The sequence below is a fragment of the Brienomyrus brachyistius genome, chromosome 11, assembly GCF_023856365.1.
Source record: "Brienomyrus brachyistius isolate T26 chromosome 11, BBRACH_0.4, whole genome shotgun sequence".
Taxonomy (NCBI): domain Eukaryota; kingdom Metazoa; phylum Chordata; class Actinopteri; order Osteoglossiformes; family Mormyridae; genus Brienomyrus; species Brienomyrus brachyistius.
Window position 1 is genome coordinate 665,282 of NC_064543.1, and position 224,719 is coordinate 890,000.

General features: G+C 49.9%; 4 protein-coding genes and 1 long non-coding RNA gene across 14 annotated transcripts; 3 read left to right on the top strand and 2 right to left on the bottom strand.

Moving 5' to 3' along the window:
- Positions 1-1,512: 1,512 nt before the first annotated feature.
- LOC125752045 (sorting nexin-1-like) lies at positions 1,513-14,359 on the top strand. Its single transcript, XM_049031583.1, has 15 exons — positions 1,513-1,698; positions 4,578-4,707; positions 5,042-5,157; positions 5,269-5,335; positions 5,922-5,965; positions 6,156-6,297; positions 6,420-6,498; positions 7,272-7,347; positions 8,738-8,851; positions 8,973-9,066; positions 9,703-9,908; positions 10,196-10,339; positions 10,938-11,018; positions 11,105-11,176; positions 12,385-14,359. Exons 1-15 carry the CDS (start codon positions 1,582-1,584, stop codon positions 12,433-12,435), a joined length of 1,533 nt encoding a protein of 510 aa, XP_048887540.1. The 5' UTR covers positions 1,513-1,581; the 3' UTR covers positions 12,436-14,359.
- A 531-nt stretch (positions 14,360-14,890) lies between these two features.
- Positions 14,891-16,760, bottom strand: LOC125752048 (peptidyl-prolyl cis-trans isomerase B-like). The gene is made up of 5 exons (XM_049031587.1): positions 16,518-16,760; positions 15,845-15,958; positions 15,650-15,743; positions 15,357-15,541; positions 14,891-15,237 (listed from the first exon to the last, which is right to left on the bottom strand). The coding sequence occupies exons 1-5, from the start codon at positions 16,650-16,652 to the stop codon at positions 15,115-15,117; spliced, it is 651 nt and encodes a 216-aa protein (XP_048887544.1). The 5' UTR covers positions 16,653-16,760; the 3' UTR covers positions 14,891-15,114.
- A 10,427-nt stretch (positions 16,761-27,187) lies between these two features.
- Positions 27,188-67,957, top strand: LOC125752046 (casein kinase I). 5 transcript variants are annotated; one of them, XM_049031586.1, is made up of 15 exons: positions 27,188-27,358; positions 29,861-29,987; positions 38,434-38,780; positions 42,655-42,695; positions 44,424-44,493; positions 53,493-53,644; positions 53,921-54,155; positions 54,865-54,950; positions 55,232-55,316; positions 55,435-55,583; positions 55,870-55,977; positions 58,759-58,872; positions 59,332-59,438; positions 61,951-61,974; positions 63,723-67,957. In XM_049031586.1, the coding sequence occupies exons 3-15, from the start codon at positions 38,606-38,608 to the stop codon at positions 63,775-63,777; spliced, it is 1,401 nt and encodes a 466-aa protein (XP_048887543.1). In that variant the 5' UTR covers positions 27,188-27,358; positions 29,861-29,987; positions 38,434-38,605; the 3' UTR covers positions 63,778-67,957. The 5 variants fall into 5 exon arrangements, 3 of the variants coding, with proteins under 3 accessions (XP_048887543.1, XP_048887542.1, XP_048887541.1); XR_007400844.1 differs by lacking the exons at positions 58,759-58,872; positions 59,332-59,438; positions 61,951-61,974; positions 63,723-67,957 and adding an exon at positions 57,671-58,055 and having other exon boundaries at positions 55,870-56,630; XR_007400845.1 differs by lacking the exons at positions 58,759-58,872; positions 59,332-59,438; positions 61,951-61,974; positions 63,723-67,957 and adding an exon at positions 57,186-57,228 and having other exon boundaries at positions 55,870-56,630.
- A 4,830-nt stretch (positions 67,958-72,787) lies between these two features.
- On the bottom strand, positions 72,788-190,877 carry neo1a (neogenin 1a). 6 transcript variants are annotated; one of them, XM_049031582.1, is made up of 29 exons: positions 190,408-190,877; positions 147,100-147,417; positions 130,584-130,859; positions 130,049-130,199; positions 121,390-121,526; positions 110,063-110,217; positions 109,318-109,438; positions 101,359-101,521; positions 100,394-100,548; positions 98,625-98,773; positions 97,067-97,205; positions 96,260-96,309; positions 94,378-94,522; positions 93,293-93,403; positions 92,429-92,623; positions 91,927-92,022; positions 88,368-88,543; positions 86,435-86,573; positions 86,171-86,278; positions 83,671-83,865; positions 81,843-81,875; positions 80,172-80,240; positions 79,778-79,916; positions 79,380-79,618; positions 78,620-78,712; positions 77,232-77,390; positions 76,177-76,428; positions 75,772-75,905; positions 72,788-74,364 (listed from the first exon to the last, which is right to left on the bottom strand). In XM_049031582.1, exons 1-29 carry the CDS (start codon positions 190,493-190,495, stop codon positions 74,281-74,283), a joined length of 4,269 nt encoding a protein of 1,422 aa, XP_048887539.1. In that variant the 5' UTR covers positions 190,496-190,877; the 3' UTR covers positions 72,788-74,280. The 6 variants fall into 6 exon arrangements, with proteins under 6 accessions (XP_048887539.1, XP_048887537.1, XP_048887536.1 ...); XM_049031580.1 differs by having other exon boundaries at positions 88,368-88,600; XM_049031579.1 differs by having other exon boundaries at positions 101,359-101,587.
- Positions 87,108-87,583, top strand: LOC125704010 (uncharacterized). Its single transcript, XR_007381010.1, has 4 exons — positions 87,108-87,191; positions 87,234-87,317; positions 87,358-87,399; positions 87,524-87,583. It is a non-coding gene; the product is annotated as an uncharacterized LOC125704010 (long non-coding RNA).
- Positions 190,878-224,719: the final 33,842 nt, after the last annotated feature.

The following is a 224,719-nucleotide window of genomic DNA, read 5'->3' on the forward strand; positions in this document are numbered from 1 at the left end:
TGGAATAGTCTTCCTGTTAGTGTCGTGCAACTCGCTTCTAGCGGGTTTACCACTGAGCGCCATCTGTCCCCTCCAACTGATTCAGAATGCAGCTGCTCGTCTTGTTTTCAACCTTCCCAAGTTCTCCCACACCACTCCTTTGCTGCGCTCCCTCCACTGGCTTCCTGTAGCTGCCCGCATCAGATTCAAAACACTGATGCTCGCATACAAAGCCAAAAATTGTCTGGCACCATCCTACCTAAAAGACCTCATCACACTCCGCACTGCACCACGATCTCTCCGATCCTCCAGCACTGCTCGACTGGTCCCACCACCCCTCAAGGCACAAGAAAGACACACATCTCGGCTCTTCTCTGTCCTGGCACCTAGTTGGTGGAATGAACTCCCCCTAGATGTCCGAACAGCTAAATCCTTGAATGTCTTCAAGCGACGACTCAAAACATTCCTTTTTCAGAAATACCTGACGTAGTACTTCTGTATTCTTACTCGGCTCTTTTTCTGGTGTGAGACAGCTGGCACTTGTGTGTAGGGCAGGGATAGCTGGAAAACAAGCAGGGCAGTGGGGCCCGAGGACCGACTTTGAGAACCACTGGTGTAGTGCAAGATAAAACCCTGGGTTCGTTTAAATCAGAGACAGACAAGATTTTAACAAATTTAAGCTATTAGTTGAGTTCTCCCCAACTACCGAATGTAACACTCTGAATACAGAAGCTTAACAGGACTCTGAACGCACGTTTATATAGAAATGAGGGATCAACAAATATTAGCATTATTATATTGAAATTAAGATTTCAGAAAAAAACTACATATATACAAAACATATCTATATTTGCTGAACTGCTGTGGAACCTTTGGAAGTTTTTGGATTTCAGCATGAATGGCTCATAGAATGTGACCTGATCTACATGAAGTTGTACTTATAATGTACTTATAATGTTTAAATAAAACACTGAGAAGGAGAGAAGTCACAGTGCTATACTTCTGTTTGGTGTATCTGTCTGACCATGGACTGATGGATGTCTTTAAAAATTATTAGTCCTATCCCTTTGTAACGCTTCTCAGTCTCCTGAGCTTAAACAGTTCTTCGTCCGGGGTCCTCTGAAATCTCATTTGATTGCGCCATATTACACAGAAAATTGCTTCGTTTATTAACACAGCAGAGCAACTCAAACCCCCACCAGAACTAACTGACACCCCATGAATCCCAATTACCATCTTTTCATCAATGACCTTGAATGCTTAACAACGTAACAATGCTTAATAACTTTAACTCTCTCTCTCTCGCTATATATATATATATATATATATATATATATATATATATATATATATATATTAGAGATATAATTTGCTAAGGCAGACCTACAACAATTCAGAATATAGACCAAACGATAATAAACATTATTGTTATTATTATTGCTGTTGTTGTTTTGTTGCTGTTGTTCTGTTCCTGTTGTTCAGCTATGCGTTCACGCGTAAATACGGCTCCGTGCGCATGACGCACCGGGCTCCAGCCTCACCGGCAGATGTCGGTATGTTTATTAATCCCCGGCGTTTCCGTTCCGGCCGCTCGGCGTAAAGATGGCGGCCGGCTCTCAGCGAGGTCTCGCTCCATCCGCCGGCCGCGCAGACCGCCGACAGCACCCCGGCACTGCTGGCGACGACAGCGACGACGGAGAGGATATCTTCGCCTATGCCGTAAGCAGCGCACCTTCCTCCGCCCCCGATGGCGCTAAGAAGGCAGCGGCGTACGTGCGGAGTCCCCGCATGGGAGCGCGTTAGGGAGGCAGCCTACCAGCTGGGCTCGCCGGGCCCGATAGTGCGGGATTTACCTTCGGTTCGCTGATGCTGGACAGGCGCCGCGGCGACTCCTTTCGGGTTCGGGGAGTAGGAGGTAGAATCGCGCTGTGCAGCTGCGGTGCTGCGGAGCCCGAAGGTGGCACAAAACAAACGGCTAGTCAACTGACTGCCGGCTAACCGTATGGTATAATGAGGTATTTCTCCGCGAATTAGCTTTTATTGCTATATATCTTACCGACAGATCCACGACTTTTTTGCAGATCATGCCGGTATCGGCAGACATTTGTAGCCCTGTAGGATCAGTGAATCATATATTAAGACCGTGCCTTTACACTACTTGTTGAAATGCTTCTATTAATTGATGATTGTCTATATATATATATATATATATATATATATATATACTGAGACCCTTGCACGCCTTCTGTATGCTGTCAGCTAATGCTCATTAAACGATAACAAGACATTAATGACAACAGAATCAGTAACACTAAGCAAATAAGATTTATATCACAAAATAAATGTTTTTGAGTGACAACAAAAATGAGTGACAAGTAACCAACAAACTGACCAGCAGTTTTTAATACTGCTTTCATAATCAGCAGCCGTTGAGTAGCCTTATGCTGACATATAGAATATGTTCTTAAAATGCTCAGTTTCTGTGCCAGAAGGGAGGAGTGTGCAGGGTATCAGGACTCCTGGTGATGTAGCCAGTCTTTCTGAGGCAGCGTATGGTGAAGACGGCCTCGCCTGAAGGCAGATTCGTGCTGCTGTTGCTTTGCACAGTCCTCACAGTCCCATTGAGGCGTTTCCATAGAACAGTGTCATGAACCTTATGAGGTTGGATTCCATCATGCATCAGCTGCAGTTGGTGAAAGCTAGTGGTAACTGGATCTTCCTCGGCTGGCTGAGGAAGAAGATATTGGTGAACTGCCTTACTGCATCTGTAATAGTGACTTGGAAGAGCTCAGTGGTGAAAGGAAGCGCAGTCTGCCTCCTGTTTCCTGAGGCAGTGATGAGCAGCTCCTTGTTGTTGCTGACATTAACGGCGAGCTTGCTGTGCTGAGGACACTGTCAGGAGTCTAGCTTCCTCCCTGCAGGCCACCTCATCATCTCATCACTGCCCACAATAATGGCAATGGCAATGATAATGGTATTTAGAGAGAGAACTTTTCCATAAAAACACCAGTTGGTCACTGCAGGCTTTCTGCAGGAGTCCTGAAACTCTATCTAAAGAGAGAGAGAGAGAGAGGGAAAAAAAGCTGTGGTCATTAGATGCTATTGAGGCTTCGATGGGTGTAGCTTTGTTAACGTCAAAATTATCACAAAAAAGCAATCGGGTCCCTTGAGAGAGAGGCTACACTGGACAGCACTGCACCCATTCTGGATTGTAGTCTGCGAGGTTGTGCATGCTGTGTTGCATTTGATGTTTCGTGAGTGCTGTACTGTGCTTCCAGAAGCTTCCTAAATTCTGTTTTTACCTGTGTTTTGCTTGCATTCCTTTATGCTCATGTATTCAATGAATTTCAGTTTAAATTTATTAGGTTTTTTTTCAGTTCCACCTTCATGATGGTAAATTTCAGATGTTGGACAGAAAATGGTGGCAGCGGTGGCCTAATGGTTAGGGAAGTCTGTCTGTGTTTGAAAGGTTGCTGGTTTGAATCCCCGACCAACAAGGTACGACTAAGGTACCCTGAGCAAGGTGCCGCCCCCACACACTGCTACCCAGGCGCTGAATTAGCTGCCCCCTGCTATGTCACGATGTCACATATGGGTTAAATGCAGAGGACGCATTTCACTGTATGCTGTGGTGTGTCAACAATGACAATTAATCACTTTCACTATTAAGTGCTTCTACACTAATCTTTCAAAATTCCTAAATCTATGTTTGTTGGAGACATAAACTCTGTTGTAGGCATCAGTTTGACATCTTCCGATAATCCAGAATGTTCCTGGACACTCAGTGTTCTCTTAGGATGAGGGGGCATGTGGGACTGCAGGGAAATGACTCAGGACACACCAGCTTTCTGGTGCTCTATGCATGAACTGGCTTTTGTAGGATGTCAGACGTGTAGTCTGCCTTGCTGATTGTGCTTAAAGACTACAAGGAGGACTGGTAAGAGGTCTGGATATTTTACACATCTGCACATACCGGGGGATGGGGGGGGTGGTGCAGGAGAGATTTTTTTGAAGTGGGGGGTAACAAACAATAAGCAAAAGGTCTTATATTCTGAGTTTACCCAGCCATGCTTGATGAGTCATTGTGCATGATTTGAGCTTATGGCTTAATACACTAAACATCTTAACTGACACTGGCCAACATACATACTTACTTTGCTGTCTGGTATAGAGTGTGTGTGCACGCGTGTCTGTGTGCACGTGTGTGTGTGCGTGCTCCCCCTTTGGGTCTGGTCCCTCCCAAGGCTTCTTCCTTCTACAGAGTTCTTCCTTGCCTTGGATGCCTCTTGCTTGCTCAATGGGGGCTTTAGGGCAGGACAATGTGAAGCGCTTTGAGTCACTTTGATGTGAAAATGCACAATGCAAACAAAATTGAATTGAATTGAATAAGTGGGGGGGGGTAACTGGCATCTAGGGCCCTACATACCAAACATACTTTGCATATGTGCTGGGCAGTATATGTACCATGTGACCAACCCCCCCCGAAAACAGGCTGAATTAGGTCACAGCGATGTGATACTGCGATTACTCACACTAGGTAATACTGACATCGTTAATTTATAAAAGGTCTTACGCAGAATGGCTCTCTCTTTGCGCAGAGTAATCCTATACAGAATAAGTCAAGGACCCTGGCACACAACAGTCTATTCAGTGGAGCACCGATGACCAGCAGTGCTAAACTCAAGTCTAATGGTATCACTGCAGATCAGGATGAAGACTTATTTTCAGGTATGTTATTTCTTGTCAGATTATATCTTATTTATTATGTCATGTAATGGCATTAAAAGTCAATGTGCTATAAAATATGTCACCATAATTAATTGTACAATAATACTTATCTAGGCCCTTTAGCCTAATATTTTTTTACCTTTAATTCATTATGCCTTTAATATTGCTAGGGATTATTTAAAAATTAATGTATTATTTCAGTTTATATCTGTTGAGTGTTTGTACTAGAGATATTGCTTTATCACTCTGCTTGTGCTTCGAATGTCTTTCTTAAGTCTGCTCTCATATAGACTTGTTTTATTACGTGTCCATTCACATTGCTCTGTCTTTTCAGACTCTACCGTGGAGGTGTCCTTGGACAGCCCCCGGAACAACAGGAGAAACTTCGCCTCACTGCCCCCTGCATCTGCCGTCGCCACATCGAAAAACGGCCGTGAGGCCGTGGAGGAGGTACGGCCCGGAATCCTGACTCCTGAAAGCGTGTTTGATGCAGTGGTGCGTGCGTGTGAACCGGAGGCATGCTGTGAATGTGTGACTCGGCTCCCTTTCCGTTTGATGCAGCTAGAATGGGAGGAAGAGGAGGACAAGTTTGAGCTGAATATTGGAGTCACCAACCCAGAGAAAGTCGGTAAGCTGTTGTTTGTAATATGTTTTCGTTTGAATTGTTTTAATACAGACGCTCCTCGCTTTATGATGGTCCGATTTACAATATTTTACATTTGGTGCAATGCCGACGCACATTTGGTATTCATCAGCCTGAACTGTGATCTGTTCCCAGGTTAGCATCCAGCCAGACGCCGTAGCGATCTCTGTAGCGATCGCGAGCGTAAACATCTCACACAACATATCATACAATGTTAAGTTTAGTGTTTAAACAGATTCCATTCTGCTAAAAGCCCAAGTGTGCAAGATCATGTTAAGTCATATATGTCTTTCAACGTACGATGGATTTATCAGAAAAGAACTTTTTGGTAAGTCTTCTGTACATGAGATGTTGCCTCTGAGAAGCCAGGCTGTGGTCGATACACAGAGGCTTTGTTCTTCCACGAAACGCCAACGTACAGAGAGCAAACGCTTTTAAAATGCATCCCTGCCATTTTTCCTGTTTCTGTTTACTGCTGTCAGCCACCACACTGCACTTGCATGGAAATTAGAATTTGTTTCATTCCATTTCAAATACAAGGTGCAGGACTGACCTTATTTCCTGTTTGTAGGTGACGGCATGACTGCTTATATGGCCTACAGAGTCTCCACACAGGTGCTGCTTGCAGGAACCGCACAGATGAAATCCAGCCGACTTGGATTTTTAAATTCCTTAATCTACTTTAGTGTCATTCTTTGGGGAATAAGTCTATGCTTTAATGAAAATGCCATTTTCAATAAAACTCAATTAAATGGTGATGACCCAAGGCCTGTCTCTTACTGTTCCTGTTGCTGTTTTTACCCAGACCACATTGCCGGTCTTCAAGAACAGGATGTTTACGGTGAAGAGGAGGTTCAGTGATTTCCTGGGACTGTACCAAAAACTGTCTCTGAAACACTCGCAGAATGGCTACATTGTTCCCCCACCACCGGAGAAAAGCATCCTGGGTAAAGGGCTGCTCCTTCGCATCACGCAATGCGCCGTTCCTTGCGATCATAACCACCTAGCTGTGGAGTGCAGATCAGACCCTAAACCAGCCGTGACTCCCTGGTACCGTGTTGTTTCACAGGAATGACCAAAGTAAAAGTAGGCAAGGAGGACCAGTCATCGGCCGAGTTTGTGGAGAGGAGGAGAGCGGCTCTGGAAAGGTGGGGGACACGGTCGCCTTCATGTCACTGAGCACTGCACACCACAGAGACTCCTTGTGTAGTACTTGGCGTCACATCACTGAGCACTGCACACCACAGAGACTCCTTGTGTAGTACATGGCATCACATCACTGAGCACTGCACACCACAAACTCAGTATGTAGTACATGCCTTCACATCACTGAGCACTGCGCTCCACAGAATCTGTGTACAGTGCATACCTTCATATCACTGAGCACTGCGCTCCACAGAATCTGTGTGCCGTGCATACCTTCATATCACTGAGCACTGCGCTCCACAGAATCTGTGTGCAGTGCATACCTTCATATCATTGAGCACTGCGCTCCACAGAATCTGTGTGCAGTGCATACCTTCATATCACTGAGCACTGCACACTACAAACTCAGTATGTAGTACATGCCTTCATATCACTGAGCACTGCGCTCCACAAACTCAGTATGTAGTACATGCCTTCATATCACTGAGCACTGCGCTCCACAGAATCTGTGTGCAGTGCATACCTTCATATCACTGAGCACTGCGCACCACAAACTCAGTATGTAGTACATGCCTTCATATCACTGAGCACTGCGCTCCACAGAATCTGTGCAGTGCATACCTTCATATCACTGAGCACTGCACTCAACAAACTCAGTATGTAGTACATGCATTCATATCACTGAGCACTGAACACAGGCTCATCCAACAATATCACTTTTTAAATACTGCCAATAAGATTGTTCCTAGGTTCTTAGTGTTTTTTTTTTCTGTAGGTATCTCCAGAGGTTGGTTTCTTATCCATACATTTTACAAGATGCTGATCTCCAAGAATTCTTGGAGAAAGATGAGGTGGGGTCCCCTATTTTTCTGGCTTTGGGTTTGGAGGCCAGTTAACTGGTGCCCTTAATCACCAAGACAACTTCCTTGTGTGGAAATGCACTACATGGACAAAATTACTGGGGCACCTGCCCATTACTCCCACGAGGACTTTTATGATGTGCCATTCTAAATCTATAGGCGTCAATATGGAGTCGCCACCCCCTTTGCAGTTATAACAGCTGCCACTCTCCTGGGGAGGCTTTCCACAGGATTTAGGGGTGTGTCTGTGGGACTTTTTAGATATTCACCCAGAAGGGCATTTGTGAGGGCAGGCACCGATGGACATGAAGGCCTGGCTCATCTAGTTCATCCCAAAAGTTCGATGGGGCTGAGGTCAGGGCTCTGTGCTGGTCAGTCAAGTTCTTCCACACCAAACTCACCCAGCCATGTCTTTATGGTCTTTGTTTTGTTCGCTGGGGCACAGTCATGCTGTAACAGAAAAGGGCCTTCCTCAAACAGTACCCACAAAGTTGGAAGTATTGAATTGTCGAAAATGTAGCATTGAGTTACCTTCACTGGAACTAAGGAGCCTAGCCAAATCCCTGACAAACAACCCCATACCATTATCCCTCCTCCACCCAACTTTACAGTTGGCATAATGCAGTCAGGCGTTCTCCTGGCATCCATAAAACTCACTCATTCATCAGACTGCCTGACAGAGAAGCGCAATTCGTCACTCCACAGAACATGGTTCCACTGCTCCTTCTACTACCTGCTGTTGACCACTTCATCCGACACTTGGCATTGCTCTGAGTGAAGTGAGGCTTACATGCAGCCACTTGGCCATGGAAGCCCATTCCATGAAGCTCCCGGTGCATAGTATTTGTGCTGGAGTTAATGCCAGAGGAGGTTTGGAACTCTGCAGTTGTTGAATCGACAGAATATTGGTGACTTCTCCACACTATGCGCCTCAGCACTCGGTGACCCCACTCTGTTACTTCATGTGGTCTGGTCAGCCACTTTGTGGCTGAGTTTCTGTTATTCCTAAGCACTTCCACTTTGCAATAATTCCACTTACAGTTGGCATTCCATGACAGTACGACAGTTATTCACTGACTCTTCAGAACAACCCATTATTTCACAAATGTTTGCAAACCTGACTGCATGGCTGGGTGCTTCATTTCATACACCAGTGGCAATGGGTCTGAATGAAACGCCAGAATTCACTGCTTAAGAGGTGTGTCCCAATACTTTTGTCCATACAGTGTATGTCCCTTTACAGGCACTTTAAATACTGGCAGTTTTCTGCTAAATTTAGTGTTTTATCATGTTAGGTTTATCTTTTCTTGATACTGTACTTTCCGTGGCACATCGCTGTCGGTTTTGTGCGTGCCCCATTCACATTGTTCTTGCGTTTCAGTTACCCAGAGCTGTGAGCACACAGGCCCTAAGTGGGCCTGGCTTCAAGAAGATGATCAACAGGGCAACGGACGCTGTCAACAAGATCACCGTCAAGAAGGACAAGTCGCATGCTGTATGTGCTCGTCCCTTCGCCGGCACAGTCCACTGATGGCTGTGTTTTTGCTTCCTGGTTCTAACTGTGCTGCTTTCTGTTGGTTTCTGTCTGTTCTCTATTCACACCTCACCTCTCTCAGTGGTTTGAGGAGAAGCTCCTGGAGATGGACAATGAGGACCAGCAGCTGAAGAGGCTCCATGCCGCTGTGGACTCGCTGGTCATGCACAGGAAGGGTAAGCCCAAATCATAGGCCCCTTCAGATCCAGTGAGTGCCAGGGTTTACTCCCAGCCCTAAGGCAGGCTACACTGCAGTGGCTTCTCAAATATCACATGAGCTACCAAAGACAACACTCACGCTGAACAATAGATGTTGAAGGTCATGCTGACGCACACAGAAATAATTTACCCAGAATAATCTCTGGAACATGGGCAACAGTGTTTTTGCCTTTGAACAGAAAAATTGTACAATGTCTCTCGTAAAAAATCTTTGGCAGTGGCCCACTTCCTCAGATGAGTGACGTCTCTCTCCGAGCCTCATATCATTAGATATTTCACTGGGTTAGAGCAGTATTTCCCAGTCCTTTTTCTGGAAGCCTACTGTGTATATTGGTATTTGCTCCAGCTCAGTCATTAGGGCAATTAAATAGATCAGTTCATCTGAGTTATGAAGCAGACCCTGATGAGCACGCCCTCTTAAAAAAATTTGAATAAGTGTAGATGATTATCTAATCGGGCAAAACATGACGTGGCAGATAAGGGGCCTCCAGGTGCAGCTTTAGAAAATGGTGGGGTGGAAGCAATATGGACTGATTCCGTTTAGCTTGGAGATGGTCAGCAGTGGTCACGGGCCTCACGTCTTTCTCCACCAGAGCTGTCCGCAAATACAGGGGTGTTCGCCAAGAGCCTGGCCTTGCTGGGCAGCTTGGAGGACAGCACAGCTCTGTCGCGTGCCCTGGTCCAGCTTGCGGAGGTGGAGGACAGGATGGAGCAGCTGCAGCAGGAGCAAGCGACCAGGGACTTCTACACCTTTGCAGAGCTACTGGCCGACTACATCCGCCTGTTAGCAGCCGTCCGGGTACAAGGAAGTCCTACCTCTTCCCCTAGCAAATCACACCACATACATCTTACTATTTATGCTGTGTAATTTGGATATAATGCTTAAGGACTCGGTGGACCTCAAACTACCTCACATTTATGAATATTTGCAAATATAATGGCTTGATTCATTCTTGAAAGTTCTTCAGACACTTTTTAAGAGACAACCCTTATGGCATTAACCACCACACCACTAGGTGGCAGTAATGAAGTGTTGGTAGTGCACTAGCTGCCATGATGAGCTGAAGAAGAAGCTGTGTTCTGCAGGGCTCTTTTGACCAGCGTGTGAAAGCCTGGCAGCGGTGGCAGGACAGCCAGAGCATTCTGCAGAAAAAGCGGGAGAATGAAGCCAGGCTGCTGTGGTCCAGCAAACCGGACAAGTTGCAACAGGCCAAGGATGAGATCGCTGAGGTATTTCACAGTGCGCGCGGCATTATATGTACCTCTCAGCGCATGGGCGGGCGGCGTTATGTACCTCTCAGCGCATGGGCGGGCGGCGTTATGTACCTCTCAGCGCATGGGCGGGCGGCGTTATGTACCTCTCAGCGCATGGGCGGGCGGCGTTATGTACCTCTCGGCGCGGGCGGACGGGCGGTGTTATGTACCTCTCGGCGTGGGGGGACGGGCGGCGTTATGTACCTCTCGGCGCGGGCGGCGTTATGTACCTCTCGGCGCGGGCGGCGTTATGTACCTCTCGGCGCGGGCGGCGTTATGTACCTCTCGGCGCGGGCGGCGTTATGTACCTCTCGGCGCGGGCGGCGTTATGTACCTCTCGGCGCGCGGGCGGGCCGCGTTATGTACCTCTCGGGCTCTAATCTAATAGCATGATGGAAAGTATATGTGACAATGTGAACAGTGAGGAATGTTGCTATATTTCTCATTCACGTGTTCGCCGTAAGAATCTGCCATAAATATTCTATGAATAGGATTCCTAGTTCAGGACTGTACACAAGTACATGCTACTTCATGCTGCTCAAAATCATGTCCTTTCATTTGTCGTGTCGTTAAGTGGGAGGCCAGAGTGAACCACTACGGGAAAGACTTTGAGAGGATTTCTGCGACTGTTCGCAAAGAGGTACTCAGGTTTGAGGTATGCAGGTTATATTCAGAGCTCGTTCACACATTGGGCAGAATGCTGAAGGTGAGTTTCTAATGGTTGCCTTTTGTTGTCCACAGAGGGAAAAGGCCAGAGACTACAAAGCCCACATTATAAAATACTTGGAGTCTCTCCTACAATCACAGCAGCAGGTAAATTGTTTTTCCAGTTCTGTAGATCTGAATTAATGTCACTTTGAATGTTTGTTTATTAAAATGTTGATACTCATGGGTCTATAAATAAAATTAGATTTTCAATCATCGGACATCGGCTGCCATGACAGGGAAAAACACCCCTGCCTTTTTGAAAATTAAAAGAAAAGGTGTGGTATACAGGTTTGATTAGTCTGTATATGGCTGAGTTAGTATTTGATAGTAGCACTTGCTTGAATTACACTGCCAGGTCGTGGCCCAGCTACCTGCCAAAATAGCAAATGTGAGTTTGGAGAAGCTTGTCCACAAGGCTGGTGACGGTCAGTCAGGCTTTAGAGGGTTGCAGGATTTCCCCCTCATTTACTCCGGTAGTTTTTAACTGCATTTAGCTACTCTGGGCCACTCTTCGTGTTGTCCTTCAGACATTATACTGCTGCTTTAAAGTAAAATTTTCCCAGTTATGGACAGAGCAGAAAGCGTTCTTCACAAATCTGTCCGTATTTGGTCCTTCTGTCGTCCTTTCTGTTCTGAAGTTCTCCAGGGCCTGAGGAAGGGAAACATCCCCACAGAACTCGACTGTCTCAGCAATGTTATATAAACCCTTTCCACGCAACAACAGTGCTGTGGTGCAAAGCAGAGGGCAGGTCATTCCTTACTGTCATCCTCCTGTAGAGCCCTGATTTGTGCAGAGCTTGTGGTGTCATTGTATCGCTCACTCTACAAAAAGAAATGTGACCATTCTTTACCAAAGAGACCACAGCGTCCTCGGTGGTCCCTGTCTTCTGGTCCTGCCATCCAGTATGGTGCTCCAGTCTATCAAGGCACGGTCTGAGTACCTTGTGTGTTTCACATTTGACCGACCATGAATCCACATTTTAAAGCCTTTGAAATCTTCAAGAGACACAGAATAGAGATCTCATATCTTCTTTCAAAAATTACTGAAAAGACCCGTTGAAAGTTCACTGTTTTTAAAGGTTCCTTTACTTTAATCATTAAAGTTGAACACTGGTAGAGATTAGCTTCTTGCCCATCGGGAAGGCAATTGGTTGTATTTTTGGCCACCATGTGCAAATTATTGTAACAAAATCTGAAATGTTTCTAAGGAATCAAATATATTGCAACACTCAGCACTATAGTTTATTACATTTCAGTTTTTGTTGTAGCTGAAATATCAGCCAGGGACATTAACAGATCTGTTCCAATTCTAGGTGGTGAAATACTGGGAGGCATTTCTACCGGAAGCAAAATCAATTGCATGATGGGAAGCGCAGAGCTGGAGTGAAAGAGGCTGCCTTTTTGTACATGTCACCTCTTGCCTATAAACCAAATAAAAAGAACCAGGGTTTACCAAAAGAAATGCAATGTGATAAGTTTCATAATCGACAACCAGCTCTTCAATTTTTCTAAAATATTGATTATATATTTTTTCATTCAACTTCCATCTGTTTTTAAATAGCTTTTTTTTGTTGGAGGTAGTCCATATGTGAACCATACATTTTTATTTTAACCACCGTATGTTAAAGTAGCATTGTCTGTGAAGACTATTTATTAATACTATTCTACGTTTACAACACTTCACTGGAAGAATCACGTGTCAGTAGCCTGTGTGGTTTAGCCTGTGCGGTTAGCCTGTGCAGTTTAGCCTGTGCGGTTAGCCTGTGCAGTTTAGCCTGTGCGGTTAGCCTAATCTGGCAGAACCAGCAGCAGGACACTTGACTCCCTGGTTCATTAGCTGTTGGTTAGGCTGGCCAGTCGCTGTGAGGAATCAGAGGCGTATAAGCAGTCTGTCTGAGCTTTGGCCTATGAGAAAGTAGGTCATTAAGACGACAGGATTAGGTCATTCCAGGATTAGGTCATTCCAGGATTAGGTCATTCCAGGATTAGGTCATTCCAGGATTAGGTCATTCCAGGATTGCCTTTGGTTGCTCCTAAAAGTTAACGGTCTTTTGCGGTAGCATGGTATAGAGGTAGTGCAGCTAGATCTTTTTAGATGGTCTGCTGTGTCCCTGTATATGCAGCCAGCTGTACGCCCTAGCTCTGGTACAGTGGGTGATGGTCGGTACCCTAGTGAATAGACAGCAGAAGGGGAGGGCGGGCTCAGCGCTGGCAGCTGAAACTCAAACTCTCCATGGATTAGCAGGGATTTGCTAGCTTCTTGTTCAGGGTCCAGGAAATTCTGAATTTTACAAGTAGGTTGCAATGAAATAATCTGTGGTTCTATTCTAAATGAACATGCATTGGTATAGCACTGACATGCGCAAACTTGAACAAACACTAAATGACTTATGATCGTTTATGTCATACCTAGTAGGGATAATGTTATTTATTTTACAATGTGACTAAACCCCTGTAATTCCTATCACTACCTAAAAATGACAAAACTGGAAACAATTGACTACTCATTTTAGGATATGGTGACCAGGACATGACCTTTTAAATTGTAAGTAAAAGGAACATCCGGATGTCTTTTGTAGCTGCTAATCCAATCCGTAGCAGCCTCTTCACCCTATACTCTTAAGATACTAGTTTGAGTGGGAGTTCAGCATGACAAGTTGTAGTCAGTACTCACACCTGAGGCTGAGATTACAGCTCAGTGTACTATAACTTTTGAACATTTCACTTTCATATTGCAGAAAAGGCATCAGCTCAGTGATTTTTTTTTTTATTATTGTAGTTAAGCAGTTTGCTTTTACCACTGGAAGATACAGGAGGTTGTTTTTGTTTGCTGGTCTGGCAGAGATCTTTGGATGAAGTGTTTGCTGATCTATCATTGGTCTTTGGATGCCATTCTCTTGTCTTTTCCTTCTGTTATTCCAGCAAGGAGCCATTTTTGGTGCATTCCAACCTTTTATTTTTGAATGCAATGCTTCGGTTTCACATAGTTTTGTGGCTATGTTGCGTATGACCTATAAGCATCCCACAGTGATGTTGTGAAATGTTAAATGTGACTTCAAAATATGAAACTATTCCAATTGCCACAGTTGAAAAAGTTTTTTTTTAAGGAAGGTGACGTCGCTCCTTTCAAATCTATAGCCTTTGGGTGGTAAGTGGAAGAGACAAATGTTACCTTGTAGTTCTGATCCTTAGTGTGCTGTGGCATCTTCACGTCTCTTTAGGATAGAGAGTTGATGTATTTCTCTTTCATTTAACGAGATCTCAAAAATAAAGCTTTTCTCTCTTTGACATGTTGGTCAGGTTTCTTCAAAGCATTTTTCCATATTGCAGTTTTTGTGGAGAACCTTAAATTTGTTCTTTTGATCTATGCACAAATACTTTATGAATATACTTTAAAACAGACTACTACTGTACCATGTGAATTAATGTTTTAAAGCTGTGCTCTAGATAAAAAGATCTAATGACATAACTGAGCGTGTATTGTAAGTTTTTCCAATCTTAAAGCATTTGTGGGTAGGATTTTTTTTTTTATCCACAGGAGGGCATTGAAGAGCTGACATCGCTGCTCTTACCCGTCTTATCAATAGGAATATGCTTAAGGAAGTCTGCAGGATTGTTTGGACAAGGGGACTATGCCTTAGACAGCACTCTGAATAAAGAGTTAACCTAAGTATTAATAGGCAGTTCTTTGTCTCAAACGATGCTTAAATTGTGCTGATTTGAATCTTTGAAGGAAATGTAGATGCATGGTACATTTCAATTGTATGTCAAGAATTCTGTTGAATAGTTCAGGTGATTAAATGCTTTTAAATAAGGAAAAACAAAGAAACTCCTTTATTGGTATTGGTTCAGTAAAAAGACTATTTCTGGGAGTGTGCCCATAATCACTGCTGCAGTGAACAATGCAGAGCCAAACACTAACAGCCTTTCTGTGGAGAACACTGACTGAATCGTGGTTCCCTGGGCACATGGTGACTGTGACCAGGTGGCTTCTGGTTATTAGTCCAGGACCCAAATGGCCAGGCCCATGTCGCCATATCAATCTATTCCTTTGCGACAACAAATGGTTTTTCAACTTCTATCCTGCCAGAATCATGAATAGTCACATCTTTAACAGGCCTGTCCCTCTCATCTGTCGCTGTCGCCTCGATTTTTCTTACAACATCCTGTAGAAAGAAGTGAACAGTTAACATGGGTTACAGTTTGTGTGAAAATGATCCATCCTGCCCAACCAGTTGTTTGCAGGTAAGTGTTATGCAGGAACTGAACTGGGATCAGTGCGTACCATGCCCTCCAGGATTTTGCCGAAGACAACATGCTTCCCATCGAGCCAAGACGTCTGGATGGTCGTGATGAAGAACTGGGACCCATTTGTATCCTTCCCAGCATTGGCCATACTCAACCACCCTGGGCCATAATGTTTCAGTTTGAAGTTTTCATCAGGAAAACGGCCTCCAAAGATGCTCTTTCCTTTAGAAAGATTGAACAGCTGAGTCATTAAAAAGACTAAGCATCTGTTTGAGACCCAAGACAGCAATATATTATGCAGATACATATACAAATAGACTCGACACCAACCTCCAGTGCCATCTCCTCTAGTGAAATCCCCGCCTTGAATCATGAAGTTCTTGATTACACGATGGAACTTGCTGCCTTTGTAACCAAATCCTTTCTGTTGAAAAATTTAGTGGATGAGTTTTATTTTCCCTATTTCTGTATTTTAACAACTATTGTACATTTTGTAAATGCAGCATGTGCGGTCTGTGTGAATACCTCTCCAGTTGACAAAGCAACAAAGTTTTCAACTGTTTTAGGTACAGTTTTGCCAAACAAGCCAATAACAATTCGGCCTGTGTCCTCATCTCCGATTCTAATGTCGAAGTAAACCTAGAAGAAATAGAAATGCATTGAAAAGTAACGTGAAAATCATCATATTAAATGTCCAAGACTCACATTTGATTACGTTTTGGTACCTTGATCCTCAAACATTAGAAGAACTTCAGAAGTGTTTTCTGTTGTTATTTGCACATTTATCTGGATCCAGATATACTGTAACATCGGAGTATGGAATTTAATGCGATGTTTCCGCACAGCAATCAGTTGCTAAAATCAATAAAAGCAGTATTACGGCAACAAGCGAGCCGCGTTCGGCATCACGGCGGCCGGTGAGCCGCTAACGACGAGCTCGGCATCACGGCGGCCGGCGAGACGCGTTCGGCATCACGGCGGCCGGCGAGCCGCTAACGACGCGCTCGGCATCACGGCGGCCGGCGAGCCGCTAACGACGCGCTCGGCATCACGGCGGCCGGCGAGCCGCTAACAGTCGTGCAGCATAACGACAGGCAGTGAATTGTTGTTATTAAGCGTTAAGGCTGCATTCAGCGTTGCGGAAGCTCCCGTCCTAGTCAGCTGGCTCATGGGATCGCCGAGCCTCAGTCAGTCCTACCTTCGTCGTGACTTTCGGGCCTTTCTTTTTCTCGTCGGCTTCTGACCTGCTGGGGAAAAGCAGGAACATCGCCGAACCGACGATGGCTGCTACAGCAAAGCCCAGCTTCATCCTTCTGTCGCAGAGCCGAACCATGGACAGAGAAGAGGCACGACCGCCGCGAAGACGCGGAGGTGCTACGGGCTTCGGGGAAGAACGGGGAGGGACCGAGAACGACCGACGGAAAGCCTGTTTACAGCCTGCGGGCCGTGCAGCAGATCACAGCCTTCAAGTCGACATTAGATTATTGGTAACATTTTATTTGACAAGTAATATAGTATTACTTATATATTAATTAACCACAAACTAAGTCTTAGTTAAATACTGATTATGTTAAGTTGTTATTAATGAATAGTTACGCATGTTTTATACCAAGCAGTTACTGTATAATAAGTGTATTTGTTACTATATCTGTTAATTCTGTAAATCTTTGTGAACTACTGAAGGAACAACTAATGAATAACAGTGAGTGAAATGCTGATCTCATGTTCATCATAAATAAATCGTGATGCATCTTTTCTTCCAATTAGTTACTGTATTTACCATATTTGTAGTTACCATATCTGTTAATTTTGTAAATCCATGTGAAAATGAATTATTAATAACAAGTGAAATACCGATGTCATGCTTGTTCATCATTAATGAATCGTGACGCATCTTTCATCTCAGGTAGCGACTACATTTGTTCATGATTTGTACTAAAGTAGTAACTGAGTTAATACTAAGTATTTGTGTCCCGACAAGAATTATTTAAAAATTGTGGTAAAACTTTTACTTGAGACATGCAGTTAAGCACAAGCAAGTTAAGATACCATTCTAATAATCTGTGAATCTGCAAGCATTTAAATATTTAAATAATGATAATATATTTTATTTATAGAGCGCTTTTCAAGGTACTCAAAGACGCTTTACATAGAAATTGGAGATACAATAAAGTTAAAACATACATTAAAAACACTTACATAAAATGTAAAAGTTTAAAGCTAAACGTATCGAAAATGTAAATAGGAAGACAGCAGAAATAAGAACAAATGAATGACCCAGATGAACACAAGCATGTGCGTCAGAGAACCGTGGTTAGAGGTTATAAGCAGATTTGAAGAGATGGGTTTTGCGAAGAGACTTGAAAGTTGCCAGGTCTTTACATTGTTTGATGGGTTGTGGCAGAGAATTCCAGAGGGAAGGGGCGGCTACAGAGAAGGTTCGGTCACCCCAGGTTCGGAGCTTTGTCCTGACAGGAGGATGTACTAGGCTGGCATTGGTGGAGCGAAGGTTACGAGAAGGAATGTGGTGGTGGAGTAGTTACGAGAGGTAGGAGGGGGCTTGGTTATGGAGAGCTTTGAAGGTGAGGAGAAGAATTTTGAACTGTATACGATGGGAAATAGGAAGCCAGCGGAGGTTTTGGAGGACAGGAGTGATATGATCTCACAATCGGGAGTGTCTGAGAAGTCGTGCTGCAGAATTTTGCATCTATTGTAATTTATTAAGCAGTTTGGAGGGTAAGTCATAAAGGATGCTGTTGCAGTAGTCGAGGAGGGATGTGATGAAGGCATGAATTAAGATTTCAGCAGCAGAAAAGGAAAGTGATGGGCGGAGGCGAGCCATGTTTTTTAAATGTAAAAAAGCAGATTTGGTGATGTTCTTAATGTGGGTTACAAAGGACAAGTTGCGGTCAAAAGTGACTCAGAGGTTCTGGACATGAGGAGAGGGGGTCAGGTTGGAGTGATCGAGAGAGAGGTGGAAGTTTTGTGTGAGCTCAGTGAGGGATTTGGGTCCAATGATTATCATGTCAGACTTCTTATAGTTTAATTGAAGAAAGTTGACTTGCATCCAGGCTTTTATCTCTGCAAGACAGTTGGTGAGAGTAGAGTCTCCCCCAAAATCAAACAGATTTTGTGGTGATGTAAATCTGAACATCGTCTGCATAAGAATAGAAGCGGAGGTTGTGGCAACGAATGATGTTTCCAAGAGGAAGGATGTAAATGATAAAAAGAAGAGCCCCCAGCACAGGGCCTTGGGGGTGCCCTGGGACAAGGATGGCAGATTTACAATTCGCATCATCAACATGACAGTTAAAACCACAAAGGAGGAGAACAGATGGCGACGAGGCACAAAGCTGGGTTAGGAAAGCGGAGAAGTCGTGAAGAATGAGGGGTTGAGTTTGGGCAGGCAGTAGATAAGTGCAATAGTCAATGGGGTTGGACCAGACAATTTTAAGGCAAGGCATTCAAATGAATTTGCAGTAGGGAAGGGAATCGGTAGTGTTTTTATGCCCTTTGCAAATGACTGCTACACCACCACACTTTTCAAGGCGGGGTTTGTCGATGTAGTTGAAGCCAGCCGGCGTGCTTTGGTTAAGCTCAAGATAATCCAAGGGTTTGCGCCAGGTCTCAGTTAGACAGAGGAAGTCCAAGTTGGTGTCAATGATGAATTCATTTAGAATTACGCTTTTGTTATTGAGAGAGCGGGTATTCAGCAGAGCCAGTTTCAGATGCTGTTGCGGCTGGAGAGCTAGCAGCTGGTGACCTAGCAGCAGAAGAGCTGGAGCGATTGCAACTGGAGAGCTGGAGAGCTCATGGCCGGAGAGCTGGAGCGATTGCACCTGGAGAGCCGGAGAGCTAGCGGCCGGAGAGCTGGTAAGCTAGCAGCCGGACAGCCGGGGTGTTTGCAACAGGAGAGCGGGGAAGCTGGAGAGCTAGCAGCCAGAGAGCTGGTGGGCTAGCAGCCGGAGTGTTTGCAACCGGAGGGCCGGGGAGCTGGACAGCTAGCGGCCCTATAAATGGGGTCATTTTCAAAATTAAATTCTCCAAATTAAAACTATGATTTGACACAGTTGCAATAAAGTGGGGACCATTCCGTAGCAATACAAGGAGCAAGATGACTGCCTGCTGGTTGAGCTTTTTCCGTCAGGTGTTAAATCTTCAAAAGACCCATCCATCCACCCATCCATATATTTTCTGTCCTATTCAGGTTCGCTACGGGCAAGGCAGGGAATAACCGGGTGGGGCGCCAAGCTGCGCATCTGAAAGAAATTTTAGTGCAGAACAGAAACACATTTGATTTAAAAATGAGTATTTCACTTAAAATATTTTATTTAAGTACATCTAACACAATCTACATTGTGTTATTATTGTTATTATTATTATTTAGACATACAGACTAAATGACATGAGAAATATGCTTAAAAGATCAGAGAACGATAAGATATTTGCAAAATATACAAATTACAATTAAGAATGTCATGCTTCACAACACAGTAGCCCTGTCAATACTTAAGACTCAACACCACACCTAAGAGCCTGCCCAGAACATTCGACTTTGCAATAATCAATTACAAATTATACGTACCAAGCCTCCCACATGCATGTTTTGTTAATTTAAATGAAAAACGTGTAATCAGAGTTAGTTGTAAATGAAATCAAACGGTTTCTCCCAATATAGCGCTAAAGTTGCAGCTGCACTCCGGTGATCAGGCACTACTTAGGCAGCCCCTAAGGGGCCTGCTCGGGTCCTTTACACTAAACCCCGGAACTGAAGACAAACAGAAAACAGCGAGGCGCAAACACTGAAATCCCGTCACGTCAGTAAAACTGGGGATCAATTTTGAGCAATTTTTTTGTTGATTTCAATTTTTAAGCTTATTTAGAGTAAAATAGGTATGTTGATTCTGAGTGCAGTTAGTTTTCAATCACGTCAGGTTTTTTCTCTACCGCTTATATTAGTGCGATTACTGTAGCGTGGATTTGTGTAGGCTATTCATTTACACGCAAGACAGTGTGGTCAGAGGTTGTGCGCGCTCTACGTAGCGAATAAGCAAAATCTATTTTTCTACTTACACACGTATTTCCTTTGTTTCAGATCAGGTGTGGCTCTGCTGTTTCTCGGCGTAAGTGCCTAAACAACCCTGATTCATTTTGTCTGTGGCAGTTTCACCATTGCCAGTCAAAAGGCGAACATCAGCACATTTGTAGAGCAAGCCTATTTGGCATATTTCAAAGTTAAACGTGGTGATCAAGATAAGTCTTAGGGCCCTAATAGGGTGTGCAAGCAGTGTGTTGAGGGTTTACGGATGTTGACAAAGGGAACACGTGATAAGATGCCATTTGGTATACCCATGGTTTGGCGAGAGCTCGGAGATAATTTCAGTGACTGTTACTTTAGTATAGTGAAAACTTCAGGATGTAACAAGAAAAATAAATGTAACATAGAGTATCCTAGTCCAGTGATTTTCAACCAGTGTGCCGTGAGAGATGTAAGCTGTACCCTATGGGTCAGTCCATGCCAAATCAACCAGGGGCTCCATGGGCATCATTCCTGATTTCGATGAAAACTTGGTATTTTGATCCTTATAGAGAACACTGAAAATTCCCCAGGTTTTTATTGAAAAATTCTGATGCGGTCCAAAGTTATGGCCCTTTCAGATTTGGGTGCCACGCCCCTTTTTTGCACTCGCGAATCGCGCATATAATTTGTAAGGGTTTTCAGGACACCATATCTTCATTTCTGAGCATGCTAGAGAGCTGAAAATTGCTCTCTTGGCCTACTTCTCCCTGCTCTTTCAGAATCTGGCATTAAAATTAAGCTCAGGGGAAGCACTTCAAAGTTACGGACCTGCACAAATCTGTTTTTGGTTCAAACTCAGACACTTTATTCGGATTCTGACCCCAAGCTGTGGGGTCACCACCACACCTACATCCAATATTCTTCTATATTTTGTTATTTGAGGAAAAGACAGTAAGCAGATGCAAATTCATTCTAAATAACCATTTATTCTTTGATATATTGCCATCTGAAAATGGTCACAGGTGAGAATTCCCCTACAGGACCCCCTACTTCGGGGGTGTGGTTGACTGTGTAGATAGTTAGTGATGGGAATGAAATTTATACAGTTGAAAGAAGCATATCTGAACTATTAATGCTGAAAATATAACTATCTCAACTCAACTCCTTCAGCATATAGTATTCCAGTTAAAAACTGAGCATTTGGCATGCATCATGTCCTCCTTCACCATGGCAATATTTTTGGGTCAGTCCCAATTGGCCCTTCGGTTTATCTTTGTGAAGAATATACAGACATAAAGAGAGTCATTGAGTTGTTACAATATCACCAACACAACTGGGTCATCTGTGTAGACCTTAAAGTGGTATGCTTCCTTCTTGGTCAGCAACACATATACACCAAGTATCCCTGTTATCTGTGCATGTGGGACAGCTGAGATTGTGAGAGGCATTGGGTGGAAAGGAATTGGCTCCCAAGATCTGCCCTAAAACCAGGCGATCCAAACATTCTTCGTGAGCCTCTTGTTGATAGAAAGAATATTATATTCCTGCCTCTGTAGATGAAACTGGGTCTGCTAAAGCAGGTCGTTAAAGCTTTGCTAACTGAAGGAGTCTGTTTCAAGTACCTCATTCTGGCATTTCCTAGCCTGTCATTTGATGGTCCACATATTCGGCAGCTCATCCAAGATGAGCATTTCATCAGGACAATATCAGAAATCTAAAAGAATGGTTGGTTATCATTCAAAGCCTTTATCAAAGATTTTCTTGGAAACACAAGCAAATAACTAAACAGAAATTGTCCAGAATCTCTTGAAGAGCTACAAAATGCTTGGTTGCAATATGAGCATCAAGGTGCATTTCCTGCATAGAGATTTTTCTAACTTCCCGGAAAACCTTGGTGCAGTCAGTGATGAGCAAGGTGAATGATTCCACCGAGATTAGAAGGTCATGGAAGGACGGAATCAGGGTAGATGGGATATACATATGATGGCTGACTATTGTTGGAGCATCCAGTGGGATTGTCCTAACACTGAAAACTCCAGGAAAAGCTATAAGTGTGAATTTTTACCTTACCCGTGTACCTGATTAATTTTGAAATGTTTTACTGTAAAAAATGTCAGAGTAACAATAAATCTTTTGTATGAACAAAAGAAATTAAAATAAACAGTACATTCAAGTTATTTAATTATTTTTTCATTGTATGTAAAATTTGTATGTTTTTTTGACAAAAATGGAGGTGATAGCAAAAATCTGGGGTCATTTCTGGATTCACCACACAAAAATTAGTCAAAAACAAGTGTGAGGTCTAACTCAACAAAAAACGTGTCCCCAGTGTAATAAGTAAAAACAAAATTATCATTCAGTGTTTATGGAGGTAAAAATGAAAGCTGATAAAGTGAATTAGACGCATGTGTGCAAACCACGATTTTAACAGCTGTCTGGAAGGATGGAAGATTTCCTTAGAGTGAAACAGCATTTAGCTCTGCCCGCATTCAGTGACGGGGTAGGCCATTACAATGTGTAATCGCAAACTAACCACTAATCAACTAGCTATTTCCTTCTCCAGACAAGTCAGAGTTTCAAGCACAAAATGTCGGAAAACATGTGCTAACATTTTCTGCATAATGTCAAAGCAGGCACAATGTGACACCTTTATAGTAATATTATGCTGGGAATCCTTGCATATCGAAGCATAAATGTCTACATTCAATTTTAGAGGTAGAATAGCTATAATAATTTGTTATATTTTAGATAGCAAAATGGAAGGTGAAAACATGATTTCAGCGGAATGAATGACAGGGGACAGCACCATCGTCTGTCTTATAGCAATGACGATGAGATGGCCTACAGGGGGGAGGTCAGGCACCTGGAAGGGTGGTGTTGGGACAACAGCCTCACCCTCAACATCAGCAAATATCAAGGAGCTGATCTTGGACTTCTGCAAGCAGGTGACTCTCCACAGTCCCATCTACGTCGGAGAGGACGCTGTGGAGTGGGTCACCATCACCCATGACCTTAAATGGTCACACCACATTGCAGCTGTGACAGGAAGGCTCAGCAACACCTCTACTTCCTGAGGAGACTGAAGAAGGCCAGGATGTCTTGCACAGCCCTGACCAGCTTCTATGGGTACGCTGTGGAGTCCATCCTCACAGGATACATCACACCCTGGTATGACAGCTGTTCAACACAGTACTGAAAGATGCTGCAGAGGGTGATTAAGAGAGCACAGAGGATCGTGGGCACACAGCTTCCAGTGATCCAAGACATAGTCACTGCTCAAGAAAGCAAGCCATAGCACAGGGTACTTCAGGCAGCCAGCACTTCCGCTCTGCCCCCTCCTCCTCCCTGGCAAGCGCCAAAAGACATCAGATTCAGAGACAGTTTCTTTCCCACTGCAGTAAGACTGCTAAATAGCCAGTGATGTTACCATTATCTCACATGCACACATATATGCTGTAAATGAGCAGCATGCTGGTGGCTGAGTAGGTAGTGCTGTTGCATTGCATCTCTAGGGTTGGGGATTGAAATCCTGCCTCTGATTTTTGTATATTTTCTCTGCGCTGGATGGTTTTCTTCCCACTATCCAAAGATATGCACTTAAGCCAGTTGGCATCTCTACATTTCCCATGGTGCGTGTGTGTGTGTGTGTGAGTATGCGTGTGCCCTGCAATCGGGACTGGCATCCCAGCCTAGTGCTCTATTTTGACTGGGATAGCCCCTCCCCCAACATCCTGGGATAGCCCCTCCCCCATCATCCTGACCAGGCATTTTTAATCATAGACGGAGCCTTGCCAAAGCCTCACAAACACATACAGTTAATATATAAGGCTGATATATACGGTAGCGTAAACCTCCAACAGCAAGCCGAGCTTTTTCATAACAGTAACATGCACTGGAATAATGATAGCAAAGCCAAATTATCTGAGACCGTTAGTTAAAATGCTTCTGTTTTCCATTCTTTTCTAATTTATTATGAAATTGATTATTACAAATGATACTGTCAGCATATCAGTTAAATGTTGAATCTTTAAAAATGCACATGAATTTCAGAATGTTTGAATATTTGGTATGTTCCCGTTTTGACTTGAGTGCACTCAAGTTGGCGTAGACTCCACAAGTTTGTGTAAAACATTATGGTAAATTTTAAATGAATGGCATTTATATAGCGCTTTTCTACCCCTACGAGTACTCAAAGCGCTTTACATTTCATGCCTCACATTCACTCATTCACAAACCAATTCACACACCAGTGGCGGAGGCTGCCATGCACGGCGCCAACCTGCTCACTGGGAGCAATTTAGGGTTCAGTGTCTTGCTCAAGGACACTTTGATGGGGTCAGGAGGAACCAGGGCTCGAACCTGATTATGATGGATGTTCCAAAGATCATCTTGTGATGCCACTAAATGTTTGGCTTTCATGTTTGTCAAGTGCCCCATGAATGTTCAATGGCTTTAATGTCAGAGACTGTAGTGAAAAGGTTATGACAATCAGTGCTTCTTGCTTTTCTTTGTTCTTGCAAAGCTTTGCAACTTATTTAGGGTCATTATCCTATGGTATTTGTCTCCTTACATAAACCCCAGTTTACATGGTGGAACTTTATGTTACTGGCCAACTGGGCTAGTTCAGTAAAAAATGTAGTCCAACATACTTTTTTTTTTACTATCTAAAAGGCTAGGTTTCAGGTTTTGTACTCGCCCTTAACCTAAATGACTCACCTCCGGCCAGTGGGTGAGGTTCATTTCAAGCCCTACCTTCTGTTACTGCCATAAATCTCAAACTTGGTTTCATCACAGTAATCCATTTCAAAAAGCGGCCATGCCTTAGTCCATGCCAAAGCTTTATTTATTTCTAGGGTTAAATGAAAAGAATTCCAGATTTTTAATGCGGCCTCATATGTTTAAACCGCACTGTATACCTACAAACATCTAACTATTTTGAATGGCTATTTAATTTCTTTACTTGACTGTGAGCTAAAATAATTGAATGCTGCTTAAAATCTTGGTTGCTTCCTGTCATAAACATATAAACATTACAATAGACTTTTTATTTTTTATTGCTTTGTTCTGCCTGTCTTTTTAGATATTTATGAACCTACAGGCAGTAGGATCATGTAGTGGGGAGTGAGCTAAAGCCTGTGGTGCCTGTGATCGCCGGTTCGGTGTCTGGCTCACAATGGGGTATGTTAGTGAGTAACACGATCCAGTGTGCTTGTAGAAATATCAAACTGACCATCATTTAATTTTAGTGTAGAACCACGAAATACAGTGAACAGTTTTTATGTTGCGAATTCGTGCGTATTATTTTTTTCTGTTACTGTATTTAATCATTATGCCAGACTTGCTCCCTGGCACCTATTTGAAATTGTATATAGAAAATTAATTTGTAGTCGAATGCACATTTTTGTGTTATCATGCAATATTCATGTATCAAAATGCATAACTAAATGTTCCCTCCTTTAACTGTTTAGCTTCTCTACAGAAATACGGTAAAAGCTATGTTTCTGCCTCCCTCTTTAAATCAGCCAGTCTTAGCTGAATTATATTTAAAGGCAGAGTGTATTAACCTGTATTAATGCTGTACATTTACCACTGGGTGAAGTCTTATTGACATCTATGCGAAAACCTAATACAGCACACGTGGGTGGTTATGAGAAGGGGGAGACTGGTGAGGATCAAGAAAATAATGTAAATAACACTGCAAGTGGGAGGAGTTCAGATTCCTCACTAAATGCTAGGAAAGGTGATAAGGAATGACATTTTGACAATGGATAGAAGAATGATAATTTTCTGACACTTTATGTCCTACAATTTAATAGGTTTTCAGCTTTGAAGTTCATTTATTTTCGTACTGGTCACAGTTATTTTCTTATGTTGGACCATCTACTGATTTGTATGATGGACCAGATCTTAACCTTACAACTGTAGGGGAAAAACACTCATATAGAGAGAACAACAGCAAAAGTACTATGAAAAAACACCTTAAACTATTTTCCATAAAGCAGACAGACACACAAGCTAGAAATTTTTGCCCCCCTGACAAACTGTCAACTTGGGTGATCAGATACCCTATGGAGTGATGAGCCCCCGGAGTCCGTAAAGGTAGCCATGTCTCTCTTTGACAGACAAATATAGTCTTCATACTTTTGCAGTTTAATTAATAATAGATTAATATTAAATACCCTGGGTAAGTTAGCTTAAACCACAAGATTCAGTGTATTGTCTTAATTATATCTTAGTCAGGGGCGCTGTAAAGAGGGAAAAGTTAGGACAGTTCAAAAATTTGGAAGATAACTAGATTGGTCTGCATTGGGGGCCCAAAATCTCTAGAGGCGCCCGCTACTATAGTCATTCTTTCATTAATTAATACGGTACACATTATACCATCCATGAATCCATTTTTTTAAAAACACTTGTCCTATTCAGGGTTGCAGGGGGTCCGGAGCCTATCCCAAAGACAATGGGGGAAAGGCAGGGAACAACCTGGGATGGGACGGGGAAACTGGAGTACCTGGAGGAAACCCCACAACAGCAAGGGGAGAACATGCTAACTCTGCACAGATGGAATCCAGGCAGAGATTCGAACCCAGGTAGATGTTACACATACATCTTATCCTGTGAAGTGTAAAATTATTAACATTAATATATATACTGGGATATATATATATATATATATATATATATATATATATATATATATTAATTAATGTTAATAATATATATGTGTGTGTGTGTGTTCATGTAGGCCTACATGACCATGCCCGTAGGTTGTAACTGGCTGGCTGCATTCACTCACCCGGAAGTAGTCATCTTTCTAGGCGGGTGGTGCCGGAACGGCACTTCCGGGACTGAGCGAGCCATTCAGAGCGACGAACGAAGAGAGCAAGAAAAAAGGAGAAAGCACCAAGGTTTTTAAAAAATAATAATAAAGATAAAGCTTGTACGTAATTTATCACGCTCGAAGTGGGAAGAGGCGATAAGGTCACACTACACAGGGGAAATAAACCAGCGTCACAGCAAAAGTAAGCTTTTTAGTTAGCGGAAAATTATTTATATCACCATTTCCTCCTTTCTATAAGAGAATGAAATGAGTAACGTTATTACTAGTTCTTGCTAGTTAGCGATCTGGAACTCGTTGGCCACAACCGTGCCACTTATCCAGGAGTATTTGTGCGAACAGTACTGTTAATATTATGTAAGCTGTTAAGAACGGTTTCGCATAAGATGTGTAATTATCATTGTCATTGGGGTAGTGTATATGATTTTACACGTTGTATCGACGACTGATTTATAAATTGATAGGGGTTACTCTACTGCATTATAGCTTCCTCGGAACACGTATATGTAAATGTCAGTTAAATTACTAAAATTGTTATAGTGATCTACATATTTTAATAAATAAATGATAGGTTATTCTGATTAGTGTGGCAGATGATATGAGTATGGAGTGTTATTAACTGCCAGCTGAGCGTTTAAATATAGCTGTTTTTGACTAGCTTATAATGCGTCTCCGACGGTGCCAGGCTTTGGTGGCCGTTTGTCCGGTGCGATTTAGGTACAGCCGTGAGCCGTGGCTCCAGGCGCCGCCTGAAGCAGGTCGGCTTGCCCTAAATGCAAAAGCGGCAGGACGGTCAGGCAGACCGTTACCCATGCCACAGGTAACCGCTCCGGCCGAGCGCGATGCTGCTTCCTCCTGCTTGCGAGTAAATAATTCAGGCGACTGCCGGTCGTTTGCACAAACACAGTTGCCGTGACATTAATGCCGGCGTGGCTCCGTCTCCCGGTACCTGTGTCACCGGGGTGAGAACCTGCCTACAACAGTGAGGCGCGACTCGGGAGCTCACTATTTACATACGGGGGAAATGCCAGGCTGCTTCTAATTTTTAATCAAATCTGCTTTCCCGTATCGTTTTTAATTACGATTAAAAAAAAAGTATTTAATGTGGAGCTACGGGAGATCTGTTTCTTTGGACCTGCCTAAGTTTTCTTTTGGACTTTGGCCGGATAAGGACGTTTTAGGCAAGCAAGGAGCTGTCCGAGTGAGTTCACGACTAACTTTTAAAGCATTATGGGTCTCCTGGCGTTTCTACATTTTTGCTTTCAGACAATTACAGTAGTATGTATCTATTTATTTATCTATCTATCTATCGCGGAAGTCCTTATAAAGGTGGCGTCTTGGGTCTAGTAAACACAGGCTGTCCGCGTCCTGGGCATGTCCACCCGGTCTATGTGACAGCAGATGCTGTCCTGTGTGACTCATGAGCGTCGTGGCGTGTCTCTTTCTGCCAGAGCTATCCACACCAAAAATGATTAATTCTTACTGGTATAGTTCCCGATTCCCGAAGCTACATTTTACTAGGAATGCCATCAAAACTATATTAAAAAGTGCAGCGTTTTAAAAACCTCTTTTCTGGCATCTTTTGCTACATCGGCCCCAAGTCGGAAGCACTGAACCATCGGTAACAAATATGACGTGCGAGTCTAAGCGTATCCGCACTTCTAAAGCTGGCCACGTTGAAACGGCATTTTTGCTTTAGCTAGATCGTCTGGAGATCTGTGTGAATAACAGGTTCAGCGTGGAACGTAGCTACAGTATGAACATGTAATTTATACAACATGAATGTTATGTGGTAATCACCCAAAGCAGGATATAGAGAGAATCGTTTAGAATTGGCGGTTATCTGTCTATTATACTATTTTAAAGGTGTTAAATGGCAGCTTAGCAGTAAAGTGCACCCAGGAAGGCAAGAAAGGTTTTATTGAATTTCGTTCAGTTATTTTCTCAATTGGTTTGGCCACAGAAGCTTCACTTTCATAATGCTAGTTTTAGGTTTGCTTCTTAGATTGCAAGGTATAACTTTGCTTGTAGTTTAGCTGGGTTACCTGAGCAACCATTTTTTATTTTTTTTAGAGGTGGCAGTGGTACATGCATCATCTGCGGTCTAAAACATGATGACTATTTCCCATTGAAAGTCCATACTGTAAATGGCATAAATATATTTTATTGTATCTATCACTTAAATAATTTGATAGATAGCAGCCTCTGGGTACATTTGACAATGTCCTAGAAATTTCTCCAACTGCCATAGCAATCTAGGGGTCTTTATGGATAACTATCAATTACACAAATTATTCAGAAAAGTGCTGCAAATTCAGATTCTAAATATCTTGGGAAAAGATTAGTCTTTTTCATTTTGATTTCTTTCTCGCAACAAAGAGGCTGCATCCTGCAGAAATGTGAAACTCTGCAGTCACTTCAGCTGGTTTTCAGTGACTCTGGACAATTTATGCATCACTGCAGATTTAGAGCGGAGTTTGGTAATTAAACGTGACATTGGATGTCTAAGTTTGCTCCCCCTTTATTTCATTGTGGGTTTTAGCAGGCTGACTTCTTAGTGGTAACAGGGCCAAAATCCACGTGTTATCTTCTCGAAGAAGGCTCAGATCCTCAGGCGGGCCGGGGGAACCGATTTGCATGTGGGATGCTTTTCAGCCATGCCCTTCTGTTTACTGTCTGATTGCAGGTTTATGCTCGACAGGAGAGTAAAGCTGCCTTTTTGGGTTCCCGGCAAAGTACAGAGGCATGTGGGCCCTAACCCTGTGTGCTCACCACTAAGTCTACCTGTGGACTGTCAGCGGGCTTTCAGCTGGGTAAGCAGAGGTTCTCTCTGTTTAATTCTGTTTAATTGTTCTGTTTTCTTTCTCCTCACTTACGTTTCCTTTAGTTATTGTCCTTAATATGGTTACTTGTTTATGGTGAGTTAATGGAATTTTGTTTGTTCAGTTTTTAAGACTTAAGCTTCAAAATCATTGCCGCCTTCTCATTCCATGCTTTTCCTGTTTGCAAGCCGGCACCTTTGTATGGTTAATATGTGTTTGTCATGTTTATCGCGGCAGTTCGCCATGTAGGTTAGAGTCCCGTTTCTCTCGGTGAGTCACTTGCGGCCTGATACCATCAGTTAGTCATGTACTAACATACTAATTTGTCAAGCATAATTTTTTGGAGATCAACATCTGCTGTCTGTCTGAGTTGTTTGAGTTATGATTTTTTAAAACCCCAAGTTAGGTCATAATGAGTCATAACTAGTTCTCCTTCTTATGCCTGAAATTGATTTGCTGAAAGTGTGACGCACTGCACTGTGTATTTATCCTGATTTAGCCAGTTGATGTTTTTTTTAGTCCTGGTCCTAACACCTGTCCAGATGTATGGGAGTCTTGATTCTGGTAGTCATTGCTGCAGACGTGGAAGTTGCAGGCTTGGAATGGTCTCTGGTATTGGGAGTCTTTTAAGCAAATTGTGGTCGTGATTTGCTGAATGTATAACAAATGGTTCCTATGATGGCAGTGAGCTATTACCAGACTGCTACAGGAAGACATGCTGGGAGTCTGTGTGACGAGTTCTCTGTGATACATTTACTTTGCCCTGCTGCATTTCATAATGTCAGGGGAATGGGCATATCTGAGAAGACCATGGTCTCAGAGTTGATTTTTTAATTTGCTTTTCAGAGTGCTGTACCGGTCATTTCCTTATTCCATGGTTAACTATTAAAATATCAGCCAGTCGATCATATTGTATTTTAAGCCTTGTTCACAGTTGAGGACCTTCTGTGTTGCATTAAGGAAAGGAATGCAAGCTTTGGGTGTTTAAAAGGCTGTTCTCAGGGAGAGATGGTAATGAACGAATGAAAGTGGTATTTATATAATGCTTCCTCAAACACCCAAAGCACTTTACAGAACCACCACTGTGTAGCACCCACCTGGATGATGCGACAGCAGCCAATGTACACCATTTAGATACAGGGGATGATTAGGAGCCAGATTTAAAAGGGCTACAGTGGGCAATTTTAGCCAGGACATTGAGGTACCTTCAAAGGATGCCCAGGGATCTTGTATTACCTCAGGAGTCAGGACCCTGATTTTTACGTCTCATCCAAAGGACAGCACTATTTTTATAGCACAGTGTCCCTGTCACTGCATTGGAGCACTGGTACCCACGCTGACCACAAGATGGGCTAACCTGTTGGCCACGTTGTCCCCATCACTTCACTGGGACATTGGGACCCACACAGACCACAGGACGGGCTAACCTGTTGGCCACGTTGTCCCCATCACTTCACTGGGACATTGGGACCCACACAGACCACTGGATTGGCTAACCTGTTGGCCACAGTGTCCCCATCATTGCACTTGAGCACCGGGACCCACACAGACCACAGGACGGGCTAACCTGTTGGTCACAGTGTCCCCATCACTGCACTGGGAGATTGGGACCCACACAGACCAATGGATGGGCCACACCAGCACCTCTTCCAGCAGCAACCCAGCTTTCCTAATGGGTCTTCAATCCAAGTACTAGCCAGGCCCAAACCTACTTATCTTCAGGTGGATTACCGGGTCAACATTAATGGTGAATTTAAACGCTGAGTGAATAGCCTTGGTGGGTCTGAGTGTATAGTTGCGGCCTGGTGGTGCTGGTTGAGCAGGTGATGGCCGACATTGGGTGTGGAGCTGCCCTTGGTCCTCCCTCTCTCCCTCCCTCTCTCTCTCTCTCTCTCTCTCTCTCTCGGTGAGGCCTCTTCATAGAGGCTGGAATCCCTAGGGAAATGTATAGATGTGTCAGGTTTATTTTGTATTTGGTCAGTTTCACTGAAATCCTGTCAGTGAGCCCCCCACCCTATACAGACACTTTAGGGGATCCTCCACCCACAGGACAATGGTGTTATTTTTATAAGTTCCGGGTTAATGTGACTGGCTGCGGTCTGTCTCTTGCCAGAGTTATTTCTCCATAACCCTCTGCTTACTGTGATATAGTTCTACCCAAAAACCCTTCTGTATTTTTTTAAATATAATTTTGTTGTGATAATCAGTTTTCAAGCATCAGATATTCACCAAAGAGCTTCTTTTTATGCATCCAAAGTAACTTTTTTTTGCTTCAATTTGAATATAATGACGCTATGATGTGATTGGAGTTTAGATTAATGAACAATTTCTTTTGCTTGTTTGCGTTACACATATTATTGTTTGCTCTTGTCTGTCTTTGCCTAATTGGTTAAAGTGTTAAAAATGTCAGTGCTGCTGGGCTCAGGTTTGGGCATGAAAGTTTGGGAAGATCTTATGAAACGGAATCATCTTCTAGGCAGCAGCTTCCTTTGTTCTTACATTCTGTTGTCCTGGGAAAATTATTTCTCTTCATCAGAATGGCAAGCGCTCTGGTACCTGATCTGCCTTCGTTACTGCAGTCTTGAATGTTTTAATATTATAATTACATCAAAACTGTTTTTAGGCACTACATATTATCTTACTGCCGTCAACCATCGTACGTAATGTGCTACCAGAAATGGAAACTCGTGCGGTTTTTCATTTTGTTTTAATTTTTCTACATATATTTTTCCACAGGCAAAGTCCTGACTCATAAATACAGTCAATACTTTAAAGGCACTTAGACAGTTGTAATGTGGAAAATAATTGGACAGTTAATAGGTAGTTGTTATAAAAGATAATATGGTTGGATAATGCTTTGTTGCATACTCTAATGTGACTGGCTGTGAGGAAGAAAAAATAAGGATGAAATGCTGATGAATTTGTCGTTACCATGGGAGCAGTGCACATCTTTTAGGTGAAGCACGACGGTAACTCTGCGTGCCTCTAATTATGTGTGGGATGTGGAGGCCTCCCTCAGCAGGCTTTTTCATACCTGCTACCCTGGCTCATTGTGGAGGAACATTTAGCTGCTACGGGTGGTATGTGATGGCTGTTAACCCAGAGTACTGGTGGCTGTGGGGCGGAGCTTTAAGTGATGGCTGGCTGGCTGGTTGGCTGGGGGGGTGGAGGACGTCATCCTCGATGAGGGCAGTGTTGGACCTCTTGTGCACCTGACTCTGAGTGGGGTGGGGTTGTGGATCTTCCGGGAGCCTCCCAGAGGGCTGAGTACTAGCAGCCATGTGTCAGCTCCTCACCCAGATACCGTTGGGTGTTTGCTGCTGTTCTGTAGCTGCTCCATATTACGCTGCTTCTCTTTGCCGCGCCTGTGAGACGGCAATGAGATCAGCTCCCCCAGCCTCTCACCTCCCACCTCCCCTTCTGTGACCTTTCCCTTAGACACGTCGGCTTTGGAAGCCAAGGGTGTTGTTCTTAACGTAAAAGAAACAGTTGTATGCTTTCTTCTGAGGTGCTTGACGCCTTCTTTTTAATTTCAGTCAGCTCTTATCTTATCTTTGGCATGAAAAGAGTCTTGTGATATTGGGTTTATCATATTTTAAAAAGATGTAATTAAATTGAACAGGGGTAACTGATATAAGGAGGTAAGAGGTGTTGCTCTTGTTAAAGGAGGAAAGGAAATTGGTAAATTATGGAATAAAGGGAGCAAATGAACAACTATAGGGCATCCTGCCCTGGGGGGGGGGGTTGCGCGTCCTAATGTGGGGTCTTCATGCTGGCCGGTGCAGAGAGGGGGGCTTGCATGGGAAGCATGTGCCAGCTGCCCCACTGTTTAACTGCTGGGCTGTATACTTACCCCGCCCCCCCGCACTTAGTAAATCACTGGGCTGAGCTGCTGCACGTAGCAGCCATAAGAAGTGGCTGTAAGAGAAAGGTGAGGCGTGAAGCTGAGAGGCTCCCCGCAGGCAGGCGAGATGCGGCGAGTGGCTGCTGGAGTGTGCTGGTGATGGGGGGGGGGGGGGCTACCCCTGCAGGGTTCTTTCCCATAAAGGTTAATGACTCTGAGTGCAGCTTCACTCCGCTTTTATTGTCTCCTCAAAGAGAGCCCAGGGGAGAGACTCGGCTATAAAACTGTGATGCAACAAGTATTTGTAAGTGTTTGCCATGAGCTAAGAGAAGGATTTGGGTGATTCTTCATTGGCCCAGTGTGTGTCTCTGCCATGCAGATTCCTATGATAAATGAACTTCCTTTCCTGATCCCCTGTGTTTTGTTTCAAAGTCATTCTGTCACCGGTTATATTGTGTTTACCGTTTGATAAGCAGTTCTTTCCGGAGTTTTTTTGTTGTGAGCCGTATCCAAGCCATACCTATGCTGACGGGGCCGCGCCCCGCACCCATACCGATGGGGCCGCGCCCCGCACCCGTGCCGATGGGGCCCTGCTTAATAGCAGGTGGAAGGTATGGCCAAATTGAACTGGTTGCATCACCACCTTTTGATTGGCCGAAACGCACGGAGATACTGTTGTTCTGTGCATGGATGTATCCAGCATTTTATAAAATACTGCGTTTGAAAACTCAGAACAGAGCAGCCTCTCTGTTAGGAACATTATGGCTTTTTTGGTTGAGCGTTGGATTCGCTGCTGTTATTAACACTAACGGCACATTAGCGCCAACAAAAGGGCTGCATACGCCGAAGGACGTCTCGCTTGGAGGTTAAAGGAGTTAGAAGTTCGTTGGCGTGGGAAATAGCAGTTCTGATGTACTGCAGAGCAGCTGAACAGAATGGATTCGTAATGCAAATTTATACAAGCAAATCCTAATTCCGGTAGCATTTGATAATTGTGTAACACAGCGATCATCACAGATGTGCTAGTGCAAATTAGCACACAGTAAAAAATTAATTGTGTGAACAGTAAATAAGCATCACTGTCGCTCTTCAAAACCGGCGACACCTTTACTGAGCCGACCCCTCTGCGGTGGAAAACCGAGGTGAGCTGGAACCGTGCTGTGACTAGTCACTCTTCCCAGTACAGCTCAAGTACAGGTCAGTTCCTGTATGCCAGTGGAAAAGCACTATAAGGGAGTGGTGCTCAACCTTTTTTTACAGTAAGAGCTACTTTTGCAAAGAAAATAGTTTGACCAGCTGCTGCCTCAAGGTGGTGTATTTTACTGCCAAACAAGGGGGTGGGGGCATATTTTGCTATTGGCCAGTTGGCCGCAATGAAATAAAGCTTCTCCATTAATCATCTTGTGAGACATCAGAAAACACCCCATGATCAACTGGCCTGGGCACCCCTGCCATAGGAGGGTGCTGGTAGGATGAGGGGCTGCCCTAAAGGCAGTGAACCTCTCACCACTGGCCAATCAGCTGTCAGCTCTGTGTGACATCATCACTGCAGTGCTTCCCTTTGCAGGAACTGGTTTCCTTTGATGAACAAATTTGTGCTGGCAAATTATTCTGCCTGTGAATGTTAGTCGCAGGGGCTTTGGGGGGAGGGGGGGGCTATCTCCCCCTTAACACATAACACACAGTACTTGCATGGGTTTGCTGCTGTTCTCTGTTGGTAATGTTCTCTCACTATCAGGAAAGTATGTTACTGATACAGAAGCCTGTGTGCAGCTACTGGACCAGCTGGTCCGTACAAAAAGCTGAAACCATCTCACAGTTTAACCTTCTGAAAATAGCATCAGTACTTATGTTCAGCATAAGCAGTCAAGGTATTGAGTTTTCAAACTTTGAACCATTATCGGTAATACTTGCTGAAATTTGTTCTTACATTTGCATTGGTATAATGTATTGTGTGACAGGAACAATGTGAACATCAGCAGTGCTCATGGGGTCTATCAGATCATTGACTGATTTGTATTTTAATCCATTAGACGGTGGTATTTCCTGCTTCTCCGATACAGCATTGCACCCTACAACGTGATCGTAAGGTGAATCTGAACTTAGGCGAGGCCTGTGATGTTTTGGTGAATGGCTGCAGGCCGGCAAACGGGGGCCTGCTGCACTTTTATTCCTGCACCCGGTACCCCCAAACACAGAGACCTGAGGGCCAGTTGCCCTCCTCCCATCCCTCCTGTCATGCCCGCCCCACCCTCAGCCGGCTGGCATCTGCCTCAAACAGGCGAGGAACCCTTCCCCCCCCCCCCGATTTGTCAGCTGGGGGTGGGGGCTGGGTGTGTGGAAATGCTCTCCTCTCTGCCACTGAAATGACTTGTCAGCCTTCCCACGTCTCAGCAGAACCTTTAAAGGCTTCAATAATTCATGAAATGTCCCTGATGCGGTGCCTGGATGTCTGCTGGGCCTCATATTTATTTATTTCCCTGCTCTGTGGCCTAAGGCCTCTGCTCAGTGCCCCACCAGCCTATGTGGAGGACTGTCTCAAGCTCTTCATGTAGTCCTCTCTGTTTCGTGACTTTTTATTGGCCTGGAGGAGGAACACACCTCTGTGGGTGTATCTGGTCCTTACCCAATCCCTTGCCTTCCTTCACATGTATGTGCCTGTACAGACACACTCCTCTCACGCATCTACACATCGACATTCTTTTTCTTTCTTTAGGCTCTGGATAATAAAAATTATCCTTAGCTGATTAACTGGCCTGCCGTGGCTTTGTGAATATCACAGTACAACTGTAACATGCATATTGGTATTTATACTGGCCCCAGATATTGTTGTCAGTTGGACTATTTTAATAAGATGTTTTTTTTGCCGGATCTGTGTGTGGATTCTCGTTAGTGACGCTCTGACTGTCATGTGGGCTCTTTATCAAACCCTGTAAACGGCAATGTCAGCTAAAACATGCGAAAGCCTGCGTTCCTCGGCTGACGTTGGCAAGTGTTTGCCCCTGTATTCACCATGGCTGCTTTCCTCCTGTTTCGAAAGGGTCTTCAGTGATATACTTTTAAAATTGTGTTTTTCAAGATTCAGTTCTCCTTTGTCATTGTACATGACAGTACAACAATTCTGAGATCGCAGCTGCATGAGTGGTGCGAACAAAATGCAAGACAATACATGTGACATTTAACAGTATGTACAAATTAGTCAATAAATATGGACAAATCAAAAAATATATTTAATTTAGGATGGTATGGTGCCTGGTGGGGAGCAGTCCTTAGTGATAGTTAACCCAGAGCACCTCTTCAGCACATTTTTGTTTTAGTCATAGGCATATCGAGTGGATTGTAATTCAAACTCAGCCTCAGATCATACCCATCCATTGCATTGATTTCCATTACAGACCCTCTGCAGGGTTATGCTGTCGTGCTCCTCATTTGGACTCCCATCCATCCATCCATTTTCCAAACCGCTTATTCTACTGGGTCGCGGGGGGTCCGGAGCCTATCCCGGAAGCAATGGGCACGAGGCAGGGAACAACCCAGGATGGGGGGCCAGTCCATTTGGACTCCCTCAGCTGTTTATCAGGTGAACACTGTTTGTGTGAGTGAGCCCGAGACCTTATTTCTGCTCAGCTTAACACAACTTTATGGCTTTAATAATGAGTGTATTTAGCAGCTGCAGGGACAAAAGATATTAAAAAGCTCTCAGTCCAAATGGTAATTTAGACGACACGGTGGTTTAGAACATGGCCAGTGTGTTTCCTCTTCAGGTACTCATGCATAGCCCCAGTACTGCCGTGGTAAGACGTCGCACTTTGCATAGTGTAAAACCACCTTTTTGTTTTGTGATCATTTTTGAACTGCTCTCATAATTACACAGTGATATTAAAGGAAAACATTTATTTTTATGAATTTAAGTGTTTTAGAAATCATAACGGTAATTTTATTAAAATAAAAAATTGATGTCTTGATTTAAAATATCGATGTTGAGGCATTTTGTGCTTGGCAACCCTACTGGTTACACCGAGGAAGGCTGCTGGTTTGGTCTTCCTGGTCAGGGGCGTCTGAAGCGTTTTGAATGTGGGGGACATACTGGCATAAAACTAATATTTTATGTTAAATGTGGGGGTCCAAACGTCCCCCTCAGATTTAATGGCGGCGATGCCCATGTTCCTGGTCCTTCCTGTGTCGTTTCAGACCCACTGTTTGCCTTGAGGCTCATTATTGTTGCTGCTTAGGCAATAAATTATCCATTGAGTAGCACTGGAGGAAGAGATCAGCACGCTCACTGCCTTTCTCATACCTCGTCTCGTATAACAGTGTACCAAAAGTCTTAGGGAACACATCTAGGTAAAAAATGTTCTGGTGAAAGACCACCATTGTCAGCAAGTGCTGTGTCTGCCTGCAAACTCTCATTAACACTTTAACCACAAAAATTCTGATGCTTTAAATGTGTAAGTTTCATGTATTTTCATTTATAAAGGTAGATATTGCATTGATGGTACAGTAGTGTAGGACGCTGGCCTGCTTTCCAGCTGTTTCTTCAGCACACCTGTCTGATAGTTCTAACATCCTGGGTTTCTCTGTCTTCCTCTCTAGGAGTCTGGTGTCCGTCCTGTGTCCCTCCCCAATGTGGAGGACATTGGTGGGCACACCGCTGGTGTGGTTGCAGTGACGGGGACGGAGGTGGCCCTTGCCCCACCGACGTGTAGCTCATCTCGGGCAGCTGCTGCACGGTCGTGGTTTGTCCCCCGACCTTTTTGGTATCGTCATGGACCAACCAAAGGATGGAGATAGGCCCGTGAGGAGCAGCAAGCCACAGCAGGGGCGGAGCGGGCACGCCCGGCCCTCGGGATCCTCCACGTCCTCCGGGGTCCTCATGGTGGGGCCCAACTTCCGGGTTGGCAAAAAGATCGGCTGTGGAAACTTTGGGGAGCTGAAGCTGGGTAAGATCCTGCTGTCCTGCTAGGTCTTATGACGGCAGTACTCTTGATGCTAGTTTTTGCAGAACGTGCTCTCACTAACACTCCTTACCCAGTGTCTCTGGCTGTGCTACGCCCTCCCTCACAGAACGTGCTCTCGCTAACACTCCTTACCCAGTGTCTCTGGCTGTGCTACGCCTTCGCTCACAGAACGTGCTCTCGCTAACACTCCTTACCCAGTGTCTCTGGCTGTGCTACGCCCTCCCTCACAGAACGTGCTCTCGCTAACACTCCTTACCCAGTGTCTCTGGCTGTGCTACGCCTTCCCTCACAGAACGTGCTCTCACTAACACTGCTTACCCAGTGTCTCTGGCTGTGCTACGCCCTCCCTCACAGAACGTGCTCTCACTAACATCCCTTACCCAGTGTCTCTGACTGTGCTACGCCTTCCCTCACAGAACGTGCTCTCACTAACACTGCTTACCCAGTGTCTCTGGCTGTGCTACGCCTTCCCTCACAGAACGTGCTCTCAGTAACACTGCTTACCCAGTGTCTCTGGCTGTGCTACGCTTTCCCTCACAGAACGTGCTCTCACTAACACTGCTTACCCAGTGTTTCTGGCTGTGCTACGCCTTCCCTCACAGAACGTGCTCTCGCTAACACTGCTTACCCAGTGTCTCTGGCTGTGCTACGCCTTCCCTCACAGAACGTGCTCTCGCTAACACTGCTTACCCAGTGTCTCTGGCTGTGCTACGCCTTCCCTCACAGAACGTGCTCTCGCTAACACTGCTTACCCAGTGTCTCTGGCTGTGCTACGCCTTCCCTCACAGAACGTGCTCTCGCTAACACTCCTTACCCAGTGTCTCTGGCTGTGCTACGCCTTCCCTCACAGAACGTGCTCTCTCTAACACTCCTTACCCAGTGTCTCTGACTGTGCTACGCCTTCCCTCACAGAACGTGCTCTCACTAACATCCCTTACCCAGTGTCTCTGACTGTGCTACGCCTTCCCTCACAGAACGTGCTCTCACTAACATCCCTTACCCAGTGTCTCTGGCTGTGCTACGCCTTCCCTCACAGAACGTGCTCTCACTAACACTCCTTACCCAGTGTCTCTGGCTGTGCTACGCTTTCCCTCACAGAACGTGCTCTCACTAACACTGCTTACCCAGTGTTTCTGGCTGTGCTACGCCTTCCCTCACAGAACGTGCTCTCGCTAACACTGCTTACCCAGTGTCTCTGGCTGTGCTACGCCTTCCCTCACAGAACGTGCTCTCGCTAACACTGCTTACCCAGTGTCTCTGGCTGTGCTACGCCTTCCCTCACAGAACGTGCTCTCGCTAACACTGCTTACCCAGTGTCTCTGGCTGTGCTACGCCTTCCCTCACAGAACGTGCTCTCGCTAACACTCCTTACCCAGTGTCTCTGGCTGTGCTACGCCTTCCCTCACAGAACGTGCTCTCTCTAACACTCCTTACCCAGTGTCTCTGACTGTGCTACGCCTTCCCTCACAGAACGTGCTCTCACTAACATCCCTTACCCAGTGTCTCTGACTGTGCTACGCCTTCCCTCACAGAACGTGCTCTCACTAACATCCCTTACCCAGTGTCTCTGGCTGTGCTACGCCTTCCCTCACAGAACGTGCTCTCACTAACACTCCTTACCCAGTGTCTCTGGCTGTGCTACGCCTTCCCTCACAGAACGTGCTCTCACTAACACTCCTTACCCAGTGTCTCTGGCTGTGCTACGCCTTCCCTCACAGAACGTGCTCTCACTAACACTCCTTACCCAGTGTCTCTGGCTATGCTACGCCTTCCCTCACAGAACGTGCTCTCACTAACACTCCTTACCCAGTGTCTCTGGCTATGCTACGCCTTCCCTCACAGAACGTGCTCTCACTAACACTCCTTACCCAGTGTCTCTGACTGTGCTATGCCCCCCCCCTCACAGAAGCAGTTGTGTGCTCACGTTAATGGGGTATGTTAGAAGTTCCTTGCTTTGAGTTTTCTTCTTTGAGTAATAAATGGAAAGCAAAGTTTCATTTTATTTTTTAAATTTTTTGCTCATTCGAAAAAGTATCTGATCCGTGACTCCAATACCGTGATAGAAGCTGAAGTTCATGATCTCTTGCTCCCCTAAACCAAAGCCAGCCAGCTACCTAGTGAACACCTGATGGGGGCATATTACGGTTTTCCATTACAGCTCTGGTTAAAATAGTTCTCACAAATACAGAGAACATATTAGTAGCTATGTATAACCCAAACTCCACAAACATGTGGAACAAGGAGTTGGTTCCGGAAATATCATATGATATCGATTTGTTGTCCGCAGTGAAAGCATCATTCTGTGTGACAGTATTTTTATTCAATAGTTACTAACTGATATATCGTAAGTAGCAGTGGTGCATGGGATTGGGAACTGAAAGTAGAACAGATAAGAAAATACCGGGTACCCAATTTTGTATTTATTTTTTAATTTCTGTTCTGCTTATCGGTTCCTAAACATTACATATCTGCCACGATCTGTTTTAGGTGGATGCGTCATGCATCAATGCACAACAAGCTAGCATGGGTGACAATAGTGTGAAAGATAGTGAACGGTCAAAAGTGTAGTTTCACTTCATGAAAGAAAACGACAACCGACACACATTGAATCCATTCTTAAGTTCCAGGACTGCTGACATTACTTGTCCTAAATCAATGTTGTTTTGGCCAAAGCCCAGTTATCCCCAGCGCCTTAACTTACAAAATGTAACAACAACCTAAATATCTCTGCTTGTTTATGTCAGACCAACTTAATAAAATTAGCATTACAACCCTTAATGTGCCTTCTTACAAATGTTCTCTCAACAAACACAAATGTCCGCTTTTATATGACACCTTTTTATATGAAACGTTATATACACGTTTCTTCATTTTGTCTTCCCTGTGGACACGCCCCCATGTGCAAGCAGCTATTGATATGCCAACGAGTTAATTAAAAGCCAGCGATAAGCCGAGAAACCGCGTGGAAACACCGACCAAGGATGACATAAAATGCCACAAAAATCTGGCAGTTTGTGTTTGCTGTTTTCACAATGGCACACTTTCGTTTCTCATTTCTCGACAGCACTGATGAAATTAATTCATCTTCCAATGAAGACTGTGACAGCGATGAGGGTCGTTTCACATGTTAACAGTATTTTTGTTTAATGAGGAACAGGAAAAAATATTGGAGAAATAATGTTTCTTATCCCTATCGCACTGTTATTTGCTAGAGTAATAGTGTTGACTGCTTAGTTTGCTAATAGCCCTGTGGTCGGGATCCATCTTCTGCTGCTCTATGTGTGGATATGGCCAAAGGCAGATAAATCTCTAGACAACACTGATTGTGTGCAAATCGGAGAACAGGGCAGGTGAATCTGTGATTTTAGTGACTGGTTTTGTTTTCCACAAGCTTGCCGTGAAATGATTGTCTGCTTACTGTTCTGTTTTACTTTTACTGATTTTTAACGTTTTTTTAAGTGAAACCCTTTCTAATGGATTTCTAGCTGCATATATACCTCTCAAATAGCTGAAATGCATGTAAAATACCAATCCTTGTCAGCTAATGTTTTATTTATCTCTACTGCTGTTTAAATTTGCTGTAAATCAGTTTTATTGAAAAGTGGGCTCCCGGCTCAGCTGCCCTGCACTGATAGGTGCTTACGGCCGGTGCTGGCCGGGCCATGTGCTTCTTAGCAAGGTGTCTGCATTGTCTCTCATAACTGACTCAGACATTCTGATACGTCGTACATTTTAAGCATCTTGCATCAGTTTAATCATGTAAACTTTCCTATTGCTAACAATTGGAGTGCTCTGCTAATCGTGTCCATTGGATGAACTTAAGCCATTAACACTGATTTCCTCTGTTTTGTTACAGGTAAAAATCTCTACACCAATGAATATGTAGCCATTAAACTGGTAAATATTCCAACTTGCTCTCTTGTCTTTTGAGAGATTGAATAATATGGTGTTGAAAAGTTGTTTGGTTTGTGGCTGTTTGTTTTTAAAGTTTTTTCGAATATCTAGTGTGATACGTTTTATAGCTTCAGATGATTTTCACCCCCTAGTTGCAGTTACTGTCCCTTATCAAAAGGCCATGAAGTATTGGCTGTGCTGACTGTACTGTGCTCCTTCTGCATTGCTTTTAAAATTCTAAAAGCCTGGCCTGTAATACTGATAATCTACCCTGTTTGAATACGCGGCGTCACGTGCAGGTGCGACACGCTGCTTGTGCGTCACAGATGTGGACGAGATGGCTGGCGATCAGCGAAGGTACCGGAACGTGGCCCTGCTTCACTGCTGGCCCATCGGCTCTCTGCCACACTGATGATGTGGCTTTTATGGGCTTCCTATAGCTGCCTAGTGAGGGACAAAATGGGGCTTAGAATTGCCATTACCAAGCACTACCAGTCACTCATGTAACCCACTTCCCATTGAGTTTACCACAGTACCAGTGGATTGAACCAGGCTGCTACTGGCAGCACACTATCATTTTAAGTACTGCAGGGTTTACAGCATTTCTACAGTAACTAGCTGTGTCCGTGTATGAAATGCATCAGTATTTTTAAATAGCTTGTTTATGGATTTATTAGGAGTTTTGTTTTTGTTGGTGTTTTTTTAATTCTACTTTTTGGATGACTGGTATTAAATATGGAATCAGACATGATTTACAACATGGTCTGAAAAGGTGGGGAAGTGGGGGCAGTGGCAGCTGACCCGTGGCTCTCCGGCGGGCGGGCGGGCGCGGTTACCGGCCCGTGGCTCTCCGGCGGGCGGGCGGGCGCGGTTACCGGCCCGTGGCTCTCTGGCGGGTGACAGCAGTGACCGGCCCGTGGCTCTTTGGCGGGCCGGCATGGTGACCAGCCCGTGGCTCTCCGGTGGCCGGGCACGGTTACCGGCCCGTGGCTCTCTGGCGGGTGACGGCAGTGACCGGCCCGTGGCTCTCTGGCGGGTGACGGCAGTGACCGGCCCGTGGCTCTCTGGCGGGTGACGGCAGTGACCGGCCCGTGGCTCTCCGGCAGGCCGGGCACGGTGACCGGCCCGTGGCTCTCCAGTGGCCGGGCACGGTGACCAGCCCGTGGCTCTCCGGTGGCCGGGCACGGTTACCGGCCCGTGGCTCTCCGGTGGCCGGGCACGGTTACCGGCCCGTGGCTCTCTGGCGGGTGACGGCAGTGACCGGCCCGTGGCTCTCCGGCAGGCCGGGCACGGTTACCGGCCCGTGGCTCTCTGGCGGGTGACGGCAGTGACCGGCCCGTGGCTCTCCGGCAGGCCGGGCACGGTGACCAGCCCGTGGCTCTCCGGTGGCCGGGCACGGTTACCGGCCCGTGGCTCTCTGGCGGTTGACAGCAGTGACCGGCCCGTGGCTCTCCGGTGGCCGGGCACGGTTACCGGCCCGTGGCTCTCCGGTGGCCGGGCACGGTTACCGGCCCGTGGCTCTCTGGCGGTTGACAGCAGTGACCGGCACGTGGCTGTCCGGTGGACTCTACGGCAGGCGGGTGTGGTGGTCAGCCTGTTGCCGTCCATTGTGAAGCTGTAGAGGATGGGCTGTGGGGCTGGTCGTGACCTGCTTCTGCCACTTGTTGGTTCTCTAGTCCTATGTGGCTTTGAATGAAACTTGCACTAATCCTGCTTTAATTTCTCTTCCAGGAACCAATTAAGTCACGGGCCCCTCAGCTACATTTAGAGTATCGCTTCTACAAAATGTTGGGGAGTACAGGTAAGAGCTTCCCAATGTGCCCTTATCCCCAGCAGAGTAAACTAGCTATTCCATCTGCTTCTAGAACAATCCAGAGCAGATGATCTCTTCTGTGCATGTTATGATGTAGTAATCTGATCTCATTCAAAACCATTAGGAACTGAAATATAAGGTTCTTCAGTAAGAAATGTTTAGCTGTAATGTAATGCTTGACTTTAAAAGAACAGATCATCTTTAAGGTCCAGGCTCTGAGTAGGTACACCTAGCACAAAGTTATCTATCATCAGCTGATGCTCTTGGCTGCTTTCCTGTGATGCTGACAGTTGCGAGGGAGGTTTCTGTAAATGAAGCTGTGTGTGTGTGTGTGTGTGTGTGTGTGTGTGTGTGTGTGTGTGTGTGTGTGTGTGTGTGTGTGTGTGTGTGTGTGTGTGTGTGTGCGTGTGTATGCGTGTGTATGCGTGCGTGTGCATGTGCAGTTTTTCTTGCTGGGATGGGCCTCTGGCAGTGTGCTGCAATATGAATGCTGCAGATCTTGTATTGGACAGAGAACACAAAGAATTCAAGATCAGAATATCTGGCTGAGTGTCCCATTCTGGGCTTGTGGAGACTCACAAGTAGCACGTGGGTTGTGAATATGTTGTGAAACAAAGTGGTACAAATTGGGCACCATTGTAAAATTTGCTGTGAATCTGAACTGCCACAGCACCGTAGCTACCTCTTGGGGTGCAATCTTATTTACATGCTTATGCTGTGCATCCACGTGTGCAAACCGGCAAGGTTTAAATAGGGCAGGTGGTACGGATCGTTTCAGAAGTGCAATGAGATGTCATTAAACGAGCGCCAGTCAGACATCACATGGTAGAAAATGACATAGAAATCATGACGGAAATATAACAGTTCTGTCTCAGCAAGCTATTTTTATGCAGGTGGAGACTATTCTAGTGTTTTTTTGCAAAAGTATGCAGATTAAGCTTTTGTGCATGAAGCTGAAACTTTTCTGTGGAAGTATTGTAAATGCTGAAGTGGCTGCATTTTTTTAGATAATTTATGAGCAGTTTAATTGCTTTAAAACTGCGTTCTGCTTAAAAAAATCAGGGCAAATGGATATGCAAGCCTTTGTCTGCAAGTTCTGCATTTGGATTGTAATTCTGAAACATGCTTTCTAAAGAAGCTGGGAAGTTTAAATGGGCGAGTCAGTTTTCAATCTGGATTTGGTATTGAGTGCTGTGGTTTAGTGATTAAACAAAAAGCGGACGCCATGTTGTTCTGGGGCTCTCTTACTGGTGCAGTGTTCGGTGTTAGCAGCCAGAGTGTCTCAAAGGGAAGCTCTGCTGCTCAAACAATAACTGTGGTGACGGCTGATTAACGGCTGACCTTCCTAGAACAGGGCTTCCCAGCCTCAGTGACAGGGGTTTGTGGGAGGAGTTGGTTTTTTCCCCCAGAATTAAACTGTATATTCTAAAGTTATGCCTTTTTTCCCACAAGCTCTGACATGCGTTCTGATCGCTTCAGCAAAAATGGAAATGGATAAACATATGGAATCTGGCCCACTGATTGATACCACCCCCCCGGCTCTCCGTCGACTTTCTTTACCAGTCAGTAAACTTTAACAAGACCAGAGCATGACAGCTCATTAAAAAATAAATTTTTTTTACTCCAGATGGAAGCTCAGCAGCAGCAGCACATTTCTGACGGATGATCTTCAGATGTACAAGAATACATGATAAAAATATGAAAATGATGTTTAACTGCCTGCATGGTCAAATGAGGGCATAAATATAAACAATTCTGAAAATCAAGCATGTTTCAAACCGTTATTCTGGATCTTTCATAATAGTAATAAGTATAGTTACTGTGTACAGGTGCCGTAATATGGTCTAAATGACAGGAAAAAGGGGGGCTGCTTTATTTACAGCACTGTCTGGGTGAGAACCTCTCAAAAGGGGACGTCGGTCAAGTGTTCAGTTTTCTGCTGATTTCAGAGCCTTGGAGGAAAAGTACATAAACATTTCTGAATTCTACAGAAAAAGTTAGGCCTGTATCAAAGCTGTATTTGCCGTAGCAAATGAAGGACCGAAAGGCTTATTCGGTAAGATGCATAAAATTAATTTAAATTTCAAAGGGCTGTACTTTCAAAACTGCTAGAGATACAGACCTAATATTTGAGATTTCTCTAGTTTGGTATAGGAGCACCTTGGAATTTTTTCAGGGCAGTGTGAGAGGGTGATTTGATATGAAATAACTTTTCTCCTCCTGTTAAGGATTCCGACGCTGTTCTGTTCCTTTCTTTGAGTGATAAGTATAATTTTTCTGTCCTCATTGTAAAAAGACGTTCATGAGCTGGGTAAATGAGAAGGCGTGTTGTTGGTTTGGGGCCGGTGCTGTGGCCAGTCGTCATGGCTGAATGTGACTCTTCCTGAAGATCCTCGGTTATCTCTCTGCCTCTTGAAGGCAGGTCATTAACTGTCCAGCTCTCACAAATGTCTCGACCCTTTGCTGTTTAGCACGATGGTGCAGCCATGGGCTTGTGGCCATATGCCCGTGTTAAGACGGTCCCTGGTGTTGTTGCTATAGTGGAAACTTCATGCGACTTAATTGGTCAGAAGAACATTTTTATTGACTGAATGCATTTTACATCATAAGGGGGATGATTAAGCCAAAAAACAAAATGCGCTACAGCAAATGACATCATTTCCTTCTCATTTCAAAATAAAAGCGTCAGTGTATTAAACCAACGAATACACTTCTGTGATCCTTAACAGCACGTCATAACATACATCTTATAAATGCGTGCAAATATCTTACGTAAACCATATAAATTGCAACAGTTGCACCCTTAAGTGAAGTTCTCTGCTTCAGAGTGTACAGTGAATGTCAGCTTATGCAGGTGATGGTTGAATTGGATGAAGGGGAAAGTTCCTGCAGTCACTCCATCAGAGAGGAAAGTGATGAATTATTTGCAGCCAAGGCAGCGTTGTGGGCAATAAGGCCGCCTCCGTCCCGAGGCTCTGGTAGTGCGATCTGTCCTAGCACAGCTGGTCACCATGGTGTGGGATCCTGACCCGCCAGAAGCCAAGATGGTGCTGTGGGCAATAAGGCCGCCTCCGTCCCGAGGCTCTGGTAGTGCGATCTGTCCTAGCACAGCTGGTCACTATGGTGTGGGATCCTGACCCGCCAGAAGCCAAGATGGTGCTGTGGGCAATAAGGCCGCCTCTGTCCCGAGGCTCTGGTAGTGCGATCTGTCCTAGCACAGCTGGTCACTATGGTGTGGGATCCTGACCCGCCAGAAGCCAAGATGGTGCTGTGGGCAATAAGGCCGCCTCCGTCCCGAGGCTCTGGTAGTGCGATCTGTCCTAGCACAGCTGGTCACTATGGTGTGGGATCCTGACCCGCCAGAAGCCAAGATGGTGCTGTGGGCAATAAGGCCGCCTCTGTCCCGAGGCTCTGGTAGTGCGATCTGTCCTAGCACAGCTGGTCACTATGGTGTGGGATCCTGACCCGCCAGAAGCCAAGATGGTGCTGTGGGCAATAAGGCCGCCTCCGTCCCGAGGCTCTGGTAGTGCGATCTGTCCTAGCACAGCTGGCCACTATGGTGTGGGATCCTGACCCGCCAGAAGCCAAGATGGTGCTGTGGGCAATAAGGCCGCCTCTGTCCCGAGGCTCTGGTAGTGCGATCTGTCCTAGCACAGCTGGTCACTATGGTGTGGGATCCTGACCCGCCAGAAGCCAAGATGGTGCTGTGGGCAATAAGGCCGCCTCTGTCCCGAGGCTCTGGTAGTGCGATCTGTCCTAGCACAGCTGGCCACCATGGTGTGGGATCCTGACCCGCCAGAAGCCAAGATGGTGCTGTGGGCAATAAGGCCGCCTCCGTCCCGAGGCTCTGGTAGTGCGATCTGTCCTAGCACAGCTGGTCACTATGGTGTGGGATCCTGACCCGCCAGAAGCCAAGATGGTGCTGTGGGCAATAAGGCCGCCTCCGTCCCGAGGCTCTGGTAGTGCGATCTGTCCTAGCACAGCTGGTCACTATGGTGTGGGATCCTGACCCGCCAGAAGCCAAGATGGTGCTGTGGGCAATAAGGCCGCCTCCGTCCCGAGGCTCTGGTAGTGCGATCTGTCCTAGCACAGCTGGTCACTATGGTGTGGGATCCTGACCCGCCAGAAGCCAAGATGGTGCTGTGGGCAATAAGGCCGCCTCCGTCCCGAGGCTCTGGTAGTGCGATCTGTCCTAGCACAGCTGGCCACCATGGTGTGGGATCCTGACCCGCCAGAAGCCAAGATGGTGCTGTGGGCAATAAGGCCGCCTCTGTCCCGAGGCTCTGGTAGTGCGATCTGTCCTAGCACAGCTGGCCACCATGGTGTGGGATCCTGACCCGCCAGAAGCCAAGATGGTGCTGTGGGCAATAAGGCCGCCTCCGTCCCGAGGCTCTGGTAGTGCGATCTGTCCTAGCACAGCTGGTCACTATGGTGTGGGATCCTGACCCGCCAGAAGCCAAGATGGTGCTGTGGACAATAAGGCCGCCTCCGTCCCGAGGCTCTGGTAGTGCGATCTGTCCTAGCACAGCTGGTCACTATGGTGTGGGATCCTGACCCGCCAGAAGCCAAGATGGTGCTGTGGGCAATAAGGCCGCCTCCGTCCCGAGGCTCTGGTAGTGCGATCTGTCCTAGCACAGCTGGCCACCATGGTGTGGGATCCTGACCCGCCAGAAGCCAAGATGGTGCTGTGGGCAATAAGGCCGCCTCCGTCCTGAGGCTCTGGTAGTGTGATCTGTCCTAGCACAGGCTGATAGCATCTCCAGAAACCTCAGCTTTAAGCTCTTTGTTTCTTTATAAATAATAATTCCTTTGATAGCGCTGCCGATGCACTTTGAGAGCTGCGTTTCCTGGATGGCCGTCTGCAGGGGGTCAGATTGCAGCACTGCAGTGGCAAACTGGAGGGAGGGGGCCCTCTCACATCAGGGTGTGACTCGGCAGATAATCCGGTGTTCATCTTAGCCTCGTCTTGGTAAAAGCGGCAGTCAGACTTACTGGAATCGCATGCTTGACATTGATGTGTCAAATGTTTCATTTAACTTTTAGTGTGCGATGAACATCAAAGCTGGTTTTCAGTACACATTTTCCTGTTGTGCATCTTACTATTGAGCTCAGTCATGTACCTGGTAGTGAATTTCACTTAAGTTGCAAAGTCTGACTTCATTGTTCTCGTGTGTGAAATTTGCCTCTCTGCGTCAATACTGAATGGCCGCACCAGCTAGCTTTTGTGACTCATCTCCTGGATCCACCCAGGAGCTTCAGCATGGAGTTTCCCATAAAAACGGGGCCTGTTCCTGCAGTGCCTGTTCCTGCAGTGCCTGTCCCTCCCCTCTATGAGGCTGACATCACTCTGAACCCGCTCTCGTGCTCTGGATTTCATGCTGCATGGTGTCCCTCTTGTGTTCCCCGTCACTGTGTGTCTGCTGGTGCATCAGCGTAATTTGAGGCGAGTCATCCCCCCCCCCAGTAGGCTGTTTGACATAACACCCCTGAGTGCTTCCTGAGCAGGAAGTGACACCCTCATAGTGTCAGAGTGGCCCCAGAACTTCACCTGATCTCACCATCCATTTGATGGAGTTACTCTTAAATAGATAGGTCGGCGGATGGTATAGCTAGTGGCAGTGTACAAGCTGACTGCATGGGACCTCCCTCTGCGCATGTGTGTGCGTGCGTCCGTGCGTATGTGCGTGTGGAGTGAGAGAAGCCTGCTCAGGTTTGCAGTTTGTGCTTCTGTGGCTGTTCTCTCTCTCTCTCACACAGAACTTGGCCCCTTGTCATGTTTCTTTAATGCCAGACTCCAGCTCGTGGTGATCGCCATCATGAGGCTTGCTATCTACTCTCCCCTCAGTCTTGCCACAGCCTGCTGTTTTGGTGCCTTTAGATGAGTCTGGTTTGCCGCTAACCTAGGAGGCGAGTCCCAGGACCCGGGGGAGTTGAGCATCTCGCCCACGGTCTTTTAATCTCCCCTCAGCTGTTTCTGCTATCATCGCTCATGCACAATGTTTAATTTGGCTCTCCCTCAGAATCCCTCTCTTGTGGCTTCCTACACACATGCCCGGGCTTGCCTCTGGAGGCAGACAGGGCCGCGCCCTGAAGTATGCAGCAGACCGGCCAAACGGGCTCCAAAGCCCTCGGGCCACTGTGACCCCGTCCCGCCATGGGGTGTCTCCTGCCGACAGTGTAGGCGTCTGGGAAAACCCCTCCTAGGAGTGCAAGCCCATCCCAATTGGAGCTATATGGCTGAGTAGAGTAGGTATCCCCCACAGCGCACTCACTCTGTCCCCCAGTCTGAAGACAGAGAGTGGGGCAGCTGGATAGCGGGGTGATGGCCTGCCACCCCCTGAGGACCCGTGACACGCAGGCGGACAGCTCGCTAGCCCTGTGGCCCACAAACTGGTCAGCCCAGTGCAGCTTCTGCAAGCAGAAGGTGGCTGATCTTTGTTGCATAGTTTTGAAATCCTTGCAGTTCAGAATGAATGAAATGATTCATATATAATGCATGTATTTGAGACAGCATTAGCATTTTCATGCAATAATATTATCTTAGAATTGTTAAAGATGAAGCAATGATTTGCCTCACCAGATTGTGTGTTCTGAAGCGCTTTGACATGGCATGGGGCGGCGTGAGCCCTCTGCCGGATCCCGGCCGTCCCAGTCCGTGATATGTAATCTGTGGCTGAGAGACAGGTGGTATGATGATGGAGTTAGCCCTCTGTTGAACCCTGGGCCTCCTGGGTAGTGATGTGTAATTTGTGGCAGAGGCACAGAGACACAGATAGCTCGTCGGCAGTGTAAGCCCTCTATCAGATCCCAGTCTTCCTGGGCAGTGATGTGTAATCTGTGGCCGAGGCACTGAGACACAGAGACACAGATAGCTCGTCGGCAGCGTAAGCCCTCTATCAGATCCCAGTCTTCCTGGGTAGTGATGTGTAATCTGTGGCCGAGGCACAGAGACACAGATAGCTCGTCGGCAGCGTAAGCCCTCTATCAGATCCCAGTCTTCCTGGGTAGTGATGTGTAATTTGTGGCAGAGGCACAGAGACACAGATATCTCGTCGGCAGCGTAAGCCCTCTATCAGATCCCAGTCTTCCTGGGCAGTGATGTGTAATCTGTGCCTGAGGTACACAGACAGGTGGAAGCTGTCTGTACTGTAAACTCCCTCCCCCATCTTAAAACAGACTAAGGAGGTGCTGCCAGGACAGCCTCTCCCCTCCTGCACAGCAGATTTTGTGCCTCATTTCCGTGGAAGGTTCCGGTGCAGCACCTGGCGCCTGCAGCGCCTCCCCAGCGGCCTGACGGAAGCTTCGCTCACCTTGTTCTTTGCATGGCTCCTGCCCCCAGCTCTGCTGATGTGATGCAGCTGGGCCGGCCGATGTCACCTGCCCAGGGGGACACGCATGTCAGCATGACATCAGCATGTCTGCATACAGCCCCGACGGCAGCGCTATGCAGTACCTTATGAAACCCTGTAGGTGGTGCACTTATGCAGAAATCTATCTTTTAATATTTTGAAATGATAGCACAGGAGAATTCCCTTTTTACTTTTAACTGTGAGAGATTTGCCTGTGTCTGCATTCAGTTGGCAATTAATCCTTTATCAATAAGCTATTCAAAAGGGACCTTGACGGCCGCACTGGTCACCAATAGACAGGTCAATTCTGTTTTTCAGAATGAGTGTGTTAATTTGGGTGAGTGCGTAAATTTAGTTGCTTTTCTGTTAAGTCCTGCTAATGATATTACACTTTGCTGTCCTGTCTGGCAAGTAGAGCTAGAAAGGAACCCATTTTTACAGGATCTGTCATCTCTCTGTCCTTTACATAATGAAACTGGGTGTAGTTATACACATGAATTTTTCAGTTAGATGGCAGTGAAAGGAAAAGGCTTGTAGGTGCTTGTTAGCACAGTGGCTGTCTGTTGTGAGCACTGAGGGCCAAAACAATGATATGATGATCTGTGGATGGTTGATGCCCCAGCATGAAGCATATGAACAAGCCTGAGAACAGCACCCTGCACCCCCCTGCACCCGAGTATAGCGCCCTGCCCCCCCCGTACCTGAGTACAGTGCCTTGCTACCCAGTTTGAGCGGGCTCACTAGCAGATGGTGTCTAGTGGGTGCACAGAAGCCGGGAGTGACGGCACTGCCAGCCATCTGCGGGCACCTCTCTCCTCATCTCGTGTCATTTTCTGCCGCCTGCTTAGAATGTGCTGGAAGGAGCAGGCCGCTGTAACTGGCTTGGATTATTTTTTTATTGTGTTCTGCCTGTCTTGCTGCACTTTGCTCTGTAATGTCTTTATTGATGGGAGGAAACACACTTTTGTGTGATTCCTGAGAGTAACTGTCTCTGAGTGTTGTGTCGATATGTGTGTCCATCTCCAATGCTTTTGTGCTGAAATGTGACTCCTGTGCTGGAGTTTGATGGACTGTAGCTGGTTGGTTGCTTCTGTTTTTCTCTATATATTTAAATTAATTATTTTTGGTGTTTATAGTTTCTGCTTTGAGTGGAGCAACTCCTTGCCATTGCCTTCAAAGTCTGCACTCTTTTTCCTTCCTTCTCTCCTTTTATGCAGTACAAGCACTGCCACCTAGTGGCAGCAAAAAGCCAGCTATGGGCCTGTTAGTAATGGCAGAATGAATTTCAAAATTCACATTTTTAGCAGCATGATAGCAAGCTATTCATATTTTAATTTGCTTGGACACCGTCCATTATGTTATCTAGCATGATTTTCTATCAGTTTTGCATTAAATGCTTCTAGGTTTCAGTTTATTGACTCGCGTTATTTTCATAAATGCTGTAATGCAGTGTTACATTTGCCACAGAGACTCTGGCAGTCTGTGATGAACCAAAATAAATGACAGTGAGGTTCCTCTGGAGCCTCTGCCAGCAGGATGAGCACATATGAATGGCACATCAGAGGGGCTTAACCCGCCTCCCAGAAAAGGCTTGGGGACGTCCGCACCATGTTGTGCCTTAAATGTTTACATTGCCAGCAGAGGGCCTGCCCCAGGTATTCTACTTCGGTCCGTGTGGGAAGTACAACGCCATGGTGCTGGAACTGCTGGGGCCCAGTTTGGAGGATCTCTTCGACCTGTGTGACAGGGCCTTCTCTCTCAAGACCGTCCTGATGATCGCCATCCAGCTGGTTGGTGTTTGCCCACAGTCCTGCCTCGTTCCTTTCACATTTTTTCTCCTCAACATCAGGCTTAATGTTGACCCCCCTCCTAAAATGCATAATCTCCTTCTTATTGCGTAGATTGGCCCCTCCTTTGGGCTATTTATAATATAAATATTATATAAATATATGAAAAGTAAAGACTTCAAAGCATGTAGACCAGTTGTGGCAGCTGATGGTCATGTACATTCGTGACGATGCACATATCGCGGTTCTTCCCTGATGGTCTCCTGCCCACCCTGTCAGATCTCCCGGATGGAGTATGTGCACTCCAAGAACCTCATCTACAGGGACGTAAAGCCAGAGAACTTCCTCATCGGCCGGCAGGGCAACAAGAAGGAACATATCATCCACATCATTGACTTCGGCCTGGCCAAGGAATATGTCGACCCCGAGACCAAAAAACACATCCCCTACCGGGAGCACAAGAGCCTGACCGGGACGGCCAGATACATGTCCATCAACACCCACCTGGGCAAAGGTGACCTCTCCCTCTGCATCTGTCCGTCCTCCAGCAGTTTGTAAACCACCTTCATCAGCCCAGTGGCAAGATACAGTAGTAGTTGTCTCTTTGAAGTCCATTTTAAAAATGTCTGTAACTGGTTCTACTGGGAGATGGTACAGATGGACTGGTGAACTGAGATGGCTGCTGCCGTCGTGGTCAGTTCTCCAAGTTCTTATGTGAGATCTTAGTAGCTGCTCGTCTGCAGCCTCAGGTTTTTGTAGCCGCTTTAGCCGGCTGTGTCATCACTGCTGCTCTGTGTGTTTGGATGGGATTCCGGTGTTGTCATTCTCTACCCATCATTGCTTGTTACTCAGACTGGCTTTCAGTAAGTGATGTGTAGTTAAGTTGTACTGTATAGCTCAAATACAGTAATTAGCCAGGAGTGATATTCCGCCTATACTTTGGTAGCTTTAGTGTAACAACTTGAGTGAGTACATATGAATCGAAAGGTCATAGAAAATATTTTCAAAACTTAATTTATCCTTAGTACTGAAATATTCACTTTTCCTGTGCAGTGAACAGTGTGCCACTTTTATGTTATTCAGGTCCATTTAAATTTCATTAAAATAGCTGTAATGAATAATAATTATATCTCACAATATTCAGGCTTGGAGTAGAGTGTTACATCTCTGGTGAATGTGTCACTCGCATTGTGGGTGAACCTCCCAAATGCTGTGCCTTTCAGAGCAGAGTCGGAGAGACGACCTGGAAGCTCTGGGTCACATGTTCATGTACTTCCTCCGAGGCAGTCTCCCTTGGCAGGGCCTCAAGGTATGCTGTGTACAGCTGGCTGTTTGCTCTTCCAACATTTGTGTGGAGACATCTCACCCCTTCCTGGTTTCCCCCTCGCCGTCTCACCCCTTCCCGGTTTCCCCCTCGCCGTCTCACCCCTTCCCGGTTTCCCCCTCGCCGTCTCACCCCTTCCCGGTTTCCCCCTCGCCGTCTCACCCCTTCCCGGTTTCCCCCTCGCCGGTTTTCCCCTCGCCGTCTCACCCCTCCCCAGGCTCCCTCTCTCTGTCTCACCCCTCCCTGGGTTCCCTCTCGCCCTGCAGGCAGACACCTTGAAGGAGCGATACCAGAAGATTGGAGACACGAAGCGCAACACTCCTATCGAGGTTCTCTGTGAGAGCTTCCCTGGTACTGTCACCACTCTGTCAGCTTCCCCGCTCGGTGTGGCTGTTATCTCACAGATGATGGGCTCAGCAGCGTCGGCTCTGTGGGTCGATACTCATCTGGTGTCTGCTGGCTTCCACAGAGGAGATGGCGACATACCTGCAGTACGTGAGGCGGCTGGATTTCTTCGAGAAGCCTGACTACGAGTACCTGAGGAAGCTTTTCACCGAACTATTTGACCGGAAGGGATACACCTTCGATTTCATCTACGACTGGGTGGGCAGACAGATTGTGAGTATCCAGGCACGGCGAAATGCATCAGACCCATCAGCCACCCCTGCAGAAGAGGGCTGGGGAGGCGCAGAGCTGTCAGTCACGCCTGAATCTGTGATTAAGCTCCAGTCAGTCCAGATAATCACGCAAACTGCCGGAATCACATAGTCACACTCAGCTTCTGAATGAATGCAGAGGAATGAACGTGTCCAGCCTGTGCTTGCTGAAGCATTTTATGTTACTACTGAAGTAGGTATTGCTTTATCATTACATTTTTATTGTGTGGCTCCCCGTCGCCCCCCAGCCCACGCCAGTGGGGTCCGTCCATGTGGATTCCGGGGCGTCCGCCATCACCAGAGAGAGTCACGCGCACAGGGAGCGGCCGTCCCAACAACAACCGCTGCGGAACCAGGTGAGCGCCCTCCTCCTGTACGGAGACGTGGGAGAGACGTGCGCCCTGCCCAGAGATGCCGACTTATTGCACATGGAGCTTTGAGAAAATCCGTAGCGATTTTGAGAAGATCCGTAGTCGTGTCGGCGCTTCGTATCCTCAGCCAACCCTGTGATGTATCATTACTTTTTTGTTATGTTATACATCTAGCCTGCCTTGTGGAATGTGGTGTATGCAACACCAATTCCTTCCTTTGAGGATCTTTATGTCCTTGCTGCTCAGAACACAAGTTAATGGCTGCTAGCTCCTGTAGCAGTCCCTGCATTCTGCACTGCCCCACCAGTACCCAGGACGCCTGTGGTTCTGGCTCCTCCATGCATACAGCCCCAGAACTGCATGGCTTCCCGTCACCTTGACAGTCAAAGGCAAGGCTTCTCTGGATAAGCGGTTTGGGATGGTGATGCTGTTGCCTCCCGTCCCGTCTACTTTGAGTTTGGACCCTCCCTTGTCTTTGTGTGCTTGGAGGAGCATCTCCATCGCAGCTGTACTTCCATAGGGTGAAGAATCAGGCAGACACCTTTAGCCATTACTGGGTGTGATTGCTGATGAGCTCATTGCTGTTCATGACGAAGGTAAAGAGCAGGGCTTCATGGCTCGGGTGTGGCCCTGGCCAGGTGCTCCCCCGTCAGGCGTCAGGCGCCAGGCGCTCCCCCGTCAGGCTTCAGGTGCTCCCCCGTCAGGCTTCAGGCGCTCCCCCGTCAGGCTTCAGGCGCCAGGCGCTCCCCCGTCAGGCTTCAGGTGCTCCCCCGTCAGGCTTCAGGTGCTCCCCCGTCAGGCTTCAGGTGCTCCCCCGTCAGGCTTCAGGCGCTCCCCCGTCAGGCTTCAGGCGCCAGGCGCTCCCCCGTCAGGCTTCAGGTGCTCCCCCGTCAGGCTTCAGGCGCTCCCCCGTCAGGCTTCAGGCGCCAGGCGCTCCCCCGTCAGGCTTCAGGTGCTCCCCCGTCAGGCTTCAGGTGCTCCCCCGTCAGGCTTCAGGCGCTCCCCCGTCAGGCTTCAGGCGCTCCCCCGTCAGGCTTCAGGCGCTCCCCCGTCAGGCTTCAGGCGCTCCCCCGTCAGGCTTCAGGCGCTCCCCCGTCAGGCGTCAGGCGCCAGGCGCTCCCCCGTCAGGCGTCAGGCGCCAGGCGCTCCCCCGTCAGGCGTCAGGCGCCAGGTGCTCCCCCGTCAGGCGCCAGGCGCTCCCCCGTCAGGCGTCAGGCGCTCCCCCGTCAGGCGCCAGGCGCTCCCCCGTCAGGCGCCAGGCGCTCCCCCGTCAGGCGCCAGGCGCTCTCCCGTCAGGCTTCAGGCGCTCCCCCGTCAGGCGTCAGGCGCCAGGCGCTCCCCCGTCAGGCTTCAGGCGCCAGGCGCTCCCCCGTCAGGCTTCAGGCGCCAGGCGCTCCCCCCGTCAGGCGCCAGGCGCTCCCCCGTCAGGCGCCAGGCGCTCCCCCGTCAGGCGCCAGGCGCTCCCCCGTCAGGCGCCAGGCGCTCCCCCGTCAGGCGCCAGGCGCTCCCCCGTCAAGTGCTACCCCGTCAGGCGTCAGGCGCTCCCCCGTCAGGCGTCAGGCGTCAGGCGCTCCACCGTCAGGCGTCAGGCGCTCCCCCGTCAGGTGCTCCACCGTCAGGGGTCAGGCGCTCCCCCGTCAGGCGCTCCCCCGTCAGGTGCTACCCCGTCAGGCGTCAGGCGCTCCCCCGTCAGGCGCTCCCCCGTCAGGCGTCAGACGGGGGCATTAGGGGTGTATGATGGGGATGTGCTCCGAGGACTAGGATGGACGGGGGCATTAGGGGTGTATGATGGGGACGCGCTCTCGGCCAGGACGGACCGGGGCGTTAGGGGTGTATGATGGGGATGTGCTCCGAGGACTAGGATGGACCGGGGCATTAGGGGTGTATGATGGGGATGTGCTCCGAGGACTAGGTTGGACGGGGGCATTAGGGGTGTATGATGGGGATGTGCTCCGAGGACTAGGTTGGACGGGGGCATTAGGGGTGTATGATGGGGACGCGCTCTCGGCCAGGACGGACCGGGGCGTTAGGGGTGTATGATGGGGACGTGCTCCGAGGACTAGGTTGGACCGGGGCATTAGGGGTGTATGATGGGGATGTGCTCCGAGGACTAGGATGGACCGGGGCGTTAGGGGTGTATGATGGGGACGTGCTCCGAGGACTAGGATGGACCGGGGCATTAGGGGTGTATGATGGGGACGTGCTCCGAGGACTAGGATGGACCGGGGCATTAGGGGTGTATGATGGGGACGTGCTCCGAGGACTAGGATGGACCGGGGCATTAGGGGTGTATGATGGGAACGTGCTCCGAGGACTAGGATGGACCGGGGCATTAGGGGTGTATGATGGGAACGTGCTCCGAGGACTAGGATGGACCGGGGCATTAGGGGTGTATGATGGGAACGTGCTCCGAGGACTAGGACGGACCGGGGCATTAGGGGTGTATGATGGGGACGCCGTACTTTAGCAGTGGCTCTTGAGTTCAGCTGCCCGCAGTATTCTGCATGGCTCAGGTTTGTTTCTGCATCTTTGTTATAAAGGTGTTTCATTTTTCCTTCAGCCCCGTTTTCATTGGTTTATTTTACGGATTGTTTGCTCTCCCTCACTAACTGTTTCCCTCGCTTTGCCTGGGCTCTCTTTCTTTTCTGTTTGTATCGTCCTCCTTTCCGCGCGGCGCTGCATGTCTCCCCTGACCCGCTACCGTGCGCTCGGGCCCGCCTCCCTCTGGCACGCATGCGCTCGGCCACGCCCCCTCCCCACCCCCAGCAGACGGCAGCTTCCGACCGCCGAGGAGCGTGGGAGGTCCAGCCCAATCGGCAGACAAATTCCTCGTACCTGACCTCCCACCTAGCAGCGGACAGGCACGGGGGATCCGTCCAGGTACAGCCCCATCTCCAGCTGCCCTTCACGTGATCTGTGTTTGTCTTGCGGCCAATCTTTGTACGTATCTGCAAAGGCTCCCTTGTCCACTCAACCCCCATATTAATACTCTAGCCTGTATTTTGAACTCGGGTCAAAAAAGAGGTGAGGAAGCCGTTTCATTTAGACGGAGTAGAAGGTTCACTAGATGCAGAAGAAGCTTCATATGTCCTTAAACGCAGTTCAGTCGCAGGGCGCCTTCCCATAGAGCAGCCCCGTTTGGGTTGTGCTTCTTTCCCTGCAGTCCGTTAGGAGAGATGGACACGCCAGCCAGAGTTATATGTAGCCTGTAGTCCGACAGGCAGACAGCGTGGCCTGCGTGTGAGGCTCCGGGAGGCTTCTCGTCCACCTGACTCCCCTCCCACCTCAACGCTGCATTCGGATAGCTTTGCTCATCTCCTTTCTCTGTCTGTCTTTCAGGTGGTCAGCTCAACCAACGGGGAGCTGAACGCCGATGACCCGCTGGCAGCTCACTCGAATGCCCCGATTGCAGCCCAGGCCGAGGTGGAGGTGGTGGACGAGGCCAAGTGCGTGAGAATCTCGCTGAATGACCCTGAGGGTGTTCTGCACCTCCCCGCTTTCCTTGTGTGTGTGTGTGTGTGTGTGTGTGTGTGTGCGTGCGTGCGTGCACGTGTGTGTGTGTGTCTGTGTGAGGTGCTTGCTTGCATTTTCTTGCTCTTCCTTTTCTAGTGACTGTTTCCTTATGACACCACAGGAGCCGCTCTGACACTGACTGGAGGTTAGGGTTAGGACTGGAGGTGACTCTGTGCAGAGTGTCCCTCTGCTTTCCTCATCATGACACCATAGGAGCCGCTCTGACACTGACTGGAGGTGACTCTGTGCAGAGTGTCCCTCTGTGCTTTCCTTATGACACCACAGGAGCCACTCTGACACTGACTGGAGGTGACTCTGTGCAGAGTGTCCCTCTGCTGAGTGTGTGCCACTGTGCATTCCTTATCATGACACCAGAGGAGCCGCTCTGATACTGACTGGAGGTGACTCTGTGCAGTGTGTCCCTCTGTGCTTTCCTTGTCATGATACCACAGGAGCCGCTCTGACACTGACTGGAGGTGACTCTGTGCAGAGTGTCCCTCTGTGCTTTCCTTGTCATGACACCACAGGAGCCGCTCTGACACTGACTGGAGGTGACTCTGTGCAGTGTGTCCCTCTGTGCTTTCCTTGTCATGACACCACAGGAGCCGCTCTGACACTGACTGGAGGTGACTCTGTGCAGTGTGTGCCACTGTGCATTCCTTATCATGACACCAGAGGAGCCGCTCTGATACTGACTGGAGGTGACTCTGTGCAGAGTGTCCCTCTGTGTTTTCCTTATCATGACACCACAGGAGCCACTCTGATACTGACTGGAGGTGACTCTGTGCAGTGTGTCCCTCTGCTTTCCTCATCATGACACCACAGGAGCCGCTCTGACACTGACTGGAGGTGACTCAGTGCAGAGTGTCCCTCTGTGCTTTCCTTGTCATGACACCACAGGAGCCACTCTGATACTGACTGGAGGTGACTCTGTGCAGACTGTCCCTCTGTGTTTTCCTTGTCATGACACCACAGGAGCCGCTCTGACACTGACTGGAGGTGACTCTGTGCAGTGTGTGCCACTGTGCATTCCTTATCATGACACCAGAGGAGCCGCTCTGACACTGACTGGAGGTGACTCTGTGCAGTGTGTGCCACTGTGCATTCCTTATCATGACACCACAGGAGCCGCTCTGATACTGACTGGAGGTGACACTGTGCAGTGTGTCCCGCTGTGTTTTCCTTATCATGACACCACAGGAGCCGCTCTGACACTGACTGCAGGTGACTCTGTGCAGTGTGTCCCTCTGTGCTTTCCTTATCATGACACTACAGGGACCTCTCTAACACGGACTGACGGTGACTGTCACTGTCACAGTGAGTCACACTGCAGCACAGAGAACATTGAAAGCACTCTGTAGTCACTTGTTACTCTGAATGAGTCAATGGCTCAGAATAACACCTGACTGAAAGATGAAGGATTACTGTTAAATGCTGGACAGAATGCTGCCCATTGCAGTGTGTATACAGTGATGGAGATGTGACTGTAGCCACCCGGAAAGAGCATGTGTGGTCTTGTGTGTGTGAGAATTCCTCATCTCCTTGTTTAATAGCTGGATGGACTCATCCAGGGTATAGTAACGTCCCCGTTTTAATTTTTAAATCCATAACGGACATAACAGATTAGGTGTAGATTCTGCTCTTTTCATCTCTTGCTGTTGGTTTATGTAATTCAGCCATTGTTACAAACCGTCCCTGAATTGGCTGCCAGTGAGATGTAGTTGTATCTGATGTGCGTCAGGGTTGTTTTTTGCCCTGTAATGATTATGAGCGACAAGTGTCAGTTTGGTTCAAACCCAGCCTCAGCATGTCTGGGTGCTTCAGCAAGGCCCTTAACCCCCAGCTCCCTGGGTACTGCCACAGGTGGCTGCCCTTCACGGACAGCTTACTCTACAAAGAGCAAGTTGAGGGAGGCTTAAAGACAATTTCCCCGCAGGGATTTATGAAGTGGTGATGATGTTGATGATTATTATGATTGAGCTTTCTAGTTATACATGTTAAAGCTGTATCAGTGCTCTAGCCTGCATAGCTGTCTTCAATACAGTCACCTGACTTCTAAAGTCTCATGGGATTGGTCATCAGGGGAGAACGGGAACCCAGTGCAGTCAGTGGCAGTGTGTCTCCACTAGGCTGAATTACTTCATACATTATCTGTCAGTTAGGATGCCTAGCTCAGAACGCTCTCCTTCAGCTGGCTTGCCCTTTATCCGTAGGCTGTTGGCGATGACTATCTGTTTCAGTTAGCGATTAGCGGTTGTCTCAGTTAGCAGTTAGCTGTGACTGGCATTATGTCAGCTGGCACTGTTTTTTCCTCTGACCGGTGCCCTGGACCAGTCCTTCACAACACCACCCCCTACCCCCAATGAACTTGCCTGGCATGAGGGTTGTCCCTCCACCTCACCTCTGTGTATTAATCTCTGTCTTTTCTCTTTACACTCTCTGTAGCTGCGTGAAAATGCTCAACCTGTGGTGAGTCTCTCTCTCTCTCTCTCTCTCTATAGTCCACATTGAAACTTAAGGGGAGTGGACCAGACTAGACACTCTGAATTACACGTTTTTAAAAATACTCACAGTAGATCTCCAGCTTGAAATTAAACCGGCACGCTTTTCCTCCTTAGCGCTGCAGAGATTTTCTTGTGAAAGATGCCCGTTAATCCCTTTCATACTTGCACTCCCATGTCTTCCATAACGCAAGGCTAAATTTGGTGGTGCTAATGCCCACAGCTTTGATATGGCGACTTAGCGTCTGATCGCTGCTCCTGTAACAGCAGACACTTTCATCTCATGCAGCTAACTTAGTTCCAGTTTTTTAATCACCTTTTTTTAACAGCAGTGAGATGTTTTGCTTCAAGGGTAAAGTTGGCGTGAGCTGGAGACTAACCTTGCAGTTTCTTTCTCTGAAATGGAACAGTTTGGCCCATATGGATAAGGGGCTGTGTGACTGCTGTGTGGAGCTGAACATCACACTGACTGTTCTTACTTTAAAACAACGAAACTGATGAAAATGATAAGCAGATTTGCTCAGATAGTGAGAGGATGCCAGCATGTTAATGTAGACTGCTCACTGATCCTGAAAGATGCTGCCTTCACACCTTTCCAGGCTTTTAAACCTGGCTAAGGTGACTTTTCTGAGCAATCGAGCCACTGTGTGACACCTGTACGGTCCCTCCTTGAGGGTCTCGCTGAGAATTCCATACGCCCAGCTGCACTTGATGTTTCAGAGACCCTCAGAGGTCTTTCTGCTGTCCGTCTGGTGCTGTTCTCTCCCCACAGCATGCTCTTCTCTTCATGTCAGGTCCATACCACTGCCTGCCTGTTTTAACTCTTAGCTTTTGGTTATTTTGACATGTGCTATTGATTTCTGTTTACTGGAAATTGAAAACGTTCCCAGATGGGGGTGACACCCCTTTGATGTCTTCACAGCATAGGGTGTCTTTTGTGCTGTGCTGAGGTCCTGTTTCTTTGTGTGTTTGCCTGCACTGGCCTGATCCAGTCCAGTGCCCTTCTGTTCCTCATGAAGCTTTACTGTTCGTTAACCTTGCTGTCGTGTTCGGGTCGACACCGACCCGTTTGTAAGTTTAACATGCATAAAAGCACCACTTAAATTTGCGCACTGCATCAAGGCTTTTTGTTTAAATAGAGGTTCCTGACAAACTCAAAATAAATTTTAAACTTTTTTTTTTACTAGCCAAGGCATGTCCATACATGTAAGTCAAGATAAGACCAATTCACTTTATTTATATAATTGTCTTGAGGTTTATTTTACCATTATTGAAAACGAGAGGTTTGCTGTCAAAAGAAAGGCCCAGAAAGCCACACCAAAAATGAAAACCAATCTTTTCATGGATAAGGAAGCTTAACAAAGTAACCATAAGGTAAGAAATAAATTGGATGGTAAATACCCTCAAAACAAATATCTTATGGCTGATTTAAGACACGGGTCGGCACCGACCCGTTTAACATAAGCGATAGGAACAGAAAACTAACACAGGACAAAGGTAGCTGTATATGTATGTGAACGCTGCTGAACTGGACAGTGATGTTAAGTTAGTAGTAAATGGAGGTGAATCCGTGTATCTCATCGTGCCGCTCGATGTTCTCGTCCCTGACGCGTCCTTCCATTGAGCTCTAACAGTCTCTGCCCAGTGTGGATTCAGCTTGTCTGGGTCTCCCGTCAGACTAAGATTTCTTGGTCTCTCCCTCCATCCCCCTCTCAGGTGCTGCTGTTTCTTCAGGCGGAAACGGAAGAAGAATTCTCAGCGGCATAAGTGACGCCGTGTGCAGTGTGTCATCCCGCCAGGTCGCTTCTCCAGCAGCCCGGCAGTGACGTATCGGCAAAGGGAGGAGCTTAAGCGGAATGGGACAGCGGGACTCCGCAGACCTGCCCAGTGCACGTGTACTCAGCTCTTTTTATTTTGCTATTTTACTTCTCCCCGGATCCTCCTGGAACATTTTCATTACAAACTGTCCTGGACCTGAGTCTAGCTGGATGAGGATGAGACCACGGACACTACGGGCAGCTTTGCACTTAACTTGCTGTTCTGCACCCCCTACCCCCCCCCCCCCCCCCCCCCGTCTAGGTTCACGCCTTCCTTATTTGGAAGTGCTTGTGAATAGTAACACACTGGTAGTCAATCTGCTCATCATCCACATGGAGGGGGGGGTGTGAGGTGCATCCGGTTATCCAGCCAGCAGGGGGAGTTCTTGGATTAATATAGATGTTATTGGCTTTGCTTTATTGCGTTATTGCCCTGCCTATACCTCTGACAGTGCAGAAGTCCAAGTGTGTATGACATTGGGTTTTTCCTTTTTCCTCTGTCTGTGTTCAGTTAGTCTGACTTGTGCTCTGCCAGATTGAGCTCGATCATGATGCCTCTAACTGACATGTATCCCCTAGGCTGATCTGTAACGCTGAACATGTAGCTGAACCCTTTTCACGTTTTGGTTGTAGCTCCGGATGATATCAGCCTCCGTCAGGGCTGCATGTAAACTTCTAGGCGAAGGGAAAAAAAAGGCATCAGGATTCGTCTCTGGTGGTGTGACTTTCTGGCCACTACACCAGGCCGTGGGGATGGATTGTTTAACTTGAAATGCAGAGGGTTGCTCTTCCTCTGAGCCATGTTTCTGACAGAGGTCATTAAAGCCCGGAGCTCTACTGTCCCACCTTCTCTCTAAAAGCTGGAGGTCAAGGCCCCATCTACCCAGCTGGAGGGAGCGCCGCCCTGGTGGTCGGGCTGTTCACTGCGTACTGATGAGCAGCACCTGAGACGGGCAAGTCCTGCTGCCCTGAGCTCTGTACATTTAATGGCATGTAAAACTCGACTGGTCGAGAAGGAACCATATCACCACCTCCTCTTATTTCCCTCTCTTCTCCTGTCTCTTATACCTCCCTCAGACATCCAGGCATTTGCAATACTTAGGCAATAAGGCCAGGTTTCCATGACTGACTGACGCGCTGTGGACATTTTTACACCCTCATTGTGAAGCATCATGATTATCTCTGGTCAGGACAGATCATACAGTGTTTGCTGCACAGATTCCTGTGGATCTGTGCTGTGTGTCGTCCGCCTTACTGCCCTTTGAGGTCCTTCCTGTCCTGTTTCGGTTGGGGTGTCCCAGACCGTCTTCAAATGCCATCACTCGTCCTGCTTTGAAGTTGGCGAGTCACACACTGATGGGGGGGGGGGGGGGTTTGTAGTCGGGAGCTCTGCTGCTTGATGCCTTAACCTGATCACCATTGAGCAGAGCATTTGCCCGACTTCATCAGAAGTCCCCTGAGAGTCTGTGCAGCACGCCATCCGAGCACCCAGGGTATAGACACTGCGAAGTTTCACAAAGCACCTCGTCAGAGTTCACTGGTCGAACAGCATCTCCTGGCTTATTTCCACTTCCTCACTGTAACACAGCTGTCAGTTCTCCTTGTTTGTTTGGAATACAATAGCTTACAGGTTTATTGAATTTAAATATATTTGCTGCAGATTAAAGCCCCTTCTATTTCTGTCTTCTCCAGACTGGCTGAGCTGTGCTTTGCGTGAAGTTACGAGAGGTGAAACTCCTGCCTTGCTTTCATCCTTCCATGCCTACCTGCCTGTTTGCTGCTTCGACTCGGGTTGTTGTGCATTTATTTTTTTATTGTGTTCTTATTCTGTCACGTATACTTAATGTGAACTTGAAATATACTGTATTTTTTAATTTATCCAAATAGCCACGCAGGTTTGGGAATGAACTCTGAACTCTGAATGCACTACATTTTTTTAACTAATGTTACCAGTGAATTTGCCAGTCGTACTGATTTATACTCTACTGTCCGTGTCAAGATCCGAGTTGAAACATGAAATTTAAACAAAACCTTAGTTTCCTTTTAGTGATCATGCAATGTCTGTTCTGCTGCCTTATTTCTGAAAGAGCTTTTTGTGGTTTAATGTTAACGTAGACTGGCACATCCTATGTTCCCCTCTGCTTGTGCACATAATAGCTTAAATTAATTTGTGTAATAAAACACCACCACCCCCTCCCCCCCCCCCCCCCGGTTATGATGGGTGGGGGTGCACCGTGCACTCTGGTTGATTTCGTGTGCATTGCCTGATGACAGTGAGGCTCCTGCCAAGGGCTTGATGTGAATGTCTTCATATCCATGCAGTACAGTGCTGTGTCCAGTTTGTGTGTCTGGCTTTTCCCTTCACCATGTAATATGTAGGCCTCAGAATGATGGACATCGGTGTACTTGAATACAAGAAAGGTTTCCTTTGTCCTGCAGCCATCATATGTTTAGGTACATGGCAAAGCGAATTCTTCTGACATGTAGCTATGAGTGCGCTGTGTCACGTGACTGGCATCCCTTATCTGCCTCTCTCTCTGCCCTGCATGGAGTAGCTCTGAGCCAGGATTAGCCCCGGCCTGTTGATCCTGTCTCCCGTGCTTGCGCAGGGCAGCGAGCCTGATATGAGATTCTGCAGTCGGTCTCCTCTGGCGTCATGTAAGGCGGAGGAGGGCATTCCAGCATCTCGCATGGATCCTAGGGGCCGTGCGTGTGCCGATCGTGAGCGATGACTTTGCCAGCTTGTGTGTCAGTGTGTCAGTTTCCGTTGGTCTAGCTGTGCTACACTGTGACTCGTATCATGTTTTGGGTTTGGCTCCCAACTCGTCGCTCTTCTTATTTTTTATCTGTATTGTACTGTGCTGGAGGGACTGACCAACCAGCCCTGCCACTGAAATGGCTAAAGTGTTTCTCTTACAGTATCTTGGGGCTTTTCTATGTATTTTCTTTTAATGATTCATATGATTATAATGATGCATTTGGGTAGATGCTTCTGGTGAAATGAAACAAGCTCTCTTGTATTTTCTGTTCTTGTTTCCTGCCTGCGCTGCCCCCATTGATGTCACTCAAGCCCCAAGCCGTCCGTGAAAATGTGATTTACGGAAATGGTCAGACTGCTTTCCTCCATTTTAATTCCCCCTTTAACAGCGACTTATTTTGGCAGTTTTACTCCTTATTTATTACGTAAGATGTTTTTTTGAGCAAAGCTACTCAGATGTAAATAAATATGTTAATTGATTGTCCACAGATCAGAGTCACTCTTAAGGTTTCCCCACTTTTTAATGAGTTTTTTTTAAACCAATTACAATCTGTTCTGTGGACTCGAAGCCTTTGCAGCATGGTTATCTGGGTATGGGGTCTTCACCTTGCGCCTTATTTTCTGAATGAGTGTGATTTTCTGAAGATCCTGCGGTTTGGAGGCCGTCGCCGTGCCCGGGCTGATGGCCCTGCCACTCCCTCGCTGCACACTTTCCCCCCTTCATTTCTAAGGCACGTTCCTGCACTCTGACCCTCAGCCCAGCCTCCGTTGTCGCTGCACGCTCTCCAGAGAAGGTGGATTTTTTTTTCCCTGTTTCTTTTTTGTGTGTCAAAATAATGTCGACACATCGAGAGATCGAGTTGTTGCTCTTGCATCCCCATACTGGATTGTCTAACATTTTGAAAGGGGGAGGGGCATTTAGAAACAAGCTGTATGTATTTTTTTATCGTCTCCTTCCCTCCCCCCCCCCCCCCCCCCCTTGTGTAAACACGTGTCTTTGTGTGCATATGATCACTTGTGCAGCCCTCTGAACCACCACCCTCTCGCTTGTTATGTGGGAAGCACATTTGTACATAGTGGAGGATTCTATGGAAATATAAAGGCTTCTAAATGCATTGTGGGTGTTAGTCATACAGACGGTGATTTTTTTTGCCTGAAATGCGTCTGTGTGATTAATTCCAGCTCTGGGGGTGAGCGGCAGTGCCAAGAAGTCCAGCCCGTGGCTCCGCATTTTCTTTCCTACCAGTTTTCCAGAGGCTTCATGTTAATTGTTGCATTTCTGGATTTCACTTTTAAATTCCCACCACAGATGGAATCTCAATGGGAGACTTAAGTTTGCACCCTTTTTTATGTAAAATAAAAAACTTAACGTTTAATGAGTTTGGGTTTTTTGTCTGGATAGGTGCACGATGCAGCATGGACCCCCTAGGCAGCAGAACGTTCTGTGTTCGGTTCCCTGACAGCGGTTCTCCTGACCCATGACACTTCGGCTGATTTGGACTCACTCACTCGCTGCGTTTTTTTTTTTTTATTTGTTTTTTTACTTGGTGACTAAATGCAACTGATGCCACGATTCTAGCATCACTTTGGAATCTGTGCTTACTAGTTTAACTAGTAACTTTTTCTGCAGTGTTGGTAACCAGCAGAAAGTCGGCAGTGATGCTAGCAGAACTTTGGACTTTTTTTGTCATGTTTATATCTTAATTACTAGAGTGATTTTTTTGATCGTTTAAACTCACCTAGACATATTGGTCAACTGACGGATCACTTGTTCTAAGTACTTCTCCATCATGGATGTAAATTATGGGGTTGATGGGGGGGGGGGGGGGGAGGTTGTAACCCCCTCCTCAGTAATCAAAACCAGCCAATACAACCCCTGGAACCCCAAATGGGTGGAGACCTCAACCCAAAGTTATGCCTTGGTTCTCAACACTAATTTCCTGTAACACTGTAAATGTAGAAAGGGCCTGTTACAGCTGCTGAGGATCTGTGCATTCCTGTATATGTTACGTATTAGGATGTTTAATCTAATAAGATAATGGAGCCATTGTGTTATGCAGGTGCAGTGATGCCTAGCTTTAACTACTGACCTAAGGTTTGGATTGAATCTGACAATTACCACAGCCCATGGCTGAATAAGCTCCTAGATGGCCTTATAGGCCTGGAATTACAATTTTTATTTTAACAACTCTGAGCTATTAGCTAAGTTCTCCCCAAACGAGCTTGATGGGCCGAATGGCCTCCTCTCGTTTGTACATTTCTTATGTTCTAAAGAGTAATTTATGGGAGAAAAACCCAAGCGTACTATGAACAGTAAGCCGCTTGGGCGTGTTTCGTGTCACGCTAATGGTCACAGGTGGAGAGACGCCCCCCCCCCCCCCCGCTGCCGGTCTGCCGGAGACTTTCATCAGGCCCATTTAACCTGGTAGGTGATGGCCATTTCAGGCTAAAAGACTCCTGTCATTTTATTCATCTTTTCACTGAACTGCCACAGAGTAAAAGATGACGTTTGCTGATGTGAAGCTATATTGGATGACGATGATGATGATGATGATGATGATTTCATACCATGTGAATGTGTAGCTGGAGAGAGTGAGCGAGCTTTCCGCCCGTCATCTAACGTCCAAAGAGTGTTTTGATATTTTTTTATTTACGTTTTAATCTTATGATCTTATTCAGTAATTTACGCGTGAATTCCACTTGTGTCGCCTTTATTTAGGTGGTTGTTGCGGCATCTAACGAGCCGTAGCTTCTGCAAGAAAAACATTGAGTCTTTTGTTTAAGTTTTACTATTTACATAACCGTTGTTAGCATGTACATTTTTTCCATTGATTTCCTTCTCCTTCCATGGAATCTGTTACAATTTATCAGGTTATTTATTATGTTATTAATACACATAACTTGGTAACAGACATGCATACAAGCCAAGTAAAGGAGGAGGAGTTCAGCGTAACTGAAAAGTGAGAAACATCAAACCGTGTTTTTGTTTATCGTTTTTATTTTTTACAGGGTCGAGTTAGGATTAAAAACCTGTACGGGTGTTAATTGAGAAACTACACCTGCCTTACACACTACACACCGACGGGTGGGGGTGCGGTTGCGAGGAGCTCGCCATAATCTCATCTGACAGCTGCGCAACAAGATCGCTGCGAGTGCAAAGGTACGGGGGCTCAACCGGGGTTAGGGGCCCACGCTGTACTGCGCTTGAGGCCGCGGTTAGGGGCCTCAGCGGCACTGCGGCGGGGGCCGGGGTTGGGGAGCTCAGCTGCACTGCGCTTGAGGCTGCGGTTAGGGGCCTCGGCGGCACTGCAGCGGGGGCCGGGTTTAGGGAGCTCAGCTGCACTGCGCCCGGGCGGACTTGGGGGGCCGCGCTGCACTGCGCCCGGGCGGACTTGGGGGGCCGCGCTGCACTGCGCCCGGGCGGACTTGGGGGGCCGCGCTGCACTGCGCCCGGGCGGACTTGGGGGGCCGCGCTGCACTGCGCCTGGGTGGACTTGGGGGCCACGCTACACTGCTTTATGCTTTAACATCTGGAACGGTTGACATTTAACTCATTGAGTATGAGGGAGAAAATGATGGTGCGAAGAGATGGTTTGATAACAACCTGGAATTTAATGGTATCGTTCCTGTCAGTTCGGGCTTTAGGTGGTGCTTCACAGTTTGTTGTGAAGGGCCTTCTAGCTGGTCAGCTTTTTGTTCTTGTATTACACACTTTGTGTCTGCTGGATTCTTGTGGCGTCACTTGCGCAGCTCTGCAGGTTTCTCCCTGAGCAGTGCTCTGTATCGATTTCTCTCATGATGATCCTGCTCTGGTGACTGGTCACCTCACCCTGTCGTCTTTACAGCTATATGCCTGTGATGTATTTTCGTCCCGGTCACTTGTCCCTTTGGACAGAATACTCTGCTTAATAAGTGTACGTCCTCGCAAGCCCTGCTCCTGTGAAGGGACAGTAACAGGTCTGTTGACGTTAAACTAAAGGCTGCTAGTTCAAGTCCCATCAGAAACTTTCACTTTAATTAGATTAATTAAATTGCCTGCTAAGAAACTGTACATTGAACCATAATTCCCCACATTTAAAATTCATAAATCAGGCTTCTGTACCTACCATGGGTGAGATCATGCACTGTCAGTCACTAACTTAATTGGTTCATTCTTTGGGTCCCGCTGGGTTAAAAACCAGACACTGACAGCAGGCTTTGACCCGCATTTGCCCACATCCACCCCTCTGTAACCTCATTTCCCCATGAGTGTCTTCACATGACCACTATACTAAGATCTTTCTTGCATGTTTTGAGAAAACAAATGAACTGCAATTAGTCTGCTTCATATAAAAATCTATTTCTGTGACTTTGCATTTAATTTGGGAGAAATTGGCATGTTTGGAAGTGATTTTGACAGACTTGATGTGAGGTCAACGATAATGCAGACAAAGCCTTTCCTGTGTTTGAGAGATACAGGGTTTAACAGGAATGGTGCAGCCTTCAAAAATGTGTTCCACTTCAGTCTGGCATGTGATCATTCAGTCTCTTTTTTTAAAGCCAGAACTTCCTGTTAAAGCCTGCTGGCCTCAAGCTTGCCACGACTCTCTTCCAGGCCTCACCTGGAGCCTAGCAAACGCTCCAGCTTCTGGTATGACACACACCTACGTAAGGTATTGCTGTGAATGTTTGCTTAGCTGCCTTTAATATAGTAAATATAAGAAATTTCAAGCTACCCGTTGTCTTCAATGCAAACTGAGGAAGAGGAATCAGTTTAGACTTTTAAAATAAACGTTTCTTTTAGCAAAAAAGTATTTAAGCTGCAGTTTCTGCTTTGCTCTATTCTAGAACTCTGCTGACTTGTTGGTCACACAACTTACCTGGGATGAATTTCAAACCCCCCAAAGGTGTTTAGACCTTGGTGATCTACCACCAGCTCCAGTGTGATGTTTACTCCTTAGCCTGAGCAGTTGCTGCTTGGAACAAGGGCACCTGGTGGTGGTGTCTGCCATTGGTGTTTAAATGGGCTCCTGGTGGTCTCTGCCATTGGTGTTTGAATGGGCTCCTGGTGGTGGTCTCTGCCATTGGTGTTTGAATGGGCTCCTGGTGGTGGTCTCTGCCATTGGTGTTTGAATGGGCTCCTGGTGGTGGTCTCTGCCATTGGTGTTTGAATGGGCTCCTGGTGGTGGTCTCTGCCATTGGTGTTTGAATGGGCTCCTGGTGGTGGTCTCTGCCATTGGTGTTTGAATGGGCTCCTGGTGGTGGTCTCTGCCATTGGTGTTTGAATGGGCACCTGGTGGTGGTCTCTGCCATTGGTGTTTGAATGGGCTCCTGGTGGTGGTCTCTGCCATTGGTGTTTGAATGGGCTCCTGGTGGTGGTCTCTGCTGGATTCCGTTCCTCCCAGCCTCTGCCATGAGTGAGCCGTAGTGGAGACGCGAATCCAGGCCCCAGAGGTGAGGGACGACGGTGCTAACCGCTAGTCACCCACCTTCCCTCTCTACGATGTATTTTTTTTCGAATTTATTTATTACTTGCAAGCATAATTTTAATAATCTTAGGTTATAAATGGGTCCTGTCAACAAAGATCTTGCAGCTCTAGAGGCTGAAGCTGTGATGCACATACGTCTGGTATTTTCGTTATGCAATAGCAAATTAGAAGCATCCGCATATCCTACAGCAGATTGGTGCTGGTTTAAACATAAGAACGTAAGAAATTTACAAACGAGAGGAGGCCATTCGGCCCATCAAGCTCACTTGGGGAAGACTTTTTAAATGCTGCCAGTTTTATGGTGTGAAATCACCCTGACCTGGTAATAGTGTTGGCTGGCATCCAGCTAGGGTGCAGTGTTACTGACGGTTAACTGGTAATAGTTACAGTGTTGGCTGGCATGCAGCTAGGGTGCAGTGTTACTGACGGTCAACTGGTAATAGTTAGTGTTGGCTGGCATGCAGCTAGGGTGCAGTGTCACTGACGGTCAACTGGTAATAGTTAGTGTTGGCTGGCGTCCAGCTAGGGTGCAGTGTCACTGACGGTCAACTGGTAATAGTTACAGTGTTGGCTGGCGTCCAGCTAGGGTGCAGTGTCACTGACGGTCAACTGGTAATAGGCAAAGAGTCCCAACCTACTGAGCCACACATTCCTCCCAGTGAACCACTGCTTTGGGAGTTTAGCTTATTGGTTAAAAAAATAAACCACGGACACAGAGAGAAACAAGCTTATGGCAGGTAATAGTTCAATATAAAATGTATTGGACCACCAATACTAGATAAGAAGATGATTTTTTTTCTTCCATTATTTTTTTTTTTTAAAAAAGCCACAGAATTCTCTACAGAAAGCAAAAAGATCTTTGTACAGACAGAAGCAACAACCGATTCCTCATCTGCAAAACAAAACCTGCTCCATTTCAAAACGGCAAAACGGAAACAAAGTAGACCAGCTGCCAACTGCTATAACCTATAACACTAGAGTTACACAAAACATACTTAACATCTTAAACACAGGATATGTAAGAAATGTGGGAAAAGTGCAATACAGGTTTGACAACAACTCGTTTCCTGTCGGGAATGGGGGTCATTTTTCTCCTCAGCTTCAGCAAATGTTTTTGTATCCTTAAGCAAAGTTTCTTACAGTAATATTAACATTTGGTGGTGGGGGTCTGGGGGTACAGAAATCACAGAGACCGATTGTGAACACATTTCTCCTTGGGTAAAATGCCAAAAATGAACCAATTTGTAACATGAATGAATCGTCCTGTTTTTAAAACAATGAAACCACTTTACAGATTTTGTATGGCTATCTTGAGCTGCCTGGCTGGGGGGGGGCTTTCTTGGATTCTGTCAGGTACCTGCCTTTCACTCAAAGCTGAGCAGAATGGCTGTAAGTATTCCATGCACTCGGTATCTGTACTGCAGGGCTGCTTAGGTTAAATGAAATCTCACATCATCAGGAGGCCCACTGCAGTCCAAAACTGAAAAGGAGAGCGGTGGGCTTGCTGATGGGTGCTGCCTGTCAGCTGGAGAATGACGTGACTGAATATGGTGCTTTCAGAGACACTCCATCACAGCATGTCCCTTAGTCAACGGGTACGGTTACATGCAGAGTGTCATTGTCACACAACCCCGAAACAATGCAAGGACGGCAAGAGAAGGAGGCAGATTTAAAACATATATACATATCATATACACGTGTGTGTGTCAATAAAAACGAAATGAAAAGACATGGCACATGTTGAACAAGAACAAGGAACAAACATTCAATCACTCAGAAAATGCAGGAGTCATGGAAGGAAACGCTCAGTCTTCCTGTTCCTGCTTCACCAGATCGCGGCCTCATACATAAAAAGGAAAAATACACAAATGAATGATGCTAATGCAACGTCCAAACACTGTATGTTTGTGCCAAAATGAGCACAAAAGAATAAAGACACTATTTTTCCTTCTATAAAATGGTGTCTTTTGGAACTTCTCCATGGCAACCGAAGGATAAACTTTTTGCAGACACAACCACAATCTTCGGGTTGAAGTAACCATTGTTATTGTCACTATATGTTATTTCCTCTTAAAAAGAGGAACCTACTCCGTTAAATGGCCATCTCCTTCCTGAGAGTAAGCAAGGTGAGCCAGAGGTTTGTTTTTCTCTTCCCTTCTTCCTTCTTGTTTTTCTGTTTTCTTGAATCTGTCTGTCTGGTGCCCCCTGCTGTGTGGGGGCCTGCAGTGTGATCAGGCTGTGGTGATGGCATTGAGGTCCTTCATCAAGCCCTCCAGGTGGGCCATCTCCTCTGTTAACTCATCTGGCTCATAACTCTGAAGGAAAGGAATAGGGTTACTGGCAGGCATGGAGGGGGCTAGCCCAGGCGGGGGGGGGGAGAGGGGGCTGGTTGCCAGGTGGGGGTGCAAGGTGCTGTAATGCTGGTCAAAGGTACTGCATATGAATTAAGGAGCCAAGACACGGGGAGCAGCCAGAGCACACAGCAGTAACGGAGGGCGGGCAGCAACGTTAGAGTCACAAAGCAGACAATGAGGAAGAGGAGGAGGAGGAGGAAAAAAGAAAAATATCACTTAGAATATTAATGAACTGAAAAGTAACTTATTTCAACACTTTAAAAAAAAAAAACTCATGAGCACACGTCCACATGTGACACCGCCACTCACCCACACACTGCCACTCATCCACATACCGCCACTCGCCCACACACCGCCACTCATCCACACACCGCCACACGCCCACACACCGCCACTCGCCCACACACCGCCACACGCCCACACACCGCCACTCACCCACACACCGCCACACGCCCACACACCGCCACTCATCCACACACCGCCACACGCCCACACACCGCCACTCGCCCACACACCGCCACTCGTCCACACACCCACACACCGCCACACGCCCACACACCGGCCCTCACCTACACACCGCCACTCATCCACACACCGCCACTCGTCCACACGCCCACACACCGCCACACGCCCACACACCGCCACACGCCCACACACCGCCACTCGCCCACACACCGCCACTCGCCCACACACCGCCACTCATCCACACGCCCACACACCGCCACTCGCCCACACACCGCCACTCATCCACACACCGCCACTCATCCACACGCCCACACACCGCCACTCGCCCACACACCGCCACTCGCCCACACACCGGCACTCGCCCACACACCGGCACTCGTCCACACGCCCACACACCGGCACTCGTCCACACACCGGCACTCGTCCACACGCCCACACACCGGCACTCGTCCACACGCCCACACACCGCCACTCATCCACACACCCACACACCGCCACTCATCCACACACCCACACACCGCCACTCATCCACACACCGCCACTCGCCTACACACCGCCACTCGCCCACACACCGCCACTCATCCACACACCGCCACTCGTCCACACACCGCCACACGCCCACACACCGCCACTCATCCACACGCCCACACACCGCCACTCATCCACACACCGCCACTCGCCCACATACCGCCTACCCGCCCACATGTGATACCACCTGCCTTCATTTGCTGCTCCCTCTGCTCCATGGTCACCCTGTCTTTCAAAGTTGCACACAGGCCTGTGGTCCGCCATGTCCATACTCACACAGGCCCGCTGGTGGGTGCGTCCATACTCAGACACAGGCCTCAGGGTAGCCATATTAATGCTCACACTCAGCCTTCAGGCGGCTGCGCTCATACTCACACACTCCGCATCCTCCAGCATCCTACTGGTCTCCTGGAGGTCTGGGGCACTGGGCATGATGATGGGCAGGGGGGGGCGCATCCTGGTCAGCGTGCCAATGGAGGCAGTTTTCACCGAGTGGAGCTGGGAGGGACCTGAAGCAGCACCTCACACTGAGCATGGGGAACTCAACACAGGTCCTTGGCTTCCAGCTCCCTCTCTCTCAAGGAGCTGAACGCCCCCCCCCCCCTTCTGTAATATCTGACATAAAACGTATCTGCACACCCAGTAACACATGAGGTTTGAAACAATAATCTTAGATGCACTGATTTCCCTGAGAGAATGTGACCCTTGACCTCTCAAAGAAATGCAACAGACATGGAGGAAATGCAAGTGTGTGTTTGCTGGAGCAGAGCGCGGACCCACCTGGCTGTGTGAGAAGCGGAGTGCTGGGCAGGGCGGGGGACTCGTAGCTGAGGTTGTGGGGAGGGACAGCCGGCACGGCGAAGCTTTTCAGGGGGTGTGCGGGCCGCATGTGCGTGTTGTGGGGGTTGTAGCCGGCCTCGTCATCGGGGATGGAGCTCATGTAGCTGCCGTCGGGGTCCATGTGGTCTGCTGAAGCTGCAGACTGTCCTGAAGCAGGCAGAGGGTCTACACTGGGGGTGTTCCTTACAGACTCTGTAATGACAGAGGTATGGACATCCCAGCATGGGTCAGATGACCCCCCACAGGACTCCGGGTGGGAGACAGGCACATGGGTTTACCCCAAAGCACTGCCCAACAACCCCACTGGCTTCGTATACTGAATTATAACATGCAAGTAAACAATTCTAGACTGTTTGATGAAACATCTCATAAAAGGAAAAGCATCTGCGGATTTAAGATTTTAAACACAAGTGCTGCTTTGGATTTCGGTCGGTGAACGTAAAATGGGACCCAAGACAGTGCCTGCAGCTGAACTAAAGAGCACTTGCATGAGTTCACCAGTGCTGTTACACAACTTTCCTGCAGGTGGCACTCAAACACTCTCTTTGGTTATGCAGAATACAGAGCATCACCACCTATCTGCGACCAAAGCATCCCCCTCATTCATGGTCCTCAAGGCTGTGCGTGCATAAGAAAGGCCTGGGATCCATTAGCCAGTGCTGAGGCATAGAGGAGGACATCTGAGGCAGCTTCGGGGTGAAGGCAGAAGACAGACAAGCAGGACGGCAGCTCAACATACCACAGGGCTTCAGGCAGGAGCCTGTTTGTGCTGCCAGCTGAACACACAAACCTCATGACTGTTAGTTGGGTGTTTGTGACAAGCGCTGATATGAGGAAAACAGACCTAATTCTCCAAGTTTGCTACTGAACGAGAATAAATTCTGCGGCTAGAATTCTAGTGATGACTATCAAAAGCCATGATCAGCATGTTGAGCTGAGCTTGTACTGATCTTCATGACAGCATTACCCAGAAGGCCTTTGGGGGGCAGTCTCACCTTCGGAGTGGGCCCTGTCTAGGTGGGAGATGGGGGTGGCGACTGGCCGTGGGTTGATCTGGTGGAGGAGGCAGCTGCGTGCTGATGAGGCCAGGCTGCCCGAGTGATAATGGTGCTGATGGTTATCGAGGGAATGGATGGGGTGAGCACTAATCACAGCTGCGAATGGACACAACAGCACAGGGAGGGCACAGTTACGCCAGGAGCTGACGAGGGGGTCCACGCACACACAGAGCAAGCGCACACAAGGTACCAGGCTGGCGGCCCCCAGCCAGCTCACCTCCTGACGAAAAACACACCATCCACTGACTCCATAGCGTTTTAAATAAGATACATTTTCCAGCACTCTAGGTTCTCCTCATCTGGAAAGTCCAGGAAATGGCCGATTAAAATGCTCAGCCATGATTTAAGATGATAGCCCTGCCTTTTGGTTTAAGGAAAAAAAAAAAAACGCAATAAAAGAATGTAAAAGGAAGGTTATGAAAGATGACTGAGGAGCGAGTTTTTCTGTGGTTCTGTATGTAATTGGAAAAATGTAGCTGCTTCCAAACGTCGTTCCTACAGCCATTAATGGGACGTTTTCTCAATTTGTATTTTGCCTTCTGAAACCAATGGCGAGGAAAAGTCAACAAGACGTTAATATTTTTGGTTTGGAGGGAATAAGTAAATAATGACATTAATATTTTAAAAGAGGAGCTGCATTTAATTTAAAATGTTATACTGACATGGAAATGCTCCAGGAAAATAAGGTTTTTAAAAATGTTTTCTTTCCCGTTTCGTAGAATGAAGTTCTGTTACCAGACGTGACTCAGTCACTTAACCTGACGGAGGATCTCAGGGCTGCCGACAGGAAAGGGGGGGCGATGTGGCGAGGGCTGTGTGCAGCATGGGGGACGTATCTTTGGCTCCTTTCCGCCTTTTCCATTTGCTCGTTCATAAACGGAGCACTTAATATCCACCAGTCACTTTGGGGAGACTGAGTGAATACGTGCAGCTTGACTTAAACGTGGCCCATGAGACCAGCAAGCAAATGCTCAGATGCAAGACAATAAAGACGCATTCAATAATGGGCTGAATAGCAGTTGACCAGACTGCATAATTATCTTCCGGTCTTCTTCAGTGCTGCCAACAGCTAATGTAAAACCACCCTGGACAAGATGGTGAATAATGGCTGGGGCTTGTGAGGCGAACTGAAGCCACTGGAGGAGGGCAGATGACACCATCTGGTGCATCCTGTCAACTTCCTGTTGCCTCCCCCGGAGTGCCTACAGCATCGGCTGCCTGTGCTATGGCCATGGGGGGACAGCATTTGTGGGGGGGGGGGGAGTCTTAGCAGGGCTGTCACGAGGAGGTTTGGGGTAGTGGTGGGGGTGGGGAGTTACACTTACGCTGCGGGGGCTGAGCATCAAAGGGCATCATCATTTTGGGCCTCATTCCCCGGCGTCCAGCCAGTGTTGACATGCTGTCCTCTGACTCGTGGCCTGCAAATCAAACATTGAGCCGCCCCCATCAGACAGGCTCCGCCCCATCAGACAGGCTCCGCCCCATTAGACAGGCTCCGCCCCATGGCCTGGTGCCCCTGACAAGGGCTTCCTCAAAGTGCTCCAGCAGAGACTCCACACCTCTGCAGCGTGACATCGGCCAGTACAGGCATCGCAAGCCCCAGATAAGCAGCCGCAAAGTCCTTTCTGGATTTATGATAAAAGGACCTTTTCTCCCTACCCTGAAATCAGTGCAGTCTTTCTTCTAAGCCACACTTTTATCATTAAAGTCAGATGCAATTACCTTCTCTCCATCAGAGGGCCTAAACAAATTATTTAACCTCTTTAAAACACTGGCATGTTAACTTTTTTTAGCACAATAATGCATGAATTGAATGAATATATTAATCATCTTTTTCAGCACTCAGGGAGGCAGTATTAGAATCTGTTATTCAAACATACAAATTACAGGAAACTATTTTTGTTATCTGCACACAATTCAGAACAACAAAGATGATCAAACACTGAGCAATGAGGTGAATGAAATCAATGACAGGCCAAGGATATGTTTTAGAAGCAGACAAGCGCTGGAAAGAGAATTTGGTCAGCACACTCCCAGAGGCAAAGGTAACCAAACCCAGGAGATGAACTGGAACAGCACCCTCACCACGATACGAGCTGCGCCTCTGATGTATAGGGTTGTCCATTGTAGCGTCAATGGGAGTGATGTCCTGGGAGGTGCGGGGGATGGGCGTGTCAGTCATCACGGGATTGGGCTCCGGCGACTTGTCCATGGGCTTCAGCTCCAGCCGCTCGTGGTGGATCCAGAGGTCTGGGGGTTTCAGGTCCTTGGAGTTCCCCTTGTACTTATGGGAGCCATTGGTGGACTTGCTGGCTGCCCTTTTCCTACATGCCAGGGGAGGCCAGAGGCAAGGAGGTGAGCCCCAGGAAGTGTGGTGGCAGTGGGCAGTGGGCAGCTGGCGAAGCCACAGAGCACAGCTGGCTGCTCTGACCTGTCCCACAAAGAAAACACCCTGCCAGAGCCGCACACCGCGAGGAGCTTACTTTTTCTGCTGGGAGGTGGTGCGCCGTGTACACAGGAAGGCCCCCACCACCACCAGAATGATGGTAAAGGCACCCACAGAGACGATGATGACTATGACCAAGATGTGGTTGTCACTGGTGCCCGTCAAGCCAGGCTTGCCTATGGGCAAAGACAGAGGAATGCTGCTAAGAGCCCACATAACATCAGGAGTGCCTGACGTGCCCCCGCCCATCTGAATGCTGCTGTGACACCGATTTGACTGGCGCCATTACAACAGTATAAAGTGAATGCGAACTGAAAGCGAGGTCTCTCGCATTACTGTCATGACTTATTGGTTTAACAGAAGAATTATCATATTTACAGTAGGATAGTGAGATTTAAAACCACACAGGCGAGAACACAGAAAAGCTTTACCAACTGGGGATCCAAAACCGTATTCGTGGGACGGAGCACGGCTGCCAGGCTTTACCGGAATGCCGGAGGCTGTGGAGGGAAGAGCAGCCACTCAGCAAAGACTGAAAGGTAAGCAGGAGGCAACCCTGCGGTATGAGGCCGACATGATGGTGGCCAGAGACTGACAGACGATTCAGACAGTGAGCGTCTCCTGAGACGAGGCCCTGAAAACGAGTGAATAACAGTGACAGGCTGGCGTGGGCAGCCGTGCACAACCGTGTTCCCAGTTGGGACAACCGGAGTCCCTCAAAGAGAGCAAGGGACAGCAAACTCGGCACTGCTTCACGTCTACCGTCATCTTTTAATACTAACTAACCCAAGTTTGATAATGATGGATAGGATGAACAACTCTGTCATTCTTAATGGCATAAGTAATTTCTATAAATTGCCAAGCATTTAATGGCTTCTCGCCAAGACAAACCGAAGACCTTAACCAAAGGCCCAGATTACAAAGAGAGCAAGAGCTACGTGCATTAGCAGTAGGAGGCCGTTTCATGAAGACTTCACACTAGGTGAGGTGCCAAAAACCATTTATTTCTTCTCTAGCTTCAGTCTTGCACCAACACTGAAGGTGGTTTCAGATTTTCCTTCCACTTGTCTGCATGTTATAAGCATACTGAGCAGACTACTATCAGTAACCACTGGCGCAGACTGCCATCATAGACTGTTATCAGTAACCACTGGTGCAGACTGCCATCATAGACTGCTATCAGTAACCACCATCACAGACCATCACATACTGATATCAGTAACTGCTATCACTGACCACCATAACAGACAGCTATCAGTAACCACCATCACAGACCACCATCAAAGACTGATATCAGTAACTGCTATCAGTAACCACCATCACAGACAGCTATCAGTAACCACCATCATAGACAGCAATCAGTAACCACCATCACATACTGATATCAGTAACTGCTATCACTGATCACCATCACAGACAGCTATCAGTAACCGCCATCACAGACTGATATCAGTAACTGCTATCAGTAACCACCATCACAGACAGCTATCAGTAACTGCTATCACTGATCACCATCACAGACAGCTATCAGTAACCACCATCACAGACTGATATCAGTAACTGCTATCAGTAACCACCATCACAGACAGCTATCAGTAACTGCTATCACTGATCACCATCACAGACAGCTATCAGTAACCACCATCACAGACCACCATCAAAGACTGATATCAGTAACTGCTATCAGTAACCACCATCACAGACTGATATCAGTAACTGCTATCACTGATCACCATCACAGACAGCTATCAGTAACCACCATCACAGACTGATATCAGTAACTGCTATCACTGATCACCATCACAGACAGCTATCAGTAACCACTATCTTTGAAGGTTCCAGCTTCAGAAAGTTCATAATAACTTGTCGTCACAGATGACGAGTTTTTAACCCATAAACTGTTTTTATCTCCCCCAGACAGATGCGGTGCCACTGGGTCATGGAGAAGCATAAATTCCCTTTCTTTCCTGATTTGGCAGAGGCTGGAGTTTCTTTGGTTTCAGGGAGGAAAGCTATTAAGTGATTGGAAACAACCGACATGAAAGGTAGAAGACAAAAAAGAATGTAAAATAACGAGATAAGGAAATGAAAGGTTCAATTACCTTGGTCATTAGCCATTTTGTCAGAAGGTTCAGCTAAGAGGCCAAACAGAGAGCAGAGGAGAGAAAATACAAAGCAGAGTGGTTAGAGGAGAGCAGGGGGCAGGTGCAGCTGATGGGGGCCAGAGGTCAGGGGGCGAGACAGCACAGGGTTTCAGCTCAGGAGAAAGCAAAGCTCATCAATGTGGCAAAGCATCACTGACTCCGATGTCCAAAATTCCATTTCCACTGCATTATTTACATCAAAACAAAATGGCCTCTTATTGTAAATGAATCCGCATATTTAGGTCTTCTGAAAAGACCAAAGAAGAGAATATAGCTCATTAAAAAGCCATGGACAACATAAATCTGGAATTTATCAATGTCGACCAGTGCATTTGTCAGCAGAGCCACCCGGAGCGTTTCTGTAATGCCCTTAAAGCATTTCATGAAATGTCAGAGAAGATATGCCGCGTTATGACCGAGTGCACGGTGACGTCCGCGCTATGACCGAGTGCACGGTGACGTCCGCGCTATGACCGAGTGCACAGTAACGTCCGTACTATGACAGAGTGCACAGTAACGTCCGCGCTATGAACGAGTGCACGGGGACGTCCGCGCTATGACCGAGTGCACAGTAACGTCTGCGCTATGACAGAGTGCACGGTAACGTCCGCGTTATGAACGAGTGCACAGTAACGTCCGCACTATGACAGAGTGCACGGTAACGTCCGCGCTATGAACGAGTGCACGGTGACGTCCGCGTTATGAACGAGTGCACAGTAACGTCCGCACTATGACAGAGTGCACGGTAACGTCCGCGCTATGAACGAGTGCACGGTGACGTCCGCGTTATGAACGAGTGCACGGTAACGTCCGCGCTATGACCGAGTGCACGGTGACGTCCGCGCTATGACCGAGTGCACGGTGACGTCCGCGCTATGACAGAGTGCACGGTGACGTCCGCGCTATGACCGAGTGCACGGTGACGTCCGCGCTATGACCGAGTGGACGGTGACGTCCGCGCTATGACCGAGTGGACGGTGACGTCCGCGCTATGACCGAGTGCACGGTGACGTCCGCGCTATGACCGAGTGCACGGTGACGTCCGTGCTATGACAGAGTGCACGGTGACGTCCGCGCTATGACCGAGTGCACGGTGACGTCCGTACTATGACCGAGTGGACGGTGACGTCCGTACTATGACAGAGTGCACGGTAACGTCCGCGCTATGACCGAGTGGACGGTGACGTCCGCGCTATGACCGAGTGGACGGTGACGTCCGCGCTATGACCGAGTGCACGGTGACGTCCGTACTATGACAGAGTGCACGGTGACGTCCGCGCTATGACCGAGTGCACGGTGACGTCCGTACTATGACCGAGTGGACGGTGACGTCCGTACTATGACAGAGTGCATGGTAACGTCCGCGCTATGACCGAGTGCACGGTGACGTCCGTACTATGACAGAGTGCACGGTAACGTCCGCGCTATGACCGAGTGCACGGTGACGTCCGTACTATGACCGAGTGGACGGTGATGTCCGCGCTATGACCGAGTGCACGGTAACGTCCGCGCTATGACAGAGTGCACGGTAACGCGTCACTATGACCGAGTGCATGGTAACGTCCGCGCTATGACCGAGTGCACGGTGACGTCCGTACTATGACCGAGTGGACGGTGATGTCCGCGCTATGACCGAGTGGACACGTTTATGGCGTCAGAAAGACAGCTCATCATTTACTGCTCATCAAAGATAAATGTTTTTTAAAAACGAAAATAAAACAATCCAAAATGAAGATGGAGGAGGAGCTGTCAGTAAAGGGTCCAGTTGCACTAGCTGACCACTTACCTTTCGGCGTGCGGAACTGCACAGCCTCCGACATGGGACCCATGCCTTTGGAATTGCGGGCCTGAATCTTAAAATAGTACGTGGTGTCCAGGGTGAGCTCCTGGATCTGGTGGGTCAACCTATTGCCCACCACAGGCTCGATCACCCAATCGTGGACCTCCGCATTCACGTCTGTACTGTAGTAGATGATGTACCCTGGAAAGTGAGAGCAATGAAACTTACCAAGGTCCATAGATGCCACCCCCACCTCCGAAACTGTATACTAACCCAGCGCCCGAAACTGTCTGCTAATCCCACCCCCCAAACTGTCTGCTAACCTCACCCCAACCCTGAAACTGTCTGCTAACCGCACCACCCAAAATGTATGCTAACCCCACCCCCAACCATGAAACTGTCTGCTAACCCCGCCCCAAAACTGTCTGGTAACACCGCCCCGAACCTATCTGCTAACCCCGCCCCCGAAACTGTTTGCTAACCCCGCCCCACACCCCAAAATGTCTGTTAACCCCACCCCCAAACTGTTTGCTAACCCTGCTGCCGAAACTGTCTGCTAACCCCGCCCCTGAACCTGTCTGCTAACCCCGCCCCCGAAACTGTTTGCTAACCCCGCCCCACACCCCAAAATGTCTGCTAACCCCACCCCCAAACTGTTTGCTAACCCTGCTGCCGAAACTGTCTGCTAACCCCGCCCCCGAAACTGTCTGCTAACCCCGCCCCCGAAACTGTCTGCTAACCCCGCCCCCGAAACTGTCTGCTAACCCCGCCCCAAAACTATCTGGTAACCTCGCCCCGAACCTGTCTGCTAACCCCGCCCCCGAACCTGTCTGCTAACCCTGCCCCCGAAACTGTCTGCTAACCCCGCCCCAAAACTATCTGGTAACACCGTCCCGAACCTGTCTGCTAACCCTGCCCCCGAAACTGTCTGCTAACCCCGCCCCCGAAACTGTCTGCTAACCCCGCCCCGAAACTATCTGGTAACCTCGCCCCGAACCTGTCTGCTAACCCCGCCCCCGAACCTGTCTGCTAACCCTGCCCCCGAAACTGTCTGCTAACCCCGCCCCAAAACTATCTGGTAACACCGTCCCGAACCTGTCTGCTAACCCCGCCCCCGAAACTGTCTGCTAACCCCGCCCCCGAAACTGTCTGGTAACCCCGTCCCAAAACTGTCTGGTAACACCGTCCCGAATCTGTCTGCTAACCCCGCCCCAAAACTATCTGGTAACCTCGCCCCGAACCTGTCTGCTAACCCCGCCCCAAAACTATCTGGTAACCCCGCCCCGAACCTGTCTGCTAACCCCGCCCCGAACCTGTCTGCTAACCCCGCCCCCGAAACTGTCTGCTAACCCCGGCCCGGAAACTGTCTGCTAACCCCGCCCCAAAACTGTCTGGTAACCCCGCCCCGAACCTGTCTGCTAACCCCGCCCCCGAAACTGTCTGCTAACCTCGCCTCACACCCCAAAATGTCTGCTAACCTCACCCCGAACCTGTCTGCTAACCCTGCCCCCGAAACTGTCTGGTAACCCCGTCCCGAAACTGTCTGGTAACCTCGCCCCAGACCCCAAAATGTCTGCTAACCCCACCCCCAAACTGTTTGCTAACCCTGCTGCCGAAACTGTCTGCTAACCCCGCCCCAAAACTATCTGGTAACCCCGCCCCGAACCTGTCTGCTAACCCCGCCCCGAACCTGTCTGCTAACCCTGCCCCCGAAACTGTCTGCTAACCCCGCCCCCGAAACTGTCTGCTAACCCCGCCCCCGAAACTGTCTGCTAACCCCGCCCCAAAACTATCTGGTAACCCCGCCCCGAACCTGTCTGCTAACCCCGCCCCGAACCTGTCTGCTAACCCCGCCCCCGAAACTGTCTGCTAACCCCACCCCCGAAACTGTCTGCTAACCCCGCCCCAAAACTATCTGGTAACCTCGCCCCGAACCTGTCTGCTAACCCCGCCCCCGAAACTGTCTGCTAACCCCGCCCCCGAACCTGTCTGCTAACCCTGCCCCCGAAACTGTCTGGTAACCCCGTCCCAAAACTGTCTGGTAACACCGTCCCGAATCTGTCTGCTAACCCCGCCCCCGAACCTGTCTGCTAACCCTGCCCCCGAAACTGTCTGGTAACCCCGTCCCAAAACTGTCTGGTAACACCGTCCCGAATCTGTCTGCTAACCCCGCCCCAAAACTATCTGGTAACCTCGCCCCGAACCTGTCTGCTAACCCCGCCCCAAAACTATCTGGTAACCCCGCCCCGAACCTGTCTGCTAACCCCGCCCCGAACCTGTCTGCTAACCCCGCCCCCGAAACTGTCTGCTAACCCCGCCCCCGAAACTGTCTGCTAACCCCGGCCCCGAAACTGTCTGCTAACCCCGCCCCCAAAACTATCTGGTAACCCCGCCCTGAACCTGTCTGCTAACCCCGCCCCACTCCCCAAACTGTCTGCAATCTCAAAACAACTGCAATGCAAGTCCAGCTCTTTCTGCAGCTTGCCGGTGAGCCCTGCCCTGTTACCCGTGATCTTGCCGTTGGCTTCTGTGGGTGGCTGCCAGTTTATGATGATGGTTCGTGGCCTGTCCTCTTTGTTCACCACGGTCACATCTTTGGGAGAGGAGCTAGGAACTGGGGACAATTAGCATGTTAGCCTCAGAAACGTTAAACAAAGCTATAATCGGTACCACTGGCTGAGTGTGGCTGAGTGCAGCGAAGCATGCTGACGTGCTTTGACAGACTGTCTGCAAATGGGCGGCGGGATGATGGAGACTGAGGAGCACTCACTGCTCTCGAAGGTGGTGCCGTGCGCGGTCATGCTCCAGGTGCTGCTGCGCCTACCCTTGGTCACCATGACAGAGAACTCATACAGCGTGTTGGGTTTCAACCCTGTCACCATGTGGTTCAGGTTGGTGGTGTTGGCGTTCTGCAAACATATGGAGACATTGGCTGATCTGCTAAGGAGTTCTCCAGGTTTATATTCAAATTCAATGCTTTTACCTTCAGCACAGTGACGAACAATTCCTTCCTTGATTATGACTGAAATAAAAACTATCCCTAAATCTCATCAACTGCACATGAAAGCCTGTTGTACTTCTACACGGCACAAATATTTTCCTTACTAAATTCAACAATTTAAGTGAAAAAGCAAACACACAATATGGAGGCGAACACTGAGATTATGGAGGGCGACTGAGAGCCAATGGAGGCGAACACTGAGATTACGGACGGCCACTGAGAGCCAATGGAGGCGAACACTGAGATTACGAACGGCCACTGAGAGCCAATGGAGGCGAACACTGAGATTACGGAGGGCCACTGAGAGCCAATGGAGGCGAACACTGAGATTACGGAGGTCGACTGAGAGCCAATGGAGGCGAACACTGAGATTACGGAGGGCGACTGAGAGCCAATGGAGGCGAACACTGAGATTACGGAGGGCCACTGAGAGCCAATGGAGGCGAACACTGAGATTACGGAGGGCCACTGAGAGCCAATGGAGGCGAACACTGAGATTACGGAGGGCGACTGAGAGCCAATGGAGGTGAACACTGAGATTACGGAGGGCCACTGAGAGCCAATGGAGGCGAACACTGAGATTACGGAGGGCCACTGAGAGCCAATGGAGGTGAACACTGAGATTACGGAGGGCCACTGAGAGCCAATGGAGGTGAACACAGACTATGGAGGGCCACTGAGAGCCAATGGAGGCGAACACTGAGATTACGGAGGGCCACTGAGAGCCAATGGAGGTGAACACAGATTATGGAGGGCCACTGAGAGCCAATGGAGGCGAACACTGAGATTACGGAGGGCCACTGAGAGCCAATGGAGGCGAACACTGAGATTACGGAGGGTCACTGAGAGCCAATGGAGGTGAACACTGAGATTATGGAGGGCCACTGAGAGCCAATGGAGGCGAACACTGAGATTACGGAGGGCCACTGAGAGCCAATGGAGGTGAACACTGAGATTATGGAGGGCCACTGAGAGCCATGCTGCGTTCAGATACAGAACTGCTGTCTTCAATTAAACGCGAGTAATTTGAGAGGGTGTTCAAAGATCAAGCTCTGCAGGTCTTTGGATCTGAAGATGCTCTGACAACATCAAAGCCATTTCACTTTTGTTTAAATACATAAAAATCCGAAACAATGGCATCCCTCATCTTTCTTAATTAATAGTGTTTTTCCTCTTGGACATGAGGCCGACCACGTCAGCGTTCCGAAACACCCCCCCGGTGCTGTGTAGAGTCAAACGTCCCCTCATCCATTATTGAAACAACCCCCTTGTTTAAATAAACCTCACTGTATATCAGATTCCTCTGCACTCAGCTACTCAAACTGCACTGTAATGTTTATTTGGCGCCTGGTGCACCTTTCTTAATGAGCTCCAGGCCCTCCCATGACGTAATGCGGTCAGGTGGCAGGGAACCAGCGGGGGGAGCTCTCTGAGAAAGCAGGTGCATCTGAAGCCAAAACTCTGCTCCCCAGGGATGGGAATCCAGGTGGACCAGCACTACCATCACTAAAGCAGACACCTGCGCTCCACCGGGGTCTGCCGGGGTGGGTCTGTCGTACGCTTCCTGACAAACACTGGCAGGAACCACAGCAGCACTGGCGGAATGGACTCAAACTGGCAAAGTTTATTCAGTCCAAAACAAGAAGCAGCACCTGACTCTGTGAGTTATGCTCCCCAGCCTGCGAGCAGGGGCAGCCCCTACCTTGAACTTGGTGTTAGCAGGGATGTTAGTCTTCCAGCGAACTGTGTAGTAGCGAGCGTCAGTGATCTTCTGGTTCTTGGGCAGGGAGTTATCAGCCCAGGTGATTTTGATGGTGTCGTGACTCAGGACGGAGGCCTGAACTCCCACAGGCGGCAGCATGGGGGTGAGATCTGGTACTGGAGTGTATGGAGCATGGAAGAGTTCATACAAATCAACATCAGGGTCCATGGGATCTGCAGGCAGTTAAACACCATGCCAAATGAGGAAACAAAAATGTGTGGAGGGGAGGAACATTGGAAACCAAAGCAGAAAGGGTTCAGGGGCAGGTGTGGGAGATGTTAATGAATTCAGATGGGGGGGTGGGGAGAGTTGGGTGTGGGTGAAGAGAAAGAGAGAGAATATAATATTAGTACAGGACATCAACTGAGGTCAGGATACAGGAACACCACCTAGGACTTTCTGTGCTTCGGCACTGCGATAAGCTGAATGGGGGCCTGCAGTGTCGCCGATTTCACCAGCAGCATTAGTCAGTGACAGCAAGATCAAGGTCATTCAGAGTAAAACACTTATTAGGCGTTCTTAACCCAGGGGATCAAACACATTCAACCAACCTTTCAAAATAAAAAGTGAATTTCAGTTACTGCAAACATTTAGCCAGTCACTGGACAGAGGAGCCCGAAGGCTTCAGGGTGGATAAAGAGTGAAATGCAGCAGAGAATAAGACCGAAGCATATTTATCTGTTTCTGGAAAAGACCTCATGACCGACACTCAGTTTAGCGACCAAATCTGCATTTTGACCGTGTAAAGATATCAAACACAAACAGACAAGAAGAAGCACAGAGGGCCATTCATTGTTTCCCCCAATTACAACATTCAACCAAAACATTTTTGCTCCCCCTGCCATTGTCTCCCGGCACACCCCCCTGCCCTGTGCTGACCTGGCCCATACATCTTCACGTGCAACATTATACGTCTCTGCGTTCTGCTGAGTCAGTTTATTTTTTATATAGCGCCTTTCACAATACAGTGGCCCCAAGGTGCTTGACAAGACCATGTGGAAGTCCATCACTACACAGTTTATAGAGAGTGGTGCTTAAAACAGGGAAGAGGGACGAACTCTTTAAAGATTTTCAAAGGAAAAATAAAAAACAAAACACAATGGCAGTAAGAATACAACTAACTCAGAGCGAAATTAGTGCCATGCAGAGAGAACGCAGTCTGTCAAATGATCAGGCAATTTTAACTTTTGAAGCGGGGTAAGAAAAGAATAACTCAACGTTCAGTTTAATAACAGGCAGCTGTGTCTTATGTGAAAGCGTGAATCCCAGTGGAAAGCGTGGAGCTGAGGGAGGGTACAAATCTGTGTGTGAACCCGGCCTCGGGCCTCAGCACCAGTGCTGCTCTCGGAAAGTATGTTTTCTAGGTCACCCACCCGCCACTTACACAAACTTGCATTTTTATTCAGTTAAAACCCAATTTCTGCTCCTTCCTCTACTTGGCTGAGCTATTGAAACACTGACAAAACCAAAAAAGCATGTGAATCGGAGCCGCAGGGGGTCTGGAAGCCCGGCTGCACGTCGACGGGTACGCCGGCTTTCAAAAACACAGACGCTTCTTCATGGGTACAACACAGATCAATGTACTGTGGCGAGAACACAAAGAGGAGTCACCACGAGGATGGAATGCCTCAGAGACGGATACAATCTCGCCAGCCTGCTGTCAGCGGGCTCCGCCCCGCACCAGGAAGGGGATGGGAACCTCAGAGTCGCTCTCTGCTACACCAGCCGTGCTGACTGTTTTCACTCTGACAGAAAGAAGCTTCAGCTTTTCTCAAAATAACATCTGTGCTCGAACGCCCAAGCACTCATTCCCTGCTCCAATAATGACAGGGACATGGACGGCTCTTTTGTAATATAAATGCCGAATTTGAGGCACAGCTGAAAATACAATCACAGACAAACATATAAGCACATTTCTGAGGCTGATCCCACTATTGTAATGAAAGCCATGTTCCATTGCTGATACTGCATGCTTGAGTTATGCTCAGTCTCCAGTGATGTAATATATATCAAGATGATAATTCACTGCAGATCTGATCCTAATTTCTTTACGTTTATTCAGACTGTTCTGATCTACTCACTAACACTGGAGTAAATTACTATTTTTAACAGGAAAGGAAGATTAAAGCACAAAATACTCCCCAGAGTTGAAAATCTAATATGAATATACCAACAGTAATATAGATGTACCGTAACTTCTTATATTGGTCAGGAAGGCAAGAATGTAAACATAGCAGCCGCTGGTTTGTGAGGAAGCCAGCCCCCCTCAAGCTGGCCTGAGAAAGGCGAGCGCTTGGGGGCTGTTTACAGGAAAGGCGAGTTGGGGAGCTGACAACATGAATGGATGTGCCCTCAGGGCTGGATGTGAGCCCCGCTACAGAGCCAAGGCCAAGCTGCAGCGGTAACCAGCTCACATCTCCTGGGGAGCTCTGTTACGCGGCTGGCCGCACCGAGAGTCTCCCCAGCAGGCCATGCTGCACAGCGGGCAACAAAAGGGGGAAACGCAGGCTATTGTGGAGGAGTCTGCGCAGACAGGCCACAGCAACACTCCTAATGTGGAGTCTGCGCAGACAGGCCACAGCAACACTCCTAATGTGGAGGAGTCTGCGCAGACAGGCCACAGCAACACTCCTAATGTGCAGGAGTCTGCGCAGACAGGCCACAGCAACACTCCTAATGTGGAGGAGTCTGCGCACACAGGCCACAGCAACACTCCTAATGTGCAGGAGTCTGCGCAGACAGGCCACAGCAACACTCCTAATGTGCAGGAGTCTGCGCAGACAGGCCACAGCAACACTCCTAATGTGGAGGAGTCTGCGCACACAGGCCACAGCAACACTCCTAATGTGGAGGAGTCTGCGCAGACAGGCCACAGCAACACTCCTAATGTGGAGGAGTCTGCGCACACAGGCCACAGCAACACTCCTAATGTGCAGGAGTCTGCGCAGACAGGCCACAGCAACACTCCTAATGTGGAGGAGTCTGCGCAGACAGGCCACAGCAACACTCCTAATGTGGAGGAGTCTGCGCAGACAGGCCACAGCAACACTCCTAATGTGCAGGAGTCTGCGCAGACAGGCCACAGCAACACTCCTAATGTGGAGGAGTCTGCGCAGACAGGCCACAGCAACACTCCTAATGTGGAGGAGTCTGCGCAGACAGGCCACAGCAACACTCCTAATGTGCAGGAGTCTGCGCAGACAGGCCACAGCAACACTCTGAACTGGTGGGTGAGGCCCTCCACTTCCAAGTTTCAACGACATATATCAGGTGTTAGAAGATGGGAACTTTGCAAAGTGGTGCTTCCTTAGAGATTTACAGCAGAAGAGAAGAGCTTGTGCAGTTAGACGTTTACTGTAAGATGCCTACACTGGCTCTTCAGGGTCCTGATGCATCTTAGGATCGACTCAGAGAAACACAGGCCACCTGCTTGAGGAAGATGACCCATGTTGTATTATGGAGTCAGGCAGCCCTCTGGTACCTCCTCAGCTCGTCTTACCTGACTGAGGCCTGGTGATGGCGCTCTCGTACAGAGGAATTCCCTCCCCCACGTTGTTGAAGGCCTTCAGTGTGATTACATAGTGAGAACTGGGATCTGAGGGGTAGAGGAAGGAGGTTGTGGAGATCAGACATGCTCCACGCCGCACTTCATACACATCCATTATCTTGACAAAGGAAGCCGCTTAAACACTTCTGTTTGTTTTCTTTCTTTGGTAACAAAGGAAATTTTTAAATTATGTAAATGAATCTCAACAGCCTTTCATTTTTTTCACTGTATTAATTCAAGCAGTGGCAATATAGTGTCCCACAACGTGGCCGTGAGGAAAAGCACCTGCAAGCACTGCAGATGGACTGATTCAGTGCGATTATATGCTGATGCCTCATATTACTGCCCAGCTCTTTATCGGCTGTGCTGGATACAGCTCCACTGGGTCCCACTGAAAAGATCAGGGGTGATGCTGTGCTGTGCTGTGCTGTGCTGGCTTGGCGTCCCCTCTCACCCAGGCTCTCGATGCTGTAGTAACGCTGCTTGTGGTCCACTTTGATGGTTTGGGCGTGAGGGCTTCCGATGCCATAGCCAATGATGTAGCCACGCACGACGATGTCCTGGTTTTCCGGGGGTGTCCAGCTGACCACGATGCTGTTGACCAGTGGCCGCACCTGCAGGGAGCTGGGAACGTCCGGCACCCGCGTCTCTGCAAAGCACGCAAAGCCACAAGGGGGCGACAGTGAGAAGGTGACACCTGGCTGCACGCCGCTGAGTGAAGGCCACGCGTGCGCTGGGCAAACCCCCCCGTCCTCCGTTCTGCTCCTGCTCAGATCTTGCAGGCCGACCTGCTGCGCACGAAGCCAAGCGACTCGCGGCTGCCAAAATTACACTCTTTTTGAAATGCAATCAGAATAATCCTGACACCGAAGCTGGGCTCCGAGAGATAAAAACATTCCTCAGCGGACGACTGTTTACCCAAACAGCTTCTGTCGATCGGCCAATCAGTTACAAAGGAGCACAGGAATCGAAACTGAACTTTCGTGATGTTGGCTCTAAGTGAGTTATCAGATTTCTTTTGGGTGCTTTGAATAGGAAATGTTTCCTTCATGCTATCAGCTCAGCGTTCTCGAAAACAAATATACTGTCATCTTAGGACTTTCATTAATATGATTTATTTAAAAAAAAGTTTTTCTTTGTACAGCTTATGCTTCCTATAAATACAAGATGAATGCTGATTTCCTATTTGTGCGCCCCACACATAACCCCCCAGCTGGGGGAGGGGGGGGGGGTTACGGGGCTTATTCAGCTTCTTCTCTGATATGGAGAGTGCCTCTCATGTTACTCAGAACCTCGGAGCTCGGCCCCCCCGTCTTACCATCCAGGTCGCTCTTGAAGGTTTCCGCTGTGGCCCAGTCGGTGGCCGGGCCGGTTCCGTTCACCGTGATGGCAGCTACGCGGAATGCGTACTCCGTACTGCGCTCCAGGCCTGTAAGGGCAGGACAGGAGCTCGTCACCACAGCGCGTTCCCCGCCCTGCACCTCCCTCGCTATCGCCCACCTTCTCTCCATATCACCTCCTTCCTCTATTCCCTCCCTCACCATTTAGAGTGATGAATTCACCGTTGTAAAAAAAACAGTATTCAGGGTGGGTGTGTTAACTGCCCCCGCTGCCCCCACACCCTGGTAGCAGGAGCTCCAGAGGCACCATCACCCCGAAACATCAAAACCGAATGAGGAACACCACCCAAACCCTGTGAAGTTACTCCTGAGGCCTTCAGGCATCTGACACACAGTCATCTGGGATTGATGTCTGCCCTTTCAATACATTCTTCAGACTACTGCTCGCTTCAGGATGCTCGCTTCCTATAATATTCATGCAAGTAAGAGGAAATCTGTTATTCTGTCAAGAGATGGAAGACGATCAGACTTCAAAAACATGAGAGCGATTTAAGTTCTGCTAAAAACAGACTAACTGACAGTAATAGCTAAAGATTCTGCTTTGGAGTGAAACAGTTGTACTGGAGAGCTTGGTCAGCACATGGCATAAACTGTAACGCAGATCCCAGTGTCCCCCAGTGAGGATACTGGAAAGAGCACCATTCAAAGGGTGATGGAGGCTGCTCGTCCTGCAGCGCGGTAATATCGCTGTCTGCCCCCCACCCCCGGCTCAGATACCTTCCCCTTATAACTCCCTTTATAACTTTTGGCTTGTTGCTGTGCCCTGTGCTCCACAACTACAACAGCTAGCGAGGGTGACAACTGAAGCTGGTCTGCAGGTCTCCTCCCTGCTCTGAAAACCAGGTCGTCCCCGACTTTCACCAGCACTTGTAGAGCAGTGAAGCTACGTGCACCATGTCCTCCGGACGCTTCCATCATCCCTGTCCGTCACACCACCCCAGCACACTGGGGCAGGGGGGGTTATGCTCACTACTGACAAGCTGGGGAGGGGGGAAGTGCTCACCATCAATGAGCTGGAAGAGCTGGGTGCCTGCGGTGGTCTCTGCCACCTCACTCTTGCGGAGCCCTTTCCTGTAGCGGATCTTGTAGCCAATGATCTCCCCGTTCTGGGTCCCCGAGGGGGGCGGCTGCCATCTTACCATGATGCTCTGGGGGCAGCAGAGAACAGGAGGCATGACTCATGAAGAGAGGAGAACAGCAACAGCCTGAGGATCCTCCTCATGAAGAGAGGAGAACAGCAACAGCCTGAGGATCCTCCTCATGAAGAGAGGAGAACAGCAACAGCCTGAGGATCCTCATGAAGAGAGAAGAACAGCAACAGCCTGAGGATCCTCCTCATGAAGAGAGGAGAACAGCAACAGCCTGAGGATCCTCCTCATGAAGAGAGGAGAACAGCAACAGCCTGAGGATCCTCCTCATGAAGAGAGGAGAACAGCAACAGCCTGAGGATCCTCCTCATGAAGAGAGGAGAACAGCTTGAGGCTCCGAGCAGAGACTGACCAACCCCCTATACAGTCAGCCTGTGTGCCCACCTGGGTGATGTCACATAACAAACTGTGCTGTAAAGGGCAAAATGGTGTCCAAAAATAAGCTGTGACACGCACCGCATTTTTTGTAGTTGCAAATCCACCAATCACCACCCCAGAAGCAGACGCAAGTGCAGAGTCTCTGGCCTATGACATGGTACTGGCCCTAACCCAAACCCAAACCCAAACCCAAACCCAAACCCTAACCCTGCCCCCAACGGCGGATTCACACGCCGCTCCCCAACCAGACACGTGTTTATGCACGCAGTGCTAACAAAGACCATCGAGGGAGCCATAATCCCGGGTGCGAGTAAATAAATGAATAATAAATAAGCCAAGCTGCTAAAAACGGCGCTCCCTGCAGGCAAAATTAATAAATGGAGGTGGGTCTTTAGCTGGAGGTCTGACAGCCCTCTGCTGGAGCCGGGTGAGGCAGGAAACACCGTTAGATATATAATTAACGGTGCATCTCTCTGCCAAGGGAATATAACTTATTAAATCTGCCTAAGTGGGAACAATTACTTGATTTCCAAGGCCCCCCCCACATCAAAAAATTCCAGATTAACCCATTAACATTTTTGCATTATTCACAAATCAAGGAAACACACATTTAGTAGCCTGCTTCAGATCAGGTACAGATGGGCAGGGAGAGAGGGGGTGGTGTGACAGAAGAACAGCCTACGGTAGCCCCGCCAGGGGGAAGGAGAGCCTCCTCAGCGCAGCACACAGCCCTACAAACGGGGCGTGTGTCACGCATGGGGGGGACAACCTCCATGTCAGATTTGACCTCAAAGCATCATAATATGAAATATTTTTTTACGCTGAATTCCAGCCAACATAAATGAGAAAATGATAAACTATCGAAGTATACGCATGGACCTTCTGCATGAAAGGGGCAGAGATACATCCAGAGAAATGCAGAGGAGTACAACAGTCATTAAAACACACATACATAAAAGAGATACTAAAAATACACACCGAGGGTCTTTTCTACCCGCTGGCTATTAGTGGCGATTCCACCTGCGAGCAGCGAGTCGCTGCTTAGACACACTGAAGCATCTCCTACCCGGTACTAGGAGCTCAGCACCAGCAGGCCGTCTGGGGTGCAGATGGAAGGGGGGCCATTAAGAAGGCCGGACAGGCGCGGCGGCGAGCGTGACCGGGAAATAAAGCCTCCGCGGGCGCGAGTGATGAGCCATTTAAAGCTCAGTGAGATGTCCGGGCGGCCAGGAATCTGACCACAGGAGAGGTGGGGGGAAACGGGGAGGGGGGGAGCAGCCAGCCGGCCAGCAGGGGCACCATGGATGCCAGCAGGGGCAGCCTGACTATACTGGGGTGATTTTATTTCTAATTCCTTACCTTGGAGTTCTGGACTTCCAGGGTGAGGTTCTGTGGTGGAGCACTCGGCACTGGGGGATTCCAAGCGGAAGATCGTCAGTGAGGAGGGCACTGGGCACTGGAACTCAGAGCTTGATGCTAGATGCGGATTTGTTTGTTAAGGTGCTATATATTCTCCACCAGTAAGAGGTGCTCTTTTCTGGGTTTGTGTGATACATTAGTGCCCTGGAGCAGCAGGCATCAGCAGTGAGAGCACAGCCAGGCAGACTACCCAGAGTGAGGCTGGGGTACTGAGGAGGCCTGCCTACCAGGCTGGGGGTCCACAAAGTACGTGTAGCCCCACTGCAACTCGGCGGAAACCCACTATGACATAACCACAATGGGGAGAAAGATTTAATTACGCAAAATCAGATTTGATAAGGATCCCAGTCCTGTCATGCTTTCTAAGATAGTAGCCTTACTGCTGTCGCTGGTCTTATGCTCCATCATCTCCCAGCAAAGCAGCCCAAAACCCTGCAGAACTTTCTTATAACAGTATTTATATTACCTTAACAATGGCAGCATAAAGAGCTAATGGTTTTATGCAAAGCTATTTAAAACTTTGCTGATTTATTTAGCCGGATTTTCACTGGAGCAATTCGGGTCACTGATGTTTCTGCAGCTAGAACCTCTTGGGACGTGACCAAGTAACCTTCTGCTTACAAATCAGTGCTGGTAACCACTACATTACTGCTGCCTTTTTTGTTTCGGAGCTGAATTTCATCGGGAAGGGGAGGGTATCACAGTAACCCATATGTGACTATAAAGACCCCCAGTTCCCTGCCTCACCATCTGATGGGGTCTGCACCACCACGTCCTCAGTGGACACTCCGGGTCCGTGCCGGTTGTACGCCACCACGCGGATGCTGTACTCCGAGAACTTCTTCAGTCCAGTCACTGTGTGGGACAGACCTCCCACATCGATATCCTGTCGGGAAAGAAAAGACTTCAAAGCCTCTGAGCTCACGGTCCCAGAACCTTCCCATCAGCCAGCCAGCAGGTCTGCGGGAGGTTACATAAGACCCCCTCAGATAATGCTAACTGTACTAGCTTAGGCTACATAAGACCCCCTCAACTAATGCTAACTGCAATAGCTCAGGCTACGTGCACCAAAATCTATTAGCTCCTCTTAAATAATTCATGCATCCGCTGCATACCCACTGCTCTGCGTCCAAGGGTGCATGTAGTTACCCTGACGATCCATGCCTCCAATCTGCCCCCTCAAACCCACCCCCAGGGAACCCAAACATTGATACGGCCACGGACACATCATGCATTATCATATTAAAAGGTCTTTAACGCCACACAGACCTTCATCTCACCACAGGCAGGGAGTGTCAATACCCAGAACCCCCCAGGTGGAATGCATGAGCTAGTTTGTCGCAAACCATTCGCCAGTGGACATAAAAAATGCAAATGTGGAGAGTTGATTTCGCAGCCATTTCACTGCGCTGACAAAGAGCACTGTCACAATCCCGACCAGAGCAGTTGTTTTGTTTTTGCATTACACAACTTTTAGTCTTTTGTTGTCCCTGTCCCAAATGTTTTGAAACGTGTTGCTAGCATCAATGTCAAACTGACATACAACAATAAAATTTCTCAGTTTCAACATTTGTTATTTCCAAACTTTTTTGGAAAGTTGTAAATAAATAAGTCCTTGGTATAAATTAATCTTTTATACATGCATTTTATAGTTTGCCTGACATCACGTCTCATACCGATAAGCAGAGGGAGCACTCAGCATGCCCATGCTATAGAGGAGGATTATGGGCCACGGGCTGCTGGATATTAAATTTCAGTCCATACATTCTAGGTTTAATTCAAACCTGTTCATGCTATATGTGGCCTGTCTAGGTTAATTAAGAACTAAAGGATGCACTGGGAGAATTTGTGTGCAAGGAAGAATAAAACAGGCACCAAAATGCTACTTGTCTACAGAAATAGTATCATAGCTAATGCAATTTGACCTTTTGCTTCTGTAGAAGCTGCCCTGCTTTCAGTGTGAGACTGACGGCTAACGCGTTTCATGCCTGGCTAAGAAACCTCCAATACTGAGGCTAATACTTTTGAAAAGCTAGAGGGAACCCGAGCCGAGCGGGAAGAGAACGCCAGGTAGATGTCTTGCTGGCCCTGATACCCAGAGGCTGGGAGAATCTGGCCTGCAAAGGGGGCTGCTGTTTCTATAACAAGGAGATGAGTGTCTCCTTACAAGTTAGACAGATTAACAAATCCATGGCGATGATTTTCCGTTTTCAGCCTGCTCACACTCCCTAAGCAAACCAGAAGAGCATGAGATGAGACAAACACAAGCACGGCATCTGTACGGCCAGAAGAGCCCAGGGCTCACCTGCTCTGTGTCCAAGCCCCTCTCCATATAGTACAGCTTGTAGCTCTGGATCTCGCCGTTGCCCGTGAGGGGCACCTCCCAGCTGACGGCGATGGAGGTCGGCGATGTGGCCACTGCCTGCAGGTTGGGTGCTGGGCCTGGAACCTGGACTGCAGCAGCAAGACACAGGAAATGTTAGAAGGTTTTCAGTAAAGGGTGAATGACCACAAAATCTGTCAGCCACATAAGTGGAGTGTGAAGCTGCCACATGAAATTGGTTAATATATGAAACAAATGCCTTCCTAATAGTCCTGAGCCTTGATCAGTCTTGATCTCTGTCCAGGAACTAATGTCCTGCAAGGCAACCTCAGGAAGTGTTGATTGTCCCATTAACTTGAAGCACTAATTCCCCTCTCTTACTGCAGTCTGGCTGTCCTACAGAAACAGCTTCATCAAAGGACACCCCCACGCTGACACCCAGCTCCCCCCGCCCAAAGAAGAGCACCTGCTCTCATGGACACAGGCTGGAAGACGGGATCTGCTCACAGCGCGTTCAGTGACGATTTATCCAGAGTGTTAATTCAATTATGCCTGGTCTGTTGCTCGGGGGGGGGGGGGGGGGGGGGGGTGTTGTATCACTGTGCTTCTGCGGGCCCGGTGGGGTCGTGAATCATCACGTTCAATTAGCAGCTCTGTCGGCCGCTGGAAGCACAGGCCTGTGGCATCAGGTGTTCAGCTGGGGCAAACCCAAACAAACGAGCCTCCGCTGTCCCCAGGGCCCCCTGGGGTCACGTCGGCTCACAGCTCAAACGCGTCACATACAGTATTTACCAGGCAAAGACATCTGCAAGGCAGCCAATTCACAGTAGCTCAACAGCATATCTGACCCTACGCTTTAATACAGAATTCCCCATGTGCAGCCACACCTCCTGTAGTGTTACGCGCTTCAGTTTGGCCCTGTGTTTGTGGAAATGAATGTTACGGAGCCGATGGACAAAGGGGAGTGGGGGACAGTTAAAAAGGACATTGAGAAGACCTGTTAAAAATGGACAAAGAGGACAAGGGGGACATTTAAAAATCATACAGTGTAAAAAAGAACAAAGAGGAGAAGGGGGACATTTAAAAATCATACAGTGTAAAAATGGACAAAGAGGATGTGGGACAGTTTAACAGCAGTTATTAAAAATAGACAAAAGACAAGAAGGATGGGGGCCGTTAAAAAGCAGACATTTTCAAAAAATGGACATATAAGACATGACAGCTGAAAAGCAGATTTGTTAAAAATGGACAAATAGGACAATGGGTAGAGTTAAAAAACAGAGAGTGTAAAAATGGACAAAGGAGGGAGGGTAGTTTAAAAGCAGACGTTAAAAATGGACAAAGACGATGGGGGGCAGTTTAAAAGCAGAGTAAGTGGATATGTTAAAGATGGATAAAGAGAATGGGGGGACAGTTTAAAGAGGGCGCTGGGTTCAAAGAGAGAATGTGACTGCTGGTATGAGCACAAACAGGAGTGTCACATGTCAGGCACGTATGGAGACGCCTCGCTGCAGGGCCTCTGCTAACTCGCGGCATGAATGCAGTGAATCTCCTCTTCACTGATGGCACTGCGATCTGGACTCCTCATCGCTCTGCTATTCTCTAGGTTACTGGCTCCCGGCTACAGGAAGTCATCAGAACAATCAAAATGAGTTTGGGAATTCCGATTCCCCTCCCGTCCATCGCGGTCTTCAGCTTGTTGGGAGTGCTCTTCTCTGTGAGGTAGTTGTGTGTAGAGAAGGGGGCCTCACCTTCGGGCTGGGTGGCCACCCACAGGGGGGCGGAGCTCTCCCCTGGCCCATTGCGGTTATGCGCCACCACGCGGAAGGAATACTTGGTGTCCGGCATCAGGTTCTGAACAGTAACCTGGAGTTCACCAGGCCGACTTGAGTTCACGATCCGCTCTCTAGGGAACGAGGGGGACGTTTAAATCCAAACAGAGGAATACAGTAATGTACGCACCGAGCAGACACCATGTAGGCGCCGTGCAGACACCATGCATGCATGGCACCGAGCAGACACCATGCATGCACTGTGCAGACACCATGTAGGCGCCGTGCAGACACCATGTAGGCGCCGTGCAGACATCATGCTTGCACCACACTATGCAGAAACCATGCATCCACCATGCATACACCATGCAGACACCACGCAGACACCATGCATACACCATGCAGACACCACGCAGACACCATGCATACACCACGCAGACACCATGCATACACCATGCAGATACCACGCAGACACCATGCATACACCACGCAGACACCATGCATGCACTGTGCAGACGTCATGTATGCAACACGTAGACACATGCTTGCACCATACTATGCAGGTACCATGCATATACTGCGCAGACACCATGCATCAGTCCTTTTCTGCTTCATTCACATGACTGTGCTTTGGTTTAAAACCAATGAAAGGTGAATATTCTATGTTTCCCGCATTTAATGTGTTATTAATCTTCCTGTGCCCCGAAACCAGCAGGGTGCTCTGGTTAAACGGTTTAACTCATTATCCCCAATTATACCTCTTGACCACAATTAACCCAGCTGGTGAGTGACACCCGGACAGAATTCAGATACAGAGGTTTAACAAAGCCTCACACCAACACTACTGCTAAGTCACGGTTATCAGCCTGGGCTTTTACAGAGGGGCCGGGTGGCGGGACAGTGAGGCGGCCGCAGTGAGGGACACGCCGGGGGGGGGGGCTTACCTGCCGGTGCCCTCCAGGCTGTAGAAGACTGAGTAGGTGATGTTGTCCCCGTGCGGCTCGGCTGGGGGGCGCCATGTCAGCTTGATGAAGCGGGTGGAGACCAGCGAGGCCACCACATCACGGGGGGCAGAGGGCGTGGGCCCTCCCCCAGGACCAGCGAAGCCTGGCGTTACACGGTCAGCAGTGGCACTGGTCAGTGAGGTGGAAGGGGGCGTAGGGAGAGCAACATCTTGGGGTACAAGGGGAGAGGGTGGGAGTGGGAGGGGGGGGGGGGGGGTGATGCAAAACGAAGGGGAAAAACAGAAAACAAAAGACGTAACGAAAAGGCAGCCAGGACAAAACAATACAAAAAAAAACAAAAAAACAATGATGGAATCATCACACAGCAAGAAACAAAAGCTGCATATGGGGGCGGCATGCAGGACCCCCCCCTCGCAGGGGGCGGCAGCTACAGAACACGGCAGGCCTGCATAGTGCTGTACACACTGCACACAAGGACTCCTCCTTCCGCCGGCGGACAGGCCCCCCCTCCAGCCTCTGGTTCATACCACGCCCCCCCCCCCCCACAACACTAATGGTATTCCTGCTCAGCATTATGCCATTTCTAATAGCGTTTTTGGCCCCAATTTGCTCTCTAATTGCATGTGATATTCCACTGGATGCTCAGCTGATAGGTAGCTCTGAGAAGCGCCCCCCTCCCTCCCCCCCCAAAAAAAAAACACACAGACCTCATTTAACCAAGAAATAAAGCAAGCAAGCCAGTGGGTGTGTGCAACACACTGGGCTTTACATCCATAAAACAGGTATGGCATCTCAGCAGCCAGCATCTATAGAACTCAATTAGGGGCCCTTTGCGTTTGTCTTACTAATACGGGAAGGGCTCCAAAATGAGGCCTTTTTCCACACACACACTCGGGGAATCTTTCATGCTACCCTGGGCATGCTAACCTCTGGTCCTGAAGAGTTAAGCTCCAGGAATCTGCAGGAGATTCATCTTGACCAGAACCTGCCCCTTCCTTTAAAGAGCGAATCACATGGCGAATGGGGTGAAGGTGAGAGGCGGGGAGCAGAAGTGGGGAGCAGAGGCAGGGAGCAGAGGTGGGGAGCAGAGTTGGGGAGTGGAGGCAGGGAGCAGAGGTGGGGAGCAGAGGCAGGGAGAGGAAGTGGGGAGCAGAGGTGGGGAGCAGAGTTGGGGAGTGGAGGCAGGGAGCAGAGGTGGGGAGCAGAGGCAGGGAGAGGAGGTGGGGAGCAGAGGCAGGGAGCAGAGGTGGGGAGAGGAGGTGGGGAGCAGAGGCAGGGAGCAGAGGTGGGGAGCAGAGTTAGGGAGCAGAGGTGGGGAGCAGAGTTGGGGAGTGGAGGCAGGGAGCAGAGGTGGGGAGCAGAGGCAGCGAGAGGAGGTGGGGAGCAGAGGTGGGGAGAGGAGGTGGGGAGCAGAGGTGGGGAGCAGAGGCAGCGAGAGGAGGTGGGGAGCAGAGGTGGGGAGAGGAGGTGGGGAGCAGAGGCAGGGAGCGGAGGTGGGGAGTGGAGGCAGGGAGCAGAGGCAGGGAGCATAGTTGGGGAGAGGAAGTAGGGAGCAGGGCTGGGGAGGGCCAACTGACAGGCGAAAGCTTAGAGGCAGTCACAGCTGCCTCCTCTGACCCCTGACCTCCCCCTTACGGTTCCTGCACGTGCTCATGTGACTCACATGGGACGACTCTCCCCCCGAGCCTCCACTGTGCAGCTGCAGGAAGCATGAGCTCATTATGCAGTGGTGGACTAGCAGGATGATGTGTTTGACATGCAGTGTTACGGCATGTAGGAAGAACAGTGTGCAGCAAGAGCAGTGGACAGGAAGGGCAGCGTGCAACTAGAGCAGTGTGCGGGAAATGCTCACACCGCCATAGACACATCGGCAAACGCAGGGAATGCGGTAAACAAAAAAAAAACACTCTACATTCAAAATAAGGTGTTTGTTCCCCCCCCCAACAGGAATGAGCAAGGGAACCACGGTGAAGACAGTGGAAAGTTCAACACTCTTTAGGTACAGTTTCACAGGAAAGAAAATCATTAAACCAACAGAATCAAGTCCCAAAAAAAGAGGGAGCTAAAAAACACATGCAACCGTCGCATTGTTTTATGCAGCAGTATTGCATTAACTGGTACAGCATCAGTACCCCCTCCCCCTCTCACTGCCATGCATGACTCTAAAGACACCCCAGCTCTCCCTGGGCTGTGAAGCGAGCATCTTGGGAAGTGGATGTAAGGGAACCCCCAGAGTGAGGCTTCCTCTTCGCTCCAGGAAGACCCTGCAGTGGGCCCACGCTCCTGGGGGGGGGGGTGTCCCACAGTGCCCCACCTGTTTTCAGCCACAACTCATGCAGGAGCCCGTAAACCCCGAGCCCACAAAGGCCAACACACAAACACTTCCCGGCTTAGTGGCGTTTCCCTCAGCACCACCCACCCCCGTCACTGCCAGCATTATACCTTACAAAGCCAGTTCCAATATTTTGACCACTAAATTATTCAGTTCCTGTCGAGCATGTGGTCTGTCTTGGTATGTATCGCGTGAGCGTCTCCATCTGACGGCTATTTCTGTCATGCTGACGTCTCGAGGTGATGCGGAGAGATCAGGGTAATGAGTCTTTATACTTGACCGAACGAGATCGAACCGCCATCGATGGAACCGCTCAGAAAATGATGTTTCAATGAATAAACCATCTCCAGCAAGCTGCCTGCACATCTTCTCTGTAATTGCTCCCCATCCCAGGAAAAATGACTTGAAAGAGCACGGCAGCATCACAGAGCCCTGAGGAATGAGCAGTCTGCGTGTGAACAATAACCTCCGATGCCAAGATCAATAACCGATATAAACCAGAGCTAGCAATCAATAATTCATTAGATCCATAATGAATCTGAGTAGGATAGCCAGGCTTCCCCAGTCAGCTCACCGCTGAGTACGGAACGCTTTCGAGAGACGGTTATGGAACAATACCTACAGTTAAACGGAAAACGCTAAGTGTCTCACAGACGACGTTTCTCATTAACTGTGGTGCCGGGTAATTGGGGCAGGAGGGTAATGGCTTGGGGTTTATCTGGATGGCGTTCCTAATTCCTGAGCCCTAGAAAACATCTTGGACATTCGAGATGCAAATCAGTGAAATAGCTTTTCCAAACATATTCAAAACGTAATTACACCATCATCTGAACTCATCATTACTGCACGTCAGTCAGCCATGGAAGCGCAATAATAATATTTTATATCCTTCATTTAATTCTCACCCATCTTTAAAAAACAGATATTAAGTTATTAACATATTGCAGGCGGGAAAAATCAAGATTTAGGCAACACAGAGCCTTTGATAAGTGAAAATACTATATGAATATTAAAGGAGATTAATTATTAAACAGGCAGTCATGACAGAGTCTTCAATAAGACATAGAGAAGCTAGCACTGCTCCGGAGACGGAATACACACACAAATACACACACACACACACACACGCACACACACACACACACACACCCGGGTGCTCCCTGTCCTCCTAACTCCAGCGCTCCGGCTACCAGGCAGTGTAGATGTTATGTGGGCTCATAGGCTGCACCATACACCTCCCTAATTCACCCACAAGAGATCCATGTCAAGGAAGTCATTAACGAACCCTGACTTACTGTGACTACCACCTAGTGCGGCTCCACACAGGTAGCTCTCAGGTTAGGGGTGGGGGGGGGGGGGGGGTACTCAGCTTCAAGACTAGACTTCCAAAGTAACCTGCACACAGGGAGCAACCGAAACTGTGCAGGTCTGCTTGGTGCGCATCCTCAGTGAGAAATGAACCAGACTCCATTTAACTGGTTTAATTAACTCAAAATGCATCAACTGCCAAAGTCTGGTCCGTCGGGGTCTGCAAACTGCTCCCTGCCCCCCAGAAGGAGTGACCAGCAATGACAAATTAAGAGGGTGCAGCCACACGGCCTGATAATGGTCCATCCGGAGCCACTCAGCAGCTAACTCCGGGATTGCTGCAGACAGACGTTAAAATTAACACATAAATATTCCCACTTTTGATTCTAAAATGCAGCCTTGTCTAATTCTCCCTGGAGCGTGAAAGCATAATGCCGAACACAGCTTCCGCACTCATTTGCACTTGCTGTTTTCCTTCTTTTTTTGACTAGGATGCACAAATGTAACAAAGAGATGAAAGCAGAGTGAGTCCTTTGTGTTTCCCAGGCTCAGAAGACGACGACAATCGTTTAAAAGGGAGACAGCGCCAGGCACTGCCAGGCATCCCGCACGGCTGCCAAGTGGCGTGACTCTCAAAGTGACTCACTACTCTCCAGATGCAGGAACCTCAATTTTGCAAGGAGGGTTCACTCACACAATCAAAAACAACAGTGATACCAACACACCTCTTCTGAACAAGCCCTTTATATAGAACATAAAAGAACCTTCATTAAATGCGATTTCCCTATCAGCCCAAGATAACAGCCCTGGCTCGGAAATTCGGCTTGTATAACTAAAATGCGCTTAAACCGCTTGCGGCGTGACCCCAAACTGCTGCTTAAGTCCATTTAGCGCATGAGCATCATGCATGAGTGTGTGGTGATCTACAGGGATACACTCCGCAGAGGAGCGGGTGCACATTTACACGCTGGGGAAAGCGCTCAAACATCCGGGCTGCTCTACACTCCGCAGAGGAGCGGGTGCACATTTACACGCTGGGGAAAGCGCTCAAACATCCGGGCTGCTCTACACCCCACAGAGCTTTAACAGACCCCAGACACGGCGATTAACCAGAGAAGCCACACAGGTACTTTCACGCACACTTTCCTTAGCCTGGTGAAGGCCATGTCCAGAAGGTTTTGAGTTCTAATCCTATGGCTGGATGACCGATTCTATCACCATTAGCTGTTTGAGCTTGGAGCCCTGCTGACTGACCCTGCTCTCTGATCCTCTCTGATCACTTTGGAGATAAGCGTCTGCCAAACAGACGTAACGTTACAATTCCGGGAGCAGGGGTGGGGGCAGCGGGCACGAGCTCCGCGGGAGGCGGAGTGTGGCTGTGGGCCCAAGTCAGAGCTACCTGGGATTTTTCCGGCATATGCACAGAGACCGCCTCTGCATTCCTGTCACCTATGAAGCAAAGAAGTGATCAACGGAACGAACATTAAAACAACAAGCACCGCAAGACAGCAGGAGCCACTAATACTAATAAAAACATAAATAAAAAAATGTATTAAAAAATAGACACTTATTGGTGTGACAGCAAAATAGAAGTGCATAGATCTGCACTGCACTAAATAGATCTGCACTGCACTAAACAGATCTGCACTGCACTAAATAGATCTGCATAATACACAGTTCATTTAGAGGCAGCTGTTGCACAGCTATGAACAACGGTAAGGGCAATGGCGGAGGAGGCACGTGGGGGGCGAGGTGGGACACTTCTTCAGGGGGTTTCTCCAGGCCCACTCCGGCCCTTTCTAGCACACAGCACAGAGACAGGTTCCTGGTTCCTGGCATGGCTCGTTCCAAAAGGGAGGACAGAGTAGAAGAGGAGGAGGGGCTGGGCCAGGTCCTGCCCACTAAGGCATGCCAGAGGGGAGACAGCCGGTGAGATCAGCGGGGGAACAAGCTGGAGGCAGTGGACACCGGCACCAGACAGGTGGCTCTGCGGAAGAGTAGGGGGAGGTGTCTGGGGGTTGGGGGGCAGATGGCAGAGCCACCCCGGTAATGGGAGGAAGGCTCCCAACACGAAACCGCCACTGATGCGCCATCAATTAGCACGTTGGCAAAAGCGCTTAACACCATTCCGAGGTTTCTCTCGCAAATTAAGTTTGCCCTCCCAACCCGCTTTGAAATTTAAACCAAACCATCTCTTTCATGCCTTAACAATGAAAACAAAGCAGGCCAAAATATCAACAAAATTGTTTTACATCTTGATTTATTAGTGGCAGCATTAGTAGAGCGGGGGAAGCGGTCTGCTCGTCGTCACACAAACGAGCCATGCCTCCGCCGGAGAGAAAAGGTGTTGGTGAAGCAGCCGCCTGCCAGGCACGAGGCCGAGGGCTGCGGCCGACCAGCTGCAAGTGAGCGTCACAAAGGGGCGGAGCCTCTGAATGCACACGCGCTAGGGGGCAGCAGCAAGCCAACTGGTCGCCAGGGGTCCCATTTCATGCGTGAGACGCATTTATGTCCCGTGTGGAAGTGGGCCGTGGAATGGAGCCACCATCTGCAGGCGCAGTGAGCGCCGTGACACCTGGGGGGGGGGACGGGGGGGGGACACGCCAGCCATCTCTCACGCCTCAGAAAGCACGTCTGCACCGAGGAGAAGCGTAAATACGCAACAAGCTGCCCAAAAAAATATCAGCATGTATTTATTTAGCTCTTTGCTCTATCTCACACATTTTAGTATGTTTTAATTATAGAGCATTTAAAACATTACTCGGGCTGCGCGATGTCACGTCGCAATTATCAGCTGCAGGTGCAATAATCACCAGGGCTTTAGGTGACAGGTGTAAACATTTGTCCGGATGCCGACTTTTCACTACAATATGAACGTTTATTTTTGCCCATAATTTAGTAAGCAGATTAGTAATGTGCCTAATTTTTTTAAGAGAGGCTTACTGTGACGAAGTTATTAATCTGTATATGTAAATTCGGCGTATCCTTATGTTTAATAAACGTGTCAGACTTTGAACTGTAGAAAGTAGCGCCACACCGCCGACGTCTTGTCACCTTGTTTATCCACAAGATCCCCTCTTTTAAAAGACGTCGTGGCTGCTGATCTGTCCCTTTCTCACCAGCACTTCAGTGCTTATCGCCTCTATGATTCTCCAATACAGCAGCATGTGGCTCCGCTAACCGACTTTAATAAGCATGAGGAGACCCTGAAGTGATACAGATTACTAACCTTTGGCTGTCGCCATATACATCAGGCCATTTTCCTGAGTCGATGGCCTTTCGCTATGATCTAACCCTAACGCCCAAAACATCAATGCTTCATAAGATGAGGAAGCAGGCTGACCATAGAGCCTGGCAGCCGCTGCTGTACCTCTGGTTGCCTGATTGGAGGGAGAGTCGGCACCGGCTTGTCATCACCACCCTGCTCCCCGGTTGTGTCTCAAATCTTATGATTTGGACAGTGTGACTTGGCACTTAGCCATCTCTCCTATTTGACTCTCCCTGCGGGCCCCTGGAGGATGGGCTCCCACTTTGAGTCTGGTCCCTCCCAAGGTCTCTTCCTTCTAGGGAGTTTTTCCTTGCCACTGTCGCCTATGGCTTACTCACTGGGGGCTTTGGGTGGGGATGCTGTAAAGCGATTTGAGACGATGTAATGTTGTGATAATGCGCTATACAAAAATAAATTTGTTTGTTTGTTTCTTTGTCAGCGTGCGATCACGTCACCCTGCCAAATAGCCGGCAGTTTGGCTTCCAACACATACGTCACCAAATACCATTTTTAAATCGATGCAGAATAAGAGTTAAAATTTACTCCTTGAAGGCCCACAATGTCGCAGGCAAACAAACATGCACCCCCCCCCCCCCCAGAGAGGGTTTACTGAAGATTTCAGCGACCCACCCTGAAACAGCCAAAATGGCAGGATCATGTTTCTGGTCTGTGGAGAACTTTAATTTTCCTGTAATAAACACCACAGAAGTGATGAGTCTCCCAAGGGTTTTTATACTGCGTTCCAGTGGCCTTGAGGAATTCTTCCCAAACTCGCCACTAAAAGCTGAGTCACTCCCTAAGAATAATCCTCTTAGTGAGACTCTCACATATTTATCGTGTGAAGCATTTCTATCCACTGGAATACTTGAGGGGCTCCCAAAGAGGACGTCCTCCTTCAAACACAAGGCGGTTGACAAATGGACCTTTTGTGCAGCCGGGTTGTGTCAGACTGGTCACACATGAGAGCTGGAACATCAAAGGGGTCACAAGCCTGGCAGATCCCAAACGCCCCCGCCCCCCCCAAACCTACCGGGCTCAAGGATGATGAGTTGCGCGCTTGCCTGGATGTTGCCAGCATCGTTCTCAGCCAGGCACTGGTAGAAGCCCTCGTCCGATTTCACTAGCCCAAGAACCTGCAGGTTGTGCTCCTTCTGTTGGGGGAGGGGGCAAATAAGGGTTTCTCGGGGCACCTGGGGTACATGGATACCAGTCCTATCAGTCCACTGGTAAAAACCGTCTATAAGGGCTCAATGCCTAAGAAGCTATATCTGACGCTAGTCCTAACCTTCAGCTTGTGCATATGTATCTAGCTGATTAAATCACGGTGAAGCTGTTCCTCCAGGCACATAATAAGGTCCAAAGCAGGACGGCAAGGAGGTGGAGTCAACACAAGCCAATCAATCATCCTTCCAGAATATGCCGAGCAGCGGTAATTATCAGAGCGGGATGTGCGGACGCTGGTCAGGTGCAACTCAGGCGATTAGCCGAGCAAACAGCTGAGGAGGCTCTCATGGGACCTCATGTGTCCTGACTGCATCATTTTGTCCCCCGCAGGGCACCGTGGACCGTGGGGGTGACAGGTACCCCCCCCCCACCACCCCCCACCCCAGGGAGTGGCCGATCCAGGAGCTCATCAGCCAGTTAATTTCACACGGCACCGACAGGCGGAGTGACCGTCAGGGGGGCTGACTGGGTATGCTAAGCGGGCACCTTAACTGGCGTTCAAAGGCGGGTCGAGCAAGAACCTGCGAAAGGGCAGAGCTCAGAACACCCACCACGATTTTGAAGTAGTCACTGGGAATGACGGCATCTCCGTTCTTCACCCACTTGACGGTGGGTGGCGGGGAGCCAGCGACCTCACACTCGAAGACGATGTCCATGGACTCGTGGGCGTACAGGTTGGTTGGTCTCTTCAGGAACTGGGGTGGAACTGGGAAAAGGGAGGCAAAAGGGGGGGTCACACTCGACTTCCACAGCCAGGAGATGCCAAATATAAGAGAGCGAATGGAGCAGCTGGGTGACTGCAGAAGGTTCACAGAGCAGAGGTTCCTTCCCAAAAACACAGTCACGTCAGTTAAGGATGATTAATTAAAACAGACTCAACAATTAGCTTAAGAGCCTCCTGAATACATTTACAAAAGATCATCATTTCAGGCCACCTGATGGGTGACAAGAAACATTTCAGAAATGTACAATTACAGGCTGTCCAAGCACCTTCCTTCTGTAGTCTGGCCCTGAAGGCCTTAGTGGTAGCATCGCCTACGAGATATTTATAGTAAGAACTGCAAAGACCAGTCTGATCGTGAAAGGCAGCTTGGGGGGGGGGGGGGGGGGGGCAATGCAGGGCCTCACAGCACTGGGGGGCAGGGGTAATCCTGCTCCCCTCTGACGGACAGGGTGGGGTGCGCGCTAAGGGTGGGGTCCCTTTGGCACGACGTACCCGGGGCAGGGGGTAGTCACACTCCTCTCCGTTGGTGCCGATGACACCATTTACTGTTTGAGCCTCAGGCGTTTGGAGCCCCACTGAGAACCATGGCTAAAAATAGTGACAAGGGCCAAAATGACCAGGAGCTGAGGGGCAGGCCAAACAAGCCGGGGCACCCAGCGGGGTCCCAAGGAGGAACAGCCAGGGGCGCCCTGCGGGGGTCCCGAGGAAGAACAGCCAAGGGCGCCCTGCGGGGTCCCGAGGAAGAACAGCCAAGGGCGCCCTGCGGGGTCCCGAGGAGGAACAGCCAGGGGCGCCCTGCGGGGTCCCGAGGAGGAACAGCCAAGGGCGCCCTGCGGGATCCCGAGGAGGAACAGCCAAGGGCGCCCTGCGGGATCCCGAGGAGGAACAGCCAAGGGCGCCCTGCGGGGTCCCGAGGAAGAACAGCCAGGGGCGCCCTGCGGGGTCCCGAGGAGGAACAGCCAAGGGCGCCCCGCGGGGTCCCGAGGAAGAACAGCCAAGGGCGCCCTGCGGGGTCCCGAGGAGGAACAGCCAGGGGCGCCCTGCGGGGTCCCGAGGAGGAACAGCCAAGGGCGCCCTGCGGGGTCCCGAGGAAGAACAGCCAAGGGCGCCCTGCGGGGTCCCGAGGAGGAACAGCCAGGGGCGCCCTGCGGGGGTCCCGAGGAGGAACAGCTAGGGGCGCCCTGCGGGGGTCCCGAGGAGGAACAGCTAGGGGCGCCCTGCGGGGTCCCGAGGAGGAACAGCCAAGGGCGCCCTGCGGGGTCCCGAGGAAGAACAGCCAAGGGCGCCCTGCGGGGTCCCGAGGAAGAACAGCCAAGGGCGCCCTGCGGGGTCCCGAGGAGGAACAGCCATGGGCGCCCTGCGGGGTCCCGAGGAGGAACAGCCAGTGGCGCCCTACGGGGTCCCGAGGAGGAACAGCCAGTGGCGCCCTGCGGGGTCCTGAAGAGGAACAACCAGACTCCTCGGGGGCAGGATGAAACCTGTATCTTCAGGCATCACTGAGTGAGGGTGAGCAGGAGAGAGGTCTTGGCATTAAGGCGGACCGGCCAGCTGTATTCTCTGCCCAGCTGTATTCTCTGCCCAGCTGTATTCTCTACCCAGCTGTATTCTCTGCCCAGCTGTATTCTCTACCCAGCTGTATTCTCTGCCCAGCTGTATTCTCTGCCCAGCTGTATTCTCTGCCCAGCTGTATTCTCTACCCAGCTGTATTCTCTGCCCAGCTGTATTCTCTACCCAGCTGTATTCTCTGCCCAGCTGTATTCTCTACCCAGCTGTATTCTCTACCCAGCTGTATTCTCTACCCAGCTGTATTCTCTACCCAGCTGTATTCTCTGCCCAGCTGTATTCTCTGCCCAGCTGTATTCTCTGCCCAGCTGTATTCTCTGCCCAGCTGTATTCTCTACCCAGCTGTATTCTCTGCCCAGCTGTATTCTCTGCCCTGCTGTATTCTCTACCCAGCTGTATTCTCTACCCAGCTGTATTCTCTGCCCAGCTGTATTCTCTGCCCAGCAGTATTCTCTGCCCAGCTGTATTCTCTGCCCAGCTGTAGTCTCTACCCACTTTCATGAGAACTTCTCCGGCTGGGTTGCCAGTGATGGGGACCCACATCCCCCCAACCAGTTATCCAGTACAGTGTTCTCACCCCCACACAGACAAGGCTCTAAACTTGTACCCATGAGGCAACCCAGGCCAATTCAGATGAACTATAGATTGCCCTCCTATGAATGCAGAAGGCTGCATAACAACCACTCGCCTTTCCTTTGTAAAAACGTCTGTAGGTCGATACCAACAGGCTGAATAATGAACAACCATTTTTTATTCTGAGTATGTATGGGTAAGCGTGCCCCCCCCCCCCCAGCCCACAGCAGAGCCACCAGGCTCACATTCAACAGGCCAATTAGACCCTTAATGTCAGCATGGCTGCATGAAGAACGCGCATGTCGGTCGCAATCTTTCTTATAAAAACTTGGTTTGTTTAAAGCCTAAGAAAAAGTAGGCCGAAACTCTTTTGTTTAAAATAAATTACTTTGAAGAAGCACCTTTCATTAAATCGTTTTTTTTTTTTTTTTTTTAATGTTTAATTCAAGCCTGACTTTGTTGAATAAATCCTACGTCTTATTTGTGACTCATTTTTAAAGGAGACGCCAAAATCGGTTCCTTCTTACATCGCTCGCTCTGATGAGGCGGAGTGACAGAGCGTCTGTCGTGCCTCTATGGCCTTTGAAGAACCACAGAGAAGCAGCTTCAGGGCAGGAAAAATAAGCCAAGTATATAAAGTATGCTGCTCTTACGCCCGGTATGTTTATGTGGTGTTTGCTCAGTCTGCGTGATCAGCAGCATGTGTCTGAAGGAGGTTTAAAAGTACATTCCTGCTAAATGTGGCGTCTCGTCACTATAAACTCAGCGACAAACTGCATGTTTTTCACTGTAACTGCATTTGCATGGGACCCTGCAAACGTGAAAAACGTCTGCAGTGAAGTGGATGGTGGAGTGAATGGGAGGGCAGTGAGCCACACAGATACCAATCGATTGGCTCCATCCTTTACACTATGAATAAATCCAAGAGCATCACCCCCCCCCATCCTTATTTCTGGGGGGGTTGGACAAGGTCACACCTCAGACTGCTACGCCGTGACGACATGGAACAGACCAACAAACAGTCTGCTGACATGGTGGGAGGCCTGGGGACGTGCAGAATACCCCGACCCATAAAAGCGAGGGCCACAGCGACCGTGTCACAGCAGCCGGGTTGGGACACTGCACAGTGTGGTATAGCATAGGCACACTGCACAGCGTGGTATAGCGTAGCCACACTGCACAGCGTGGTATAACACAGCCACATTGCATAGCGTGGTATAGCATAGCCACACTGCACAGCATGGTATAGCACAGCCACACTGCATAGAGTGGTATACCACTGCCACACTGCATAGCGTGGTATAACACAGCCACACTGCATAGCGTGGTATAGCATAGCCACACTGCACAGTGTGGTATAGCACAGCCACACTGCATAGCGTGGCACAAAGACATGGCATGGTGTGGCGTAGCACAGCAACATGGCATGGTGTGACACAATGCATGCAGCATGGCATGGCCTGGCATGGCAACACTGCATGATTTGACACGGCACAGCAAGATGGCATGGTGTGACATAGCACAGCGATGGAGCATGGCACAGCAAGATGGCATGGTTTGACAAGGCATAGACACAGTGTGGTGTGGTACGGCGACACTGCATGGTTTGACATGGCACGTTTTCCATAATTACAGATTTGTTATTTTGATAACAGACAATTTACTTTCAATGGCTACCCTCCCCCTCACAAAATCTGAATACAAAAAGATCCCACAAAAGCATGTATTTCCCTGATCACTTTTTCCACTTTCACTGCCAGAAACCAGTATGAGGTCATTCCCAGTGACCTCAGCGTTTTGATTCCCTGCAAGCTTTATGGGTTCGCTATCCGAACCCCCACCCCCCCCCCCCACCCCATCCAGCATCCTTCTTCTGCCCTCCCCAACACCTGCAGATGCCAGCACCCCTAACAAACAGCAGTGCAGTTTAAGTCAGCTTTCTTTTCCATGTAAACTTTAGGGGGGTAATTCAGTCAGGGGCCCTGGCCCTGTAATCCACAATCCAGCGGCAGCAGCCAGAACATGCCGGAACATGCCGGAACGCAGTGCATCCTCCTTGGTTCTGAGGAATTACTCGACCGAGAATGATCGCGCAGCCGTCTGGCAGGAGGAGAGTCCATCATGGGTAAAGCACATTACACCATTAAGATGGCATTTAAAGACTCTTTTTTCAAAGAAATATATATCTTAAAGAATTTAAGAGGGTATACCAATCCCAGCCGTCCACCACTAAAGCTGTGCGAGATAAGAAAGGGGGGGGGCTTCACGGGGACAGCCTCCATACAGCCAACCGAGTAGCCCGCGGGCCGACCTGGCCTGGCGCAGGGAGGGGGGTGTCAGAACGGCTCTGTGGGGATGGCGGTCACGCTCCTTGGAGTGGGACCGATTCCTAAAAGCGTTCAGCTGAGACGCCGTGGTCCAGGAGCCATTATCTGGCCATGTGATCGTGTGCCGGGTCATTTAATTGCATAATTTAACTTGCATTCCATGCGAAATAAAAATTTACTGTATGGCACAAAGGGGGCACTTCCATTGGACGTTAAGGGGTTTGGAACTGCGTGGAGGTGGGGCGGGGCGTGGTGGGGTGGGGCAGGGCGTGGCGGGGTGGGGCAGGGCCGGGCGGAGCAGGGCGGGGCGAGGCAGAGCAGAGCAGAGCAGAGCAGAGCAGAGCAGACAGCACAATCGCGCGATAACAGTAACGCGCCTTCAGGAGTCAGTCATAGTGCTCATTTTATTGGCTGCTTCCTCAGACTGTAAACACATAGGGTTTTATTGGAGTCGCCATAAGCTGTAGGAGCTGCGCGCTTGTCAGCTAGTTAACAAGCCCAGCCATTGTGTCCTTGATGTCCCTGGCTAATCTGCAGTCTTCATGGACTCTTCTCAGTTTACTGAATGAAGCCAGCGTATCATCCATTGTGTATAATACAACCCTGGGTAATGGGATCATTTCCTGTCTCTCGCCACAGTTACATCGAGAGGCACGGTATCTGTGCGCTTCCCTATGAGCTGCTAAATAGGGAAAGCTAATGACGAAACAAACTGTTGGTCTGTTTGCAGGCCGCATTGAGAAAGAAAGTTGAAGTGTAACGGTTAATAGCAACACACCGTATGCTAAGCCGAAAATGACTCCTGTTATCAGTCAGATCGTAAAAAAGCCATAATTTATGTAAAATCTGCAGTTTAACAGTAAACAGTCAGTGGTCACTCCTCCGACAGATGGTGTTAGTTACAGCTACATTACGAGCTGGCTGGCTTCCCACAATGCCACAGCACTGCACACGGGCGTCCTGGCTGGAAGCTGTTACACACAGCTCCCTACAACCCCCTCCCCCCCCCCCAGCAGTTTACAGCAGCCCTGCGCAGTCTGGGAGCGATCGGGAATCCATTTTTACAGACTGCGTGGGAGTGGAGGAATTTCAGCGTATTGACTGCTAGGCTTTGATTTGGGCTCCTGCCTCCTCAGAACGGCTCCTGCGAAGAAGAATAAGGACCCCGGAGAAGCACAGCCTGCCATTACGGTCCGAATCAAACAAGCAGAAAGAGAGTAAATACAACAGGACAGGCCGTATAAAAGGCGAGTACCAAATAAGACAAGATTAATGCCAAGTCTCCAACTTTCAGAAAGTAATTCGATCTCAGGCTGTCTCATCTATAAGCAGAAATCAGCAGAAACGTTTCGTCTGCGTCTCACAGGCCTTTTGCTTTGTGAGTTTGCTGTACAACGTAAAGAAAGAGAAATAAATGAATCTGGATGGGAACACAAGCTCAGGGAAAAAAATCCATGTGTGTCATTAGGCCCTAAACAGAAAATTGACCAATATATAATCAATATTCATAGTGGGCCTCTGTTTGGATCGGAAGCAGATTTACGCTTCACTCTGTCCTCTTAAGCGTGCAGAAGGATGCAGCTTGCAGACCTGGATCCAGCTCAACACATAAAACAATAGCAATTTCCACTAAGTATCGATCAAGGTGCTGTGGGACACCCTATCACAGCCAGGTGGACCCCTCAGGGTCAGAGGTGACACAGGGGGGCTGAGCTGTCAGGACATGGGGCCCCGGACTCCTTACCCAGCCAGGCGGACTGTCGAGTCATCAGATCCCTGGTTAGAAAAGGCTGTGCAAGGCAGCCCTGAAGCTGATGAGTTATTCCTGAAATCATTACCTGCGGTCTTCTGAGGACTGTTTAAGCATAACGGGGGTGACTTGGGCTGCAGTGTTTCGCAAAGTGCAGCCCCATGGACCCCTCCCTGACCCTGCAGTCTTATCGGAGTCAGCTCCAGGAAAGCAAAGGGTCCCCAAGCTGAGCGGGGGGTGGGGGGGGGGGGGGTGCGGCAGATGGACGTTCTGCTCCACTCGGAAACGGTTGCCATGTGGCCATCCATCCTGGTACTAAGGCTCACAACGTGACAATGTGTTTCTGCTAATGGCCGCTGACAGTCACAGCCCGACGGCGGCTGTCAAACCTGGGGGGAGAGACCGGGCCGGTAGCTGCACACACCCCCAACCCTCACCTTCTGCAATGGCTTTCTGGACAAGGCAAATAAAACCTGTAAACATCCTCCTCGTACAACCTGCATCTCTCTCTCTCTCCATCTCATCCTTTCAAAGAAAACATCTGAGACCTCATTAGGCTCACAGAAATGTTATATTGTCTAGCAGAGCTGGACTGAATAGAGTTTATTGGATGCCGGGCTTTAGCCCCAGGTGAGGACGTTGAAGGTTCTGCCCTTTGCAGCACACCCACCCAAACATGAGACCGACATCTACACCATTTACCCCCAAAGCCCGGCTGCAGGCAGTGCGGACACCACAATCGCAAATCCCCCACCTCAGACGCATTTGTTTACCATCCAGGGGCAGACGGCACACCAGCACCTCCACAGCCCTGATCTTCTGCCTTTAATGTTCCTCCTGGGCGAGAAGCAACGAATGGATCTCCTCCTTCTTATAACAAGGCCGTAGGCAGATGTCCATCCTTCATTGTTAGACAATGCAGGAAAATATCCAACATACAGGAGCTACTGAGGTCGTTTCCTCAGCCCTGCATCTTTGAACAGCATTTCCACAGAAGCACACCTAGTGCCAAAGGACCTGAGCAATGACAAGTCCTGACACTGAAGACAAAGTCCAACAGTTTGCCTTGTGTCTATAAGAAAATAAGAAAAGTACAGCACATATGTGGAATTATATATATATAACAAGCCAGACGGATCTGAGAGTGGGAAGCCAAAGGGAAGTTTGGGAAGGAAAGCCGATGGGGCAGGACAGCCACCCAGAAGTGACGGAAAGGCGGCCCGATTCCTGGCCGGCGGCTCAACACGCCCGGAGACGAAGCGAGCGGCCGCACCTTTCGCCATCTTTCATCCATTTGTCACACGGGTCACACCCGCTGATTCATTTCGGGAGGACAAAACGAACGGCCAAAGCTTATTATAAAGAGCAGGACTGCGTGAAATCTGCCAGCAAGGAACACGGTGCTGGGTGTTTCCCATTTTGGCAATTACACACTTCTCTGGATCCTCGGCATCTCCCACAATGCACCAGAGACCCCCGTCAGTGTGCTCTGCTCCTTCCCATGCACGCCAATTTGTCAGAACGTCAGGAGCCAGCTAAATTAACACTAACACAGCATATAAGAGAGTGATGGCCACACAGCCCAGTGAAATGCATTATCGCTTGATACATTTATGCGGCGCTATAGTTAACAATGGAGCATTGGATTTGAAAAGGGCACCATTTAAAAATAAAGCAGATTAAATAGTGGTGCTGCTCCTGGGAAGGGGGCGCTGGCTCTCGGCTTGTTTACTGCGCCGCATTTGCCATCGTCGCCTTGACGTTCTCCACACTCAAGGGCTGCGGTTTCCATGGAGATTAAATAGGGCCTTTTTGAGGAAGGCCATTACCGATAAGGTGAATAACTAGTTGCTGGTTGCACGGAGCGCCACCTCCCTAATTCCTCTTCCTGTCATGTGATGTGCAATGGGGGGTAGAGGGAGGAAGTGAGGTGGGGGAGGGGGGTTGGCATCAGGCTGCTTTCTCCACCTGTTTTTTATGGAGCGCAGAGCAGAGGGAACATCAGGTGGTGTCACAGGGTCACTCTGTGCTTTCTGCAGTTCGCAAAGGCGCCTGTGAGCCTCTGACACTCATAATTAGACGGAGATGGCAGCACAGCTTACGGCGAGGCCCAGGCACTGCAGGTGAGTCCTCTGGGGGCCTGCTGGGGGCTTCCTGCGTGTAAACAAGAAAGGCCCGGAGGACCGGGCAGGACACCTGTCTGGGTAGGCGTCCCACTGTGAATCAGCTCACTGGAGGGGAAGAGCGCGAGTGGGGGGCGCCTGGGGGGCACATTTCTAATTAATTTTCATCACAGAACACAGCTGCAATCTTGGTTTCATTACACTGCAGATCCTGGATCCGGTGATTTATATTGCGACCGGCATGACGGCGCCTGGCAGACAGAGAAGCTGAGGTATTCCCTTTGTCTGGGGCCCGCGGATTCTGGGGGGGGCAGAAGATATCACAGGCGGATGGAGCCCGGCAGCCCAGCACAGGGCTCTTGGAGAGAGAGCTGCTATTAAACAGAGCTGGATTTCATAGTGGCCTGTAACTGGGGCATCGCTTTTCTCTATTAACCAGATCTGAAATGAAAAACCTCCCTCCTCCGTGTTCAAGAGCAATACTGTATGGGGGCAGCCAGTGTCAGCTATTGTTTGTGCGGATGGCTCTGAAAGGGAACAGCTGCCTCCAGGGGGCGCTGTCCGGTATGTGACCAGACAACATGTGGCTTTGAAGGGCTTTGAGGCCATGCGAGGGTGCAGCAGGTTGGCACGCTAGCAAACAGCAAACAGAACAGAACTATAGTGTCCCTCAGAGGCTAAAGACTGTCAGGGCACAGAGCTGTCAGGGTACACAGCACCAGTGTGCTGAACTACAGTGGAGGCTAAAGACTGTCAGGGCACAGAGCTGTCAGGGTACACAGCACCAGTGTGCTGAACTACAGTGGAGGCTAAAGACCGTCAGGGCACAGAGCTGTCAGGGTACACAGCACCAGTGTGCTGAACTACAGTGGAGGCTAAAGACCGGCAGGGCACAGAGCTGTCAGGGTACACAGCACCAGTGTGCTGAACTACAGTGGAGGCTAAAGACTGTCAGGGCACAGAGCTGTCAGGGTACACAGCACCAGTGTGCTGAACTACAGTGGAGGCTAAAGACCGTCAGGGCACAGAGCTGTCAGGGTACACAGCACCAGTGTGCTGAACTACAGTGGAGGCTAAAGACTGGCAGGATGCAGCAGCGTGACAGTATGCGCAGTGATTGTGATTTGATTTTCTTCATTGGGTCAACCCTGGACACTGCGCGAGGGTCCTGCACGTGCTGCAACTCCGTCCAGTGATACAAGGCAAATAGCGATTGTCCATTGGCCAGGGGAAAAGTTACAGGAAGTGAAAAAGCAGTTGAACCAAAGATTGCATACAAACATCTTTTCTACAAAAAATGTTTTAAAATGGCAACAGTAAGTATTTGACGTTTATTTTAATTTGTTTCAGCCAACAAATACTTATAGTTCTCGTTATTTTTTTTTTGCATCATTTTAACTTATGGAAATGTTTTTGCTTAATTTTAACCCTGCCTTGCATACTCTAAGTACATTTAGTACAATTTTTATTTATGCTTATAACATTCATTCCATACATCACAAATGTGACTTTTAAATAGCAGCTTTGCTCTACAGCGCCACCCCAGGCCTGGCATCAAAGTACACAGTTGCCTGCACTAGAAGTAAAAACATGCAGGATCATGGACGGTTCGGCGCGGCGCCAAGTGAAAAGCAGCCCTGAGCACCGCAGCATGTAAGGTCACGGGGTCTGCCGCTCCACCCAGCATGAGCCAGGCCTCTGGATGCCTCCCCCAGTGCCACCACAACCTGGACCTGACTGAGCAGTTCTGGGAACAGCAATTTCATTTCTCCATGACGTTAAGCAGATTTGTCCTCCAATACAAACAGAGCAGCTTGATATGCCAAGCTAACAAAGCTACTTTTACTTATTTCCATCACTGCTGTAAAATGTCTGAGTTGAGGCTCTGGACTTTTAATGGGCTGTAGGAGATTTTTGTGGTTCCAGGCTAAAGACTGTAAGCACTGAGTGGTGTGTGTGGGGGGGGGGAGGGGGGGGTCACTGAGGGGCATTCTTCTCCATAAAGAGTTTAGTTATCAGATCAGAGTGATGTTTCCACTCAGAGAGGAAACCTTAACACTTCATCCAATCGATACGACTCTCAGAGCGCGACCCGACACCCTATCGGCAGAGTGCAGAGAACAAGAATGTTTTAAAGATGAAAATATGACTTTGGGAAATAGAACTAAAAAAAAAACCCCTTTAAATGCTGCCCTCCCTCCATTTCAACTGCAAAAATATCGATGCGATGTCAGAAAACATGACAGAAGATATTTTCATCAGACGCTATTTCCGCTGCCGCTGGTTGGGGTGACAGGCTGCTGCGTGGAATGGGAGCCATTGAGTCAGCAGCACTGCTAAGCCAAATGTACCACGGGATTCGGGCAGGAAGGCGAAGCCGAACCTCCAAGTCCGACCCTGATGCCTTCACACCCCAGGGCCTGATCAGCTGGAACAATGACAAGCGAGCACAGTCCCCCAGGGAGGAAGGGTGACAGGGCCTCTGCTCGCGAAAAGAACAATGGACATTGTATTACGTATCATCTTGGGCTGGGTGGATCGAACCATTACTAAAGCTTTCAGAAAATTTGTACGGTGAAGTACGATGGAATTAATGCCTTACAAACAGACCTGCAAAAAATATATTTAAACATGATTATTACAGTGCAATTTCTGAAAGCAATTTTAAAATGCAAATAAAACCTATTGCCGGCAGAATAAGCATCAGAGAATTTGCCGTCTGTTACTGGGCTGCTGCAGAGGAAGGTCCTCACCAAGCACTGCAACAACCTGCTGCACCACCTCTCAGGGGTGGAGATGGATGAAAAAGCCATCAAACCTTGGATGGTGAGTTCAGCCTGCGCCTGGATGGTCTCGTTGCTGTTGTCCGCCAGGCAGGTGTACGTTCCTGCGTCGCCTGCCGTCAGGTTGAAGATCTGCAGACTGCTCCCACCCACCACTTCAAACCGCTCCTCTCTGTGACAGAGAAAAGCACCTTTAACACCCCCGCACTCAGGGACACTGCGAATATAAAACAGCATCTGCTGAACTCTGAGAAGGTCTCTTACAATGGGTCAGTGGTATTTATGGTCTATTGCCTAATGTTAAGTGCTCACTGCAGAGAATGACACCACAGAACAGAATTAATTTGAGCCATTGACTGTGCATAGACTGCTGGAAAAAGGGCTTATTTTTAGGAAGATTAAATCCAGTGGAATGATGGAGTCTATGTGAGGAAATGCTGAAGCAGAGAGGGAAGAAGGAAGAAGAGGAAGAGAGAAATGAAGTGGAGTGAAAGGAAGGAGGACAGATGACAGATGTGGAGGCCAGCTGGGTGAACCCCCCCTGGGTGAACCCCCCCCCCCCCCCCACATTCGGGTTGGACATGCAGCAGTGTTTGGCCCATTTCAGCAACATGCTCTGAATGCGAGGGCACACATAACCCACAAACCCAAAGCACTGCGTTACGTAACAAACCGCACCTGCATGGCCTTCGTTAAAAGGGGAGGTAGGCCGAGGGTAGAGGGTAGGCCGAGGGTAGAGGGTAGAGGGTAGGCCGAGGGTAGAGGGTAGGCCGAGGGTAGAGGGTAGAGGGTAGGCCGAGGGTAGAGGGTAGGCCGAGGGTAGAGGGTAGGCCACCCATCACCTGAGCCAGCTATGCCTGACTGGGATGCACTTCGCCGGCTCGGGGCCGAGGTCGGAGCCCCCCCACATGGGCCGTTTGCCGACAGACGGGAACATCGCCCCGCTGACCTCCCCATGTCTACAACACACTTGTCCCCCAGTACCCCCCGCCGGTAAACAGGAACCCTCCAGGAACCGGCAGACTGTGCAAAGAGCAAACAGAACTTCACACTTCATAGACTTTATATCCCCCCCTCAATTCCGCTGATATGCCTTAAAATTGGCCTCAGGCATTAATATGGCAGTTATTATAAAAACGATTTCACATTGTACCATCACCTCTATTTCTGCACGCTTTCAAAGGTCACACCTGGGGGGGGGGTCTGATCCACTGCTTTAACTTGTCTTTGCTCCTACCGATAGGGGAGGGCCACCTTAGTTTTCCCTCATGGCCTCTGCATATCCACCCTTTCTGTGTTTTGTGCCCCCCCCCCCCATGCTGATGCTTAAACAGCTGTCACCTGTTTTCCTTCTTCCCCATCATTTAATAACCCTACTTCGATTACTATACTCAAATTACCCCCCCTTTCCGTCCCAATGTCACATGATTCTGTTCACCATCTGGCCCAGTCCAATGGCAGCTATTCCAGCAGATTCCAGGACAGGTCCTGCTAAGTCTACAAACGTATGTTAAATTCAGCCAGCAAACATTCCTGACACAACTGAGCCCAAAGAGCAAAACATGTCAATAAACCCAATCAAGAGAAACCCTAAAGAAACAGAACCACACAACACCATGCGAGGAGATTATCAACTGCCTGCATCTTTCATTTGAAGATAACTGGAAAGCGAGACTGCAAAACTCATTATCTCTGCCGCAACGGAAACAGGTGAGAATGAACAGATTAGAAACCGCATTAAACAAAGGGGCAGACAGGGCTAATTACCTCCGGATTTACAGGCTGTCGAGGATCCGTCCCCAGCAGGGTTGAGGGTTGAGGCAGAATCGCGAAGTTTGCACCGTTTGGTGAGCTTCACACCGCTACTGGATTACGGAACTGGAGAACATCGCCCTGGTTAGTCCTCTGGTCTAAATTAACTCCCACTTTAGAGCAGAAAGGTCTGCAATATCCACAATGGCCAAGCCCTGGATCTGACTGGTACCAGCACCACAGCGGCCTCTCATATATAGGATCAGATAAGATCCAGCAGCACAGAACCACCGATGAGCCCAGTCCAGCACAGATACAGAAGCATTTCACAGTTTCACCGCGGTAATATGCAAACTTAGCTTAGCACTTCCAGGATTATACTCTTATTAAAAAAATATAAATGGTATTATTTACCAACAAAGGCATCTTCCAAATGTCGTAAATGTAAATGCAATAAAGCACAACATGCACCTGCTAACAAAGTCAATTTTGAAGTCATTGGTTCAAGACCCTGCATATATCCTGAAAGGATTTGCCCAGTAATCTGAAATCACCCTTGGTGAATGGTACGTCACCCTTGGTGAATGGTACGTCACCCTTGGTGAATGGTACGTTACCCTTAAACTGCCTGATAACATAAACAGGGAACCTTTTCACTGTATGTTGGTGAAATGTTTAAAACTGCAAGCTGTCAGGAGGTGGCATGGTGGTGCAGTGGTTAGCACTGTTGCCTCACACCTCTGGGACCCAGGTTCAAATCTCCGCCTGGGTCACGTGTGTGGAGTTTGCATGTTCTCCCCATGTTGTCGCGGGGTTTCCTCCGGGTTCCCCCCCACAGTCCAAAAACATGCTGAGACTAATTGGAGTTACTAAATTGCCTGTGTGACTGACTGGTGTGTGAGTGTGCCCTGCGATGGGCTGGCCCCCAGTTATCTTCAAATGAAAGATGCAGGCGGTTGATAATCTCCTTGCGTAGTGTTGTGTGGTTCTGTTTCTTTTGGGTTTATTGACATGTTTTGCTCTTTGGGCCCAGTTGTGTCAGGAACGTTTGCTGGCTGAATGAGATACAACATCTGCAAACCAATTTCAAAGGAGTCAGCTGGGAGAGCTTCAGTGTTATTCATGATGGCGACTCCCAGAGCCGCTCAGAAAGCATTTCGCCTTGAACTGCATCTTCTCATTCTTAGGCTGGTTGAGTTAGTATCTTATTGCTGGTCATTCACCCAAATGCTTGACTCCATGAGTCCCCAGAGCACACACTGACGCAGAAACATGGACCAGCACGCTCTGCTCTCCCGAAAGCCGTCGGGGTATCTGCTGGCCGATGCTCTCCTCTGTGGAATCACACCCGTGTCCAAAAACGCCCAGGAGTAACATGAGAACTCAGTGCTGCTCTGCCTCAGACGCGAAGCGCTTGTGGGGTCACCGAAAACTCCTGCTGGTTTTCATGAAAAAAACACAATAAATCAGTACAGGCTGCTTACAAACTACGGATGGGAGAGAACAGAGGCGGCAGAAAGACGCCTGCGGACTCACTGCACCCCTGTCACACACCCCACACATACATCTACACATCATTTATTTTATAGTTTATTTCGTGGTTCAGTTAATTCAATGGTTAATATCAAACCCCCGACATACGCAGCGTGCGGCTCAGTGGGGTGAGCGAGGCCCTTAGCCCGGCCCTCGGCACCTCTGCGGGTCCGTGAGCGAGGCCCTTAGCCCGGCCCTCGGCACCTCTGCGGGTCCGAGAGCGAGGCCCTTAGTCCGGCCTTCAGGCACCTCTGCGGGTCCGAGAGCGAGACCCTTAGCCCGGTCCTCGGCACCTCTGCGGGTCCGAGAGCGAGGCCCTTAGCCCGGCCCTCGGCACCTCTGCGGGTCCGTGAGCGAGGCCCTTAGCCCGGCCCTCGGCAGCTCCGCGGGTCCGTGAGCGAGGCCCTTAGCCCGGCCCTCGGCACCTCCGCGGGTCCGTGAGCGAGGCCCTTAGCCCGGCCCTCGGCACCTCCGCGGGTCCGTGAGCGAGGCCCTTAGCCCGGCCCTCGGCACCTCCGCGGGTCCGTGAGCGAGACCCTTAGCCCGGCCCTCGGCACCTCCGCGGGTCCGAGAGCGAGGCCCTTAGCCCGGCCCTCGGCACCTCCGCGGGTCCGTGAGCGAGGCCCTTAGCCCGGCCCTCGGCACATCCGCGGGTCCGTGAGCGAGGCCCTTAGCCCGGCCCTCGGCACCTCCGCGGGTCCGAGAGCGAGGCCCTTAGCCCGGCCCTCGGCACCTCCGCGGGTCCGTGAGCGAGACCCTTAGCCTCCAGCGTCCTGGGTGCTGATACAGGTGGCTGCCTTTCGTAGCCAGCTTGCTTCCACATGATTTATTGTTTCAGCATCATCATCTCGCTTGCCAGCATCACTTTGTGTCTGCTGGCATCTCCAGCAACACCACCAACTTATTCGAAACACACTTTTGGCAGTAGTTTATTTTAGAGAATTCCAACATTTTTTTTTTTTTTATAAATATTGCAAAATTATTATTTCACACATCGTGTTGTGATACCACGATGTGATACTGGGCAACACTCATTTAGAGTTAAGTAAAAAGACGTCCCGTTATTTGCTATAACTGCATATTCATGACTTCTGCTACAAGGTTAAATGTCCAGGCTTTGGGCTTTAGCCAGACATTAAGGGCTGAGACAGAACCACAGCACTCACCACAGCATTTCCATTCAGCCCAAGATCACAGCATGATCACATGCATATGGCCACCAATGGCACAGCAGGGCACCAGACCAGTAAACCAGCTGCCTGAGCCACATACCTGCATGATGCAGGCCTGGGCGTGGTTCAGGTGGGCTCACAGACAGGACACATAGCGTGATCGTTAGTGGTCCCGAGCACGGAACACAGACACAAAATCAATGATGCGACTGGCACATGCATGCACACATGAATACCATACATTAAGTAAACCCGGAAGGAACGCGACAGGTAGGCCGTACAGAGCAGGCAGGCTGCACAGAGTGGGTAAACTGCACAGAGAGGGCAGGCCACACAGAGAAGGCAGGCTGCACAGAGGCGGTAGGCCATATATAAAGGGTAGGTTGTACAGAGAGGGCAGGCCATACAGAGCAGGCAGGTTGCACAGAGAGGGCAGGCCATATATAAAGGGTAGGTTGTACAGAGAGGGCAGGCCATACAGAGCAGGCAGGTTGCACAGAGAGAGCAGGCCGTATATAAAGGGTAGGTTGTACAGAGAGGGCAGGCCATACAGAGCGGGCAGGCCGTACAGAGCGGGCAGGCCGTACAGAGCAGGCAGGCCGTACAGAGAGGGCAGGCCGTACAGAGCGGGCAGGCCGTACAGAGCGGGCAGGCTGTGCAATTGTGCTCTGGCGCAGTACAAGGCAACCAGGCAAGTGTGAGTACACTCTAAGAGTCTAAGTGGTCCTTCAGTATGCGCACGTAGACACACACGCACACACAGACACACACGCACACACACACACACAGACACGCACACACAGACACACACACACACACACATACACACAGACAGACACACAGACCCACACACACACACATACACAGACCCACACACACACACCCACACACACACACACACACACACACACACACAGACCCACACACACACACACACACACACACTCCAGTGGACAAGACATGTTTTCTGCTCCCTAAGCACTCAAGGATTCACTTTAGCACCAAATCCACGGACAGTTTAGGACGTCGACAGCGACAGGCCACAGGGTGGGCTTACAAATAAAAGCGTTTCCATGGCAATGGGAAGCCCACCTGCTAGCCATTAATACCGCCTCCCCAGATGTAATCACATGCAAACAGGATGCTGGCAGCTGTCTGGGGCCAAGGCAGCAGGAAGCAGCACTGTCCCAGGTGTCTGGCCCCCGACACTCCTGCCAGGGCCGCCTGAACCTGCCCCCCCCCCACCTAAGCAGCACATACATCTGTCTGCAAAGAGTCCGTGTTTTATTTACAGTTTGGAAGGACCACGTACAATACAGCATTACAGGTTTGTAAACAGCATTTCACAGCATACTCACACGGCTACCCCCCACCCCCCCCACTCTCAAGTCTCAAGACAGTTGTCAGGCTGCTCCTTCATGGTGAAAACCTAATATCTTCCTCTCCCTGCATCGATAATTAAAGAATCCCACCCCAGAAAAAAACCCAGTTCTGGTCTCTGATGAGACTCTGATTGAGCCCCCCCCCCCCCCATAAACCACTTTCATTCTGCATTCTTCACTCCTACTTGAAACTCAAATTTACAAAAAGACCATATATTTTACATGGAATAACTGCAGGCCGTCTAAGGCGCGAATTCACCATTAATCTTGTTACCATGACCACTGCAGAGAGCGTAATAAGAGGCTCTGAAGGATTTCACCAAATGAATTTTAGAAATCTGCCATCTCCCACCCGTGTTTTCAAATGGCCGATATCCAAGCTTGTTTAAACTGCATTTATCCAAAGTATATGGGAGAGGGGGAGAAGGAATGGTCTGTCTAAGCTCAAACACCGAACCCCCACTTCGATTCCAATCTCCAAATTAATCGAGCAGGGAGAGAGCGGTGTACGGGGGGCATGGAGCGGGGGGGGGCTGTAATCAGTGCCCACTCAGGCGGAGGGGGGGAGATGTGGGACAGAGTGTGGAAGGGGCCAGTGGGTGCGGGAAGTCAGAGGACAGAAGGCCCCGCGCTCCGCCACACTGCATATGCAGAAGCAGGCCAGACATTAGCATGACAATGGCAACCCGAAGGAGACGCGGGGCAGACGATGCGCTGGAAATGCGCATCCGGCCTCTTCAAAGCCAGCACAGCAAAACACTGCTCAGGGAAGCGAAAATGGCTCCAACCGCAGGCACCGATAGAGCTGTCAGGAGCTGGGGGCCGGTGGGACGCCCCCCCTCCCACCGTCAAGGGAGCTAGTGACAATGAGAGCAGAGAAGAGGGAGTATCCGGTTCACAGCCGCACTGTCTCCTGCCTGGGTAGCGTTCCAAGCCACAGTAAGACTACAAGCGCTACGGACAGAGAAATGCAGGACAGCAAAGGCTGACTTGCATCCAGCCTCAATGCAGATGGTAGTAACTCTAACCAAGCACTACAGAATGTCAGGGTAACATGTTCACCACACTGACTTATCAGCTAACAGCGATGCATCCCGATGATCATGGATCGTCTGGGACTTCAGACTGAATGAGCTGCAAATCGGACCGGCCAGGAAAGGATGACATGGCAGGTCTCCCAGCTCTGGAGTAAAACATCAAAGTGCCTGAGATAGTCTCCCAAACATGGGACAAAACAGGCCCAGTACAAACATTTTGAAAGATAGCAGGCCTAGCACAAAGCTGTGGGACGAAGCAGGCCTAGCACAAAGCTGCCAGACAAAGCAGGCCCAGCACAAAGCTGTGGGATGAAGCAGGCCCAGCACGAAGCTGTGGGATGAAGCAGGCCCAGTACGAAGCTGTGGGATGAAGCAGGCCCAGTACGAAGCTGTGGGATGAAGCAGGCCCAGCACGAAGCTGTGGGATGAAGCAGGCCCAGCATGAAGCTGTGGGATGAAGCAGGCCCAGCACGAAGCTGTGGGATGAAGCAGGCCCAGCACGAAGCTGTGGGATGAAGCAGGCCCAGCACGAAGCTGTGGGACGAAGCTGGCCCAGTACGAAGTTGCCAGACAAGTTAGGCCCAGCACAAAAATTTCAAAACAAAGCAGGCCCAGCACGAAGCTGTGGGATGAAGCAGGCCCAGCATGAAGCTGTGAGAGCCCTGAAACACCTTCCCACGCACGAACCAAGATCAACGTGTGCCGCCCAAATTTCACTCTGGGCAGGATGGCCAGAGACAGCCATCACGCCCCACAGTCGAGGTATGCTGAGGAAGAGGAGGAGGAGGATAGCCAGAACTCATTATATTTTACAAAAAACTGGAGACAAATGAAAGCATAATCGTGGTTTGATGAGCAGGAGGCGTCATAGATGATGGAACCTTGGCGGCGGAGGTCGAACACTGAAGTGGGTCTGGGCCACACTGACCAGTCCAGGCGGCCAATCAACACGCTCGTCTAACACCTGAATTAATCGGAAGCTGACATTAAATGACAACATTTTACTCTCCCCACTGAAATGGACTTTCAAACATAAGCTGCATTCACTCCTGCCGGGAGCCTGCTACAGCGCGAGGCCAGAATCTAAGCCACCCCACCCACCTCTCACGATCCGCCCCCTCCCCTGTCCCTTTTTGGTGCTTTAACATGAGCTACGGAAGCCGCCTGCTAGGATCCTGCGGCGGATTCCTGGGAAGCGGGCAGCTCGCTGAAGCACACGCCAGGCCCGTCACACGTCCACGAGACGGCTTCCCGGGCCGCGTCTCCGGCTTCGAGCGGCTCGCTTCCGCCACTCCCTGCTAATTAGCGCCTCCCTACAGACCTCCCCTATCTGCCCCTCATCGTCACTCCAATTACGGCTGGACCTCTCTCCTCCTCTGCGAAGCGCCGCTCGGCGAGGCCTGTGGAGCGCAGAGGGCGGCCGTGTGTCCCACGTCTACCGGAGCCTCTCACTGTCACCATTACCGCAGGACTCACCATGAAATGAGAACTGTGCGTGCAAGTGAATTACTCACCGCTAAGGGCAGGGGGGGGGGGGGGCTACCCACATTAGTGAAGCACACCTTGTTTAATTAACAAAGTTACTAAAGACTCTTGCCCAGGAGATACAGAGACTCAGGGCACTGAACAGTCAAAATAATTATATAACATAATAATTAATATAACAAAGCAAATTAAATCTGCAGTACAAGCCTATTACTCCCTGCAGCCCCTGCGCGTAATTACGCAGAACCCAGGCTGCTTTGGGATGGGGGGGCCGGAGGGTGGGGGACATCCCCAAGCAAGAGGAAGGAGTGTACGGCCCCCCGCCAATCTCACCCGACTGCGATGGGCTGCTCTCCCAGCATCCAGCGCACGTATGGCGTGGGGTATCCCGCGGCGACGCAGGCCAGGAGCACGCCGTCCCCCGCGCTCCTGGTGACAGACTGCGGCTGCCGCAGAAACAGCACCTTCCGCTCAGCCGCCGTCTCTGCGGGCAGAAGGAAAAGCGCAAAATGTAGCCGAGGGCAGAAGGATTTATACGGCTGACAAAGAGCCAATGAAAGGGCTCTCTGGTCCGGGGGGCACCGTATACGCCGATTCACATTACATCGTGTTCATGAAGAAGCCACAAAAATAAGACGGAGCGCCCCCCTCTGGCCGAGCCTAAATGACCAGGGAGCACCTCTCTAGATAATCGGAGCGTGCCTTCCGCTTCCAGGAAATATATCACTCCTTAACTGTAGAATTATTGAATCATTATATCAAAACCATTTTCACACATGCCAGGGTTCTGCTCAAAGCGTGGAGTTAAACCACAAGCTGGTGTGAAGGTGGTCAGACACAGCCAGGGACACTGTGGGCGGAGCAGTACCTGGAAGGACCTGCAGCTCTGCCTCTTCGCTGACCTTGGCCGGGCCCACGTTCTCCACCACACAGCGGTAGAGGCCGGCATCGGCCTGCGAGGCATTGCTGACCACCAGGGCCCCGCTGGGAAGCTGTATCAGCCGCCCATCCAGGGCCACGCGCTCCCTGTTGCGCTCCCAGCGGATAAAGGGAACCAGGTCCGAATTTCCCTCGCAGCTCATTACTGTGCTGTCACCCTGGTACGCCACAGACGGTGCTGGCTGACTGGAGAACCTGGGAAGAGCTGCCGGAGAGAGGGAGAGGGGGAGAGAGGGAGAGAGGGAGAGGGGGAGAGGGGGAGAGAGGGAGAGGGGGAGAGGGTTTTTAAAAACCAAAATGTTGGCATGATACACGAGTCATAGCACTTCATGATCAGGTCAGGACTTGTGAACGGAAGGTCGCTGGTTCAAATCCTGTGGCTGGCAGAATGATGTCACCATCGGGCTCCTGAGAAAGACCCCAAAATGCCCCAGGGTCTGTCTGACGCGACTCGCTTAGCTGTACCTCACTTTGGATGAAAGTGTTTGCTAAGTAAATGTAATGTAAGGAAAGGACACCTGACAGCAGCATGTCGCCGAGGCGACACTGTTATGTCCCCACTGGGTGCAGTGCCTTCCTGGCGCTGGGCTTGTTCTGGGCCAGAGGAGCCGAGTCATTAAACAGGGGAAGAGCTGCTGATGGATCACAGGGTCACAACACTGACCCACATCCTGTATATCATATTCTCCACAGGACCAGAAGTCAGAATGGTGGGGGCATATTAAACCGACCGAACCACTGCACCAGAAAAGGCCAGAGCACTCAGGACTACAAGAGAAAGCACCTCCAGCAAATACCTTCAATACTAATAACATTTACTATAATTAGATTAAGATTATTAAGATTATTAAATTGCAAAATGACATGAATGAAAATAGTCAAAACACAGCACAGCCAAAGCAGGGAGACTAACGGAGCAGATCTGGACACACATACAAACATTAATAACAGCAACAGCACAGTTAAGGATGGAAGAGCGATGGGAAAGGCTTCATCGCACCTCTTCGCTGCCAAACTGCATTACAGATGGCTAACTTCAGTTAATCTCAATATGCACTCAGCCGACAGCGGTAGCTGCTCACTCTGCACAGCGCACAGGCCCCCTCTCACACGAAGTGCCGGCGCGCTAATCGCTAAGCAGATGGGGGCTTCTCGCCCGCCGCCACTCGGCAACTGGAGCGCGCCCTGGAGACAGTATTCTTCTACAGGTGACACATTCAAGGACAAAAAGTGGTACTGTCCCAGCCCAGCGTAAGAACCCCCCCCCCCATTCACCCCCGCTATATGGTCTTGCCTAACGAAACTGACGGAGCGATGATATGAGTGCCCCCAGCCTGCCGGGCTACGGCCCCGAGCGAGATGGTATCAGCTCCTCTGAGCTCCGCAAACACGACCCGCATTATGCCGGAGCACAGGCCTGTACATCAAAGGCCTGCATGGACTCACTGAGTAGAGCTGGGAGGGAGCAGCCTTTCTGATCTCCTTATAAAATTCCTCACCAACCCACCCCCGCACCCCCAGCTATGAAAAGGCTCACATAAATGTTAAAACCATTTTGAAAAGGTTGTCCCACCCCCTCATCCTATGGAGGGTCAAAGGCCCCCGTGCAGGAGAGCTTCAGGGACACATGGGTGATGTGAGCTGTGGATCTGCTCAGTCTTTTGGAAAATGAGCTTGAATTTCAGTCGCACAATGAATTGTGTTTCCCCAAACACGAAACCCTCCCCCGATCCCACACTTTCGTGGGAGGGGAAGTCCAAGAGCAACATTTTTTCCTCTCCCAATGATTAATGAGGGTGCTGGAGGCCAGGACCGGGGAGGGGACCTCACACAGGCTCACAGCACAGGCAGAGTACAGAGGGTCTGGCCTGAAAGACAGCATTGCACTGGCCCACACATTCACAGTAACCAGCATTGCACTGGTCCACACATTCACAGCAACCAGCATTGCACTGGCCCACACATTCACAGCAACCAGCATTGCACTGGTCCACACATTCACAGCAACCAGCATTGCACTGGTCCACACATTCACAGCAACCAGCATTGCACTGAACCACACAGAGCTGGACTGGGGGGCTTTGGAGGGTGCAGGCCCAGCCACTGAGGGACTGAGCACCATGCCTGCACCAGGGGCCCCTGCCACTGAGGGACTGAGCAGCATGCCTGCACCGGGGGCCCCTGCCACTCCAGCCCACTCAGCATGGCAGATCAGTGCATGCAGGGCAAACAGACCTTAGTACACTGAAGCTCTTACGGGGTATAGAGGAGGGGAGGAGCAGGAGATATGTCACCAAGGTGGGGGGGGCACCTTCAAAAGGACACTGCAGTCCCATGTTTAAAGTGTCAGTCAGTTCCCCAGTTCTGCAGGTTTGGACATTTGCTCCTGCTGTGTTAATTTTCCCAAAGGACACCCAGCTGAACATGAAATAGCCATGACACTCATGTGTGTGTAAAATTAAAATGAGCATGTTAGCATGAAGATGAATGTGTGTGTGTGTGTGTTTGCATGGATCACATTTAGGGACCAAAATGTCGCCAAAGTGCATTAAACCTGAAACCTCCTTACTTGTGGGGACACTTCTTCAGGTCCCATGTGGATAAACCTGTTTTATAAAAATCTGTGAATGCAATCAAAAAAGTAAAAGTGCCAAAAGTCTTGTATTTTAATTGATTACTTATGTAAGGTTGTGTGTGTGTGTGTGTGTGTGACACACGGCTTCCTGTCCAAAGCACACCCCCTAAAGCATGGTGTCCTCTGTAGCCTGGCTACAGGCTCTCACAAGCCTCGCTGGGTGAGCGGTTATTAAAAACAGAAGTGTAGATGCAGAACAGCCTGTTCCCGAGGTCTCAATCCAGAGCTCGGGCTCAGGGCAGCACTTAAATCTTACAAGATCCTTATGGGCAGGTGCTCGTCTGTCCAGCAGGCTGCCTCTCAGGGTGGCAGAGTTTTAATAGGCAGTATTTATCGAAGCGATGAGGTGCGGTACAGCAAAACAAATCTCTCTGTGCAAACACTATGAATTGCTAATAAAAAGGTAAGACGAACGGCAAACCTCACAGAACCGCTCCGCCCCCTCTGCCCGCTCCGCCCCACTCATTCTGCCCGTTCCCCAGCTCTTTCCCCTGCCCCACCCAACCCTGCCCACTCTGCCTGCTCCCAAGCTAGTTCCCCTACTCTGCCCTGCCCACTATGCCCCGCCCACTCTTCCCACCCTGCCTGCTCTTCCTCACCCACTCCCCATACTTTCCCACTCTTTCCGCTGCTCCGACCCGCTCTGCCCCTCCCACTGTCCCCACTCTGTCTGCTCCGCCTCACGCACCGCCCACTTTCCCACTCTTTCCCCTGCTCCACCCCACCCACTCTACCCAGCCCGATCTGCAGACTCCGCCCACTTTCCCACTCTGCCCCGCCCACTTTCCCACTCCGCCCCTGCTTCGCCCTGCTCCACCCCACCCACTCTACCCAGCCCGATCTGCAGACTCCGCCCACTTTCCCACTCTGCCCCGCCCACTTTCCCACTCCGCCCCTGCTTCGCCCTGCTCCGCACCGCCACTCTGTGTCCTCAGTAGAGAAGCATACCTGAACCGCTGCCGTTTACCATAAGCGTGAGACTTGTGGTCACGCTCATGGAACACGCCGTTCTCTGCATGTGCGAGTGAACCACCACACAAATGGCAGCGCGAGGGGGCAAACTATCATTCTGACAACTTTTATGAATTACTCAAGATGTTCCAGGTGCTCTGGCAACCTGTTGTAATTTGCCTACATCTTTCCCATTCTGCGGCAGCTGACTGGCAACGGGTGGCATTACCTGGGCACCTGGTGGGTGGGGGCGTGCTACCTTTGGGCTACGGCGGAGGTGAGTTTGAAATGATCCCAGTAAATGAGCAGTACTTCCAAACAGCTGAGAATCCTTGCCTCAGGCTTTCGTGCGCAGAGATATTTATGTTTAAATCCACATGCGGATCAGAGATGGTAAAAAAGAGCCTGTGCTCTCAGAAGCTTCCAGCAAAATGGGCAGCAGCTCATTTCCCAGCTATGACCTGCCTTGTTGTCACAGCTGAGAAGAAAACAATGACACATCTGAGGAATGCTGCTGTGGCATCACCCCCCACTGGTGGGCAACAGAATCTGCACATCACTCATTTCCTCAAGGTTTGGTCCAATTCCCTACATTACTGTGTGACACCAACATCACACACATAAAGGCATTTTGCTGGAATAGTTGAGGCCCTGCGGTTCCCCCCAGGGACACGACACACGCTCAGGAAGCTTCAGCAGGATATCTGCCCACCGTCCTAAAACTCAGAGGCAGACGAGTGCCTGGTTCCCAGCCGACTGGAGCTCCTCACACGACATTCCCACTAAATCCAGCAGCTACTGGTTCATCAGGCAGAACATTCGGCTCAAGCACGCATCAGCTGCTGACAGAGGCCGGTACATTCCCTCAGCCGGGAGGCAGCCGGCTGCCATGGAAACCCCAGACCAACAACACTCAAAACAGGCCGAAAAGGGAGCAGTGGTGTCTGGGGGGGCGAGCTTGCGAATAGCGGCCGTCCGCGGAGCCGGAACAGAACAGGAGCTGTGACGGCTTCCCCTGATTGGCTGGCATCTTTGAACATGAGTGTCCAGACGGCAGCCAAGGGGCCAGATGCACGCTGCGGAAACACAGAGCTGAGAATACGTGGGGGGGGGGGGGCAATGTGCAGTGCTTCCGGAGAGGAGACTGCACCGTGCCAGACCACCCCCCCCCCACACAAACACACACATAGTCACTTCTATGAGAAAAACCCTAATCTCAACAACGATGACCGTGACCCCCACTCAGCCCGACTGTTAACCATAAGTAACCAGACAAAATACAAGACTTTTTGGCATTTTAACATTTTTTGATCGCAGTTATAGATTTTTATAAATTTGAGGTTCCCCTTTCGGAGACTGAAAAAATGTCCCCACAAGGTAAGAAGTTACAAGTTTCAAACCACAGGGCAGAGAGTGCTCTTTCAGAACATCCACAAAGCGCTCAGGACAGCAGAAGAGCAGCCTAACAGCTGCACAGCCTCACTGCCTCACAGGAGAATGCTCAGCAACCCAGTAACCATCTAAGGAGCTTCTTCATAAAGCAACATGCAGCTTTCAATTCAGAGAAGCTGAGAGCAAAGGTCTCTAAGTTAAGGTGTCAGTTTTTTTATAGCAACAATAAAGTAACATTTCAAGAAGGAGGTCAAGGGACGTCACAGGGATGTCAACTTGTTTAATGTATTTATTAACATGTCAAGCCTCTGGACTTGATACATACACAAGTGAATACGCATTCAAATTTGTATTTGTTTTATAATTCTGCATTTGCAAATGCATTTGTTGCACTAAGAAAGCCTCTCCTGTTCCACACGAGTCTGAGAATCCTGGAGATGTCGTCGGGCTCCGAAACGAGAAACCGTGCGACGGGTACCCTCACCATGCCGCATCTGCAGGCCAGGGCTGCATCCTGTTTATTGAAACAAATATTCATACATGCATAGCTATTCCAGGGTCTTCCTACAACCAACGATGGTGTGTTCACTAAACCACCACAATATTCCATGGGACTCCGCAGCACCGGGTGGGAGATGAGGCTGCATGCAGCCCAGAAAGGACGCCTGCTCTAGGACCGCTGCCTTTCACAGCTAACAGCGGTTGCTTCACATAAGAGCCGGCTGAAAGAGAACTCACTTCCCCCACTGAAGCTCATTTTAACCCCTCTGCCCTGACCTGCCAAGGGGAGGGGCCGTGGTGGGGGGAAAACGGCGCCGCCCTGGGGGATAAGGATAACAGTGCTGACAGGAGTCAATATCCCCCACAGCTCCTCCCCACACTGCCCCCCCCATCGAGGTTTCCAAGGGCAGTGGTTCCGCAGTCGCCCATCGCCTCACAATCCGACCCACTGAACTGGTCCAGACCATTTCAAACGGCTTCCCCAAAAAAACCTCAAAACACAAACCAGATCCATCTCAGGAACACCTGCCCTCCCCCGCCATTTATCTAGGCATTTTTCACCCCCCCCCCATCCCACCGCGTTGAGAATGCATCACACTAGCCAAACAAGCCAGCCAGATAAATGGGCCCATCCCTGGCGACAGGCAGATGACAGATAGCCCGATAACCCGAGGCCTGTGAGAATCAGCCCCCCAGCCACACTGGATTCCCGCTGTACAGCACCCCCCTCCCTATCTGGAACCAGCCGGTCCCATTTGGCCACACCCCTCGATCTTCAGCCGTGTCAGAACACAGGACCGAGTGCCGGGAAGTCAAACCGTTTGCCATTGCTACAGGCAACTAGCCTGCCAGGGCAAATGTATCTCAGGGACTTCTGTGACATCATAGGGGGGGGGGTGGAAAGTCAAGGGTGTCACATCCTTTGGGGAAGGGTGTCCCCCAGGCACGCCAGCGATAAGAGAGGAGATGAAAGGCTGAATTGATGAGTGTTCAGAGGTCTGAACCCAGACGGCGCAGTGCACCCGCAGCAGTGCACCCCCCAGCACTGGAGGGGGGCTCTCACAGCCACCACAACAAAGCAGCACAGTTTTATAGTCCGTCAAAGAGCAAAAACAACAAGTACTGACAAGAAAGGAGGGACTTAAGGAATATTCGTTGGCCGTGATGCTCATCATGTGTATAACATTTCAATAAATAAAAAATATAAGAAATGTAACCCATGCAAGAAAATATGTGGCAGCAGAGACGGAACAAAGGCAGTAGGTATTTCTACAAGCTGAAATGAAGTGTGACTGCACGGTCTGGAGAGGCCTGTGCACTTAAAAACAGGTCATTCCCAGCGACGGGGCCACATCCAGCAACCACAAGGAAACACAGCAGATCCAATAGAGATACACTTTAAATAGGAACAAAGTTTCTAAACAAATAGCAGACTGGAGACTAGAGCTGGGCTGCGATACCATCAGAGGAAATGAACTTCTGAGCAGAAATGGCTGCGAGTTTCAGTGAGTGAGGGGAGCTGCGATTATTTTCATCCATTCAAGATTTTTAGCTGAAAACATGATAAAAGCGAAACTGCTGGGCATTATGGGTAAAGTATCTGAAAACATTTACAAGCATTGGTCCTGCTGACCATCTATGGTTAAAAACTATACTGAGTGACCCTGATATACATTAGGGCTGTAAATACTAATCAATAATGTGATAATAAGCAATAAAAAGTTGAATTTTTAGTTTGCTACATAAATATTTATAATCACATCACCACCTAGCAACGTTAATATTGGTGTGTTCAGTGTAATCGTTAGCAAGCTAAATATGGTGAAGACAATGTGTTGAGTGTTGCCATGAGACCAAAACATCAAAAGTGTTGAATCACTTTAATCTTGCATTGCCAAAGAAGTCAGTCCCCTGCAGCGAGGCGAAGCCCTTCAGCACGGCAGCGCGACCTGAAGGCACAAGTGCCTGAGCAGATGTCAGTACTGGCTGAACCTCTTGTTATTTTTTAAATAAAGCATTTGCACTTACCTTCAAATCCTCTATTTTGGCCCAACTATTCAAATACATTACGGGCTGATTACATGATTAATCAATGTTCAAAATCATTTTTTGCAGCCTTAATATACAGAGTGGTGGAGAAAGAGCAGGACAGCTTACAGCAAGAGAACTCTGCATAAGTGAGACCCCAAAAACACTAAGGTCCAACTAACGGTGAGGAGGATCTACGTGGCCGACAAAAGGTGCTTCTGTACAGGCGTCTGAGAGCAAATGCCGGAGCGTCAGCTCAGACTGACACATGCGCTCATCCCCTGCCCTCCGTCGTCACGACGTCTGTAGCCCATTGAACGTTGTGCCCGACTGTCAAACCCAAGTCTGCTGGATGCTGCCATGATGCCTTTACATGCAACAAAGATGCACAAAATACTGAGAATGTCCTTTTCCGTATGAATACACAGTGAACATACATCGGTTTTCTTTGGCATCAGTCAATTTATTATTTCCCTGAAGTTTCTGAATAGCATTAGAATCATAATAAAAATCCATCCAGCCGGGTGCAGGAAGACCTGTGTCACCCCAATGGACAGCAGCGGGGGAAGGGAGGCGGTCTGACCCACCTGTGCCACCCCAATGGACGGCAGCGGGGAAAGGGGGGCGGTCTGACCCACCTGTGCCACCCCAATGGACGGCAGCGGGGAAAGGGGGCGGTCTGACCCACCTGTGCCACCCCAATGGACAGCAGCGGGGAAAGGGGGGCGGTCTGACCCACCTGTGCCACCCCAATGGACGGCAGCGGGGAAAGGGGGCGGTCTGACCCACCTGTGCCACCCCAATGGACGGCAGCGGGGAAAGGGGGCGGTCTGACCCACCTGTGCCACCCCAATGGACGGCAGCGGGGGAAGGGGGCGGTCTGACCCACCTGTGCCACCCCAATGGACGATAGCGGGGAAAGGGGGCGGTCTGACCCACCTGTGCCACCCCAATGGACGGCAGCGGGGAAAGGGGGCGGTCTGACCCACCTGTGCCACCCCAATGGACGGCAGCGGGGGAAGGGGGCGGTCTGACCCACCTGTGCCACCCCAATGGACGGCTGCGGGGGAAGGGGGCGGTCTGGCCCACATAGAGCGGGTCACCAAGGCTCGGCCACGGCAGGAAGTCCCGCTCGCCGGGCCAGTGGCGCCGCAGGACAGCTTCCGACTAACGGGATTCTGTGCAGCACTGGCCTGCGGATCAGCTGCTTCATCAGGAAGCGGCAGACTCGGGGGGGGGGGGGGGGGGGGACTCAAGAACAAAGAGGGAGAGAAATCATGGAACCATGCTGGGGGGGTGGGGGGTGGGGGGGGGGGGTTGAAGTCTGTTACCCAACAAACAGCAGCGTCCCAGATTTAAACCCTGTCCTCTCTACTCACCAAACAGGGAACTTCCCCCAGTCGGCAAAGACGGGAAGAGCGGGAGAAGCACAGCCATATGGGGGGGGGGAGGGGGGGGGGGTTACTATGGCAAATGCTGACAGTACAGCCTCGTGTGACAGCTCCTTCCTGGGGAAGCTGGTTTAACACGTCTCCTCATTGTGCTTCACAGGCCTGTTATCTTCAGATCGCCCCCCCCAGGCCGCCGCGGGCAGCTGTGTGCTGGGGGGCTCCACCAGCCTCCCAGGGGTCTGTGTACCAAGAGTTCAGGGTGTCCTCAACGTAACAAACACACGATTTCTCCCTGGTTGTCTTCCTATACCCCCCCCCCCCCCCCCCCCCCCCCACGTTTAACACCAGCACTGCTAGGGATGTGAACACGCCCAAGCAGGTCCTGACAGCTGTGTAACAAGAGAGGTTTTTCACTCTCCATCTTCACACTGCACAAGGCAGAGATGCGCCCCCCCCCCACCTCATGTCCCACCCCCCCACCCCATGTCCCCCCCAGCCTCCCCTGCGTGATGGTGAGTCAGCCACTGTAATCTGTTAAGTAAAACAATACGAATCGCAATCTCCATGTTGAGGGCTGGTCTCGCTGCGACCCGCATGTTTAAAAAAACTTAAACCAAAAAGAAGAATCAGCACAGCTGTGGCACATCTGCGCTGTTGCAACTGCATCCAGCAGACATGGGGCACATTTCAAGAGAGAGCATGCAGCTTGGGGGGGGGCTACCCTAAATATCCAACAAATGAATAACTGACGGAAGGAATGAAGAAAAAATGAAGATGACGAAAAGTAAAAGTTGAAAACAGGCATCAAGTCACAGCCCCCGCTCTGCTGAGAGTCACAGGCCACCCTCTGCTGAGAGTCACAGCTCCCCCACCCCCCTCTGCTGAGAGAGTCACAGCCCCCCCTCTGCTGAGAGTCACAGCTCCCCCACCCCCTCTGCTGAGAGAGTCACAGCCCCCCCTCTGCTGAGAGAGTCACAGCCTCCCCTACCCCCTCTGCTGAGAGAGTCACAGCCCCCGCTCTGCTGAGAGAGTCACAGCCCCCCCACCCCCTCTGCTGAGAGTCACAGCTCCCCCACCCCCTCTGCTGAGAGAGTCACAGCCCCCCCTCTGCTGAGAGAGTCACAGCTTCCCCTCTGCTGAGAGAGTCACAGCCTCCCCTACCCCCTCTGCTGAGAGAGTCACAGCCCCCGCTCTGCTGAGAGAGTCACAGCCCCCCCCACCCCCCTCTGCTGAGAGTCACAGCTCCCCCACCCCCTCTGCTGAGAGAGTCACAGCCTCCCCTCTGCTGAGAGAGTCACAGCCCCCCCACCCCCTCTGCTGTGAGAGTCACAGCTCACAGGCTGGGGGTCCGTACAGCATTCACACCACATCCAACGGCAATACTGACAGAGGGTCACACTGCTCCTATGGGGGGTGTCCTTACAGAGCAGCCCCTGGGTGCCTCTCTCAGGGCTGCTTCACGCACTTTGTCCCATTACGACACCCCCCCTCCACACCCACCCCAGCGCACATTCTCAGGGAGGGAGTGCGGTTATCCATGGCTCAGTGCCTGTACTGCGCAGACAGATCACACGCGGTCAGCTTTACCCTCCCCCGACCCCCCCCCCCCCCCCCCCCACTGCAGTCTGAGAGAAAAGCCCCGTCATCGGTGTACGGAAACCGGCGTGCGGAATAAAGCGGGATTATCGCCGTTCAGACTGCTTCCACAAATCAGGGTCGGGAGGGGGGGGGGGGGGCTCAAAGACCTTGTAACATTACACCCCTTAATCACTGTGAAGAGAGACTAAATGCCCCCTGAGCCCCCACAGCAGACAGAGCCACATGATACGGAGTGGCTAATGCTAACACTAACAGCCAAGTGACACAGTCGCCCAGCAGCATGTCAGCTGATGACACTGTGGGCGGGGCACCCAGCGGCAAAGGACCAATCGGCCAGGTTCACACAGTCATGTGGGCGATCCTCAGCATGTGGTGGGAGACACGCAGCCGTTTCCCGGCCTACATGACGTCCTCTAACATTTCTATTTATTAGACATTATTATTCCCTAAGGAACTGACATTTGGACGACAAGATCCATAACCTCACCACTGCTCAGCGCTCCACGCCAGGCAGAGTGCCTCATTTATGCAGAACAGACATAGCTGTGCGGTGTCACTGAGATAACGCACCTCGGTTATCACTGACAATAGTAAACTTTTAATAAAGAAAATAAAAGCACTGGATGGCATTTTGAATGGGTGGGTGAAGGTCGAAAGCAAAGCGCTGCTGACTGACAGCCACACTGAGCAGGCAGACCGGGAGACAGACACACGGCCTGCGGCAGGACCGGGAGACAGACACACTGCGCAGGCAGACCGGGAGACAGCCACACTGCGCAGGCAGACCGGGAGACAGCCACACTGTGCAGGCAGACCGGGAGACAGCCACACTGCGCAGGCAGATCGGGAGACAGACACACTGCGCAGGCAGAACGGGAGACAGACACACTGCGCAGGCAGACCGGGAGACAGACAAGGTCCCATTCATTTCACCGGCTCTGAACGGGAAGTGGGGGTTGCCTTTCCTGGACTTATTAGGACCCAAAAGAGTGAATACAGACGAAGCAGGTGATGCAGACAGCAGCAGCCCCACACTGAGCCTCTACAAAGTGAGGGGGGGCTGCTCTCGCCTCACCACTAATTCGATCAGCAATTTGCCGCCTCTCAGGCACGGGGGCGTGGGGGGTCCATGAGCGCCCCTGCTCGGCCTCTGATATGAGATTCAGCGACGCGTGTCTGCAGATGCCAAATGATAAATCTTCAAACGAGGGGAAAATGGCCACCTGCCTGATGAGAATTCAGCGATGGGGGATGCAGGAACCATAATAACTGCGTCATGCTTCGGGGGACGTTTGTCCTTTCGTAGGTCGCTGCATACAGTGGAAGGAGAACCGACTGAAAACAGACAAATGGAGGTGGGAGAGCCCCTCGGAACAGGACCACGGAGCCAGCAGCAAAGAGTGACATGCCAATGACAGACCAAGTCCAAGGCAAGAACTGACCGCAGATATCGACCCGGTGCAGGCAGCAGACCCGGAGACGGGTCACGGGATGCCAAAGCCGCGATCTAGGTCCCAAGAGCTCAGAACAAGCAGGGCAGGTTCCAGATGCCCGAGAGCGGTGTCACATCGCGGCACGACCACATAGGGCTCCTACAAGAGGGCTGGGCTATCCTAAGACGGGCTATTCCAGTGAATCGGAGACCCATCGTGCTCTCTGATGCATCCTGCTGCAGGCGTGTGCTTCGCTGGACAGGTTCTATATCGGGAGTGATCCTGGAAGAATCATCGCAAGCATAGCTGGATGCCTGGAGGCATTTATAGAATACCAACCCAAATGCATTTCTGGGTGTCAGTGTCATTCCTGCTGCTTTGTGCCATGGTATAAAGTGGCTAAAGCACCAGGCTGCGCAGGCAGGTACCAGGCTGCGCAGGAAGGCACCAGGCTGCGCAGGCAGATGTAGTTACGAGCATCATACATGCTATTAGGACTTGGGGGGGCCCTCTGTGCAGGCAAAGTCAGGAGAGACAAACCAGACAACACAGCATTTCAGACCTGCAGGGGGCAGACTTCACAGAGTAAGAGCTGTACCGAGGTGGGGGCTCCTATCCCTACCCCCCGATGAAGCACCAAGGGAAAGGGAGGCTGGGGACAGACAGAAACACTTAACACACCTTTCAAAATGAACAGCCACCTGCACAATAGCGAACCTAATCCTGGGACCAAGAAGCTTTACAGGGCACAGTGAGGGACTTAAATGCCAAGAGCGGCACCGGACGGCAGGAGAGCGAGGTGCCCCCCCCCCCCCCAAAAAAAAAGGTTTCTGTAGCCATGAGAAGAGAACTAGAGAACTACATGAGAAAATGTCTACCAGCAGACAGAGCAGCAAAGAAAGCAGCAGAGGGAGCAGCAGAGGGAGCAGAGCAAGCAGAGCAACACAGGGAGCAGCAGAGGGAGCAGAGCAGGCAGAGCAACAGAGGGAGCAGAGCAGGCAGAGCAACAGAGGGAGCAGAGCAGGCAGAGCAACAGAGGGAGCAGCAAGGGAGCAGAGCTGGCAGAGCAGCAGAGGGAGCAGAACAGGGGAGCAGCAGAGGGAGAAGAGCAGGCAGAGCAACAAAGGGAGCAGCAAAGGGAGCAGAGCTGGCAGAGCAGCAGAGGGAGCAGAGCAGGTGGAGCAGCAGAGGGAGCAGCGCAGGCAGAGCAACAGAGGGAGCAGCAGAGGGAGCAGCAGAGGGAGCAGAGCAGGTGGAGCAGCAGAGGGAGCAGAGCAGGCAGAGCAGCAGAGGAGCAGCAGAGGGAGCAGAGCAGCAGAGGGAGCAGAGCAGGCAGGGCAACAGAGGAAGCAGAGCAGGTGGAGCAGCAGAGGGAGCAGAAAAGGCGGAGCAGCAGAGGGAGCAGAGCAGGCGGGGCAGCAGAGGGAGCAGAGCAGGCAGAGTAGCAGAGGGAGCAGAGCAGGCGGAGCAGCAGAGGGAGCAGAGCAGGCGGAGCAGCAGAGGGAGCAGAGCAGGCAGAGGGAGCAGAGCAGGCAGGGCAGCAGAGGGAGCAGAGCAGACAGAGGGAGCAGAGCAGGCAGGGCAGCAGAGGGAGCAGAACAGGCGGAGCAGCAGAGGAAGCAGAGCAGGTGGGGCAGCAGAGGGAGCAGAGCAGGCAGAGTAGCAGAGGGAGCAGAGCAGGCGGAGCAGCAGAGGGAGCAGAGCAGGCGGAGCAGCAGAGGGAGCAGAGCAGGCAGAGCAGTGGCCATCATCACCTAAAGAGCTGCCCGGCACCTGCCCATAACAGAAGCAGGGGTACGCTTCTCAATCATCCATCACTAATATTACCCCCCCCCCCCCATTTTGTCAGCACTCCAGCAACTCCCACCCCCCCCCCTTCCCTGACAAGCCACATCGCTCCTGCAATTTCAACTGTGATTGGCAAGTGATGGCGGATGCCAAAGACACTGCAATTAACCTTTTTAATCGCACAGCTACCAGCAGGGAAGGCGCCGGATAATGCCGGGAGGCATCTCCCCCCATCACACCCCCCCCCCATCTCCCCTGCTCCCTCAGAACTGAGGTGCATAATTCTCTAGATTACAACTGCACAGTGGTGTGGCGAAACTCCAACCCCCCAATGCTAACATGCTCCTCCTGCATTACCATAAATTACCCAGAATACGCATAGACTGTGAATCAAGGGATTCGGCTCAGAGGCAGCGTGACATCACCCTCCCATCTCTGTACCACTGCTTTTCAATTATTTGACTCGGGCAGCACGCTATGCTGCTTCAGCATCATTGCAGTGTGTGCAAGGGGAATAATCACATCACAGGATGTGCAATATCAAGTAAGAAAAATCAAACATGTCATGCTACAACTTTTTTGCTGCTTGATACAAAAACAAAACTTACTTGGTTCTCATTTTCCATGACTAATGTAGTGTGTGACAGAGAACCACCAATCACAATTAGGGCTGGGCGATGCGATATTAATATCAGCATCGTATGTCATTCCCATATTGCAAGGACTGCAATAGTGAGCAGAGTGTGATCAGGCTTTTTCACACCTAGATACTGTTGAGATACTATACTGCAGCATACCAGATTTTCAAAAACTATTTGCAATTAAGGTCCGATATTTTGATGTTTAACAAACGTTTTACTGTCATAGGAAACTAGCAAGCTTTGCTATTTTAATGATTGATGCTTTTCAAGATTATCCATCATTGTACCAATGCATTGTTCATCAAATGCAATTTGAATTCGCAGTAATGCAGCTACATAGAACGTGAATAGCGATCTTCAGGTGAGGGCGGCACGACACGCCCCTGATACAAGTAAAACAAAGAAAGGTGAGTGGTTTACTCTTTTACCGATTTAACCTAATTTTAAAAACTTTAATACTTCCAACAATTGAAGTTGTGAAATGTACGATTTCAGCGAGTTATGACTGAAACGGACGAGAAAGATATACGGCATCGCCGACGATGCCGTCGACCGCAGAGGGTTAAAATCAGCTTAAAGTTTAGCGCTGAGCTCTGCATGTGCTCTCTGAGACAATCAATCATTTTCAGTCTTGCTGTTCAAAATCACTAAAATGTACTTATTTTGAACTCCTGAACCCAAGCCAACTCTCAGACTCCCGAGACTCCGCAAAAGAAGGTCAGCGGCGCGGGGAAACATTCGTCGGAAACCACAGCTCTCTGGACGAAGCCTCCTCCAGCCGACTGAGCAGCAATCCCTCCTTCCAGGGGACTGTAAGAGTCCTTGTCCTCGTACTCGGTGAGCAACAGGAGTAGAGTATGATCACGTCCGTCACGCGGAGGCGTGAAAACCACATTCCGGAAGCATGCATTTAAACTGGTACGTGTCCCTCCAGTTATGCTCCGGCTGCTGGAGGAATTCTGCGCAGCCCCATTTCCATGGATACGGGTTCGAATCTGGCCTTTGCTCAGTTTGCATCCTCACTGTATCCATGGACTTGGAAGGTGGAACATTCCTCACAGAGTTTTTGTGCTCTATGCTCCCGGTTTGATGTGACAAAATATTTTACCATGATATTGTTCCTCATACAAGTTAATGCCAATAATTATCACAATATTATTTCTTTTGCTTAAAATTCTTCTTAATTAGATTAGATTCATAAAAGAAAAAAATACCACAATTTGAAGGTACTTCAAAATTAAATTATAATAAATCAATCATAAAACAACAGACCTTTCTGTTGTGAAAAGGTAACACTAGAAAACGCTGACAGTGTGGTTTGTTCTTCCCTGACTGAGCGGCTGCTTTGACATATTCCTGCACTCATACTCGGTATGTTCTGCTGTACGGAGCAGCACCAGGCTCTGCCGTCACTGTCACACTACTGATGCCTTCTTACCTTGTTTAACCACAATATCTCACTCTTTAAAGATGCTGCGTGTGCTGAGCTGTCGCCTTCTACAGCGACACAGTTTCCTCTGTGGAAGTGCTCACCACCATCCATTACTCACACATGTCATCAAAGCCGCAGCGTGTAGCGTGCTCCGCTAACTCAACCAACCTTGCTGTGCGCTTGTTGGCCATAGGTTGTGTGTGTTTAAAAGACCATATGATTGGCAGGAATTACGTTTCTTTCCGCAACATGATTGCTTGATAGCACAGCATCAACCTATGTTCCTTACTGACAGTTTATCAAAGTTTCTCACTTACTTATTGCTTAAATTTTTATACAACACTAAATGCACATACTTATATTATCCAGTCTTAAATCACAGCATAACAAGAGAGAAGACAACATTCTACCTCTGATCACTGGGTATTATGTAAAGCCAAACTGGCAACCCATGCAGGCAGTTGAATTGAGTAGTAATATATTATATTATTATTGATGATTTACTTTATTATTCTGCACTTTCCTTATCCCTCACATGCTTTTAGGGAGCTCACCATTAATTGCTAGGTCTCCTCCTCTCTCGCTAGGTGTCCGTGAGCGAGTGTGAGCCCCCAACAGCGAGTGCCGCTTCGCCCCACGTCCGACGGACCTTACCCGCTACACTGAGGCGCGCCGTGCGGCTGGCGATGCTGCCCAGGCTCTCGATGGAGGCCACACACTGGTAGACGCCCTCGTCGGGCTTGTTGTGCTTGGAGTGCACCACGCTGGCCACCAGGAGGGAGCCATCGGCCAGCAGCTGCCGGCGCTCATCGGCCGCCAGGTTCAGGAAGGTTCCGTCCTTCTTCCAGTCCACGCGTGCGGGCAGGTCGCTGTGCACTGAGCAGTTCAGCAGGACGGGGGCGCTGCGCACCGCCAGGGTGTCGGCTGGCTCCACCGAGAACCAGAATGGCGTGAAGAGCCTCGGGCTCGGCCCTGGGGGAGAATAAACGGGGGGGGAGTTAGTTCCAAATAGCCACATAAAGCAGCAGGCAGACAAGACAGGGCAGGTCATGATATAAACAACCTCACCAGTCACAGGGCGAATGAACAACAACGACCAGCCAACAGTAACGGGATTCAGCCAATCAGCTTCCACAGACGTAAAGACCACCCAAACACACCCCCCTCATCTGCTAATGAAGGTAAAAGCAGATTGTCTCCCTACGAGTCACACCCTGACTGCATGAGGAGCGCTACAAAAACGGGGGAGGCGAACTGCTGCCTGGAGCCACGAGGGAGGCTTACTTTGTATAAAATAAAAATAAAAACTTTCACCCCCACCGTCTAATATTTATATTGGTCTAACTACTGTCTGCCATGCAGGAATGTAGAAAAAGCCAGCAGTAGTGGGAGCAGGAGCAGAAGATGAGGCCTGAGAACTCGTCCAGCCAGCAGGCCGTTTGCAGAAGGTCTCAGCAGCCAGTCAAGGGCAGCAGAATGACTTCAGGCCACTTGTTTTAACTTATTATCAACAGAGTGCAGAGGACGCCTGGAACTGCAGCCAGTGCTGCGTAGAGGAGAGATCAGAAGCATCTAAATCCATGCAGGACACCAGGGCAGAAGCCCGATAAGGGCTGTCAGATTTACCTCTGGGCTGCGAATCAGGACGCTTACAAAACCTGTGTCCACGCGATTGTATTCTCTTGGAGGATTTAAAACTACACTAGCTAGGTGGCATGTGAATGCAATGGCCAGGAGGTAGGATGGGCCGCACTGCCTGCATTTATAAACACGGTCGTGTTCACAGCATCATCAGAGCGTGTTCCTGACGCGCAGCGCAGGCCGAGCGCCTCAACGCCGGCGCGCTAATGAGGAACTCGGACAAATGACAGTCCCATTATTCTTACAGAAGGTCACCATCCCCAAGCCCAGAGCCACCAGAACTCGACACGGAGCGGATGGTGCTGCTCACAGACATGGGCTGGCAGATGGGACGGTGGCCTGGGAGGCGGCGGGATACACAGCGCGCCTCTCGCTTGCTCGCAGGTCATCACCAGCATCACACGCTTAATCAGCAGCATCTTTAGCGGCTCGCCTACACGGGCCTGACACCCTCCGTCATTAACACCTTCAGCAGCCTTCCAGCAGCACCGTAACAGAACTCCTTATTAGTATATGCAGCAGCTACCCTACAAAAGAGTAATAGGGCTGCCCAATACCATGGTCTGCAATTCTCCAAGAGCAGGCTAACAGGCTAACAGGCTAACGCTGTTCGTCACGAGCATCACTAACAGCGGAGCGAGTACTGCATTCCGCCAGCACTCCATGGTAGGTAACTACTATGTTATATTTCGACATTTCTCTAAGGAAGAGTTCTTCCTTTAGAAAGAGAGACGAAAAGAACCTGTGTAAAACAGCATTTCATCCCTCGTCAACAATCAGGATCTCGCAAAAAAACAGAGTTCAACCCGCAAGAAAAGCTGCGGATGAGAGCGAGGGCGGTTCACAGACAAATGGCAGCTGTGAGGAGCAGCAGGTTCGGATGGAAGCCAGCGCAGATCCTTCAGCCCCGCGAAGCAGGCTGACTGGGGCCAGACTGTGCTTGTTTTTCAGGGAGCCGCACGACGGCACATCACACTCGGGGAAAACTGAAGCCATTCAGCGGTGAACTCTAAGGGCGGGGCTTCAAATGCAGACAGCAGCCCGGGCAGCCAAGACCGGAAAACGGGCCGGTCTGCTCACAAACCACAGGCTGCCTGACGTCACCCAGGGCTCTGAGAAGACGCTTCATTCTCCAGTCAGGGAGCCTTAGGAACAAAGGATTCTGGCAGAGTTAGTGGGGGGCCGGTCCTTTAGCAGGTAGAGAGCATGGGGGACGGGGGAGACCCAGAGCCAGAATTTTGTACCTAAAACCCCTCTCAGAGAGAAACAGCGTGCATTCGGGGTGGGTCGGGGGAGGGGCACAGGGACCTGGGTGGGTCGGGGGAGGGGCACAGGGACCTGGGTGGGTCGGGGGAGGGGCACAGGGACCTGGGTGGGTCGGGGGAGGGGCACAGGGACCTGGGTGGGTCGGGGGAGGGACACAGGGACCTGGGTGGGTCGGGGGAGGGGCACAGGGACCTGGGTGGGTCGGGGGAGGGGCACAGGGACCTGGGTGGGTCGGGGGAGGGGCACAGGGACCTGGGTGGGTCGGGGGAGGGACACAGGGACCTGGGTGGGTCGGGGGAGGGACACAGGGACGTGGGTGGGTCGGGGGAGGGGCACAGGGACCTGGGTGGGTCGGGGGAGGGGCACAGGGACGTGGGTGGGTCGGGGGAGGGGCACAGGGACCTGGGTGGGTCGGGGGAGGGACACAGGGACCTGGGTGGGTCGGGGGAGGGACACAGGGACCTGGGTGGGTCGGGGGAGGGACACAGGGACGTGGGTGGGTCGGGGGAGGGGCACAGGGACCTGGGTGGGTCGGGGGAGGGGCACAGGGACCTGGGTGGGTCGGGGGAGGGACACAGGGACCTGGGTGGGTCGGGGGAGGGACACAGGGACGTGGGTGGGGCGGGGGAGGGGCACAGGGACGTGGGTGGGTCGGGGGAGGGGCACAGGGACGTGGGTGGGTCGGGGGAGGGACACAGGGACGTGGGTGGGGCGGCTTCTAATTAGAAGAAGAAAGTGTTGTGAACAGCTTGGGAGTCTGTTCTTGGATTCATGTCACGCATTAATTGTCACCCTGGATTTGGGGGGAAGAAAACCGCTAAATCTATTTACTTGTGAATTAACAGTCGTTTCTCAGTAATGAGGCCTGGGGGGTGCGAAGAATGCCTGTTATTTGTGTTTCGTCCTCAGAGGGGCTGCGCTTAGGAAGCTCGAGATTCCACGCGTGCCCACGGATTTGTCAGAAATACAATATCACTTTTGGACACGAGATAGATGAAGAACCGGAGCCACTGCTTTCTTGGAAGGTGGAAGATTCCGGAAGGGGCCGCCCATCTGCTGCGGGCTCCATCAGCCCGGCCAGGCGGCGCGCTCACAGGTAGATGCGGCGTCTCCGGCAGAAGCCGTCTGTGCTCCTCACTCACCTCCCACCCCCCATCGGGCTGGACAGCAGTCTTTGCTTTTCATAATGCTTCCTCGACGCTCATGCCTTCCCTCCCAACGCTGCTTTCATCTTCCTCCCCTTAACCCCCTCGCCTGCACAAGCGGAGCAGTTTCCCCTGATTTACATATTCAGCAGAGTGCTTCACCAGCATGGAGATTTGCTAAATTACCATGCTGTGCAGCGGAGGAGCAAATATTTGCTGTAAAACTGACTGACTGGCGTTCAGTAGCTGTCAGTTTACTTTGCGCTCTGCATTTCCTCAGCTCGGGACACAGTCGCCCACCCAGCACGGACCAGGTGCCCGTTCAGGGCTGGAGGGGCAGGAAGTCACCGCCTACAGGTACACCACTTCAGTGTGGCTGTGCTGAAGACCGTCGGCACTGTCAGGACACGACTAGCTCACCAATACGGGATTCCCACAGGATTTTAAGTTCAGTTTGTAAAAGAGTAAGAGTGTCATTAATATTAAGGGAGAAGTTTAACAGGGGGGAGGAGATGCTGGTATCCACACTCCCCCAAACTGGCATGAAAAACCAAGGAAGAACTTCAGAGCTGCACACTGTATTTTTTAAAGGGGGCAACATGCATTACTGAGAACCAGCATGCCAACCGAGTTAGAGAAACAATTCTGACATTTATATCCTGACTATTTCACATCTTCATGATATTGTTTCTTCATCCCCGTTTCTGACTCTGCCCAATGAGTATCCATCACGTCACGCTGGCAATCAGAAAAGCCTTGGGCAGGCCCAGCCCATCCTCATGCCCCCCTGCACACCGCAAGTACCCAGGCTCACACCTCCCGTGGGACCATACTGTCCACTGATTGAGATACGCAAGGACAAAGGGAGACATTAGAATGGAGAGCCCTGCAAAACAGCGCCAATTAGGGTTAAGGTGGTGGCTTGGTGCTCGGGGGATGATCGAGGACAGGAATGGGTCAGTCCCGCGGCCCGCGGCCTCACCACGCGCTCACACGGCCCACGGCCGCAAAGCGACGCCCGGCCACACCACGCACTCACACGGCCCACGGCCGCAAAGCGACGCACAGCCGCACCACGCACTCACACGGCCCACGGCCGCAAAGCGACGCACAGCCGCACCACGCGCTCACACGGCCCACGGCCGCAAAGCGACGCACTCATGCGGGCCACAAATGAAGAAATAAAGCATAACATGAGGATTTTTTTCTTGCCAATCAAACAGCTGCCACACAAAGTGTCCGTCTGTCAAATCACAGCACAACAGAAAGACAATGGTGGATCAATCACGGCAAGTAATTAAGACACAGATCAAGCCAAACTCTGCATGATGCACAATTATTGATGGAGAACAACCAGGTCATCGGACCCCCCCCTCCATCCCCCCGACAGAGAGAAACAAACTAGGGATGAGAGAAGCAAAACTGGAAACACGAGCAACGAAACGGCGTCATTACAGGAGGCAGAAGAGCACAGTAACCCCCTCCCCATGGGACATGCCCTGGGGAGGGGAACTGACAGGGCCAGGGAATCCGGACTTGGCAACCTCTGCCTAACAGCTGGGGGGGCAGGGGTCAATCCTCCATATCCGCTCCTCACTGTCCAGTGCTCACACTCCTACAAAGCAGGCATGCTTCCAGAGGACCCCATGTGACCAAGCACAAAGCCCGCGCTCCATGCAGCGGGCGGACCGTCCTGCCGCTGTGGAGGCTACTGAGCTGTACTTTCAGTCACACAGCCGCATTAAGCTGAGCTCCAAACCAAGAGGCTGGACGCCTGTTTCCAAAAAAAAAAGGAGACGGAACTGAATTGCCAGAAAAAAAAAGGACTGGACTGGAGCACCTTTCAGGGGGTGATCTGGTACTAAGTTGGTGTACTTACTGCCTCTCGCACTCAGAACGGCAAAGGTTCACAAAGTTCACAAGAAACTCCCACACACCCTTGCAAGACACCACTCATCGCTCGAGAAAAACCCAAGACTCTCGTGGGCCAGTAGAATCACTGTAGCTCAGTCCACAGACACCTACACTACACTCTAAGGTTCAGAAGTTCTGACATAAAACAGGTTGTTAATGGGCTTCCCAAGGTATGGAGACGGCCAGGGAGGAGGCCCGTATATCATCAGGAGGAGATGCAGGAGGCTCTGGGACACCCCCTCCAGTCGGCTTGTCGCTACGGCGGCCTCAGGCTGTTCATGACGACGATATCCGTACCCGCTGTGGACTCCTGTGTGAACACTCCACACCCACTAACGAGCAATTAAGGGCACACCAACTAACGAGCAATTAAATAACGGGAGCAGAGCCCACAGGGGTGGGGGAGGCTAAGCATGTCCCACCACGTCTTCAAGGCCACCCTGTGCATGCTGGGATGGGCTCGCACGTTTCCTCAGGCCTCTTCTGACAACAGGACAAAAGGCATGAAATGTGTTCCTTACTGAATTCCCCACGAATTGACAGTACTGCACAGCCTCTAACAAACTGGCATCCCACCCGGGACACCCCCGGCCTCCGGCTTGCTTCGCCGGGGACACCCCCTGCCTCCGGCGCTGCGGCGCCCAGGACACCCCCGGCCTCTGGCCCTGCGGCGCCCGGGACACCCCCTGCCTCCGGCTTGCTTCACCGGGGACACCCCCTGCCTCCGGCGCTGCGGCGCCCAGGACACCCCCGGCCTCCGGCCCTGCGGCGCCCGAGACATGCTGGGCTGCCTGCAAAGCTGTGCTGGATAAGTGCTAATTGAAGATGGACAGACAGATGGATGATACAATATAAAACACAACACAGATATAAAAACAAAAAGAGAATTGAAATCCCGCAGGCGGGCTCTGAATCCACATCGCATTCCTCAGGGCGGATTTCCACCGACCGCCAGTTCATGATGCCCTCGGCTCCAGCTTCAGAAACACACATGGCAGCATAAAGATCCCTCAGTCAAGGACAGACCACATTGATGATGGTGGAACCGTAAGATAATGCTGAAAAATTCCTGTCGCCTAGTGACGTTAAGGTGCGAGGCATCACCCGTGTTTGTGGTGAAGCTGGTGTATAGGAGCCTACTGCACTGCCAGCCATATGGAAGTATAACACAGACAGTTATTATGTACAGTATGTAATACTTGAAAATGTTTTATGTATTTACTATACTGTACTGGTTATTATTATTGTGTGAGTATAGACTCAGAATGCATCAGCCGTCATTAAGCAGTGCATAACTGTAAGGGTGCTTTTCCACTGCACCAGGCACTTTAAGGCCTTTCTCCACTGGTGTGACAACTGGTACCGGAATCACAACGACATCACAACGCCAGGCAGGGTATTTTGTACTTAATTCAAAAATTGAATACAGTAATATAGCAGGTTGATGTGCAACATTAATATCATCGTATTTATGCAAATGGGAGTACTGTAAGTACTGTAAGTAATGTAACTGATGTGGTAGAAAAGTGCCTTAAAACATCAGCCACTGCAGCGAAGCAGAGCAGCAAACCCGATCCGCTGCCTGATCCCTGACCCGATCCACTGCCTGATCCCTGACCCGATCCGCCGTCCGATCCCTGACCCGAACCGTGTTCAAATTAATATTGACAAATGGGCTCAGACAATTACACGTGCTAGTCTAATTACACATTCAGCATTCATCACGTCCACACACAGAGACATACATGTGCACACACACATGCACGCACACACACAGAGACAGAGACAGGCACACACACACACACACAGTGCTGCACTGAGCTTCTGTAACTTGCCAATACTGGCCACAGTCGATTCCGTTTACAGCCTAATTAAGAATGTTCTCCAACACTAACAAGTCGGGCTAAGAAAAGCACCTCAAAATCCCAGTAGCCATTATCATCAACTATAGTCACTCCACTGTAAGAAATCAATACTGCATAGAGCAGTGAGATCTCATCGCTGGAGGGGAAAGAGCCACACGTTGGGAAAGGAGCTGTACGCTCAGCGAGGAGCGATCCTGGCGTGGGGGATTGGGGTGCTCGGGGTGTATGGATGTTGGCATTTCTCCGAGTGGGGGGTGGGTACCCCACCTTTATGAAGGTGTCATGCGACAGGGCTTTCCCCTGCTCTGACTGATGTCAGCAACGTGCGGAGGGCACCAGGCAGCCCCCATTCTCACCAGTCACCCCTCCACCCGCAGGAGTGACTCAGCCAGTCACCAAGGGCCTGCTAAGCGAGAGCTGTGAGCAGGAGCTAAATAAAGAGCCATCAGTCATGCTTCGCCTGCGGGAATCCCCAGAGGGCTGGACAGTTGGAGGTGAGAGATCAAAGCCCCCCAGAAAATTCAGGACATTATTACAAGCCAGCTGAAAAAGACGCTGAAAAGTTCCGAAAAGCGCCATGAAGTGCCGACTGACATCATAAAGTGCAACAGTGTGCCGTGCACACTGACCATACGAGAGGTTAATAGCCTAGGAGACCAAGATGATGATGGTGACAAAGGGTACAGTCCACTGGAGGGCAGGGGTCAGTGCTTCGCGGGGGAGGGCAAGAGGGGAGCAGCCGGTGCTGCAGGTGCGGAAAAGGCCAACAGGCACCCAGCCTCAGTGCAGTGATCCAGCACACTGCAAATGAGGGGGTGGAGTGTGCAAATGCCAACTCTTCAGTGCAGAGATAAGCCCACTCCCCCCCAAGCAGGCATCATTAGTTATTCGCCCTGTTATGCAACCCCACCCCCATGAAGCGATGTGGTCCAGCACGCAGCTCAGGGCCGCCCACCTCCACCAAACCCCCCCACCCCAGGAACAGTGTAGTCCAGCACGCGGCTCAGGGCCGCCCACCTCCACCAAACCCCCCCACCCCAGGAACAGTGTAGTCCAGCACGCGGCTCAGGGCCGCCCACCTCCACCAAACCCCCCCACCCCAGGAACAGTGTAGTCCAGCACGCGGCTCAGGGCCGCCCACCTCCACCAAACCCCCCCACCCCCGGAACAGTGTAGTCCAGCACGCGGCTCAGGGCCGCCCACCTCCAACAAACCCCCCCACCCCCAGAACAGTGTAGTCCAGCACGCGGCTCAGGGCCGCCCACCTCCACCAAACCCCCCCACCCCCGGAACAGTGTAGTCCAGCACGCGGCTCAGGGCCGCCCACCTCCACCAAACCCCCCCACCCCCAGAACAGTGTAGTCCAGCACGCGGCTCAGGGCTGCCCACCTCCCCATGTTTGGCTTTGTCGCTCCTATTCCACAAAGCCGGAAAAGAGCCACCCCAGGTTTTGGGGGAACTTCACTTTATTGCCTGTGTTGCACTTTTCTTGCCCCTGTATGCAGTCATGCTTGTTTTTCCTGAGAGGTTTTCTGCTCACTTTGGGTTCTCATACCGTTCTTGCTTTGCAAAGAAAAAACCACGCATCACCCTGTCTTTTTGACATATTCTTTTATATTTAATAGGCAAAGCAGGGCTGACAAATTTCTTGCTTTTGGTCAATATTGTTACTCAGGGATACAAATGATTGACGGAAATGATTACGTTTGTCTCGGACACCGAGGGCCCGGCGCCCACACCGAGGGCCCTGCTCTCATGCAGCGAGCCCCCACACCCACGCCAAGGGCCCCCCCTCCACTCCGCTGCCTGATCACTCTCAGTATGGAAACGGGGAGACTCAATGACTCTCCAGCAGCAACAACACTACAGACGCCAACAAACTGTTTACACATGGGGGGGGGCGACGACCAGAGGGGCTCTTCATGGCTCAAGTGTTCTGTGCATGCACCCCCACCCGGCCGTCTTCACGTCAGCCACTGGGAGGGGGGCATGGGGGACACAGAGCTCTATCGTCGCTTACCCACAATCCTCAGATGCTACACCTGACACTCCAAACAATTGGCGAGGAAGGAGAAAGAAACACTGGGCCCCCCACCCCCCTACCCCCGGGTCGACGTCCGGAACAAGGAAGCAGGTGGCATTGAAGAGGAAGGGCGAGGACCAGAAAGTATAGAGAACATGCCGGAATGGAGATCACGGCCTGTGTCTCACAGTCCTATTAGGGGAGGGAAAGGGGGCGTTAACCATGGAAACAACGGGGGTCCTTCAGCCACGGGAACAACGACTAAGGGTGACAGGTGTACAGAGCTGCTGTGCAGGTTGTCGTGGCAGCGTCAGCGTCAGCGCTGTGGAGAAGCAGCCTGTAGGGTTTATGGTGACAGCTGACCAGCACAGCTCATGCATCTCTGTGCCGATGCCCCACGTCCACAGCCATGGCGAAAGCCACTGGAGATAATTAGCTTGGCTCTTTTGATCTACAGACGTTATACAATAATCACCTTTAATCGCGACCCCTCCCGGTTGGCCATGACGAGCTGTGCGAGAGGCAAGGGCTTCAGTTAGAAACCCCCCCAAACGTGGCCCACCCCTCAACATTCCCCCCACACACCCAAAGTTCACTGATACAACAGAAGGTGGACGGGGATACACCCATCACTTGGTACACATGAACCAATCAACTCAGTCTGCACTAAAGCAGAGACCACCTGTGGCTGAAGATGCTTGGTTACAGAAAATCATTAGTATGAAAGATCATCAGCATGTCTGTTAGCAAACCTTTTAAGCACAATCCTGGTGATGTTTTGCACCATCAGGACCATGACCAGGGTGTCCTGTTCTTTAGGGGATCGCAGTCCATATCGGTGCTAATTCATTCATTATTCACATAAGCGAGCAGAGACCTGAGGGCCGTCCAGGCCAGTTCCAGATGCTTACTGGTGTGCGGCTGGAGCGGAAGGTCATCGCGAGTGGAGAGCCCATAATACCAGAGAGCTCCGTCAGCAGAAAAGGCTCACATCAGCTCCAAGGTAACCAGCACAAACCCAGCTCTCCAGCTCTGGGCCCCATGACGTCTCCACTGGTTAGGAGGGAGGGGAGAAGACGACGACAAAAATGTATACAGTGAAGCGCGCTCACGCACACATGGAAACAAAGGCACAAGTGTACAGCAGGAACACACACACACACACACACACACACACTCACTCCCCATCCTGCTTTCTCACTGCAGAGGCACTGGCTCCAGGCCAGCAGAGGGCCATCAATCAGTGCACAATTACAGTGGAACAATCTGGCCCATGCAATTACAGCCATGTTGCCCCTTGTACAGCAGCCCAAGCAGCATACAGACATGCAAGCACGGCTGTGAAGTGGGCTGCCCCCAGCTACAGGGCACATGCAACAGTGCAAGCACAGGGGCTTGTGTGCATTTGTTAAAGAGGGATGGGGGGTGGTTTAAAATTGGTGTTGTGGGAATGATATACCAACGGTTTCTATGGCAACTCTTATGATGACAAGCCCTTCACAGTAACCAGCACGCACCATCCCCGAGGAATAACCCCCACACTCCTCCCCCTCCCAGCTCCAACCCCCTTCACCATGGGGAGGCTGCCCCCCCCCCCCCCCCATACTGAAGCAGGACACAAATCAGCTCCCTCCCTCTGTCTTCCAGGCTCCTGGCCGAGGCTCTTTGTTCCTAGGAATCTCTATCGTACACAAAGGGAGCAGCAGAGGGGGGCCATGCTGACTGTTTGGGGAAGCAGGGGGCACCTGCTGAAGAGCCTGTGTGGGCACAGGTCTCCCGGCCATCACAAGCCCCGCTGGTTGCCCTGCTGCACCCCTTGCCCCAAGCGCACACGGCTAAACTGTCCCTTCCCTGGACTGACCTCAAAGCGGAGCTTCAGCCACTGAGCATATGCAGGCAGCTGCCGGAAGTGAGAGGGCGACTCAGTCACGAATCCACGCTCAGCACCAAAACGGACCTTCCGCTGCCTTGCTCGCTGCCCCCACCCACACTCCATCATCTTCCCTGTTTTCCAAGTGATTCAGCCCCAGGAGACAGTGGGGGGAGGAGTGGGGCTTTGCTGACTGATGCCCCCCCCAGTTCTGCCTCAACCTCCCCACTCCCCCAGCCCCAGAAAGCCACCCTCAGTTTATATATGACAACGTCAGGTAGACCCTGCACTCAAAGAGAGAGAGAGAGAGCAAGCAACCGTCGCTCGTGGCTGGGGGATGGGTGAAGTTATACTCACAGCAAAAGCTCCTGCGGTCCACCTGTCACTCGCCCAATCCCAGCTCAGCGCACGCTTTCCCGGACACACACCTTGGGCCAGAGAGGGGGCGGGCCAGCTCCAGGCAGCATGGAGCAGCCAATAAATCACACACATCATCCGGATGATCGAAATATCAGACAGGATCAGCCTACAGAGCAGGACAGCCGGGCGATGCCTGTATGATCAACACCCTCCACAATTCCGAAGGGCCAGCAAAACCAGCGCCGGCTGCGCTTCACCAACCAAGAGCGATGTGAAAGTTTAGAAGCTGTGCATCACCAACCGAGTGCTATGTGCAAGTGGAGAAGCTGTGCTTCCCCAACCGAGTGCGATGTGCAAGTGGAGAAGCTGTGCTTCACCGAGTGCAATGTGCAAGTGGAGAAGCTGTGCTTCCCCAACCGAGTGCAATGTGCAAGTGGAGAAGCTGTGCTTCACCAACCGAGTGCAATGTGCAAGTGGAGAAGCTGCGCTTCACCAACCGAGAGCGGTGTGCAAGTGGAGAAGCTGCGCTTTACCAACCGAGAGCGGTGTGCAAGTGGAGAAGCTGTGCTTCACCAACCGAGAGCGGTGTGCAAGTGGAGAAGCTGTGCTTCACCAACCGAGAGCGTTGTGCAAGTGGAGAAGCTGTGCTTCACCAACCGAGAGCGGTGTGCAAGTGGAGAAGCTGTGCTTCACCAACCGAGTGCAATGTGCAAGTGGAGAAGCTGTGCTTCACCAACCGAGAGCGGTGTGCAAGTGGAGAAGCTGTGCTTCACCAACCGAGAGCGATGTGCAAGTGGAGAAGCTGTTCTTCACTTCAGATTTAAAAGCCAGTTGCTGAAAATGCAGGGTCAGCAGCCTTTTCACAGACGCCCAGAACGCCTTAGAGGTCTCAGACCACAATCATAAAAACAACTGACATGTGATGTCAAGCGAGGTTTCTGAGTGGAAAATCCTGAAACACTCCCTCAGTGAAGTAGCCGGGGGGGAGGGGTAGGGGGGGTTAGCGTAAATCAATGAGCGGTTTGGCTCGTGTAATGATGTTGACATTTCCTCGCTTGAGCATTTGCGTCCCGCAAGGTCACACGCTCGGCCGGCCGGCTCGCACACAAAGACTCGCTGGCAGTAAGGCTCTGCGTTTTTAATCTGCCTTCCTCAGGAAACCTCGCGTCGAGGCCTTGCCGTGACAAACGTGAGGGAAGCAGAGGCACACAAGCGCTTTCTGAAAGCCACTTTAAACCCCCCCACCCAGGTCTCTGTAATAAAAGGTAATACAGTGACAATAACCCCCCCCCACAACAGACACCCGCACTGGTGCTTTTTGTTCCCACTTACCTCACACTGCCCCCTCCCCCATTCCAGAGGCCATGGAGGAAAGGCATGTAGCTTGTTTCCACCTCCTATAACCAGTACACAGCATCGGTTCTCCCCAATTATTACTACTGGATTTTTCAAGCAGATTATTACACTGGATTGAAGAAGATGGGGGGAAAGAAATGGAAAAAACAAGAAAAAGGGAAGCAGTTTGCACCCCTCCAGTCGCTTGCCCAAGAGCGGGGAACAGAGTCACATTTCAGCTTAATTATAGGCCCGGTACTGGACAGATCTCTCTCCAAGAGCTATAAACGGGGGGGGGGGGGGGGGGGGGGAGGAGCAGACATACACACAGTGCCAGGCATCCCAGACAGTACAAGCCAGGCCGGCATGGATAAGCCGTCTAGGAGGATACAGGCCCCAGTGTGGACCTCACCACAGAACTGGCCTATTACCCAGCGATAGAGAGAGACGCGTCGTCAGTGGGGCAGGAACGTTTCCGGGAGCCTCCGAAAGCCCATCAGACCGTCCTCGTCCTCGGAGATCAGAGGCACCTGAAACACCCGCCCCCCACCACAGCCCAGAGCCCAGGGAACACAGCTGGAGCAAAATGGTGGGGGGGGGGGCATTCATCAGCGTTAACCGTGGGCTGCTGGAGGTGCAGTGGTATGACCAACGGGAATCCTTCCCCCTCTCAGACCGGCCAATCACAGAGAGGAAAGGCTCAGATAAAAATTTGCAGCTACAACACCCCCCGTGTCTTTGTCAGGAGTAACACTCACGTAGGAGACAGCTTCAGTCTGATGAGCGGTAACAGGCAGGCTGGCGGGCTATCCGAGGTGGGGGTTATGAACGAGGATATTCACAGCGATACACCGGCACCCACAGCCCTAATTAAAGAGCAGCGAAATGTAAGATTAGACATGAGGGGCGGAGCTTGGCGATGGACAAGCATCCAAGCAATCGCTTAGCAACGGGCCACTTTATCACTGCGTTCCCTCTCATACGCTGCCCTCGGTGACCATTCATGCAAATCGCTCTCAAGGATGCCCTCTGACAGTAATGAGGAAGACAGAAGCCGGCGCGAGCAGTGAGCAGCGAGCAGTGAGCAGCGAGCAGTGAGCAGCGACAGCCAGCTGCAGCCCGCTCTGCCGGTCACGCAGTTTCACTTATCGGTCCACACGGAAGCGGGGGCCGAGGGGGGTAATCGCAGCATCGCCACCATCTACACTCAGCGGCTGCTTTTTCAGGTTACAGAACGGACCTGCCCCTCTGGACAGAATCACACAGCTGAAAGTAAATACGCAGATCGGGTCAGGAGGTTCAGTTACTGTACGGCCAGACGTGCTGGTTCCAGTATCTAGGGGCTGGTGCGATAAGCGAGATGCATCCAGGCAGGGGTACACTGCGGGCAAAACACCCTGTCCATGGAATCTCCATGTTAAAAGGATGACTGTGTCTGCGCACTGCGTCTGCGCATGACCAGCACAAATAAAGCAGCCAGACTGAAATAAAGCAGCCGACCAGCAGTCACATTGTTCCTCATTGTCCAGACGGAGGGCAGAGAGCCCCCTCCCCGACCTTTGGCTACCTCTGCTGGAGGTACTGGCATCGCATGGCAAACAGTTGTACACAAGCCCCCCCGGTTATGATACGACATGCCAGAGCCCCATCTGGACACGAGATGCAGAAGAACGCACAGCGGGGGTGGGGGCTTCACGTGTTTCACACGCATATATGCATGACATGTGGCTCTTGGAGGGGGGGCATACCCATGACTCAATGACCCCAAAAATCACCCAAGTATAACAGGGTGTTTAACACTATCCTTAACAGTCCTTAACAGCCTTTAAATGGCTTTATTTTTAAATTTGGGGGGTAAAATCCTACTGTTCAGTATGGCTTATAATTGCACCATCTTTCATCGCCCCCCCCAGCCAATTGCCGCAAACAATGTGGCCCATCCCAGAACGAAGTGCCGAAAGGAGTGAGCCGGCAGCAGTGGGGGGCCATGCTGATTGTTTGGGAGGGGGCTGGAGTGACTGTGTTTGGATCTTTGGCAGCCCCCGCAAGCGAGAGGGCTGCTTAGCCGGACTTTTCGGTCATGAACCCACAGGGGTGTTGGTTCGAAACCCACCCGCTCACACTCCGCACCACAAGGCACATTCTGCTGGCTCATCATCTGCTTGACGGTACAGCTCAACAGAAGATGCTTCCTGGAAATGATCAGCGCATCTTTCAGTGGTGAGCAGACGGTACCAGAGGGGGCTGAGGATGGAAGAGTCTCTCTCCGGTCCAGCCGGGCCTCCAGGGCCACGAGGACTCGGGAAAGCCATGTGTTTGTGAAAAGGGGCCTCACTGCAGGGCAGCAAACGCCCACGATGGCATGCCAGAAATGACCCAAGTCTTTCTAAAAGGAATTCTTAAAAATGACAAGTTCACGCTCAGGACAGCTCACTGAGTGATGGGAAGCTTAAGGTCTCCATTTCCAGCTGGCTTCTCTGAACCAAAATGGTGAATTTATTAATGATTTCATAATAAAAGTAATATTTCCATCTTTAAAATGCAGGAATTTTATATTTTATGAATATGTGAAGGCATACTTGATGGGGGATGGGGGGGGCTGGCACTCCAAGCAGGATTAACCCATGAATGTGAATCTTGGAGGGCACAGTGCTCGAATGCGATGAGGTCCCGCCATCGTGGGGACTGTGATCATGCTGTAATCTCGACCCTCCAACACAAGCAGCAATGCGCGTTCTAGGGGCACTAATGCAATAAAGCCTGTAAATACCGGGATTCTCGGTGTCGCATTACAGCGCCTGATCGCACCCATATTAAATCCCTCATAACCATAATACGGCAGCGTGGCTTAGAACAATCCCACTGGCTGGGGATTAACGCCTTAATCCAGGCTCCGGGGCCGGAGCGGAAGCTGAGCAGGCAGGGGGGGGGGCAGAAAGTGTGCTGCCTGTGACACCCCCGCTCCGCCCGGCAGAGCATCACTTCCCCCTGCACCCTGGAGCACCGACGTGCAGTGAACACCCCTGCAGTGAGCACCCCATGGTGCAGTGAGCACCCCATGGTGCAGCGAGCACCCCATGGTGCAGCTCGGTCTTACAGACACACGGAGTTCACCCCAGGATGGGGGAGGGGGGGGGGGGGGGCTTTTCAACAGACCGGGAAAAGTTTATCACAGCACAGGACATAACAATACTTTTGATGAAATATATCATAATTGTCGAATGGCCACTGCAGGTCCTTCAGGTCAGATGGGCAGAGGTTGTGAGAAATCACAGCAAGGGCTGAGTGTGCAAAGGTTGCCGGTCAGCATGAGAGATACTGCCGCCCCCAGGACGACCAGCCGCTTGTATCACACACGTGCCTTCTGCTCATATCAACCATCTTATCTCCTCATCTTTGTATTCCTTCATGGCGTCTAGTTGTTTTCTTCTAGAAACTTCTGCATGTCCCCTGGTTCACACACAGCCCCGTGCCTCCCTTGACCGAGCATGATTGGTTCTGCGCATGTTCGGGCATCCCCCCCCACCCCACCAAGTGACTTGCCAGTTGTTCCGCAAAGTTTTCAGAGCATGAACATGAAGGCTGAAAGATGGGAGACAGACACTGGACGCATTGCGCTTAAGGCCTGATTAATTACGCCGACTTTTTCCGTCCTGCCGCCTGACGCGGAGCCAAGCGCGTTCTCAAAACATTTATTCTGCCAGAACTAATGAGTGGAGAGCTTTGTGAAGAGGGCAGAGCCTCAAACAGCGGAGTCACTCAGGGCTCGGACAAGAGGCTTCACAGCGTTGTTTTCTTTTTGGGGCCCAGTGCCATTCCAGAGCAGTTTCACATGCCTCTCCACAGAAACTGCGGGAAGGCCGCTGCCAGTGTCGCCACGGAAACCCGCAGGATAATGAGGGCTGCGGTCCGTGCCACGCCGCAAGGCCGGCTGCTCTTTCCACCAGTGAGAGACACGCATCTGGCACCTGCGAGGCGGAGCAGGATCACGCAGCCGTTCAGGGACGTGACCTTTGCCTACAGCCGCCACTTACCGCCCCTCCTGGGCGGCGCCTTCTATTCTCTGCACTGGTGGCCCAACCAGCTGGACGTCTACCGTTACACAACATGCGCTTGGGCAGCTCTTTCTATTACCTGCCCTAAATTTACCTTCGTTTCCCATGAAATGGCCGGACATAGAAAAGGACAATATAAAGGTGAAGTACATGCGTGTCCCATGACCTCTGGAGGAACAGGAGACGAGTCCTTCAGGTGCCAATGAACTGTACGTCCAAGCGGATTTAACGGGGATTAAATCGTTTAAATCGGGCACTATTCATTTTATATTTTAGTTTTTTAAACCTGATGCTTAAAGGATAATAGCCACTTTCGATGCATTTAATCGGATAAAGATGACAGAGACAAGCAACTTCTGCCTCTTAAATAAGGTCACGTCAGCGGCAAGTCATCTGTTTACTCAGCTTTCCTCGGCAGTTAAAATAACCAGTGATTCTGCTTTGTGTCCAAATCACTCTCTGTAGATCAAAACATCTACTCTACTCCTCAGCGATGTCTGTAGAGCAGCCGCAGGGCGGTGCAGTGGTGCCCACGGGCCCCTTAGTACCTAAGAAGTGCAGGGACACGGGTTGAGAGCCTAATGGCTTTGGGCCACAGAACCCAGCTGCAGGTTTTGAAAAATGTCAGTTTGCCGTCTGGGGACCCCGACGTGGCCCCTGGGCGACTGCTGCTCCCTCCAGGCCCAGATTCTCCGTGTCTCCTGAGCAAGACGCCGAGCGCCGAGCGCCGAGATCGACTCCAACCCCCCATTCAGAAGAGCACCCTGATGCATCCAGGCCGTAACAGAGAAAAGCAAGGCAGCCTTATTAAAGGGTCCCAAAATGGCTGCGAAGCTTCACCCAGGACGTCGATCAGATGAAGCACAGAAACAGCGAAGACCCACAAAAAAACCTTTGGGGAAGATGGAAAAAGGGCACAGAATTCTATTCCTCAACATTTCTATTCCTATTATTATTTCAAAGCAACTCCCGACCAAACAGGGCAATGCAACAGCCTGTGACCTAACGCCCCCACCCCCTGCAGACAGACCCCCCCCCCCTAAGCTGCAGCCCAGTGCCCCCGCTCTAGGGCTTCCGGGCAAGTCGTAAATAAATCATTTCAAGGTGCCTTTGTTAACGGGGGCAATTAGAGGTGTCCCGAAAATAATCAAACCCCACACTCTCCTGCGAGCATTAGGGGAGTAATTCTGAAGGTGGGACCCCCCCCCCCCCCATTCATACACTCTGAGGGGTGCATGCTGAACAAAAGCGTTAACGAGGACGTGTCATGCCTGCCAAAGCCTGAGAGTGTCACCAGGGGACTTTGGGCAGAAGGGTCAGATCTCTTCAGGAAAAGCCAAATGAAATTATACTAGGGGCATTGGAATGTTACGATAGTGGCAGATGCAGTTAAAACTCGAGGTCCTCTTTTTTTTTAAATCCCCCCCAGGTGAAAGGACAGAAGTCTCCATGTACACTACCTCTACATTTCCATGCTAATTCAGGCACCAGCCATAAAGTCAGATGAAGGGCAGTGCAACTAGTACAGCAAGAGTGAAAATAAGCAGCAGAGAGCCCAAGCCTCAGGGCCAGGAGTTCTGAGGGCCATCAGCAGAGAGCAGGAAGAGCCTACAGATTACGACCGACAAGTACAGAGCCCTCTGTGGACGGGCTGGTCGACACACATCGGTCAGGAACCATAGAGCCAAACTGCTCTCATATTTGTTACAGGAATCTCCACTGACCCCAGCTAGCACAGCTCCCAGAACTCAACCTAGATGATGTTCTACTGGCCAGTCCTTGCATGCAGGGTCTCCCTACACAGCTGGTCCCCTCATCCAGGAAATCCATGCTACTTATCGTTAGCACCAATCCTTAATGCTACAATCACCTCTTGGGAAGGAGCTGCCTGATCTCAAGTGGAACGCAAAAGCAAAACAGAGCGAAAGCCAAATAAAAGGCGGTAAATACAGCGTATTAAGAAGGAGTCTGTATCAGGCTTGAGGCCTGCTGCGCATTACCCAATAAACAATGGACGGCTCTGCAAGCCAAGATCAGACAGGCTGCCACCGATGAAGACTATTTAATTAATTATTTACCATTTGTTGATTAATTCTTGATTGACTGTTCCCAACAGCAATTAAGCGATGGTTTAATACAGCCAGTTTGGAGGTCGGTAATTACACGTAATAATGTAGTTACACATATTATCCTAGTGTTCAGTTACTCGATGGCTCTTCAACACCGCGTGAGGTCAAGATCTTAACATCTACAGCATGAAGAAAACACAGAATAAGCATGCCTTTCATTCAAATTAATACACAATCAATATGCCATTCATTTGAACAAATTGGGTTCTACTGAAGCAAAAACACTGTGTGCCCTTCAGTAATGCCGGTGGACTAGACCATGATACTGAAAGACTAGCAGGGCAGAATGACAGCATTAAGAGGCAGTTAAATTCCTCTGAAACTCTAATAAAAAACCATTAGCTTGCAAACACGCACATGGCTACGTTTCTGGGCTCAGACAGCAAGGTTGCCAGGCATGCTGCCAGGTTTAAAATGCCTGCACCCGATGTTCATGGGCTGCTCGTCGCCCCCCTGCCAGCTCCCTCAGGCCAGGTCTCCTTTCAGGCCAGGAATCTTCCTCTCCACATAATACAGCCCACTTGCTGGGGGAGCCTGTGCTTACAACGCATCGCCCCACCCAACCACCAGGGGGAGCCGGAGATAAATCACCCCCCCCATTCAAAGAAGGGCCATCAGATGGAAATCGCACCCCTGAGCATATGGGAGCTTTGCTGCACCATGTATGTGCATCTGCTGAGTGGGATGGGGAGGGATTTGTGGGACAGCAGAATATCCTGTCAAGTCGCAACAGCCCATATTAAAAAAAATCCATAAAGCTGTTCCCATGATTGTAAAGATTCTTCATGGAGTAAGACAAGCATCACATCAATCTGTGAGCACTTTACATGACATTAATGACAGAGTCGGCAATCAATGGCGGCTGGGTTCGGTCCTGCAAGCGGAAACTGAGGGAACCTTGGTGTTCTCCAAGCGATTCGCCCGGTGACCCGAGGACAAGAGCAGCGGGGGACACAAACGATGACGCATATGAGACAGCCACCGAGCAGGGCGGCGCACGAGGAGCGCGAGGGCGGGGGGCGCGAGGGAAGGGCAAGAGGGAGCGAGGGAGGGGGGCGAGGGCGGGAGGGAGGGGCGCGAAGGAGCGAGGGTGGAGCCTCCTTCATGAGGCGGGCCGGCCTGCGGACTGAGTAAGGGCTGATTTATACTCGATGCTCAACACGCATGCAGACGCATCATGTCACCACTAGTTTTCTGAGTTGATTCCACCCAAAATTGGGGTGGCAGTATGGTCACGTCTGTCATGGGACTGTGTGTTTACATACAGCATAGCTAAAGTAGCACCTTTTTTTATAATGAACGGCTGGAAGAAATGAATATTTTCAAAGGCAAGAGAGAAAATAACATGAGTACTATTGTTCTGCGTACAGAACCTTCAAAGTTTGTCAGTTTGAGTTTCTAAGAAAGCAGTCAGCCATGATATTCCAACTTAAAAATCTTACTTAAAATTCACCAAGAGCCTGGGGTTACATTTCGCTAGAACATTTATATCGTTAGAGGAAGCAAAACTTAGCAAGCTGTGTTATTTTAATGACCGCCCCTTTTCAGGATTATCTAGTATTTTTAACAAGTTTACTGTTGCTTCTTTTGCATGCACTCCGAGCTGACACTAACACTAACCCTAACCCTAACACTAACACTAACCCTAACACTAATCCTAACACTAACCCTAATCATTTTCATCGTTGCTGTTTAAATCACTCATGAACTGATGTGTTCGTGAGAAAAGCATTTTGAACTAATTTTTTCTTTATAAATACAGCAACACATTTCAGAAATGGATTTTTTTCAGTATCATGCAGGATAATTACATAATACTAACTACTACGAGATATCTGACAACATACAACGCAGCATTTAGTACGGGACAGCAAAGTGATACCTAGCAGAGCGAAGTACGATGTGGAGCAGTGGTTAGAGTACAGAGACTGCTGCTGCAGTATTAAAAACCAGCAACTCGATCGCATGTGGAGGCAGCAAGTACACAACATTTATGCCACAACCTCATACAAACGAGGGACACCAAGAAAGGAAGGAGCCAACCGAGATGGTTTTCTCGCACTGCCCCCTGGTGGACATGACCTTTAGTCCCTCAGACAAATGTAAACAAAAGTATAGGCAGTACACTGCTTGCTGTGTTTGTCCTAGAAAGAAGAAAAAAAAAACATTTAATATATTCATGTCAATCAAACATGCAAATATAAAATAAAGGTGCAGCATAGCAGCTAGACATAAGCTCCCCCCGTGCCCCCCCCCCCCCACTCCCCCCGGTGACCAGCCCACACCACGCCAGCAGCACACGGCCAAGATGGCTGAGCTATGGGGGTAGGAACCCATGGCAGGCCGGCACAGCATCCAGCAGGACAGCGTAGCTGGCGGGGGAGGGGAAGCGGCCCCCCTCCCACATTCCTCCTCTGGAGGTGGCTGCACATCTACGCAGGAACACTGTGTTTGAGAAGAGGGGGGGGAGGAGGGAGCTCTCCCCATTTTGTTTTGCACTGACAACTCGGATGATTGCATAGGGGATTACCATGTCATTAGGATGCAAATAGATTTTAGGACGATCCCTTTGCAGCAGGGCGAGACGCCACACGGCGCATTCTGGGCTAACAGGGTGTTTTTCTGGTGACGATACAATTAAGCAAAACGAGGAGCTGCTCCGCACAAAGGCGGCAGGATACCGGTCCTTTGTGCACCACTGCGGGTCCAGCCCACCCACAGGAGGAAGGAAGGCTAGGGAGAGCTGTGAAAGGCAGGTCGACAAAGAGAATACCTGTAGCAGGCTGCTTTTCATAAGACAATGTCAGCAGAATGCAGAGAGGGAGAGTGGGGGAGGAGAGAAAGCAGGGGAAGAGGGGAAGAACGGGAAATAGAGCAGGGGAAGAGTGAGAGACAGCGGGGGGAGCGACAGAGAGAGAAAGAAAAGAGGATGAGAGAGAAAGAGCGGGGGAAGAACAGGGGGAGAGGAAGCAGGGAAAGAGAACACGGAGAGAGAGAGCGGGGAAAAGAGGGAGAGAGCTGGGGAGCAGAGAGAGAAATAATGGGGGAGAGAAAGAGCGGGGGAGCAAGAAAGCAGGGAAAAGAGGGAGAAAGCAGGGGGAGAAAGGGGGGGAAACAGAGCAAGGGGAAGAAAGAGCGGGGGAGAAAAAGAAAGCGAGGGAAAAGAAAAGACAGCAGGAGGAAAGAGAGCAAGGGAAAGAAAGAGCAGGGGAAAAGAGAGCATGGGAAGAGAAAAAGCGAGGGAAAAGAAGAGAGAGCAGGGGAAGAGAAAAAGCGAGGGAAAAGAAGAGAGCAGGGGAAGAGAAAAAGCGAGGGAAAAGAAGAGAGCAGGGGAAGAGAAAAAGCGAGGGAAAAGAAGAGAGCATGGGAAGAGAAAAAGCAAGGGAAAAGAAGAGAGCATGGGAAGAGAAAAAGCGAGGGAAAAGAAGAGAGCAGGGGAAGAGAAAAAGCGAGGGAAAAGAGCAGGGGAAAGAAAGCAGGGGAAGTGAAAGCAAGGGAAAAGAAAAGAGAGCAGAGGAAAGAAAGAGAGGAAGAGAGAGACTGGCGTGCGGCTGGCTTCAGTCTCCATGGTGCAGATGGACGACTCCATCACAAACGAAACCTGACAGCAGGTCTGCACCCATACGTCACGCAGCAGAGGCGGCACCGATAACAGCACGCCGGGCTTGGACACAGCGCCCCAACCTAAAGCAGACATTTTCCCTCCTAAATTATTCACGCTGTCGGGGGTGAGACATCCAAGTGGCCACAGTCAGCCATGAGGAGGCGCCACTGAGCCAACACCCCACCCTCAAAAATAACATCAGGGGGACAGGAAGGCCCTTGCGTGTTCCCAGCTCACCACCTAAAACATGCCTGGAATGGGACAGCCCAACGGTCCGGCTACAGACCCCCTCCAGGCACACTATAACCCCCCCCCCCCCAGGAAGGGGGCGGAGTGGGAAAAAGGCTCAACTTTCTTTACATAGCCAATAATGTCTTTCACATACTTAGTTTTCATGCAAAAACTGCTGAGCAGTGGGCAGAGGGGATGGGGGGGGCAGACATGTCCTAAAAACAATGCATCAAAGACTTCCTCCAACCACACCTTCTTAAGGAAGACCAGGTTAATTACTCAAACAGTACTGAGCCATCCTATTAAAGGGAAATGGCCATTCACACCTTCCACCTGATTGGCCGTGGGTTAAGTCCGCGTGCGCTTTTCAGCAAATCAGGTGCTTGATATCACGTGCATCCAATCAGAGGCCAGAGCAAATTGAGATTTCATTAACAGGACCCGATGCGAGGCGATTTTCCCACACACATTTAGCTGTCAGTGCCGTGGTTATTAATTACTGAAAGATTGGCTGTAAATGGCTGGTCTACGCTGACCTTCTTTGAAAGAGGGTCTCCATGGTGACCCTCTGCTGCGTGGCAGAAAGTGTGTCCAGTGGAGGGGGGGGTGGGACCAAGGTCTCCCCTCCCCCTGGCCCAGCGCTGTTCCCTCGGCATGCTGGCACTGAGCTCTCATCAGCTGGCAGCAAGGTGACAAGACAAGAGGCCGTGCCAAGCTATACTGTGGTAAGAAGTGTGTCCCATCACAAATCCCAAAAGCCACTGAAGCAAGGCTTGCAGTCTGCATTCTGAGCACAAAGGCACAAAAAAATAAATAAAATAAATAAATAAAACAAACAGCCTCGGAAATCTTCTGAAACAATTCCCGCCTGCACAGTAAAATATGACAGATGGTTTGTGTCTTGGGAGAAAAAAGAAGATTGTATCGTAAACATTACAGCAAATACATAGCAAAGAGGACTCGGCAGAAAAGCCGTCATTTTTTTTGGGTGAACAGACACACAGAGGCACTGCGAAGCGCATTTAAATGTCGTCAGACACAGAGACAGGCAGCCGACGGCGAGCGAAGTGCATGCCAGAGGGACAGACCCGGGAGCGCCGAGGGTGTGAGCCTGCCCCACGAGCGACGTCCACATGACCGTCTGGAGGTCTACACACCAGCACAGGGTGCAGAGTGAGCGCGTCCAGCGACCAGGCACACGCAGGCTGGCGCTAGACAGCGTCGCTATGATGTCTGCAGACGAGAAGCCCTGCCCACCCGCCTCGCATCCTTTTACAGCAGGACAGACGCTCACAGCCAGGGACGGGATTTCTCAGCTAAATGTGTCACTTTTATTGTTTCCCATCATAAGAACCAGACCTACTCAGCGTGATGACAAATGAAGTCACAAATGAACCTGTTGCTTTACTGTAATACACCCTGAAGTGTCTTTCCTTTATATTCAGCTCCAATATTTTATTACCTTCTAAAAATACCCCCTACACACATTATTTTGCCGCACACTTGCCACCTTTGTACATTACACACATATACCCACTATCAAGACCATTCTGCAGCTCATACATGGTTTGGACGGCGGTATGTGCTGCATTGTCCATCTGCATTGAATGTTTCTCTGTATTTTACTCAATAATAACAAACAATAATAACAACAATAACAATAATAACTTTGTTGTGTTTGCTCTGCACAGTTGTCCTCATTCCTGTTTGCACTGCGTCCTGTTAACTGCAGCCGTCTCCGTATTCACTGTTTGCACTGGAGCACAACCAGTTCCGGTACATTCAAATACTGGCAAAGTCTTCTGAGAACTGAGAACACTTTTTTTTTTTTTTATCACACCAGTCCCCAAATAAACCTCACAATCCCCATCGCGAGACGCCCCGCCCATCGCGAGACGCCCCGCCCATCGCGAGACGCCCCGCCCATCGCGAGACGCCCCGCCCTTCGCGAGACGCCCCGCCCTTCGCGAGACGCCCCGCCCTTCGCGAGACGCCCCGCCCTTCGCGAGACGCCCCGCCCTTCGCGAGACGCCCCGCCCTTCGCGAGACGCCCCGCCCTTCGCGAGACGCCCCGCCCTTCGCGAGACGCCCCGCCCATCGCGAGACGCCCCGCCCTTCGCGAGACGCCCCGCCCTTCGCGAGACGCCCCGCCCTTCGCGAGACGCCCCTCTCTCCCCAACGCTCATAAACAAACTCTTGCGTCTGCTGGACGCCAGTGAAGCAGCTCTCTGCTCGGTCTCGCTGTTCGCACCGAAGCCGTCCTGGAAGCGTCTCAAGGGCCCCTTCAGTCAACTTAGTGACTCTCTGGCACCTCAGGCCCCAGAGGAAGTCTGGTGAGGCCTGTACTGCTCATAACACCTAATCGCCTTAGTGGTGCGGCTTCTCATTTCCAGCGGTCTGCACATGTTGCCAGGAGTTAGGTCACACCTTCACAGCTGGAGCTCGTGGCACCACCCGCGACAGCCAGCAGCCACGCGGGGGAGTCAGGGAGTAATCAATAAGTAAAAACAGCTCCAATCTCTTGCCCACTTTATCTGCATGAACTGGTTAGAATTCTGAGTCAGCCCAGCAAAAAATGCCCTGCTGATCCCTGTTTGTCTGTAAACCCCAGTTAGAGTCCCTGTATTTACTTACACTGCTTATGGAAATGCAGCACGGATGTTCTGGTCAGTACGGCCAGTGCTGTCCCTTCCCAGACAGTGAGATCAGATCAACATCCAAAGCTCACCTGGAGCAGCAGCAGGACACTAAGCATACGGATACCAAGGATCATGAGGAGCAGGATCATGACGAGCAGGATCATGAGGAGCAGGATCATGACGAGCAGGATCATGACGAGCAGGATCATGAGGAGCAGGATCACACATCAGGTGAGCTTCTCACAGACTTCAGTGATAACAGCCCTGCCACACAAACACACACATGCTGTCCCCTGGCAAACCACTAACCCAAGCCACTAAACCAAACACTTCCTTGATCCTAAGGGTGCCGTTGGGCCCCCCTTCCCACCCCCCAAATCTGATTAACCTTCTAATCCCATTCCGCCTCCCCAAGACACATCTGGCCACCCCATCTGCAGGTGTAAGCCACATATAATTAAGGCAATAACTCCGTACAGTGTTTTTAATTATCATTATGCTTTATTTTTACAGCTGTTAAGCCACAGTATTTAAATCAATGCAAGTAAGCCGTGAGCCACGCAAACACACATAACTACAGACACTTATAACTGAAGAGGTTCATCACCTGGTCATCAGCTAGTCACCCCCCTCCCCCCCCGGTGTCTCAGCTTCCCTTGAGAAGCCCTTTATTATTTGGAAACTCCCTGTGCTCTTTAATGCACCAATCAATGATTTTAAACAGTGGTGGGCAAGGTTCTGCTGATCTGATCTGACTTTTGTAAACCATAAAATCATAGGTATGATTTGTCTTTGTGAGCGTGGTCACTGCAGCATCGCAGTGTCCCTCTGCAGTCCAGTAGACTTATGATGACAAAGTGTTACAGGCTGATTTCTTCGTCTTCATCACTGCAGCCTGACACGTGCCTCCCCGGAAAAGCAACAACGCGACGCAGCAACGCAGACCGCAACAACTGTGACTGGTCCGCTTGGATTCACATCGGCGCACTGACATGAACGTTTAATGCGATTACCTCACTTTAAAAAGTGTGTGCTGGATACAATTCGGGATAAACTTGGGATTTATCGTTTCTTACACGTTTGCATTGGTAAAATCCTAATAATATTATGCAATATATAAAGGAGACACTTACTGAGTCGCACTGCGAGGCACAAATATGTGAAGTAAAATTGCACAATTTGCTGTCCCCTGAGAACCAAATAAATTCAAACTATTTGCAGAACACTGAATTGAATCGCATCATTCTTTTGCATCGTGTTGAATTGCATCATGTTGAATCACACTGCATCACAGAAGTATACATATTGTAAGCATATTTTCATCAGTTTACTAAGTCTACATGTTTACAGTAAATAAACTATGTTGATTGCTGACTGCAAAGTAATGTTTAATTTCATGTATTCATTTAATTCTGTAAACCTTGATCATCATTTGATTGTGACTAAGTAGTTTTGTAAAACTATGCGTAAACTACAACATATAAAAATTGTAGCTCTCTTGGTAGCAAAATTTGTATAATAAAAATCCATTTTAGTGGTTATCGTTGGATTTCGCTACATTTTTTAGCGGTTTAATCAGTTTAGCACTATCAAAGTAAACTTTGGAGCTGACGGTTTAGCAGTTATCGAAGCTAACTTTTTGGTTAGCTGTGCCAACCAGTGGTTTTAAATTATGGTGTGAGTCCAAGTATTCATCAGGGTACAGCAAAAACTGTAATAATCAGAGCTTGGCGCCATCTGCTGAGGGGGCGGCGGCTGAGGGACAGGGGGCGCTAGCGAGGAAGTTAGTGTAGGGTGCCACATAGGCTTTGGTCAGTACTGGTGGCAGGTTACCAGTTATAACAAGACTAAAAGCCCTTTGGCTTTTCATCCTCTCCCACACTCTTCCCCTCCAACACTGGCTTGTACCCCCTTCCCCCGACCATGTCATGCAGGCTCTCAATTTGGGAGGTTTCCATTGAACGAAAGACACGTGGATCTGGATCGCAATACAGACAAGGGGAGGGGAACCACCGTCAAATTCACGAAAACCAGCAACAGCTGGGAAGGGTGTTTGTCTCCTTCTGAGACAGGAGACATCAGGTCCAGTCTGAGCCTTTGATTTCATTGCAGCTCAAGCAGGAAAAATCTCAATCCGTCGAGATCCCTCGTCAACCTGGAGCATGCAGCCTCTCAGATCGTGTCAAGATCGATCAAGGAATGTGGCAGGACTGGCATCTTGGTTCACGCCCTGTAAATCCCACACTCATGAGTACAGAGAACCATATTCCAAGTCAATCACAAGAAGAATACAACGGCTGCATAGACGCAGGAACGTTCTCTGCAGAACCCAGGGCATCATCGCGGCAGGAACGTTCTCTGCAGAACCCAGGGCATCATCGCGGCAGGAACGTTCTCTGCAGAACCCAGGGCATCATCGCGGCAGGAACGTTCTCTGCAGAACCCAGGGCATCATCGCGGCAGGAACGTTCTCCGCAGAACCCAGGGCATCATCGCGGCAGGAACGTTCTCCGCAGAACCCAGGGCATCATCGCGGCAGGAACGTTCTCCGCAGAACCCAGGGCATCATCGCGGCAGGAACGTTCTCCGCAGAACCCAGGGCATCATCGCGGCAGGAACGTTCTCCACAGAACCCAGGGCATCATCGCGGCAGGAACGTTCTCCGCAGAACCCAGGGCATCATCGCGGCAGGAACGTTCTCCGCAGAACCCAGGGCATCATCGCGGCAGGAACGTTCTCTGCAGAACCCAGGGCATCATCGCGGCAGGAACGTTCTCTGCAGAACCCAGGGCATCATCGCGGGAGGAACGTTCTCTGCAGAACCCAGGGCATCATCGCGGCAGGAACGTTCTCTGCAGAACCCAGGGCATCATCACGGCAGGAATGTTCTCCACAGAACCCAGGGCATTATCGCGGCTGGCTTGCTCTCACCTCCAGGGAGGAATAAGGAGAATTTCCCCACGGGGATCAATGAAGTATTAATAATTAATTATTATTAACACTGCTAAGGTGTAAGCGGTGAACAAACAGGCACCAAGCCCACCGAGAGAATGCTGAGAGACAGCAGCTGTGCCAATCCCTCCCTCACAAAGATAATATAATTAGACAAAAGTGTCACCGGGAGGGGGGGGTGTTTCAGGAGTGGATGATGAAGCGAAGCAAGATGCGAATGTGACAAACAAAAGCTAAGGACAGCAGAGTGGGGCAGAGATGGAGAGAAAAAGAGAGAGAGATGGAGGATGAGGTGCAGGAGATTGGGTGTGTTATTGATTATCATGGAGGCCGTGGGGGGGGTCAGCCATGGAGAGCCGAGGCCCAAGGGCAGCAGTTAAAGACAGGCCCCCAGGGAGCTGGGGACACACAAACTAGCTTAAAATGAGCCTCCATCAGTCACAGTGAATATTTCATGCAAGCCCCCCCCCCCACTGCCCATCCCCCGCCAACGTGACCACATGCTCCTGACAATGCACCCGGGACTGATTGAAATTCAGATGGGGGACCTGGCGCTGTTGGGAGGGGCAATAAACACCCATAAACAGGGCTCAAATCACTTAGCAGCTCTTTAATTGGGGAGGGGCCGCTTTTAATGCCATGGTCAGGCGACAGGCAATCACACAGCCCCGCCACTCAGGACGCCGTCCCACGTCAGAGGAAGGAAGACAGGCTACGATTTCAGTCATTACATCCTGATGAGTTAAAGGTGCCATTGGATGAAGATCTGACTGTACTTCAGCATAGGTTAGCTAAACAAATATCTAATCGTTACAGAAATCAAAAATAACTGAATGCAGAAGACCAAATGGACGACACATTTACAATTACTGCTCAGCCTGATGTTTGGAGTTCTTGATAAAAATTGCGTGCCGAAGCTCATCATCGCGTCGATGTTCACCGAGATGCAAAATATTTACAATGTTCTTGTTACAATAATAGAAACAAAGTTTTGTCTACACTAACTATGCTAACATTGCCTGGGTTGGAGTATTACTGTTCCATGTAGCAAAGCACAAAGAGTAACCGCTAAAGAAATAATGAAAAGTATAGTAAATAAAGCAGTAAGTCATCAGGTATTACCTACTGTACATAACTGTCTGTGTTACACTTCCATACAGCTGGCAGTGCAGTAGGCTCCTATACACCAGCTTCACCACAAACACGGGTGATGCCTCGCGCCTTGACGTCACTGGGCGACAGGAATTTTCCACCGTCATCAGTGTGGTCCATCGTTAACTGTAACGTTGCTTTGCTGCACGTGACTGTAGCGATGCTGGTTCTATGTGAGCCACTGCAGCGCCTCACTGTGAACCAGCCAATCAGAGCAGAGTTCATCAACGTATAAATAAACCCACCAAAAAAGGAAAAACAACCTGTTTAATTCCAGGGCCAAATAATAGGGTGCAGATGGGCCTGTAAAACCACTTCTGAGCATCTTTCGACCAAAACAAGTTCACACACCTTCTATATAGACACCAGAGAACAACTGAACACGCTGGAAAGATGCCTTCTATGGCAGCTTTAATATCCATTACTTGTACGCAGTTAAAACACTGAACAATATAAGATTTACAGAAAGGGCGGGGGAGTGGGGCATGAGGCAGCTTCTGACAGACCACTGCTCCCTACAAGACAGAAGCCCAGCTGCAGAGCCATAAAGCCAATGCACCCAAAATGCAACAGGGGTGACTGGGGAGGGGGGAGTGAATGTACAGCTCTGGCCTTTCCACTTGTTCTGCTCGCCCTGAAAAATTCTGCTGCTAAGAGCCCCCCCCCCCCCCACCCCACTAGGATCCTGAAATTCAGCTGCAGCAGTGGCAGCGTTCAGTCTCGGCACCTGGACATTATCTTCTCAGATCATGCAACGCTGCAACTTCCTGCGAATCTCCTGACTGCAGGCTGTGAGGAGAATGCTAATTAGACAGGACAAAGCACCCCCCAGCCCCCCCCTGCAGAACAGTACATTCGGGGGGGGGGGGGTTCAGTGCTTTTTAGGCAGATGTCAGGACACCCTGACGGCGCCGAGTGTGCGCGTCATCATGGCAGACCCTCGCACGCTGACGAATCTTGCACCGGAGGTGGTGGAGGACGGCTGGAGACCACCGGGGCCTGGTTAGGGCGACCCGGAAGCCAGCTAATGTACGTCCAGCTGCTCCAGTAACTGCAGCTTAATGATTATTACCTCCAAAGTCCATCAGACAGACTGAACAGCAGTGGGGGTGAGTGGTGGCAGTGGCGGGGGTGGGGGTGGGGGTGGACGCAGGGGTTAGCACTGTTTACTCAGCGAGAGACACAAGGCAGCAGTTTCCTAAAAGCTTCCTGCTTTTCACAGAATTATTTCCCCTCAGGAAACTTTATCAATACGGGCCGACACAGAGCTGACCCAAAACACAGAGCATTACTCGTGGGCTGTAATTATTTGGGAGGGAAGAACACTGACCCAATCTTACCCTCATTTAACTGTCAGTCAGGTCTGAAACCCTCAGAATCCAGTGCTTCAGTTTAAAAGCTCTGAAGATAAACCTTCACTCAGACTCACCTCCCAGGCAGTAAAACCTGCCCTTGTTTCTTACGGCTCCCCAAAGGCAGATTCCGCTCGCGACGGCGTCACAGTCACAGTCACTCCGCTCGCGACGCCGTCACAGTCACTCCGCTCGCGACGCCGTCACAGTCGCTCGCGACGCCGTCACAGTCATAGTCACTCCGCTCGCGACGCCGTCACAGTCATAGTCACTCCGCTCGCGACGCCGTCACAGTCACTCGCGACGCCGTCACAGTCACTCCGCTCGCGACGCCGTCACAGTCATAGTCACTCCGCTCGCCGACGCCGTCACAGTCATAGTCACTCCGCTCGCGACGCCGTCACAGTCACAGTCACTCCGCTCGCGACGCCGTCACAGTCACTCGCGACGCCGTCACAGTCACTCCGCTCGCGACGCCGTCACAGTCACTCCGCTCGCGACGCCGTCAGTCACTCCGCTCGCGACGCCGTCAGAGTCACAGAGACTCCGCTCGCGACCGCCGTCAGAGTCACAGAGACTCCGCTCGCGACGCCGTCAGAGTCACAGAGACTCCGCTCGCGACGCCGTCAGAGTCACAGAGACTCCGCTCGCGACGCCGTCACAGTCACAGTCACTCCGCTCGCGACGCCGTCACAGTCACAGAGACTCCGCTCGCGACGCCGTCACAGTCACAGAGACTCCGCTCGCGACGCCGTCACAGTCATACTCACTCCGCTCGCGACGCCGTCACAGTCACACAGCAGAGTGAATCCTACTTCACTTATTTCATGTGCGGAGGACACCCACCCCCCCCCAACACCGGAGGGAGGCCATATGCGCCCGGTTCCGCAGCCCGTGGGCTGGGGAGAAACACCACCACGCACAACAGCGACTCCTCCTCGTTAGGACTTAATTAATACTGATGACAGCATGGACCTCCGGTACAGTCTACACAGATCCTAGGCATCGCCCGCAGGGAGCACTTGAACCCCTGACCCTACCCCCCCCCGACAACCTCATCTACCCCCCCCATGTCCTTCCAAGGCAGACAATAGCATGGCGGGGGGCCCAAGCACTGTTATCTAAGCCTACACTTCCATAACAAACAACCCTGCCCCAAAGCCCTCATAAAACCAACACCAATTGTTACCCCGAGTCATGGGGGGTGGGGGGGGGGGCGTCAATGCGGCGCCTTCAGCCACCGAAAGGGCAGCTGATTAAAAAGAGACCTCGTCTCTCGCTGTACGTGACGAATCTTCGCACACATGAATGGAGAGAAGTGCATGCTAAAACACCCATGCCCCCCTCACTCTTGGGAATGTGGACCTGCCCCCCTCACTCTCTGGAATGTGGACCTGCCTCCCTCACTCTGCCGTGTCACTCACGCCTTGAAAAGCCCGCAGCCTCAAAGTTAACGTCAATCAGTGGTCAATGGTTTAGTATTCAGCAGACAGCAGCCCCCAGCCTAGGGCCCCAGGAAGGCCCGTGTGCGGATTAGCGCTGTTTGCTCTGCCCCCAGGGCACGTCTCGGTTTCCTCTCACCCCCCTCCCCCCCAGCATCGCCACACATTTGCATACGACTCAGAGTAGAGCAACACGAGACATTACGGTCATGGCAGCCGGGCACAGTCTGCATTCATGGCAGCAGGGGGTCGGGCGGTCTGCAATCACGGCAGGGGGGGGCACGGTGGTCTGCAATCAGGGCAGCAGGCAGTCTGCAGTCACGGCAGTGGGGGCACGGTCTGCATTCATACCCTCACCCCCTTCCCCACTCTACTTTCTCAGTTTTGGCAATGCCAATACCTTGCCATACCAGCAACCACTGCCTTCACCACGACGACCCCTGAATACAAACCAGTGCCACGAGCACTCCCACGGCAGTCTAGCGGTGGTTCTGCGGACACGTGACTGTTACCAGCTGGCTCAGGGGTACCTGAACAGACCATCCCACCACCTCAGCCAGGATGCCAGTCAACTCTAACTACCCCACAGGGCAGTAACGACCGAGCCCTAGTTAACATACTGTGTCCACAGCGATGTGCAGGCGGCGCATAATGGGGTTACCCACGAGAGCTCTGAGGGAGACATCTTGGTGCACAGCCTCGTGGGGCAGGTGGGCGGGCGGCCTCCATGGCATAAGCCCAATTAAGAGCAGCCAGTGCAGGGAGCAGCCAGTGCAGGGGAGCAACCAGTGCAGGGGAGCAACCAGTGCAGGGGAGCAGCCAGTGCAGGGGAGCAGCCTGAGTCCCGTCACAGCACTCTAGAGAGGCCACGCTAAACATCCGAATCCCAGAGCCCAGTGCTGGAATGTTACAATCAATCCGCAGGTGCCCCCCTACCGCAGAAACGCTCTTAGCATTCCCTTTGTTTCGGCATTCCACCCCCACTGGCGCCCTTTTCATTTCCCGCGGGTTGAGGGTCAAAGTTCAGAGGTCAAAAGGAATAAAAATAAAAAAAAAACCTCAATTCACTGGTTTCCATCATTGGCTGCCAGGCAACTTCCTGAGACAAGTAACTCTATCTTCTCAGGGGTGTGTGAGCTTCTCCCAAACCATCACCCCCCCCCCCCACACACACACACCCCCTTATACATACTCACACCCACTCTGACCAGTCTGAGCTAGATTTGTACCAGAAACAGGCCGGCACAGGAGGAGAGGCCTCAGACAGAAAGAATAGGCTGAAGCCAGGGTGCACTGGCGGGCGGCTCAGACACACAGCCACACCATCGCGCCGGCGACCATGGCCTTACCCCAAGGGCCTGATCATACAGGTCTTAACCCTGCCAGAGAAGACATTTAAACCAGCAGTGAGAGTGGGGAGTTTTACTGAAAATACTGACACTAACAGAGGGGCAGCTAGAACAGAGGGACCGGCTTCCCTTCATGCATCTACAAAAGGCCTTACAGGCATCATAGGCACCCAGCACTCTGCGGAGAGGATAACGGTATCCGGGTGGGGGGGGATGTTCAGCTTAAACCTAGAACTCCATGCTGGGAAGTGCTAATGATTGACCAGCTGGTCAGCAGGCGGACACTGAAAGAATCGCCATGGACACGAAACGGTGGTTCCTGTTTCACCCAGAACCATAATGACTCGCTCGCACCATCCAGAGTCGGGCCTGTTGGCATTATGGCTGTTCCTCTGCAGCTCTCGGCAAGCAAGCAGACCGCCGGTTAATTGGACACTAAGCAGCCATACGAACCAAGCAGCATGGACAACGAACCACCAAACGACAGTGGCTTCCGATGATCCCCGGCCAAGCTCAACACCGCGAGATTCACGATCATCCTCACCAAGCTCAACACCGCGAGCTTCACGATGATCCTCACCACGCTCAACACCGCGAGCTTCACGATGATCCCGGCCAAGCTCGACACCGCGAGATTCACGATCATCCTCACCAAGCTCGACACCGCGAGCTTCACGATGATCCTCACCACGCTCGACACCGCGAGCTTCACGATGATCCCGGCCAAGCTCAACACCGCGAGCTTCACGATGATCCTCACCACGCTCAACACCGCGAGCTTCACGATGATCCCGGCCAAGCTCAACACCGCGAGCTTCACGATGATCCGGCCAAGCTCAACACCGCGAGCTTCACGATGATCCCGGCCAAGCTCAACACCGCGAGCTTCACGATGATCCCGGCCAAGCTCAACACCGCGAGCTTCACGATGATCCCGGCCAAGCTCAACACCGCGAGCTTCACGATGATCCCGGCCAAGCTCAACACCGCGAGCTTCACGATGATCCCGGCCAAGCTCAACACCGCGAGCTTCACGATGATCCCGGCCAAGCTCAACACCGCGAGCTTCACGATGATCCCGGCCAAGCTCAACACCGCGAGCTTCACGATGATCCTCACCAAGCTCAACACCGCGAGCTTCACGATGATCCCGGCCAAGCTCAACACCGCGAGCTTCACGATGATCCCGGCCAAGCTCAACACCGCGAGCTTCACGATGATCCCGGCCAAGCTCAACACCGCGAGCTTCACGATGATCCCGGCCAAGCTCAACACCGCGAGCTTCACGATGATCCCGGCCAAGCTCAACACCGCGAGCTTCACGATGATCCCGGCCAAGCTCAACACCGCGAGCTTCACGATGATCCCGGCCAAGCTCAACACCGCGAGCTTCACGATGATCCTCACCACGCTCAACACCGCGAGCTTCACGATGATCCTCACCACGCTCAACACCGCGAGCTTCACGATGATCCTCACCACGCTCAACACCGCGAGCTTCACGATGATCCTCACCACGCTCAACACCGCGAGCTTCACGATGATCCTCACCACGCTCAACACCGCGAGCTTCACGATGATCCCCGGCCAAGCTCAACACCGCGAGCTTCACGATGATCCTCACCACGCTCAACACCGCGAGCTTCACGATGATCCTCACCAAGCTCAACACCGCGAGCTTCACGATGATCCCGGCCAAGCTCAACACCGCGAGCTTCACGATGATCCCGACCAAGCTCAACACCGCGAGCTTCATGATGATCCTCATCACGCTCAACACCGCGAGCTTCACGATGATCCCGGCCAAGCTCAACACCGCGAGCTTCACGATGATCCTCATCACGCTCAACACCGCGAGCTTCACGATGATCCCCACCAAGCTCAACACCGCGAGCTTCACGATGATCCTCACCAAGCTCAACACCGCGAGCTTCACGATGATCCTCACGAAGCTCAACACCGCAAGCTTCACGATGATCCTCACCAAGCTCAACACCGCAAGCTTCACAATGATCCTCACCAAGCTCAACACCGCAAGCTTCACAATGATCCTCGCTAAACTCACTCACTCAGGAGGCCAGACCTGCGGCAGGACTGACCAGGTTCACTCTAAATTTACCGACCTGGGACAGATAAGACCCCAAGTCACAGATGGAGACCCTGAGATTCAGTTTATCTATAAATATACATTTTATTCCGGTAACATTAGCATTTCACATGTTTAGTCGCGCTGATAATACAAAACAATGTTACATTAACAGCTTATAAAAAAGTCTGGTCATTTCCAAAACAAGTTTCCATCCCCACAAGTGACATTCACACCATGTGAGCTTGTTTTTTATTTTTAAGAAACCGCTGTTACATATTAATGGTGTCTTCAGGGTGCTGGCCAATGGCAGACTGAGGCTGAGGGGTGGCTCACCCCACGGAGGGCAGTGAGGAGTAGAACATCAGAGCTACGGAATCACAACTGGCAGCTGCATGGGACACAATCAAGAAATGGGTAACGATGTAAAAACGATGTAAGATTAGTCAAATAGCTAACTGGGTCGCGGGACTGGGCCGGTATTGTTGATGGCGGGCCAGCAAGGCATCAAAAAGCGGCCATTTACACTAACTGGGTTGGGGGGGGTGGCAGATTATGGCAGCTGTGTGTGCTGCTCCCTTCATTCAGTCTCATAGCTCTGCCATCCAAACTCTGGTTTAACTCCGGGACACAGGGCTGGCTATTAAGATTTAAAATGGGCGAAATGTCAGGGAAAAAAATATCAGAAAAGCAAGCAGCACTAACCAGGCTCTGTATTTATTTACATTAAATTCTCGACATTGCAGCCCAAAATTCGCAACTGTATAAAGTGTTTTCAACTGGAAAAATACAGTCTTTGTTTAAAATATAGGAGTTATGTCTATATCACTGACTGTACTCACAGCACTTTAAAATGAAGGAGACATTAGCAGAAAAAGTTCCACCCTAATGCCATCCTTTGTCCACAAGAAGGTCTCAGCTAACACTTCTCATCATAAAAATAATACTGATAACTCTGATAACTAGTAACTCTAAGCAGCTTAAAGCCTGTCCTATTTGCAGCCACACGGCCCGGAATCATATTATATTTTCAGGATTAGTGTGAGCAGATGATATCTGCGTAAAGGCCAGTTTGGGGGGGGGGGGTGTTGCCTGGCTATTTAACTTTCCCTCGCCAGATTCCAGTTTTGGGTCGTGCCAGATGCAGGTGGCAGTGTCTGGGAAACGGTCAGCGGCACCCGCCACCAACTACGGGCGCCCGCCTGCGGGCACCGCAGGCCTGCACGCGGGAAACGTTTCGTTGGAAAAACACAATAAGACACTAATTATGCTTTAATAAAAAAAATAAAAATGCTTTAGCCGCACGGATGAGTGCACAGAAAGGGTGTGTCAGCAACGGATATCGCCTTTGTTAGGAGTAACTTGTGTGTCAGATGAGGGAAGAGAAACGAAAGGAAAAGGCGATGGTGGGGCAGAGGTGCTTTTGGGGAGCTCTCCTATCAGACTAATGCAGGTTCAGCGATCTCTTATTTGCAAGGACGCTACAAAAAAAGAGTCACCACTGCAATTAAAGCATCAGAGTTTCACAAACACACGGCAAATAATTACGGGGGTCTTTCACAGAGTGAAAACTTAGGAATCCTTCAAAGACTCTCATTAGTCAGCATGGCCGCCCCTTTGGAAACAATAATTACAATTACTGTCATCAAACTGATTATTCGGTTAGGCAGCTGTGTTCACAGATTTCAAGCTGCCGTCAACACACACAGGCATGCGCGCGTGCGCGCACGTACACACACACACGCACACACACACACACACGCACGCGCACGCGCACACGCACACGCACACGCACACGCACACACGCACACACGCACACACGCACACACAAACAGGCACATGCACACACACGCTTGCACGCACACACATACACCCGCACACTGCTGTTAACTGCTCAGGGGTCCTGTGTGGCCCAAAACCCCCATCAGCCCACTTCTGGTATGCTCCGGAATGCTCCGGAATAAAGTTACAGGAAACAGAGAAATTCCAGCAAATCAGTGGCGTGTACATTAGCCTCCATTTGCACAACGGCAATTCCAGTTAACAACTGCAGTTCGCAGCAAGTTGCTGTAATGCAACTGAGACAAAGTCTGCCAGCTCCCCATCTTTGTGTCATAGTGGGAGGGGGCCAATGCCTGCAGTTACAAGAAGAATAATTACCGCAGCCTGCTCCAAGCTGCAGGAATCCGCAGCCAATTTCAAAAAGCCCTGATAATCAAACGTTTTTAATTGCCCAATTGGCTCTATTAACGGCCTTCGTTCCAGTACTGCTGACAGCGACTGGTCCCAATGACTTTTTAATGGGATTGCTGGTCAGCAGTCAGGGCCGAATGTGACTGTCCCAGAAAGGGACAGGGAGGGAGACCGTTGCTTAAAGGCTGGTTCATGCTTCTCCGCATGAGTGCTAGAGGACATGTCCACTCAAATGTTTATGATGCGTCTGACGTCATTGTGCGCCTCTGTGAATGAACGCCTGCTGCACTCCAAAATGCAAGTGCACGCGGCGGTATATGCAAGTGCACGCGGCGGTATATGCAAGTCCACGCGGCAGTATATGCTAAACTCTGGACATGTGCATGATCGATTCGCTGGCATCCACTTTAAATACCAACCTGGATGCTTTGACGAGCGCTGGGGTAGTTTGTAAATCCTACAGACTATTTACAAGGTAATAAAAACTGTTACGTACATAGGAACGTGCTGGCTGGCTTCAGTGTCCAATTGAAAATCTTATGCCAGCCAGCCGACCAAAACTGGCAACCCGGTGAGTCTCTGAATTTGTGAAACAGAAAACCGACACAAACCTCACTGCCGGGGTACATGTGCTTTAAACTATTATTATTATTATTATTATCATTAATAAAATCATATGTTCAATACACTGAGGCATGTGCAAAGAGAGTGAAGACATATACGCAGAGTGGATACACGAGTGTGTGAAGTATGAACCAGCCTTAACCTCGGGTTCCACCAGGGCCTCTGTAGGTCTGCTGCCGGGCCTGTATTTAGCTTGCACACCTGTTGACCTGGGCCTGTCGGCGGCCTTGAAATGGGGGGGCACACAGAAGCCCCCCTGCCCAAACGCCATACTCCACTCCAGAGGATGCCTGGCATTAACGACAGCAGGGAGGCCAACGGAAGGAGAGCGGACCGCTGCTTCACTCGCGTCAACAACACAGGCACCTTTGCCGCATGCTCACCTTCTTCAGTCAGTCTGGAAGCTGCTGACCAGCAAGGGCACGAGCCGGCACTCATGCAGCACGGTGGGGTAAAACAAGGTTTGTGAACTTTACAACAAGCACGGAGAAATATATTTAGTAGCTGACAGGGCAAATAAACACTTCAACTTAAATTCAACCCGATCATGAACAGTGGAGAGGTTTGCCGGTAGCAAACGTCAAAATTGAACTCATCAACTTTAAGCTTCCATTACAAGCCAAAAAGTAAAAGGAAGGCATCAGTGCACTGTGCTGACACACCCCAGAACCGGCGCGCACAGCGCCTCCTCCAGTGCTGACACACCCCAGAACCGGCGCGCACAGCGCCTCCTCCAGTGCTGACACACCCCAGAACCGGCGCGCACAGCGCCTCCTCCAGTGCTGACACACCCCAGAACCGGCGAGCACAGCGCCTCCTCCAGTGCTGACACACCCCAGAACCAGCGCGCACAGCACCTCCTCCAGGCCCCCTTATCTTCACAGTAACCGGCTACTCAGCCCCCCTCCCCCATTTTCACGACTGTGAGTGACATGCAAAGGAATAAACACAAGCACCACACATTAATTCAGCCCCCAGGACTTCTGTTCCTCCACACCCGCCCCCATGCGCACGTCAGTGAAAACCATCTTCGGCTTGACAAGTGCCCGATAATCCTCATATTATTCACAATCATTAGCATGAGCCAAATGGGTAACCTAACCTCTGACAGAACGGCCTGTTTGGCGTCTGGAACCAGTCACCTAGGTGCCATGTACAAATGTTCCATCAGATTCCCCTCATAAGGCTCTATTAGCCAAAGGATAACATCTTCACGGAATGCGTGAGCCGTCCCAAAAGCCAGTGCCGGCAGCCAGCGGTGGCTATGACCCCCCCCCCCCCAAAAGCGTCAATCCTAGATAAAAATGATGCGTTTGTTCAATGGAAAGCAACAGGCCTCCACCCCACCCCCCCTCAACAAACACTGCAGGCAAACACAGATTAAACGCACAGAAATAGCAGAAACAAATTATGATAATCACAGCCTTTAATAACGGTCCTTTTGTTTTCTTTGCTAACCAAACATAATTAATGAAGAGTGGAACAGATACTAAGCTGTAACGGAAATTGTCAGTTTCACCAAGTTACACAGGGAACAGTGATTTGCCAGCCTTCCCAAGGCATCATCGCCAGAGGGTCACCCTCCACTGCCACTCCATATATTTTGGATGTAAGACACCGAATGTATGTGTTAACCAGGGTATCATAATTAACTAAACTAATGAATAAACCGCTTGGATAAACATGCAATTATTCCCTTCCTAGTGGGTGACGTCAATAGGCAATTATGAGTCCTCTGGCCACATAAATCAGTCATTAATATACAGTGTCATACTGAAGGTGGGGGTCCATTCCAGGCGAAGAGTCACAGGTAATATAAAGGCACTAAACACAAAGAATATCAACTTATTTCACCGTTAGCATGATGCCAGAAGGTAATGCGCCGAAGTCGTTAATGGAAGCTATCAAATTAATTAAAAGCGCCACACCCACACTGACGGAGACGCCTCTCCCAAAGCTCGTGGATTTAAGTCATTATCTTCGCGATCCTCAGCAGCAGTGCCAGAGGTCAAATTCCCTTTCCGAAAATCAATTATCAACAAATTCCCCATTACAATTTAACATAACAAATTTAAGTAATTACAAATGGGTGCACTGAGCCAGGCTGGGCACCACAGCATGACGTGGTTATTACTGTAACTGCGGCGAGCAGCTCGGTCGGGTCGCCGACACACTGGCTTTTATGTGGAGCCTGGCAGGGGCAAATTCACAGAGCATTTCGTCACCTGAGACAATCCCCAGACAGCCCTGGGTAGCAGAACATGCCACAGAGGTAATCTTGACAAAGTGAAGAATTTGAGTAACGCCGCTCTGGTTTCAGGAACCCAGTGATAAGCCAGTGCATGAGATGGATCTACAAGCACAAGCGATCCAGGGAGCCCGACGGATGTCAGTGTGCTGTGAAGCCAGGAAGTCACTTGCGCAGTGACCCAGCTCCAAAGGCTGGACGATATTAATTTAACCATTCCGATAGCAAGAATCGTGATGGCAATAAAGCCACCAGTAAAAGCAATGTGATGAGCAGAACATCATGGACCAGCTAGGACTGGGGGCAGGTGAAGCGAGTTCAGCGGGGGGGGGGGGGGGGGGGGGGGGGGGGAGTATTACAGCCTTAGTTTTTACGCAATATACTGGAAGGAGAACATTGATAGATCATATTACAGCTAAAATGACAGCTTCATTTCCCTACATCTACCTGCAATTCATCTATGCAACTAACCATACCCAAATTCCATTACACACATTCACAAAATAAATTGAGAAATGCTGTAAGATGAGATCTGTTCAGTTACAAAAAGCATTTCCAGCACATAAGGTTGTTCCTGGTATGAATCAGAGGAGCAGCCTGAGCGGAGTAAAGTTTAAAAAAATGCGTTTAAAATAAACAGACATTTTCCAGAAGGGGACCCCTGCAATTAGTAATCTGAAACTTACGCTCCCCGTACAGCCCCCACTGCAATTCCCCAAAGTCCTCGCCCCCCAAAGGAACTCCCCCCTCCCCTTAATCTCCTGGTTTTATTACTTTCCAGGGAGATTCTGCCCACTTCACCCTACCCCCCATTCCTGCCTTTGTACTGATCTCCAGCAAAGCATGCATTTTTTTAAAACCACTGCCAAGCCCTTTTCATGCTGGGGAGAGGCTCTGTCAAGTGCCTCGCGCGGCCGAGCCCAGCAGCTCCCCACCACACCGCTCCCCGCGTGCCACTCATTTCCTCGGCTAGGGCAGCCAGTCCACCCAAATCAGAATGCCATTTTTGTCTTTAAAAATCTAAGTTTCGCATCAATATAATTTCTCATGTAACAGAATAATGCTTCGTTTATTGTTTTGAAAATGACATTTCCATCCTCTAGATGTTTAAGAAGTAACAGCAGGCAGTTGCCGCTTTGTTAGAGCAGATATACGGCGGCCGCTCCATGCGATGCGCACCCGAGTCACGTGACTCCACACTAAGGATTCTCAGCACAAAAAGCCATAATCCTTCAGAGGCATATGCTGAAATTCAGAGATATATCACATTACAGTCTCACTTGGGCCAAAGGTAACTCTTCGCAAGCTTACGTTTCCATTTCATTTAAAAATGCACGCATTTATACGACTGTATGTTTTTGGACATGAATTTGAAAAATTATTACTTTGCGTGCAGCCTCCAAACATCACAGAACTTTAACCACCATTTAAATGGATGTTCCAGCTGGTCTGGAGAGACTGTGCCATGCTGGTTTTTGCCAGTGTAGGAAACTATACGCTTTTTTAAATAAATAAAAAATGCCAGAATACTATTTATACATACACCTAGATGAAATGATACATACGTGAAACGCTTATTTCATCTACAGCTAGTTTTATCCCCCGAAAAAAAAAACTATATTATTAGATAGTGACAGACTAATTCCAAAGAGTTGACTTATATTCAGTAAAACTAAATTGTCGCGTTAACAATATGCGATACTCTCTTTTGATTGTAGTAACCTGTTGTTTTATTTTACATTTGTCACAGTGTTTTATGTTGTCTGTTTCGCGGAGACTTTTTTTAGAGACACCGTCCGGACAGCAGACAGCGTAAAAATAGACGCACAGCCACCAGTAGTAATTATGTAGTTCTGTGTAATTATTAGGGGGAAAGAACCATCTGTATAGGCGGATATGTTCACGTCGTGTTTAAGGCCCTCTCGCTTTTAAAGAAATCTCCACCATAAATAAAATATCATACAGGTAACCAGCGTTACAATGAGACAATGTCCCCCCCAGCGGCCCGCACCCTCACAAAACAATCTGGTCTCACCCCATAGCATGGGATAAAGCTTCTTAACACTGAGAATTACCTACAACAATAACCATGTTTACCGATACATCCCAATTCGTTTCACGAACTGTGAGCTCAGAACGCTGAGTGTGTGTCTTGGAAAGAAATGCGAAATTAAATACATATGAACTACATCTACAATGACTCAATGTGCACAGTGATCAGAGAATAAGCCTTTAGTGAATCGTGGGTCTTATCAGCAACACGCCACGGGTAGTTATAGCTAAACGTAGCTGTGCCCATTAATAACCAGTTATGCGCCCAACTAAGTAACCATTGAATGGAGCGAGATTCCATTACTCCTGGTGCGGAGGCATTCCTGGGGAGTTCCGCAACTTTACAGGTCGTCCTTGGTTTGCAGAAGCATCTTTATCACAATGGTCTGCTAGAAAAGAAATGATCAAGGTGAGATGTGAGGCTGGAAACCTTACCTTTGTCAGCATGCTTGGTCAAGGTGGTCGAATAAAGAAAGGTGAGACAAGAGAGGGAGAGGAGCAATCGTGCTCCCCGCTCCGCCATCACTTTTCAGAAAAAAAATAATTAGTGTTTATACAAAAAGCTTCGGGGAAATCCGTATTTTAGATCCTCCGCCGCCCCTTTCGCTCCTTGCGACTGGGAAGCGAAGAAGTTCACTGTTTCTCCGCAGCAACGTTACTAAACATTCGGCAGCTGAGAGGTTTGAAGCCAGCCGGTGAAAACATTTAGCTAGTTGGCCAGCTAGTAGTGTGGAGAAGACGGGCAAGGAGAAGCGATGGATCTGACTGCTTTCTCCAGTTTGGGGGGGTTAAAGAAAAGCTTGAAGTCAATCCATGGTCAAAGGGGAGCGATCGGAACGTGGCGGCATCGGCCTTAACCTCTGATCACAAATAGCGGACAATGAAGGAAAAGACTATCCGAAAATGCGAAGGGGGAAACAGAAAATCTTGCCCCGCCGCCAGAGACGGAGCCGCTACTACTGAAAGCCAAGTGAGCAGGAATCCGGAGCGGATCCCCGCAAAAGCGGGACTGGAGCGCAGGAGGAAATGGATTCAGGAAGCGCAGAGCAGCGAGTCAAAAGCACGGCGTCGCTGGACCTGGGTGACATTTTCTTAAATTAAATGCATTAAGGTTGCAGTGTGTGTTCGTGTGATCTGCGACTGACAGGCATATCCCTGCCCTGCGTGCCCTGTAACAGACTACAGGGCACCTTGTGACCCTGTACTGGATAACAGGTTGGAAATTGGATGGATGGATATACTACAATTACAAATTAGGTGGTAGTTCATGTTCTTCCAAACGTTTTTATTTTATTTTATTACTTTTGGTCAATTAAATCCACAAAGCCGATTTTAAGAAAATTATTAATGAGCACGCAACAGTAGCTGGGCTTTATACCCCATGCACCTTTCTGAATTCTTTTGAAAATTCCCACACAAATTACGAAACTGCAATCGGGTCGCTTTAATTTGAATGACACTTTAAGATGTATACCTGGCTCCAAAGGAATGGATTTCGCGAAATAAACCAATGACTACCACGATGATTAATGTGCACCACACCGGCTCAGTTTTCCCAAGTATTACAGATGTAGCACAATTCGGCATCTATCCATAAATCATGTCCAGCGCTATAAGCAGCCATCCCGGCTGAGTGGCACCGGAGGATTGTCAGCAAAGCCGCCTGGACCCGAGAGAGCAACTGCCCAAACATCGGCAATGTCCGTCCGGTTAATAAACCCAAGTCCTCCGACAGAAGACGATGCACACGCGTTAACATAATGTTTATTCAGTCCACATCTGTGCCTATTTATTATGTAAATGCTAAGACTCTGCGTGGGGATTTATTTAATTGCAGTTTACTAACGCCTGCATACTCTGCAGCCTGATGTCCTGTTCAGACACATTGGCGTTTTGCACACGATCAATCAAACTCGGTAGAAAGTAGCTCGGGGTCAATAATTTACTTCCGTTTCAAAGCTGCACAAACTGCGGCCGAGTCGCCAGTTTTGTCGTGTCGATTTTACGATCGAAATAAGTACATAATTCCCGAAATTCCTCGATTTCCCATTTTACGAACAGGGTCATGGGGAAGAGCGCCGCCCGCTGACACCTTCGCTTTATCTCCGTGCGCAGTATATTTGTGGGTTTGTTGTTGTTTAAATAACAATCTCCGGGAATAGATTAATTAATATGAACGGATGTTTATGATATTTATTCAACTGGAACAAAATCCATTTTAGATTAGGCCAATGGAGAATGTGTTATGTAAACATGCCCCGGGTTAGCCCGACTTCTCATGTCACAGAGGATGATAGTTTCCAATATTGCTCAAGCCTGCGGCGGAAAAGCCACTTCACCGTTAATGACATTATGACATATTATTATCGAAAATTACTAAAGAAGAAATTGCAACCCCACATGTCAATTTCAACTTCGTGATTTCTTTTTCTCTGGGCGGGCTCCTCATGTGTATTGCTCCGTAGCTGCCTTTCACTGGCTTTGTGGTGAATCAGTGAATCTAAGCCGGAGGTCCTTGGCGGTAAAGCACAGCAATCGCGATGAAAGCGTGATCTGTCCCGACTTGCTCCGCCGCTGGCAGTGTCGATTGTGACACGTAAGTCAGAGAAGAAGTGGCACCTTCCTAATACCGCTTGCGCGTCTTAGGGGAGAACGACGCAGGGCTCACATGTAAGCATTTCAGTCTCAGTCACACTGACAGGGCGAGTCTGTATCACTGCTTAAGTGTTAATCAGTAGGGAAAAAAATGACCAGGCTGCTTTTGTCCAAAATTGTACTATTGACAGCCATAAATAGGTTTTAAACCACATATGAACCACATAGACCTATAGGGGTTATATTAAACACAGCACAAAAATAAATGGAAGGTAATATGCCCACTAAAAAATGTATGCAGACATTAACATTTAATGTTTGAAGCACATAAGAAATCACAAGAGCTGATCAACAGGGATGTTTAAGGGAGAATCACAACAGTCAGAAGTGAGCAACACAGTCTGCACCAGCAAAACCTGTGCTGAGGAGTATTTTCACGATTTTGTAAAGTTCCAGTTCCTGAAATAAATCTAAGACACTACTTCAGGCCTTATATACATGTGCTATATCAGTCTTTGAAATTAATTGTTGTTTATACAATAAATTTTGTAAGCAACAACCCTGTGACACTGTGAAATGAGTTTTACACAAGAGAAACGTTTCAATTAAAACGGAATTAAACATTTGTATACAGAATGCATAATGCATAAGTGCCACACATTTGAAAAGTTTTAACTAACTGGCTTTTCAATGTTACTTTACCGTCGTCATGCTGCATCTCAGGATTGTTTCATAGCATAGTCATCTGAGAAAAAGCTCATCAGACCAGGAAAGATGCCAGTCAGTGCAACTGGCCTTATGATACAGTCACTAATCAGGGCACTTTAATATACAGGTTTACCTGGGCGGAAGCCCAGGGGCCTCTACTCACCTTAATGTAGTAAAATTTAATAATCACCCCCCATGTCGCCAGGTTTTACTGTTGCCAGCCCCCCATGCTCAGTCAATAACTCGACTGACCGACTGACACAGTAAGACAGACAGATATTACAATAATAATAATAAATTTATTTAATAATAAATAAATTTATTTGAGATCTTTCAACTGACACTTCCTGCATATCAGGCATCAATAAAAACTACAGATACCTTTTACGTTGCTGTTTATTGAAAGTTAACTGCGTGATGGCCGTAATGGTCCCACACTCGCTGAGGCGGCTTGCTGACTCGCGCACTGCACGGAGCAGCATCTTTCACTGCAGGAAGCCCGGAGAAGCAAGGTGGGGTCTGGGGCTGCTGCCTAAGCTCATATCTCGCAAATGCAAATCCAAAGAAGCAAACTGGACATTTGATTCGATCTGCGTGAGCAAAACATGCACCTGTGTGTGTGTGAAGAAAGGTGTGTGATAAAAGAATTAATAACGAACGGTGGAGCTTTGGCCTTTTAAACCCCGACTTTACATGGAAAATTTGTGATAGTGTTCAATGAATAACGGAACTCAGTTCAAATGCTTACAAGAAAAAAAGCACTTTACCAGCTACGGAAGTAAAAAGCCCCTTTGAGCCACTATTTAGCAGTTTGCGCACGGCCTCTCTATCCAGTGTAGACACAATGGAATTGTTAAAACAAAGGGAAAATCTTCATAACGTAGGTTATGAAATTAATTTTGCCTTTCAATAATAAAAGCTAATTAGCCTGTTGTCTAAGAGGATGGAAATCGAAGTGGCAGAACGTGCCAGCGATAGCCACATACAGCTAGAGGAGGGGGGCTCTTTGTGTGACCCTCCTGGGTTCTGGTGTGATTAAACTCCCGCAGGACCGCAGCAGAGTAATGACCTCCGTTCTGGGAAACAAACAATGGGAAATGACACACAAAGGAAGAAGAAACTCTAACGGATCGCAGTAATAATATTTAAAAGGAGGAGAGTAGGAGAGAGTAGGAGAGAGAGTAACTCCCTCGACTTCGCCTCTGTGCAGCTACTGCAGTTTTCATGCACATCAGCACAATATTAAACAATCGCCAGCTGCTACTGAGTGACCGGTGCTGCACTCCTACTTGTTAACAGCGGAACTTGTAAGAAAAGGCATCGGTATGCACAGGCATCGGTATGCGCAGGCATTGTGCTGTGATGCAGGCATCGGTATGCGCAGGCATCGGTATGCGCAGGCATCGTGCTGTGATGCAGGCATCGGTATGCGCAGGCATCGGTATGCGCAGGCATCGTGCTGTGATGCAGGCATCAGTATGCGCAGGCATCGGTATGCGCAGGCATCGGTATGCGCAGGCATCATGCTGTGATGCAGGCATCGGTATGCGCAGGCATCGTGCTGTGATGCAGGCATCGGTATGCACAGGCATTGGTATGCGCAGGCATCGGTATGCGCAGGCATCATGCTGTGATGCAGGCATCGGTATGCGCAGGCATCGTGCTGTGATGCAGGCATCGGTATGCGCAGGCATCGTGCTGTGATGCAGGCATCGGTATGCGCAGGCATCGGTATGCGCAGGCATCGTGCTGTGATGCAGGCATCGGTATGCGCAGGCATCGGTATGCGCAGGCATCGTGCTGTGATGCAGGCAAAAACTCTGCGTCCACATGCCGACTGTACCGCTAAAGCAGGTCCTGAATGTTTCATGTTGCAGATAAATGGTCATTTGCATTTATTTGAAGAAATTAATCGATTTGTACCATTATTTTATGTGAAAAGCAATTATTTTATCCACATTACGGTAACTTACGCTTAAAACAGGATTTAGATTTCGAGTTGCATTTAATGATTTTGTACTGTAGTAACACAGTACAAGTGGCAGGTTTTACCGATGCTAGTGACCAATAAAATGGGAAGTTTCTAAATATCCATTGAGTGCCGTTACACAGTATTATTGATAAAGTGCAGTTTTTCCAGAAAAGAAAATCATTTCAATATATTATGAGGTTCATCCCTGTGATCCTTTTCAGAATAAGCGGTTACAAGATGGACGGATGGATGGATCATTAAAAAGAATGCAGTCACGTTTTCCTGTCGTGTTTTTGTGGCTAAATTGTATGGAATAGCTAAACAGGGCCAAGTACACGGTGAGCCCCTTCATTAAGGCTCTGATGTGGAGCTTTCAGCAGAAGCGAAGAGCTCACATAATAATATTAATAATAATAATAATCGGGATAAACCAATCAGAGAGGAGGGGAGCCCTGATGGGTACTGGGGGCGGTGGCTGAAGATTAGTTATTATATATATTTGTATAATCATAATCTTACAGATGCAGGACATATTTTCATTTGTTAGTGTCTTGTGTTGCCACTTCAAAGCAAAACAAAATAATAAATGTGATCCAAGTTATTTTTATTCATGATATGGGTACTTGATGTTTTTTAAATACGTTGGCCTAAAAGAAACTTAAAAATGCATCAATATCACTACAATTAATATTCATGCTTATTCATTCATACTATCCCTGTGAAAATGAACTAAAATATCATGTTATTCATGGATTACTTCTTACATGCCTCTTACCTCTAAGTCAAAATGTAAAAACACAGGATAGAAATCAAGGCGTCATGCAGGAATATCTCGTCCACTCAAGAAATCAGAGCAACTAATGCCAATTAACATTAAAGCTGATGAAAAATCAGATTTTTAGTGCAAAACTGAACTTATATTAAATCAGTCACCTTGAATCTTTCACTAAATTTTGGGACATTAGGAAGAAAGGTTAATGTTAAAGTACTGCACTCAAGCAAAGTGCAACTTGGACATAAATTGGCCGGAGGTGGACTCCGTCTGTATTTAAACCGACATGATGATGATGATGATAATAATAATAATAATAGCTAAATATACAAAAAGTGCAAGATAACTTGATTATTTCACTAGCAAAACATGTGTCACCTAACATACTAACAACAGATTCACAAAGCAGCCACCATTTCTGCACAGCAATATTATGAGTGTAATCAGACATGGCTAATTACTTTCATTATTATAAATACCAGTCGTCTTACAAAATGTTTCAAACATACTTCTGTAAATATAATTTGACTGTGACAAATGCAATAGTGGAACTACTTAGAGAACTATATATGTTTGGATTTTGTTTCACTAGCTTCATGCAGGTACCATCGTCCTTTAAGCATACAGAACACAGGCTGGACACCGTTTTAAACAACCCTCATTGTTACGCCCCCGCTTTCCTCCTCCACCTATTCACCGATCTGCTGGGGGAGTCATTAATCTCTGTTATCGGCAGTAAAATTTAATCTAATGGCTTTGTTCCCTCTCCTGCAAGCGAGCAGCGCTAAAACATTCATGGGGCGGGGCTTTTACCCCCTCAGTGCCCATGGCTGCCATTGTCCATGAATCTGTTTTACGAGTCTCAGACTCTGCATTATGACATCAAGTGTGGCATATGGATTTGTAAGAGATTCCAACATCCAAAATGATCTTTTTATTTAGACATATTTTATTTCATGCAGAGACAGTCCTTTCAACAAGTGCACAGCAGTTCAACTGCACATAAATCTCTATTACATGACAGGAAAAGCGGTTTGAAGATGGATGGATGGACGGATGATACTGATAAATAACACATTCGCTAATTACGTCCCCTATAGCAAATAAATAAAAAATGGCACCTTGAATCAATGCACTCATTCCAGTTTCATTCCATTCTGCCAAATATGACCTGTAACACATTCTGTAACAAAACCTGAGGCATTCCAATGATGCACCAATAAAAGGGGCACAAAACAGACAGAGGACATGATAGATTTTCATCATAAACATGCTCACAGACAGGCTAATAGACACCCAGATACGCTCACAGACACTCCCACAAACACATGAACAAACGCTCAGACACACTCACAGACATCCACATACGCTCACAGACAAACCCACAGACACTCCCACAGACATGGTCATAATTGCCCAGATACGCTCACAGACATCCAGATATGCTCACAGACACTATCACAGATATGCTCACAGATGCCCAGACACATGAACAAACACTCAGACATGCTCACAGACACTCCCGCAGACACGGTCTTAAACGCCCAGATCCGCTCACAGACACTCCCACAGAAATGCTCACAGACGCCCAGACACACTCACAGACACAACCACAGACACTACCACAGACTCCTACAGAGACACTCTGACACATCCACAGATACTCCCACAGACACACTCAGTCACGCCCACAGACACCCCCGCAGACACACTCACAGACACAACCACAGACTCCCACAGACACACTCAGTCACGCCCACAGACACCCCCGCAGACTCGCTTCCACATTTCACTTCATTACGGCAATTTAAATGGATTTCTGTTTATGACGACTTTCCGCTTATGGCGGTGCGATGCAGGGCAACATGTTTTACCGCGATGCATAGTACTGAAAAGGCATACCATGCCGATTCAGACGCAGGATTTGCAAGGATGGAGACAGATGGAGGAATCCAAGAGGGAGGCTGTGAGTGGCCAGGCAGCTTGGGCGAGACAAGGCCGCCTCTGTTCCTGTCTCCGGGCAGGAGAAGGGGCCAGATCGGCGGAAGACCAGCTGGGGGCGGGAGACCAGCAGGGGGCGGGAGACCAGCAGGCCCGTCTTAAGGGCAGCATGTGCTACTGACCACAAATCATCCTGTGTCCCCAACACAGGACATTCACTCCGCCTGAGAGGCCAGAGCAGCTCAACAGCAAAGCAGAGAACTGCCACCAATGACCCCCCCCCCCAGCTTCCATAACAACCAGCAACTACTAAATGAAACCTGCGGCCAGTTAAACTCTGAAGATTTCATTGACTATGACTGAAGTAGTAAAATTTGGGTTCATTTTTAAGATTCTGTAAAGCAGCCAAGGAGACCCACAGATTAAATGGCAGATGGATTATGTCATGATTATGTCATGATTATGTCATGTCCGCCTCTGTTGGACCTCAGGGTTATAGCCACTCCAAGACATGACAATAGACATTTTTTCCAGAAATCATTTACATAATATATGACATACTTATTATACATGGTATCTGCTAAAGAGGATAAGGGAGGACCTGGCTTTGTAAGCACATACAGAGCTGAAAAGCAAATGCAATATTTTGTCCTTTATAGCTAAATATCCTTTCGTTAACTTAGATGTTTAGTCTATGCCGCTTAGGGTCCATTTACACCCCCCCCCCCCCCATCTGCTGAAATGTTTAGCTGTTTTTTTTAATATTCTTTTTCTCAACTTGAGACGAAAAACACTTCCTTAAATGCACCACGTACTGCAAAGGCTAAAACCACTAATTACAGAGGATTTAATTCCACCCTTAATTTGGGCTATAGGCAATAATTTTGGCAGACATTCGAGGGCCCTGTTCGTGCTTTTCAAAGCAAGTATTGTGAAATTATACATTTAACCACAATTGTCTCAATCAAACCCTTCTAAGATCAATACAGTGGAAGCATTTTCCAGGCATTTGTTTTCAATTTGACTTGAGTGCAGCAGTCATACAGCACTCTGATTATATAAGGCTTCCCATGGCGAATGGAGAAGCTCCGTGTTACATGTTTGTCAGAGAGAAATGAAGTCAAAGTCAAATTTATTTATAAAGCACATTAAAAACAGCCAGTGCAGCCCAAAGTGCTACTCAATCATAAACATTAATATCTGTCACAAAATACAAATTAAAATTCATGTGCATGTACTGTAGCTTCATGCACATATAAATGAGCTAATGCACAATAAGACAATGATGAAATAAAAGAAAAGTCTCAGTCTAACCTCTGATGATAAGCCAGTGTGAAGAAGTGAGCTTCCAATAACGACTTAAAAGTGATTTATGAGCAGGAGGTTCTGATATGATACAGTAAGCTGTACCACAGCTGGTTCTGATATACAGCAAGCTGTTCCATACGTGGTTCTGATATGATACAGCAAGCTGTTCCATAGGAGGTTCTGATATGATACAGCAAGCTGTTCCATAGGTGGTTCTGATATACAGCAAGCTGTTCCATAGGTGGTTCTGATATACAGCAAGCTGTTCCATGGGTGGTTCTGATATACAGCAAGCTGTTCCATAGGCGGTTCCGATATACAGCAAGCTGTTCCATAGGTGGTTCTGATATGATACAGCAAGCTGTTCATTTCGAGAGGGAGCAGCTACCGGAAAAACTGATCGGCCCTCCAACGGAATCTCGGTCATGGAACCTCTAGAAGCAACTGGCTAGTCAACCTAAGAGCTCTAGGTAGGTTGTACATTTGTAAAAGACTGGACACCAATCCATTTAAACATTTAAAAACCAATAATGAAATTTTAAAATCAATTCAATCTCGGATTGGAAGCCATTGAACGGAGGCAAGAACTGGTGAGATGTGTTCACATTTACTGGTACCAGTTAATGAAAGGGCTGCAGTATTTTGCAAAATCAGTAGACACTGTAATGAGGCCTGGTCAATCCCTACATACACGCTGTTGCATTAATCCAGTGGTTCTCAGACTCGGTCCTCGGGACCCACTGCCCTGCTTGTTTTCCAGCTATCCCTGCCCTACACACTGCTGATTACCTGGATCAGGTGTGTTCAGTCAATCAGAAGCTGAAAGACAGCTGGGACTTGTGTGTGGGGCAGGGGTAGCTGGAAAACAAGCAGGGCAGTGGGGCCCGAGGACCGAGTTTGAGAACCACTGCACTAATCTAACTATGATGTTATAAAAGCAGACACCTAGACTGTTGGCAGATGGCCTCTTATATGACGCAGGAGAGCCAAGAGAATTATCAATAGGAGTTGGAATTTCTGAGTGCCGAATACCAATATTTCAGTTTTCTTTTCATTCAGCTGAAGAATTTTTTTTTGCCATCCAGGATTTAATAAGCACTCATGGACGAGGTGTGCTGAGTTGCTCTGTACTGGTTTATAAGTGGCAAATAAAGTTGAGTATCATCAGCAAAGTGGTGAAAACCTAAAAGCAACATGTAAAGTGTAAAAAGAAATAGGACCAAGAATGGAGACTGGAGGGGCTGAGGAGAATGAAAATTCACCAAGGCACAGAGAAGAATTTTAGTTTGTTAGATAAGATCTAAACCATTCAAGGGCATTACCTTGAATACCTCCATGCTTCAAACGTGATAAAAAAAAACTGTCAAAAGCCGCAGTAAACAGCAGTAACACCGGAGGGGAATCACAAGACGGTCATTGCAGCCCTTTAAAAGTGCAGTGTCCATGCTGAGGGAGCACAAGGAAAAGACGGCAGGTCACAACACCAGGGCCATATTAGGCCGGATAGGAAGCGGCAATGCAGACAGGGCTGTAGGCCGTGTTCAGCTGGACATACTTACCGGGCAGCAAGTCAGGTGATGTACAAGCCCAAAACAGCTTGGGTAATGTATGTACAAGTCAACATGGAACCTACGCATTTACTTCGGGTTAACTCCAGGAACTGGGACAAAAAGCACTGCAGTTCGTACCTTCTAGGAACCGTGCTGCCTACCATGGGGCTCAGCTTGGCTCGTCTGCAAGCCTGAGTCCACCACTCCAAGAAGCCGCTCTACAAACAGGCTTTCCGGAAGCCGCGTGGTAAGTGACCGCTGTGTCCCTGGCTCTCGTGGAGAAAGAAAGGCGGCCGGATTTAAGAAGCAATCTCCTTAAACCCATGACAGGATACCTGCCCTGGCGGGAACCTGACTGAATCCACACCACGTGGAAGCGGACCCAGTACACATGCTTAGATGGGCAAAGCTGCAGCCTTGGCACAGCCCGCTGCACACCCACGCTATCAGTGTTAGAACCTCTGCCTCAGTCACTGGAAGCACGTCCAAACAAAACCACCAGCACATTACTGCATCTTTGTTTTCAGAGGGAGTATTTGTATTGTCTGCATATTCACCAAGCTGTCCTGCTTTGGTGGCTAAAGCTCCTCCCTTCCTCAGGTAAGCTGAAAGCACGCCCTTTGTCATATAAGCTCTGTCCTTGAAATGCAACCACACAAAGGCACAGGACACAAATTTTCTGAAGTGGACCCTCAGAAACCAGCCCAGACGACGCTCTCAGGCTATGCATGGAGCCTGAGTGCATCTCCTTGCTGTTACTGGAGAGGTAAAAAAACAATCCCCTCAGCCCAGTGGGTCTCATGCTTCCTCTGAGCTTGGCAAAGAGCAGAAGCAGCTTTTCGAGGAGCCGGGGCCAGATCCTCCCGCGCCGGCATCGCTGACATCGGCTCTCGCAGAGACAAAAGCTGGTAATCGTCTGCTGCTGGGCGTCGGGCAGCAAGGCGGGGCAGGGAGTGGAGGTGGGGGGCTCCTGAAAGAGCTGTTAAATGGCTCCCCTTACCTACGGGCTCTACAGGGGCCTACATGAAGGCTATGCAAAGCGGCGCCCCCACATGGCTGACAGCAGCACTCGCTGAGCGTCGTGTTTGTGATGCCATGACTGTTTTATCCAAAAAGTGTCTGTGAGCAGATGGTGTGCAGAAGCCTCGTAACTCTTTGGAAACAAACAGAATCCCTTTAAAACGTTATGTAGCCGTTACATACGCTGTATTTGTTTGTGTGTGACTTTAAAGCAGCTCTTTTTCATGCCATAAATTAAAAACATAATAAACTGTAGACCAAGTGAAATACAGGTGTGATGTAATCTCTTTCCAAGGATTTATATCATTAACTTGCATCATGCTGCATGACAGATTATCCATTCATCCTTAATCTATGACCACTTTCCCAGTACAGGGTTATGTTAAGCTCAGAACCGATCCCGCGGTGAGCTAAGAGCTGATCTCGTGGTGAGCTTGGAGCCTATCCCCTACTGAGCTAGGAGCCTATCCTGCAGTGAGCTCAAAGCCTGTCTCATGCTGAGCTCGGAGCTGATCCAGCTCGGAGCCGATCCCATGGTGAACTCAGAGCATATCTCATACTGAGCTCGGAGCCTATCCTGCAGTGAACTCGAAGCCTATCTCATGGTGAACTCGGAGCTTATCTCATGGTGAGCTCGAAGCCTATCTCATGCTGAGTTCGGAGCTGATCCAGCTTGGAGCCGATCCCGCGGTTAACTCAGAGCCTATCCTGCAGTGAGCTCGGAGCCTATCCTGTGGTGAGTTCGGAGCCGATCCTGTGGTGAGCTCGAAGCCTATTTCATGGTGAGCTGGGAGCTTATCTCATGGTGAGCTTGAAGCCTATCTCATGCTGAGCTCGGAGCTTATCTCATGGTGAGCTCGAAGCCTATCTCATGCTGAGCTCGAAGCTGATCCTGCAGTGAGCACGGAGCCTATCCTGCAGTGAGCTCGAAGCCTATCTCATGGTGAGCACGGAGCTGATCCAGCTTGGAGCCGATCCCACAGTGAACTCGGAGCCTGTCCTGCAGTGAGCTCGAAGCCTATCCTGTGGTGAGTTCAGAGCTGATCCAGCTCGGAGCCGATCCCATGCTGAGCTCAGAGCCTATCTCATGGTGAGCTCGAAGCCTATCTCATGCTGAGCTCGGAGCCTATCTCATGCTGAGCTCGGAGCCTATCTCATGCTGAGCTCGGAGCCTATCTCATGCTGAGCTCGGAGCCTATCTCATGCTGAGCTCGGAGCCTATCTCATGCTGAGCTCGAAGCCTATCTCATGCTGAGCTCAGAGCGGATCCAGCTTGGAGCCAATCCCGCGGTGAACTCGGAGCCTATTCTGCAGTGAGCTCGGAGCCTATCCTGCGGTGAACTCAGAGCCTATCCTCCAGTGAGCTCGGAGCCGATCCCGCGGTGAGCTCGGAGCCGATCCCAGGAAGCCCAGGGACACAAGGGCAACACCTTCAATGACATTTGATTATGCCTGACAAAGCATTTTACATTAAGTTCTATTAGACTTTATTATAGCTGCTGCTTATTATGTCATCAATCATTTTAACAGAAATTCCACTGAGCAGACCTGCTGCTAAGACCCTGAACAAACAACAATCCCCTCCTTTCATTCCATGGGCTGGGTTTAAGCTCCTACAATCCCTCACTGAATTAATGGCTCCAAAAATGTCGAAGAAAACACAATTTATACCACAGCAGGCTGAGTTTAAAAGGCTTCATGAATATCACATGATGTGTTCCAGCACAAACACCCAGTGACATATAACTAGAACTTCCAGAATCCTCTGCTTCTGGTCCTCCATCTTACAGTCGGAGGTTTTTGTCCTGTCAGAGGAAGGTAGATGGCTGGTGTGTCAGAATCACGGAAGGCATTTAACCGGAGCCTCACAGCAAATGCAGTGAATGGCATGAATGCAGTGACAGCATTTCCCTGTGGGGAGGTGCCTTTGCCACACACAGGGATCAACAACAAGGTGAATCCGGAGAGAGATTTTGATCAAAATGCAATATAGAGATGGTATTTAACAACACAGCCTACGTAGTTTTTTTCTGAGTGAAAATATATTGCCACTGACAAATCTTGCCATGGACGTTTGTCCGCGTACAGAGTGTCTCTGGTCACGTATCAGTGAGCATGTAGTATAAACCAGAAGTGTCAGCTGACAGACACAATGATTACCTTGTGTGATAAGTGACCAAGACTCTAGGTGTCATGGTACTTACGGCAGGAACACTCAGCCGATCTGTATCTATAAGATGTAGCTGGTGACATTTTATCGGGGGTGCATTTTTGGCATGGGAGGGTATAAATCCTACTCGGATATAGTGGTGTATGCATCACAATCGTACATTTTCACCCAAGGTGAAGCTCACAGGTCCCACACTGAGAGCTTGGGCATTCCACAGAAAAACAGCACAGATTGATGGCGAAATCAAATCTGCAATGTTGGAGTTATGAAGAACGGGGGGAGGAAGTGGTCTTGCAAGGAAGCCAAATTCTGCAATCTGTTGCGGCAGAACAGACTGAAACAATTATGGGGAGAAATTCCTCCTTTTTTGTTCTCTGCTCTCGTCTGCCACATCCCTGCCATGCTAATAACAAGTGAGAGAAAGAACCACTGTTCTGTTTAGTGTCTTGGTGAGGCTCCCTCCGGTTCTGCCGCTCGCTACATGCAGAGCCGTTCCAGAAATCAGCCAGTCTCCAATAACACGGAGCCCCTCGTGTGCCCCGGCTAGGTCTCATAATCCGAGGTCTGTTTACCACCAACCGATGACGGTGTGGCAGGAGAAGCTCGAGATCGCTCAGCTGAGCGCCACTTCATTACGGCTCAGTGAGGACTGCGATAATGAAAGAACAGAGGCAGTTGCATTTAGGCCTGCGGTCCGCCTCTCCACGCTTATTATGGGATCTGGCTGCCACTGTGCCTTCCCCTGTGGAACAAATAGCTGCAATATGGCTCAGTGATCAGGCTCCGTCGCCTTAAAGTGGTGCATCATCGGCACTGAACTGGGATAAAAATAATGTCCCTCGATTTTGGGGTCCCCCATGATACATTTTAATTTTAATAATATCTGGTTCACATACAGAACACGCAGGGGTATGCCGGTCCAGCCCTGAACATCGATCAATAGATTCGTGCTTATTAACTCCCAGATGTTTGGAGGACCTTCCGTATCACAGCTGAGGTTTGCATCTTTGGTTATGGGATGCTTGTTTTTTTTTTTTTTTGAGTTTACATGGCGGTCAGCAATGACTCACAGACTCAGGAGGATAAAAGGCACCAGTGCCAGAATACTGTCTCTTTTGTCCTTGCCCTGTAAATCCACGTCACAAAGAATGGAAAAATGCATTTGTTTTCTGCCCATTAGAATGCTTGGCTGTAAAATGGCCGTGCATTTAAAGCTGGTCATTAGGACCACAAACATGGTAAAGCCTATTTGTTAACCGTGGCCATACGTCCAATTGTTTCCTCTATGGAACCCCAGTGAATAATGTTTGGCTTAAAGGCTTGCAGGCAGACGGGGGCATTTGCTTTCCTCAGATAGATGGCTCGCACTCGGTCGTCATGGCGACGAGGCCACGCGCTCCCGAGCGTCGTTCCCGCGGATGGCGAAGCCGGCGCCCTCACAGCCACCCCTCCCATTTGGCAGCCGGACGTGTCATCGGAGAACCAGCCCGCCAGGTTCAGGAAGCGTCTATTCCGGGATATCGGATAACCAGCCTGGTGACACGGACCTTCACACACCATTGTTCCATTTTTCGCGGATGATAAAAGGAAGCCATGGCAGAACAATAAACCTCGGGCTGGGCCGATCCCTGTAGGTGTTTGCAGAAGGTAATTCGGTCGCGGACATGTGTATGTTTGTGGTTGCAGCAGTCGTTTGGAGCATGGAGGGTACAGGCAGGACCGAGAAGCAGCAGCAGGCTGCCACACATGCTAAGGGCGTACTGACCCAGCGGACACTAACGCTGTGCTGAGGATGTGTTCCTGCAGGGGCCTAGTGCTGCTCGAACCCATCTATAACTCAGCTATAGCGGGCCAGCGCCCGCAGGTTACTGCCACTCAATAAATCTCCGCTTTTATGAGGGCAGACAGCTTTGCCAAGGCTAAAGTGGATGCACCTCCTGAAGCGCAAAGGTCACCGTGACATTTTTCTATTGCTACTACTGCCAGTTTGTGAGCCTGAATGAAACTGGGCAGTATTTGAGAGGAGAAGCATGTTGAAGAGGGGATGAGGCTTTATGATGATAGTGTGACGTGCATCAGTTCCAGGCGTGGGCTCACTTCTCCGGGGCTGATTCCTGGCCCCTGTCTCAGTGTGTGTGCTTTTTTGCAGAATCTCCCCATGTTTGTTTGCTTGTTCTCCTCATGTTTGTGTGGGTATTCTTCTGCTACTCTGGTTTCTTCCCACATGTGGTTTTGGTGGACCACTCTTTGAAAGCTGCCTGCAGTATGTGACCATTTGTGGGAGTGTGTGTCCTGTGACTGACCAGCCTCCCATCCGGGGAGACCCCTGCCACCTGCCCTTCGATAGACCAGCCATCCATCCGGGGAGACCCCTGCCTCCTGCCCCGTGATGGACCAGCCATCCATCCGGGGAGACCCCTGCTTCCTGCCCCGTGATGGACCAGCCTCACATCCACATTTCGGGAGACCCCTGCCTCCTGCCCCGTGATGGACCAGCCTCACATCCACATTTCGGGAGACCCCTGCCTCCTGCCCCGTGATGGACCAGCCTCACATCCACATTTTGGGAGACCCCTGCCTCCTGCCCCGTGGACTAGCCTCACATCCACATTTCGGGAGACCCCTGCCTCCTGCCCCGTGAAGACCAGCCTCACATCCACATTTCGGGAGACCCCTGCCTCCTGCCCCGTGATGGACTAGCCTCACATCCACATTTCGGGAGACCCCTGCCTCCTGCCTTGTGATGGACCGGCCTTCCATTCGCATCCAGGGATACCCCTGCTTCCTGCCCTGTGATGGACCGGCCTCCCATCCAGGGATACCCCTGCTTCCTGCCCTGTGATGGACCAGCCTCCCATCCACATCCAGGGAGACCCCTGCCTCCTGCCCTGCGGTGGACCAGTCTCCCATCTTGTAATGGCTTTGAGTAATGATGTTGGCCAAATGCAGCGCCAGTGAGCTCTGTGCAAGAAGAAGCTCTGATCTTTGTAATGTCAGTCAAGTAAATTTACGTATAAACCGTAAATGCCACCCACATACTTTCCTGAGGCTTAAACAAATTCTTCAAATAATTTGCCCACCACCACAAGCCACTTTCCCGTAGGCTTGGGGACATGTCAGATGCAGGATCTTACTCGCGTACTGCACGTTGCTAAAGACACAGGTGAAGGGTAGGGCTTTATTTTCTATTTTAAATTTGTGGGGGACAATTAGCCATAAAACAAATTCTATTTCTATTTGATCCAGCATTTGTGCTTCATGTGGGAGACATGATGGACTCAGCAGTGCCCCTGGTTCCATGCCGTCCGGCTTCATGTGTATGGAACTTGCATACTTTCTCCCCAGGTCTTCCTCAGTTTCCACCCACACTCCAATGCCATCTGCTTTTGGTGTTTCTGGATTGCCCATATCGTGTGACTGTGTGCCCTGCGCTGGGATGGCATGCCCCCCACAGTGTCCGCTGCCTTTAGTGCGACAGATATGTGCTTCCTACTTTTTTTTCCAACCAACGGCAGTGATACCAACCTGCTATAATTACACACGATTAAAAGAAACCCAAAATGAACCCCCATTTTGCAAACGGGGCCAGGAATCCGTATATACAGTCATGAAAAGAAGGAACATAAAGACGAAGTGTGGGTCACAGGAAGAGCCCCCGATACCCCCCAGCCCTGGCGTGATGTCGCACATAGGAGGAGCAGCCTCCTCCTCGTCTGTATCCCTCCCACCGTGACTCGTTAGTGGCATAACACCTCCAAACATGTTCCTGCAACACCTCCATCCGGTTGGGGGGAGGTCTGGGGGAAACATCTCTAGCTCCATCCCAAAAGAATCATGAGAAGGCATCAATGGTGGCAAGGACTGCCGACGGCGTGGGTGCTCACTGCGGTGTTGGGGGGGGCAGATGGGGGGGATCCATAAACCACATTACAGCAGATGAAAGTGTGTGACAGCTGACATCTTAATGTGATAATACAATCACTGTACGGCCATTTAGACGGGTGTAAAACAACTTGCAGTTTGTGGCAGAGGGTGACAATGGTATTCATAAGCTGTCAGACACAGCCTGTTATCATCTCTGACTGAGACTCGTAGGACAATCTCCCATGGCTCTGTTTATGAAGCCGTTCTCTTGTGTGTTTATGGAAGCTAATTCACTTACATTACTTCCCTCTTTTCCTGGAGGGAACTGTACAATAGATCACACACAATGAGCCTTTGCATCCTTTATTGGTTTCAGAGCTCAGCTACGCCAAAGGGATGGTGGAAGAAAAACAGCTTATTACCTCTGAATGTGTCCATTGTAAGTACTATTTCTGCTTATGCTTAATATTTCAGGTAGAAGAAACATTCAGAATCTATGTCAAGCACAGGCGAGTCGTCAAAGGCGATGAGATGTGAAGTGAGGTGTGGACATTCATGAACAGGAAACGGCAAAAGGGGGCTGAGCCTGGGAAGGCCGGCTGGGGGCTACATGCTGGTTTATCATAGGAGACGTGCTCATGCAAGCAGAATCACACACTGCAGGAACTTCAGAAACAGCTCACCGCATGTGTCGGACTGTACAATGTAACACTGTGATTGTTCCGTGCCTGAGCACAGGAGTCGGTTATGCACTGTGCGGACATGTAAGGGATCGCATTAGTGCCACTCACCAATGGCTCACACGTGTTCTCTCCTACCATGATGGTCTATCCTCACGTATGACCTAATGTTACACGTTCGTGCCTGACGGCGGAGCAGAGGTGAGGGTCTGATGGATTGCTGGCTTGCACGCTGAGCATGTGACCGCTGCAGCTGCGCGGACAGGCAGGAGGGGTGTGTCGTGCTCACGCCGACAGACGTGGGCAGCATATGGGGCTCCTCTGACATGCTGCACCCCATCCTGCCCAAGCAGGTGCGTGGCCAACGCACTGGAAGGGGCAACCCTAGGAATCTGCCTGACACCAAATGGCCCTAACCAGCAGTGGGTTGCCAGGCCCCGCCCCCTTCCTCACCCCCCCAGAGCACTGATGGGGAGCTCGGCTGGATGCCCCACAACACAGAAACAGGCAGAACATCATGCCTACAAGCATGAAACCTCATGGTGAAACCTCACTAACACTCTTATGTCACCCGTCACAATATACAAACAGGGACTTAATTTTATTTCCTTCTCGTACTGTTGTCACGTACAGCTCAGTGGTCAGCAGCGCAGTCTCATATGTCCAGGATGGTGCACTGGTCTCCCCCCTCCCCCAGCTTTGTGTTCACACATGTTCCTGCCTGCAGGATATGCGAGGGGGGTGTGTGTGAGTGTGAGTGAGCGTGTGCCCTGTGATGGACTGGCATCCTGTCCCGTCAGCCCCCCCACTTGCCGGGCTGGGCTCCAGGCCCACTATGACCCCGTCCTGGATGAGCAGTCATGGAAAAAATTTAACAGAACCGGCAGTAAAAAAACTTCAAGCAATCGTAGATTCAGGCAATAAAATGTAAGGCTAATAAAGGACACTTTACACTTTCCTGTAGATGGTGAAGGCAGGAGGCGGCCTGACAGGGGAGGGACCCAAGCGCATTCATTTCCAACATTAAACCACCACCACTATCTTACCGAAATTTAAACACAATGCAAAACTATGCGAACGCTTTAGGCTGATAAAGAAAATTATACCATCCAATACACCCATCTGTTTGTTAAAAAGGAAATGAAACAATTCTAATACACTATCAAAAGTGAGCTATAGATGCAAGCACAATTTTTACGTACTCACCTTTAGTTAACATTTTATTTTGAAAGTGAAAAGAACTGGATAATTGGGTACTAACAGCATATATAAAAGGTGTTTAAATCAGACGCGATATATGAGCAGCGCTGTGAGATTGTAAATGTGACTCTCGGGGACATGAGGAGAGTTTTCCAAATGGGTGTCAGACTTCGACATAGAGAATGGTAGCTTAACACAGACGATTCTCTTTGTACAGCCCTGTATGCGCTAATCAGACACGTTAAACACATACATATAGCAGTTTTAGCTGGCAGAAAGTGGCTCAAATGGGCTTAATTTTAACTGAAGAAATACATTCAAAGCTGCACTCAATTGTTCTTTTTAATACATACCTCTCAAAAGTAACTTTGAGCCCTAAGTATTAATCAAAATCAGTACACTGACCTTTAGTTTAAAATAGTAGTAAATGTCTAGAGGAATGATTGGAGGGAGCAGGTAATTTAGAGAGGAATGCATGGCCATTAGCATCTGGGCTCGTCTTGCTTTGTAATTACCTATTTTTTTGAATTAAGACAAAAGTCCATTTGCTGATGGCCACATCCTGCCAGTGAAAAGCGTGGCAGGCAGAGAATAACAGGTCCTTAGTGCTTTTCTCTGCTTCTCGTTCACTCCGGCATTTCATTCACTCTCAGCTCATTTTCCATGGGTCGCTTCATTTGATTTCCTTTGATTTTTTTAGGTCTTTTAACATTTGGGTATTCGCTCCTGCCTGTACCTCCCCAAAGCTGATTTCCACATGTAGCTTCACATAAATAGATCAGATTCATAAGACAAAGATTCGTATTACTTCTGCTTGTTTATAGCGAACAGACCAATTTAATAAAGGCAGTGATGTTTCACATCCATCTATCGGGGTCTCGCTGAGTCTGGGACCTTTAACTGGGATCCCAGGACACCAGGCGGGGACCCCGGGAACAGGATGCCAGGCTGTGAAGGCCACATGCTCACATACAGAATCACGGCCGATGATGAGGGACTGACTCACCTGCGGGAGGAGCACAGCTTATGCAGAACCCCTCCTCAGACGCGGGGGGAACACACACACTCCTGCAGTCCCATGCTCCTCTGAGAGGTGCACTCTGAAAAACAACGAATCCCTATATAAACATCCCTGCTAATCGATCACATATCCCATACTCTCCCTACGCATTCACGAAAAGATCACCGATCCATCCTGCCTTGGCTGTTTGCGATGGTGAACTCCCTACTTCCTGTATCTGTCCATGGATACAGCAAAGCTGCCCCTTCTAGTGTCCTGTAGAAGGGCCTGGAATGTCACATTAGCATCACCCCCCCCCCCCCCCAGAATTACTGTGCCAATCAAATAATGGACAGCACGGCATCACTCTCATTCTGTCAGCCATTGTACCCATAATGCCTCCTGGCCTCACCTTTCTCTTTAAAGAATAAAATACTCAGAGACTGAACACATTCTGCTTTTTTCATTTCTGCTCAGCTGATTTATTCTATTCGTAAAGATACTGGATCCCTATAATGCGGTGATGAAAAATCTTTCTGAGTGCGCACTCCTGGTTCCTCTGAACGAGTGCCAGGTGCTGGGGGGGGCGGGGGGCTCAGTGCCAGCTGCTGGGGGGGCTCAGTGTCAGCTGCGATCCGTCGTGATTCATGCGGAGATGTCGCAAGGGAGTGCACACGGCTGGCCGCTCACTGGGGTGTGAATGGCGAGCTGCCTCAGGGTCACAGCACGGCCAGTCCCAGTGCGGCCAGTCCCAGCGCGGCCAGTCCCAGCATGGGGAGAAGCCATGGATACCAAATGCTTAAATTGTGAATTTGCTGGTAAAAACTATGATTTTATGTCTGTCAGATTAGCCTCTGCTCACATCAGCTCAGTGTTTGCAGTTAGCATCCAGTACATCCATGTACTTGTTGGACTTGACCACTAGTCAACACCTCATGGAGTTAATTATCTAATTAGCTCAATTGATTAAGTGCATTGATGGTGAAGGTTAACAAATACATGGAAATGGCGGGGGTGCCCCCAAGGAAAGGTCTGCACTCAAGTGCTCTCTGCCCAACTAGATATCTAAAACTAAAGAATTTCTTGTTATTCTTTATTGAGATCATTTTGAGTTAATTTGTATTCTGTGTTTGAGTAAATACACACTTACAAATAGCTTAACATAGAAACCATGATTCTCTTTCATAAAGCTGAAAATGAGAATTATAATCATTTAAGACAATCAGAAAATCGGTATACTCAAAGAACAAAACAAAGCTGAAAAACAAGATACCTTCCCTGCCAGTTTCTTACGTGATTAGAATGATTTTTCTTCCACGTCTCACACCTGCCTCAAGGTTATGAAGCTTGGGACTCGAAGTGTAGAGTAGAAGCAACCTACATAATTAATAACCAACACAGGCTCTATGTGCAAGTCACACTGTTTATGTTTTGTGAAAGCAGACATGATGTTTGCGAGAAAAATAAGAACTTAAAGGTTGCTTTTTCAGAGCTTCCACAGCCAACAGAGGAGGTGTTATGGACAACAGAAGTCAGCTTTGATTCAAGAACAATAAGTTCTGTACAACAAGTGTTTTTACAGCTCACCTAACAAAGGCTTTCATCTGCAGAACCTTGCCCAAAAGACATTATTCCGCTTCTCATGACTACTTCTCCAGTACAGGGTTACAAGGAGTCTAGGGAAAGAGGCAGGGGACGCCCTGGACAGCATGCCAGTCCATTACAGAGCACAAGGCAAAGGACGCCCTGGACAGGATGCCAGTCCATTACAGAGCACAAGGCAGGGGACGCCCTGGACAGGATGCCAGTCCATTACAGAGCACAAGGCAGGGGACGCCCTGGACAGGATGCCAGTCCATTACAGGGTGCGAGGCAGGGGACGCCCTGGACAGGATGCCAGTCCATCACAGGGTGCGAGGCAGGGGACGCCCTGGACAGGATGCCAGTCCATCACAGAGCACAAGGCAGGGGACACCCTGGACAGGATGCCAGTCCATCACAGAGCACAAGGCAGGGGACGCCCTGGACAGGATGCCAGTCCATCACAGGGTGCGAGGCAGGGGACGCCCTGGACAGGATGCCAGTCCATCACAGGGTGCGAGGCAGGGGACGCCCTGGTTAGGATGTCAGTACGGTCTAATTCTTCAGGAATACCACAGCAGGGCCCCTTGTGGAAAGTGAACCCACGATTGCCTGGTACCCATCTTGCTCACCATTTCCACCAGCTATGCAGAATGAAATCTCAAAAGATCAGCACACTGCAATGTGTGCCCCAGTACCATGCATGCGGCATTCACGGGACGCATGCTCAACCACTCCGCGTCATATCACTCTGTACAGGTGCTGCTCTGCTGTTTGATTACAGATGGATTGAAGGAATCATGGCAGAGCTCTCTGCTCGCATTTGAGTCGAGCCAAAGTCATTAACACGAGCTGCCAAGATATTATCCATTAAATGTGCAAAATATGCTGCAACGTTTCCTGAATGCAAATCAGTCATCCTGCATGTAGTCTACTTTCCTTCAGTCAGTCGCTTGTTATCACAAACAGAAATTATCAGGGACAAAAAAATCCATTTGTGTTATCCTTTTTTTTCCATAACCCTCAAAGTATTTACATAACTATTTGCTCCGGATGGCCAAAGGCTGAGCAGGTTCTCGGAAGGCTGAGCAGGGTTGGCATAACTGACTATGGATGAGTGAGGGTCAGGCTCTAAGTCACCCCACTGTAAGGCCTGCTTTCAAGGAGATGCAGACTCAAAGCAGCCGCCTGTTATGCTCCCTAAGAGTGGCAGGATGCTACACTCACATGCCAACCCCACTAATACCACAAGGGCACCAGTACTGCTAAGTGGCTTAGTTATCGCTGCTTGTATCTGAAAGCTTGTGGGTTTGGATCCTGTAGCTGGGAGAGTAACCATGTCAGTGTTGGGCCTTTAAGCAAGGTCTTTATCCCAAAGTGCTCCAGAGGCAGTGGCTGTCAGCTGACCCTGCTCAGTCACCCCAAACTTTCCTGACTTGGATGCTTCTTTTGACAAAAGAATTTGCTGAATGAACATGCAAACAAGTGCTTACAGCTGAAAAAGTTCTTCCAAGAAAATGGCTGCGTAGGAGGGAACCCGTGTTAAATTCCACAGCATTCAGACCAGGGGTGTCGAACTCCAGTCCTGGGGGGCCGGAACCCTGTGTAGCTTAGTTCTTTCCCTGTTCTACAACAAATGATTCAGCTCAAGAGCTGTGTGATAATAAGCACAAGGAGTTGAATCAGGTGTGTTAAATGAGGGGAAACCCAAAAAGTGTGCAGGGTTCTGGCCCCCCAGGACTGGAGTTTGACACCCGTGATTTAGACTGTTCTGTACATCACATGGTATGCAAAGTGGGAGCAATTAGGTTAGAAAGGGGACAGAAATTGGAGAGATTTGACACGGGATCTGGGCCATGACTGAAGTGAGTGAGCATTCGTCATCGTTGTTATGGAGGTTTTGATTGGATGAGAGGGACGTCGCACAGCCATTCTGAATGGTTGCCAATCATTACGTCCTTTGTCTTCAAACCGTCCCAGATGTTTTTCCATAGCTCAGATCCTGGCCCACTCATTCTTGGACTCCTGTGCGTTCTTAATGAAAGTCCCAGCCCAGCTGGATCGAGTTACCGGCAGGCTGGGGCGATTTTCTCCCTGGGCTTTTGGCTGCACCCATACTCGCGTTTCACCTCTCGAAGCTCTGCAGGTCAGCAGAGGAAGCACAGAGGAAGAGTCACAGGATAACCTATGATTATCTAGGAAAAGGTTTTTTCCGTTTGCCTAGATGTAACATTCAACCAAATCCCCCCATTCAAGTCAGTCCTTTACTGGTACTCGGAGATGTTTTTTACTGGAAGCAACTAGTTACTCAGCTCTTTGTTCTCCAGGTTTCATCAGACATTTATGTTCCCAGGTGGTCAGCGTTAGAGTGGATCATGGGTGACTGACAGGTCGCTCATGCATCCTTCATTATTTAGGGTGTGAAAGGACAAGAGTTGCTCCTTTTTTTCTGCCGACTAAAGCGGCTCAACATGCTCCTAGTAGGTACAGTGTTCCTGCTTTTAGTGGCTGCTGTGGGCCAGTAACCTTGATGGGGAACATGATTGGGAACAGGTGGCCAGTTCAGGAAACTGGATCTCTGTCGGCTGCTAAATATATTGGGGCAAATGGAAGAGTCATGGCCTTATTCCTACCCCAAAAAGCCATCCATGAGGCACTTTAAAGGTAATAATGCACTGCTGATAGTGTGTCCTGGTCGCACAAAAGTATTCGGGATGCTGAAAGCTGGATTTTTTTTGTTCCTCAGGAAGAATGCTGAATTTTTATTATTTAATTCATTAAATTGTCTTTGCACTCGGAATTAATTCTACATACACTGTCACTGGGGAAATTAATTGTAGCTGCAGTTTGGTAGTCACTGCTTTCCAAGATCTGTGAGTCAAAGTGGTGAGTTTTCACACAAATAAAACCACACACCCTCTCCTCTGGATAGTGCGCTTCTTTAACCATCAACACCACCAGACATGACTGAAGCCTGCTGATCCTTTGGGTGCCCCCCCCACCGTCTTCGGGCCTCCACACTGCCCACTCCACACTGCCACTCTGTTTCACGTTTGCCAAGCAGCCATCAGCAGGCCAAAGCCCCCAGGCTGGACGGCTACAGCGAAGTCACAGGCCTCTCCAGCCAAATGTGTTGTTACTGAACCGTCTGGGACAGGAAGGTGGTGGTAGGGGGGGGGGCGAGGGGGCTCTCAGCAGGCGTTTTTTACAAATAACAATCTGTTCCCCCAAATAGCTAATTTCAATAAATAAATAAATACATACAATTAAGTGCGAACAGAAGGAGATCATTTCTGCTCACCTCTTAATCCATGTTTATCTCGCCGCACCGAACTACACGATGTTCAGAAAGTGCCAAGTGGCACAAATTCTTGCTCATTTAGTCTGTGATATTTGCACATAAAATCTCTTCAACACTTCGAGAGCAAACAGACCTATACTGGCAACACTCTGCATGGCAGGTTTTTACAAATCTCATGGTTCATAACTATTTCCTCTCTAATTCTAGAGGATGTTTTACCTTTTCACTGATAACGAAATTTCTTATATAAATTAATGAAAACTGAGAGCAGGTCTTATCCGGAAAGGGCCACTGCGTATCCGGGTTTTTGCTGCAACTCCCTAATCAATTTACTAATTAGAGGCCTGATTGGCTGATGAGTCTTCACACTTGGGTTTGAACAGCTGACCTAAAGGTTACCCCAAAAACTCACATACACACCGGCCCTTTGCGGGTAAGACAGCGCACCCCTGAAACAACCCTTCCTTTCTTCATGCATGTACTAACCGGCCGAGTCCTTCATATTCGCTCCTCCTACGCAGCCTGAGTCCTCATCACTGTCCAATGACACTCAGCAGTACCTGAACTGACTTTTCAGTATCATTAATGGCACATCACTGCAAATCAGGCACCTAACAGTGCCATCTGACAGTGAAAGCTGCATTAGCAGTCATGCTCTGCAACTACTGCTGGGAGACAGTGGACACTAAGGGGATCAGCTTGATAGAAGTTCATTCTGCCGACTTTAGCCAGCCTGCTGTTTTCACGTTGCACGCTTTGCTCCAAGGCAAACGTTCTGGAAGCTGCTATAGCTTAAATCAGATGAGGGCCTGATCTCTCTTTCATGGACACAATAGGTGATGGAGAGAATAAACTGAAAGGCACGGCATCCTGGCAAATTATAACCCTTTAAGCGCTCCACCCTGAGGGCACCATCTGTCACATCTTACTCTGATAAAAGCAGAGAGATGGAGGAAACGGCTCGGATTCGGAGTGCGCTGTCAGAGGGAGCTCCACCTCCTAAAAGCTAAAGAGAAAAGGACCAGGCCATTTAAATGGGGGTGGCGGCAAACGTGATTTCACAGCAGAAGCTTTTATCGAATGAAGAGGGTCAGACAGCTTCCCTCAGGGCCGTCCTCAGTGGTGACTTCCTGACACTGCCGGCATGAGATTAGAACTCAGAACTTTAAATAACTACTTTGAGAGAATCAGATGTGATGAATCAGAAACAGACGTGGCATACACAGGTACACCTATGGACTGGCACAGGTGAGGAACAAATTAGCATTACTGCCCCCCACACAAAGCATCTGTGGGAGATATTCGGACAACTAGGAAAACTGCAAGCTAAGGTCCACGCTGCATGTCTACAATGGCATCAGACATTCAGAGTACTGCTCAGATGCTGTGAGGGTGCTCCTCACACAGGTGACTATATGGAGGTTCCTCTGGTGATTACTTCAATCGTTACCATGGAGACGGGTGATTAGAACCTGGAAACGCAGCAGGAGGAACTATTGACAACGGCGCATATGAAAAAAGGGAAGAAGCGTTTCAGGCAGCGGGAGAGTACCGTCTCCCCGGGCTTCACCGTGTCCCACGGCGGGAGAGTACCGTCTCCCCGGGCTTCACCGTGTCCCACGGCGGGAGAGTACCGTCTCCCCGGGCTTCACCGTGTCCCACGGCGGGAGAGTACCGTCTCCCCGGGCTTCACCGTGTCCCACGGCGGGAGAGTACCGTCTCCCCGGGCTTCACCGAGTCCCACGGCGGGAGAGTACCGTCTCCCCGGGCTTCACCGTGTCCCACGGCGGGAGAGTACCGTCTCCCCGGGCTTCACCGTGTCCCACGGCGGGAGAGTACCGTCTTCCCGGGCTTCACCGTGTCCCACGGCGGGAGAGTACCGTCTCCCCGGGCTTCACCGTGTCCCACGGCAGGAGAGTACCGTCTCCCCGGGCTTCACCGAGTCCCATGGCGGGAGAGTACCGTCTCCCTGGGCTTCACCGTGTCCCACGGCGGGAGAGTACCGTCTCCCCGGGCTTCACCGTGTCCCACGGCGGGAGAGTACCGTCTCCCCGGGCTTCACCGTGTCCCACGGCGGGAGAGTACCGTCTCCCCGGGCTTCACCGTGTCCCACAGCGGAAAGCGTCTCTCTAGCCCCAGCTGTGTGGATCTTTTTTACATGACGGCTACAGGACCTCACAGAGGAGGTGTTTCTCATTTTTAATCAGTGGAATAAATGTTATTAGCTTAGAAACGATTACATTGCTCCATGGCGCTTGTGTCATGGGTTTAAAAATCGACTCCCATGCCTAGAGAGAATCTGTGCCTAAGTGGTTTGAGGGAACGGAAGCCATAGAATTCAGCAGAAGCAAAATAACCTCCCCATGTGCACAGGCCGCCGCCGGCAAGTGCTTTCAGACTGAATGAATGCACTTTGAAATGTTTGCACAGTGAAGTCGGGCGACTGTTTACACATGGCCCTTCCGGGCCCCGTCCGACAAGCCCAATGTGCAGGAGAGAGGGTGTGGCCCCGCGCCATCCATCATGAGGCCCCGCATTAGCTGCCTGTGCAGTGATCCGAGTCCTGTACTTAACCAGCTGCTCTTTGCCCATTCCGCCACGCTCTACAGACGCTGTTTGTTATCTCTCCCCAGCACCCCAGGGGACAGTGAGCCCACCCCCCTCCTCTCTCTCGCTCTCTTGAAGATGCCTTTCAGGGCAATAACCTTTAGCACTGGACCCTGAGGAGACCCTGTCATTTCGGTTCTCTCAGGTCTGGCCCGGTAGCATGTCTGCCGGCCCGGCCCGGACATACGAGCGCTGCCGGCCCGGCCCGGACATACGAGCGCCACCAGCCCGGCCCGGACATACGAGCGCTGCCAGCCCGGCCCGGACATACGCGTGCCGCCTTTGCCGTTAAAAGTCCCATAAATGTATTTATACCACACGCCACGGGCCACTTAAACGGCTAAAAAGAGAAACACTGCACCGCTGGCAAGGCAAGGCAGAGACGTTTTCACATAAAACGCATAACAGAGTCTAAAAGCCCCCCCCTGGTTTCTTGGGCTATTTGTGCAGTCTGAGCATGTGTGACTGCAGGAGACACTGTGTGGATGGCGTGACGACACACCATCAGTGCGCAGGTTCGACACAGAGATCCGTGTGTCTCCATCTCACATCTTATCAAATATCACAGAGTCAACGTGACAAAATTAAACAGCCTTCCTCCATAGCACTTCCGCAAGACAGGATTCAAAGGTGTAAACCACACATAAAAAAGTCAATCATTTTAACAGTATGGAGGTGACGAAATGTTTCCCTTATGGACTATGAAAATGTAAACACATTTTGAAGATGTAAACAGAGTTTTGTGTGGTTTGCTAAAATGCAAGACACAGCAAAATACAAATGGAAGAATGCTATTACAGATTTACTTAACACAACTTACAAACGTTCATATGTAACGCATATCTTTATGCAACAAGGTCATACTATTATGTTATGTGATGAAACCTGTAATGATTCTTTTATATAAATGCTTCAAATTAAGTATTAATGTAATTTCTGATATGGATAAATGTGTATTGCCCTACTGGTTACTGGTTCCCTTCATCAAAGAAGACAAAAGGGATGTAAGTTTACAGCAGGAAGAGAAGCACAGAGCTCTTCCTCAGTGAGGAGTCCCTGACGCTCCTCTTCGGTATTCCTGAGAGCTCTGTGTTTACAGGACACACACACACAGACCTGCCTCAGCATGTGCTGCTCAGCTCTGCATACAGGAAGCGGACCACACACAGCCCCACAGGTCCAGGGGCCGCGTTCATGTGACCACATCAGGCAGGCTGGTAGCACTGGGCTTGATCTCAAGCAGGTGCAAAGCACAGGGAGGTGACAATAGCTGCTGGGGGGTCAGGGGTGTGCAAGATTACACCTTTCCCACCGGACCTGGGGTACATCAATCCAATATGCCTCACCCTGCCCCCCTTCTTTTGACTCCCAAAGTGCAAAAAACACCTGACTGTGTGATAGCCGGCCCCCAACCCTGCCCCTGCAGCTGAGGATCACCAACTGTTTCTTCAGAGCCCACTGACTCGGCAGACTTCACCCCTGACCTCCCAGCCCAGCACAAAACTTTGTATTTAAGTGCTTATACGATTACCTATATGAATTGTCCCTTTTCTGGTAGAGCACAAACTGACTGGGGTACCTCTACGATTGTCCCTTTTCGGGTAGAACACAATCTGACTGGGGTACCTATACGATTGTCCCTTTTCGGGTAGAGCACAATCTGACTGGGGTACCTATACGATTGTCCCTTTTCGGGCAGAGCACAAACTGACTGGGGTACCTCTACGATTGTCCCTTTTCGGGTAGAGCACAATCTGACTGGGGTACCTATACGATTGTCCCTTTTCGGGTAGAGCACAATCTGACTGGGGTACCTATACGATTGTCCCTTTTCGGGTAGGGCACAATCTGACTGGGGTACCTATACGATTGTCCCTTTTCGGGTAGAGCACAATCTGACTGGGGTACCTATATGATTGTCCCTTTTCGGGTAGAGCACAAACTGACTGGGGTACCTATACGATTGTCCCTTTTCGGGTAGAGCACAAACTGACTGGGGTACCTATATGATTGTCCCTTTTCGGGTAGAGCACAATCTGACTGGGGTACCTATACGATTGTCCCTTTTCGGGTAGAGCACAAACTGACTGGGGTACCTATACGATTGTCCCTTTTCGGGTAGAGCACAAACTGACTGGGGTACCTATACGATTGTCCCTTTTCGGGTAGAGCACAAACTGACTGGGGTACCTATACGATTGTCCCTTTTCGGGTAGGGCACAATCTGACTGGGGTACCTGACTCAATTTAGAAAGAAAGAAAAAAAAAGCAATTTTTTCATATCTCATCTAATTAAATTCTTTAATCTAGGTTTTATATTTTTGTTTCCAAGACAACAGTTAAAACATGTGGTGACAATCAGTTCTGAAATACCTGTTTTAAGCTAATTATCCAGGACACTACAGACACGCACCCAGACACGTTCAGCACATATAGTAAGAAAGCAGAATTTTGAATATAAAATGACATTTTTAAATCATTATAACTGCTACAGGGTGGTACAGCAGCCACGTACTACCAGGGCTGTGGGTCTGACTCCAGACCCCCTGCATGTGGAATTTGCATGTTCCCTTTAAGATCATGGCGGTGTGCAATTTCAACCTGCAGTCCAAAGGCATGTGGTCAGAAGTGCATGTCTCTAGTTTGCCCACAATGCATGAAGATGGCTGAGTAAATGCTACAGTGTCAAGCTAAACTATAGTAAAACAATCATAGGACCAGATATTTTTACTATATGACAGGTGCATTATGGGTTCAGGAGCAGGTGGATGATTGTAGGTGAATATACAGACACTGAGTTATGCAGCAGTAATATACTGTAAATGCATATTTAGAGCTAAATAAAAAAGTTTTCTAATTGTACGTTGCTGATGCCCCTGAAAATGGAACTAATCTCTGCTAAGTCAGTTCTGTTTCTGCTGTGATGTAAACGACTGCCGGATATGACCGAATAACAGGCGGCAAATGCCTGTCCCTCAGATTACGGAATCCATGAACCACTTGGTAAACTGTTACAGCCAGGCATGACAGGGGCAGAGAGAAGGTGGCGATCCAGGGGGCGGCTCGGGGGCAAAGGGGCTCTTTAAGCAAGACAGAACCAGGCGGGGGAAAAGCACCAAAGCAAAAGGACCGAGGGGGGGGGGAAACAACACAGAGAAAACTAACCTAGAGACCATGAAATAAAACACAACTAGGAAACTAAGAAAACAAGGACTAGATAATAAAAAGAGCAGCAAACATGCAGCGACACTGACACTGTCAACAAATGCAGTAAACTAACACAATGGCTCAGTAAGGAACTGAACGCGCACTGGCGGACCGGCAAGCACTTAAACACAAATCTAGACACGTGATGCAGGACAGGTGAGAACCAATAACTCAATTAACCGAGCATAAAAGGTGAAATACATCACAATTAACAAGCAAAGGACCTAGGAAACATTACCAAAACACAGAGGCTAACAACGAGGAAAGGGATAGGAACAAACATACAAGCAGAACATAATTAAGCATGACAGAAATGGGATATTCCGAACGAGAACAAAAGAAAATACAGAGAAATGCTAAACACAAAGAATAAACTAAAATAAATTACAAAACAGGTCTGGCTGGCCTCAAACACACAACGAAAGGGATGTTTGTGTCCAAGCTGAAAACACAGCCTGCTGAGCTGAGCCCAAGTAAGAGGGAAAACAGACAAGGGGTGGAAGGCAGGAACAGGCACACAGGACAGGGCGAGACCCTGACAGTAAGCATTGCGAGTTAAACAGCTATTATGATCTTTAAAGCCAATAGTCCATCCATCCATCCCCCAACCCTTTTCCAGGCCAATTGTACATGGCAGCCATAAGCGCAAACAAGAACGAGAAAAAGAAACATTTTTATAAGTCCAGCAAGATCAGAAGCAACCAGGGAATCCCAGGGTGTCATGTTCATGCCAACAGCAGCATGCTGTAGCGGGGGTGTCTGTGTGGCCCGTAACGCCCCCCCCGGCCCCATGTAGGGGGGGTGTCTGTGTGGCCCGTAACGCCCCCCCCGGCCCCATGTAGGGGGGGTGTCTGTGTGGCCCGTAACGCCCCCCCCGGCCCCATGTAGGGGGGGTGTCTGTGTGGCCCGTAACGCCCCCCCCGGCCCCATGTAGGGGGGGTGTCTGTGCGGCCCGTAACGCCCCCCAGCCCCATGTAGCGGGGGTGTCTGTGCGGCCCGTAACGCCCCCCCCGGCCCCATGTAGGGGGGGTGTCTGTGCGGCCCGTAATGCCCCCCCCGGCCCCATGTAGGGGGGGTGTGTGTGCGGCCCGTAACGCCCCCCTGCCCCATGTAGGGGGGGTGTCTGTGCGGCCCGTAACGCCCCCCAGCCCCACGTAGGGGGGGTGTCTGTGCGGCCCGTAACGCCCCCCAGCCCCACGTAGGGGGGGTGTCTGTGCGGCCCGTAACGCCCCCCTGCCCCATGTAGGGGGGGTGTCTGTGCGGCCCGTAACGCCCCCCCCGGCCCCATGTAGGGGGGGTGTCTGTGCGGCCCGTAACGCCCCCCCCGGCCCCATGTAGGGGGGGTGTGTGTGCGGCCCGTAACGCCCCCCGGCCTCATGTAGGGGGGGTGTCTGTGCGGCCCGTAACGCCCCCCAGCCTCATGTAGGGGGGGTGTCTGTGCGGCCCGTAACGCCCCCCAGCCTCATGTAGGGGGGGTGTCTGTGCGGCGTGTAACAACCCCCCCGGCCCCATGTAGGGGGGGTGTCTGTGCGGCCCGTAACGCCCCCCAGCCCTATGTAGGGGGGGTGTCTGTGCGGCCCGTAACGCCCCCCAGCCTCATGTAGGGGGGGTGTCTGTGCGGCCCGTAACGCCCCCCAGCCTCATGTAGGGGGGGTGTCTGTGCGGCCCGTAACAACCCCCCCGGCCCCATGTAGGGGGGGTGTCTGTGCGGCCCGTAACGCCCCCCAGCCCCATGTAGGGGGGGTGTCTGTGCGGCCCGTAACGCCCCCCAGCCTCATGTAGGGGGGGTGTCTGTGCGGCGTGTAACAACCCCCCCGGCCCCATGTAGGGGGGGTGTCTGTGCGGCCCGTAACGCCCCCCAGCCCCATGTAGGGGGGGTGTCTGTGCGGCCCGTAACGCCCCCCAGCCCCATGTAGGGGGGGTGTCTGTGCGGCCCGTAACGCCCCCCAGCCTCATGTAGGGGGGGTGTCTGTGCGGCCCGTAACAACCCCCCCGGCCCCATGTAGGGGGGGTGTCTGTGCGGCCCGTAACGCCCCCCAGCCCCATGTAGGGGGGGTGTCTGTGCGGCCCGTAACGCCCCCCAGCCCCATGTAGGGGGGGTGTCTGTGCGGCCCGTAACGCCCCCCAGCCCCATGTAGGGGGGGTGTCTGTGCGGCCCGTAACGTCCCCCAGCCCCATGTAGCGGTGGTGTCTGTGCGGCCCGTAACGTCCCCCCAGCTCCATGTAGGGGGGGTGTCTGTGCGGCCCGTAACGCCCCCCAGCCCCATGTAGGGGGGGTGTCTGTGCGGCCCGTAACGCCCCCCAGCCCCATGTAGCGGGGGTGTGTGTGCGGCCCGTAACGCCCCCCAGTCCCATGTCGCGGGGGTGCGTGTGCGGCCCGTAACGCCCCCCAGCCCTATGTAGGGGGGGTGTCTGTGCGGCCCGTAACGCCCCCCAGCCTCATGTAGGGGGGGTGTCTGTGCGGCCCGTAACGCCCCCCAGCCTCATGTAGGGGGGGTGTCTGTGCGGCCCGTAACAACCCCCCCGGCCCCATGTAGGGGGGGTGTCTGTGCGGCCCGTAACGCCCCCCAGCCCCATGTAGGGGGGGTGTCTGTGCGGCCCGTAACGCCCCCCAGCCTCATGTAGGGGGGGTGTCTGTGCGGCCCGTAACAACCCCCCCGGCCCCATGTAGGGGGGGTGTCTGTGCGGCCCGTAACGCCCCCCAGCCCCATGTAGGGGGGGTGTCTGTGCGGCCCGTAACGCCCCCCAGCCCCATGTAGGGGGGGTGTCTGTGCGGCCCGTAACGCCCCCCAGCCTCATGTAGGGGGGGTGTCTGTGCGGCCCGTAACGTCCCCCAGCCCCATGTAGCGGGGGTGTCTGTGCGGCCCGTAACGTCCCCCCAGCTCCATGTAGGGGGGGTGTCTGTGCGGCCCGTAACGCCCCCCAGCCCCATGTAGGGGGGGTGTCTGTGCGGCCCGTAACGCCCCCCAGCCCCATGTAGCGGGGGTGTGTGTGCGGCCCGTAACGCCCCCCAGTCCCATGTAGCGGGGGTGCGTGTGCGGCCCGTAACGCCCCCCAGCCCCATGTAGTGTTTATTTATATAACCACAGGGTTTACAAAGTGCTTCACAGACATTTTAAAAGAGGAAAAAGAAATAAATCTAAATAAACAGACAAATATCAATAAGCACAAAAAAATCATAATAATAAAGTAAACTTCACCACCCCCCTACCGCGCCGGGGACTCCGGACCCAATACCCCGCCTGAGACTCCGGACCCCCTACCGCCCCGG

What these genes read in the sequence shown, in the direction of transcription:
- LOC125752045 (XM_049031583.1), top strand. Translation starts at nt 1,582, where the DNA reads ATGGCGGCCGGCTCTCAGCGAGGTCTCGCTCCATCCGCCGGCCGCGCA. An exon ending in GCCTGTTAGCAGCCGTCCGG is followed by an intron (nt 9,909 to 10,195) that starts GTACAAGGAAGT and finishes TGTGTTCTGCAG; the next exon opens with GGCTCTTTTGACCAGCGTGT. An exon ending in AAGAGGTACTCAGGTTTGAG is followed by an intron (nt 11,019 to 11,104) that starts GTATGCAGGTTA and finishes TGTTGTCCACAG; the next exon opens with AGGGAAAAGGCCAGAGACTA.
- neo1a (XM_049031577.1), bottom strand. Translation starts at nt 190,495, where the DNA reads ATGGCGGAGCGGGGAGCACGATTGCTCCTCTCCCTCTCTTGTCTCACC. An exon ending in GGTGGCCACCCAGCCCGAAG is followed by an intron (nt 98,774 to 100,393) that starts GTGAGGCCCCCT and finishes TTGCTGCTGCAG; the next exon opens with TCCAGGTTCCAGGCCCAGCA. An exon ending in GCTCTTCCAGCTCATTGATG is followed by an intron (nt 93,404 to 94,377) that starts GTGAGCACTTCC and finishes CTGCCCTTACAG; the next exon opens with GCCTGGAGCGCAGTACGGAG.
- LOC125752046 (XM_049031586.1), top strand. Translation starts at nt 38,606, where the DNA reads ATGGACCAACCAAAGGATGGAGATAGGCCCGTGAGGAGCAGCAAGCCA. An exon ending in CTTTGGGGAGCTGAAGCTGG is followed by an intron (nt 38,781 to 42,654) that starts GTAAGATCCTGC and finishes GTTTTGTTACAG; the next exon opens with GTAAAAATCTCTACACCAAT. An exon ending in GAGGTGGTGGACGAGGCCAA is followed by an intron (nt 59,439 to 61,950) that starts GTGCGTGAGAAT and finishes CACTCTCTGTAG; the next exon opens with CTGCGTGAAAATGCTCAACC.
- LOC125752048 (XM_049031587.1), bottom strand. Translation starts at nt 16,652, where the DNA reads ATGGTTCGGCTCTGCGACAGAAGGATGAAGCTGGGCTTTGCTGTAGCA. An exon ending in TTGCTTTGTCAACTGGAGAG is followed by an intron (nt 15,744 to 15,844) that starts GTATTCACACAG and finishes ATTTTTCAACAG; the next exon opens with AAAGGATTTGGTTACAAAGG. An exon ending in GCAAAATCCTGGAGGGCATG is followed by an intron (nt 15,238 to 15,356) that starts GTACGCACTGAT and finishes TTCTTTCTACAG; the next exon opens with GATGTTGTAAGAAAAATCGA.